This window comes from Pongo pygmaeus, chromosome 20 (genome assembly GCF_028885625.2).
Source record: "Pongo pygmaeus isolate AG05252 chromosome 20, NHGRI_mPonPyg2-v2.0_pri, whole genome shotgun sequence".
NCBI lineage: Eukaryota > Metazoa > Chordata > Mammalia > Primates > Hominidae > Pongo > Pongo pygmaeus.
In genome coordinates, this window is record NC_072393.2 from 9976577 (window position 1) to 10192799 (window position 216223).

Below are 216223 nucleotides of genomic sequence, written 5' to 3' on the forward strand. Positions count from 1 at the left end.
TTTTTGAGATGGAGTCTCACTCTGTCACCCAGGCTAGAATGCAGTGGTCTGATCTTGGCTCACTGCAAGCTCTGCCTTCTGGGTTCACACCATTCTTCTGCCTCAGCCTCCTGGATAGCTGAGACTACAGGTGCCTGCCACCATACTGGGCTGATTTTTTTTTTTTTATTTTTATTTTAGTAGAGACAGGGTTTCACCATGTTAGCCAGGATGGTTTCAATCTCCTGACCTTGTGATCCACCCACCTTGGCCTCCCAAAGTGCTGGGATTACAGGCATGAGCCATCATGCCCAGCCGAGGAGATAAAATTTAGACCACAGCAACATCTCATAAATTTTGGTATGCCATGTCTTTGTTTTCATTTGTCTCAAGATGTTTTCTAATTTACCTTGTGAATTCTTGCTTCACCCACTGATAGATCAGGAGTGTGTTGCTTACAATAAAATGTATTTTTGAATTTTCCAGTTTTCCTTGTTTTTCATTTCTTGTTTCATTCTATGTGACTTGAAATGGTACTTTGTGTTTCAGTCTTTTACATTTCATTAAGATTTGTTTTGTGGCCTAACATATGGTTTCTCCTGGAAACTATTCCACATATGCTTGAGAAAAATGTGTTCTCTTCTGTTGTGGGGTGGGTTGTGCCAACTGTTATATAGTACTTCTCCTGTTTCCTTCCTGATATTATGGTGGCTGTTCTACCTATTAAACTGAAAGTGGTATAATAAGGTCTCCAATTGTTATGCAGAATTATCTATTTTTCCCTTTAATTTTGCCAATATTTACTTCATGTATTTTAAGCTCTGATGTTTGATACATATAATTTTTTATCTTCTTGGTGAATTTTACCTTCTATCAGTATATACTGTCATTCACTGTCTCTTCTATCCGTTTTTGACTTCGTTTACTTTTCTGATATTAGTATATCCAGCCAAATTCTCTTTATGTTACTATTTACATGGAATTATCTTTTTCCATTACTTAACTTTCAACCTTTTTTGTCTTTAGATCTAAAGCGAAGGATGGCCAGGCGTGATGGCTCATGCCTGTAATCCCAGCACTTTGGAAGGCCGAGGTGAGCAGATCACGTGAAGTCAGGAATTTGAGACAGCCTGGTCAACATGGCAAAACCCTGTCTCTACTAATACTACAAAAATTAGCTGGGCATGGTGGTGGGTGCCTGTAATCCCATCTACTCAGGAGGCTGAGGCAGAGAGAATTTCTGGAAGCCAGGAGGTGAAGGTTGCAGTGAGCCGGGATCTTGCTATTGCACTCCAGCCTGGGCGACAGAGCGAGACCCTGTCTTAAAAAAAAAAAAAAAAAGCAAAGGGCAACATACAGTTGGATTGTGTATTTTAATCCATTTTGCCAAATTATGCCATTAGATTGGAGAAGTTATCCCATTTACCCTTCATATAATTACCAATAAAAAAGACTCATTTTGCCACTTTGTTACTCTTTTTCTGTATGTCTTACAGTTTTTTGGTCCCTCATTTCCTACATTACTGCCTTTTTTATTGATTTGTTTTTTTAGTGACATCTTTTCTTCTTCCCATTTTGTGTATATTCCATTGATATTTTATACGTAGTTACCATGGGGATTTTTTTTTCTTTTTTTAAGATGGAGTATGACTCTTATTGTCCAGGCTGGAGTCCAATGGTGCGATCTCGAGTCACTGCAACCTCCACCTCCTATGTTCAAGCAATCCTCCTGCCTCAGCCTCTCAAGTAGCTGGGACTACAGGCATGCACCACCACACCAAGCTAATTTTTGTATTTTTAGTAGAGACGGGGTTTCACCATGTTAGCCAGGCTGGTCTCAATCTCTTGACCTTGTGACCCACCCACCTCGGCCTCCCGAAGTGCTGGAATTATAGGCATGGCCTGGTGACCATGGGGATTAAATATAACATCCTAACATCCACTGTACAGTCCACTATCCAGTCCTCACTCCTCTCACATGCTGTTCTTACTAAAATATAGAAAAAATTCTACTTAGGGGGAATTTTAAAAGCAATTAAACTTTTCAACCACAGAAAATTTACTGTCCATGACAAGTCGTCATGGACAGTAAGACACATAGAAAGGCAATCTCATTTTCATGTCATTTATTTCAATTTCTCCTCCAGTATGATCTTGCATACCATAACAATATACCTGAAAGCTTCCCATAACTCCTCAGATTCATAGTTTATTCTTCCAGTGAGTATTTTCAGAGGCACTTAAGGAATATGTACTGCTAAAAGTATTACCAGTTTTTTGTTTTTTTGTTTTTTTTGAGATGGAGTTTTGCTCTGTCATCCAGGCTGGAGTGCAGTGGTGCAATCTTGGCTCACTGCAACTTCTGTCTCCTGGGTTCACACAATTCTCCTGCCTCAGCCTCCCAAGTAGTTGGGATTAAAGTCAGCCACCACCATACTTGGCTAATTTTTGTATTTTTAGTAGAGATGGGGTTTAACCATGTTGGCGGGCTGGTCTCAAACTCCTGACCTCAAATGATCTGCCCACCTCGGCCTCCTAAAGTGCTGGGATTACAAGCATGAGTCACCACGTCCAGCATATTCTCATATTTTCACATTCATATAGCTTCTTTGCAGTGTGGGTTTTCACAAGTATAGTAAGACTTGTAAAATGGATGCAACATTTCCCTCATTCTATATTATCAAGATTTCTCTCCAGTATGAATTATCATTTATATTAAAGGATGAAATAATACACATGTGTGTATGTGTGTGTGTGTGCATATATGTGTGTGTGTATATATATATATAAAGACATTCCCATATTTCTAACATTCATAATGTTTCTGGCCTCTTTGAGATTACCAAATATTAACACATGAGGCAGAAGTAAAGACTTCCCACATCTTACCTTCATAGGGTTTCTCTCCAATGCACGTTGACTGACTTAGTAACACTGGAAGAATTCTTAACATATCCTAAATTGATGAGGTTTCTTATACCTGAAACTGTCAGAAATTTCTGAAGGCTGTCCCAGATTTCTTACATATATAGGCTATCTGCCCACTGTGAGTTCTTTGATGTTGAGCTATTAAAAGGTATAAGTGAAGATCTTGCAGCCTTTACATTTGTAGGGTTTTATACCACTGTGAATTCTCATGTGGATACTAAGTCCTGAACACTAAGTAAATGTTTTATCACATTCCTTACATACAGAGGGTTTTTCTCCAGTGTTGATTATGAAGTGCTATGAAGGTTTGTGAAGTATTTTAAGGCTATCTCTCATTCTTACCTTCAATTGGCTTTTACAGTAATTTTTGGTATGAAAAATAAATAATATGCTGGGTGTGGTGGCTCAAGCCTGTAATCCCAGCACTTTGGGAGGCCAAGGCAGGCAGATCATGAGATCAGGAGATGGAGACCATCCTGGCTAACATGGTGAAACCCTGTCTCTACTAAAAATACAAAAAATTAGCTGGGCATGGTGGCACGTGCCTGTAGTCCCAGCTACCCAGGAGGCTGAGGTGGGAGAATTCCTTGAACCCAGGAGGCTGAGGTTGCAGTGGGCCAAGGTCATGCCACTGCACTCCAGCCTGGGTGACAGAGAGAGACTCTGTCCCAAAAAAAAAAAAAAGAAAAATAAACAATAGCCGGGCGTGGTGGCTCACGCCTGTAATCCCAGCACTTTGGGAGGCCGAGGTGGGTGGATCACGAGGTCAGAAGATCGAGACCATCCTGGCTAACGTGGTGAAACCCCATCTCTACTAAAAATACAAAAAATTAGCCGGGGGTGGTGGCAGGCGCCTGTTAGTCCCAGCTACTCTGGAGGCTGAGGCAAGAGAATCACTTGAACCCGGGAGGTGGAGCTTGCAGTGAGCCAAGATCATGCCATTGCACTCCAGCCTGGGTGACAGAGTGAGACTCCATCTCAAAAAAAATAAAATAAAATAAAATAAACAATAGTGGAAGAAACAAAGGCTTTACCACATGTCTTAGCACCAGATTTTTCTCCCAAAGGTGAGTTCTTACACTTCATAAGATGTGAAGAATTACTACTCTTGCCTATTCCTTATATCACTGGGACTTGTGTCCATGTTAAATTCATTCCTATAAGATATGGAAATTCAGTGAAGGTTGTTCATATTCTTTACCTTCATATGATTTTTTTCCAGATGAGTTTAGATGTAAATACTAAGATCTGAGGAACACATGCTTTAGTTCTTAGATGTTTAGCAAGTGCTGAAGATTGAGTGAAGTTTTTCCCACATTTCTTACATTCATATGGTTTTGCTCCAGTGTGAGTTCGTGTGTGAACATTAAGGCACGTGGAATACCTGAAGGCTTTCCCACATTCTTTACATGCATAAGACTTTTCTCCTGTGTGCGTTCACATGTGCATATTAAGATTTGCAGAACGAGCAAGTGCTTTACTGCATTCCTTACATTCATAGGCCTTTTCTCCAGTGTGAGTTCTTAAATAGGTACTAAGGCCCAAGGATTGAGTGAAAGCTTTCCCACATTCTTTGCATTCATATGGCTTCTCTCCAGTGTGAAACCTTACATGTTGACTAAGCATTGAGGAATTATTAAAGGCTTTCCCACATTCTTTACATTCATAGGGCTTTTCTCCAGTATGTGTTCTCATGTGTAAAACAAGTCCTGAGGAATGAGTAAAAGCTTTCCCACATTCCTTACATAAATATAGCTTCTCTCCACTGTGAATGCTTACATGTTTTGTAAGGTATGAGGAATGAATAAAAGCTTTTCCACACTCCTTACATTCATATGGCTTTTCTCCAGCGTGAATTCACATGTGTAAAATAAGTCCTGTGGATCTACTGAAGGCTTTTCCACATTCCATACATATATAGGGCTTCTTTCCACTATGAATTCTTGTATGATCAGTAAGATATGAAGAATGGGTGAAGGCTTTCCCACACTCTTTACATTTATATGGTTTTTCTCCAGTGTGAGTTCTGATGTGTAATTTAAGTCCTGTGGATTGAGTCAAAGCTTTACCACATTCTTTACAGACGTAGGGCTTCTCTCCACTGTGAATTTGTCCATGTCCTATAAGGTGTGAGGAATTACTGAAGGCTTTCCCACATTCCTTACATACATAGTGTTTGTCTCCATTGTGAGATCTTATATGAACCTTAAGGGATGACTGATTAAGAAAAGTTCTCCAACAATCTTTGCATTCACACAATTTCTCTTGTGTGTGAGTTTTATTCTGCCTAGTAATATTTGGAAACTGGTTGAAGGCTTTTTCATGTTTAACACACTTAGGCGTTTTCCCCTCTGCATGACTTTTCTTGTAAAAACTATGAGGAAAGTTCTTTCTTAAGGATTTTCTGCTCTGATTATCCTCAGAAGTTTTCTCTCCAATGTGAGTTATCATGTGAGTCATAAGAAATGGTTGTTCACTGAAGACTTTTCCAGAATGGTTAGAGTCATACAGTTTCTCTGCAGTATTGCTTCTCTCCTGTTGAGATATAAAAGATGAATAAAGAACTTCTCACATTCAATATGGTAACAGAATTTCTCCCCAATCACAACATTTATGCATTGGAAATATATTTAAACATTTTAACATATCCATTATATGTACAGAGTTCCAGCCCCATTTTTGAGTTAAGTTGAGTAATAGGACAATGAGGCCACCAGCCTGCCTATATTCTCTGCATTCACAGAGCTTCTTAGACAATCTGTCTGATATTTATTTATTTATTTATTTATTTATTTATTTATGAAAGATTCTCACTCTGTTGCCCAGGCTGAAGAGCAGTGGCACGATCTTGACTCACAGCAATCTCTGCCTCCCAGTTCAAGGGATTCTCAGGCCTCAGCCTCCCAAGTAGCTGGGATTACAGGCATGTGCCACTATGCCCAGCTAATTTTTGTATTTTTAGTAAACACAGATTTTTGCCATGTTGACCAGCCTGGTCTCCAACTCCTGGCCTCAAGTGATCTGCCCGCTTTGGCCTCCCAAAGTGCTGGGATTACAGGCATTACCCAAAATACATCTGAGAATTATTTAGACTAAATTATGGGCTGGGCACAGTGGCTCATGCCTGTAATCCCAGCACTTTGGGAGGCCAAGGCAGGTGGATTGCTTTGAGCTCAGGAATTTGAGACCAGCCTGGACAAAATGGTGAAACTTCATCTCTACAAAAAAAAAAAAAAAAATCAGCCAGGCATAGTGGCTCATGCCTGTAGTCTCAGCCATTCAGGAGGCTGAGGCTGGAGGATCATTTGAGCCCAGGAAACAGAGGTTGCAGTGAGCCAAGACTGCACCACTGCACACCAGCCTGAGCAACAGAGTAAGACCTTGTCTCAAAAATAATAATACAGTAAAATAAATTATGCACCAAAAACTGAATAGCTGAGTTGTATGTTTGTGGATGTTTATTTGTGAGATCTCTGAGAAGAAATATGTTTGTAGTAAGTTTAGAGTGCTTCCCATATTCATGATATTCAGAGAATCCCTTCAGACTTTGTTTTCTTTGGGCAAATGCCATTTTCCTCATATAATTTTCATGAATATTGTGCTTCTTGTCCTAGTGTGGAAGATTTCATCCCTTGGAAATCTTACCAATTGTATTCCATTTGGTGATCTTTCTGCAGAAATATCTTGCAGCAGTGGGGAGCCTTTGGTTTTGAGTTGCAAATCCAATTCTGAAATAAAGTGAAAAATGCAGCTTGGGAGAAAAATTGGGGAATAAAGTCTTTTAAAAGCCTATGGGGCTGGGCATAGTGGCTCACACCTGTAATCCTAGCACTTTGGGAGGTCTAGATAGGTGGGTTACCTGAGGTTAGGAGTTCAAGACCAGCCTTGCCAACATGGTGAAACACTGTCTCTACTAAAAATACAAAAAATTAGCCAGGTGCAGTGGTGCATGCCTGTAATCCCAGCTACTCAGGAGGCTGAGGCAGGAGAATCACTTGAACCCAGAAGGTGGAGGTTACAGTGAGCTGAGATCCACCACTGCACTCCAGCCTGGGTTACAGAGCAAGACTTCATCTCAAAAAAAAAAATGCCTAAGGAACAGAAATAGCATAATCAAATGTGGCAGAGTGAAGAACTACAGGGCTCTTTCCTACCGCAATATGACTAATGAGTTCAGAAAAGCTATCAGAATCAACTGTGCTGGGCTGGGTGTGGTGGTTCATGCCTATAATCCCAGCACTTTGGGAGGTGAAGGTAGGTGGATCACTTCAGTTTAGGAGTTCAAGACCAGCCTGGCCAACATGGTGAAGTGCTGTCTCTACTAAAAATACAAAAATTGGCCAGACATGGTGGTGTGCACCTGTAATCGCAGCTACTCAGGTGGCTGAGTCACGAGAATCACTTGAACCCAGGAGGCAGAGGTTGTGGTGAGCCAAGATCATGCCATTGCACTCCAGCCTGGCTGACAGAGTGAGACTCTGTGTCGAAAAAGAAAAATATATATATATATACATATATGTGTATATATATGTGTATATATATATATATACATATATGTGTATATATATGTGTATATATATATATATACATATATGTGTATATATATGTGTATATATATATATATATATACACATATATATATAGCTAAGTGAAAGAAGCTAGACAGAAAAGGTTACATTGTATGATTCCATTTATATAAGATATACAGAAAGGGTAAATCCATAGAGAGAGAAAGCAAATTAGTCTCTGCAGGGTGAGTGGGGAGTGACTGCTTGATGGGTACATGGTTTCCTTTTGGTGTGATGGTAATGCTTTGAAACTAGGCCAAGCACACTGGCTCATGCCTGTAATCCCAACACTTTGGGAGACGGAAGCAGGTGGATCACTTGAGGTCAGGAGTTCGAGACCAGCCTGGCCAACATGGTGAAACTCCATCTCTATCAAAAAACACAAAAATTCACCAGGCATGGTGGTGCATGCCTATAGTGGTGGCACATGCCTATAGAAGGCTGAAGCAAGAGAATCACTTGAAGCCAGGAAGATGACGGAGGTTGCAGTGAGCCAAGATGGCACCACTGGACGCTACCCTGGGCAACAGAGAGAGACTCTGTCTCAAACAAACAAACAAAAAAAAGAAATGCTTTGAAACTAAAAAGAGCTGATAGCTACACAACACTAAAATGGTAAATTTTTGTATATTTTACCTAAAAAAAAGTATATGGTGCATTTGTATATCTTTCCAAACATGCATAAAACATGATTAAAAAAAAAGAGTGAAGCAAATGGAAAGATGGACTATAAAGAGTTTGGCTATGTCAGAAGTTTTGCAATGGTAAAGATATGGTGTCAAAACTATCACTACACCTGTAATGCCAGCACTTTGGGAGGCTGAGGCAGGTGGATCACAAGGTCAGGAGTTCGAGAGCAGCCTGGGCAACATAGTGAAATCCCATCTCTACAAAAATACAAAAAATTAGTTGGGAGTGGTGTCAGGCACCTGTAATCCTAGCTACTTGGGAGGCTGAGGCAGGAGAATTGCTTGACCCCAGGAGGTGGAGGTTGCAGCGAGCCAAGATCATGTCACTGCACACCAGCCAGGGTGACAGTGTGAGACTCCGTCTCAAAAAAAAAAAAAAAAAACACCTGTATTACTTATTATCCAAGTAATAATATGCAGAAAACTGAGGCTGGCAGTAAGCAAAAAGATGGGAGAATCAAGAAAGCAATACAAGAAGGTGTTGGCAAAGGACCTACATGCATAAGATGGAATTTTCAAATAAGGCAGACAAACCTTTCTGAGAACAGAAAAGAGGTTGAGAAGATCAATGGAAATTTAAAGATGAGGGGAGTTGAAGGTATCTAAAGAAACCAAATGGCCTCAGCCTTCTCAGGAAGAAGAGTATACCCTGAGAAGTTTGCAAACATTTCCAATGTACTGCATGTCTCCCAGGCTGGCACTGCTCTTCATAATACCATATCTGCTTATGAACTCACCCTGCAGAACTCTTGTCACTCCTGTCCTCAGCTCTTCCATTTGTTCCAATCCAGACATGAGACTGGGTTTGCATAATTCAGACCCTGCTGGAGGGAAAAATGCACAAAAGAAGAGGCCCATGCAAGACATAACACCAAGTCCTTGAATGGGGAACCAATACTTTTGTCTTCGGGGATTCTGAAGACGGTCAAGGGTAACTTTACAAACAGCAAACTAATCATATAACATTTCCAATACGTGCACTAAAACTATTTTTAAAATAACAAAAATGTTGCCTGGGTATAATGGCTCATGCCTCATACCTCAGCACTTTGGGAAGCCAAGGCAGGCAGATCACTTGAGGTTAGGAGTTCAAGACAAGCCTGGCCAATGTGGTGAAATTTCCTTTCTACTAAAAATACAAAAATTAGCAGGGCATGCTGGCACGGGTCTGTGGTCCCAGCTACTCAGAAGGTTGAGGCAGAAGAATTGCTTGAGCCTGGAAAACCTAGTCCAACTTCATACACATTTAAAGTCTTAAAGTTTTTAATCCATACATGAAATAAACTCATTTACTTAAATATTTATTTTCATGGGGAATCCTCTACACCAGGGGTGTCCAATTTTTTGGCTTCCCTGGGCCACACTGGAAGAAGAATGGCCTTGGACCACATATAAAATACACTAACACTAACAGCAATCATTAATCGCTGATGAGCTACAAAAAATAAACAAAAAAACAGGTCTGTGTATAAATCTCATAATGCTTTAAGAAAGTTTACAAGCTTCTTCTATAAAGTAATGCCCAGGCCATGCACGGTGGCTCACACCTGTAATCCTAGCACTTTGGGAGGGCAAAGCAGGTGGATCACCTGAGGTCAGAGTTTGAGACCAGCCTGGCCAACATGGTGAAACTCCATCTCCACTAAAAATACAAAAATTAGCTGGCCATGGTGGTGCACACCTGTAATCCCAGCTACTTGGGAGGCTGAGGCAGGAGAATCACGAATCCAGGAGGGGGTCTTTGCAGTAAGCAGAGATCATGCCACTGCACTTCAGCCTGGGCAATAGAGCCAGACTCTGTCTCTAAAAAAAAAAAAAAAAAAGGAATGTCCACTGGCCAAGGTCCATGCCTGTCTTGCTTATTACAGTACCTCCATTTGACAGCAAACATTTAAGAAACATTGATTTCCTAAAGGGGTCAGTGAAGAAATGATGCCAGTTTTACCTAGTATAATGAGATTCTTGTAGTTCTCCAACATCACATCTCTGTAGAGATCTCTCTGGGTTTGATCCAACAAAGTCCACTCCTCCTGGGTAAAGTCCACAGCCACATCCTCAAAGGTCACTAAGTGCTAAACCATTAAATACATGCCAGCTTCAGCTAAGTACCATCTCCTTTGATGTTCTGAGAAAAATGCATGAAGGATTAAGGAAGACTAGAATCCTGCAGTACTCCCAGGCCTCAGGCCTCTTCTCCTCTATATAGATATTGTCTTGCAATGGCATCCAGTCACATGGACTTATCAGCATCACTGAAACATGACTAACCTGATCTTCTACAGCTTTACAATGGGCTCTTCTGGCCTTAGTCCTCCTCTATTTATAGTTGCAGTCTGCACTGAATATGTTGCAGCACTATGTAAAATATAATAACAAATGAATTATCTCCACAGTGACACACAAATTCCTTCAGATTATACACCTCCATCCCCTTCTTACAATCTGTCATAACACTCAGCAAAACAATGAGCCAACAAGCATGACTGAGGATCAGAAAGAATTAGTAAACATTGAGATAAAACAATCATTTCCATAGGGAGACCCACTGAAACTATTGCTATGGAATAAAAGATGAAATGCTGCTGATTATCATAAATACAAAATTGCATACAGGATTGTGTAAAGACAATGCCAGGTTGGATTGCCAGAATGAGCCAACAGCACGTGATGTGCTTCCCCCTGCAGAGAGCCTATGAATGGACGTGCAGTCAGGGAGGTTTCATGTCACCAAGATTCCCATCCCAGAAAAGCAGATGTTCATAGCTCTGGGAATAGAATGTGACCCTTGTGGAGAGCCTATAAATGGACGCATGGGGGGTGCCTGTCCATATGGATAAGATAGGGCTATAAACACCCTCATCTTGCCATGGCTCTTGTAGGCCTCTTTAGGGTTAAGGCATACTCCCTTCTGAGAATTTCTGGTCTAACAGGTTGTCTAGCTTCACATCCTGTTTCCTTGGATTGTTTGTAACCAGCTTTTGTGGCAATTGTTACTGCTGATTAATATCTTGCTAATCATAGGTTATGGAAAGATTGTGTTTCTGTTTTAAGGCTCTGTTAGAAATTACTGATGCACACACTATATTGCAAATTCTTGTCTCTGTATACTGTACTTCTACAAACAAATGTTATATTAAAGAATTACTTCATCCCATGTGACCATCTCACCTCATAATCAAATGACCCTAAATCCCTCACTAACCTGCCCCCGCCCTCACTAAACTTAATAATAAATGCTGGTATATCCAGTGCATTGTTAGCACCATGGGACCAGAAGGCAGTGACCCCCCTGGACCCAGCTTTCACTCTCTTGTGTGTGTCTATTATTTCTCAACCTGCCGATCTGCCTGGGAACAAAGAGAGAGCCCCGTTGCATTGCAGGCTGCTGGCCAGATCCCGCAATATCTGGCACCCAACGTGGCCTTCTTTATTCCTTGGCTCAGTGCACTCCAAGTGCGGTTCACGATGACTAGTCTTCAGTCTTGATGGTAAGGTCTCCAGGTACACTTTTCCAACTCTCCCCTCTTTTCAGGTTTGTTGACCAGTAATATTCCAGAGTTATTATGGGACAATCACAGTTTAAACACCAGGCTTATCTGTCTTTTATTAAACTTCTTCTTAAACAGGGTGGAATCAAGGCTGATTCCAATAACCTGATTCTCTTATGTCAGACTATTGAAAAACATTGACCTTGGTTCACTGACAAAGGTTCTATGGACCTGTTAGACTGGGATAGAGTTGGTGCCACACTCCACCAACTCATGAGAGATGGTGTTTTACTTCCTATTTCTGTTTGGACTCACTGGGCTCTTATTCATGTTGCTTTACTTCCTTTTCATTCTGGTGATCCTCTTCAACTGCCAGAAGTTAACGTGGATGGTGAACCACCCCCATTACCTCAGGTAGCTGACCCCCCTACTAGTCCTCCTTCTGATGATGAAGAAGAATTTGATCTCTCCTTGTTTTCTCCCCAAGAGGAGGAACCTGGTGATGATCCCCTCCCTCTGCCTCCTATCTTGGAACCTGTATATGTTAACTCTTCTTTTACTAAGCCATTGTCCCCTCTGCCAGGGGAGGATGTGTGGCATTCATCTGAATGGCCTGTTTCTCATTCCTCTTGTCCTTTTGGACCTCTCCCCTCTTCTAAGCCTACTGTTTCTTTCAACACTCCAGGACCCCTTCTTTCAGAGGTTTGGAATCCTGCTTCCCCCCAGTCTGTGTCCTAGTGCCCTCAGTCTCTTTCTCTCTTTTCCTCTGCCCTTCACAATAGATGTGTGAGTCACCTGTTTGTGTAGAGTAGTGGCCGCTTTCCAAATACAAGTTGGAGGCTTTAATTGAAATTGTTAATGATTTACTACAAGCAAACACTATTGAGCCCTCCTTGTCTCCATGGAACTCCCTGTGTTTGTTGTACAAAAAAAGTCAGGAAAATGGAGGACGGTAACAGACTTAAGAGCTGTTAATGCAGTCATTAAACCTATGGGGGTGTTACAACCCAGTACACCCTCCCTCTCCATGATTCCTAAGGAATGGCCTTTAATTATCATTGACCTTAAAGACTGCTTTTTTCATATGCCTTTAGACAAGTCAGACTGTGAAAAATTTGTTTTCACTATACCTTCCATTAACAATTCAGCTCCTGCAGCTAGATATCAATAGAAAGTTTTACCTCAAGGAATGATTAACAGTCCTACTATTTGTTAGTTGTTTGTCGGTACTGTGTCACAACCTATCCAACAGACTTTTAAAAATAATTACATTCTTCATTATATGGATGATATACTGATTGCTGCCCCCCACTAAAGATGAATTAATTCAATGTTTTACCTCTTTAAAATTACCTGTTGCCAATGCAGGCCTCTACATTGCTCCTGACAAAATTCAACAAGCCACTCCTTTTCTATACTTAGGAATGCAGCTAAAAGCTCACTCCATTAAGCCCCAAAAAGTCTAACTTCATACTGATGATTTAAACACCTTAAATGATTTTCAAAAATTACTAGGTGACATCAATTATCTCAGACCAACCCTAGGCATCCCTAATTATGCATTATCTTATCTATTTGCCACTTTATCAGGAGATACAGATTTAAACAGTCCTCGCTGTCTATCTGAGCCAGCAAAACAAGAGTTGTCTTTTGTAAAACAAAGAGTGAGATAGGCACAAGTGTCTCGTATTGACCCAAATTTGCCTTTACAATTTTTAGTTTTTCCTTCCATCCACTCTCCTGTGGGACTTATAGTACAAAATGATTCTCTAGTTGAATGGGTATTTCTTCCTAATTCAGCCTCTAAAACTCCTTCAATATATCTTGATCAAATGGCCACTTTGATTGAGTTAGGACGTCAACGTATCACTAAAATTTCTGGCTTTGATCCAAATATTATTGTGGACCCTTTGTCAAAAAATGAAGTTAAAAATGCCTTTTCTACATCTTTGTGCTGGCAGACTAATCTGGCTGACTTCATTGGCACTATTGATAATCATTTGCCTAAGTCAAAATTCTTTCAATTTCTATGAAATACTTCCTGGATTCTACCAAAACTTACTCATTCATCACCATTAGAGACAGCCATTACCATTTTTACTGATGGATCCAGTAATGGAAATGCAGGGTGTGTAGGACCAAAATATAAAGTCATTTCCACTCCATACACTTCTGCTCAAAAAGCCAAGTTGTTTGCTGTTATCTCTGCATTACAGGATTTTATTCAGCTTCTTAATATTGTTTCTGACTCAGCATATGTAGTCCATGCCACTAAGGCAATAGAAACAGCTACCATCAAAAATATTGCTGACACTAATCTGTTTTCCTTGTTCTCTTTGTTACAGAAAACTGTCAGGAACTGAAACCACCCTTTATTCATCACTCACATTTGTTCTCATACTAACTTGCCTGGACCTTTATCCAGTGGTAATCATAAAGTTGATACTCTAGTTTCTCTAGCCATTACAGATGCAGAACAATTTCATCAAATCACTCATACTAATGCCTCAGGTCTTAAACATAAATATTTTCTCAGTTGGAAACAAGCTAAACAAATTGTACAACACTGTTCTCAATGTCAGGCTCTTGTCTTACCCACACAATCTCCCAGAGTTAGTCCCCGAAGCCTTTATCCTAATGTTACCTGGCAAATGGATGTTAGTCATGTTCCTTCTTTTGGAAAATTAGCTTATGTACATGTCACAGTTGACACATTTTCCAATTTCATCTGGGCTACCTGTCAAACCGGAGAAGCCACTTCTCATGTTAAAAAACCTGTTTTCATGTTTTGTGGTTATGGGAATTCCTAGTGAGCTCAAAACAGAAAATGATCCAGCCTATTGCAGTAAATCTTTTAAAAATTTTCTTGATCAGTAGCATATTAAACATATTACTGGTATTCCTTATAACCCACAAGGCCAAGCTATTGTATAAAGAAGTAACAGAACTTTACAATTACTTAAACAAAAAGAGGGGGATAAGGAGTTGTCTACCCCTCACATACAACTAAACTGGGCATTGCTCACGTTAAATTTTCTTAATATTCCTAAATCTAGTTCTGTTACTGCTGCCGAAAAACATTTCTCTGGTAACCATCCTATGGTAAACCAAGGAAGAAAAGTATGGTGGAAAGATGTTCAATCTAATATATGGTCAAAAGTTTCTATTTTAACATGGGGAAGAGGCTATGCTTTGTTTCCCCATGTGAACATCAATCTCCTGTTTGGATTCCTGCTAGACACCTGAAATTGTGTCCTGAAAATGCATGCAACAACGAGACAGAGAAATTTGCAGAAAAAGCACCACAGCAGAAAACAACGAAAACATTCAATCATCAAAAAGAAGAAAATGACCACGCTAACTCCTTTACAACAGACAATCCAGTCAGACATCCTGAACAACTTGTCTCCAGTGATCCAGGTCTGGCTCAACCTCTGCCTCCTCCTGATAACACTGATCCTTCTACCCTCTGTCACTCCACAGATTGTTAAAAACTATACATATTGGGCCTATATTCCTTTTCCTCCTCTTATTCAAGCCATGACATGGATGGACACTCCTATCGAGGTCTATGATAATGATAGTATTTGGATGCCTGGTTCTGTAGGTGATCGTTGTCCTGCCTAACCTTCAAAAGAAGGAACCCCATTTCAATATCACTTTAGGTTTTAGGTATCCACCTTTGTGTCTGGGACCCACTAATGGATGTCTCTCATTAGATATTCAAACTTGAGCTGTCACACTACCATCTGGTCACTCTGTCCCTCCTTTAGAACACTTGGTATCAGGGCTCTCATTAAAACCTCTAAGGCAGATCAAAACAGGAATCACTGATTATATTCACACATCCCAATATAAGCATTTAGGACCTGTGTGTCCTCTCAACTTGTCTTCAAATGCTGACAAATTAATATGGAAGGATTGTGTTAGTTCAGAAGGAACTGTGTTTTTTAATTCTTCTCACTACACCATTGTTGATTGGGCTCCCAATGGTCATATTACTAATGATTGCTCTCAAGGTCACAGAAATTGTCAACATTTTCTCTATGATATTACTTACCAAAAAAGTAGTGACAACCCTCCCCTATTATATTGTAGATTTAATTCCTTTTTTCCTTTTAAGTGGAAAGGGGCAGGGGTTGCCCCTCCAAATCCAAGGCTCATTGTTCCCCACTTAGGACCTGAACATTCAGAATTATGGAGATTAACAATAGCTATGACTGGTATGAGAGTTTGGGCTGGAGAAAGTGTTATAAGTAAATCCACCTTGTCACCTCAAAATATATATACTATCTATATGGAGTCCAACAAAACTATACCACTTAAAAGTTGTGTTAAATCACCATATATGTTATTAGTAAGAAAGATGCATATTAGTTCAGAAACCAACATAATTACCTGTGTTAACTGTTACTTGTATACTTGTATTGACTTACCCTTTATTCAATATCATAGTATTTTAATAGTCAGAGCCAGAGAAGGTATTTGGCTCCCCGTAGCCTTACATAGGCCTTGGGAATCTTCCCCCTCTATCCATGTTATTAACAATATTCTACAGAAAATCCTTAAAAGGAGTAAATGATTTATTTTTACATTAATTGCAATAATAATGGGCTTGATTGCTGTTACTGCAACTGCCACTACTGCTGGAGTTGCATTACATCAATCTATTCAAACTGTTCATTTTGTGGATAAATGGCAAAAAAATTCTACTTGGATGTGGAATTCTGAGTCAGGTATTGATCAAAAATTGGCTAATCAAATTAATGATCTAAGACAAACTGTTATACAGATGGGAGATAGAATTATGAGTTTAGAACATAGATTACAAATGCAATGTGATTGGAATACTCCTGATTTTTGTATAACTCTGTTTCAATATAATGAGTCAGTTCACAATTGAGAATCAGTAAAATGCTATTTACAAGGAAGTGAAGATAATTTAAGTTTAGACATAAGCAAGCTAAAAGAACAGATTTTTGAGGCCTCTCAAGCACTTAACTGCTTTACCCGGTGCTGAAGTTTTAGACAGTATCTCAGAGGGATTATCTAATCTCAACCCCATTCAATGGGTAAAATCTTTGGGAGGATCCACTATCATTAATTTTGTTCTGTATATAATTTGTGCTATTGGTTTATTGTTCATGTGTAAAATTGGAAAAAATATTCTGCAGTCCAATCGTGATCAGTGCCAAGCTATGATTGCTATGGTTCATTTAAATCAGAGAAAAGGGGGAGATGTAGGGAGACCCACTGAAACTATTGCTATGGAATAAAAGATGAAATGCTCCTGATTATTGTAAATCCAAAATTGCATGCAGGATTGTGTAAAGACAATGCCAGGTTGGATTGCCAGAATGAGCCAACAGCACGTGATGTGCTTCCCCCTGCACAGAGCCTATGAATGGATGTGCAGTCAGGGAGGTTTCACATCACCAAGATTCCCATCCCAGAAAAGCAGATGTTCATAGCTCTGGGAATGGAATGCGACCCTTGTGGAGAGCCTATAAACGGACGCATGGGGGGGGTGCCTGTCCATATGGATAAGATAGGGCTATAAACACCCTCATCTTGCCATGGCTCTTGTAGGCCTCTTTAGGGTTAAGGCATACTCCCTTCTGAGAATTTCTGGTCTAACAGGTTGTCTAGCTTCACATCCTGTTTCCTTGGATTGTTTGTAACCAGCTTTTGTGGCAATTATTACTGCTGATTAATATCTTGCTAATCATAGGTTATGGAAAGATTGTGTTTCTGTTTTAAGGCTCTGTTAGAAATTACTGATGCACACACTATATTGTAAATTCTTATCTCTGTATACTGTACTTCTACATACAAATGTACTGTACTTCTACATACAAATGTTATGTTAAAGAATTACTTCATCCCCATGTGACCATCTCACATCATAATCAAATGACCCTAAATTCCTCACTAACCTACACCTGCCCTCACTAAGCTTAATAATAAATGCTGGTATATCCAGTGCATTGTTGGCACCATGGGACCAGAAGGCGGTGACCCCCCTGGACCCAGCTTTCACTCTTTTGTGTGTGTCTATTATTTCTCAACCTGCCAATCTGCCTGGGAACAAACAGAGAGCCCCATTGCATTGTGGGCTGCTGGCCAGATCCCGCAATACACTTCCATTGCAATCTCTGTACAACCTGAGATGGCTTGGTTCCTAGAGAAATTCACCTGGGGAGTTATTTCCTGAGCAGGACCATCATTTCTTTAAGATGCTTGAATACATGATAAGGAGGTAAGGCTACCTGATGATGGCTACAAGCATAACATTTTGAAGTTATGTCTGCTTTCCACTTGCCTGAGAAGAATCCATCAGTAATCCATCAGTAGCCCAGCCACCAGCCTTGCCTCCTTGATCTTCCTCTCATGAAGACAGAAAGTGTCCTGGAAAAAATGACCTTTGGAAAAGAATAACGACATGTCAGTTGGATACATCAAACAAAAGGTATTTCAGGCTGGGCACGGTGGCTCATGCCTGTAATCCCAGCACTTTGGGAGGCCAAGGTGGGTGAATCACTTGAGGTCAGGAGTTTGAGACCAGCCTGGCCAACAGGGTGAAACCTGTCTCTACTAAAAATCCAAAAAAAATTAGCTGGGTGTGGTGGTGCATGCCTGTAATCCTAGCTACTTGGGAGGCTGAGGTGGGGGAATCACTTCAACCTGGGAGGTGGAGATTGCAGTGAGCCGACACCATGCCACTGCACTCCAGCCTGGGTGACAGAGTGCGACTCCATCTTAAAAAACAAAAAAGTAGGCTGGGCGTGGCGGCTGACACCTCTAATCCCAGCACTTTGGGAGGCCGAGGCAGGTGGATCACGATGTTAGGAGATCGAGACCATCCTGGCTAACACAGTGAAACCCCGTCTCTACTAAAGATACAAAAAATTTAGCTGGGCATGGCAGCGTGCATCTGTAGTTCCAGCTGCTGGGGAGGCTGAGGCAGCAGAATAGCATGAACCCAGGTGGTGGAGCTTGCAGTGAGCTGAGATTGCACCACTGCACTCCAGCCTGGGTGACAGAGCAAGACTTCATCTCAAAAAAAGCAAAACAAACAAACAAAAAAAACAAAAAAATAGAGCATTTCCATACCCTGCATCGCAGACATAGTCTTTTCCATGACATGCCTCCCAATTATAATACTATTCTGACACTTAATACTCTAGTTGTCCAGGGGGTGGCTCATGCTTGTAATCCCAACACTTTGGGAAGTCGAAGTAGGAGGATGGCTTGAGGCCAGGAGTTAGAGACCATCCTGGGCAATACAGTGAGACCAAGTCTCTTTATTAAATAAATAAATAAATACATACATACATACATACATATATATGAAAACAAAGAATAAAAGAAAAAATACTCTAGTTGACTTTGCCTAGCAACTATCAGACAGTAAGAATACTTTTGTGTCTGGCTTCTTTCAGTCAGCATTATGCTTGTGAGGTGCACCCAAGTTGTTGTATTCATCCACCTGTGATTTGGTTCATATCTTTGCTGAAGAATATGCCACAGAGGCTGGGCATGGTGGCTCATGCCTGTAATCCCAGCACTTTGGGAAGCCGAGGTGGGCAGATGGCTTGAGGTCAGCAGTTCAAGATCAGCCTGGTCAACATGGTAAAACCCCATCTCTACTAAAAATACAAAGAAAAATGGGTGGCTTGCACCTGCAATCCCAGCTACTCAGGAGGCTAAGGCAAGAGAATCACTCGAACCAGGAAGACAGAAGTTACAGTGAGCCAAGATTGTGCCACTGCACTCCAGCCTGGTGACAGAGCAAGACTCTGTCAAAAAAAAAAAAAAGCCACAGAAATATGCCACAATTCATCCATTCTGTGGATCCATATTTGGGTTGTTTCTAATTTAGGCTATTTCAAATAATGTGATAAATAACTTTTACATTTAGCCTGGCACAGGTATGCATGTTGCATCACCAAGTCCATATTTTGTTGATACTGTTTAAAAATGTAGCCGGGCATGGTGGCTCACGTCTGTAATCCCAGAACTTTTGGAGGCTGAAGTGAGTGGATCACAAGGACAAGAGATGGAGACCATCCTGGCCAACATGGTGAAACCCCATCTCAACTAAAAATACAAAAATTAGCTGGGCGTGGTGGCATGCAACCATAGTTCCATCTACTTGGGAGGCCGAGGCAGGAGAAGTGCTTGAACCCAGGAGGTGGAGGTTGCAGTGAGCCGAGATCATGCCACTGCACTCCGGCCTGGCAACAGAGCAAGACTCTGTCTCAAAAAAAAAAAAAAAAAAAAGTGTTCTCATCAGCAATGCATGCACATCTTAAAGAAGACTTGATATTGTCACTGACTTTAGTTATGCTTTTATTTATTTATTTATTTATTTATTTATTTATTTAGTAGAGATGGGGTCTCACTATGTTGCCCCCAGCTGGTCTCAAACTCATAGCTTCAGGGGCTCCTCCTGCTTCTGCTTCCCAAAGTGCTTGGATTACAGGGATGAGCCACTGGGCCCGGCTTAGTTTTATTTTTTATTTATTTAGACGGTGTTTTGCTCTTGTTGCCCAGGCTGGAGTGCATTGGCACGATCTTGGCTCACCACAACCTCTGCCTCCTGGGTTCAAGCGATTCTCCTACCTCAGCCTCCCGAGTAGCTAAGATTACAGGCATGCCCCACCACACCTGGCTAATTTTGTATTTTTAGTAGAGACAGGGTTTCTCCATGTTGGTCAGGCTGGTCTGGAACTCCCAACCTCAGGTGAACCGCCCACCTCGGCCTCCCAAAGTGCCGGGATTACAGGCATTTAAGTCACCGCACCCGGCCAATACACATTGATCTACACAAGAGATGCAAAGAAACAGAAAACATGCAAAACATTAACAAATGACCAGTCTACAACAAGGATATATAATAGGTGTTCAATATTCTGGCCTTTCACATTTTCTTTGGTTAGAATATTCAATCTACAGATAGCCTGGGCAACAAACCAAGACCCTGTCTTTAAAACGTAAATAAATAAATAAAAATATATGAGGGGGAAGGCCAGGCGCGGTGGCTTATACCTGTAATTCCAGCACTTTGGGAGTCCGAGGCGGGTGGATCACGAGGTCAGGAGTTCGAGACCAGCCCAACCAACATGGTGAAACCCTGTCTCTACTAAAAATACAAAATTAGCCGGGCGTGGTGGCACATGCCTGTAATCCCAGTTACTCAGCATGCTGAGGCAGGAGAATAGCTTGAACCGGGAGACAGAGTTTACAGTGAGCCTAGATCACGCCATTGCACTCCAGCCTGGGCAATAAGAGCGAAACTCCGTCTCAAAATATGTACATATATGAGGGGGAAATCGCTGAATCAAAACATGTCTCTTTCACAGTTAATACAACTGTAATTTCTGATACTGGCATAATGAAGGCTGCATCCTACTTGCTGGAAGCCCCTCCGTTTTGAAGCTCTTTGGGAGGTACTGACCTAGGAAGTTCAGCTGCTTTTGATCTCAAAAACACAGCGAAGTATTGCTACTTTGCTTTATAACTGTGGCAATATTTGCTTTTATTTCTATAAACCTGCAACTCCTGCACACTTGAAAAAGCATTTAACTGCTGAGCAATTTCGCAAACTTCAATAAGCGATGCCCCCCGACACCCAGAGCGTCTCCTCCGTCCAGGGCTCACCGGAACGCACTGCAATCGCCCGGTCGGTGACAAGAGGACGCTGGGGCCCTTTTCCACAACAGCTGAGATGCTTTTCCTTCTGGAGAAAAGACACAAAGGTAGACTGGCTGCTTTTAAACAGAGGGGCACGGTGGTTGGAGAAAAAAACTCGTCTCCACCGGGGACCCTGGGCCAAGCCCACCCTGATGCGGGCGCAGCGGGAAGAGGCGCTCAGAGGAGAAGGGGGAACCCCCCGCCTCGGGGTACTGGCGGGGAGGAGGCGCCGCTTCTCCGGAGCAGCCGCGGGAGGCCGAAGTGTCTCAGACCTAGCGGAAGTCCGGGGCGTCGCCCTCCGACCCTCACCCCGCCTCCCGCTAGGCCCTCCTGCCCCGCCCTGCCTAGGTTGAGCATGAGCACTTGGCTGAGGTGAAAACCCAGCTAGAAAGCTGCTGGAGAGCGGGGAATACGTATAGCGGCGCACCGGCTCGCACTTCCGCTTCCGGTTGCGCACCGCATTAAGTATAGGGGGCCGAGCCCCAAGAGCTTTGGAATGAGGATGATGTGAAGCTGAGAGAAGAGCTGGGGCCGCCTCTTCGACACGCGTACAGAAAAGTCCGTTTTCTTGCATCCAAGGTGGACCAGGATCTAGATCAACCTGTCGATATTGAGAACGACGCCGGAAACCCAGCGCCAAGGGCCGGGTCTGAGGCGGGGACTGGGGCAGGGGGCGGGGCATGAGTGGAGGCGTCACCCAGGGCTTCGACTGCAGACAGCGGGATGCTCATTGAGTGCTTTTCTTTTCTTTTTTTCTTTCTGTTTTTAGTTTTTTGAGATAAGGCTCCAGTCTGTCGCCTAGGCTGGAGTACAGTGGATCAGTCATAGATCATTGCAGCCTGGAATTCCTGCGCTGAAGCGATCCTCCCGCCTCAGCCTCCAGAGTAGCTTGGACCACAGTTGCGCCCATCACGCCCAGCTAAGTTATCTTTTTCTAGACACTTGGGTCTCACTGTGTTCCCTAGGCTGGTCTTGAACTCCTGAGCCTAAAGGATCCTCCCCCCTCAGCCTCCCAAGTAGCTTGGACCACAAGTGTGTGCCACCACGCATGGCTAATTTATTTTTATTTTTATTTTTTTGTAGAGACAGGGTCTCTCTTTGTTACCCAGGCTGGTCGGGAAATCCTGGGATCCAGTGATCCTTCTACCTTGGCCTCCCAAAGTGCTGGGATTATATGCATGAGCCACCATCCTAGGGAAATTCTTTTCTGCAGGATTTTCTCCTTGTTTCTTCAACCCTCTGCAGGGATATAAACATATTTACAAAGATAAGCCCGCTGTAGTCCTAGCTACTGCGGGAGAATCGCTTGACCCCAGGAGTTCGAGACCAGCGACACCCTGTTTAAAAGATTAACCTGATGGGGCTGGGGGCGGTGGCTCACGCCTGTAATCCCAGCACTTTGGGAAGCCGAGGCGGGCGGAACACCTGAGGTCAGGAGTTCGAGACCAGCCTGGCCAACATGCTGAAACCCCATCTCTACTACAAATATAAAAAGAATAGCCGGGTGTGGTGGTGGGCGCCTGTAATCTCAGCTACTCGAGGGACTGAGGCAGGAGAATTGCTTGAACCTAGGAGACGGAGGTTGCAGTGAGCCGATACGATGCCACAGTACTCCAGCCTGGGCGACAGAGTGAGACTCCGTCTCAAAAAAAAAAAAAAAAGATTAACCTGTTAATCCATAAAATGGTCTATGCCTCTGATACATTCAGTTCCTTCTTTAGGCCTTTAGTTTTGTTGCGATACAATTATCATAGCATACAATTAACCCGTTTAAAGTGTACAGTTTCATGGCTTTTTGTATATTCATATATTTGTGCATCGATCATCACAATCAATTTTAGAACATTTTCATGACCACAAAAATAAACACAGTACTCTAGCCATGATCACCCAATCCACTCATCCAGCCCCATCACCACCACCCACAGAGTCCAAAGCAACAGCTAATCTTTCAGTCTGTATAGATTGCCTACTGTAGATATTGCCTGTAGAATTAGAATATAAAACACGTGGTGTTTGGCTTGTTTCATTCAATGTTTTCAAGGTTCATCCAATTAGCATGTATCAGTACTTAATTTTTTTTTTACTAAATAAGATTCCATTGTATGGCTGTATCACAACATCAGTTGTTGGATATTGGGTTTTCTCTCTCTCTTTTTTTTTGGGGGGGGGGCTTTTTTGGATAATACAAGACGCATTTTAAGCAGTGGTCAAAAGAAAATTCATATTCCTGAATACTTTTGTCAATAAAAATGAGAATAGCTGGGTGCAGTGGCTCACACCTGTAATCCCAGCACTTTGGGAGGCCAAGGCAGGCGGATCACCTGAGGACAGGAGTTTAAGACCAGCCTGGCCAACATGGTGAAACCCGGTCTCTACTAAAAAACACAAAAATCAACTGGGCGTGGTGGCGCGCACCTGTAATCCCAGCTTCTCAGGAGGCTGAGGCAGGAGAATCACTTGAACCTGGGAGGCGGAGGTTGCAGTGAGCTGAGATGGCGCCACAGCACTTCAGCCTGGGCAACTGAGCGCAAAAAAAAAAGAATAAAAAATAAATCCCCAGCTCAAAAATAAAACCTAGAAAAAGAATATCAATGTAAACCAAAATGGAAAAAGGTTTATTTATTTATTTATTTTTAATTTCAATAGCCTTTGGGAACCGGTGGTTTTGGGTTACATGGATAAGTTCTTTAGTGGTGATTTCTGAGATTTTGGTGCACCCATCTTCCGAGCAGTGTACAATGTACCCAATGTGTAGTTTTTTATCCACTTGTATCCCTCACCCTCCTCCCACCCTTCCCCCGGAGTCCCCAAAGTCCAATCTTTCTATCCTTTTTTGTTTTGTTTTGTTTTGTTTTGTTCTTTTTTGTTTTTTCTTTTTGAGACGGAGTCTCACTCTGTTGCCCAGGCTGGAGTGTAGTGACATGATCTTGACAACCTCCGCCTCCCAGATTCAAGTGGTTCTCTTGCCTCAGCCTCCTGAGTAACTGAGATTACAGACATGTGCCACCATGATCGGCTAATTTTTGTATTTTTAGTAGAGAAGCAGTTTTCCCACATTGGCCAGGCTGGCCTTGAACTGCTGGCCTCAAGTGATCTGCCCACCTCAGCCTCCCAAAGTGCTGGGATAACGGGCATGAGCCACTGTGCCCACCCAAAGTTCATTATATCATTCTTATGCCTTTGGATCCTCATAGCTTAGTTCCCACTTATAAGTGAGAACATATATATGGTTTTCCATTCCTGAGTTACTTCACTTAGAATAATAGTCTCCATCCAGGTTGCTCAGAATGCTATGACTTTCTTGCTTTTTATGGCTGAGTGGTATTCTGTGGTGTATACATACCACATTTTTGTTATCCTCTTATTAGTTGATGGGCATTGAGACAGATTCCATATTTTTACAGTTGCAAATTGTGGGCTATAAACATGTGTGTGCAAGTGTCTTTTTTTTTTTTTTTTTGAGATGGAGTCTCACTCTGCTTCCAGGCTGGAGTGCAGTGGCCTATCTTGGCTCACTGCAACCTCCACCTCCTGGGTTCAAATGATTCTCCTTCCTCAGCCTCCCGAGTAGCTAAGACTACAGGTGCACGCCACCACGCCCAGCTAATTTTTGTATTTTTAGTAGCGACTAGGTTTCACCGTGTTGGTCAGGATGGTCTCAGTCTCTTGACCTCGTGATCCACTCACCTCAGCCTCCCAAAGTGCTGGGAATACAGGTGTGAGCCACCAAGCCTTGCCTGTTTCAGACATTTTTAAGACTATGTCCCACTCATTTAAAATACTATTTTTCCACATTGAATTGTTTTGACACCTTTGTCAACCATTATTAGACTGTAAATGTGAGCTTAGATGTTTTAAATGGAGAATTATACCAACCTTCCAAGTTCGGATATTCCCAGTGCTCCATAATTTAAGAACAATGAAAATGAAGAAACACTTCCTAATTCCTTTTATGAAGAAAGTATAACATTGATATAAAATGTGGTAGAGGCTGGGCGTGGTGGCTCACACCTGTAATCCCAGCACTTTAGGAGGCCAAGGGGAGTGGCTTACCTGAGGTCAGGAGTTCGATACCAGCCTGGCCAACATGATGAAACCCTGTCTCTACTAAAAATACAAAAATCAGCTGGGTGTGGTGGCATGCACCTTTAATCACAGCTACTTAGGAGGCTGAGGCAGGAGAATCGCTTGAACACAGAGGTTGCAGTGAGCTGAGATCATACCGTTGCACTCCAATGGTGACAGAGCGAGACTCCATCTCAAAAAAAAAAAAGTGGTAGAGTACAAACATGAAAAATTGCAGAACCATATCAATTATGAATATGGATTCAAATATGCTATGCTAGCTATTAGCAAATAAAATACAAGACCATATTAAGAAAATAACTATCCCCATGTGAAATTTAGCATAAAACAGCAATATTAATGCAGTTATTAGAAAATCCATTAAATAGTCCAGGTGTGGTGCCTCATGCCTGTAATATCAGCACTTTGGGAGGCTGAGGTGGAGGTTGCATTCCCCAAGCTCATGAGTTCCAGACCAGCCTGGGCAACATGGTGAAACCCCATCTCTACAAAAAAGACAAAAATTAGTCATGTGTGATCTCAGCTACTCAGGAGGATGAAGTAGGAGGATCGCTTGAACACAGGAGGCAGAGGCTGCATTGAACTAAGACCAACCATGACCCTGCACTCTAGCCTGGGTGATAGAGCCAGACCTTGTCTAAAGAAAAGAAAAGAAAAAAAGTCCATTAAATAATGTACCATAAAAATACATCTACGAGAACAAGTCATGTGACTTTCTCCATAGATACTGATGAAGCCTTTGGAAAAAATTCAACACTCATTTATTATTATTGTTATTGTTGTTAGAGATAGGGTCTTCCTACATTGTACAGGCTGGATCAAACTCCAGGGCTCAAGGGATCCTCCTCCCTCAGCCTCCTGAGTAGCTGGGGCTATAGGTGTGCAACACCACACCCAGTACAATGTCCATTATTGATATCAGCACTCCAGAAAAATAGAAATCAGTGAATACTGTCTTAAGATGATTGCCTGTACCTATAGCTGAGTGTGTGTGTGTGTCTATGTGTATGTGTACTGGAAACATTAGCTAATACAATTCAGTAAGAAAAATTAATTTGAAACAGAATTGCAGCCAGGCATGCTGGCTCACACCTGTAATCCCAGCACTTTGGGAGGCCAAGGTGGGAGGATCACCTGAGGTCAGGAGCTTGAGACCAGCCTGGCCAACATTGTGAAACCCCATCTCTATTAAAAATACAAAAATTAGCCAGACATGGTGGCATTCTCCTGTAATCCCAATGACTCGGGAGGCTGAGGCAGGAGAATCGCTTGAACCCGGTAGGTGGAGGTTGCAGTGAGCCAAGATTGCACCACTGCACTTCAGCCTGGGCGACAGAGTGAAACTCCATTTCAAAAAAAAAAAGAAAAAGAAAAAGTAAAGAAGCGTAGAATTGCAAAAGAAGGAAACTATCTCTTTTTGCAGATGATGTGATATTATATATGGAAAGCCCTAGAGAATAAAATAATAAGTTAACAGAATGTGAAATTGCTATCTAAAAACCAATGGCATTCATCTGCCAGTCAAAAACCAGTAAGGTGATGTAATAAAACTTATGTAGGATAGCATAAAGATACTTAGGTTTAGACTTATCAAAAAATGTGTAAAACCTACATGCATAAGCTTTAAAACAAACATTCTTGAAAGACACAAAATAGACTTGAACAAATGGAAAGTTCCTTGTTCTTCTATAAGATGACTTAACATCATATAGATAGCAATTCTTAACAGGTTAACTCAAAAATATAACAATCCCAGGCCGGGCGTAGTGGCTTATGCCTGTAATCCCAGCACTTTGGGAGGCCGAGGCAGGAAGATCACGAGGTCAGGAGATAGAGACCATCCTGGCTAACACGGTGAAACCCTGTCTCTACTAAAAATACAAAAAATTAGCCAGGCATGGTGGCAGCTGCCTGTAGTCCCAGCTATTCAGGAGGCTGAGGCAGGAGAATGGCATGAACCCTGGAGGGGGAGCTTGCAGTGAACTGAGATTGCGCCACTGTACTCCAGCCTGGGCAACAGAGCAAGACTCCGTCTCAAAAAAAAAAAAAAAAAAAAAAAAAAAGACCAAATCCAAGATGGCGGCCAGCAGGAGGCTGATGAAGGAGCTTGAGGAAATCCGCAAATGTGGGATGAAAAACTTCTCGTAACATCCAGGTTGGTGAAGCTAATTTATTGACTTAGCAAGGGCTTATTGTTCCTGACAACCCTCCATATGATTAGGGGGCCTTCAGAATCGAAATCAACTTTCCAGCAGAGTACCCATTCAAACTACCGAAGATCACATTTAAAACAAAGATCTATCACCCGAACATGGACGAAAAGGGGCAGGTCTGTCTGCCAGTAATTAGTGCTGAAAACTGAAAGCCAGCAACCAAGACCGACCAAGTAATCCAGTCCCTATAGCACTGGTGAATGACCCCCAGCCCGAGCACCCGCTTCAGGCTGACTTAGCTGAAGAATACTCTAAGGACCGTAAAAAATTCTGTAAGAATGCTGAAGAGTTTACAAAGAAATATGGGGAAAAGCGACCTGTCGATTAAAATCTGCCACGATTGGTTCCAGCAAGTGTGAGCAGAGGACCCATGCAGTGCATTCAGATACCCGGCAAAGCAGGACTCTGTGGAAATTGACACTTGCCACCGCCTGACATTCGCTCATGGCAGTTCCTAACTTTCTACAGTTTTCTTAATCAAAAGTGGTCTAGGTAATCTGTAAAGAAAGGATTAAAATCTAAGATGTTTTAAAAAATATATATATATATATATATATAACAATCCCAATAAAAAACCAAACTTTTTAATGGAGTTATGTAAATTAATTTTAAAGTTCACCTGGGAGCACAAAAGTCATAATACCCAAGAAAACTCTGAAAAACAAAAGTGACAATGCCCTACAGATATTAAGACAAACTATAAAGCCTCTACAATTAAAACTGTGGATCGGAACAGGAGCAGGAAACAGACAAATGGGATAAAATGGAATATCTAGAAGTAGATCCAGGAACATATGGGAATTCAGTTCAGAAAGGTGGTGTTTCAGATCAATTGGGGCAAAAATGCAGTTTGCAATGAAAGGTGCTAAGATTAACTGGTTAGACATCTGGAAAAAGAAAAAATTACATGGATAACTCACACCGTTCACAAAACAAACTCCAAATGGATCAGGGAACTAAATGTGAAAAACAAAAATATATGCATATGTAGGGTATTTGAATGATTTTTGGGTGATTAATGAAAAAGATGTGACCACAAGGCAGCAGAAGCACACTTGGGCAGTGCTTTGATGGGTTTGTGTGTGGGGTCCCTTGTTGGTGGCAAGCCACCCACGTGCCAAAGCAAGAGACTGAGGACATGAGCTGTTCCAGTATAATAAAATATAAAACAAGAATAGTTATACCAGATATAGATCTTAGATATGATTATATATGAATATCATTAATCATTAGTTTGTGGCAATTACTCTTTATTCCAATATCATAATAATCCTCACTCTATAATCATAACCTAGGAAAAACCAGGCCATACAGACATAGGAGCTGAGGGGACATAGTGAGGAGTGACCAGAAGACAAGAGTGTGAGCCTTCTGTTATGCCCAGATGGCCACAGAAGGGCTCCTTGGTCTAGCTGTAATGCCAGCATCTGGGAAGATGCCCGTTGCCAGGAAGACCATGGTCTAGCGGTAGCGAAAAGTGTCAAGGAAAAACACCCGCTACTTAGCAGACCGGGAAAGGGAGTCTCCTTTTCCCCGGGGGAGTTTAGAGAAGACTCTGCTCCTCCACCTCTTGTGGAGGGCCTGACATCAGTCAGGCTTGCCCACAGTTATCTGGAGGCCTAACCATCTCCCTGTGAAGCTGTGCTCCAGGGGTCACACTCCTAGTCTGCCTTCATGTTCCATCCTGTACACCTGGCTCTGCCTTCTAGATAGTAGTAAATTAGTGAAAGTACTAAAAGTCTCTAATATGCAGAAATAATGGCATAAGCTGTCTTTCTGTCTGTCTCCTCTCCCTCTCTGCCTCAGCTGCCAGGCAGGGAAGGGACCCCTGTCCAGTGGACACATGACCCATGTGACCTTACCTATCATTGGAGATGACTCATACTCTTTACCCTGCCCCTTTTGCTTTGTATCCAATAAATAACAGTGCAGCCAGACATTCAGGGCCATTACCGGTCTCCACGCATTGGTGGTAGTGCTCCCCCAGGCCCAGCTGTCTTTTCTTCTATCTCTTAGTCTTGTGTCTTTATTTCTACATTCTCTCATCACCACACACAGGGAGAAGCCCACCGACCCTGTGGGGCTGGTCCCTGCAGTCCCTCATAGCATGAGGATATCCAAAGGCTACAGAGTTGGAGGTCACTACTCAGAATGGGAGGAGAGCAAGAGAACTCCAGGGAGAGAACGGGAGTTGAGAGGGAGCTTATGTGCTAGGTGAAGTTGCTTAGCAGCCTAGTGGGAAGTTTCTAAATCAGAAAGCTCTAAAAAGCAGCAAGGGATTGGGGTCCTTTTTATAGCTGGAGGGTTTATCTTCTCTGTGGTCATCAAATTGTTGGCACAATTTCACAGGGGTATGCAGAGCAGGCAGGCCCTAAAGGACTAAAAAATCTGTTTGTTTGGACTATGTTTAAAACAATTGATTCAGGATCATTAAAAGAAAGAAAGAAAACACACACACACAATTGGATGGCCAAGCATGGTAGCTTGCACCTGTAATCCCAGCTACTTGGGAGGTCAAGGCAGGAGGATTGCTTGAACCCAGGAGTTTGAGGCTGCAATAAGCTGTGATCCTGCCACTGCACTCCAGCCTGGGCAACAAATCAAGACCCTATCTTTAAACAAACAAACCAAAAGAAAATTAAAAACAATTGGATGTGGAAAAACTTGAGTTTGGAGCTGGGTGCCGTGGCTCACGCCTGTAATCCCAGCACTTTGGGAGGTCGAGGTGGGCAGATCACGAGGTCAGGAGATCGAGACCATCCTGGCCAACCTGGTGAAATCCCGTCTCTACTAAAAATACAAAAACTAGCTGGGCATGGTAGCATGTGCCTGTAATCCCAGCTACTTGGGAGGCTGAAGCAGAAGAATCCCTTGAACTAGGGAGTTGGAGGTTGCAGTGAGCCCAGATCATGCCACTGCATTCCAGCCTGGCAACAAAGTGAGACTCTGTCCAAAAAAAAAAAAAAAATTTAAACAATTGGACGTGGAAAAACTTGAGTTTGGGGCCAGGTGCGATGGCTCATACCTGTCATTTCAGCACTTTGGGAGGCCAAGGTCGGTGGATCACCTGAGGTCAGGAGTCTGAGACCAAGCTGGCTAACATGGTAAAACCCCATCTCTACTAAAAAATACAAAAACAAACAAACAAACAAACAAAAAAGCCAGACTAAAACTTGAGTTTGACACTGGCAGCTATTGTGAGTAACAGTGCTATGAACACTGGTGTACAAACCAAAACAATAAACAAAAACACCCAGCAAACACTGGACAAAGGAGAGAATCAGCTTTCCAGAGTTACAGTATTATCAGATTCAAATGTCCAGTTTTTAACAAAAATCTCAAGGCACACAAACAGGAAAGTATGGCCCATTCAAAGAAAAAAAAAATAAAAAAATAAATAAATAAATAAATAAATATAAATTTTCCCTGAAAGAGACCTAATGGTAGATCTACTAGACAAGGACTTTAAAACAACTGCCTTAAAGATGTTCAAAGAACTAAAGGAAGACATGGAAAAACTCAAAAAAATGATGTATGAACAAAATATAAATAACAATCAAGAGACAGAAAACCTAAAAAGAAACCAAGAAATTCTGGGGCTAAAAAATACAATAATTAAAATGAAAAATTCACTACAGGGATTCAAAGGAGATTTCAGCTTTTGCATCCCAGACCTCTCCACGGATGATGTCAAAGGCATCCCCAGTAGTGACAACCAAAATTGTCTCCAGACATTGCTAACTGTCCCCCAAGAGTAAAATCATCCCCATTGGAAACCACTGCTCTAGATCTACCTCCCAATTTACAGAAAATGCAGGTGACAGAAAAACAAGCTAAAAGAAACCATGAGGGGGCCAGGCACCATGGCTCAGGCCTATAATCCCAGCACTTTGGGAGGCCAAGGCGGGTGGATCACCTGAGGTCAGGAGTTTGAGACCAGCCTGGCTAACATGGTGAAACCCTGTTTCTACTAAAAATACAAAACAGCCAGGTGAGGTGGCACGTGCCTGTAATCCCAGCTACTGAGGAGGCTGAGATGGGAGAATTGTTTGAACCCAGGAGGCAGAGGTTGCAGTGAGCTGAGATCATGCCATTGCACTGCAGCTTGGGCAACAAGAGCGAAAACTCGTTTCAAAAAAAAAAAAAGAAAAAGACACAAGGTCTCGCTATGATGCCCAGGCTGGATTCCAACTCCTGGGCTCAATCCATCCTCCCAACTCAGCCTCCCCAGTAGCTGGGACTACAGGTGTAAGCCACCATGCCCTATCTCCAAAGTTTAATACTACCCTAGTATATAAGAAAACTGATACTTTATAACACAATGTTGAAACAATATTCCTCTGGAATCAGACTGCCTGAGATTGAATCTAGGCTTAAACTCTCTGTGCATAATATTTTTCATTTGTAAAATGAGGGTTAGATTAATATCCACTTTCTAGCTCTGAGGGTAAATAGTTGAATAGAGTGCTCATTTGAGATGATTTAACTCTATGACATTTCAGCCAACTGTAGCTTCGGGGTGTCACCTTGAAAAGAGGTTGGTTCCTTTGGAAGAAATGTTACTTCCAGAAGTTAGAATAAGAGGAATTTATTTATTTATTTATTTATTTTTGAGACTGAGTTTCACTCTTGTTGCCCAGGCTGGAGTGTAACAACACGATCATGGCTTACCACAACCTCTGCCTCCCGGGTTCAAGCGATTCTCCTGCCTCAGCCTCCCAAGTAGCTGAGATTACAGGCATGCGCCACCACGCCTGGCTAATTTTATATTTTTAGTAGAGATGGGGTTTCTCCATGTTGGTCAGGCTGGTCTCAGACTCCCGACCTCAGGTGATCTGTCCGCCTCGGCTTGCCAAAGTGCTGGGATTACAGGCATGAGCCACCACGCCCGGCCATCACGATTTTTTTTTTTTTTAGATAAGCTGTCACTCCTGTCACTCAGGCTGGAGTGTAGTAGAGCAATCTTCACTCATGGCAGCCTTGACCTCCTGCTCTCAAGAGATCCTCCCACCTCAGACTCTCAAGTAGCTACGACTACAAGTGCACGCCACCACGCCCAGCTAATTTTGTTGTTTTTTTTTTTTTTTGTAGAGATGAGGTCTCACTATATTGCCCAGGATGGTCTCAAACTCCTGGGCTCAAGCGATCCCCCCATCTCAGCCTCTTAAGTGCTGGAATTATAAGCATGAGCCACTGCACCTGGCCACTCTTTTTTTCTTTCTGTTTAAAGACAGGGTCTTGCTATATAGCCCAGGCTGGAGTGGAGTGGTCATTCACCGGCATGATCATGTACACTACAGCTTAGAACTCCCAGGCTCAAGTGATCCTCCTGCCCCAGCCTCCCCAATAACTAGGACTACATGAATGTGCCACCACACCCAGCAAGTTTCCCTTAGTTCTCTGAAATATTTTAAGACTCCACTCAAATCTTCTTAAACAGTCTTAAATTTTCATCACGATATTACCTAGTAATTTTTTTTTTAAGATGGAGCCTTGCTCTATCACACAGGATGGAGTGCAGTGGTGTGATCTCAGCTCACTGCAACCTCTGCCTCCCAGGTTCAAGCGATTCTCCTGCCTCAGTCTCCCAAGTAGCTGGGACTACAGGTGTGCACTGTCATGTCCGGCTAATTTTTGTATTTTAGTAGAGGTAGGTTTTCACCATGTTGGCTAGGCTGGTCTTGAACTCCTGACCTCAAGTGATCCACCTGCCTCAGCCTCCCAAAATGCTGGGATTACAGGTGTGAGCCACTGCGCTCAGCCTGACCTAGTGATGCTTTACTCCCAGTTCTAATGTTCCACAGTTAGAGACTCCAGACATACCAAAATCAGTTAACTTTCACGAATTCACCATGGCCCTTATGCAGTGGTTTTCAACAGTGGCTGCACATTAGATTAACTGGAGGACTTTTAAAAACACTGATACCCATGACACATCCCCATAAATGCTGTTTTAATTGGTCTGAGGTAGGACTCAGCCCTTAGTAAATTTCTCAAGTTTCCAGGACATTCTATAAAGATTAGGTTGAGAATTACTGACTTGGCTTCTGCGTTCATATGCTCTTCTTGTCCACTTGATATAGTCCTACACATCTTTTAGAACTGAAGTCAACCTTGCCTTCTGTGGAGAAAATATCCTGTTAGGTGTTTTTTTTGTTTTTTTGTTTGTTTGTTTATTTGTTTGAGATGGAATCTCCCTCTGTAGCTGAGTGGCGGATCTTGGCTCACTGCAACCTCTGCCTCACAGGTCCAAGTGAATTCTCCTGCCTCAGCCTCCTGAGCAGCTGGAATTACAGGCATGCACCACCATGCCCCATACTTTTTGTATTTTTAGTAGAGATGGGGTTTCGCCTGTTGGCCAGGCTGCTCTTGAACACCTGACCTCAAGTGATCTGCCCACATTGGCCTCCTAAAGTGCTGGATTTACAGGTATGGGCCACCATGTCCCACCCCCTGTTCGGTGTACTCTTGTCCCTCCCCTCCCAGCACCCCATAGCCCCTTTGAAATTCCTTTATTATAAGTCTTGTCATAATGCTTTATCACTTGCGCTGTTTATCTTTCATACTGTCTGATGAACTCCAGGAAAGTAGAAACTAATTTTAGTCTAGACACCTGCTTGTGGAAGTTAGGCAAACAGTCTTCCAAAAGACTGTCCTGATATAAAATCCCAGATCCCACAAAAAAAAAAAACTTTTTTCTTTACAGCCAAGCAAGTGGAAAAAACAAAAACAAAACCCTTTATTTTTTAATTGCTCTATCAACAAAAAGAAAATAAGAGAAATTTCCCAAGGGCAAACAATTTTTTTTTTTCGAGATGGAGTTTTGCTCTTGTTGCCCAGGCTGGAGTGCAATGGTTCAATCTTGGCTCACTACAAACTCCACCTCTGGGTTCAAATTATTCTCCTGTCTCAGCCTCCCGAGTAGCTGGAATTACAGGTGTACATCACCATGCCCTGCTAATTTTGTATTTTTAGTAGAGATGGGGTTTCACCATGTTGGCCAGGCTGGTCTCGAACTCCTGACCCCATATGATCCACCCGCCTCGGCCACCCAAAGTGCTGGGATTACATGTGTGAGCCACCACACCTGGCCTAATAATTTTTTTAAGTTAGCAGAATCCAGAGATAGAAGAACTTTCCCTCAATATTTTTCTTCCCTTCCAGAATACAGAGTGATTGCTGAAAAATAGCTGCCCCGCCAGGAATGGCACTAGCCCTTGTGACTAGTTTTTACCACAAAATGTTAAAGGAAAAAAATGTGTCGTGTTAGCCAAAGCGCAATGTGCTTTCTCTTTTTTGTGAGACAGGGTCTCAATCTGTCACCCAGGCTAGAGTGCAGTGGTGCTGCACAGCTCACTGCAGCCTCAAACTTCTGGGCTCAAGCAATCCTCCAGCCTCAGCCTCCCAAGTAGCTGGAACTTCAGGTGTGCACCACCACACCTAATTTTTAATTTTTTGTTCCAGAGATGGGGTCTTGCTAGGTTGCCCAGGCTTGTCTCCAGCTCCTGGTCTCAGGCAATCCTCCCCACTCAGCCTCCCAAAGCACTGGGATTGCAGGCATGAGTCACCATGCTCAGCCAGCTTTATTTTTACTTTCCCTTTCCACCTAGGTGTACATGGTGTCTCAACATTCAAAGATCCTGGGTTTCTGCACCACCAGGGGGAAGAAAGCCAACTAAATTTAGATTGTTACATGAGTAGGAAATTAACTGAAACTTTGATATATGTCTATTACATTAGGTTACCCACAAATACACAGCTAGATGGAAAAGAAATGTTACTGGGATATAATTTTGGTTAAATAGGACACCATATGCATTTGAAAGGAAGAAATGGCTTTCCTCAACTTCCTTTAACTCTCTCAAAATGCACACCTGTGGCTCTTTCTAGAACTTCTATCTCATTCAAGCACTCCATACATAACACTATCTCCCTGTAACTTTTTTTTTTAAGAGACAGGGTCTTGCTCTGTCACCCAGGATGGAGTGCAGTAGCATGATCATGGCTCACTGCAGCCTCGACCTCCCAGGCTCAAGCAATCCTCCCACCTCAACCTCCCCAGTAGCAGGGACCATAGATGCATGCCACCATGCCTGGCTAATTTTTTAATTTTTTGGTAAAGATGGGTTTTTACTATCTTGCCCAGGCTGGTCTTGATCACTTGAGCCACCCCTTGGCCTCCCAAAGTGCTGAAATACAGACCTGAGTACCTGGACTTCTCCCTATAATTCTTTTTTTTTTGAGATGGAGTCTAGCTTTCTGTCACCTGGGCTGGAGTGCAGTAGCATGATCTCAGCTCACTGCAACCTCCACCTCCCAAGTTCAAGCGATTCTCCCACCTCAGCCTCCCTAGTAGCTGGGATTACTGGCCCACATCACCATGCCTGGCTAATTTTGTATTTTTAGTAGAGACAGGGTTTCGCCACGTTGACCAGGAGTTCAAGGCTGCAGTGTGCTATGATTGCCACTATGAATAGCCACTGCCCTCCAGCCTGGGCAACATAGTGAGACTCTCATCACTAAAAAAAAAAAATATATATATATATATATATATATATTCTTTAAAAGTTTATTTTATATAAATAATAATGAGACAATTTCACCAGGCTGGTCTCCAACTCCTGAGCTCAAGTGCTGGGATTACAGGCATGAATCACTGTGTCCGGCCAGTTTTTTGTTGTTGTTTTTTTTTTTAATTTCAGACAGGGTCTTACTCTGTTGCCTGGATGGAGTACAGTGGCATGATCACTGCTCACCACCACCTCAACCTCCCAGGCTCAGGTGATCCTCCCGCCTCAGCCCCCCAAGTAGTTGGAACTACAGGCATGGTGCCACTATGCTTGGCTAATTTTTATTTTTATTTATTTTTATTTTTGTAGATACCAGGTTTTGCCATATTGTCCAGGCTGGTCTTGAACTTCTGAGCTCAAGCGATCTGCCCGCTTTGGCCTCTCAAAGTGTTGGGACTGCAGGCACTAGCCATCACACCTGGCCAGAAAATGGTGATTTTTTTTTCTAAAGAAAAAAGTCCAGGTCCATGTAGATTTTTTTCGTATTGAAGGGGCCTGCCCCCCACACCTGTTGGTATTTCTCGCAAGGTGGAGACAAGAGACTGAGAAAAGGAAATAAGACACAGAGACAAAGAATAGAGGAAGAAAAGTGGGCCCAGGGGACCGGCACTCAGCAAGTGAGGACCTGCACCAGCACTGGTCTCTGAGTTCCCTCAGTATTTATTGATCACCATCTCTACTATCCCGGCAAGGGGGATGTGGCAGGACTATAGGGTAATGGTAGGGAGAGGGTCAGCAGGAAAACATGTGAGCAACGGACGCTATGTCACAAGTAAGTTTAAGGAATGGTGCTGTGCCTGGATGTGCATGTAGGCCAGATTTATGTTTCACTTTACACACACATCTCAGCGCAGTATTGTTGCCAGCATGTCTCACCTCCAGCCATAAGGCAGTTTTCTCCTGTCTCAGTAAATAGAATGTATGATCAGGTTTTACACCAAGACATTCCATTCCCAGGGATGAGCAGGAGACAGATGCTTTCCTCTTATCTCAACTGCAAAGAGGACTTCGTCTTTCACTAATCCTCCTCAGCACAGATCCTTTATGCGTGTCAGGCTGGGGGACAGTAAGGTCTTTCCCTTCCCACAAGGCCATATCTCAGGCTGTCTCAGTAGGGGGAAACCTTGGACAATACCCAGGCTTTCTTGGGCAGAGGTCCCTGTGGCCTTCCACAGTGCACTGTGTCCCTGGGTAACCAAGAATAGAGAATGGCGATGACTTTTACCAGGCATACTGCCTGAAAACACATTTTTAACAAAGCACATCCTGCACAGCCCTAAATCCATTAAACCTTGAGTCAACACAGCACATGTTTTTGCAAGCACGGGGTTGGGGCTAAGGTTACAGATTAACAGCATCTCAAAGCAGAAGAATTTTTCTTAGTACAGATCAAAATGGAGTTTCTTGTGTCTTCCTTTTTCTACATAGACACAGTAACAGTCTGATCTCTCTTTTGCCCACAAGTAACAGTCCGATCTCTCTCAATTTCCCCCACACATATACTGACCTAACCATAAGAAGTCAGTGAGACTGGGAAATATGCATCATTGATGCAGCCTCACAATACCCTGCCCCATCTGTTCTCTCACTACTGAGACCCCACCCTGTCTCCCCCTTCACCGAGATTTATATATATATATATATATATTTTTTTTTTTTTTTTTTTTTGAGACGGAGTCTCCCTCTATCACCAGGCTGGGGTGGCCTGATCTCGGCTCACTGCAACTTCCGCTTCCCAGGTTCAAGCGATTCTCCTGCCTTAGCCTCCCCAGTAGCTGGGACTACAGGCGCCTGCCACCATGCCCAGCTAATTTTTGTATTTTTAGTAGAGATGGGTTTTCACCATGTTGGCCAGTATGGTCTTAATCGATTGCCCTTGTGATCTGCCTGCATCAGCCTCCCGAAGTGCTGGGATTACAGGCGTGAGCCACCGCGCTCTGCGAGATCTTGCTCCTGTCTGTCCCCTCACCACTACTCTCTTTCACGGAGACCCCATCCCCATCTCTCCCTTCACCGACTCCCCGCCCCCCTCTCTCGCTCAGGGAGTCCCAGCCCCTGTCTCAACCAAGACCGAGTCCCCGCCCCCATCTCTCCCTCGCTGAGTCCCCACCCCCGTCTCTCCCTCACCCAGACCCCGCCCCATCTCTCCCTCATTGAGACCCCGCCCCCATCTCCCCTCACCGAGACTCCGCCCCCGTATCTCCCTCACCGAGAACCCGCCCCCATCTCCCTCTCACCGAGTCCCCGCCCCCATCTCTCCCTCACCAAGGCCTTGCCCCCATCTCCCCCTCACCGAGGCTCCGCCCCCGTCTCACCCTCACCGAGTCCCCGACCCCGTCTCACCCTCACCGCGGCCCCGCCCCCGTCTCGCCCTTCACCCAGTCCCCGCCCCCATCTCGCCCTCACCGAGACCCCGCCCCCGTCTGCCGCCCTCCAGGTGGCTAAGCCGCACCTGAAGCCCCACCTGGTGGCAGAGGCTACTGCTGGGGAAACCGTTGGGCCAGCGGCGGTTAAAGGGCAGGAGGCGCCACTCTGGCCACGCGCACTTCTGATGTCGCTCTCGGGTTTCAGAAGGAGCTGAGGGCTCTGGACCCGGCCTCGGAGGCCTGAGGAGTTCAGAGGGGCGGCGGCCGCGTCCTCCACGACTCTGAGGAGAAGTCCTAGTTTCCGCGCAGCCAAACGCGATTGGACCCCGCCCTCCAGCTTCACTGGGGACCGTGGGGGCGGAACCTGGCGGGAGGACGGATCGGGGGCTGGACCATGATGGAGGGAGTCGGTTGGGTGGGACCTCGAAATGCCTCTGCTCGCTTTCCTCTGCGTTTATGCCGCCATGTATGAGTATGCGCTGTTTCCGGGTGGTTTGTTACACAGCAGTAGATAACTGATACTTTCCTTTTCACTAATATTTTTATTTCCTAATAAAATTTTTAAATAATTTTTTATTTTATACCAAAAATAATAGTGAAGAGGGTTTTTTTAAGGTCAGGATCTCCCTCTGTTGCCCAGGCTGCAGTGAGTGGCCCAATCACGGCTCCCGCCTCCGTCTTTCCCTCACTGGGTGCCTGCCCCCATCTCCCCCTCACCGAGACCCTCACCACTGCAGCCTCCAACCCCTGGGCTAAAGCGACCCTCCAGCCTCAATTCCTCCAGGAGGTGGAGGTTCGTGACACCACTGCAGGCTAATTTTTTGTGGAGATAGCGTTTGCACTATATTACCCAGGTTGGTCTTGAACTCCTGGGCTCAAGGGATTCTCCCACCTCGACCTCCCAGTTTGTAATCAGTCTTCAAAGTGTTGGGATTACAGACGTGAGCCACCGCTCCAGGCCTGGTTTTTCCACATGGATTATGTACATGTGGCTTCTCACCACGTTGAGTTGGTGCCTGTCAATTAAGGGATAACTAATCAACTGAAGACTTTGTCACTCTTACTGCACTCATAGGGATTCTCCCCCATGGAAAGTCTGTCTTGACAAGAAAGCAAGTGCATTGCTACATTAGAAGCTGCTGGCAATTAGGTTGGGTGCAGTGGCTCATGCCTATAATCCCAGCACATTTGGAGGCCGAAGTGGGCGGATCAGTTGTGGTCAGGAGTTTGAGACCAGCATGGCCAACATGGTGAAACCTCTTCTCTACTAAAAATGCAAAAATTCGCCGGGCGTGGTGGTATATGCCTGTAATCCCAGCTACTTGGGAGGCTGATGTGGGAGAATCGCTTGAACCTGGGAGGAGAAGATTGCAGGAGCCGAGATCATGCCACTGCAACCCAGCCTGGGTGACAGAGCAAGACGCGAGACTCTGTCGCAAAAAGAAAAAAAAAAAAGAAAAAAAAATTACTGCCATTTTCAGAGCACCTAGACTGCTTCTGCCTTGTCTGAATTCCTTCAAATTGAGTATGATGAATGCTCTGCCATAGGTTCCATTATAGTCATGACATTCATAAGGCTTCTCATATACAGATATTTTATTCTGATAGTCATCTAAACAAAAACTGAATTCTGTGTCAATATTCAACATGCGAGTCTCATTTATGGACGACGTGCCTACTTGTGAGACCTCTCTGTGAGTAAGCAAATTTTGAATAGGTTTAGAATGTTCCCCAAGTTCAGGAAACTCAGAAACTCTCTCCTGAAGGATGGCTTCTCTCGGGCGTAGACAAGGAGAACCTTGTCTCCAGGTTCTTCCCATTGTGGGGTGGCTCTTCCATCTCATGGCCTCCCTGACTCCTGCTGTGGAGAACCAGCAATCATCCTCCTGCATCTTACTCTCTTCCGGCCAGCAGATTGTTTTCCCCAAGTTTATCCCACTTTGCAGCTATCTTTTTGGTGCTACATGGTCTTCTGGTCTGAAATGAATTGGGAAAAGAAGTAAATGAGGTTTTTTTTGTTTTTTGTTTTTTGTTTTTTGTTTTTTGTTTTTGAGAGAGTCTCGCTCTGTCGCCAGGCTGGAGGGCAGTGGCGCGATCTCGGCTCACTGCAACCTCCGATTCCCAGGTTCAAGCAATTCTCCTGCCTCAGCCTCCCAAATAGCTGGGACTACAGGCACGCGCCACCACGACCAGATAATTTTTTGTATTTTTAGTGGAGACCGGGTTTCACCATGTTGGCCAGCATGGTCTCGATCTCCTGACCTCATGATCTATCGACCTCAGCCTCTCAGAGCGCTGGGATTACAGGTGTGAGCCACCTCGCCTGACCATCAATTTGTTTTTTTGTTTGTTTTTCTGAGACAGTGTCTCACTCTATCACCCAGGCTGGAGTGCAGTGGTGCGATCACAACTCACTACAGCCTCAAACTCCTGGGCTCAAGTTATCATCCTGCTGCGGCCTCCCAGTGCTGGGAGTACAGGTATGAGTCACTGTGCCAGGCCTTCAAAATTTACGTTTTTGGATAAAAAATGATGACATAATTGTGCTTTGTTTTGTTTTTGACACAAGGTCTAGCTTTGTCACCCAAGCTGGAGTGCAGTGACGTGATCATGGCTCACTGCAGCTTCGACCTCCTGGGCTCAGAGGATCCTCCCATCTCAGCCCCCCAAGTAGCTGGGACTACAGTTGCACACCACCACACCCGGCTAATTTTTGTATTTTTGGTAGAGATGAGGTTTCACCATGTTGCCCAGGCTAGTCTGCAACTTCTGAGCTCAAGCAATCCACCCTCCTTGGCCTCACAAAGTGCTGGGATTACAGGAGTGAGCCACTACATCCAGCTCGATAATGGTGATTTTTTTTTTAAGATTTTTTTTTTTTTTTGAGACACAATTTCGCTCTTCTTGCCCAGGCTGGAGGGCAATGGTGTGATCTTGGCTCACTGCAACCTCCGCCTCCCACTTTTAAGCGATTTTCCTTCCTCAGCCTCCTGAGAAGCTGGGATTACAGGCATGCGCCACCACACCTGGCTAATTTTGTATTTTTAGTTGAGACGGGGTTTCTCCAGGTTGGCCAGGCTAGTCTTGAACTCCCGACCTCAGGTGATCTGCCTGCCTCGGCCTCCCAAAGTGCTGGTGTTACAGGCATGAGCCACCGCACCCAGCTAAGAATTTTTGTTTTTTTAAGAATAAAAAAAAAGACTCCGTCTCAAAAAAAAAAAAAAAAAAAAGGAAAGAAAAAAAACAGTCCAGGCCCATGTAGATTTTTTCATATACTGACCTAAACATAAGAAGTCAGTGAGACTGGGAAATATACATCATTGCAATATGCAGCCTCACAATACCTGGCCCTCATCTCTCCTTCATTGAGACCCCACCCCCATCTCTCACCTCATCGAGAACCCGCGCTCATCCTTCTCTAAGACCCCGCCCCCGTCTCTCCGTCACCAAGACCCTGCCTCCGTCTGTCCCCTCGATGACTCTGTTCTGCCTACCCCTCACCGAGATCTCGCCTCTGTCTGTCCCCTCACTGAGTGAAGGGGGCCTGCCCCTCCACACCTCTGGGTATTTCTCATCAGGTGGGACAAGAGGCTGAGAAAAGAAATAAGACACAGAGACAAAGTATGGAGAAAGAACAGTGGGCCCAGGGAACCGGCACATTCAGCATGTGAGGACCTGCACCGCTGGCTGTCTCTGAGTTCCCTCAGTATTTATTGATCATTATTTTTACTATCTTAGTGAAGGGAGTGTAGCATGGCAACAGGTGGGGAGAAGGTCAGCAGGGAAACATGTGAGCAAAGGAATCTGTATCATGAATAAGTTCAAGGAAAGGTACTGTGCCTGGATGTGCACGTAGGCCAGATTTAAGTTTTGCTTTACACAAACATCTCAGTGTAGCAAAGAGTAACAGAGCCGTATTGCTGCCAGCATATCCCACCTCTAGCCACAGGGCAGTTTTCTCCTATCTCAGAATAGAATGAATGGGAATGGTCGGCTTTACACGGAGACATTTCATTCCCAGGGAGGAGCAGGAGAGAGAAGCCTTCCTCTTATCTCAACTGCAAAGAGGCCTCCCTCTTTCACTACTCCTCCTCAGCACAGACTCTTTAGGGGTGTCAGGCTGGGGGATGGTAAGGTCTTTCCTTTCCCATGAGGCCATATCTCAGGCCATCTCAGAGCTTTCTTGGCAGAGGTCCCTGCCACTTTCCGCAGTGCATTGTGTCCCTGGTTAATTGAGAATGGAGAATGGTGATGACTTTTACCAAGCATACTGCCTGCAAACATACTGTTAACAAGGCATCCTGCACAGCCCTAAATCCATTAAACTTTGATTTAATACAGCACATGTTTCTGTGACCACAGGGTTGGGGCTAAAGTTAAGACTAACAGCATCTCAAAGCAAAACAATTTTTCTTAATACAGATCAAAATGGAATTTATATCTTCCTTTTCTACATAGACATAGTAACAATCTGATCTCGCTTTCTTTTCCCCACAACCGAGTCCCGGGCTCCATCTCCTGGTAGGGTCCAGCCCTACGGGGCTTTGCGGGTGTTCTCCCCATGTGTGGAGATGAGAGATCTTAAGAAATAAAGACACAAGACAAAGAGATAAAGAGAAAACAGCTGGGCCCCGGGGACCACTGCCACCAAGACGCAGACACCAGTAGTGGCCCCGAATGGCGGGTGCACTGATATTTATTGTATACAAGACAAGGGGGCAGGGTAAGGAGTGTGAGTCATCCAAGTGATTGATAAGGTCAAGCAAGTCACGTGATCATAGGACAGGTGGCCATTCCCTTATAGGTAGCCGAAGAACACAGGGAAGACAGCATACATCAGCATTTTCTTTTTCTTTTTTTTTTTTTTCCCGAGACAGAGTCTCACTCTGTCGCCAGGCTGTAGCGCAATGGCCCGATCTCAGCTCACTGCAACCTCCACCCTCTGAATTCAAGCGATTCTCCTGTCTCAGCCCCCCAAGTAGCTGGGATTACAGGTGCCTGCCACTGCACCCCGCTAATTTTTTGTATTTTTAGTAGAGATGGGGTTTCACCTTCTTGGCCAGGCTGGTCTTGAAGTCCTGACTTCGTGATCCACCCGCCTCGGCCTCCCAAAGTGCTGGGATTAGAGGCATGAGCCACCGCGCCCCGCCCAGTGTTTTCTTTTATGCACTTATCAGAAAGATCAAAGACTTTAAGACTTTCACTATTTCTTCTACTGCTATCTTCTAAGAAATTCAAAGAGGAACCAGGAGTACCGGAGGAATATGAAAGTGGACAAGAAAGGTGACCACTGAAGCACAGCACCACAGGGAAGGGTTTATGCCTCCGGATGGCTGCGGGCAGGCCTGGATAATATCCAACCTCCCACAAGAAGCTGGTGGAGCAGAGGGTTCCCTGACTCCTCCAAGGAAAGGGAGACTCCCTTTCACAGTTTGCTAGGTAACGGGTGCCTTCCCAGGCACCGGCATTACCGCTTGACCAAGGAGCCCTCAGGCGGCCCTTATGTGGGCCTGACAGAGGGCTCACCTCTTGCTTTCTTGGTCACTTCTTACAATGTGCCTTCAGCACCTGATCCTATACCCGCCGGTTATTCCTTGGTTATGTTAGTAATACAACAAAGAGTAATATTAAAAGGTAATGATTAATAATGTTCATACTAATGATTGATAATGTCCACGATCATCTCTATATCTAATTTATATTATAACTATTCTTATTCTAACTATTTTCTTTATTATACTGAAACAGTTTGTGCCTTCAGTCTCTTGCCTGGGTACCTGGGTAATCCTCCGCCCACAGTCTCCCGCATCACTGAGTCCCGGTCCTCCTATCCTACACGGAGTCCCTATCTTCATCTCCACCCTCAGGGAGACTCCACCTGGGTCTCCGCCTTCACTGAATCCCCTTCCCCATTGCCCCTTCACTGAGGCACCAGCCCCATCCACGCTCACAGAGACCTTACCCCGTCTCCCCGTCATCAAGACCGCTCCCCGATCTCTCCCTCAACGAGTCCCCGCCCCCGCCTCGCCCTCACCGAGTCCCCATCCCTGTCTCTCCCTCACTGAGACCCTGCCCCCGTCTGGCCCCTCACCAAGACCCCGTCCCCGTTTCCCCCTCATCAAGTCCCCGCCCCGCCTATCCTTCATAGGGTCTCCGCCCCCGCCTCTCCCTCACGAGTCCCCGCCCCCGCCTCCCCCTCACCGAGTTCCCATCCCTGTCTCTCCCCTCACCGAGACCCCGCCCTCGTCTCTCCCTCATCGAGTCCCTGCCACCGTCTCTCCTTCATCGAGTCCCCTACCCTTCCCGTCATCGAGTCCCCGCCCCCGTCTCCCCGTCATCGAGTCCCCGCCCTCTTCTCTCCCCTCACTGAGATCCCGCCTCTGACATCCCCTCACCGAGTCCCCGCCCCCGTTTCTCCCTCACCGAGTCCTCCTCCCAGTCTCCCCATCACCGAGTCCCCGCCCCTGTCTCTCCCTTACGAAGTCCCCGGCCCCCGGTTCCCCTCACCGAGACCCTGCCTGTCTGTCATCGAGTCCTCCTCCCCTTCACCGAGTCCCGCCCTCTTCTCGCCCCTCACCGAGTCCCCGCCCCCGTCGTCCGCTCACCGAGTCCCCGCCCCCGTCTCCCCCTCACCAAGTCCCGCCCTCTTCTCTCCCCTCACCGAGATCCCGCCCCCGTCGTCCCCTCACCGATTCCCGCCCCTGTCTCTCCCTCACCAAGTCCCCGCCCCCATCTGTCCCCTCACCGAGTCCCCGCCCCCGTCGTCCGCTCACCGAGTCCCCGCCCCCGTCTCCCCCTCACCAAGTCCCGCCCTCTTCTCTCCCCTCACCGAGATCCCGCCCCCGTCGTCCCCTCACCGATTCCCGCCCCCGTCTCCCCCTCACCAAGTCCCCGCCCCCATCTGTCCCCTCACCGAGTCCCCGCCTCCGTCTCCCCTCACCGATTCCCGCCCCTGTCTCTCCCTCACGGAGTCCCCGCCCCCGTCTGTCCTCTCACCGAGTCCCCGCCTCCGTCTCCCCTCACCAAGTCTCCGCCCCCGTCTCTCGGTCACCAAGACCCCACCCCTGTCTCCCCCTCACGGAGTCCCCGCTCGGGTCTTCCTGCCTCCACGTGGCGAAGCCTGGTCGCAAAGGCTGGTGCAGGGGAAACCGTTGGTTCAGCTGCGGTTCCTGGGAAGGGGGTGCAGCTCTGACCACGCGCACTTCTGATTCCCCTCTCGGGGCTCGGAAGCGGCTGAGGGCTCTGGACCCGGTCTCTGAGGCGTGAGGCGGTGGGAGGGTCCGAGGCCGCGTCCTCCACGACCCTGGGGAGAAGTCCCAGTTTCTGCGCAGCCGACGGCGATTGGACCCCATCCCTCCGGCTTCACTGGGGACCGTGGGGGCGGAACCCGGCGGCGGCATGGGGTGGGGGCGGGACCACGATGGAGGGAGTCGGTTGGGCGGGACCTCGAAATGCCTCTGCTCGCTTTCCTCTGCATTTATGCGGCCAGTACGAGGATGCGCTGTTTCCGGGTGGTTTGTTATACGGCAGTAGATAACTGGTACATCTCGCTTCACTACTTTGTTTGCGTTTTTATAGGTCAGGGTCTTCCTCTGTCGCACAGGCTGGAGTGCAGTGGCTCGATCACGGCCCACGGAAACCTCCAATCCCTGGGCTCAAGCGATCTTCCCTCAAATTCAACAGTAGCTGGGACTACAGGCTCGTGATACCACAGCAGGCTAATTTTTAAATTTTTCGTGGAGATGGGAGGTCACACTATATTGCCCAGGCTGGTCGCGAACTCCTGAGCTCAAGTGATCTTCCCTCCTTGGCGTCCCAAAGTGCTGGGATTGCAGGTATGAACCACTGCACCCGGCCCATTCTCAACATCTCTCAACAAACTGATAAAGAGCATGTAAAAAAATCTACAGCTAACATTGTAGTGAAATACTGAAAACTGTTCTAAGCTCAGGAGTACAGCAAAGATGCCCACTCTCACAAATTCTATCAAGCATTGTAGTTACGGCCACGCGCGGCTCACGCCTGAGATCCTAACACTTTGGAAGGAAGATCGCTTTGAGTTCAGGAGTTTGAGACCAGCCTGGGCAAGATGGCAAAACCCTGTCTCAATTTAAAAAAATACAAAAATTAGCCAGGCATGGTGATGCATGTCTATAGTCCCAGCTACTTCGGAGACTGACACAGGAGGATCACTTGAGCCCGGAGGCAGAGGTTGTAGTGAGCTGAGATGGCGCCATTGCACTCCAGCTGGGGCGACAGAGGAAGGCCCTGTCTCAAAAAGAAATTGGAAGAAACATTATCTACATTTCTTTTCTGCCATTATTTACAGACAACATAATTGTCTAAGTGGGAGATCCAAAATAATCTAAATTGTTACACATAATGTGCGGGTTAGCAAGAATAGTGGCTAAAAACTCAATATGCAAAGATAATTGCCTTGTCTCTCTTTTTTTTTTTTTTTTTTTTTTTGACGGAGTCTTGCTCTGTCGCCCAGGCTGGGATGCAGTGGCTTGATCTTGGCTTGCTGCAACCTCCACCTCCCTGGTTCAAGCGATTCTCCTGCCTCAGGCCCCCGAGTAGCTGGGATTACAGGCGCATGCCACCACGCCCAGCTAATTTTTGTATGTTTTTGGTAGAGACGGGGCTTCGCCACGTTGGCCAGGCCTGTCTCGCACTCCTGACCTCAGGTAATCCGCTGGCCTCGGCATCCCAAAGTGCTGGGATTACAGACATGAGCCACTGCACCCGGCTGACTTGTCTCTTTTAACAGCAATATTACAACAGCAGTAAAATAACTGGAAAGAAATACAACAAAAAAGTATGCAATATCTCTTCCCAGAAATTTGTAAACTACTATTGAAAGAAATCAAAGATGACCTAGATCAATGGATAGACCTTCCTTGTTGATGGATTAGAAGTTTCAATATAAAGACTTGAATTCTCCTTACTTAATATAGAAAGTTAACAAGTTTTCAGTCAAAATAACATGTTTTGATGAAGAACCTGATCTACTTATAATAAAATGTATGTGGAAGTACAAAAGGCTAGTAAAACCCAAAACACTCTTGAAGAACTGTTGGCACTTACCCTACAGACACTAAGAAATAGAAAGACAGGGTCGGTCACGGTGGCTTACGCCTGTAATCCCAATACTTCGGGAGGCCGAGGCAAGCGGATCACCAGGTCAGGAGATCGAGACCATGCTGGCTGACACAGTGAAACCATGTCTCTACTAAAAATACAAAAAATAGCCAGGCATGGTGGCAGGCACCTGTAGTCCCAGCTACTCAGGAGGCTGAGGCAAGAGAATGGCATGAACCTGGGAGGTGGAGCTTGCAGTGAGCAGAGATCATGCCACTGCACTCCAGCCTGGGCGACAGAGCAAGACTCCGTCGCAAAAATAAAAATAAAAATAAAAAGACAGTAATATTGGTGTAGTGGTAAATAAATTAAACCAATAAATAGAATAGAAAAGCCCAAAATACACCCTTATGAATGAGGTGTATTCTTGGCTATTAGGAATAATGCTGCTGTAAACGTGAGTGGTCAAATATCTTTTTGAGAGGCTGTTTTCCATTCTTTTAGATATATACCCAGAAGTGGGATGGCTAGATCATGTGATAATACCAATTTTAATTTTTTGAACCACTGCCATACTGATTTTCATAGCTGCTGCACCATTTTAGTCTCTAACAGTGCACAGGAGGGCCGGGTATGCTGGTTTTCATGCCTGTAATCCCAGCACTTTGAGAGGCTGAGGTGGGTGGATCACCTGAATTCAGGACGTCAGGACCAGCCTGGCTACATGGTAAAATCCTATCTCTACTAAAAATACAAAAAAATTAGCTGGGCGTGTTGAGTCCCAGCTAGTTGGGAGACTAAGGCAGGAGAATTGCTTGAACCCAGGAGGTGGAGATTGCAGTGAGCTGAGATCTCGCCAGTGCACTCCAGCCTGGGCAACAGAGCAAGACTCTGTCTCAAAAAAAAAAAAGAATTCACAACACAATGACTGTGTTAACAAAGTTGTTGCCCTCTCCCTCCTCTCCCTCTCCCTCCTCTCCCTCTCCCTCCTCTCCCTCTCCCTCTCCCTCTCCCCTTTCTTCGGTCTCCCTCTCCTTCTTTTTTCGGTCTCCCTCTGTTGCCGAAGCTGGACTGTGCTGCCGTGATCTCGGCTCGCTGCAACCTCCCTGCCTCGGGCTCCTGTGACTCTCCTGCCTTGGCCTGCCGGGTGCCTGGGATTGCAGGCGCGCGCCGCCACGCCTGAATGGTTTCTGTGTTTTTGGTGGAGACAGGGTTTCGCCGTGTTGACCGCGCTGGTCTCCAGCTCCTGGCCTCGAGTGATCTGCCTGCCTCGGCCTCCCGAGGTGCTGGGATTGCAGACGGAGTCTCGCTCACTCAATGCTCAATGGTGCTCAGGCTGGAGGGCAGTGGCGTGATCTCGGCTCGCTACAACCTCCACCTACCAGCCTCCTGCCTTGGCCTCTTAAACTGCTAAGATTACAGCCTCTGCCCCACCGCCAACCCATCTAGGAAGTGAGGAGCGTCTCTGCATGGCCGCCCATCATCTGGGATGTGAGGAGCCCCTCTGCCCAGCCGCCCCATCTGGGAAGTGAGGAGCGCCTCTGCCCGGCTGCCATCCCGTATAGGAAGTGAGGAACGTCTCTGCCTGGCCGCCCATCATCTGGGATGTGAGGAGCGCCTCTGCCCGGCCACCCCGTCTGGGAGGTGAGGAGTGCCTCTGCCCGGCCGCCACCCCGTCTGGGAGGAAGTGAGGAGCACCTCTGCCCGACTGCCCCGTCTGGGAGATGAGGAGCACCTCTGCCCGGCCACCCCGTCTGGGAAGTGAGGAGGGCCTCTGCCCGGCCGCCCCGTCTGGGAGGTGAGAAGTGCCTCTGCCTGGCTGCCACCCCGTCTTGGAGGAAGTGAGGAGCACCTCTGCCCGGCCGCCCCGTCTGGAAGGTGAGGAGTGCCTCTGCCTGGCTGCCACCCCATCTGGGAGGAAGTGAGGAGCGCCTCTGCCCGGCTGCCCCGTCTGGGAAGTGAGGAGCGCCTCTGCCCGGCCGCCCCATCTGGGAGGTGAGGAGTGCCTCTGCCTGGCTGCCACCCCGTCTGGGAGGAAGTGAGGAGCGCCTCTGCCAGGCCGCCCATCGTCTGGGATGTGAGGAACGCCTCTGCCCGGCCGCCCCATCTGGGAGGTGAGGAGTGCCTCTGCCTGGCTGCCACCCCATCTGGGAGGAAGTGAGGAGCGCCTCTGCCCAGCCACCCCATCTGGGAAGTGAGGAGCGCCTCTGCCCGGACGCCCCGTCTGGGAGGTGAGGAGTGCCTCTGCCCGGCTGCCACCCCGTCTGGGAGGAAGTGAGGAGCACCTCTGCCCGGCCGCCCCATCTGGGAGGTGAGGAGCACCTCTGCCTGGCCGCCACCCCGTCTGGGAGGAAGTGAGGAGCGCCTCTGCCCGGCTGCCCCGTCTGGGAAGGGAGGAGCGCCTCTGCCCGGCCGCCACCCCATATGGGAAGTGAGGAGCGCCTCTGCCTGGCCACCCTGTCTGGGAGGTGAGGAGCGCCTCTGACCAGCCGCCCCGTCTGGGAGGTGAGGAGTGCCTCTGCCCAGTCGCCACCTCCTCTGGGAGGAAGTGAGGAGCACCTCTGCCTGGCTGCCCCGTCTGGGAGATGAGGAGCACCTCTGCCCGGCCGCCCCGTCTGGGAGGTGAGGAGCGCCTCTGCCTGGCCGCACCCCATCTGGGAGGAAGTGAGGAGCGCCTCTGCCTGGCCGCCCCATCTGGGAAGTGAGGAGCGCCTCTGCCCGGCCGCCCCGTCTGGGAAGTGAGGAGCACCTCTACCCGGCCACCCCGTCTGGGAAGCGAGGAGCGCCTCTACCCGGCCACCCCGTCTGGGAGGTGAGGAGTGCCTCTGCCTGGCCGCCACCCCATCTGGGAGGAAGTGAGGAGCGCCTCTGCCCGGCTGCCCCATCTGGGAAGTGAGGAGTTCCTCTGCCTGGCCGCCACCCCTTCTGGGAGGAAGTGAGGAGCGCCTCTGCCTGGCCACCCTGTCTGGGAAGTGAGGAGTGCCTCTGCCCAACCGCCACACCGTCTGGGAAGTGAGGAGCGCCTCTGCCTGGCCAGCCCGTCTGGGAGGTGAGGAGCGACACTGCCCGGCCGCCCAGTGTGGGAAGTGAGGAGAACCTCTGCTCGGCCGCCCTGTCTGAGAGGTGAGGAGCGCCTCTGCCTGGCCGCCACCCCGTCTGGGAGGAAGTGAGGAGCGTCTCTGCCCGGCCACCCCATCTGGGAAGTGAGGAGCGCCTCTGCCTGGCCGCCCGGTCTGGGAAGTGAGGAGCGCCTCTGCCCGGCCGCCCCCTCTGGGAAGTGAGGAGCGCCTCTGCCCGGCCGCCCCGTCTGGGAGGTGAGGAGCGCCTCTGCCTGGCTGCCACCCTGCTGGGAGGAAGTGAGGAGCGCCTCTGCCCGGCCGCCCCGTCTGGGAGGTGAGGAGCATCTCTGCCCGGCCGCCCCGTCTGGGAAGTGAGGAGCGCCTCTGCCCAGCCACCCTGTCTGGGAGGTGTACCCAACAGCGACCATCGGGACAGCGACCATCGGGAGTGGGCCATGAGGACGATGACGGTTTTGTTGAAAAGAAGGGGGGGAAGTGTGGGGAAAGGAAGGAGAGATCAGATTGTTGCTGTGTCTGTGTAGAAAGAGGTGGGCATAGGAGACTCCATTTTGTTCTGACTAGGAGAAGTTCTTCTGCCTTGGGATGCTGTTGATCTATGGCCTTGCCCCCAGCCCCGTGCTCTCTGAAACATGTGCTGTGTCAACTCAGGGTTAAATGGATTAAGGGCGGTGCAAGATGTGCTTTGTTAAACAGATGCTTGAAGGCAGCATGCTCTTTAAGAGTCATCACCACTCCCTAATCTCAAGTACCCAGGGGCACAAACACTGCAGAAGGCCGCAGGGTCCTCTGCCTAGGAAAACCAGAGACCTTTGTTCATGTGTTTATCTCCTGACCTTCTCTCCACTATTATCCTATGACCCTGCCATATCTCCCTCTCCGAGAAACACCCAAGAATGATCAATAAATACTAAAAAAAAAAAAAAAAAAAGGAATTGAATTAATTTAAATCTAACTAGCCACAGGCAGCTAGTGGCCACCATATTGATGGAGTAGTTCTAAATTTTCTCCTATCTCCAATGTTTGATTGTGTCACATCTTGTTTATTAAACTATAGTTTAATAAATAAATATTCTTTTCCAAAAGAGTACTCTGTCTTCTAAAAAACAAAAAAACAAAAAAACAAACAAACAAAAAAAAAAAAAACAATGTTGTTGAAGTTCATCCTAAGTTTGGTAATTGGGGTGGCCATTTGTGTTAGCTAATTGCCTTTATCCAAATGAACAATAAAAATTCTTTTATCTTTTTGGCAAGCAGGCAGTTTTAGCTTAGAAGCAGGTGCCTAAGGAAATAGAAGTGTGCTACTGATGCAGGTAAGTGCCGTCACTGGGGATTCACCCAGGAAAGAATTCAACTGGTGGTGCTACACAAGGATCTTTCATTGACTCAGAGTTGCTTTTTCCAGAGTACAGCTAAAACCTATGCAGTGTGCCCAGAATCAGTATTTTGTGCTGTTGGCTAGCTATATTTATACTCACTTTTAATTACATGCAAATTAAGGGGTGTGCCATGCAGAACTTTCTGGAAAGGAGGCTGTAACTTCCAGGTTGTTGTTATGGAAGTGAATGGTAACTTTCATGTTGTTGCCATGGTACTTATAAACTGTCATGGCTCTGGTAGGAGTGTCTTACCCTAACAAGCAAGGAGAGCAACTAGAGATGGCTTTTGGTGCCATCTGCTGGTTCCCGGTGGCTTCTTCACTTTATCCTGTTGAGACCAGGAAACAAAATAAGTCCTACCCAGTCTTCTACCTCACTATGGTCTGAAGATTGTATGTTGTGTGTGTCCTCCCTCCACACCACCACTCCGCAAAGCCAAACGCTTAAATCCTAACCCCAGAGGTGATGAAATTAGGATGTGAGGCCTTAGGGAGGTGATTAGATCATGAGGGCGGGGCCTTCATTAATGGATTTACTAGCAAGCTTGTCCAAGTCGCCTTATTTTGTTGTTGTTGTCCTGTTTTGTTTTGTTTTAGCCTTGTAGCAGCCTGAAGCCATGGGTTTTAGTTTCTGTCTCTAGTGATAAGTGGAAAAGAGGGATGAGGAAGAGGTTTTGCAGGCCCAACCAGAAACAAAAACTAACAACCCATAACTGTATTCTTGAACACCCCTGTATGGGATTGGCCTTGGAGACATTCTCACCCCTTCTATCATGTGATTATGAGGTTTGAGGTAGGAAATGTCTTTGTGTTTAAGGAGGGACTGTTCTGAACATCCATGTTGATTCCCACTGAAGATGTTAAAGTCTAGAGTCTGTGAGAAAAGGAAGAAGCTTAATTGAATGTCTTTCTTTTTTCTTAATTTTTTTTTCTTTTTTTTCTGTGAAGCTGAGTCTCACTCTGTTGCCCAGGCTGGAGTGCAGTGGTGCAATCTCGGCTCACTGCAACCTCCACCTCCAGGTTCAAGTGATTCTCCTTCCTCAGCCTCCTGAGTAGCTGGGATTACAGGTGTGTGCCACCACACCCGGCTAATTTTTTATTTTTAGTAGAGATGGAGTTTCACCATGTTGGCCAGGCTGGTCTCAAACTCTTGACCTCATGTGATCTGCCCGTCTCAGCCTCCCAAAGTGCTGGGATTACAGGCGTGAGCCACCACGCACGACCTGACTGTCTTTTTTTTTGAGACGGAGTCTCACTGTATCACCCAGGCTGGAGCGCAGTGGTGTGATATCGGCTCACTGCAACCTCCGCCTCCCAGGTTCAAGTGATTCTCCTGCCTGAGCCTCCCGAGTAGCTGGGACTACATGCGCCTGCCACCACACCCAGCTAATCTTTTGTATTTTGTTTTTAGTAGAGACAGGGTTTCACTGTGTTAGCCAGGATGGTCTCGATCTGCTCACCTCGTGATCCACCCGCCTCAGTCTCCCAAAGTGCTGGGATTACAGGTGTGGGCCACAGCGCCCAGCTGAATGTCTTTCTTATGAGCCCTGGGTACTGGGCTTGAAACCACCTTTGCAAAAATTATAATTGAGTAAATGATTACAGGGAAAGAGATCTGACCAACTCCATCTTGCTTCTAACCTCCACACTGTCCTTGTTCATTCCTGGACGTAGAACAAACTAAGTTTGGGATGAACTTAGTTTATAGTTTAACTTTGAAACAAAAACAATAACAATGCTTTCCCAAAACAAACCTCCTTTTCCCTGGAGACTAGACTGCTTTTGCAGGACTAACACATTAGCCACAGATAAGAAATTATGGTTTAGGAGTCATGCAGCTGGTGGGTGCAATATTCTGGACCTCCCCAAATTGCTCCTGGGGATAAAATCACTATTGTAAAACCTAGGATCAGTGCTTGAGATATTTTGCAGACCCTGTGTTTCAATGCACAAGTTGAGGCCCCCTAGATGGATAAACCGGCTCATCTGGTCTTTTGGTTCCCACCCAGGAACTGACTCAGAGCAACAGGACAGGTTCCACTCCCTATGATTTCATCTCAGACTCAACCAATCAGCCCTTCCCACTTTCAGACCCCCTATTATCCTTAAAATTATCTCAAATTATCCTTAAAAACCACGATCCCAGGCCAGGTGCAGTGGATCATGCCTGTAATCCCAGCACATTGGGAGGCCAAGGCAGGTGGATCACCTGAAGTCAGGAGTTCAAGACCAGCCTGGCCAACATGGTGAAACCCCAGCTCTACTAAAAAAATAGAAAAATTAGCCAGGCATGGTGGCAGCCACCTGTAATCCCAGCTACTCAGGAGGCTGAGGCAGGAGAATCCCTTGAACCCAGGAGGCAGAGGTTACAGTGAGCTGAGGTGGCACCATTACACTCCAGCTTAGGTGACAAGAGTGAAACTCTGTCTCAAAACAAACAAACAAACCCGCTGATCCCAGAGTTTTCAGGCAGACTGATCTGAATAATAGTAAAATTTTGGTCTCCTGTATGGCTAGCTGGCTCTGCATGGATGAAACTCTTTCTCTATTGCAATTTTCTGTATTGGTAAATCAGCTCTAGGCAGTTAGGTGGTTACAAGCTTGGTAACTCATGCCTACAATCCCACACTTTGGGAGCCCATGGCAGGAGGATTTATTGAGGCCAGGAGTTAGAGCCAAGCTTGGGCAACATAGTGACATCCCATCTCTACAAAAAGAAAAAAAAACAGCTGACTGTGGTGGTGGGCGCCTGTAGTCCCAGCTACTCAGGAGGCTGAGGTGGAAGAATCACTTGAGTCCAGGAGTTCCATGCTGCAGTGAGTTATGATTGTGCCATTGCACACCAGTCTGGGTGACAGAGTGAGACTGTCTCTAAAAAAAAGAAAAAGAAAGAAAGAAAATCCATCAGCAGATAGCTCTTGGATCTACCTTCACTTTAGCCTCAGACCATGCCACAACCCCTCTGTTCTCCCCCGCTACCAACATTCCAAACCACTTTCTTCTCATTGGGATTATTGCCTTAACTTTCCAGTTAAACTCCCTGATTCTACCTTTGATTCCCAAGAGTTGTACAAATGACAGACAGATATTCTTAAAATATATATCAGATAATATTGCTCCAGTAGCTCAGACCCTTCCATAACTTTGCATTGCACTCATAGTAAAACCCAAAATGTTTAGTTGTTCTCATGGCCCCATATGATCTGACTGATAATTGACTTCCATCCTGCTAGTCTCCATACTACCCAACTCACTTAAACCATTTCAGACATAGGGCTTCTGCTGTTACAGAAGCATTGTCCTGCCTTCCTGCCTCAGGGCCCTTGCACTTGCTGTTCTGTCTTTCCTCAGAAATTAACAGACATTCCCTAAATTCCTTCAGTCATTTACTGGAGATGAAGTGGAAATACTGTGTGTAGATGACTCTGAGTCTCAGTTTTCTCATTTGTCAAACTGTTGCTCCATCCCCCGCCCAGCTTGGAAAAGGCTTTTTTTTTTTTTTTTTTTTTTTTTGCTGGCCCCTTGCTCTGTTGCCCAGACTGGAGTGCAGTGGCACGATCTCAGATCACTGCAACTTGAACCCTTGCAGGTTCAAGCGATTCTTATGCCTCAGCCACAGGAATAGCTGGGATTACAGGCGGGCACCACCACACCAACTAATTTTTGTACTTTTTTTTTTTTTTTTGAGATTGAGTTTCACTCTTGTTGCCCAGGCTGGAGTGCAATGGCACTGTTTCGGCTCACTGCAACCTCTGCCTCCTGGGTTCAGGTGATTCTCCTGCCTCAGCCTCCCAAGTAGCTGGGATTACAGGTGCCCACAACCACACCCGGCAAATTTTTTGTATTTTTAGTAGAGATGGGGTTTCTTTTTTTTTTTTTTGAGATGGAGTCTCACTTTGTCGCCCAAGCTGGAGTGCAGTGGCGCAATCTCGGCTCACTGCAAGCTCTGCCTCCCAGGTTCACACCATTCTCCTGCCTCAGCCTCCCGAGTAGCTGGGACTACAGGCGTCCGCCACCATGCCCAGCTAATTTTTTTGTATTTTTAGTAGAGACAGGGTTTCACTGTGTTAGCCAGGATGGTCTCGATCCCCTGACCTCGTGATCCACCCGCCTTGGCCTCCCAAAGTGCTGGGATTACAGGCGTGAGTCACCGCACCCAGCCAAGATGGGGTTTCATTATGTTGGCCACGCTGGTCTTGAACTCCTGACCTCAGGTGATCCACCTGCCTCGGCCTCCCAAAGTGCTGGGATTATAGGTGTGAGCCACCGTTCCCGGCCAATTTTTGTACTTTTAGTAGAGACGAGGTTTGACCATGTTTGCCAGGCTGGTCTCGAACTCCTGACTTCAGGTTATCCGTCCACCTCAGCCTCCCAAAGTGCTGGGATTATAGGTATGAGGAAAATGCTTTTTCAAGTGATAACTTTCCAATAGGGAAGGAAGGTTTAAAGGTAAGTTTCAAAAAGCACCTGCTTGAGATGAAATGTAATACCATAGGTCTCCAGAAGACAGCAGCGCGTCACTTCATTTGCCTTATAAATCCTTAATTCTCAAAACACAGGAATTAAGAGAAACAGCGAACATTTGTAGACCTCTTTACCCTTCGTTAGGGGGAAAGTGAAAATAACTATTTGCTGGGCATCCCTTGTTCTTTTCTATTTTTATTTTTTTAATTGATGTCCCATTCCAGAATGTTGGGCATCTATTGTTTCATCTGGACACTATTTTATATCTGTGATTTACTTTATTTATTTTCCTTTTTTTTTTTACCAATGAAATATAATTTTAATTTAATAAACTCATATGTCTATGGTCAATTGATTTTCTTTTTTTGTTGTTGTTCACTTTGTCACCCTGCTTTATTAAACATTTCTTTTTTTTTAATTTATGAAGTATTTATTGATCATTCTTGGGTGTTTCTCGGAGAGGGGGATATGGCAGGGTCATAGGATAATAGTGGAGAGAAGGTCAGGAGATAAACACATGAACAAAGGTCTCTGGTTTTCCTAGGCAGAGGTCCCTGCGGCCTTCTGCAGTGTTTGTGTCCCTGGGTACTTGAGATTAGGGAGTGGTGATGACTCTTAAAGAGCATGCTGCCTTCAAGCATCTGTTTAACAAAGCACATCTTGCACCGCCCTTAATCCATTTAACCCTGAGTTGACACAGCACATGTTTCAGAGAGCACGGGGCTGGGGGCAAGGCCATAGATCAACAGCAGCCCAAGGCAGAAGAATTTCTCCTAGTCAGAACAAAATGGAGTCTCCTATGCCCACCTCTTTCTACACAGACACAGCAACAATCTGATCTCTCCTTCCTTTCCCCACACTTCCCCCCTTCTTTTCAACAAAACCGCCATCGTCCTCATGGCCCGCTCCCCATGGTCACTGTCTCTTCGGAGCTGTTGGGTACACCTCCCAGACAGGGCGGCTGGGCAGAGGCGCTCCTCACCTCCCAGACAGGGCGGCCGGGCAGAGGTGCTCCTCACCTCCCAGACAGGGCGGCCGGGCAGAGGCACTCCTCACTTCCCAGACGGGGCAGCCGGGCAGAGATGCTCCTCACCTCCCAGACGGGGCGGCCGGGCAGAGGCGCTCCTCACTTCCTCCCAGACGGGGTGGCAGCCGGGCAGAGGCGCTCCTCACCTCCCAGACGGGGCGGCTGGGCAGAGGCGCTCCTCACTTCTCAGAGGGGGCGGCCGGGCAGAGGTGCTCCTCACTTCCCAGATGGGGCGGCCAGGCAGAGACGCTCCTCACTTCCTCCCAGACGGGGTGGCGGCCAGGCAGAGGCATTCCTCACTTCCCAGACGGGGCGGCCGAGCAGAGGCGCTCCTCACCTCCCAGACGGGGTGGCCAGGCAGAGGCGCTCCTCACTTCCCATACGGGGTGGTGGCCGGGCAGAGGTGCTCCTCACTTCCTCCCAGACGGGGTGGTGGCCAGGCAGAGGCGCTCCTCACCTCCCAGACGGGGCGGCCGGGCAGAGGTGCTCCTCATCTCCCAGATGGGGCAGCTGGGCAGAGGTGCTCCTCACTTCCTCCCAGACGGGGTGGCGGCCGGGCAGAGGCACTCCTCACCTCCCAGACGGGGCGGCCGGGCAGAGGCGCTCCTCACTTCCCATACGGGGTGGTGGCCGGGCAGAGGCGCTCCTCACTTCCTCCCAGACGGGGTGGTGGCCAGGCAGAGGCGCTCCTCACCTCCCAGATGGGGCGGCCGGGCAGAGGTGCTCCTCATCTCCCAGACGGGGCAGCCGGGCAGAGGTGCTCCTCACTTCCTCCCAGACGGGGTGGCAGCCGGGCAGAGGCACTCCTCACCTCCCAGACGGGGCGGCCGGGCAGAGGCGCTCCTCACTTCCCATACGGGGTGGCGGCCGGGCAGAGGCACTCCTCAATTCCCAGATGGGGCAGCCGGGCAGAGGCGCTCCTCACTTCCTCCCAGACGGGGTGGCGGCCAGGCAGAGGCGCTCCTCACCTCCCAGATGGGGCGGCCGGGCAGAGGTGCTCCTCATCTCCCAGACGGGGCAGTCGGGCAGAGGTGCTCCTCACTTCCTCCCAGACGGGGTGGCGGCCGGGCAGAGGCACTCCTCACCTCCCAGACGGGGTGGCCGGGCAGAGGCGCTCCTCACATCCCAGATGATGGGCGGCCAGGCAGAGACGTTCCTCACTTCCTATACGGGATGGCAGCCGGGCAGAGGCGCTCCTCACTTCCCAGATGGGGCGGCTGGGCAGAGGGGCTCCTCACATCCCAGATGATGGGCGGCCATGCAGAGACGCTCCTCACTTCCTAGATGGGTTGGCGGTGGGGCAGAGGCTGTAATCTTAGCAGTTTAAGAGGCCAAGGCAGGAGGCTTGTAGGTGGAGGTTGTAGCGAGCCGAGATCACGCCACTGCCCTCCAGCCTGAGCACCATTGAGCATTGAGTGAGCGAGACTCCGTCTGCAATCCCAGCACCTCGGGAGGCCGAGGCAGGCAGATCACTCGAGGCCAGGAGCTGGAGACCAGCGCGGTCAACACGGCGAAACCCTGTCTCCACCAAAAACACAAAAACCATTCAGGCGTGGCGGCGCGCGCCTGCAATCCCAGGCACCCAGCAGGCCAAGGCAGGAGAGTCACAGGAGCCCGAGGCAGGGTGGTTGCAGCGAGCAGAGATCACGGCAGCACACTCCAGCTTCGGCAACAGAGGGAGACCGAAGAAAGGGGAGAGGGAGAGGGAGACGGGAGAGGGAGACGGGAGAGGGAGATGGGAGAGGGAGAGGGAGAGGGAGAGGGAGAGGGAGACGGGAGAGGGAGACGGGAGAGGGAGATGGGAGAGGGAGAGGGAGAGGGAGAGGGAGAGGGAGAACTCCTTTTTTTTTTTTTTTAAGAGACGGAGTCTCCCTATGTTACCCAGGCTGGAGTGCAGTGGTGTGATCTTGACTCACTGCAAACTCCGCCTTCCGAGTTCAAGCAATTCTCCTGCCACAGCCTCCCGACTAGCTGGGATTACAAGCACGCACCACTATGCCCGGATAACTTTTTGTATTTTTAGCAGAAACGAGATTTCACCGTGTTAGCCAGGCTGGTCTTGAACCCTTGACCTCAAGTGATCCGCCTGCCTCGGCCTCCCAAAGTGCTGGGATTACAGGCGTGAGCCACCGTGCCCGACCTATTCATTTTTCTTTTTTCTATTTCTTTTTTTCTTTTATAGAGAAGGAGTCTCAGTCTGTCACCCAGGCTGGAGTGCAGTGGCGCCATCTCAGCTCACTGCAACCTCCGCCTCCCAGGTTGAAGCGATTCTCCTGCCTCAGCCTCCCGAGTAGCTGGGATTACAGGTGTGCACCACCACGCGCAGCTAATTTTTGTATTTTATTGGGTTTTTGGTTTCTTTTGTTTCGTTTGAGACGGAGTTTTGCTCTTGTCGTCCAGGCTGGAGTGCAATGGCGCGATCTCAGCTCACTGCAACCTTTGCCTCCCGGGTTCAAGCTATTCTCCTGCCTCAGCCTCCCGAGTAGTTGGGATTACAGGCGCCCGCCGCCACGCCCAACTAATTTTTTGTATTTTTAGTAGAAGCGGGTTTCACCATATTGTTCAGGCTGGTCTCGAACTCCTGACCTCGGGTGATCCACCCGCCTCGGCCTCCCAAAGTGCTGGGATTACAGGCTTGAGCCATCGCACCCGGGCTATTTTTCTTTTTTTAATTTTAATTTTAATGTTTCATAGAGACAGGGTCTCCCTATGTTGCCCAGGCTGGTCTAGAACTCCTGGGCTCAAAGGATCCTGCCTCAACCTCCCAAAGTGCCAGGATTACAGGTGTGAGTGACTGCGTCTGGCCTACTTTGTGATTTAAATCAGAGCACGTTTCTCATCTCTCAGAACTCCTCAGTAACCATCGGTTGGAAAAAAAGAGCAAAAAAACTAAATGTATTTATATGTAATCTCTAGGAGTTAACCTTACCGAAAGATACAACCAATTTAAGAAGAAAATGTTAAAATTCTCTTCAAGGGCCTATAGAAGAAACGGGATGAATGGAAGCGTGATTCACTCTGTGGACTGGCAGATACCTCTGGAAATCTGGTGTTCTATTGTAATAAGTTCTCGGAAAGGTAGAGACTTTTATTTGGGACATAGAGGCTTGGCCAGCCAGAATGGAGGACCCACCCAAGTCCCGCCCCCAAGCCTGAGCCCTCTCCTTTGCTCCACCCACTCTGCCTGAAGCCCCGTCAGCCCCACCAACTGGGTGTTCGCAGTCTCCCAGCCCCGCCTTCTAGGGCTGGTCTTCATTTGAGGCCACGCCCCCAGGTCTGTCAGATAAACATTTTACAACCTATTCTCTCTGAAGTCTGGTACCTGAAGGCTTCCTCTGGAAATAAGAACTTGGGTCTCCCGCTTGGCCAACATGACGAAACCCTGTCTCTACCAGAAATACAAAAATTAGCCGGGTGTAGTGGCACACGCCTGTAATTCTAGCTACTCAGGAGGCTGCGGCGGGAGAATTGCTGGAACCCGGGAAGAGCAGGTTACAGTGAGCTGAGGTCGTGCCACTGCACTCCAGTCTGGGCAACAAGAGCGAGACTCCATCTCAAAAAAAGAAAAAAAAAAAAGAACTTGGGTCTCCACAACTTCAAGCCTCCTCTCAAAAAAAAGAAAAAGTTTTAATCTCCCTATAAGCTGGAAGCCCCACTCCCACCCCACCCCAGTCCCCGGTTTGAGCTGTGCTGCCATTCTGGACCAAATGAATGTATTTCTTTTTCTTTTTTTTTTTTTTTTTTTTTTTGAGACGGAGTCTCGCTCTGTCACCCAGGCTGGAGTGCAGTGGTGCCATCTCCGCTCACTGCAACCTCCGCCTCCCTGTTTCAAGCGCTTCTCCTGCCTCAGCCTCCTGAGTAGCTGGGATAACTGGCGCGTGCCACCACACCCGGCTAATTTTGTATTTTTAGTAGAGACGGGGTTTCACCATCTTGGTCAGGTTGGTCTTGAACTCCTGACCTCATGTGATCCGCCCACCTGGGCCTCCCAAAGTGCTGGGATTACAGGCATGAGCCACCGCGCCCAGCCAATATATTTCTTAAATGTATTTGATTGAAGTCTCATGTCTCCCTAAAATGTACAAAACCAATTGCACCCCAATCACCTTGAGCACATGTTCTCCTGGCCTCCTGAGGGCTGTATCACAGGCCATGGTCACTCATATTTGGCTCAGAATGAATCTCTTAAAATATTTTACAGAGTTTGACACTTTTCGTCGACATTGCTTAGGGTGGCATCGAATTCCTGGGCTGAAGCAGTAATTGCCAGAGGGTTCTTCCTGCCCACTGCATAAAGAAAGACTGGCATTGTAGTAATGGAAGAGTTTAGTGGACATGAGGCCGGCCATGCCACGTGGGAGTCGGAGTGCCTACTCAAATCATCTCAAAGCTCCTAGGTTAGGGGTTTTCCAAAGACAGTTTGGGGGAACAGGTGGGGATGGCAGAGTAACAGGTGCTTGCTGCTGATTGGTTGGGGCAGATGAAATCATAGGGGTGTCGAAGCCTTCCTCCTACAGGCTGAATCGATTTTGGGTGGGGCCATAGGAGCAGGGTTGATGGGTCCATGTGGAGTGTTAGGTGTCAGACATGCAACAAAACCTGAAAGGATATCTCCAAAGGCCAATCTGGGGTTCTGCAATAGTGATGTTATTTGCAGGAGTAATTGGGGAAGTTGCGTATCTCATAACCTCTGGGATAGTGGCTGACATACATGTCTGCACCTTAGCAGGAATCAGGCTCCTCTCCTGCTGATGGCCCCCCATTAGTTTTACCAAAGCGATTGAGTTTTGGGCAAAGCTTATTATCACTTAAACTATAGCCTAAATGTTTCTTAAAGTTACCTCAGCCCAATAGCCCAGGAAATATTAAGGGAAAGGGAAGATGGGGGGTGGGTTGGCTCAGATCTCTTTCACTGTCATAATTTTCTGATATATATATTTTTGAGACAGGTTCTCACTCTGTTACCCAGGCTAGAGTGCAGAGGTGCAATCACAGCTCACTGCAGCCTCAACCTCCCCAGGCTCAAATTACCTGCCCATTCTGGAGTTCATTCAGCCTCACAAAATGTTGGAATTACAGGCATGAGCCACCTCAACTGTCCTGATTATTATTTTTGCAAAGGCGATGGTCAACGAAGAGTCAAACTCTGTAAAATATTTGAAGAGATTTATTCTGAGCCAAATATGAGTGACCATGGCCCACGACACAGCCCTCAGGATGTCCTGAGAACATGTGCCAAAAGTGGTTGGGGTGCAGCTTGGTTTTATATATTTTAGGGAGACATGAGACATCAATCAAATACATTTAATAAATACATTGGTCCAGAAAAGCAGGACAACTCAAAGCAGGAAGCTTCCACGCTGTAGGTAAATTTAAACTTTTCTTTTCTTTTCTTTTCTTTTTCAGATGGGAATTTCGCTCTTGTTGCCCAGGCTGGAGTGCAATGGCGTGAACTCGGCTCACCGCAACCTCCACCTCCCGGGTGCAGGCGATTCTCCTGTCTCAGCCTCCCGAGTAGCTGGGATTACAGGCATGTGCCACCACGTCTGGCTAATTTTGTATTTTTTAGTAGAGCTGGGGTTTCTCCATGTTGGTCAGGCTGGTCTCGAACTCCTGACCTCAGGTGATCCGCCCGCCTCTGCCTCCCAGTGTTGGGATTACAGGTGTGAGCCACTGCGCTCGGCCATATATGCAATTTATTACATGTTAATTATACCTCAGCGAAGCTGTAGGGACTGGGCATGGTGAGTAGCTCACGCCTGTAATCCCAGCACTTTGGGAGGCTGAGGCAGGCAGATCGCTTGAGCCCAAAACTTTGAGACCAGCCTGGGCAACATGGTGAGACCCCCATCTCTACAAAAAAAGAAAAATTAGCTGGGCATGGTGGCATGTGCCTATAGTCCCAGGTACTTGTGAGGCTGAGGGGTAAGGAACACTTGAACCCTGGAGGTCAAGGCTGAAATGAGCCATCATGCGCTCTGGCCTGGGCAACAAAGCAAGACCCTGTCTCAAAAAAATTTTTTTTCTTTTTTTCCTAAAGAATGTGTAGGCCAAGTTACCCTCCAGACAGGTAAGAATGTGATATGTGTCATAGCCTGTAATTTATACAATAACATCAAGGTCGCTTTGGTCCAAGGGCAGGATCTATGGTGAGTACATGTTCTTACACAAGGAACAGTAAATAAAGTAGAAATCCTGGCTGGGTGCAGTGGCTCATGCCTGTAATCCCAGCACTTTGGGAGGCCAAGGTGGGTGGATGGCTTGAGCCCAAGAGTTCAAGACCAGCCTGGGCAACATGACGAAACCCTATGTCTTAAAAACAAACAAACAAACAAAAAAAAAACACAAAAAAACAGCCAGGCATGGTAGTATGCACCTGTAGCCTCAGTTACTTGGGAGGCTGAGGTGGGAGGATTGCTTGAACCCAGGTGAGGGAGGTTGCAGTGAGTCGAGATTGGGCCAGTGCACTCCAGCCTGAGGGACAGAATAAGACTCTGTCTCAAAAAAAAAAAAAAGTAGGTGGGGCACAGTGGCTCATGCCTGTAATCCCAGCACTTTGGGAGGCCAAGGTGGGTGGATCACCTGAGGTCAGGAGTTTAAGACCAGCCTGACCAACATGGTGATACCCCATTTCTATTAAATACAAAAAATTAGCTGGGTATGGTGGCGGGCACCTGTAATCCCAGCTACTCGGAAGGCTGTGGCAGGAATCTCTTGAACCTCGGGGGCAGAGGTTGCAGTGAGCTAAGATTGCACCATTGCACTCCAACCTGGGCTACAAAAACAAAAACTCCGTCTCAAAAAAAAAAAAAAAAGAAAGAAACTAGAAATGTTGGAGTTGTTCTCAGGACTTGGGTTAAGCAGAAGTCAAGATGGCAGTTGGCATCCAAGATGGAGTCATGATTGCCTTCACAGCCCCTAATAGGGCCCAGTTACTGGGCCTCCCTTTCAGATACTATTGCATGGCAGCATGGCAGCTTTATATCCTGGGCAAGATTGTGGAGTAAAATTATTCAGGTTCTACTTTACCAGCTATGTTGCTCTGGACAACTTAACTTCTCTGTGCCTCAGTGTCTTCATCTCTACCTCCCTTAGTGGGCTGCTTATAGGAGTCCATGCATGAAGGACTGAGCACAGTGCCTGCCACATAAGAAGCACTCAATAGGCTGGGTGTGGTGGCTCATGCCTGTAATCTCACCACTTTGGGAGGCTGAGGCAGGAGGATCACTTGAGCCAAGGAGTTTGAGACCAACCTGGGCAACACGGTGAGACCACGTCTTTACAAAATAATAATAATAATAATAATTCTTTTTAAAAATTAGCCAGGTGTGGTGGTGCATGCTGTATTCCCAGCTGCTGGGGAGGATGAGGTGGGAAGATTGCTTGAACCCAGGAGTTCAAGGCTGCAGTGAGCTACAGTCACATCACTGCACTCCAGGTTGGGTGATGGAGTAAGACCGTGTCTCAAAATAAATAAATAAAAATAAAATAATAATAAATGTCAGCTATTGTGATTATGCTTTGCCTTCATTGGAGGGCAGTCCTGAAGCCCCCAGCCCCTTATCTGGGAGAAGGCAATGATTAGGGGTGGGGAGGTTCCAAAAGGGGAGAAGCTCTGTCTGATGTCCCATCACCCCATCACCCCTCGGGGCAAGGCCCATGTTAGAGGTCACTAAGGCAGAATGAATTCTCCATAGGGTAAGCCCAGGAAGAAGACACCTGTAACCAGTGGTATGCCACAGCTCAGGAGGGCCAAATGCTGAATCTTCAATTATTTTGTGAGTCAGTTGTTTCACTGTTGGTAGCTTGAAACCAGCTGTGGTGAGACAGTGTTTACACCATAGTAATCTGCAAATGCTACAGATCAGGGCCTTCTTCCCCCACCTGCTAGCACTGCCTGTAAACACTTACCTGCTTCAAAATTAATGCCTGCTGGCCAGTTGCAGGGGCTCACACCTGTAATCCCAGCACTTTGGGAGGCTAAGGCAGGCGGATCACTTAAGGCCAGGAGTTTGAGACCAGCCTGGCCAACATGGTGAAACCGCATCTCCTAAAAATATAAAAATTAGCTGGGTGTGGTGGCATGTGCCTGTAATCCCAGCTACTCAGGAGGCTAAGGCAGGCTACAGCTTAAATCTTGGAGGCAGAGGTTGCAGTGAGCTGATATCGCACCATTGCACTCTAGCTTAGGCGACAGAGTGAGACTAGCATCTCCAAAAAACAAACAAAAAAACTAAAATTAATGCCTGATGCTTCCTCCCTTCCAACTGGAAAGGCAGGGAGGAAAAAGAAAGGAAGCTTTTTTCCCCTAGAGTTGTTCCAGGTTGGGGCATCGGCAATTCACTTCCAGAACCACCTACAGAGTCCAGCACAGGGCTGGTGTTGAGTCACCCTCATATTCTCCCAAACTGACCCCAGCTCTCCAGACACTCTCTGTAAGCAAAACAAACCTCATTTCCCTCCTTGCTCCCACAGGCTCTGAGACTTCACCAATCTCTATGTTTCTACCTGGTTCAACCCAGCCCCCTGATGTCCTGGGCTGGAGCTGCTGGGGTTGGTCACAGCATTGGACAATCAGACCTTGACTAGGGCCACATCAGGGGCACACTCATAGCCTAGTCCTCGTGCGGCCAGATGGAGAAGGAATTTCAGGTGAGGTGGCTCATGCCTGTAATCCCAGTATTTTGGGATACCAAGGCAGGAGGATCATTTGCACTCAGGAGTTAGAGACCAGCCTGGGAAACATAGTGAGACCCCCATCTCTACAAAAAATAAAAAGTAGCTAGGCGTGGTGGCACATTCCTGTGGTCCCAGCTACTTGGGAAGCTGAAGTAGGATGGCTTGAGCCCAGGAGTTCGAGATCAGTCTCGGCAACATAGGGAGACTCCTGTCTCTATCTATCTGTCTGTCTATATATCTATCTATATTTATTTTTGAAACAGAGTCTCTCTCTGTTGCCCAGGCTGGAGTGCAGTGGCACAATCTCAGCTCTCTGCAACCTCCTATCTATCTATATTTATTTTTGAAACCGAGTCTCTCTCTGTTGCCCAGGCTGGAGTGCAGTGGTACAATCTCGGCTCTCTGCAACCTCCCACTCCAGGGTTCAAGCGATTCTCCTGCCTCAGCCTCCTGAGTAGCTGGGATTATAGGCATGTGCCACCAAGTCCAGCTAATCTTTGTATTTTTAGAAGAGATGGGGTTTCACCATGTTGGCCAGGCTGGTCTTGAACTCCTGACCTCAGATGATCCTCCCGTCTTGGTGTCCCAAAGTGCTGGGATTACAGGCATGGGACACACCGTGCCTGGCCCCATCTCTATTAAAAAAAAAAAAAGGTTGGGCGCAGTGGCTCACACCTGTAATCCCAGCACTTTGGGAGGCCAAGGCGGGCAGATCACAAGGTCAGGAGTTTGAGACCAGCCTGACCAATATGGTGAAACTCCAACTCTACTAAAAATACAAAAATACAAAATTTAGGCATGGTGGCACACGCCTGTATTCCCAGCTACTTAGGAGGCTGAGGCAGGAGAATCGCTTGATCCCAGGAGGCAGAGGTTGCAGCGAGCTAAGATTGCACCACTGCACCACTCCAGCCCGCGCAACAGATCAAGTCTCCGTTTCAAAAAAAAAAAAAAAAAAAGACAGAGACAGAAAGAGAAGGAATTTCTACTGCAACTCTGAGTGGGAAGAGCACGGGAGGAACATCTCTGGCTCTTCTCTGATGGGTAAGCTTGGAGTAAGAAACCACGTGTACCCAGCTCAGCCCTCTTCTCCAACCTGGCTCTAAGCACCAGAGGAGGCACCTGGGCCTGCTGAGCAGGCGGTGAACCCACAGAGCCGGGGCTTAGCCACACACAGCAATGCTCATCTCACAGGTGGGCACTCACAATTACAATCTGACACCTGCATCTTTCAAGTGGTTCAGACTCGAAAGGCAGGAAAAGGTGGTGTTACTTACTGAACCCCTAAAGCCTGAGCCACCTGCAAGGCCCTGCCCACTCCTGTCCCCATTATCTCCTTTTGTTTTATTTTTTCTTTGAGACAGGGTCTCACTCTGTCACCCAGGCTGGAGTGCAGTGGTGATCACAGTTCACTGCAACCTCCGAGTCCCAGGCTTAAGCAATCCTCCCACCTCAGCCTCCTGAATAGCTGGGATACCAGCTGGGTAGATGCACACCACCACGCCTGGCTAATTTTTTCTGTACACCACGCCTGGCTAATTTTTTCTGTACACCACGCCTGGCTAATTTTTTCTGTAGAGACAGTGTTTCACCATGTTGTCCAAGCTGGTCTCAAACTCCTGAACTCAAAGTGATTCACCTGCCTCAGATGTCCCAGGTTGGCCTTAAACTCCTGGGCTAAAGTGATCCACCCACCTCAGCCTCCCAAAGTGCTGGGATTACACGTGAGCCACCATGCCCAGCCCTGACCTCACGTTCAACAGCTCTTCCCCCGCTCACTCTGCCACACAACCTTCTGTTTCTGGAAAATGCCAAGTTCATTCTCATCTTAGCAGTGCTGGCCTTTCCTCTTCTGCCCTAGCTCTTCTGATCTTTGCTTTCTCTTCACCTCTCAGATCTCAGCACAGAGGCCTGCCCTGCTCACTCAACCATGCAAGTGTGCCTCCATCACGTGACCCTGGTGTACTGGCTCAGAGTCTCCAAAATTACAACATGGTGGCCGAGCACAGTGGCTCACACCTGTAATTCCAGCACTTTGGGAGGCCGAGGCAGGCAGATCACGAGGTCAGGAGTTTGAGAGCAGCCTGACCAACATGGTGAAACCCCATCTCTACTAAAAATACAAAAATTAGCTGGGCATAGTGGCGGATGCCTGTAATCCCAGCTACTCGGGAGGCTGAGGCAGGAGAATCACTTGAACCCGGGAGACGGAGGTTGCAGTGAGCCAAGATCGCACCATTGCACTCCAGCCTGGGTGACGGAGTGAGACTCTGTCCCCACCCAAAAAAATTAAAGCATGGATTGGTTTACCTGTTTGTTGTCCTGTCTTCTATGAGATCTACGAGGGCAGGGTCTTGTCAGTTTTGTCCATTATTGTGGCCCAGTTTCCCAGAACCTAGAGCAGTGCCTGCAAAATAGCAAAAGCTCAAGAAACATTGGTTGAATGAATAAACTGAATACTTCTCGGGAAAAAAAAAATGATTTTTTTCTTTAATAGCAAAATAATATACGTCTTGGAAAATACAGCATACAAAATACAGAAAATATAATTGAGAACTTTTATGAGCATATCGATCATTGAATCGCGAGTCTGCATTGCCTATCTCTCCGCGTCTCTTGCGTGCGTGTAGGTACATAAATGGTGTATAGGCTTGTGGGTGTGCATGCATAGACAGTCCTTCTTGGGTACTCATAAGGGGGCTCAGACCCTCGGGTGCCCCTAAGTCTTAACCCCACCCCTTCTTCATCCGTCCTGTTCCTGAGGACGACCATGAAAGTGACTCTTCATTGAGAGCCTCTGGAGGCTGGGAGCTTTTAGAGTAAGGCTTTGCAATGTAACCATGAGGTAGCTATGATCATCCTTATTTCCAGATGTGGGAACTAGGCTTCCCAGAGGCTGATGATGTGACCAAGGCCACACAGCTGGCAAACAGTGATTCCAATGGTCTGGAGGTCCCTAGGCCTCCGTTCTCTCAACCTGGGGCTTTCAGTTTCCTCAAGTCTGATTATCTGCCCTCTTCAAGGTGCTGCTCAGAGGGTCTGGGGCTCAACGATGAAAACTGGGATGGGTCCCAGGGGCAGGTGGAGTAGTTACATCCACCAGTCCATAGACTCTTTGGGGCAAGCCCTGACGATGACCATACAGTGGGGCAGCCCCTTACACAGGATCTTCTCCGCCTCCTGACCCTCCCACCCCAGCCCCTGCAGCTCAAGGACTCTGAGCTTGGGCATAGTGAGGCAGGAGGAGAGTATTTCAGTGGGGGAGGGCATTTCCGGGGTGACAAGGGGACCCTGCAGACACAGACTCTCCAGGGCCGGCATTCCCTCCAGGACAGCCAGGCCAGGGGCAGAGAGGCCCCTCACGGTCAGCCGGATCTTGCGCACATGTCGGAGGTGGCGGCTGATGGCCAGCAGGGTGCTGTCGGCAGACAGGGTGCAGCCCAGCACCTCGAGCCTCTGCAGATAGCTGAGCTCCTGCAGGCCAGCATCCAGCCCTGTCTCGGTCACACGGTAGGTGCCACCCAGCACCAGCGAGCGCAAGGCCCGGAAACGCGTCAGGCCCTGCAGGTGCTCATCACGGAAGGCGGGGACACGGTCCAGCACGATGCATTCAAGCAGGGGCAGCACGGTGGGGTCCTGCTGCTTGTGGAGCCAGGCCATGGAGATCTCACAGCTGTGCAGCTCCAGGGTCCTCAGGGTGCTGGGCAGGCTGGTGATGGGCACCATGCTCAGGTCAGCCACGTGCAGGCAGAGGCGCTTCAGGTTGGGGCACTTCTGGCCCAGGGCTCTCAACAGAGCAGGAGACAACTGGGGGGCCTGGGAGCCAGAGAACAGGTAGCCACCCATCCGCAGGGAATGGAGCCGGGATGCCATGTACCTTCGAAGGAGGTGCCACATGACTTTAGGTCGCATCTGTAAGAGCCAGAGATTGGGGTGACAGAGTGAGAGGTATGCAGCTTCCAAGGCCCCTGCTGGGCTGGAGACACACATCGCCGGGGTGGGGGATTCTGGTGCGCCACTGGGCTTCTGCCCTTCCCTAGCCAGTCTCCTCCCCAGGTTCAACCTCCCCAGGTTCAACAAGATGGTTTGAGTGCACCATCTTGCCTGCCAGGGCTTTGAACAAATCTTTTTTTTTTTTTTTTTTTCTGAGACAGGGTCTTGCTCTGTCACCCAGTCTACAGTGCAGTGGTGAGATAATGGCTCACTGCAGCCTGGGCCTCCTAGGCTCAAGTGATTCTCCCACTTCAGCTTCCCAAGTGGCTGGGACTTCTGACACATGCCCAGCTAATTTTTGTGATTTTTAGTAGAGACGAGGTCTTGCTATGTTGCCCAGGCTGGTCTCCAACTCCTGGATTCAAGCGATCCTCCCATCTCAGCCCCTCAAATTGCTGGGTCTACAGTCATGAGCCACTGCACTCGGCCACTTAGAATAAATCTGGCAGGTGCCGGGCACAGAGGCTCATGCCTGTAATCCCAGCACTTTGGGAGGCTGAGGTGGATGGATCATTTGAGGTCAGGAGTTTAATACCAGCCTGGCCAACATGGTGAAACCATGTTTGTACTAAAAATACAAAAATTAGCTGGGCATGGTGGCGAGCACCTGTAATCCCAGCTACTCAAGAGGCTGAGGCAAGAGAATCACTTGAACCCAGGAGACAAAGGTTGCAGTGAGCCGAGATCACACCACTGCACTCCAGCCTGGGCAATAGACTGAGACGCCGTCTCAAAAAAAAAAAAAAAAAAAAAAAAAAAAGGATAAATCTGGTAGAGGAAAAAAAGATACTAACAGAACCTATCTTTAGCAATAAATTTTTACCATTTTTTCTGGACTAAGAAAGACAGCAGAGCAACCCATTGATATTTTATCCTTTTCTTAATGATCACCTCCAGTAGAAATAAGCAACACAGAATAAAATTTTAAAAGCCGAAAACTACCCAGAGTAAATTAGGTCTATGTTAAAAAAAAAAAAAACAACAAATGAAAAGGCTGGGCACGGTGGCTCACACCTGTAATCCCAGCACTTTGGGAGGCCAAGGTGGGCAGATCACCTGAGGTCAGGAGTTCAAGACCAGCCTGACCAACATGGAGAAACCCCGTCTCTACTAAAAATACAAAATTAGCCAGGTGTGGTGGCGCATGCCTGTAATCCCAGCTACTTGGGAGGCTGAGGCAGGAGAATCGCTTGAACCTGGGAAGCAGAGGCTGTGATGAGACAAGATCATGCCGTTATACCAGCCTGGGCAACAAGAGCAAAACTCCGTCTCAGAAAAAATATATATCAAAGCCTGGTACAGTGGAAGCTGCAAAAATCAACCCTGGGAAGTTAGGCTTAGTAGAAAATAAAAAATATATATAATTGATAGCACTGGGCATTTCATTCTAAGTACATTTTATCTTAAAAAGAAAAAGTTAGCATGCTTACATCTGCCTTTTATTGCTGGATTTCTCTACTTGGCATCATAGGGCCTAATGGAAAAAGGAAAATTGTCTAATAACATATTCTTTATGTGTGCTTACAAAGGTGTTTCTTTTCTTTTCTTTTTTTTTTTTTTGAGACGGAGTTTTGCTCCTGTTGCCCAGGCTGGAGTGCAATGGCATGATCTCAGTCACCGCAACCTCCGCCTCCTGGGTTCAAGTGATTCTCATGCCTCAGCCTCCTGAGTAGCTGGGATTACAGGCATGTGCCACAATGCCCGGCAAATTTTTTTTTTTTTTTTTTTTTTTTTTTGAGACAGAGTCTCGCTCTGTCGCCCAGGCTGGAGTGCAGTGGCGCAATCTCAGCTCACTGCAATCTCCACCTCCCAGGTTCAACCAATTCTCCTGCCTCAGCCTCCCGAGTAGCTGGTACTACAGGCGTGTGCCACCATGCCTGGCTACGTTTTTTTTTGTATTTTTAGTAGAGACGCGGTTTCACCATGTTAGCCAGGATGGTCTCAATCTCCTGACCTTGTGATCCGACCACCTTGGCCTCCCAAAGTGCTGGGATTACAGGCATGAGCCACACGCCTGGCCTTAATTTTGTATTTTTAGTAGAGACAGGGTTTCTCCATGTAGGTCAGGCTGGTCTCAAACACCCGACCTCAGGTGATCTGTCCACCTCGGCCTCCCAAAGTGCTGGGATTACAGGCATGAGCCACCGCACCCAACCAAAAAGGTGTTTCTACATCAAACTCTTCCATTCACTGAAAGAAAATAGCTTATCATCAATCCTTCAGAAAGCATGCTTACATTTGCCTTTTATACATGCATATATATACCCATGTAATACAAACCGTATTAATCTATTTTGATGCTGCTGATAAAAACATACCTGAGACTGGGAAGAAAAAGAGGTTTAATTGGACTTACAGTTCCACATGGCTGGGGAGGCCTCAGAATCATAGCAGGAGGTGAAAGGTACTTCTTACATGGCGGCGGCAAGAGAAAATGAGAAAGAAGGCCAGGCGCAGTGGCTCATGCCCATAATCCCAGCACTTTGGAAGGCCGATGTGGGTGGATCACAAGGTCAGGAGATTGAGACCATCCTGGCCAACATGATGAAACCCCGTCTCTACTAAAATACAAAAAAATTTAGCCGAATGTGGTGGTGTGCGCCTGTAGTCCCAGCTACTAAGGAGGCTGAGGCAGGAGAATCGCTTGAACACGGGAGGCAGAGGTTCCAGTGAGCTGATATCGCACCACTGCACTCCAGCCTGGCGACAGAACAAGACTCTGTCTCAAAGAAAAACAAATAAATTAATTTAAAAAATACAAAAAATTAGCTCAGTGTGGTGGCACGTGCCTGTAGTCCCAGCTTCTCAGGAGGCTGAGGCAGGGGAATCACTTGAACCCAGGAGGCAGAGGTTGCAGTGAGCTGAGATCGTACCACTGCACTCCAGCCTGGCAACAGAGCAAGACTCCATCTCAAAAAAAAAAAAATTAAGAAAATGAGAACAAAGCAAAAATGGAAACCCCTGATAAACCCATCAGATCTCGTGAGACTTATTCACTATCACGAGAATAGCATGGGAAAGACCGGCCCCCAGGATTCAATTATTTCCCCTGGGTCCCTCTCACAACACATGGGAATTCTGGGAAATACAATTCAAGTTGAGATTTGGGTGGGGACACAGCCAAACCATATCATTCCACCCCTGGCCCCTCCAAGTCTCATGTCTTCACATTTCACAACCAACCATGCCTTCCCAACAGTCTTTCAAAGTCTTAACTCATTTCAGCATTAACCCAAAAGTTCACAGTCCAAAGTCTCATCTGAGACAAGGCAAGTCCCTTCCACCTATGAGCCTATAAAATCAAAAGCTAGCTAGTTACTTCCTAGATACAATGTGAGTACAGGTATTAGGTAAATGCAACCATTCCAAATGGGAGAAATTGGCCAAAACAAAGGGGTTACAGGGCCCATGCAAGTCTGAAATCCAGTGGGGCAGTCAGATTTTAAAGCTCCAAAATTATCTCCTTTGATTCCAGGTCTCAAATCCAGGTCACACTGATGCAAGAAGTGGGTTCCCATGGTCTTGTCCAGCTCCGCCCCTTGTGGCTTTACAGGGTACAGCCTCCCTCCCAGCTACTTTCACAGGCTGGCATTGAGTGTCTGAAGCTTTTCCAGGTGCATGTTGCAAGCTGTGGGTGGATCTACCATTCTGGAGTCTGGAGAACAGTGGCCCTCTTCTCACAGCTCCACTAGGCAGTGACCCAGTAGGGACTCTATGTGGGGGCTCTGACCCCACATTTCCCTTCCACACTGCCCTAGCAGAGGTTCTCCATGAGGGCCCCACCCCTGTAGCAAACTTTTGCCTGGACATCCAAGTATTTCCACACATCTTCTGAAATCTAGGCAGAGGTTCCTAAACTTCAATTCTTTTTTTTTTTGCGATGGAGTTTCACTCTTGTCACCCAGGCTGGAATGCAATGCCACGATCTTGAGTCACTGCAACCTTTGCCTCCCGGGTTCAAGCGATTCTCCTGCCTCAGCCTCCCGAGTAGCTGGGATTACAAACATGTGCCACCACGCATTTGTTGTATTTTTAGTAGAGATGGGGTTTCACCATGTTGGCCAGGCTGGTCTTGAACTCATGACCTCAAGTGATCCGCCTGCCTTGGCCTCCCAAAGATCTGGGATTATAGGCTTGAGCCACTGTGCCTGGCCCTGAACCTCAGTTCTTGGCTTCTGTGCACCAGCGGGCTCAAGACCATGTGGAAGCTGCCAAGACTTGGGGCTTCCACCCTCTTAAGCCACAGCCCGAGTTATACGTTGGCCCCTTTCAGCTACAGCTGGAGCGGCTAGGACACAGGGCACCAAGTCCCAGGGTGCACGCAGCACAGGGACCCTGGACCCAGCCCAGGAAACCACTTTTTCCTCCTGGGCTTCCAGGCCTGAGATGGGAGGGGCTGCCGTGAAGGTCTCTGACATCGCCTGGAGACATTTTCCCCATGGTCCTAATTAGGTTCCTTGCTACTTATGCAAATTTCTGCAGCTGGCTTGAATTTCTCCCTAGAAAATGGGTTTTTCTTTTCTATCACATAGTCAGGCTACAAATTTTCCAAACTTTTCTGCTCTGCTTCCCCTACAAAACTGAATACCTTTAACAGTACCTAAGTCACCTTTTGAACGCTTTGCCACTTAGAAATTTCTTCCACTAGATACCCTAAAACATCTTTCTCAAGTTCAAAGTTCCACAAATCTCTAGGGCAGGGGCAAAATGCCATCAGTCTTTGTGCTAAAACATAACAAGAGTCATCTTTACTCCAGTTCCCAACAAGTTTCTCATCTCCATCTGAGACCACCTCAGCCTGGACCTTATTGATCATACTGCTATCAGCATTTTGGGCAAAGTCACTCAACAAGTCTCTAGGAAGTTCCAAACTTTCCCACATTTTCCTGTCTTCTTTTGAGCCCCCCAAACTGTTCCAACCTCTGACTGTTACCCAGTTCCAAAGCTGCTTCCACATTTTTGGGTATCTTTTCAGCAATGCCCCACTCTACTGCTACCAATTTACAGTATTAGTCTGTTTTCACGCTGCTGCTAAAGACATACCTGAGACTGGGAAGAAAAAGAGGTTTAATTGAACTTAAGTTCCACATGGCTAGGGAGGCCTCAAAATCATGGCGGGAGGTGAAAGGCACTTCTTAACATGTTGACGGCAAAAGAAAATGAGAAAGAAGCAAAAGTGGAAACCCCTGATAAACCCATCAGATCTTGTGAGACTTATTCACTATCACAAGAATAGCATGGGAAAGACTGGCCCCATGATTCAATTACTTTCCCCAGGTCCCTCCCACAACACGTGGGAATTCTGGAAGATACAATTCAAGTTGAGATTTGGGTGGGGACACAGCCAAACCATATCATGAACCAAGAGAGAAAGAAACATGTTTTAATGAATCTTCTCAGGTGGCTGAGGCAGCAAGATGGCTTGAGCCCAGGAGATGGAGGTTGCAGTGTGTTATGATTTCGCCACTGCCTGGGTGACAGAGTGAGATCCATCTCAAAAAAATAAATTAGAAAAAGATAAACTGCAGAGCATAAATGTTATGGGCTACTTTTGACAGAGGACTCAAATCTTCCTTGTCAAATTTAGACCCGTGTGGGTCAGCAGAAATTGACTAGAAATAGTGGCCACCGAATGGTAACTCACAAGGGTAGCAGTTAAAGTTGGTAAAATTTTAAATGCGCACAAAACCAATGGACAAATCAACTTTTCCTCGCAAAACCAACAACTGAGAATAAGTTTCAACAACTGAGAAAAAGTTTCATAATATCAGGCCAGACACTGTGGCTCACACCTGTAATCCCAGCACTTTTGGAGACTGAGGTGGGGGGAAAGCTTGAGTCCAGGAGTTCGAGACCATCCTGGGCAACATAGCAAGACTCCGTCCTTAAAAAAAGAACTTCAAAAGCAACACTGTATTAAAGGGAGTTACAGATGGATATATACAGTAAAATTGTTTAAAAGCAGAACACTATCTAAATAGTAGAACAGCATTACCTGAAGTTTAGAAATACATTACTAATACTATAATTGTTTATGGACACACATATGAAGTAACGTAAAAGGAAAGGTGCAAATCCACTTTATAATAGCAATTATCTATGAAGACAGTTTCAAAAAGGGCAACAAATATATCTATAAATGTTTTGAGCCAGTTGCTGTGGCTCATGCCTGTAATCTGAGCACTTTGAGAGGCTAAGTCGGGAGGATCACTTGAGCCCAGGAGTTCGAGACCAGCCTGGGCAACATAGTGAGACTCTGTCTCTACAAAAAATAAAAAATTAGCAGGTGTAGTGGCGAGCGCCCGTGGTCCCAGCTACTCAGGAGGCTGACGCGAGAGGATCGCTTGAGCTTGGGAGGTCGAGGCTGCAATCGCACCACTGCACTCCAGCCTGAGCAGCAGAGCGAGACTCTGTCTCAAAAACAAAACAAAAGCTTGATAACATAGTCATAAATTAGCATTTATCGAATGATAAATATGTGCCAGACTGTTCTAAGCCCTTTCCCTGCGTGATCTCAGTGAAGTCCCACAATAGCCCCGTGAGGCAGGTACTGTCCTTTATCTCCATTGCAGGGATGGAGAAATTGAGGCCCTGAGGTCGAAGAGGAGCTGGTAAGCGATGATGCCGAGATAGGCCCCGGACCGCCTGGCTCTAAATCCCCAGCCCGGGCCCCGACACACTGTCCCAGGGTGGGAGAGGTTGTCTTCGGGGTCCGGGCACCGCGACCGCGGCCCAAGCCCGCCCGGCCAGCTGCGCGTACCGTGTAGAGCGTGAGGTCAACATGTCGCCACAGCCACCGGTCGTCCACCAGCCTCTTCCAGCGGTGACAGACCCTGGGGGAGGGGACGCGCGGTTAGAACGACCCCAGCCCTGGGCCACATCGCATCTCCAGGTGCCAGCTGCGCCCTCCGCCCTGCCCTTCCCCCTGGAGGCGGGGCCGCACCTGGAGATGCGGATCCGGTCCCGTACCGGGAGGTAAGAGAAGATCTCGAGCAGGACCGAGTCCGGCAGTTCGACCAAAGTCGCCATGATCCCGCCGACACGCACTTCCGCTTCCGGTTAAAGAGACCCGAGGGGTCCTCCTGGGGGCGCCGAGGCGGCTGACAGGTCGGCGGCCGCGACCTTCCCGTAGCCGGTCGAGAAATTTGACTTTCCTCTCGCTGGGAAGTGATTCGGTCCCAGGACCCGACCAGCCGCGGATGGGGACCAGAAACCAGCCAGGAAAGCGTGGCTGAGGCAGTGAGAGGCTTGCGGGACGTGGCTGAGGCGTGATTTGGCCGCGACTGGGAACTAAGACCAAGTCCGGAAGGCGGGGCTGGAGTGAGGCGAAGCTCGGGGGCGGAGCTAGAGACGAGGACCAAGTCCGGAAAGCGTGGCTTAGGTGGGGTGAGATCGGAGGCGGGGCTAGAGACCAGGACCTAGCCCAGAAGGCGAGGCTGGAGCGGGGCGAGGCCCTGGGGCGGGGCTAGAGACGAGAACCAAGCCCGGAAGGCGTGGCTGGAGCGGGGCACCGCCCGAGGGCGGGGCTAGAGACGAGGACCAAGTCCGGAAGGCGTGGCTGGGGTGGGGTGAGGATCGGAGGCGGGTCTAGAGACCAGGACCTAGCCCAGAAGGCGAGGCTGGAGCGGGGCGAGGCTCTGCGGCGGGGCTAGAGACGAAAACCAAGCCCGGAAGGCGTGGCTGGAGCGGGGCACCGCCCGAGGGCGGGGCTAGAGATGAGGACCAAGTCCGGAAGGCGTGGCTGGGGAGGGGCGAGACCCGGGGACGGGGCTAGAGGCGAGGACCAAGCCCGGAAGGCGTGGCTGGAGTTGGGCAAGGCTCAGGGGCGGAGCCAGAGACCGGAACCAAGTCCGGAAGGCGGGGCTGGGGCGCGGCTAGGGGGCGGGGCTAGAGACGAGGACCAAGTCCAGAAGGCGTGGCTGGGGTGGGGCGAGGATCAAGCCCGTAAGGCGCGGCAGGAGCGGGGCGAGGCCTAGGTGGGGCTGCAGACGAGAACCTCGCCTTGGAGGCGTGGCTAGGGCGGGACGAGGCTCGCAGGGCGAGTAGAGGCCCGGACAACCGCTGGAAGGCGGGGCTAGGGCGGGGCGAGACCTTGGGGGCGGGGTTGACGACGAGGACCTAGCCGTGGAGACGTGGTCGGGACGGAAACCAGGCTGCAGCAGGACCAGGCGCCAAGGGCATGGCTGGGGAAGGATGGAGACGCTCGGAAGGTGGGGACGGGGGGACGGAGACAGGGAGAAGACCACGCCATGAAGGCGTGGTTGAGGCGGGGCGAGGCCTGTGGGTCTGGCCCCGAGCGAATGGCTTGGTAGAGAGTCAGAGAACTCTACTTTTTTACTTAGTAATGCTTCTTGATGTCTATGCGCAAGGATAAATTTGTATTAGTGGAATATCGTGTCCAAAGGACCTGTTGAATTTTTCACTTTCATTGATACTACAGATATTTTCTGAATTGACAAGTCCACCAAGAAACTATAAATATGTGTGTGTGCAATGGCTGCACACAGCAGCTTCCTTGGTAGTGTATGCAGCCTGTTGGTTGTATGGGTTGCTCTAAGGGACCTTGGAGACAGGCCTTTCCGATGGATGTTCATGTTTCTGACCTTGCACTACCACAATGTAGGCTCCAAACAGGCATGCGAGGTGCCTTTGGAAAGCCCCAGGGCACTGTGGCCGGGGTTCACATTGGCCAAGTTATCATGTCCATCCGCACCAAGCTGCAGAACAAAGAGCATGTGATTGAGGCCCTGCGCAGGGCCAACTTCAAGTTTCCTGGCCACCAGAAGATCCACATCTCAAAGAAGTGGGGCTTCACCAAGTTCAATGCTGATTAATTTGAAGACATGGTGGCTGAGAAGAGGCTCACCCCAGATGGCTGTGGGGTCAAGTACATCCCCAATCGTGGCCCTCTGGACAAGTGGCTGGCCCTGCACTCATGAGGGCTTCCAATGTGCTGCCCCCCTCTTAATACTCACCAATAAATTCTACTTCCTGTCCAAAAAAAAAAAAGTGTGTGTGTATGTGTGTATATATATATACACACATACACACACACACACACACACGCCTCCTGAAGCCAGGAGGCGGAGATTGCAGTGACCTGAGATTGCGCCACCGCACTCCAGCCTGAGTGACAGAGTGAAACTCTGTCTCAAAAAAAAAAGAATATGAGATTGTGGAGGTTGCAGTGAGCCCAGATCGTGCCACTGTACTCCAGGAGCCTGTGCGACGGGTGCGAGACTCCATCTCAAAAAAAAAAAAAAAAATCATGTTACTGCAAAGGACATGATTTCATTCCTTTTTTTTTTTTTTTTTTTTAATTTTGAGACAGGGTCTCGCTCTGTCACCCAGTCTGGAGTGCAGTGGCGAAATTACAGCTCGCTGCAGCCTTAACCTCTGGGGCTCAAGTGATCCTTCCACCTCAGTCTCCCAAGTAGCTGGGACCGTAGGCGCATGCCAACATGCCCGGCTAATTTTTGTTTTGTTTTTTGAAATGAAGTCTTGCTGTGTCACCCAGGCTGGAGTGCAGTGGCACAATCTCAGCTCACCGCAACCTCCGCCTCCCAGGTTCAAGTGATTCTCCTGCCTCAGCCTCCCAAGTAGCTGGGACTACAGGCACCCACCATGTCCGGCTAATTTTTATATTTTTAGTAGAGATGAGGTTTCACTATATTGGCCAGGCTGGTCTCGAACTTCTGACCTCAGGTGATCCACCTGCCTCAGCTTCCCAGAGTGCTGGGATTACAGGTGTGAGCCATTGCGCCCGGCTAATTTTTGTATTTTTTTGTAGAGCCGGGGTTTTCCCATGTTGCTCAGGCTGGTCTTGAACTCCTAGGCTCAAGTTCTTCCTGCCTCAGCCTCCCAAAGTACTAGGATTACAGGCGTGAGCCACCACGCCCAGCTGATTGCATTCTTTTTTTATGGCTGCATTACGTGTGTCTTCTTGGCTTGTTGCCCTCCTATATCAGACTGAATTCTGGGGTGGCAGGTGGGACTTGTGCACCCCGGCCCTGCTGAGGTGCTCAGATAATGGGGGAAGGAAACTCCTATGCCCCTCCCTCCACCCCTAAGATTATTTCCCTTCTTGTGAACTCTGGCAGGGGAAGGGGAGTACCTTTAAGTTTGGCAGAACCCAGGTGTCCCTTCCCCGCCATCCCCACTCAGTTACAGGGGATTCCTACACCACCAGCATACAGGGCTGGAGGGAGGGAAGTAGTCAGGTGAGAGCAAAAGAAACCCACATACAAGCTCCTTCCTCTGGGCCAGGAACCCAAGAAACAAGGGGGGAGAAGAAGCCTGCCCAGCTTGCTCCTTGGGTCTTGACCCGAAACTCTACCTCCTGGGAAGTATCCACCTCCCAGGAAAAGCGGCTGTGAGAACAGCAGATCTTCCTACAGCACTCCAGGTCTCCATGTGCAACCACAGCAGTGAGCCTTCACCAACACCTTGAGGTAGCTCTGATGAACACGTAAGTTAAATATTAAAGACCTGGAAAAACTGGGGCCTTCGAGCAAAGGCTAGAAGGTAAAACAAAGTCCTTAAGACCCTGCCTGGGTTTTCTCAGAACTTAAGAGTTCAGTTAAAATAATGGAGGCATTCTTACACACTTGTAAACCTTGTACCACTTTATTTTTTAAAATTTATTTTCTTTTCTTTATTATTTTGAGACAGAGTTTCGCTCTCGTTGCCCAGGCTGGAGTGCAGTGGCACGATCTCAGCTCACTGCAACCTCCACCTCCCGGGTTCAAGCCATTCTCCTGCCTCAGCCTCCCAAGTTGCTGGGATTTAAGGCATGCGCCACCACGCCCAGCTAATTTTGTGTTTTTAGTAGAGATGGGGTTTCACCATGTTGGTCAGGCTGGTTTCGAACTCCTGACCTGAGGTGATAGGTGATCCGCCCGCCTCGGCCTCCCAAAGTGGTGGGATTACAGGTGTGAGCCACTGCGCCCAGCCTTTTTTTTTTTTTTTTGAGGGAGTCCGACTCTGTCCCCCAGGCTGGAGTGTAGTGGTGTGATCTCGGCTCACTGCAACCTCTGCCTCCTGACTTCAAGTGATTCTCGTGCCTCAGCCTCCCAGGTAGCTGAAACTACAGGCATGTGCCACCACACCTGGCTAATTTTTGTATTTTTAGTAGAGACAGGGTTTTGCCATGTTGCCCAGTCTGGTCTCGAACTCCTGACTTCAGGTGATCTACCACCTTGGTCTCCCAGTGTTGGGATTACAGGTGTGATGTAATGGCACCTGGCCCCATTTTCCTCTTCTCTCAGCAGCACTTCCCATCCCTTTAACTCCTCGCCCCACAGCTCAGCACCAAGACCCTGTGCTTGGCAGATCTTTGAATCAAGCACTGAGAAATTAGAACATTTTGAAAAAGCAAACATTTCCTTTTCCACCCCCGGTGATTACAAAAGTAACATATGTTCTGTGTCAGAAATCTGGAAAAACACCACGAAGAGGGAAAATGAGGCCGGGTGTGGTCGCTCATGCCTGTAATTCCAGTACTTTGGGAGGATCACTTGAGGCCAGGAGTTTGAGACCAGCCAGGGCAACATAGTGAGACTGTCTCTCCAAAAAGTAAAAAAAATCAGCCAGGCGTGGTGGTGCACGCCTGAAGTCCCAGGAGGTGAGTCCCCTTGAGTCCAGGAATTGGAGGTTGCAGTGAGCTATAATTGTGCCACTGCACTCCAGCCTGGGTGACAGAGCAAGACACTGTCTCAAAAAAGAAAAAAAAAAATTAAAAAAATCTAAAAAAAAAAAAAAAAAGAAGGGAGAATGAGACTCTCAGTAATCCTACCATGAAGTGGTAACTACAGTCAATGCTTGTGTGACCCTGCATTTCTTTGTTTTCAAACGGAGTCTCACTCTGTTGCCCAGGCTGGAGTGCAGTGGCATGATCTCAGCTCACTGCGACCTCTGCCTCCTGGGTTCAAGCAATTCTCCTGCCTCAGCCCCCTGCGTAGCTAGGATTACAGACGCCTGCCACATTTTTATATTTTTAGTAGAGATGAGGTTTCGCCAATTGGCCAGGCTGGTCTCAAACTCCTGACCTCAAGTGATCCGCCCACCCTGGCCTCCCAAAGTGTTGGGATTATAGGTGTGAGCCACCGTGCCTGGCCGTGACCCAGGATTTCTAAGAGAATGCAAAGATGTGCTGCTTCTAAACTTCCTCAGGCACCTCAGCCCCCTCAGCTCACTTTTGACCTTCCAATCTGTTTTATCCCAGCTAGAGTCTCCCCAAAAGCAGAGGCAGGGGAATTCCCACAAAGGAATGCCCTAAATCATCCCAAGATGGGGCCAGTGGGGATTTCAAGAAAACACCAATTACCAGAGCAATCAGTCCAAAGCATTTATTAGGGAAACTTACAGAGTGCTCCAACAATCATCGAGACAGGAAAGAAAAGGGGTGTTCTACCGAGGCACAGCTGCAGCTAGGGGTCAGGACATGGAGTTCAGATGCACAAGTCAGCATGTCTGGTTTCCATTACTATTTTGAGTAATGGGCCACCTGCTGGTCTGGCAGGTGTCAGCTTGACCAAAACAGGATTGTGGATTCTTTCCCTGGGATGGGACGTTCCACAACCTTGGTTTTATATTTAGATTTTCTTTTTTTTGTTTGGTTTCTTTTGGAGACGGAGTCTCACTGTGTCTCCCAGCATGGAGTGTAGTGGTGTGACCTCGGCTCACTGCAGCCTCTGCCCCCTGGGTTCAAGAGAAGAATTCTCCTGCCTCAGCCTCCCAAGTAGCTGAGACTACAGGCGCAGGCCACCACACCCAGCTAATTTTTTATATTTTAGTAGAGACGGGGTTTCACCGTGTTGCCCAGGCTGGTCTCCAATTCCTGAACTCATGCAATCCGCCTGCCTTGGCCTCCCAAAGTGCCAGGATTACAGGTATGAGCCACCACACCCGGCCTATATTTAGATTTTTCAAGGCCAGTTTCTGGAATTTTTAAGCAAAGTACACGGGTTAAACATTATGAGACCTTAGCATAGAAAAACAGAAGAGAAGCTGGGCATGGTGGCTTACACCTGTAATCCCAGCACTTTGGGAGGCCGAGGCAGGTGGATCACCTGAGGTTGGGAGATCGAGACCAGCCTGACCAACATGAAGAAACCCCGTCTCAATTAAAAATAAAAAAAGCAGAGAGCAGAAGCAAGGTGAAGGGGCATCCGCCCCTTCTTGCTCACCCAGCAAGAAGCAAGATAAATGGCAGAAGCTGAGGAGACAAAACAAAAGGAAGACTAAAAACTGAGTAAAGGCCAGGCGCGGTGGCTCACACCCAACACTTAGGGAGGCTGAGGCAGGCGGATCACGAGGTCAGGAGATCGAGACCATCCTGGCTAACACAGTGAAACCCCGTCTCTACTAAAAATACAAAAAAATTAGCCGGGCGTGGTAGGGGGCGCCTGTAGTCCCTGTTACTGTTACTCGGGAGGCGGCTGAGGCAGGACAATGGCGTGAACCCGGGAGGCGGAGCTTGCAGTGAGCCGGGATCGCGCCACTGCACTCCAGCCTGGGCGACAGAGCGAGACTCCGTCTCTAAATAAATAAATAAATAAATAAATAAATAAATAAAATTTTAAAAAAAAAAACAGTAAAAATCCCATGGCCGGGGAAATCAGGACCAAACCAGTAAGGAGCAGTTCTTTAGGCATAAGCACGCGCATTAAAGACAAAAAGTATCCTTAACATGATAAGGATAACCAGCTCATTAGCGCTCATGCATATGGACGGCATATCATGCATGTACTTAAAATTATGGAATGGAGGCGGCTCTGAAGCACACAGGGGCCAAAGGTAAGCAACACACTTATCATTCAAAAAGGTAGACACTGGCTAGATATTAGGCAGCCTTGGGAAGAGAAAAAAAGCCTGGCCAACATGGTGAAACCCCATCTCTACTAAAAGTACAAAAATTAGCCGGGCGTGGTGGCGGGCGCCTGTAATCCCAGCTACTTACTCGGGAGGCTGAGGCAGGAGAATGGCTTGAACCCGGAAGGCGGAGGTTGCGGTGAGCCGGGACGGCGCCATTGCACTCCGGCCTGGGCAACAGAGCGAGACTACGTCTCAGAAAAAAAAAAAAAAAAAAAGACCCAAACTATACCAAGCTGGGGCTGATCTTATCTCGCAGAGGTCAGTCCGCTCTCCCCACTCCGAGAGTGGAATACTGTGCTTAATAAACTTGCAGCTTTGCCATCTCTGTGTGTCTGGTCCAAATCTTTGTTCGGGACACCAAGAGCCTGGAACTGTGCGGCACCATGCGGTAACAGCAGCTGTTGGGCAGCGTAGAGTCTAGTCCAGGATCAAGCTTCGCCTACTGACTGGAGTCCGCATCCCGGGGGAACGAGATGGCCAGAGGGAAGAGGTGAGCCAAATGCTCACAAGGCCCAGCCCTGAATGAACCCAGAGGGTCAGAAGGGATGACTGCAGAACTCGTCCCCCGCCCCCACCCTCCGCCCTCGCTTCTAGTAGCCGCAGCAAGAGGAGCTTACCCCTACTCCCGGGACCCTCTGGCGTCCCCACCATGTGACCGAGTCTCCCTATAACAAACAATGACTTCAAACGAGCTGGGCGCCGGCGCCTGACCTCTGACTCTCGCTCCACGCCCCTTCCCTGGCCACAAACCCGCCGAGGCCCCCCTCTCTACCCGGCGGGCCTACCACAGGCGTCCCCCTGCTAAGGCTTGGGACATCGAAACCGTACCTGGGAACCGCAAACACACAACAGACGGCAGACCCGGAAGAACTTATCCCAGTGTTGACCACACCCCCTGGCTAGGGGCAGGGCTTCCGGCCTCGAACTTTTACTTCCGCTTCCGGTTCCTAGTGTTAACTGCGACCGAGGTTCAGCGCTCGGGTGAGAAGCTGGTGGCGTCGGCAGGTTCCAGACGGTTCGAGGCGATTCGAGGTGAGGGGGTCAAGCGGAGAGGCTCGGAGTCGGAGAAAGCTGTCGCGACCCAGCCACCCAGGGTCTGGGGTCGGTGGGAGGTGAGGCCAGGGAGTTTTGCTTTCGGGCGGCGAGAAGGGGCGGAGGCGCGGCTGCCTGGGGTTCGCGGCCCTGGGACAGGGGACTTGGGGCCTGGGAGTATTCGAGTCCGGGGGCTTGGGGGCAGAACGGAAGGCTCAGTAACCGGGAATTTTAGGGCCTGGGACTGGGAGACTTGTAGGCTGGGGCTTTTGGGCCTGGGAGACGCCTGAAGCTCTGATTCTGCTGCCTCCCACCCACCCCCCGCTTTGTGTAGCTCCAGCTAGGATGATCGAGGTTGTTTGCAACGACCGTCTGGGGAAGAAGGTCCGCGTTAAATGCAAGTATCCACTGGCAGCCGAGAGACAGTGGTACCCGCAGGGGTGCTTGGCGTGAGGCAGGCAACTCAATCTGTGTTGTCGGATGGTTTTAGTTAAACCCGGGAGAGGGGGTGGATGGGGTCCTGGCAGATGGTATTCTGCCCTAGAATGTCCTCTTCCTCGTTCTACCGCTTCCATTTGCCTTAACTGCTCTGCGCCCAGCACGGATGATACCATCGGGGACCTTAAGAAGCTGATTGCAGCCCAAACTGGCACCCGTTGGAACAAGATTGTCCTGAAGAAGTGGTGAGTGCAGCGGTAGAGCCACTGGGTGGACTGGACTAGGCCGGAAGGTTTTGGTTGGGGTAGCGCTGCAGGCAGCCCTTTGCTTAGGCTTGGCTACCTCATTCGGCCTTCAGACTGAAGAGCCTCCTTAGCTTTATCTCTGAAATGTCTCTTTTTCTTAGGTACACGATTTTTAAGGACCACGTGTCTCTGGGGGACTGTATCCTTTGTGTGACTTTTTGAGGAAGCATCTACATACCCAGCCTCGGTTATCTTTGTTCAAAACTAAAGTCTGCATGAGCTTATGCATATTAAGTGTTTAACTTAATACGTGGCACATGGTGAGCACTTAGAAAATGGGAGCTAGGTAATTATTTGGTTGGGGAGGAGGGTGGTTGGTGAAATAGTTTGACTTCAAGTTCAAAATATTTATTACTGACCTCCACCTGGGTGCTGGATAGTAGGTCAGGGTGGAGTGTGAGACTCAGGCAGATCTATTGTGCAGAAGGAACAGAAACTTTTTAAAATTTTTATTTTTTTTATTTATTTTTTTGAGACAGTCTGGCTCTGTCGCCCAGGCTGGTATGCGGTGGCACGATCCTGACCCACTGCAACCTCCACCTCCCGGGTTCAAGCAATTCTGCCTCAGCTTCCCAAGTAGCTGGGATTACAGGTGTGTGCCACCACTCCCTGCTAGTTTTTGTATTTTTAGTAGAGATGGGGTTCCACCATGTATGCCAGGCTAGTCTCAAACTCCTGGCCTCAAGTGATCCTCCCACCTCGGCCTCCCAAAGTGCTGGGATTATAGCCGTGAGCCACTGCGCCTGGCCTAGAAGGAACAGAAACTTTTTTTTTTTTTTTTTTTTTGAGATGGAGTTTTGCTCTTGTTGCCGAGGCTGGAGTGCAGTGGTACAATCTTGGCTCACTGCAGCCTCTACCTGCCAGGTTTAAGTGATTTTCCTGTCTCAGCCTTCCAAGTAGCTGGGATTACGGGTGCCCACCACCACACCCAGCTAACTTTTTGTATTTTTAATAGAGACGGGGTTTCACCGTGTTGCCCAGGCTGGTCTCAAACTCCTGAAGTCAAGTGATCCACCTGCTTCGGCCTCTCAAAGTGCTGGGATTACAGGTGTGAGCCACTGCGCCCAGCCAGAAATTCTTTTGTAAAGTTTCGGTTCTCTCCAAATAAAAATGGCCTGGTCCAAAATGGGCTTCCTTAGCCCTGGGCTGAGACCTCAGGCCACCCCAACCCAGCTGTGAATGGATGAGAGGGGTGGGGACGGAAGTCAGAGTCAGGATTCCTTAACACCTTTCCTTCAGATGAAATCCACGATGGGATGAACCTGGAGCTTTATTATCAATAGATGATAATCTTCCTGCCCCTCTTTCCTCTCCCATCCTCATCCCCCACACTGGGATAGGTGCTTGTTTGTAAAAACTCACCTTAATAAAGACTTAGATGTTGCTTTGTTGTTGTCTCTTTGTATGAGAGCTGTCTAGTGATGGGTGGATCAGTTGCTGTTTGGTCATCACTGCACCGTCAGTATGCAGCTGCTAAAAGAAGAGTTCCGATCAACTGGATCCATGCGGGCAGAGTAGACCAGCAGGCTGGGAGTCTGTGTGGGAGCCCAGAGAGAGCTCTGGGTTTGCTGTGGGTGTCTGAAGGTCAAGAGACCCTGGGATTATTGTCACCCTAATAGACCAAAGAACCTCCGGGTAATGACAGTAGATATAATTGTTAGGAACTCAGATTCTGGTGTGCTCCAGTGGCGCAATCGGTTAGCGCGCGGTACTTATATGGCAGGAATTCAGATTCTGAAATCACACAGACCATGTGTGGAATGTCAGCTCTGCAGCTGAGTGACACTAGGCAAAATTTTTTAACCTCCGTAAGCCTTTACTTCCTTATCCACTGGAAATAATTGTGTTTACTTCATGTCTGCTTTCAATTGGCATATTGTGAGGAGGTATAGATGAGTTTAAAGCATGTTTAAACATCCACAGTTCCTGGCACTTTTTTTTTTTTTTGAGACAGGATCTTGCTGTCAGGCTGGAATGCAGTGGTACGTTCATAGCCCACTGCAGCCCTGAACTGGACTCACACAGTCCTCCTGCATCAGCCTCCCAAGTAGCTGGGCAGTGTGTACCACCACACCTGCTAATTTTTAAATTATTATTATTATTTATTTGAGACAGAGTCTCGCTCTGTCACCCAGGCTGGAGTGCAGTGGCACGATCTCAGCTCACTGCAACCTCTGCCTTCTGGGTTCAAGCAATTCTCCTGCCTCATCTGAGGCAGGAGACTGGGACTACAGGCATGCCCCATGATGCTGGTTAAATTTTGTATTTTTAGTAGAGATGGGGTTTTACCACGTTGGCCAGGCTGGTCTCAAACTGCTGACCTCAAGTGATCCACCCTCCTCGGCCTCCCAAAGTGCTGGGATTACAGGCGTGAGCCACCGCGTCTGACATTTTAAAATTTTTTGTAGAGACAGGGTCTCCCCTATGTTGCCCAAAATAGTCTTGAACTCCTGACCTCAGACGATCCTCCAGCCTTGGCCTCCCAAAGTACTGAGATTATAGGCACAAGCCATCATGCCTGGTCCTGGCACTTCTTTTCAAGACAAAAATAACGTGATAGTAGACACTGAGGCAGTGTGGCACTATAAGTGTGGCTACACGAGCCCAGCCTCAAGAGTCAGACCGACTACATTTGAATTTTGATTGATCCTTAGCAGTGGGATTTCAGCCTCTGCGACCCTCAGTTTCATCCTCTAAAAATGAGCACTACAGTCTCAATGAGATCATGCAATTAGAATAGCAGGATGCCTGGCACATAATGTTATTTGCTGTATTCTTCTAGGTTTGAGTAGACAGGAGACCAACTGTCCCTCTTTTCCCCTGGCCACAGTTCTTTGTGTCAACCTTGCTCCTGTCCTGTTTGTTTTTTAAATTTAATTTTTTTTTTTTTTGAGATGGAGTTTCACACTTGTTGCCCAGGCTGGAGTGCAATGACGCGACCTCAGCTCACTGTAAACCCCACCTCCCAGGTTCATGTGATTTTTTTGCCTCAGCCTCCTGAGTAGCTGGAATTACAGGTGCACGCCACCGCACCCAGCTAATTTTTTTTAGTAGAGACAGGGTTTCGCCATGTTACCCATGATGGTCTTGATCTCCTGACCTCGTGATCTGTTCGCCTCAGCCTCCCAAAGTGCTGGGATTACAGGTGTCAGCCACTGCACCCGGCCCTGAATTTCTTCTTATACCACTCCTCCCCCTAGTGGTGGGCATTAATACATTCGAGTGACTCTAGAAACTTTCTGGAATAACCTAGAGTTTTTATCATATGGGGATAATTATATGTTCTGTAATATTTATATGCCATTCCATAGTTTGCTTTTCTATGCTTTTTTTTTAATTATTATTTTTTATTATTATTTTTTGAGATGGAGTTTTGCTCTTTTTGCCCAGGCTAGAGTGCAATGGTGCAATCTCGGCTCACTGCAACCTCTGCCTCCCAGGTTCAAGCGATTCTCCTGCCTCAGCCTCCCAAGTAGCTGGGACTACAGGCACGAGCCACCACACCTGGCTAATTTTTCGTATTTCCAGCAGAGACGAGGTTTCACCATGTTGGCCAGGCTGGTCTCAAACACCTGAGCTCAAGTGATCCGCCCGCCTCAGCCTCCCAAGGTGCTGGGATTACAGGTGTGAGCCGTTGGGCCAGCCATGATTTAGCAATTTTGAAGCTACTTTTGTGTGTGTGGGTGTGGGCACATGGGCCCATGTAATACACACAAACAGGGTTGAACAAATAAGTAAACTTGTAGATAATGAGAGCTGGGTGTCTCACTGTGGAGAAGGAAGTTACAAATAAAACAGGAGATGGGAGTGCTTAAAATGAACCTTGTAGGACTGGATTTGGAGGCATCAGTCTGAATTCATGGTTTTTGTTTAACAGATATACTGATACATATAGATGTGTGTATACATATGTATATTTCCTTGCTCTATCCACTTAGAGGGACCAGAAACAGTGACACTCCAGGAGCAGTGAGCACCCATCCTGGAACATAAAAAGAACATTAGTGGGAAAACAGGATTGGGGGGAATTTGTGGTTTAGTTAATAGTATTATATTGATATTGGTTTCTTAGTGTTGATAATTATATTATGGCAGGGTTTCTAAGCTTTGGCATTGTTGACCTTTTTGGGTTGGATTTTTTTTTTCTTTTTTTTTTTAGACAGTGTCTTTCTGTGTCACCCAGGCTGGACTGCAGTGGCACGATCTTGGCTCACTGAAAGCTCCACTCCCGGGGTTCAAGCAATTCTCCACCTCAGCCTCCCGAGTAGCTGGGATTACCTGCGCCCGCCACCACACCTAACTAATTTTCGTCTTTTTAGTAGAGATGGGTTTTCACCATCTTGGCCAGGCTGGTCTTGAACTCCTGACCTCTTGATCCACCCACCTTGGCCTCCCAAAGTGGTGGGATTACAGGCGTGAGCCACCGTGCCCAGCCTTTTATTTTTATTTTATTTTTATTTTTTGAGACAGAGTCTCACTCTGTCACCCAGGCTGGAGTGCTGTGGCAAGATTATGGCTAATTGCAGCCTCTTAACTCCTAGACTCAAGAGATCCTCCCACCTCAGCCTCCCAAGTAGCTGGGATTACAGGCACGTGCCACCACACCCAGTGAATTATTTTTGTAGAGATGGGGTCTTGCCATGTTGCCCAGGCTGGTCCCCAACTCTGGGCTCAAGCGATCCTCCTGCCTTGGCCTCCCAAAGCCCTGGATTACAGGTGTGAGCCACCATGCTCAGCTCTTGGGTTGGATAATTCTTTTGGTGGGGGCTGTGCCTTGAAGGATGATAGCAGCATCCTTGGCATCTAATACTAAATGCCAGTAGCCAGTAGTATCTCCTGTTCCAAAATGTCTGAAGATGTTGTAACAACCAAAAATGTATCAAGATGTTGCCAAATGTCCCTTGGGAAACAAAATCGCTACTGGTTGAGAATTCTGTTCTATTATTTATTTAAGACGCTAATATTAGGGAAGGTTGGGTGAAGGGTACATGAAAACCCCACTGTTTTTGTAACTGCCCATGTCTAAAATTATCTTTATAAAAAGTATCTTTTTAATATTATGCTAATACTTGTAAAAAACAAAATGTCCTAATAAAACTTAAACTTTGTTTTTTGAGATGGAGTCTCACTCTGTCACCTAGGCTGGAGTGCAGTGGCGCAATCTCGGCTCACTGCAACCTCCGCCTCCCAGGTTCAAGTAATTCTCCTGTCTCAACCTCCCGAGTAGCTGGGATTAAAGGTGCTCACTACCAGGCCTGGCTAATTTTTGTATTTTTAGTAAAGACAGAGTTTCACCATGTTGGCCAGGCTGGTCTCGAACTCCTGACTTCAGGTTATCCGCCCACCTCGGCCTCCCAAAGTGCTGGGATTACAGGTGTGAGCCACCAAGCCTGGCTTGAGTGCTTTATGTGGATTAATTTATTTAATCTTCACATCAAACAGAAGGATGTATTATTGCTTATCCCCACTTTGCAGATTGGGAAACCAAAGTACAGAGTAACGTTAAGTAATCAGTTCAAGGTCACATAGCAAGTGTCAGTGCCAAGCTTTCAATCCAAGTCTGGCTCCAGACTTCTCTTAGCCTTCTACTGCATCCTGCGTCTAATTTGTTGTGGGCAAGTTTCCCTATGAGTTCACTTCACTGAGCCTCATTCTTTTTAACGGTCACATAGGGTTCTATGCTAGGTGAACTGTAGTTGCACCCTTTGCTGTCAGTATCTTCAGCTCCCATATCTACCCACAGTTCCCCAACTCTGGGTCCCCAAATACCTCCCCTGTGTCCCACGGGCTCTGCAGACTCTATTTTAAGTTGGCTAAAACTGAGCTCATCTCCTCCCACCTGCACCTCCTCCGTGTTCTTATATGAATGTCAATGTCGGCACCCACTGGTCACCCAGGATGGAGGAAGGAGCCAGACTGCGAGGGAATAAAGGTAGTAAGCAGGTTCCAAAGGACGTGGAAGGCGTTTGGGTCCAGAGCCTAGGGAAAAGTTGAGCCCTGCATAAAATAAAAGAGGCTGGATTAGCTTTGGACATCTGGGGGAAACAGGTGGGAAGAGGGAGGATGGAGGAGCCAAATTTAAGCATTGGGCACTTAGGTGCTCATCTCCAAGGCAACTGCATTGCTATGGCAACAGCAGAGGCAGCACCACCCCGCCCAAGTACCTCCTCGACCGCCGTTACCTCCGCACCAGTCAGACTCTTCCGCATGGGAGGGGTGGGGGCTTGCGGACCTCCGGGAACGGCTCAGGCAGGCGGGAGTTGCTGCAGCATTAGCCAATCCATAAGCTCTATCCCGCCTGGGTGGGCTCTGCGGCGACGCGCGCCAAGAAGGGGTCGGGAGTTTTTTGGCGCTCGCTAAAGGGCGTTGAGAAGGGCGGGCCCGTGTCGCTTCGGACCACTCAGGAGCCGAGGAGAGCGAGTGGGCGGGGCCAGGCTGAGGCTGACCGGGGGCGGGGCGTAGGGATAACGTGGGAGGGTCCGCCCAGCCTCTCTTCTACCCAATAGAAGGCCAGAAAGCCAATCCGGACCGTTGGGGAGTCCAATGGGCGTCGCCTCCAGGCCCCGTTGCAGAGCGCGTCTAGCCAATAGGCAGCGGCGGCGGGCGGGCGCGGGTGACAGGCGGCGCGGCTGAGGCGGAGCAGGCGCTGCGGCAGGAGGGAAGATGGCGGACGAGGAGAAGCTGCCGCCCGGCTGGGAGAAGCGCATGAGCCGCAGCTCAGGTGCCGCGGGGGTCGGGGCTGGGGCGGGACCGCGCGGGCCCGCGTAAGCAGGTCTCGAGCTCGCCCCTTGGGCGCGGCGGCAGCGCTGCCTCCCTCCCATGGGGTCCTGGCTCCTCCGCGTCGTCCCCGGGGTAACGGCCCCGGCCCGCCCTGTTGTGGGGACTGCGAGCCTCAGGAGCCACCGGGAAGCCTGAGGAAGCTGAGGCAGGGGGCTGGGCGGGTGAGGGTCCGGGGAGTCCGGGGCGATGGCCCTGGCCCTGCCGGCCCGGCCGATACCTCTCGGCCTAATGCACCTGACGCCCCGGGGGGACGTCTCTGCATCTTGCTGGGCCCGGGGGCACCCCTGGGAAGGAGACACCCCAGTACCCTGCAAAGGGCGTAGGGTGTTGCCCGGCCTTGGGTCCACAACCTACCCCTGCTAACACCCCTACTGTGTACACCTAATGCTGAGTCTGCGACATCGCCGGTGACATTCTGCCAGATGATGGCCCCTGTGCTTAGGTCCGATTTAAGGGTTAGCCACAATGATAATATTGCCGGTAACAGGGCATGTTTGTCTCTGTGTCAAGCGCTTTAAGTTCTCTCTGAATTGCCGCAACTCTGGGAGCCGGGTAGTTATTACTTCCATCTTACCAGCAAGGAAACTGAGGTCAGAAAACTGAAGGAACTCGTCCAAGATCATTCATTTCAGGGGCCGGGGGTTGGATTAGGACCTAGGCAGTTTGCCTCCAAATCCCCCTGCCCGTGTCACTGCAAACTCCTGAGGAGCAGGCCCAGCATCTGTGGGCAGGTCCCGAGTCGCTCTGCTGCCTCTAGAGCCCATAGCAATCGCATTTGCAGTAATAATTCTCCTTGGTTGAGTGCCAGGTTCTGGTGAACGGTTTGGATACATGGACTCTCCTCATTAACCCCATGAGGTTTGATCTCCTTATTCTCTATTCACCATTTTTCAGATGAGAAAACTGAGGTGCAGGGAGATTAGAGCCCATTGCCAAGGTTTTAGAGTGAGTCAGTAGCTCAGCTGCATTTGCACCTGGAACCCGCGCTCTCGCCCACCCTGCTCTAGCCCTGGCCTGTGGCTGGGACCTCCAGCATAAACCGGATGCTCTGCCCAGCTCTGGGCCCATTTCTGCTGTTTCTGCTCAGTTCAACCCTGATGGCTTCCTTTATGGGTGACACTCCATGTCACCCAGGCGAACTGTCAGCCTTTGGAGTGGCACCCAGTAGGGTCTTTACTTCCAGCTTCTTGTTCACAGTCTTCACGCCTTCGTACCCGTCACTCCCTGGGTAACATCGGGCCACCAGTAATGCTGGTTGCTAGCTCTGCAACACCGTGTACGGTGTAGTAGCTAAGAGCAGAGCTTTCGGGTGTGAAGTACCTGAGTACAGTTCCTGCCTTCCCCTGTGTGTGCCTGGAACAGAGTAAACACTCAGGAAGCGTTACCCATTGCTGCCATTCCCAGAGATGCAAAAGGTGAGGCTTCCATTTTGCCATCTATACAATGGAGATAATAAAGGCTATCCCACTCTTAATGTGTGCCAGTTTCTGTCCTAGGCATTTTGCAGGTGTGTGAGCTTATTTAGTGCTTTCTTCTTCTTATTTCTGGAGATGGTCTCACTGTGTGGCTCAGGCTGCATTGCAGCCTCTGCCTCCCAGGCTTAAGCAATCCTCCCACCTCAGCCTTTCAAGTAGCTGAGACCACAGGCGTGTGCCACCACCCATGGCTAGTTTTTTATTTTTTATTTTTTGTTTGTTTATTTATTTATTTATTTATTTTGAGACAGAGTCTCACTCTGTCGCCCAGACTGGAGTGCAGTGGCATGATCTTGGCTCACTGCAACCTCTGCCTCCCGGGTTCAAGTGATTCTCCTACCTCAGCCTCCCGAGTAGCTGGGATTACAGGTGCCTGCCACCACATCTGGCTAATTTTTGTATTTTTGGTAGAGACGAGGTTTCGCCATGTTGGCCAGGCTGGTCTCGAGCTCCTAACCTCAGGTGATCCACCTGCCTCAGCCTCCCAAAGTGCTGGGATTACAGGCCTGAGCTACTGCGCCCAGCCAGCCTGTTGTTTTTGTTTTTGTTTTGAGACAAGAGTCTCACTCTATCGCCCAGGCTGGAGTGCAGTGGCATGATCTTGGCTCACTGTAGCCTCCACCTTCCAGATTCAAGCAATTCTCCTGCCTCAGCCTCCTGAGTAGCTGGGATTACAGACATACACCACAACGCCCGGCTAATGTTGGTTGGTTGGTTGGTTTGTGACGGAGTTTTGCTCTTGTTGCCCAGGCTGGAGTGCAGTGGCACAATCTCAGCTCACTGCAACCTCCGTCTCCCGGGTTCAAGCGATTCTCCTGCTTCAGCCTTCCCAGTAGCTGGGATTACAGGTGCCTGCCACCATGCCGGGCTAATTTTTTATATTTTTAGTAGAGGTGAGGTTTCACTGTGTTGGCCAGGCTGGTCTTGAACTCCTGACCTCAGGTGATCCGCCCACCTCAGCCTCCCAAAGTGCTGGTGCAGGCGTGAGCCACTGTGCCTGGCCAATGTTTGTTTTTTTTTTTTTTTTTTAATGAGACAGAGTCTTGCTCTGTCGCCCAGGCTGGAGTGCAGGGGCACGATGTCAGCTCACTGCACCCTCTGCCTCCTGGGTTCAAGTGATTCTCCTGCCTCAGCCTTCTGAGTAGCTGGGACTACAGGCGTGTACCTCCATGCCCGGCTACTTTTTTGTATTTTTAGTAGAGATGGGGTTTCACCGTGTTAGCCAGGATGGTCTCAATCTCATAACCTCATGATCCACCCTCCTCAGCCTCCGAAAGTGCTGGGATTACAGGTGTGAGCCACCGCACCCGGCCCAATGTTTGTATTTTTAGTAGAGATGGGGTTACACCATGTTGGCCAGGCTGGTCTCTACCTCCTGACCTCAGGTGATCCACCCCACCTTGGCCTCCCAAAGTGCCAGGATTACAGGTGAGAGCCACCGTGCTTAGCCCTTTTTTAAATTTTTAAAAATTATTATTTAGTCCTTTCAATGACCCTAAGGTAGGAACTGTTATCTCCATTTTACAGGTGAGAACACCGAGGCCCAGGGAAGGTAGATCACATTTGAACCCAGATTCAGATTTGAATCCAGGTGGCCTGGCTGCAGAGTGCATGGTTTGAATCACTCCCTGTCCCCCAGCTTCCTCTGTTCCATCACCCTGGGTTATTTTCCTCCTTGAAGTTATCAGGGATTGATACTATCCTGTGTTTCGTTTGCTTGTTTAGCACCTGTCTGCTCACCTAGAATGTTAGCTCTCTAAGGGCAAGGACTGTATCCTGCCACATTGGCTCATGTCTGGAGAGCTTGTGGCACATGGTGGATACACTATGGATTTGTTGAATGAAGGCACCCCCTGCAAGCCAGGCCCTTACCCTGGCTTCTGGCTGTGGGCCCAGGTGGTGTCCTGGGAGCACAACCCTAGCTGAATTCCTGCCTGCCCTCCCCTCCAGGCCGAGTGTACTACTTCAACCACATCACTAACGCCAGCCAGTGGGAGCGGCCCAGCGGCAACAGCAGCAGTGGTGGCAAAAACGGGCAGGGGGAGCCCGCCAGGGTCCGCTGTTCGCACCTGCTGGTGAAGCACAGCCAGTCAAGGCGGCCCTCGTCCTGGCGGCAGGAGAAGATCACCCGGACCAAGGAGGAGGCCCTGGAACTGATCAACGGTGAGCAGGGCGAGGGCAGGGGCTTGGGAGGGGGTCTTCTCCCAGGTGAGCCTTTGTAGAAGTCACATCAGACCCTTCACCCCAGCTTGCTCAGCTGCCAGGCGTGTTGTTGGCCAACACAAAAACGCCAGTGCATGACCTGACCCTGACCTTCACAGCAGCCATTCTCTTTCTTTTCCATCTGGCATTTGAGGGTGAGCCAGGTAGGGGCAGAGGACCCAGCCTGGGGGCTGGCAGACATGGGTTCAGGTAGTAGCTGTGCCTCTGTGAACTCTGTGACCTTTGGGAGGGGACTCATGTCACCTCCCCTAGACTCAGCTTTCTCTGTAAAATGGGCATCCTCTGAGGACCACTGTGAAGGTTCAAGGGAATAAGGCAATGGATTTTGTACAGTAGGCCCTCAGTCTGTGGGAAGTGTTGTCAATAGTAATATCATCCACTAGGGGCCTGAGTCACAAACATAGGTGGATCCAGAGAGAGCAATCAGAAAGGTAGTGAGTGCATGCAGGGCGCGGTGGCTCACGCCTGTAATCCCAACACTTTGGGAGGCCTTGGAGGGCAGATCACCTGAGGTCAGGAGTTCGAGATTAGCCTGGGTAGTATGGTGAAACTCCATCTCTACTAAAAATACAAAAATTAGCCAGATGTGGTGATGTGTGCCTGTAATCCCAGCTACTTGGGAGGCTGAGGCAGGGAGGCAGAGGTTGCGGTGAGCCGAGATTGCACCACTCCACTCCAGCCTGGCTAGCAAAGCGAGGCTCTGTCTCAAAAAAAAAAGAGGCAGTGAGTGCCAGCAGAGCTAGTGAGTTAATTCTGACCTAAGGGAGGAAGCTATTCCCTGCTCTGTTCTGTGTTTCCTCTGCAGTCTGGCACCAGGGTGGCAAACTTTAAGGGCCAGATGGTAAATATTTTAGGTTTTGTGAGCTATGCAGTCTCTATCAGCTCTGCTTTGTAACTGGATAGCAGTCATAACCAATATGTAAGCAAGCACATGGTCATGGCTGTGTGCCAAGAAAACTTTACTATTTACAAAATCAGGGAGGATTTGGCCTGCAGGCCATCATTTGCAGAGCCCTGTCTAAAGCTGTCCAGTTTGGCTGCCACTCCCACCCTATGCAGGAGGATCACTTGAGCCCAGGAGTTTGAGACCAGCTTGAGCAACATAGCAAAACCCCGTCTCTCAAAAAATAAAAAAATTAGCTGGACGTGGTGGTGCACGCCTATAGTGTCAGCTACTTGGAGGACTGAGGTGGGAGGATCCCTTGAGCCCAGGAGGCAGAGGTTGTAATGAGCCGAGATCACGCTACCGCATTCCAGCCTGGGTGACAGAGCAAGACCGTGTCTCAAAAATAAATAAGATAATATCAAAAATTGGTTTCTCAGTTGCACTGGTCATACTTTAGCTGGTGGCTGCCATCTTCGACAGCGGGAATATAAAACATTTACATTCTTGGCCGGGCGCGGTGGCTCATGCCTGTAATCCCAGCACTTTGGGAGGCCAAGGCAGGCGGATCACGAGGTCAGGAGACCGAGACCATCCTGGCTAACACAGTGAAACCCTGTCTTTACTGAAAATCCAAAAAAATTAGCCTGGCATGGTGGCGGGCACCCGTAGTCCCAGCTACTTGGGAGACAGGCAGGAGAATGGCATGAACCCGGGAGGCAGAGCTTGCAGTGAGCCGAGATCGTGCCACTGCACTCTAGCCTGGGCAACAGAGTGAGACTCCGTCTCAAAAAAAAAAAAACACACATTTCCATCTCTGCAGTAAGTTGTGTCTGACAGCCTTTCTCAGAGTCCCCAAACCTCCTCGGCTGTCCCTACTCCAAACAACCCATCTCTCAACCATGCCCAGACAGCCTGGGTTGCTGTGCAGCTCTGCCAGGTCCTGGCTGTGTGATCTTGAGCAAGTTATTTAACATCTCTGGGCTTCAATCTTTTTCTCCTTCTTCTTTTGAGACAAGGTCTTGCTCTGTCACCCAGGCTGGAGTGCAGTGTTCATAGCTCACTGCAGCCTCAACCTCCTTGGGATCAGGTGATCCTCCCACCTCAGCCTCCCAAGTAGCTGGGACTGCAGGCTCATAACACCACACCTGGCTGATTTTTGTATTTTTAGTAGAGACAGGACTTCACCATGTTGCCCAGGATGGTCTCAAACTCCTGGGCTCAAGTGATCCTTCCACCTCATCCTCCCAAAGTGTTGGGATGACAAGCATGAACCACCGCCCCCAGCTGTCAGTCTTTTTCATTTATAAAATTAGTATTAGAGTAATAAGACCCACATCACAGGGTAGTTGTGAGGACTCCTGGCTAATACAGTAAAGCGGGAGTAACAGCTCTTGGCATTGGTAAATGTTGTGTCATTGTTAGTGGTCACTGTCATTGCTGTTGTTGGTTGTGGTAGCACAGGGCCCAGCACAGAGTGCACACTCGGTCAGTATTGGCTGTTGTTTTACTCTCTCATCATTTGGTCCAGTTGGCCTGTAGGATGTTATTACACATGCACACCCCCAACATGGCATCTAGCACAGGAAGTGCCACCGGTTAGTCTTATATGTAAGCATGGTAGAGAGAAGCCGAGTTCTTGCACAGAATCTTGAAGGCTGATTGAAGAGCCAGCCTCCTGACCTCTGAGGGCAGGGACTGGATCTCTGTCTTTCCCCTGTATTCCCATCCTGCCACACAAAGCCTGGCCCAGAGTCAGCCCTCACAGCCTTGTTTCGTGAGCCAGTAGGAAGCAAGAAGGATTCCTGGCACAGGACGGGGCAGAAGTAAAGGCCTAGGACTAGGATGTACCCAGGACTCTGGGGAAGGCTTTGCAGGGAGCGGGGGGGTGGTGAGACCCTTCACGGGCAGGTTCCAGCCAGGTTGAGGAGGGTCCTTGTCAGGTGAGGAGGTTGGGTTCTTTCCTGGAGGCAGCAGGACATATGTGGCTATGTGCGACCAGGAGAGGAACCCACAGTGCTCTGCTTTCAGCAGAGATCTGTGAAGCTAGAATGTCAAGGGCCAGGGAAGCTGGAAGGCCCAGAACCTTCAGAGGTTCTGCTTGTCCCAGAGCAAGAGGAAGTGGAGGGAGAAGCCAGGAGAGAATTGCAAAATGACCCTTCGGGTCCTCCCAGCTCTAGTGGTCTCTGTTCTGAGGCTTCCGGACCCCATAAGAGTGAGCAGGAGGAGCAGGCATTTGGGGATGGAGCAGCATGAGGTGGGCTCCTGGGGGTCAGCAGAGCAGCCAGGCGCAGGACAGAGCTGCTCCAAGCAATCCTGGTGAGAGCTGGCAGAAGGCTGAGGCCGGTGGGGATAGTGAGGAGGGCATGGGTCTGGGTGTGTTGGGCGAGGGTGTCTCCCCCATCTCTGGGTTGGACAGGCGAACCTGGTAAGTAGCCAGGCCCTGAGGCCTCGCCGTAGGTACCTGCAGATTCTGGAATGTCAGCAGGAGCCTCGCCTGCCCACCTGGTGGAAGCTGTGGGAGGAATTGCAGCGAGAGGCGGTGTGACTTGAATTTGGGGGCTGGAAGTGGAAGAAGAAGTGAGAGGGAGCAGACCCAAGAGAGATTCAGGAGGCAGGATAGAGAGGACTGGGTGATGGATTAGGTGGGCAGGGGTGGGATGTCTGGGGGAGGGTCAGGGCAGAACAGCATGGCCCATCCTGGGCTCATACAGGGCTGGGTTTCAGTGCCAGCTGTGTGGTCTTCATTTCCTGAGCCTCAGTTGCCTCATCTGTAGAATGGGGAAAGGGTGGCTATGAGGATCCAGGAGCGATGGGCTCAGTGGCTGGTGCGCTCTGCACGGCAGAGCCTCAGCCCCAGTCATTCGGGTGTGGACGGTGGGGGAGCTGAGGTCAAGTCAAGGCCTCTGCTCACGGGCAGCCCCTGCTGCCACCCCACAGCCCATAGAAAGAGTTCTGGATAGGACCACAGGAGGCCTGGTGGGCTCAGCACACAGACGATGACCTTGGCCCACGACCTCCCTCTCCTGGTATCCTCCTGTCTGAGACGGTGCTGGGGCAGATCTCCTCAGAGGTCGATAGGAGGGTGCAGTGAGGTGGCCCCGGCCGAGGTACACTTGGTAACAGATCCTCTTGTGCAATGTCGGTGCAGGCATCGGGCACCTGGGCCTCATTTTCTCTTCCATGAAGTGGATGTTTTCCCCTCGAGGGTTCATGCCGGGTGATCAGGAGATCATGATTTGGGCAGCTCACTCCCCAGCTGGCAGCCAGGCTAAATCTCATCAGTGCCCATTTAGATCTGGTGCTCCGTCCTTGCCCCGAAGGGAAAGGCTGCCTGCAGAGAGAGCCGGGACCTCCACATTTTCTGCTGAGGCTCCTTTTCCCAGCATTGGCTCCTCTGCAGCTGCTGGACCACAGCCAGAGGCTGTCAGAGATCCAAGGGAGTCATTGTCAGTGTCCTTGTCTAAGGAGGATGGGCCGTGGAGAAACTCTCCCTGCCCGCTCTCCGCCCAAAACTATTGACAGCCATCCCTCACATGCCCAGGGCCTGGAGGGTCCCAGCGAGGCTGAGACTAATAGCAGCCGTCCTACTCACATACCCATCCCAGTATCCAGGTCAGTCCCTTTGCCCTGGGGTCCTCAAGGTCACTGGCACCCTTCCAGCCTGCTGGCTTTGGGCCGGCCTCTAGTCCCTCCTTCTGGATCTTGGTCTTCTCAGATCTGACCCTGTCACCTCTTTCCCCGACCAGGCCCCTTCCCCTCTGGTGCCTGGGTAGCCTGGGGGAAGTATGCTGGAAGCAGTGTAATGATCTGGCAAGGCAGAGGAGACAGCACGTCTCGAAACATTGTTGGGGTCAAGGACTACCCCATTTGTTCCCTCACTCCCACCTAGGTCACTGAGGTACATTAGCTTGGACTGTTGTAACAAAATATCACAGACTGTGTGGCTTAAACAACAGTCATCACTTTCCACAGTTCTGGAGGCCAGAAGTCCACTATCCAGGTTTCCTCAGATTCTGTTCCTGGCGAGAACCCACTTCCTGGCTTGTAGACAGCTGCCCTCTCACTGTGCACTCACAAGGCATTCCCCAAGTGCATGTGCACGGAGTGAAGGAGCACGAGCTCTTTGGTGTCTCTTCTTATAAGGACACTAATCCTGGCCAGGCGCAGTGGCTCATGCCTGTAATCCCAGCACTTTGGGAGACTGAGGTGGGCGGATCACCTGAGGTCAGGAATTCAAGACTAGCCTGGCCAACATGGTGAAACTCCATCTCTACTAAAAATACTTTAAAAAAAGTAGCCAGATGTAGTGGCGCACGCCTGTGATCCCAGCTACTCAGGAGGCTGAGGCAGGAGGATCACTTGAACTCGGGAGGCAGAGGTCACAGTGAGCTGAGATTGTACCACTGCACTCCATCCTGGGTGACAGAGCCAGATTCTGCCTCAAAAAAAAAAAAAGGGACGCTAATCCTGTTGGATCAGGGCCCCACCCTTATGACCTCATTTAACCCTAGTTACTTCCCCAAAGTCCCCATCTCCAGATGCAGCCACACTGGAGGTTAGGGCTTTAACACACGAATTTGGGTTGACACAAACATTGAGTCCATAATGGATGGGCAGTTTGGATCTGTCAGGGGCCTGCTCTGCAACAGCCACTGCTTAAGCAGTCACTGATTCACTCCTTGGAACAGGCTCCAACGTGGGAGCAGCGGTTACCCCATTTTACAGGCCAGTTGAGTGAGGCTCCAAGAGGTAAGGTCACCTGCCAGACTCGCATTGTTCAGGAGCAGCAGAGGTAGGATTTGAACCTGATGGAGTCTGGAGTCAGCACCCATAACATGTCCTCCTGGACCTTGGGAATACACTGTGAGCAGGCTGGCTGCGGTCTGCCAGCACAGACAGGTGCCGTTCTGTTTTGCATACAATTTCAGGGGGTCCTGAACACCTTGAAGCAGGTGGAGGCCCCTGCTGCAGACTGGGAGCTCCTGGAGAGGCCACCCTGTGTCTGTTCTAAGCTGGAGCCACATCGAAACAGGATGGGGCTCCAGCACCCGACAGTCCCCATCAAATTTCATGGGTTTTGGTACAGTCAGGCAAGGCTGACACATTGTCTTGGAGGAGGCCCAGGAAGTCTGGCCTTAGGGTCGCAGCCTGAGTTTCAGGCAGACAGAGCATGAGATTCCAGCATTTCTGCTTCAAGCCCCATGGTAGATCCCTGTCTCCCTCCTTCCCCATGGCCTATTTCTGTCTCATTTATTCATGAACTTCTTGAACATTCATGAACACCTGTTTTGTGCACGGTGCTGGGTTCTGAGGGTGCAGCAATGAACAAGGCCAACCCAGCAGCCTCCATTCCTGCACTGTGAGGCGGGCAAGCAACCCACCAATAGGATGGTAGTAAATGCAGCACCCAGGGGGAGGCACTTCACACAGTGGGGGATTAGGGGAGGCTTCTGGGGGAGACCAGAGGATAGCTGGTGAGTTTCAGGCAGGACAAGAGGCTTAAACCAAGGTCTGTGAGGCGGGAGTCGGAGGATGTCATTGTCGGGGGGTCAGGTACAGGCTGAGCTAACAAGACACACAGGACCAAACCCCTCAAGGTCAGCCTCACAGAGCAGGAACTCAGGAAGAAAGTGGGTTTTTTTTGTTTTTGAGATGGAGTTTTGCTCTTGTTGCCCACGCCGGAGTGCAGTGGCAACGATCTCAGCTCACTGTACCTTGTACCTCCCGGGTACAAGAGAAAGCGCTTTAAAAAGAAATCATTCCAGCTACTTGCGAGGCTGAGGCAAGACGATTGCTGCAGCCCAGGGGTTTGAGGCCAGCCTGAGCAATATAGTGAGACCCCATCTCTGCAAAAGGAAAACAAAAACAGTCATTGCAGGCTCCCATCATAGCAGAAGATTTTCCGAGAGAGCTGGCAGGTCAGAGGCAGATCTGGGTGATATGAGCTATTGGGGTGCCAAAGTGTGGCTTTTATTTGTTTGTAAGCGATATGGCTTGCACACTATGTGTGTGAGAGAGGACAACTTGGGCGGGCTGTCCAATTTCAGGGATCCCTGTGGCTGTGTCCCCAGCCCTGGCCTCTGGGGCTGTGGCAAGGTGATGCTTGTTCAGGGCCTGGGCCTGGCTCCTCAGATGCTCAGTGCCTGCAGGCTGTCCTGCTTCCCCGAAGCAGGTGGGTACCCCTGGGGGCACTGTGCGATCCCCTGGCTGGCTTAGTAGTCCAGACAGAAGGGGGGACAGGGGACTCCAGTGCTCTGTGCCTAAGGCCAAGGAGATACCTAGAAGTTCGGGGAGAGGAGGGGTGGGAGGGGGTCCTAGCAACATCTTGTTTAAGTCAGAGTCACTGGTGGATGTGTCTGGCACAGAGGAGGACCCCGTGGCAGCCCTGGAAGCGGGGCACTCTGATCAAACCAGGGCATCATGGGCAGAAGCCTCTGTAATATGCCATCCCAACAGAAGCTGGGGCCCTGTATGGCATCAATGTGCCTGTCAGACCAGGACACGTGGGCCGGCAGGGCCAAGGATAGGGAGAGCAGAGCAGTAGAGGCTGTGTCATCCCTGGGATGCAGTCCCCATGGAGGGGAAGAATGATGACATCAAGGGACGTTGGTCAGGGTCCTGCTCGGTGCCGGGCACTATGCTGCATGTCACAGCCACTGGCACAAGACTGTTAGGCGGAGAGGCAAAGGGATGTCAGGGCAGCAGGTCGTGGTGACATCCAGCTCAGATACCAGGATACTGGTGGCTGCCATGACGTGCAGCCAAACAGGGAGCTATGGCTGTGCTCTCACGGTGGTACCATTTCCACTGCGGTCCCAAGCAGGTCAGAGTGTGAGACCAAGGGGCCCCGGGGACACTTGGATCAGTCCAGTGTGTTCAGCAGATGCCACGGTTGGGTGTCCAGGCCTCCCAGCACTGGCTAGGTCACCCAGCAGTGTTCCCGTGGCTCTCCGACAGGCCAGTGTGTCAGCTATGTATGTCCTGGGCAAGTTGGCCGGCAGGTGTGTCTTGGCCTCATTTAGGTCAGAAGGAGCAATGGGTAGAAGTGTCAGGGTGACGTTAAGAAACCCCCTACTGAGTGTGTCAAGGTGACCCTCACGTTGGAGAGAAGAACTGGTGTCCCTGGAGAGTGGCTGCCAGGCCATAGGGTACACGGGGCAGGTGCAGTTCACCCAGAGGGCTGCCCTGGCTTGCTGGGGCTGTCGCACCACTGGCCTAGGGAGGACACTGGAAGGGATGCCCGTTTGTGTCAGAGCAAGAGGAGGATTGGGGTAGGGCAGGCTTTGGCCCATGGGCACCTTCCTGGGGGTGGCCTGGAGTCCGGAAGGCGGTAGGCCATTCCTCCCGACCTGGCGCATGCACAAGAGTGCACACACACACTTGCTCACACACAGTCACACACACACACCACGTGCACACACACGCAGCCCTCCCCACTTGGCTTCCGAAACATGAGTCACTCAGATGCTATTCTGCTGCTGTCTTGCCCCCTCTGCCGGCAGCCCTGTTCCTCCTAACTCCACCAGCCCTGGCCTCCCCCGCCTCCTGGAGAGTCAGAGCTGATGGGCTGGTTTGGGCCACACAGGGTGGGGCCACCCTGAGTTCTGCCAGCATGCAGAGTATAGGTGGGGAGCCGGGAGAAGAGCTATGTCACCTGCCTCTGGGACCCTGGGGCTACAGCCCACGAGTGTCCCTTGCAGAGCCCACCAGGGTGCCTTGGAGGCCCATCCCAGTGCCAGGCTATTCTTCCCAGATGGGACAGCTGAGGCCACGGGCTGCCGTGGCAGTGCTGGGCTTTCTCTGGACAGCTCTCCCACCTCTGCCCAGGCCCTGGGGGCCGAGCCCCCTGCCTGGGTCAGCCTCTCCCTGCCTGCTGCTCTCCTCTGACCTGTCCAGCTTGGATGTAGATTTTCCCTCACATGTGTGTGTGTGTGTGCATGTGTGTGTGCTGGCGAGAGTGACAGCGGGAGCAGGGATGTGAGACCTGCAGGGTGGCAGGGCTCATGGATGTCTGGCGGGGTGCGTGAAAGGCACCTCTTCTTGGGTGTGGGTGAGGACAGGTGTGACTACACATGCAGGTATGCGTGAGGAGAGGGGTTGTGGGGAGCATGTGCGCCTGTGGGGGGAGGCTTTCCGAGTGAAGTGCTGCGTCCCCCGCTGGCCAGCTCTGGAGTCCTCCATCCTGTCTGGTCAGGCCCCCCAGCCCCTGACCTGGCACTCCCATTCCGTTCCATGTCCACAGGCTACATCCAGAAGATCAAGTCGGGAGAGGAGGACTTTGAGTCTCTGGCCTCACAGTTCAGCGACTGCAGCTCAGCCAAGGCCAGGGGAGACCTGGGTGCCTTCAGCAGAGGTGCGCAAGGAATGGGCCCCACCAGGTCGGGGGACCCTTACCACCCTGAGGGGTAGAGGCCAGGAGGGTCTGGGCACTGGGCTCCCGGGTGCCACACAGGTCTTCGGGGTCCAGCAGGTGGCAGCACAGCCCCTTCCTCAGGCTTCAGAGGCTGCTCTGCTGGGCAGGGCCAGGGCCACACAGGGAGGGGGCTGCAGCACTTTCTTCCTGGCATCATCTCTACCCCGGGGGGCATGGTCTTTTGTGTGTCTGTGCACAGATGTCCTCATCCCAGGCCCACCAAGGTAGGTACGTCCTGTCCTCTGCCTCTTCCTTTTTGTGGTTTAAGGTTGGGGGCCCTGAGAGTCCCAGGGCATGTCCCCCAGAATCCCTCTCAAAGGTGGGGAAACCAGGGGTGAGAGGAGGTAGCCCTGAGTTTAGGCCTGTCTGGCCAGGACAGTGGAAATCAGGGACAGAGGGGACTAGGCCTCCTCCTCTTCCTCCTCTTCAGTCCTCGGGATCTGCAGAACATCAGGGAGAGGCCAGGATGGGTTGCAGGGTGTGGTGTGCAGGTGTCTTAGCGGGGCGGGGCGGCAGCATTGGGCCAGCAACTGCCCACCAGCTCCGAGGAGGCTGGTGGGACAGATGACGTGGCAGGGCTGGGAACCGGGCCCAGGGAGACAAGTTCACCACCGAAGTGGCCCCTAAATGCATGGCGGCAGCCACAGCCCTGCCTGCCATCCTTCATGCTGTCCTCGGGCTTCCCAGGGCCTCCTTAATGGCCCTGCCACCCCCAGCTGGGCCGCCGCTCAGCACCGGCAATAAATGCAGTGACGGATGAGTGTGGACGAGTGTGAGGCTCAGCGCAAGCGGGAGCCCCATCTGTCGCGCGCCTGCCCTGCCTCATCCTGGCCTCTGCCAGCCCAGCCCTGACACCCCCACCGTCCCTCCTGGCTCCCAGGTCAGATGCAGAAGCCATTTGAAGATGCCTCGTTTGCGCTGCGGACGGGGGAGATGAGCGGGCCCGTGTTCACGGATTCCGGCATCCACATCATCCTCCGCACTGAGTGAGGGTGGGGAGCCCAGGCCTGGCCTCGGGGCAGGGCAGGGCGGCTAGGCCGGCCAGCTCCCCCTTGCCCGCCAGCCAGTGGCCGAACCCCCCACTCCCTGCCACCATCACACAGTATTTATTGTTCCCAAAATGGCTGGGAGGGGGCCCTTCCAGATTGGGGGCCCTGGGGTCCCCACTCCCTGTCCATCCCCAGTTGGGGCTGCGACCGCCAGATTCTCCCTTAAGGAATTGACTTCAGCAGGGGTGGGAGGCTCCCAGACCCAGGGCAGTGTGGTGGGAGGGGTGTTCCAAAAAGAAGGCCTGGTCAGCAGAGCCGCCCCGTGTCCCCCCAGGTGCTGGAGGCAGACTCGAGGGCCGAATTGTTTCTAGTTAGGCCACGCTCCTCTGTTCAGTCGCAAAGGTGAACACTCGTGCAGCCCAGCCATGGGCCCTCTGAGCAGCTGTGCAGCACCCTTTCACCCCCAATTAAACCCGAAACCACTGCTCTGCTCTCCTGTGTCTCATTTCTCCTCAGGGAAGCATAGTGGGGAAGATGTTGCGGGGAGGGGATCATGGCCCTCCCATCCTAAGGGTCCCAGCTGCAAGTTCTCCCCCGAGGCTTCCCTTTGCCCTGGGCCAGGGGGTGTCCCAGCAGCTGGCTCTTGGGGACATGGGCACTGTCCAGCTGCCCAGCACCCTGAGATCTGCTTCCCTGCCATCTCAGGGGCTTCCGGAAGGTTCGTGGGTCCAATCCGGCACCTGACCCAGCACCCACTGCAGCTGCAGTTACCATGACAACAGGGCCCTCCTGGACTGGAGGGGGCTCCTGCGGGGAGGGGGATGGGAGCAGACACGGCTTCTAGTGCCTGAAGGTGGAGCAGAGGGAATCCTGGGGTGGGTGGTGGGGAGATGGGGTCCCCTGCCAGTGTGGGGGCTGTGGATGTGGCCTGCCTGACCCCCATCCCCTGTTCAGTCGGGGGGCTGTGGGTCTGATTGAGAAGTGGTTATGCCTGCATGCCCTGTTCCCCCTCCACTTGATGGGGACCAGCCCAGATTGCGAGGGTGCCTGGCTGGCAGAGCTTAGGGACCTGAGCAACTAAAGCCCAGCCCCAGGGGACCTCCCCTCCCCCAAGCGCTGAGTTTCTAATAAAGGCCAAGCCTCATAAACAATCACCTGCGCCCGCTCCCATCTGGCTGGCTTCGGGAGCAATCGCTCATTCGCCTGCTGCCTGCCTGCCGAAGCGTTTGTCATTAGGAAGGTTTAATGGGTTTCCTCTCAGCTCCAGAGGGCTGGGGAGAGCCGGCTGCATGGATACACCGCCAGGCAGAATGTTCTCCCATCGCCTGGTGGAGGGGGATTGGGAGTGAGGCAGCCGTGCCACCATTCACACCAACAGTTGGATGTGGGGTTGGGGAAGTGACTGCACCCCTCCTGGAACAGTGGAGGCCCTGGGTCTGGAAGGATCGGAAATTAGTAGCTGGGGCCCAGAGGGTTTGCTGAGTTCCACTCCAAGGTGAAGAATGGGCTTTGTGTCCTGACTGTCAGCAGCAGGGCCCAGGGAAGGCTGTGCATCATTCTGTGTGGGAGCCGCTGCCCCCCACCCTTGTGTGTGTGTGTGTGTGTGTGTCTGCGTTTGCCCAAGAATGTGTGGGGCCATGTGACTGGTTGTCTCTCTGTGTCCTGTGCGTTTTGGGAGTCCTCCGGTTCTGAGTGTGACCACCTGCCCCTCCAGGTACCCCCTTCCCTTGTCTGTCTGTGCAGTGGCCAAAACCCAAATGAGAATGTCGCTGTTAAGTAAACATGCCTCCAGATCCCCCTTCGGGGCCGGTGATTCATTATTCAGCAGCTGCGCATTCCCTCACCTCCCACCCACCCCCACCTGCCTAGAACCAGGGCATAAATCCAAGGCCTTTAGGATGGTGACAGTGTAGTCTTCCCTAGTGCCACTTACAGGCACCTCCCAGGCCAGACCCACCCCAGGGGGTCAATCTCTACGTGCCCCTGGCTTCTGTGGCCGCTGGGCAGGGCTGGAGCAGGTCACCTTGGGGTAAACGGGATTACTGCCCCAGGGCAGGAGTTGGCTTCGCTGTGCCCACGTCCATGATGAGAGGGGAAGTCAGTGAGTTAGCAGTGGATAGCCGAAGATGCACACACACACACACACACACACACACACACAGATTGATCCTGGCCTGGGAAGTGTTAGTCTGCCTGCCCATCCTTGTTTGTAACAAAAGCCACAAACTCAAAAGGAGCTCTGAGCCTGTGCATGTGTGTGTGTGTGTGTGTGTGATCTCTCTGAGGACCTGGTACAGATGTGATGGACACACCCACACCCAGCCCTAATCACGGTGTGAGAATGTGGCTCCCCAGCACTCAGCGTATTGTGGACAGATTGTGGACCTCAGCATCCTCAATTCTCCACCTTACTTTGGGAGAATCCAGTATCTAAGACCGATAAACTACCTGGTCCCCTCACCGTGGAGACTCTCTGCCTCCAGATAAATGTAAATTGGGGTGGGAGTTGGGGGGATACAGATTTTCTAGGTGTCCCGGCTTTGTGCTGCTTTTCATTTCATTTTTTCAGCAGGTACAGAGTAAAGTGCCTCTCCACGTGCTAATCTGGGAATGAATCCTTTTTCCGATGTCAAACATATTCACTTAAATGGAAATTAATTGCTTTTCTTGAGGATTTCTCTAAAAATTGGTTTTAAATGAGTACATTAGGCAGTCCCATTTATTATTCATTGGTTTCGTTCCCAATATGGCCCCAGTATCCGAGTTCCCGGAGATGCCAGCACGGAGCGGAGATGATTTAATCAGGGAAACCATTAATTAGAGATGCGGAGAGCCTCCCCCGGGAGGAGTGGGAGCGCCCCCTTTGCAGCCTCAGTGGGGTGGGGGTCTGGGCCAATGGGGCTCTTTAAATGATGTTTCTGCTCTGGGTTCAATAGGGACCAACCATTGGGGTCAACATGGGGCAGGATCACCTGGGCAGCACCCCCTACCTTCATTCTTGGCCCCTCAGCCCCAAGGGTGACGCTCCTCACCTTTCTTGTACCCCTTCCAACTAGCCTGGCTGCACCCCTTAGGTCTGCCTCACGCAGGCCTTCAGACAGGCCTGGCTCGTATAAAGTCCTCATCTGGTTCTTCCGCTTCTGTGATTTCCCCTCCCCTGCCTTTAGCCAGATCTCTAAGGCTGCTGAGGACTTAGCTTCTCCTTTTTATTTTTTAAATTGAGACAAGGTCTCACTCTGTGGCCCAGGCTGCAATGCAGTGGTGCTCATGGTTCATGGCAGCCTCGAACTCTTGGGTTCAAGAGATCCTCCCACCTCAGCCTCCCAAGTAGCTGGGACTATAGGCGCACACCACCATGCCTGGCTAATTTTGTAAAATTTTTTTAGAGACGAGGTCTTGCTATGTTGCCCAGGCTGGTCTTGAACTCCTGGGCTCAAGCAATCCTTCCACCTCAGTCTCCCAAAGTGCTGAGATTACAGGCATGAGCTGCTGCATCCAGCCTACTCCTAGTTCAGTCCCTTCCTGTCTCCCTCATACTCTTCTTTCTTGCCTCCAAAATTTCTTGTCTTTTCCTCTCCTTCCCCTCCAAGAGTTCTGGTCCCCCATCAAGGGCTGTCCCTGCCCAATCCCTCTTCCAGGCAAACAGGCTCCAGGTGTGGGGTATGAGTGAGTGTGTTCAATTGAAGGCACCTGAGTGCCCCTTTAGGCTGTTTCTAGCTTTTTTGGGATTAGTTAACTTGGCACAAATGTGACTCATTTAAAAATGATTTTTGAAATTACAAAGCAACAAGAGAAAAAAGAAAATGGAAAAATTCATCGGGGCCCTACTCTTTCATACTCAGCTTCTTAAAAGCCAGCTCAATTGTTAAAAACCCATTAAAAAATTGCCAGACTGGCCGGGCTCAGTGGCTCACGCCTGTAATCCCAGCACTTTGGAAGGCCGAGGGGGGCGAATCACTTGAGCCCAGGAGTTCAAGACCACCCTGGACAACATGGCGAAACCCCCATCTCTACTAAAAATACAAAAATTAGCCTGGCGTGGTGGTGCGTGCCTGTAATCCCAGCTGCTCGGGAGGCTGAGGCACGCGAATCGCTTCAACCCGGGAGGTGGAGGTTGCAGTGAGCTGAGATCATGCCACTGCACTCCAGCGTGGGTGACAGAGCAAAACTGTCTCAAAAAAAAAAAAAATCCAGACCTCTTAGTAATGCATCAACAGTGATTGGAGAGTGGCAATCCAGTGACAGGAGAATACTCATTTGAGGCCAGTTTTCATTGTTGTGCTAGAATTCTCGGTTGTTTTGATCAAACTGCTTTTAAATGAATTGCTTTCGATCAAAACAACTTTGGATTGGGTCTCCTCACCCATCTCCCCAAAGGGCTGGCCCTGGGGAACCCCTTCCCCCCAGTTCACTTAAGCTCGAGTCATGGAATAAGGGGATCCTCACTGGAGATGGGTCTCTGGGCTTGGACTTCTGGGCCATCTCCACCTCTGTCGACATTGGACACACACAGTCACCGAAGCATCAAATGTCAAAGGTCCTGTTTATTCCGGCAAACCGGAAAGAAAAAGTGTAAATAAAAAAAGAAACAGATCCATGCACTCAACTCCTGGGGGTGGGGGTGGGGGTGGGAGTAAGGGATAAGGAATGGGTGGGAAGCAAGGAGGGAGGGGTGGAAGGACAGAGAGAGTGAGAGACAGAGAGAGGCAGAGACAGGGAAAGAACTGGAGAACTAGAGCCATAAAAAGAAAAAGACATCCATAAAAAGGCAGAAAGAAAGAAGTGGTGTATTAAAAGCAGAGATCAATAAAGGAGAAGAGGGGAAATTGAAAAAATAGACAGAAATACACAGGCAGAGAACAAAAGCCCAGCAAAAAGGCGGGGAGAAAGGGCGTGACAGAGACAGAGAGATCACCCTTGAGGGACACAGGCAGAATGAAAAGGGCCCCCAGCCCCCGGAGGCCCCCCAGGCAGCAGCCCGAGCCACAGCATTGGCTCAGGGGTCCCCAGAGGTGCTGATGACGTGAAACAGGGTGACATTGTAGAGCACCTGGTGGCCGTTGTTCCAGGTATAGAGGGCGCGCTCCCGGGGGTTGTAATCCAGCATCGAGATGTGGGAATACTGGTTGTGGAAGGGCACGTCCGTGTACTCGTAACTGGACGTGTTGGTAAAATAGGCGAAGTAGACCTTGGCCCCAGCCAGGTGGGAGTTGGTCACATAGAGCACACCGCAGATCATGAAGGCCTCGCCGGCGCTGCGCTTGGGGTAGCCGGTGTCCCAGGACCGCATGACCTCGAGCGTGTGCGGGTCCAGCCGGCTGACCACGATGTTGCCCGCGTTCTGGTTGGTGGTGTACACAGCCCAGAGCCCGCTCTCGTCCACCATGAAGTCCATGTCGGAGAAGCCGCCCCAGGAGTAGGGGAAGGTGTTGTTGTAACCGGCGCCCGGGAGGCTCCTCTGCACCAGCACAGAGCGTGAACGGAAGTGGTATTTGACCACCACGTTGCTCTGGTACTTGTTATAGAACAGGGAGCCATTGTACACCACGTGGCCCGTGCCCGCCCATGGCTGGGGCAGCAGGTGCTGGATAAAGTTCTGGCCTTTGATGAAGTCTCCCAGGGTACGGAACTCCAGGACCCGGCGGCCTTTGTAATAGCCATCCATGTACCAGACCTATGGGAGCAGCCGCTGGTCACTGGAGGGAACCACCACCAATGACCCAAGGGTTCCAGCACCAGCTACAGCCATTAGAGATCAACAGTCACTAAGTGGTCATTAGTCATGGGAACTCTGTTGACCATTCATTACCAGTTATGGCCCTAGTGTGACCATGATCATCTCCTGGTGACAGCATTAACCATGGGCAGTGAATTCAAGTGACATCTTATCACTCAATGGCTGTCCAGTGACCACTAACCACCCAATATCCAATGACCAGGGATTCCTGGGCCCAGTGAGTCCCCAGGGGCTGCAGTTTCTTGGGGAACTGCATGGCCCCAGTAGGACCACAATCCCAGTGAGTGCTATTGGTCTCTTTTTTTTTTTTTAAGTAATTTTTTTCTTTTTTGAAATGGAGTCTCTCTCTGTCGCCCAGGCTGGAGTACAATGGCATGATCTCAGCTCACTGCAACCTCCGCCTCCCGAGTTCAAGCGATTCTCCTGCCTCAGCCTCCTGAGTAGCTGGGATTACAGGCGCGTCCCACCATGCCCGGCTAATTTTTGTATTTTTAGTAGAGACGGGGTTTCACCATGTTGGTCAGGCTGGTCTCGAACTCCCGACCTTGTGGTCTGCTGTCTTGGCCTCCCAAAGTGCTGGGATTACAGGCATGAGCCACCACGCCTGGCCTTTTTTTTTCTTTTGAAACAAGGTCTCACTGTTTTTCCCAGGTTGGCGGGCAGTGGCACAATCACAGCTCACTGCAGCCTCGACCTCCCAGGCTCAAGCAATCCTCTCACCTCAGCCCCCCGAATAGCAGGGACTACAGGCACAAGTCACCACACCCAGCTTATTTATTGTATCTTTAGTAGAGACAAGGTCTCTCAATGTTGCCCAGGCTAGTCTCAAACTCCTGAGCTCAAGTGATCTGCCTGCCTCGGCCTCCTAAAGTGCTGGGATTACAGGCATGAGCCACCGCACCAGGCCACTATTGATCTTAAAACAGACCCTAAGTGGACAATGCTCCATCCCAAAGGACCCAGGGAACTGCAGCCCCTGGGGACTCACTGGGCCCAGGAATTCCCTGGTCATTGGATATTGGGTGGTTAGTGGTCACTGGACAGCCATTGAATGATAAGACATCACTTGAATTCACTGCCATGGTTAACTAACCCCTGTCACCACGAGGTGACTAGGCGTGTCATCAACATCATCGTTGTCATCATGTTAACTAGCATTTGTTGTTGTTTTTGTTTTGTTTTGTTTTTGAGTCAGAGTTTCACTCGTGTTGCCCAGGCTGGAGTGCAATGGTGCGATCTTGGCTCACTGCAACCTCCGCCTCAAGGGTTGAAGTGATTCTCCTGCCTCAGCCTCCCGAGTAGCTGGGATTACAGGCATGCACCACCATGCCCAGCTAATTTTGTATTTTTAGTAGAGACAGGGTTTCTCCATGTTGGTCAGGCTGGTCTCAAACTCCTGACCTCAGGTGATCCGCCCACCTTAGCCTCCCAAAGTGCTGGGATTACAGGCATGAGCCACCATGCCCAGCCTCATGGATGGTTCTTGTGTGTCTAAGTGATGGGCAGTCATGACCGTGGAAGCTACTAGAAGTCCGAAGGTCACTGAGCAGTGCTTGGTGGAAGAGGTCTCTTGTCCTTGGGAAGGCATTGGTCATTGGGTAGTTACTTGGACGTCAGTAGTCCCTGAGAACTGGTCAGTAGAACTCAGTAACCATTCGCCACTATACAGACACTGGAGGTCAACAGAGTGGGATTCACAGGGCTGCAAAGCCCTTGGTCACTTGGGGGTTACTGGACAGGGAGGTCCAATGGCCCTGGGGGATCCAGGACACTTTGGGCTACAAGAGAGTCATCAGTGTGGACTCCCTGAGCACCTATGGGCAGTCAAAGGCTCTGTCCCTCCCAGGCCCTGACCCCAGGGGTGGGCGCAGTCACTCACCCGGCTATCCGCACTGGGGGCCATCGTGTCAGTCATCCAGGAGCCGAAGCGGGACCCCATGGCCCGAACGGTGATGGGGTTACTGACTCCGGTCAGCTTCCCACAGCCTGGGAGGCAGGAACAGGGGGAATGAGGATGGGGAAGGGAACAGCCCAAGAGAGGCCGGGCAAAGATGAAGTGCTGTGATCAAGTTGGGAAAGCTGGGACCAGGGATGAGGGAAGACTCAAAAATCTGGTCCCAATATATTGTTCAGTTGTGAGTGAGGGGTTAGAGGCCAAGGGTCAGGGCCATTTCCAGCTTCTGGACTCAAGTGTAGCTTTAGGTAGGAAGGTCAAGGGTTGAGGTTTAAAAGTTAGAGGTCAAAACTGTGTCCAGCTTCTAGGCACAAACAGGTGATATTGGAGTTGGGTGTGGCAGTCAGAGATCAGGGGTCAGGGTCAAGGGCCAAGGCATACCCAGCTTCTGGGCGCAGGCGTGGAGCCGGGCCTCCAGGGCCATCACCCGTTGCTGCAGGTCCTCGTACCCGTAGGCACCCATCTCCTCCTGAATGGCCGCCAGACTGCTGGAGAGATTCCTCACCTCCTCCCGCAAGCGTACAATGGTCCGCGTGTCTGCCTTGTACTGCTCCAGGACCGAGCTCAGGGGCAACAGTTCTGTCATCCTGTCCTTCAGCTCCTGTGCATCAAGATGGAACCATGGCCAAGCCTGACCCCTGGCCTTTGACCCAGACATGACTCCAACCTCTGACTCATAACTTCACCCTTTGTCTTTGATGCACACCTGGCCCTTGACATTTGGCTCAGATTGGACCCTAGATTCTTCCCAGACATGACTCCATTGTAGGAACTAATGGATACCAAATCCCAGTCATTCGTTTGACCTCTGGTCTGGACCCAGGAGGACCCACCTGGAAGCTCTTGGCCGAGAGGGACCCATCAGCCGCCCGGAGCCGCGCATCCAGGCTCCGCATGAGGGTCTCCATGCCGCGTACATACTGGAGGTCGCGATACGTCCGCAACTCAAGGACCTCCATGGACTGGGAGACGTTCTGGACCTAGGAATGGGGACAACTGAAGGGACCAGACCTCCTTCCCCAAATCCCAACCCAGAGATGCCACAGACAAGAGCTGGCAGGGCCAGAGGCTGTACAAACACCACACCGACGAGGCCACCTTCTCCTCCCCTGAGTTTACCAGCAGCCTCCCAATCGCGTGCCCAATCCATCCATCCATCCCTCCCTCCCTACTACCCACTGGCTCCCATCTGGTCCACCCACCACCACCTCTCACCTCCTCCCTAGTCTCCCAGTTCCACCTTCATCCCCTGTAGTCAATTCTCTACACAGCAGACAGAAGGAACTTTCAAAACAGAGATTAGATCACCTTCCTCCTCCACAGATCCTGTGCTGGCTGGTCCTGCCCCGCCCCCCCACCCCACCCACTTCCTCTCTCTTTGTTCTCACAGACTCTAAGCTCCTTCCCTCTGCAGGGTCTTTGCACTTGCTGGTCTCTCTACCTGGAGTGCTGTTCCCCCAAGTTCCCATGGCTGGCTCCTTCTCATCCTTCAGGGTTCAGCTCCAGCGTCCCCCACTCAAAGCATCCTTCCCTGACACCTTGTCCGGTAGCCGCTCACTCACTCTCCTCTTGCCTGGTCATTTCCTTCCCAGCTGTGACTATGTAGAACATTCTTATCCATCTGCCTCCTTCAGGTGGGACCCTCAGAGACAGAGGCTGTGTCTAGCTTGTCCACAGCTTAACCTCCAGTGCCCAGCACTGGCCTGGAGTAGAGGCCCAATAAGTATTTTTTGGCTGAATGAGTAAAATAAACTTCCCTTGCCCTGGCCTCACCTGACCCAACCTGAGAGCACCCAGCTCACACCTCCACCTGGCTATGGTGAACTCCACCTAGATAACTTGAACTCCCTGGCTAAGGTAGACTCCCACCTGACTAAGGTGAACATCTGGCTAAGGTAGCCACCTTGTTAAGGTGAACTCCATCTCTGGCTTAAGTAGACTCTCACCTGGCTAAGGTAGACTCCAGCTGGCTAAGGTAGACCCTCACCTGGCTAAGGTAGACCCTCACCTGGCTAAGGTAGACCCTCACCTGGCTAAGGTAGACTCCAGCTGGCTAAGGTGAACACCTGGCTAAGGTAGACTCCCACCTTGTTAAGGCAGACTCTCACTTGGCTAAGATGAACACCTGGCTAAGGTAGACCCTCACCTGGCTAAGGTAGACCCTCACCTGGCTAAGGTAGACCCTCACCTGGCTAAGGTAGACTCTCACCTGGCTAAGGTAGATTCCCACCAGCTTCACCTGACTAAAATGGACTCTGCCCGGCTAAGGTAAACTCAGTCAGAGATACCACTGGATGCTTGTTGAAATACAGACTTTCCTGTACAATTATTCACATGACACTTGGAAACTCTCAGAAACCCAGCAGCGTAATACCCACCCTGAACGCCACAAAACATTTTTACATACTCTTCCCTTCTCCACAGTTTCATGTTTCAGCTACCTGGGGCCAACCGCAGTCCAAAAATATTAAGTGGGAAATTCCAGAAATCAACAATTTGTAAGTTTTATTTATTTATTTATTTATTTATTTAAGATGGAGTCCTGCTCTGTTGCCCAGGCTGGAGTGCAGTGGTGCCATCTCAGCTCACTGCAACCTCCACCTCCCAGGTTCAAGCGGTTCTCCTGCCTCAGCCTCCCGAGTAGCTGGGACTACAGGCACATGCCACCATGCCCCCCTAATTTTTGTATTTTTGGTAGAGGCTGATCTCAAACTCCTGACCTCAAGTGATCCACGTGCCTCGGCCTCCGAAAGTGCTGGGATTGCAGGCATGAGCTATCACGCCTGGCCCAGGGGACGATTTTCTATTGATCATGATCAGAGGTAGAAGGAAACTTTTATAAGAGCCTCTTGGGGTGGAGGGTGAGACCCTCCCCAAGGGGCACAGAACGCCTTCTTAGCAGGTGAGTCTGGTGAACTGCAAAGCTGAGTGGGACATGCCTGGTGGACCAGAGCTCACACACAGGAGACTCAGATGCTGCCCCTCCAGTCTTCCTTCCTTCTCCCCACTCCAACCCCAATAAGTGCTTGGCTTCTCTCCCAAAAAAGCATTGAACAGGCTGGACACAGTGGCTCACGCCTATAATCCCCACACTTTTGCAAGGCCAAGACAGGCAAATCACCTGAAGTCAGGAGTTCAAGACCAGCATGACCAATATGGTGAAACCCCATCTCTGCTAAAAATACAAAAATTAGCTGGGCGTGGTGGCACACGCCTGTAATCCCAGCTACTCGGGAGGCTGAGGCAAGAGAATCGCTTGAACCTGGGAGGTGGAGGTTGCAGTGAGCCAAGATCGTGCCGCTGCACCTGCACTCCAGCCTGGGTGACAGAGTGAGACTCTGTCTCAAAAAAAAAAAAAAAAAAAAAAGCATTGAACAGATATTGGATAAAGTATCCATCTGGGCATGGTGGCTCACACCTGTAATCCCAACATTTTGGGAGGCCGAGGCAGGAGGATCACTTGAGCCCAGGAGATTGAGACCAGCCTGGGCAACATAGGGAGACCCCGTCTCTACAAAAAATACAAAAATTAGCAGGGCATGGTGGTGCATGCCTATAGTCCCAGCTACTCAGAGGCTGAGGAGTGGGGATTGCTTGAACCCAGGAGTTTAAGGCTGCAGTGAGCTGATCATGTCACTGCATTCCAGCCTGGGTAACAGAGTAAGACCCTGTGTCAAAACGAAAAGAAAAAAAAAGGACCTGCCTGGAGAGGAGCTGGATTATCAGCCAGCTCTGAATAATTCGCATAGCTGGATGTGGCCACTGGCTGACCTGGATGGGGCTAGAGGGCGGGGTGAGAACTGGGAGATTTTCCCAGCTGCCCCCAGGGCACCTGGAAGGTTCTCACCTTCTCCATCAGTTGCCGCAGCTCCCGACTCCTGCCATCTCGAGAGCAGGTACTCTGCGCTGGGATCACGGCTGTGCAGATGCATTTCCCGTCAGGGGCCTGGGCTGAGGTGTACAGCTGCCAGCCCTCTTCTGGGCTCTGGAAGAGAGTCTGCAAAGAGGTGGGGGTCAGAGACTGGGATCCCGGTGAGGGTCTCGCCTCGCCCTCGCTGGGACAGCAAGGGGGCCTGAAGAAACCACAGATGCCCTTTGCTGGGCTCCAGGCATATGCCAGTGCCTGTTGTGTGTGATCTCAGGCCCTCCTTAAGGAGCCTCATTTCACAGATGGCATGACTGAGGTGCAGAGGGGTTAAGGAATACGGCAAGGAATTGGAGGACTCAAATCTTCTCCAAGACCAGAATTCATTCTCTCACACAGATTCACACACACACAACACTGTCTCCATGACTGCCATTAGAACAGAGATCCACTCAACCCCCAAACCTGGACCTCCTCTCTGCTTCCCCAGCCCACAGTGACATATCGGCTCTGGAGCTATCTCAGGGCCACTTAATGTTTTTTTTTGTTTGTTTTTTGTTTGTTTGTTTGTTGTTGTTGTTTGTTTTTGAGACACAGTCTTGCCCTGTCGCCCAGGCTGGAGTGCAGTGGCACGATCTGGGCTCACTGCCACCTCCGCCTCCCGAGTTCAAGTGATTCTCCTGCCTTAGCCTCCCGAGTAACTGGAATTACGGGTGTGTGTCTCCATGCTCGGCTAATTTTTGTATTTTTAGTAGAGTTGGGGTTTCACCGTGTTGGCCAGGCTTGTCTCCAACACCTGGCCTCCACTCCAGCCTGGGTAACAGAGTGAGACCCCGTCTCAAAAGGAAAAAAAAAAAAAAGGATCTCACCTCAGGTGATCCACCCGCCTTAGCCTCCCAAAGTGCTGGCATTACAGGCGTGAGCCACCGCACCCAGTCATCAGGGCCACTAAATGTTAAGTGCAACCCTGCTGTGCCCCCTCCCTACCTGGAGCCACCCAGGCAAGGTAATGGCAGACAAAATGCTCAGATAATCCAGTGATCAATTATGGCTTTGTTTCCCAAGCCATGCTCCTTGCAACACTGGTAATCTTAACCAGGTGTGCTGGGAAAAGGATGCTCTGTGGTCAAATAAATGTGTGTCTTACTGGGTGAAACAAGTTTTGTTACTGCAGGACTTATCAGAGCCTTAGAAATGCTAATAAGTACCAGGGAACCCTAGACACAAATCATAAACTTCCAAACTGATTAGAAGACACCCATGAGGCAGGTGGATCACCTGAGATTAGGAGTTCAAGACCAGCCTGGCCAACATGGTGAAACTCTGCCTCTACTAAAAATACAAAAATTAGCCGGCCGTGGTGGCGGGCGCCTGTAATCCCAGCTACATGGGAGGCTGAGGCAGGAGAATCGCTTCAACTTGGGGGGCGGAGGTTGCAGTGAGCTGAGATCGCGCCACTGCACTCCAGCCTGGGTGACAGAGCAAGACTCCGTCTCAAAAAAAAAAAAAAAAAAAGGAAGATATCCATGAGAGTCTCTTCTGTCCCAGGCATAGGGTCTGGGACAGGATCAAGGAAGAGAAGGAATGAAGAAAACATCTGGTGGTTGTCCATGGAGATACTAGGAGAGACGGACATCAATCACTTAATGCCATTGATACTTCTAGAACAATGTGCTGCAGTGAGTGCTTTGAAGAAATAGTGCAGGGAGTAACGGGGTCTTCCCTCAGGCTGAGGGTCTCTGAGGAGGTGTCCAAGAGAATGGGCTCTTGAGATGAACTTGAGGGACAAGTGAGACAGGAGAAAAGGAGAAGGCAGGGGACATTTCTGTCATTACAAATCCTGATCGATGTCTGGAGGTACCCGGGAATGGTGGCTCATGCCTGTAATCCCAGAATTTCGGGAGGCTGAAGTGGGCGGATCACTGAAGGCCAGGAGTTTAAGGCCACCCTGGGCAACATAACAAGACCTCATCTATACTAAAAAGTAAAAAAAAAAAAATTAACTGGATGTAGTGGCATGCACCTGTGGTCCCAGCTACTCAGGAGGCTGAGGCAGGAGGATTGCTTGAGCCCAGGAGATCGAGGCTGCAGTGAGCTACGGTTGTGCCACTGCACTTCAGCCTGGGCAACATGGCAAAGCCCTGTTTCTACAAAAAATACAAAAATTAACCAGGCATGGTGGCACACACCTGTGGTCCCAGCTACTCACAAAGCTGAGGCAGGAGGATTGCTTGGGTGCAGGAAGTTGAGGCTGCAATGAGCTATGGCTGTGCCACTGCACTCCAGCCTGGGTGACAGAGTGAGACCCCATCTCTTAAAAAAAATAGAAAGGCCGGGCGCGGTGGCTCACACCTGTAATCCTAGCACTTTGGGAAGTGGAGGCAGGTGGATCACCTGAGGTCAGGAGTTCGAGACCAGCTTAGCCAACATGGTAAAACCCCGTCTCTACTAAAAATACAAAAATTAGCCGGGCATGGTGGTGTGCACCTATAATCCCAGCTATTTGGGAGGCTGAGGCAGGAGAATCGCTTGAACCGGGCAGAGTGGGGGCGGCGAGCTGAGGTTGCAGTGAACCGAGATCACACCACTTTACTCCAGCCTGGGCAAAAGAGCGAAACTCTGTCTCAAAAAAAAAAAAAAAAAGGATGTGGGGGGACGTGAGGGTTGTGGGGTGACTGGCTTGGGCTTGCACACGTAGGTGTCATTTGTTCAAAACCTGAAGTCTTTGTTCAAGACCTGAAGGAAGTGAGGGAAGAGCCATTTGGATGTCTGTGGAAGGGGTTCCAGGCAGAGAGAACAGCAAGTAGAAAGGCTGAGGCAGGACCATGCCTGGTGTGTTTGTGAAACAAGGAGGAGGCCCACGTGGCTGCAGCAGATTGAGTAAGGGGAAAGTGGAGGCAGATGAAGGAAGGGAGGTGATGGGGCAAGGCCTTGTGGGAAGCAGTGAGGGCTTCGGGTTCTGCTCTGAGGAAGGTGGGAGCCATGGAGGGTTCTGTGCAGAGGCGGGACGTGACCTTACTTGGGTGTTCACAGTACCACAGTACCTTGGGAGCCAGGTGCTCTGGCTGCTCTAGGGGACGAGGGAGGGAGGCCAGGGCAGGGGTGACTGCACAGATCCAGACAGGTAATGATGGGTGGTGGCCACAGAGGCGGTAAATGGAAGATTCCGGTCCTATTCCAGGATGCATTCTGACAGGCATGGAAGAAATTCTGATTTAAAAAAACCCAGTGTTTTACAGAGAAACAAAGCACCACAATCATTGATCATTTGCACAGCCGTTACTAGATCTCCCAGCAGAATCGGTGCCGTGAGCTGCAGCACAGATAAACCAAGCTGTGAATTATGAGCAATCCCGGGGACTCCAACTATTAGCCCACCTTTTTCTCTCCCACTCAATCAAGTCTTTTTTTTTTAAGCCTTATTGGAATATGAGCAAATGATATAATTGTACAAATTGTACAGATGAGCTTGACTCCCCCACTAATCTATAAGGAAAACAAACCATTCATAAACGCCAGCTGAAACTATTACAGTCATTCTTTGAGCCTTTGTACACCCTTCCTAAATGGGGGGAACCCCCTCTTTGTAAGTTGCACATCCTCAGCCCTGGCAGAGGAGCACAGTAACTCACTTTCTCTGCCTTCCTTGTACTCAGGTAGGAGCTGGGTGGAGCTAACATTCACTGCAGGTGCGCCCAGGATTGGCCACAGCCAAGAGCTTTCTCTGGTGGTCAGATCCCACCCTGCCCTTGCATGGGGCCAGAAGAAAATACACCCAGCGATCCTCAAAGATGACCCACAGGCATTAGTGATTAATACCACCCCTCTTGCCTCTCCAGTTGGAAAGAACTCGAAGGTGTATGTTCCATGAAATCTTCCAGGGGAACCCATTAGATTTGCACCTCAGTTGTCCACAGCAGCAACCTGCTCATTACGTCTCTTTTATTTATTCATTTATTTTATTATTTTTTATTTTTGAGACAGACTCTCGCTGTGTCGCCCAGGCTGGAGGGCAGTGGTGCGATCTCGGTTCACTGCAACCTCCGCCTCCCGGGTTCATGGCATTCTCCTGCCTCAGCCTCCCGAGTGGCTGGGATTACAGTCACCCACCTCCATGCCTGGCTAATTTTTGTATTTTTAGTAGAGATAGGGTTTCACCATGTTGGCCAGACTGGTCTCGAACTCCTGGCCTCAAGCGATCCGCCCACCTTGGCCTCTCAAAGTGCTGGGAGTGCAGGCGAGAGCCATTGCGCCTGGCACATTTATTTATTTTTTTAAGATGGGGTCTTGCTGTCGCTCAGGTCTGGGTCTTGCTGTTGACCACCAATGGAGTGCAGTGGTGCAATCCTAGCTTACTGCAGCCTCAAACTCCTGGGTTTAAGCCATCCCCTCCCACATCTGCCTCCTGAGTAGCTGGGCCTACAGGCAGGCACCAACACACCCAGCTTTTTTTTTTTTCCCTTTGTAGAGACAGTCTGTCTTTGCTGCCCAGGCTGGTCTTGAACTCCAGCCTTGCACTCCAGCCTGGGAGACAGAGTGAGACCCTATCTCAAAAGCAAAATAAAAAAAGGTTCAGTCATCTCTGATGGTGTCATCAAGGTGTTCAATGACATGAAGGTGTGTAAGTCTTTGATGCCAGAGAAGGTGAAGAGGCACAGAAGGCGGTGCTCTTCTGCCTGAGTGAGGACAAGAAGAACATCATCCTGGGGGAAGGCAATGAGATCCTGGTGGGTGATGTGGGCCAGACTGTCCATGACCCCTACACCACCTTTGTCAAAGATGCTGCCAGATAAGAACTGCCGCTATGCCCTCTATGACACAATCTACGAGACCAAGGAGAGCAAGAAGGAGGACCTGGCGTTTATCTTCTGGGCCCCTGAATGGACACCCCTTACGAGCAAAATGATCTATGCCAGCTGCATAGATCCACCTGCCTCGGCCTCCCAAAGTGCTGGGATTACAGGTATGAGCCACTGTGCCTGGTGTACTCATTAACTCTCCCTGCATGGGTTTCCTTCACCTCCTCTCGCACTTCACAGCTCCCCCACTGGTTCTTCCTGGGGTATCTTAGGTGAATACTTGCACTTAAATCCTCCCTGAAGGAGCCTGACCTAAGACAACAAGGATGGCCCAGTATAAGAGGAATACTCCAAGAAAGCCTGCCCCTTTGGTTCTGGGAGGATCCAGAACTACTCTCCCACCTCCCTTCTTCTTCTCCTCTTTTTTTTTTTTCAGAGATGGAGTCTCACTTGGTCACCCAGGCTGGTGTGCAGTGGTACTATCAGGGCTTTTGGCAGCCTCAACCTCCTAGGCTTAAATAGTGATTCCTCCCACTTCAGCCTCCTGAGTAGCTGAGACTAAAGGCCTTTAGTCTCACCACCACACCTACTAATTTTTTTTTGAGACAGAGTCTCACTCTGTCGCCCAGGCTGGAGTGGAGTGGCACGATCTCCGCTCACTGCAAACTCCGCCTCCCGGGTTCATGGCATTCTCCTGCCTCAGCCTCCCGAGTAGCTGGGACTGCAGGCGCCCGCCACCACGCCTGGCTAATTCTTTTTTTGTGTATTTTTAGTGGAGACGGGGTTTCACCGCGTTAGCCAGGATGGTCTTGATCTCCTGACCTCGTGATCCGCCCGCCTTGGCCTCCCAAAGTGCTGGGATTACAGGCGTGAGCCACCGCGCACGGCCTCCCACCTACTAATTTTTAAATTTTTTTTTGTAGAGATGGGAGTCTTGCTATATTGTCCAGTGCGGTCTCTTAACTCCTGGGCTCAAGTGATCCTCCTTCCTCAGCCTCCCAAAGCACTGGGATTACAAGGCATGAATCACTGTTACCTCTCTGTTTTTTTGGTTTTTTTTTGTTTTTTTGAGAGGGAGTCTCGCTCACTCTGTCGCCCAGGCTGGAGTGCAATGGCGGGATCTCGGCTCACTGCAGCCTCTGCCTCCCAGGTTCAAGCAATTCTCCTGCCCCAGCCTCCCAAGTAGCTGGGATTATAGGCATGCACCACCACGCCCGGCTAATTTTTGTATTTTTAGTAGAGACAGGGTTTCATCATGTTGGCCAGGCTGGTCTTGAACTCCTGACCTCAAATGATCCACCCGCCTTGGCCTCCCAAAATGCTGGGATTACAGGCATGAGCCACCGCGCCCAGCCCTCCCTTCTTGATAAATCTAATTCTTAAAAAACAAACAAACAAACAAACAAAAACATCAAACAGGACCCCAAGCATCCCTGGCCCTCCTCCCCTGGCTCTGGTCCCCAAACAATTTGGATAGAAACCCCAAAGGAATATCTTTTGTGCAGAGACAAAGCCGCCAGTTCAACGCAATTAACATCTTCCTACATTGCCTAGCGTGTCCTTTGAAGCAAATAAGCCATTTTCTCTCGACAGAGGAAATATTGAATTGTAAAAGAGAAGCAAGATTTAAGTGGTGCAGAGAGAAGGCCTCCATGGTTTTCCTAAAATAATTGTCTGCGTTGGACGCATCTCACTGGAGTGTTCTCTGCAGCAGTGTAATTAAATGCCTGGGTTTTGGCTTCCAGATAGCAGCAGGCAGAGGTCCTGAGTTTTGCCCATTGGGTTTAAGTTCAGATATGCAGTCAATGCATGTCCCTAGGAACTGCTGGAATGTTCTGGAAGGTACCATGTGCTAGCTCTCCCAGACTGGGTCTAGCTTGGAAACAAAGTCAAGAGTTCTTGGCAGTCAGAAGACTAGAGAGGAACAGAGAGTGTCCTACTCTAGGGGAAATGCTTGTAACAGCAGGTGCAAGAACACAGGCGTTCTCCAGCATAGAAGTCTGTGGTCGAGCAGCCTGTCTCACCTCGGATGTGGCAGATGTACTAAAGAAGCCAACTCACTTTTTTTTTTGAGACAGGGTCTTGCTCTGTTGCCTAGGCTGGAGTGCAGTGGCATGATCTAGGCTCACTGCAGCCTCAACTTCTCTGACTCAAGCAATCCTCCCACCTCAGCCTCCGGAGCAGCTGGGACTACAGGCATGCACCACCACGACTGGCTATTGTTTTGGGTAGAGACGGGGATCTCACTACGTTTCCTAGGCTGATCTTGAACTCCTGGGCTAAAGCGATCCACCCGCCTTGGCCTCCCAAAGTGCTGGGATTATAGGCGTGAGCTACCGCGACGGCCCTGCCAACCCACTCTCTCTTTGCTGAGCTCTTGGTTCAGGGTTTAATATTCCTGCTAATGGGCTTTAAGAGAGTGAAGCTATGTACTCAAGTATCTGTTCCTCAAATGTCTTTTCTGGCTGAAATCTTTCAAACACTTTTGCTGAGGCTGCCCTAATTAAACACCAGCCTCTAAAACAGGTCCAGGATTCACTGAGTAGGACACAGGCAGGGAAAGTTTTTCTTGCTGTTGGGCCAGGGATCATCATCTCCTACTACTCCACCACTTATATCTTGGTTCAAAAACAATTCCTGGTGGCCGAGCGCAGTGGCTCATGCCTGTAATCCCAGCACTTTGGGAGGTGAAGGTGGGCAGATCACCTGAGGTCAGGAGTTCGAGACCAGTCTGGCCAACATGGTGAAACCCCATCTCTACTAAAAATACAAAAATTAGCCAGGCATGGTGGCAGGCGCCTGTAATCCCAGCTACTCAGGAGGCTGAGGCAGGAGAATCGCTTGAACCTGGGAGGCAGAGGTTGCAGTGAGCCGAGATCGTGCCATTGCACTCCAGCCTGGGCAACAGAGCGAGACCCCGTCTCAAAAAACAACAGCAACAACAACAAAAAACCACTTCCTGGTGTTTCCCTGGGGACAGAGGCATTGCTACAGGGTCCTGGGGACAGGAGAAGCAGTGGCTATCAGGAAGTAGCCAAGAGGAAGAGAGCAAGCGCCTGCCTCTTAATAAAATGAGGCTATTATTGTGTTTGAGGCTGGATAATTTAATCAGGAAGCCAAGGCAGCTTGGGGCTTACATATTTATTTGTGCCCTGCCTTGTTCCAGAGAGGACTCTAAGTGGTTTACAAGGATATGTAAAATACCATAAGATAGCGCCAGTTAAATATGAGAGCGGGGATTAGATATTTTTGGAGGACAGCCTGCCAGTCCACAGCCAAGCCATTACGGTTTCTGCAATTTGCATTTTATTCGGCCAATCCAAAGCTAAGAATTCAGCCCGTGGAAACTTTGTGGACAAACATCTGATTGCTACAAAGGAGGTTCACTAAGCATTGTTTAAAATTGAACAATTAGAAATTAATTTGATCAAAAGCTATTACACATGCTAGAAATTTTTTTTTTTTTTTTTTTGGAGACAGGGTCTTGCTCTGTCACCCAGGCTGGAGCACAGTGGCGTGATCATAGCTCACCACAGCCTTGATGTCCCAAGGCTCAAGCGATCCTCCCACCTCTCTCTCCTGTCTCCTGCGTAGCTGGGACTACAGGTGTGACCCACTACATCAGGCTAATTTTTTTTTTTTTTTTTTTTTTGAGATGGATTCTGGTTCTGTTGCCCGGGCTGGAGTGCAATGGCACGATCTTAGCTCACTGCAATCTCCGCCTCCAGGGTTCAAGTGATTCTCCTGCCTTAGTCTCTGGAGTAGCTGGGATTACAGGCACCTGCCATTATGCCCGGCTAATTTTTGTATTTTTGTAGAGACGAGGTTTCACCATGTTGGCCAGGCTAGTCTTGAACTCCTGACCTCAGGTGATCTGCCCGCCTTGCCCTCCCAAAGTGTTGGGATAACAGGTGTGAGCCACCATGCCTGGCCCAGGCTAATTTTTAAAAAGATTTTTTGTAGAGACAGGGTTTAGCGATGTTGCCCAGCCTGGTCTCAAATTCCTGGGCTCAAGCAATTATCCCACCTCAGCCTCCCAAAGTATTGGGATTACAGGCATGAGGCACTGTGTCCAGCCAATTTACAAATTTAAGATGCATCTACAGAATGAGATACTATGCAGTCATTAAAAATTAGGGATTAATGGAGATTTTAATCACCATCTTTAAATTTATCTTATTTTCCAAGTTTTCTACAATGAACAAGTATTGTTCTTATAAAGATTTTTAGGGCCAGGTGCAGTGGCTCACGCTTGTAATCCCAACACTTTGGGAAGCCAAGGCAGGAGAATCACTTGAACCCAGGAGTTTGAGACCAGCCTGGGCAATATAGTAAAACCCCATCTCTACAAAAAATTTAAAAATTAGCTGAGCATGGTGGCACATGCCTGTAGTCCCAGCTACTCGGGAAGCTGAAGTAGGAGGATCACTTGAGCCCAGGAGTTCACGGCTGCAGTGAGCTATGAAGGCGCCACTACAGTCTAGCCTGGGTGACAAAGTGAGACCCTGTCTCAAAAGAAAAAAAAAGATTTTTAAAAGTCCCTTAAATGTTTTTTTTTTGTTTTGTTTTGTTTTTTGTTTTTTTTTTTGGCAAGGGAGAAAAAGAAGAAAAACAAAAGCAGGGACATAAAACAGAGCCAGAAACGAGGCTAAGAAAAACTCATCCCTTAAAAACCTGAACAATCAGCATATGGCCGGGCCATAAGTTTGGCTCCAAGCTCCTTAGCAGCCAACTCAAAAAGGGAAAGCTGGTCATTTATGCGGTTCTCAGTGTCCTGAAACAAAAGTACACCAGATGCTCAGGAGAAAGCTCAATTATTTTTGGCAGGGATTTCTCCCACAGTCCTCCCAAAAAGGATTCCACGTGATGTCACCAGCATCTCTCCGGGCAATATCCTTACGATAGAAGTGACTAGCTTCCTCTAGATGTTTCTTATTCCTCCTGGGATGGTAGAGTAGGGCCAACTGGTAAGAGCAGGGTCCTGGAGTCAGGCTGCCTGGGTTTAAGTTCTGGCTTCACCATTTGCTTGCTGTGTGACCTCGGCAAGTTGTTTAACCTCTCTGTGTCTTTCTTAGTTTTTTCATTTGTACAATGGACATGATGACTACCTACTTCTCAGGGTTGCTAGGAGGATCAAATGAGTTCATAATATATATAAGAGCAATTAGAACAGTCAGTAGCATGTAGTAAGAGCTACACAAGTGTCTGCTAATACTATTATTTTTATTTTTTAAGAGACAGGGTGTCCCTCTATCATCCAGGCTGGAGTGCAGTGGCACAATCATGGCTCACTTCAGCCTCGAACTCCTGACCTCAAGCGATCCTCTGGCCATCAGCTTCCTGAGCATCTGGGACTACAGGCATGTACCACTATGCCCAGCTAATTTTTTATTTTTTGTAGAGGTGGGAGTCTTGCTATAATTGCCCAAGCTGTGTTTGAACTCGTCGCCTCAGACAGTTCCTCCAGCCTCAGACTCCCAAAATGCTGGGATTACAGGCATGCACCACTGCACCTGGTTAATTTTTTGAAATGTTTTTGTAGAGACAGGATCTTACTGTGTTGCCCAGACTGCTCTTGAACTCCTGGCCTCAAGAAATCCTCCAGCCTCAGCCTCCCAAAGTGCTAGGATTACAGGCGTGCACCACTGCACCTGGTTAATTTTTTTTAAAAAAAATTTTTTTTGTAGAGGTGGGGTCTCACTATTTTGCCCAGGCTGGTGCAGCAGCACGCTCATGGCTCACTGCAGCCTCGGATTCCTGGCCTCAAGGGATCCTCCCATCTCAGCCTCCCAAAGTACTGGGATTACTGGCCTGAGTCATCGCACCCTGCCCTGCTATTATTATTATCTTCATAACACTCAAAAGGCCAATTTGGTAACTTCCTGAGGTCAAACGGTGTGAGTCTTGACACAATAAAAAGGATCTGGCAAAGTCTCATGGAGTTGGGGTTGAGGCTGTGGGATCATGAGGCAAAGAAAGTCCAATGAGGGAGAGAGGAGAGTGAGGGATGAGAGGGGACACTTGGTCCATCCTAGTCCCCACGAGGCCCAGCTGGCTTCCTGTTCCAGAATATCTCCTTGCTATAACCTGGCAGCAGGGGAGCCATGGTCCTTCTCCATCCTTACAGGCAATGAACCAGGATGTAGGCGCACACTGCTGTGTTCTCTCCGGCCCATCCTCTCTAATTGTCTTTCCCTTCCCAGGTCACAGGATGCTTATTCTCAACTCTAGACCTTTGCACGGGCCAGGCCTTCTGCCAATCCCCGCACTCTCCCCTCCTCAGGGCCAGGCTAACTCTTCCCAATCCCCGGGCTCAAGCATCCAGGTCTCTTCCAAAAGCAGTCTTGGCTGTCCCTGCCATGCGTTACCCTCCTCTCAAGTCACCCAGGAGGTGGAGGTTGCTGTAAGCCAAGATCGCAGTGAGCTGAGATTGTGCCATTGCACTCCAGCCTGGGCAACAAGAGCAAAACTTTGTCTCAAAATAAATAAATAAAATAAATAAATAAATAAATAAATAAATAAAAAATTAGCCGGGTGTGGTGATGCATGTCTGTGGTTTACAGTGGCTCGCATCTGTAATCCTGGCACTTTGGGAGGCCGAGGTGGGAGGATCACTTGAGCTCAAGAGTTTAAGACCGGACCGGGCCCAGTGGCTTATGCCTGTAATCCCAGCACTTTGGGAGGTCATGTCAGGCAGATCACTCTAGGTCAGGAGTTCGAGACCAGCCTGGCCAACATGGCGAAACCCCATCTCTACTAAAAATACAAAAAATTAGCTGGGCATGGTGGCGAGCACCTGTAATCCCCGCTACTCAGGAGGCTGAGGCAAGAGAATCAGTTGAACCTGGGAGGCAGAGGTTGCAGTGAGCTGAGATGGTGCCACTGTACTCCAGCCTGGGCAACAGAGTGAGATCCTGTCTAAAAAAAAATAAAATAATAATAATATAAAATGCCGGGTGCTGTGGCTCACGCATGTAACCCCAGCACTTCGGGAGGCCAAGGCAGGCGGACCACAAGGTCAGGAGTTCGAATCCAGCCCGACCAACATGGTGAAACTCCGTCTCTACTAAAAATACAAAAAAATTAGCCAGGTGTGGTGGTGTGCTACTATAATCCCAGCTACTCAGGAGGCTGAGGTTGCAGTGAGCCGAGATCCCGCCACTGCACTCCAGCCTGGGCGACAGAGCATGACTCTGCTCTCAAAACAAATAAAAATAAAAAAAGCTCTTTGCCAAAGCATCACTGCCTGTAAGTGGTATAGCTGGAATTCGAACACAGGCCATCTGGTTCCACAGTCTACACTGGCTTGTGGCACCTCTCCTGTCCTCCTCCAAGCCCTGATCACAGTCGCCATTAGGAGGGCCTCACTGGTGGAAATGCTGGCTCCAGGCCTGCCTCTACCCTGGGAAAGGAAACGACAGGGGAATGGGGAGTTTTGTTTGCTTTGCAAACAATTCATCCCTGATCCTCAGAACCTGGCACAAGGTATGTTTGTTGAATGAGGATGCTGATGAACCAGTGGGACAGAGAGCAAACACTTTCACAGGTCTACCGTGAGTTTTCCCTTTCTGCCACGGAGCTTGCTTCTGTTGTTCATCCTGGGGAAGGATCACCTGAGATTAGGCTGCAGACAGGTGCCCAGTAGGCTAGGCAGAGGCTGTGGCTTCTCTCTGACTGCGAGAATGGCAGGAGGGCAGCAATGAATGATGGAGAACGTGCCTGTCTGCTACGTCTGAGCCGTGACAAGGGGCCACGTCCCTTTGGAAAGCTTGAGATAACAGCAGCCTGCTCTTGTCAAACCTTGAGGTATTGGGCAAATATCCCCTGAGTGATAAGCTTGACAGGCCTTAAAGAAGATATCAGCCAGGTGCTGTGGCTCATGCCTGCATTCCCAGCACTTCGGGAGGCCAAGGCAGGCGGAAGGCTTGAGCTTAGGAGTTCGGGACCAGCCTGGGCAATATGGTGAGACCCTGTCTCTACCAAAAATACAAAATAATTTAGCCAGGCATGGTGGCACGAGCCTGTGGTCCCAGCTACTCGCAAGGCTGAGGTGGGAGGATCGCCTGAGCCTGGGAGGCGGAAGTTGCAGTGAGCTGAGATCACACCACTGCACTCCAACCTGGATGACAGCAAGACCCTGTCTCAAAAAAAAAAAAAAAAAAAAAATCAGCTCATCCGTGCCATGTTGGAAGCCTGGGAACTGCCAGGGGCCTCCCTCAGCCTGAGAAGCTGGGGTTTTGCCTGGAAGAGCCTTGTGGCTCGGGGAGGGTTCAGGATAGAAAGTGATTGTGAGTCCGCACATTCATTCATCCATCCATTCATTCACCTTTCCACCCATTCATCCATCTATCCATCCATTCATTCATACAACCAACCATCTATCCATCCATTCACTCATCTGCTCATCCATTTATCTATTTACCCATTCATTCATTCATTCATCCAACCATCCACTCACACATATTCATTCATCCAACCATCCATTTATACATCCATCCATCTATCCATCCATCCATTCATTCATCTGTCCATTCATCCATCCCCAAGCTCTACTCCCATTCTGAATTTCATATTTTACTTAACACTTATAGAGCTCGCTCTTCTCAGTTGCTTTACAAGTATTACCAAAATTCAATCCTTAGAGCCCCATCTCATGGTAGGTACTAACACTAGCTTCATTCTACAGATGGGAAAACTGAGATACAGAGAAAGGTCAAGTTACCCAAACTCACAGAGCTGGGATTTGGATGCCAGCATATTAGACTCTCAGCCACTATGCTGGGAGGACAAGAGTCACTTCCTTCAGGGTCTCACTCTGTCGTGCAGGCTGGAGTGCAGTGGTGCAATCACGGCGCGATCACTGCTCACTGCAACCTCCACCTCCCAGGCTCAAGCCATCCTCTCATTTCAGCTCCCTGAGTAGCTGGGACTACAGGTGCACACCACCACACCAGGCTAATTTTTGTATTTTTTGTAGAGACGGGGTTTCACCATGTTGCCCAGGCTGGTCTTGAACTCCTGGGTTGAAGGGATCCATCTGCCTCAGCCTCCCAGAGTATTGTGTTTACAGGCGTGAGCCATCACACCTGGCTGACATTTTTGGTTTTTTAAGAGACAGGGTCTCAAGCAGTTGCCCAGGCTGGAGTGCGGGGGCATGATCATAGCTCACTGCATCTTCAGTCTCCTAGGCTCAAGCAATTCTCTTGCTTCAGCCTCCTGAGTAGCTGGGACCACAGGTGTGTGCCACCACATCCTGATACTTTTATTTTTTATTTTTATTTTTGTTTTGAGACAGGGTCTTGCTCTGTCCCCCAGGCCATGTCCCACATTGGTGTGATCATGGCTTACTGCAGCCTCAACCTCCCAGACTCAAGCAATCATCCCACCTTAGCCTCCCAAGTAGCTGGGACTACCGATGTACACTATCATGCCCAGCTAATTTTTTTTTTTTTTTTTTTTTTTTTAGAGACAGGATCTCACTATGTTTCCCAAGCTAGTCTCGAACTCCTGACCTCAAGCAATCTTCCCATCTCGGTCTCCCAAGGCGCTGAAATTACAGGTGTGGGCCACCATGCCTACCTAATCAACTTTTACTTTTGGAATTATTTTAGGTTTACAGGAAAGTTAATACAGAGAGCTCCTGTATACCCCTCATTCTGCCTTCCCTGTTATTACATCTTACATAACCAGAGTACACTTGTCACAACTAAGAAATTAACATCCGTGCATCCATTACTATTAACTAAACTCTAGACTTTATTCAAATTCCCCAGTTTTCCCACTTGAGTGCTTTTTCTGGTCCAGAATCTAATACAGGATCCCATGTTGCACTGAGTTATCACATGTCTTTAGACGCCTCTGGTCTATGACAGTTTCTCTGTCTTGTTTTTTCTGACCTTGACAGTTTTGAGGATTACTGGCCAGGGAGTTTTGGAGAATGCCCCACTGGCCCTTTTTTTTTTTTTTTTTTTTTTGGGGGGGGGGCGGGGGGATGGGGTCTCACTATGTTGCCCAGGCTGGACTCAAACTCCTGACCTTAAGTGACCCTCTCACCTAAGCCTCCCAAAGTGGTGGCATTACAGACATGAGCCATCATGCCCAGCCACCACCGGCTTTTATTTTATTTTTGAGATAGAGTCTCCCTGTGTCGCCCAGGCTGGGGTGCAGTGGCGCCATCTCGGCTCACTGCAACCTCTACCTCCTGGGTTCAAGCGATTCTCCTGCCTCAGCCTCCCAAGTAGCTGGGACTACAGGTATGCACCACCATGCCTGGCTAATTTTTCTATTTTTAGTAGAGATGGGGTTTCACCATGTTGGCCAGACTGGTCTCGAACTGCTGACTTCTAAGTGATCCACCCACCTTGGCCTCCCAAAGTGCTGGGATTACAGGCATAAGCCACCGCACCCAGCCTTTTATTTTATTTTTTAGAGACAGGGTCTTGCTGTGTTGCCCAGACTGGTCTTGAACTCCTGAGCTCAAGTGATCCTCCTGCCTCGGCCTCCCAAAGTGCTGGGATTACAGGCATGAGCCACCGCACCCATCTCCTACTGGCTTTTGAGGGCAGGAACTGTGGCCTCACTTTGCTGGCCATTTCCCCAGCCTGTAACCCAATGCAGTAGCTGCTTCAGACGCTTCCTAAATGAACAAATATTGAATGGCCATCACTGAGAGCTTTATCTTCCTGTGCTCCCTGTTCTGCAGGCATCCCTGCCAGAGGCTAGATCTAGAAGAGTGCACGGCGAAATAAAAGCTTTTCTCCTTTCAGAAAGATTCGTTTTTGATCCTTTCTTTGTAGACATCAAGGATTCATTTCTTTAATATTTAAGGGCTTTTGTACCAAAGAGAAGCAGCCACATTTGCATCAGTCTCATTTTTTCAAGGCAGGCGAGAGAGATCTTTCTAGCAAGATGGGGTTTCTTCCTTCACGGAGCTGTCACTTGATTTATCTGCTTCTCCTTCCCCAGCCTTCATGCTTCTGGCAGGGGGCAGGGAGGAGCGAGGGTTCTGGAATGATCCACAGACTCTGATGTCCTCTCTGCCACAGCCCAAGGAAGCTTAATTAGAACCTCGCCAATTTGCCGGGACTGAGGTGGCCTTAGGAGCTGGTGCAGTGGCCTGGCCGGGGATGAAGATGAATTAGCAGCTTTTTTTTTTTTGAGACAGGCTGGAGTGCAGTGGCACAATCACGACTCACTGCAGCTTCGACTTCCCTGGCTCAGGTGATCCTCCCACCTCAGCCTCCCGGGTAGCTGGGACCACAGGCACTTACCAGCACATCTGATTGTTTTTTGTTGTTGTTGTTTTTCTTTTGTTGTTTGTTTTTTCCCACAGAGACAGGGTATCACCCTGTCTCGAACTCCTGAGCTCAAGCAATCCTCCCACCTCGGCCTCCCCAAGGTGCTGGGATTACAGGTATGAGCCACTGCACCTGGCCCGAATTCGCAGTTTTATTTCCTGTCCCTCTGAATAGCTCAATAGCTACCACAGGGACCAAAAGCCTGCCTTGGGTACACAGAGCATGTGCCTTTTCTAACATTAGCTGGTCAGAAGTGGGAATCCCTTTAGCCATGCAGGCCTGCAGGTCTCACTGCTTTTTATTTCTCAGCCCCGGGAGGCCAAGCTGAAGGCAAAGAATCTAAAGAAGCTGTCCTCAGCGAGGTCATCTCCCCGCCACCGAGGTCCCTACTGCTGGGAGACACTGGCCCCGATTTAATCTCTTGCCTGAAGTTCTTCAGACGTAAAAATGAGCCAGGGTGAGCTTTTCAGATAGTTCCTTCAACTTACAGGAATTCAATTTCTGGCCTGGATATAAATTTGCAGCCATCAGCGCCCGCGGTAGGGGCTGGGGCCGGGCGCGTTGGCCGGGGATGGATTTCTGAAATCAATCTGTCAGCGCGTGGAAAAAGGTCGTCATGGGGGACATTTATCTTCCATGGCTGGCTGAGGCATTTCACACCGATAGCCAGGGACACCCCTGTACAAAATGGAAGTGTTTGCTGCGAGTCCCCCAGGCGGCGGCTGGAGGGAGGCCTTGAAGGCTGGACAGCACAGCCAGGAGGTGACATTGATCAACCTGCCAATAACAGACAGCCAGGTACCAGGACTCCTGAAAACCCACCTCCACGGGCTCCTTCCTGCTAGGTTCCCCATGTGTCCCTGGGGGTGGCAAGTCCACTCTGGGTCCAAACACTTTATCCCTTGGCTACACCTCCAACACACATTCCAGGGTTTCAAAGAAATGAGTCTCAAATGCATTCAATTCCCCCAGTGGAGGTGGGAGGACGTGGTCATTAAGGGTCTCCTAGGTTCAAGCCTCAGGTCTGCTGTGTGACCTTGGGCTAGTGACTTAACCATCTTGTGCCTCCGTTCCCCCCGTTAGAATATATAGCTAAGAATAGTACTGATGTCATGAGGTGGTTAATATATCAGAATGGCTTAACATAATGTTATGGGTTGAATGTGTCCCCGCAAAATTCATGTGTTGGAAACGTAATCCATTTTACTTATTTATCTAAAGTGAAAGCAAGTTTATTAGAGAAGTAAAGAAACAGAAGAATAGCTACTTCAGAGGCTGGGTGCGGTGGCTCACGCCTGTAATCCCAACACTTTGGGAGGTCAAGGCGGGGGCAGATCACTTAAGGCCAGGAGTTCGAGACCAGCCTGGCCAACATGGCAAAATCCTGTAAAAATACAAAAATTAGCTGGGCGTGATGGCAGGCGCCTGTAATCCCAGCTACTCAGGTGGCTGAGGGATGAGAATCGCTTGAACCAGGTAGGTGAAGGTTGCGATGAGCCGAGATCGTGCCACGGCACGCCAGCCTTGGCGACAGAGTGAGACTCCGTCTCAAAAAAAAGATAAAAAAAATACGGCCAGGCGCGGTGGCTCACACCTGTAATCCCAGCACTTTGGGAGGCTGAGGCGGGCAGATCACCTGAGGTCCAGAGTTCAAGACCAGCCTGACCAACATGGAGAAACCTCATCTCTACTAAAAATACAAAATTAGCCAGGCGTGGTGGCACATGCCTGTAATCCCAGCTACTCTGGAGGCTGAGGCAGGAGAATGGCTTGAACTTGGGAGGCGGAGGTTGCGGTGAGCCAAGATTGCACCATTGCACTCCAGCCTGGGCAACAAGAGAGAAACTCTGTCTCAAAAATAAATAAATAAATAAATAAATAAATAAATAAATACAATAAAATAAAATAAAAATCAAAAATAAAAAAAGTAACAGTGTTGAGAGGCAGCACCTTTAAAGATGAGGTTAGGATGAATTAATGCCATTATCAGGGAAGTGGGTTAGTTATCATGGGAGTGGGCTATTGACAACAAGAATGATTTTGGTCCAATTTCCTCTCTCTGTGTCACTTTTGCCTTCAGCCCTTTGGCCACGGGATAACCTTTGCCAGAGGCTGGTGCTATGCCCTTGGACTTCCCAGTCTCCAGAAATGGAAAAATAAATTTCTTTTCTTTCTTTTTTTTTTTTAAGAACGACTAATCAATTGATTATTTTACAGATGAGGTCTGGCTCTGTTGCCCAGGCTGGAGTGCAATGATGCGATCCTGACTCATCGCATTCTCAACATTCCAGGCTCAATCGATCCCCCTGCCTTAGCCTCCTGAGTAGCTGGGACTACACACATGCCACCACATCTGGCTAATTTAAAAAATCTGTGTAGTCACGGGGTCTGGCCGCATTGCCCAGGCGGGTCTTGAACTCCTGGGCTCAAGCAACCCTCCCACCTTGGCTGCCTAGGTGCTCAGATTACAGGCGTGAGCCACCACACCCAGCCCTTTGTAAATTACCCAATCTGTGGTAGTCTGTTATAGTAACAGCAAACAGGCCGGGACACATACGCAATGTGATATTCAAGGGAGTGTGACAGAATTGCCTATGGAATAAAAATAAGCAAATCGGTGCTGACTGGGAACACAGAAAGGTGGGCCGGACCATCTGAGCTTCAATCTTGGCTCTGTGTTACCCTGGACAAGTGACTCTCTCTGAGCCTCAGTTTCATTTCTTTTTTTTTTTTTTTTTGAGATGGAGTTTCACTCACGTCACCCGGGCTGGAGTGCAATGGCACGATCTCAGCTCACTGCAGCCTCCACATCCCAGGTTCAAGCAGTTCTCCTGTCTCAGCCTCCCTAGTAGCTGGGATTACAGACATGAGCCACTGCACCTGGCATCAGTTTCATTTCTCAAACAGGGAAACTGGCAGTAGGTGATGAGATGACCCTGTCGGCATTTTGAGGCTCCAGCGAGCTAATACACCAAAAGTGCTTTAAGCACTGGTTCAGAGAGAGTGCTCAGGAAATACCAGCGGCTGTTTTCCTTGCAAAGGCAGATAGGACAGCACCTGCCACAGCTTCCCCACATTCACAGATAAGCAAGGAAGAAAGAAAAAGGAAGAGGCAATTATAATAGGGTGTGATAAGTGCCGCGATGCGGGGAAGCACAGAACACTGGAAGAGCTGGGCTCTAGCTCTGGGCTCCAGAGCCTGAGTTTTTTGTTTGCTTGTTTATTTGAGACTCGGTAGCCCAGGCTGGAGCACAGTGGCGCAGTCATGGCTCACTGCAGCTTCAACCTCCTGGACTCAAGCGATCCTCCCACCTCAGCCTCCTGAGTGGCTGAGTGATAGGGTTTGGATTTGTGTCCCGTTCAAATCTCATGTCAAATTGTAATCCCCAATGCTGGAACAGGGGCCCAGTGGGAGATGACTGGATCATGGGGCTAGGTTTCCCCTTGGTGTTCTCCTGATAAGGAGTGAGTTCTTATGAGATCTCGCTGTTTGTTTGTTTGTTTGTTTTGAGACAGTTTCACTCTTGTTGCCCAGGCTGGAGTGCAATGGTGCAATCTCGGCTCATTGCAACCTCTGCCTCCCGGGTTCAAGCGATTCTCCTGCCTCAGCCTCTCAAGTAGCTGGGATTACATGCATGCGCCACCACGCCTGGCTAATTTTATATTTTTAGTAGAGACGGGGTTTCTCCATGTTGGTCAGGGTGGTCACGAACTCCCAACCTCAGGTGATCTGCCCGCCTCGGCCTCCCAACGTGCTGGGATTACAGGCGTGAGCCACTGCACCCAGCCAAGCTCTCATTGTTTAAACGTGTGTAGCACCTCCCCCAGTCTCTCTCTTGCTCCTGCTCCAGCCGTGTAAAACCCGCCTGCTTCCCTTTCACCCCCCGTCATGAATGTTAGTTTCCCGAGGCCTCCCCAGCTATGGTTCCTGTACAGCCTGTGGAACTGTGAGCCAATTAAACCTCTTTTATTTATAAATTACCCAGTGTCAGGTATTTCTTTATAGCAATATGAGAATGAACTAATACACTGGGACTCCAGGTGTGCGCCACCATGCCTGGCTAAGTTTTTTAATTTTTAAAAATTAAATTTAAATTTTTAAGAGCCTGGGCTATGTTGCCCAGGCTGGTCTTGAACTCTCTTTTTTTTGTTTGTTGAGGTGGAGTCTTGCTCTGTCGCCCAGGCTAGAGTGCAGAGGCAAGATCTCGGCTCACTGCAACCTCCACCTCCTGGGTTCAAGTGAGTTTCCTGGGTCAGCCTCCTGAGTAGCTGGGACTACAGGTGCACGCCACCATGCCTGGCTAATTTTTGTATTTTTAGTAGAGACAAGGTTTCATCATGTTGGCCAGGCTGGTCTCGAACTCCTGACCTCAGGTGATCCGCCCACCTCGGCCTCCTAAAGTGCTGGGGTTACAGGCATAAGCCACTGGGCCCGGTCTGGTCTTAAACTGTTGAGCTCAAGTGATCCTCCCACCTCGGCCTCCCAAAGTGCCAGGATTACAGATGCGAGCCACTGTGCCTGGCCCAGAGCCTGGTTTTGAGGGAGTAGCAACGGCCTTCTGGAAGACACAATAGCTAAGCTTACAGATGTAGGAGCGAGAGTCGGCATGGGCAAAGGCAGGGAGGGCAGAGCATCCGTTCATCCCAGAAATATTTACTGAGCACCCACTATGTGCCAGGCACTGTTCTAGGTACTGGGGTCACTACTGTCCAGGAGACGGGCCAACATCCCCACCCTCATAAAGCTTCTGCTCTAGTAGGAAGAGGCATGGCAAACAGAGGAATCTGAAAGTTGTTTAATGAGGAGTTGGGGCCAGGTGTGATGGGGCGCACCTGTAATCCCAGCACTTTAGGAGGCTGAGGTGGGAGGATCACTTGTGACCAGGGGTTTGAGGCTGCAGTGAGCTGTGATCACACCACTGCACTCCAACCTGAGCAAGAGAGCAAGACCCCATCTATAAAAATAAATAAATAATACAAATAAACAAAAGAGGAGATGAAGACACACACACAGGAAAAGACCATGTGAAGATACAGTAAGAAGGTGGCCACCTGCAAGCCAATGAGAGAGGCCTCCAAAGAAACCAATGCTGCCCACGCTTTGATTTCAGACTTCAAGCCTCTAGGATTGTGAGAAATTAAATTTCTGTTGCTTAAGCCACCCAGCCCAAAGCACTTCATGACAGCCGACCTAGCAAACAAACACACGTTTCTGCAGCTTTGGCGCTGTCTCTGTGGCCTGGGGGTAGCAATAGCTCCTCTCAGCTGCAGACCCCAGGGATTTTCTGAGACAGAGTCTTGCTCTGTCACCCAGGCTGGAGTGCAGTGACGCGATGTAGGCTCACTGCAGCCTCTGCCTCCCAGGTTCAAGCAATTCTCCTGCCTCAGCCTCCCAAGCAGCTGAATTTACAGGCACCTGCTACCACACCCGGCTAATTTTTGTATTTTTAGTAGAGATAGGGTTTCGCCATGTTGGCCAGCTGGCCTCAAACTCCTGACCTCAAGTGATCCACCTGCCTCAGTCTCCCAAAGTGCTGGGATTACAGGCATGAGCCACTGTGCCCCGCAACCCCAGGGATTTTCAACATCCCTTTGTTCCTTCTGTTAACCCTGCCCACATCTCTGAAAATAGTCATTTCATTCCAGAGAATTCTCCTCTGGAATCCCTTTTGAAGGAACTATGCTTTTTCCTGGGACCCTGCCCTATACAGTGATGTTATGCAGGAGCCTGGCCGGGCAGGGCTACTGAGAGATGGACTCTAAGATGGACTCAAGGGTAGGAAACTTCCAAGGGCATGCATGTGAGTTTGCTCGGGCTGCCTTGGCTGAGTTTCCCAGGCTGGGCAGCAAAAGCAACAAAAATGCATTGTCTCACAGTTCTGGAAGGCTGGAAGTCAGAAGTCGAGGTGTCAGCAGGGTTGGTTCCTTCAAGCCTCACTACAGCCTCAACCTCTTGGACTCAAGGGATCCTCTCAGCTCAGCCTCCCAAGTAGCTGGGACTACATGTGCACGCCACCATGTCCCACTAATTTAAAAAAATTTTTTTTTTTTTTTTTTTTTTTTTTTTTTTTTACAGTTGGGGGTGGTCTCGCTGTGTGGCCCAGGCTTGTCTTGAACTCCTGGTGTCAAGTGATCCTCCCACCTCAGCCTCCCAAAGTGCTGGGATGACAGGTGTGAGCTACTGTACCCAGACCTAATCTCCTTTTCTTATACAGACATGAGTCATGTTGGATTAGGGCCCATTCCAAAGGCCTCATTTTAATTTAATCACCTCTTAAAAAAACCCCACCTCCAAATACAGTCACATTCATTGTGAGGTACTGGGTGTCAAGAATTAAACATATGGGCTGGGCGTGGTGGCTCACGCCTGTAATCCCAACACCGTGGGAGGAGGCCGAGGCGGGTGGATGGCTTGAGCCCAGGCAATTGCTTGAGACTAGCCTGGACAACATGGCAAAACCTCAACTCTACAAAAAATACAAAAATTAGCCAGGTGTGGTGGCTCGCACCAGTAGTCTCAGCTACTAGGGAGGCTGAGGAGGGAGGATCACCTCAGCCCAGGGAGGTCAAGGCTGCAGTGAGCCGTGATAACGCCACTACACTCCAGCCTGGGCAACAGAGTGAGACCCTGTCTCAAAAAAGAAAAAAAAAAGGCCAGGCGCAGTGGCTCACACCTGTAATCCCAGCTCTTAGGGAGGCTGAGGTGGGTGGATCACGAGGTCAGGAAATCGAGACCATCCTGACTAACACAGTGAAACCCCATCTCTACTAAAAATACAAAAAATTAGCCGGGCAAGGTGGCGGGCGCCTGTAGTCCCAGCTACTTGGGAGGCTGAGGCAGGAGAATGGCGTGAACCTGGGAGCTGCAGCTTGCAGTGAGCCAAGACCATGCCACTGCACTCCAGCCTGGGCAACAGAGTGAGACTCCGTCTCAAAAAATTAAAAAAAAAAAATTAAACACATGAATTTTTGGGGGGTGGAAACACACAATTCAGCCCATAGCTGTGTGTGAGTGGGCTAAGAATGTGGTCAGGGACTGGGCGGTGGCTCACACTCATAATCCCAGCACTTTGGGAGGCCGAGGTGGGTGGATCACTTGACCTCAGGAGTTTGAGACCAGCCTGGGCAGTGTAGTGAGACGCTGTGTCTACAAAAAATTAAAAAATTAGCTGGGCATGGTGGTGCATGCCTATAGCCTCAGCAACTCAGGAGGCTGAGATGCGAGGATTGTTTGAGCTCAGGAGTGAGCTATGATTGTGCCACTGCATTCCAGCCTGGTGAACAGAGCAAGACCCTATCTATTAAAAAAAAAAAAAAAGCCAGGCGCGGTGGCTCACACCTGTAATCCCCCCACTTTGGGAGGCCAAAGTGGGTGGATTACATGAGGTTAGGAGGTCAAGACCAGCCTGGCCAGCATGATGAAACCCTGTCTCTACTAAAAAAAAAAATACAAAAAAAAATTAGCCGGGAGTGGTGGCAAGTGCCTGTAGTCCCAGCTACTTGGGAGGCTGAGGCAGGAGAATCACTTGAATCCGGGGGTGGAGGTTACGGTGAGCCGAGATCGCACCACTGAACTCCAGCCTGGGTGACAAGAGCGAGACTCCATCTCAAAAAAAAAAAAAAAAAAAAAAAAAAAAAAGGATGTGGCCAAGAAGGAAATCATGAAAGGTGAACTGGCCAGGGCAAAACACAGGCAAAAATCCAACAAATTCCAGGTAAGCATATCCAGGCTGACTCAGCCCATCCCTCTGGGTAATTCCAAGACTTTCACGTGAATCAATATCAGAGGCAGAAAACAGCTCCAGCCTAGAGGCAGGCACGTCCTCTGCTTGGAGGGGAGGGGGCAGTAGCGGCCACCTGGGTCACCGGAGACCTTTGTTAGCGAGAATGGGCTGCTTAAAGGGAAATCAATCCTGGCTAAGCACTGAGCAGCTGCTCCCAGTCAAAGCTGCCGGAGAGAGGCCCTTGGCCCCCCAGCTTCTCCAGGGCTGGGAGTGGAGCCAGAGGAGGCTGAAGACTGCTCTGCCAGGTGGCAGGACTCAGAGGGCCTTCAATCAGCCTGCATTGTACCCGCCAGCGCCTGTATCCATCCCCGGCTGAGCACGCACTTCAGTATCACCTCTAGCCACGGCATGCACCAAAGAGCAGCATCCAGCAAGTAATAACATCTTCACCAGTCTAGTCAAGCACTGCCTGTGTGCCAGGGGGACCTCACGATGTGTGCATGGGGGACCTCATCGCACCACCTCCTAGCCATGACCTCAGACAAGTGACTTGAGCCTCATGGTGCGCCAGTTTCCCCATCTGTAAAACAAGGTGAACAGCAGCATCCCCCTCTTAGGGCAGTTGCGGAGGTTGAAGGAATGCCTGCGCACACAGAGCTTAAAATCACAGTAGTCTTAGCTGGGCATGGTGGCTCACACCTATAATCCCAGCACTTTGGGAGGCCGGGGTGAAAGGATGGCTTGAGCCCAGGAGTTCGAGACCAGCCTGGGTAACATAGTGAGACCTCCGTCTCTACCAAAAATACATAGATTAGCCAGGCGTGGTGGTGCGCACCTGTAGTCCCAGCTACTTGGGAGGCTGATGGAGGAGGAGCACCTGAGCCCAGAGAGGTTGAGGCTGCAATGAGCTATCTATGATCATGCCACTGCACTCCAGCCTGGGCAACAGAGCAAGACTCTGTCTCAAAAAAAAAAAAAAAAAAAAAAAAAGCCCAGACACAGTGGCTCAGGACTGTAATCCCAGCAGTTTGGGAGGCTGAGGCAGGCAGATCACAAGTTCAGGAGTTTGCAACCAGCCTGGCCAACATGGTGAAATCCCATCTCTACCAAAAATATATAAAATTAGCCAGGTGCAGTGGCAGGCGCCTGTAGTCCCAGCTACTTGGGAGGCTGATGCAGGAGAATCACTTGAACCCGGGAGGTGGAGGTTGCACTGAGCCAAAATTGTGCCCCTGCACTCCAGCCCCAGGTCTATGGGACTGTAGAGATGCTGGTGTTTCTACAGCTAGGATTCCCCAGTTCTAGGCATTCTTCAGGGCTCATGGCAAACATCACCACCTCCAGGAAGCCTTCTCCATCATCTAAGATAGGTCTGTGTTCCTTCCTGTGCACATCTCCACAGCTCCCTGCCCCTTCCCTCCACAAGGTTCTTATATTTTATTCTTTTCCTTGCATGGTGGGTGTCTGCATGCCCCATTAGGATGTGAGCTCCAAAAGGGCAGGGCTGAGTCTTTCTTCTTCCCTTCTATGGTCCCAACACCAGCAGATGCTGGAGACAATGGACAGGCATCAAGACATGAATGAATGAATCAATGCTTCCTGTACACTCCAAGTTTTCCATGTGGCCCCTTCCTCCCCGACTCCCCAACACCCTCTGTCTGCTCTCTTCCTCCTTCCTCTCCCATCACAGGGTGGATACAGGGGCTCTGGGTTTTGAAGGGGTCATGGAGTCAAAGGTAGTTGAGTGTAGCTGTGAAGCACATGGACCCTGGAGGCTGACAACTTGAAATTCAAAACCCAGCTTCTCTTTCTAGCTGTGTGACCATGGGAAGGTGACTTAACCTCTCTGTGCCTCACTTTCCCCACCTGTGAAATGGGAGTGATAGTAGTACCTTACTGTTGAGTGAGTGATTCTGACCCATTTAGAGGCAGCGTCTCTTCCTTTTGGTCCCTTCTGCAATTCCCAGACCGGGAGGCAGAGGGCTGAGTCTCCGGCAGTTAATGAATCCGGAAAAAATCTCAGCTGTGTCAGAGGAGCCCCGGTGCCAAGTTGGCCTGGTTTTCATCCCGAGAGAGCTGAGAACAGGGTCTGGTGTCAGACATCCACGCTGTGATTGGCATAAATGCCTGGTGCTCCTATGACCCGCCTCGTTAGGGCTGGAGGAGTGTGGGAGATGCTCCTGGGGCTCTGCCCAGAGCTCCTGACTGCCTAGATGTACCCACCCTGCAGCTGCTGAGCATGGAGGCTCATTGCTAGCAGCTGTGATCTTCTCTGGAGACCTGCCCATGGCTTTTGGGAGCCACCACACCTTGGAGATGCTTGGGAGGTGTCACCTACCCCCAGGGGCAGCTAATGACTGATGCAGGGGTAAAAAGCCCACCCCTTTTCTCATGGTGAGATAACTCCAAGTGTCCCCCCACCCTTGTGGATCAAGCCAAACCGGGACTTCACCTAGGATCTCATCTTTGCTCAATCTATTCTCTTCCAGGTCCTGCTCCCCTCACCCCTGCCCTGACTTTCAACTTTGTGCTTCACGGTCGGGCATGGTGGCTCATGCCTGTAAGCCCAGTACTTTGGGAGGCCAAGGCAGGAGGATCATTGAGCCCAGGAGTTTAAGACCAGGCTGGGCAACACAGCAAGACCCTGTCTCTACAAAAGATTAAAAAATTAACCAGGCGTGGTGGCATACACCTGTAGTCCCAGCTACATGGGAGGCTGAGGTGGGAGGATCACTTGAGCCCAGAAGGTTGAGGCTGCAGTGAGCCATGATTGCACCCCTGCACTCCAGCCTGGGCAACAGAGCAAGACCCTGCTCAAAAAAAAAAAAAAAAAAAAAAAAAATCATGTGCTAGAAACCTGCATCTCTAGTTCTGCTTCTCAGGAACCCAATTTAAGATGGGGGAAATGATGAACGTTCAACCTAAGAGGGTTTTTTTTTTTTTTTTTTTTTTTTGAGACAGGGTTTTGCTCTTGTTGCCCAGGCTGGAGTACAATGGAGTGATCTTGGCTCACTGCAACCTCTGCCTTCCAGGTTCAAGTGATTCTCCTGCCTCAGCCTCACGAGTAGCTGGGATTACAGGCGCGCGCCACCATGCCCAGCTAATTTTTTGTATTTTTAGTAGAGATGGGGTTTCACCATGTTGGCCAGGCTGGTCTCGAACTCCTGACCTCAGGTGATCTGCCCACCTTGGCCTCCCAGCATGTTGGTATTACCGCGCCCAGCCCTAAGAGGGTATTTATGTCAGTGTCCCTTCAGGTTCACATTCACACCCCGGCACCAAGTTCTGTCATTTCCACCTAAATAGGCAATCCATCCTGCACAACCCTGAGAGCAGCCCTCGCTTCGAAATGCATCCCCGATTCTGCCCAATCTGCCTCGTCTACATGTGCAGCCCCCATCATGCTCCAGGGTCATCCCTGATGCATTTTTCTGCACCTTACATTCATCTCGTTTTCTTTTTCTTTCTTTCTTTTTTTTAAATCTCAACTCACTGCAACCTCTGCCTCCTGGGTCCAAGCGATTCTCCTGCCTCAGCCTCCCAAGTAGCTGGGATTACAGGCATGTGCCACCACACCTGGCTAATTTTGTATTTTTAGTAGAGACGAGGTTTCACCATGTTGGCCAGGCTGGTCTCAAACTCCGGACCTCAGGTGATCCGCCTGCCTCGGCCTCCCAGTATTGGGATTACAGGCGTGAGCCACCGTGCCTGGCCTCATATTATTTCTTGTCTGTCGCGCTCATATGTACACTCCCCAAAGGGCAGGAATTTTTATCACTTTGTTCGTTGCTGTGGCCTCAAAACAGAACAGTGCCTGGCACGCAGTAGGTGTTCAATAAACATCTCTGGCATTCAAGAATAAATCGTTTAAGTACATTCACTTGCAAACAGCATTCACCCAATTTTTCTTTTTCTTTCATTTTTTTTTTAGATGGAGTCTCGCTCTTGTCGCCCAGGCTGGAGTGGAGTGGTGTGATCTTGGCTTACAGCAACCTCCACCTTCCGGGTTAAAGCGATTCTCCTGCCTCAGCCTCCCGAGTATCTGGGATTACAAGCACACACCACCACCCCCAGCTAATTTTTGTATTTTTAGTAGAGACGAAGTTTCTCCATGTTGGCCAGGCTGGTCTCAAACTCCTGACCTCAAGTGATCCACTTGCCTCGGCCTCTCAAAGTGTTGGGATTACAGGCGTGAGCCACCGCGGCCGGCCCACCCTCTCTTTCTCTTATACCAGTGCGTCAGCCTTACCTTTAGAATCTACCCATTGCTCTGTCCTCTTGATGGCCATCTCCATGGTCAAGCCCCTGGCATTGCTCACCTGCACCAGCAGAGTTCATCCCTTCCGTGGTCTCCCAGTTCCCCCTACTTGCCCCCACAGTCTGCTTCCCCCACAGCAGCCAGAGAGCACCTGTGAACACCTGAATCACATTGAGTCTCTCCCGTGCTGAGAACCCTCCATGGCTCCCATCTCCCCTGGGGTTAAAAGCCCAAATCCTCAGCCAAGTGTGATTACACCTGTAATCCCAGTATTTTGAGAGACAGAGGCGAGAGGATCACTTGAACCCAGGAGTTTGAGACCAGCCTAGGCAACATAGTGAGACCCCATCTCTACAAAAAATTAAAACATAAGCCGGACGTGGTGGCATGTGTCTATAGTCCCTTCTACACAGGAGGCTGAAGTGGGAGGATCACTTGAGCCTGGGAGGTCGAGGCTGCGGTGAGCCATGATCTCTCCTTGTCTCAAAGTAGAGTTCTCCCCAAGGCACGTAACTCCTTCACAATCTGTCCCATCACCTCCCTGCCCTCACTCTGCGTCTCACTCACTCTGTTCCAGCCATACTGTTCCTGCAAAACCCCAAACATATTTCTTCTATATCACCTCTTTGCACTGGCTATCCCCTCTGCCTGGAATGTCCTTCCACCTCCTTCAGATCCTTACTGAAATGTCATTGTCTCAAAAGACCCTCCCTGCTGGCCGGGGACGGTGGCTCGTGTCTGTAATCCCAGCACTTTGGGAGGCTGAGGCGGGTGGATCATTTGAGGGTGGGAGTTCGAGACCAGCCTGGCTAACATGGTGAAACCCCATCTCTACTAAAAATACAAAAATTAGCCAGGCGTGGTGGTGCGTGCCTGTAATCCCAGCTACTCGGGAGGCTGAGGCAGGAGAATCGCTTGAGCCTGGGGGGCGGAGGTTGCGGTGAGCTGAGATCACGCGACTACACTCCAGTCTGGGCAACAGTGAGACCTTATCTCAAAAAAAAAACAAAAAAAAAAAAAACAACCTTCCCTGATCACCTCTGGCCAGAACTACAAGTGCCCCAGCACCCCCCATCCACTTCCCTACTCCATCTGCTTCAGCCACATCATTTATGCATTAATTTTGCAAATTATCTTTCTTCCCCTCCAGAATGTCAGGCAGGAGTTTTTACCTGTTTTTGTTCACTGCTGTGTTGCTAGCACTTAAAATAGATCATCTTGCACACAACAGGCACCTGGTATCCATTTGTTATTTTTAAAACTCTGCCGGGCATGGTGGCTCACGCCTGTAATCCCAGCACTTTGGGAGGCCAAGGCGGGCGGATCACAAGGTCAGGAGATCGAGACCATCCTGGCTAACACAGTGAAACCCCGTCTCTACTAAAAATATAAGAAATTAGCTGGGCATGGTGGCGGGTGCCTGTAGTCCCAGCTACTCGGGAGGCTGAAGCAGGAGAATGGCTTGAAGCCGGGAGGCAGAGGTTGCAGTGAGCCGAGATTGCGCCACTGCACTCTAGCCTGGGCGACAGAACGAGACTCCGTCTCAAAAAAAAAAACAAAACAAAACAAAAAAAAACTCTGCACAACAACCATATGAGGTAGGAACTCTCAGTGTGCCCCTTATGTGGGTGAGGAAACTGAGGCCCAGAGAGGGGAGGGGCTGTGCTTGGGTCATGGGTTAGGGAGTGAGCTGTGGCCACATGTCTCTCCATGGTGTGTATGTGTGCAACTGTGTGTTTTTTGTATTTTGTTTTTTGTTTTTGAGATAGGTTGTTGCTCTGTTGCCCAGGCTGGAGTGCAGTGGTGCGATCACAGCACACACAGCATTGATCTCCCAGGCTCAAGCGATCCTCCCACCTCAGCCTCCCAAGTAGCTGGGACTACAGGTGCATGCCACCATGCCTAGCAAATGTTTGTCTTCTTTTGTAGAGATGGGGTCTCACTATGTTGCCCAGGCTTGTCTCAAACTCCTGGGCTCAAGCGAGCCTCCTGCCTCGGCCTCTCAAAGTATTGGGATTATAGGCATAAGCCACCATACCCAGCCCAACAGTGTGTTTTGTGCAGATGCAGCGTGAGTGGCTGCCTCAGCCCGAATGTGGACAGAGGAGGATGCATTCAGGCTCACTTTGCATCGGGGTGTCTGTGAGTGGAAGGGAGGCAGTGGGCCAGACCCAGGCAGGTGTGAACACGTGTCTGTGTGTTCGGCTGGGTATGAATGCGTGTGTGTGTGCCAATGCACTGGCGGATGGGAAATTGTGCATCCACAGTGAAGCTGTGTGTATGTGTGTGAAGGGGAGGCTCTGTGAGCCTCAGATGGGGCTGGAGCTGCAGTTGAAGCAATGTTGTGGGTGAGGGAAGAACCCCACCAGCCACAGGCCTGTTATTTATAGATGAATCCTGGTTCATAAATTCCAAATTTTTTTTATATCTCCCTCACTGCCAGGCCCCTATAAATATTCATGAGTTTCCTGCCTTGGAATATTTGAGTAGTCAGAAGGAGGACTGGGGAGGAGAGAGGACAACGAAGGGTCCCCGGTGGCGCTGGGAGATCATGCGGGTCTGGAGGACAGGGGTCTCTCTGGTTTTGCCTTCTCTTCCCTCTGGGCTCCCCTCTTCCAAGCTGCAGCTGGCAAGATGGGGAAGGCGCTCGGCTGATAGAGAGATCTACCAGCACCTATTATTATTCTTCCCCAGTATCTGTGGAAAAATACCACCCACTCCGGGGGCAGAGAAGGTGTCTGCACTGTTTTCTCAGCTCCAGCTCTAGCTGCGGCTCAGAAACTCATTACCCCTGGGACCCCCAGCTCAGCAGAGACGGGGAGATCCCTCTGATGTATCTGAAGCTAAGGGAAGACTCTGGGGGGAGGGGTGGGCACTGTGGCCTCCTGCCCTGCCTCAAGGAAGGAAACAGGTCATGAGAATGGGTGCCCGTGAGAAGGAATAAAGTGTATGCATGTGGACATATCTACAGGAGTGAGTAACTGTTGGAACATGTAAGAGACTGCAGTAGTCAACAGAACTGTTGACAAATTTTCTAGTTCTTTTCTCTTAGGCACATGATGGGGCTGTAGGACTTCCCCAATGTGGCCACGTGATTTCCTTTAGCCAATGCCTTTTAAGTGGCAGTGACTTCTGGGTGAATACTTTAAGAGGCAGTGTGGACCAGGTGTGGTGGCTCACACCTGTAATCCCAGCACTTTGGGAGGCCAAGGCAGGAGAATTGCTTGAGGCCAGGAGTTTGAGAACAGCCTGGGCAACATAGCAAGAACCCTATTCTACAAAATATTTTAAAAATTTATCAGGCATGGAGGTGCACACTTATATTCCCAGCTACTCAGGAGGCTGAGGCAGGAGGATTGTTTAAGCCGAGGAGTTGGAGGCTGCAGTGAGCTGTGATCACACCACTGCACTCCAGCCTGGGCACAGAGCAAAACCCTGTCTCTGAAACAACGAAGAAAAAAAGAGCCAAGCCAGTGTGCAATGCCACAGTCTTCCCTCAGCAACTGCAGAAGGGCATGTTGGGCTGGGTGCAGTGGCTCACGCTTGTAATCCCAGCACTTTGGTAGGCTGAGGCACGCAGATCACCTGAGGTCAGGAGTTCAAGACCAGCCTGGCCAACATAGTGAAACCCAGTCTCTACTAAAAATATAAAAATTAGCCAGGCCTGGTGGTGGGCGCCTGTAATCCCAGCTACTTGGGAGGCTGAGGCAGGAGAATCACTTGAACCTGGAGGCAGAGGTTGCAGTGAGCTGAGATCGTGCCATTGCACTACAGCCTGGGCAACAAAGCCAGACTCCATCTCAAAAAAAAAAAAGTGCATGTTGGGGCCAGGCACGGTGGCTCATGCCTGTAACACCAGCACTTTGGGAGGCCAAGGTAGGTGAATCACTTGAAGTCAGGAGTTCGAGACCAGCCTGGCCAACATGGTGAAACCCTGTCTCTACTAAAAATATAAAAATTAGCCAGGTGTGGTGGCACATGCCTGTAGTCCCAGCTACTTGGGAGGCTGAGGCAGGAGAACTGCTTGAACCGGGAAGCAGAGGTGAGCTGAGACGGCACCACTGCACTCCAGCCTGGTGACAGAGCAAGACTCCATCTCAAAAAAAAAAAAAAAAAAAGTGCATGTTGGTATGAAGCCTCCATCACTGGGGTCCCTGAGTGGCCAGACTAGGCAGAGACCCTGCCAACCCTCATGTATCATGAGCAAAAGCTCATTTGGTTGTACTAACCCTCTGAGACTTGGGGGCTGTTTTGTTATATAGCAAAACCTAGCCTATGCTGACTGGCACAGAGCCAGTGAGTGTGTGAGACTGAGGTGTGGCACGTCTGTGTCTACGTGACCAAGAACACACATGAGCAGGTAGCTATATATAGGTTTATGTGTGTGAGCATCAGCAAGTGTATAAAACTATGCATATGAATGTATAAAATAGGATGGTGTCAGATGATACATAAGTGAGAAAACTCCAGGGACACTGTTCTCCGAGAACACCATGACCCTGGAGTCGGGCACTATTGCAGATGTGAAACTGGCGTGGTGAGGAGGGCTATGTCTGAGTGTGCCAGTTGGCTGTGTTTGTAAGACTGTGATGTGGTCTGTACATGTGTGTGCCAGGGTTTGGGGTGTCAATGTGCATGTGTGTGCCACATGTGTTGCTGTGTATCTGAGGCACGTGCATGGGTTGGTGTGACTGTGTGTGTGCATGTGCATATCTGCTGCTGTGTGGATATGTGATATCCTAGGTGAGACAGCCTATGTGGAGTGGGGGCATCACTCAAGTCTATATCAGAGTACACACAGCCAACACCAGAGGGAGGGACAGCCACCCTGGGCATCCCTGGTGCTGTTGGCTCATGGGCCTGACCTGGCTCAACCTTGGATCCTAGGATGACCTGGCATTGGGAAATAAAATTCTGGCTGTGTGCGGTGGCTCACGCCTGTAATCCCAGCACTTTGGGAGGCCAAGGTGGGTGGATCACTTGAGGCCAGGAGTTCGAGACCAGCCTGGCCAACATGGTGAAACCCTGTCTCTACTAAAAATACAAAAATTAACCAGGCTTGGTGGCGGGTGCCTGTAGTTCCAGCTACTCAGGAGGCTAAGGTGGGAGAATCACTTGAGCCCAGGAGGCAGATGGCGCCACTGCACTCCAGCCTGGGTGACAGAGCAAGACTCTGTGTCAAATCAAATCAAATAAAAATAAAATTATCATCCCCTCATGAGTCCTGGGACATTCCAAGTCATCTGCAATGGCCATTCATCCCAGAGGCACTCGACAGTTTGGGTGACACGGCTCAACAAGTAGGGAGAGCAAACCTGTTCTCCCACAACTTCTCTAAGATAAGCCCATTTTCTGGTTCTATCCTCACAAGATTCTGGTCTGACCTGTCTCAGGATGTGGGTTCAGCCCTGGTCCATCTCAGGATTCAAGTTAAACTCCGGTCTATCTTAGTACTTGGGTTTGGCCTTGTCTATCTCAAGTCCACATCATAGCCCTGATCTACCCAGGACTTGGATTTGGTCCTGGCCTCCTTCATCTCCTAGGACCAGGTTTCTCTTTGGTCTCTCCCAGTTAAGCCTTTGTCTGTCCAAGGCTTGGGCTTGACTCTAGTCTCTCATAGAGTCAAACCATGAGGCATCTTTTATTTATTTTTTTTTTATTTTTTATTTTTTCTGAGACAGAGTCTCGCTCTGTTGCCCAGGCTGGAGTGCAATGGCACAATTTCAGCTCACTGCAGCCTCCACCTCCTGGGTTCAAGCTGTTCTCCCGCCTCAGCCTCCCAAGTAGCTGGGATTACAGGCGCCTACCACCACGCCCAGCTAATTTTTGTGTTTTTAGTAGAGACGGGGCTTCACCATGTTAGCCAGGGTGGTCTCAAACTCCCCACCTCAGGTGATCCACCCGCCTCCACCTCCCAAAGTGCTGGGATTACGGCTGTGAGCCACCGCACCCGGCCAACCATGGAGCATCTTAACACCTTGGGGATGTATCTGTGTTCTGTTCCAGGACTTGAATGAACCCCCCGTCTTGGAACCTGAGCTGAGCCTGGTCTATCTCAGTACCTGGGTGCACCTTGCCCTAGTAGAACATTCACAATCAGGTGAGGATTTCATGGCAGAAATTTTCCCTTCCTGGGCACCTTCTCACATGTGGAGCACTTCTCTTAAAGTGTTTGCAGCCTCTTGGGTGAACATCTACTGCAAATGATTGCTGTGTCTCAGGATTAATGAGGGTAAGGGGATTTCATTTCTCCAACGCCATCATGTAAAATTCATTAAAGCAGAGTTCGCAGGTCTATTTCAAGGATTATTACCAGGGTTTCTTGATGAGCTATTACACACAGAATAAATCTTCAAGAGGTTTCAAGACTTTACAAGAACCATCCTGAGTCTCACCTCATAGATACTAGAGTTGAACCTCCCTCTATCTGAGCTCTTCCCAGCCTCAGACACCAAACCTCAGGTCAGGAGTTCAGGAGAGAGCATTCAAGAGGGTTTTCTTGGTCGGGCACGTTGGCTCACTCCTGTAATCCCAGCAACTTTGGGAGGCCAAGGCGGGCGGATCACTTGAGGCCAGGAGTTCCAGACCAGCCTGGCCAACATGGTGAAACCCCATATCTACTAAAAATACAAAAATTAGCTGGGCATGGTGGTGCACGCCTGTAATCCCAGCTACTCAGGAGGCTGAGGCAGGAGAACTGCTTGAACCCGGGAGGGGGAGGTTGCAATGAGCCGAGATCATCGCAACATGCACTAAACAGGAAGGCTCCAAACCTACTGTGACCTGAGCCCAGGTAAATTGAGGCTGCAGTGAAACCGGGATGGTGTCACTGCGCTCCAGCCTGGGCAACAGAGTGAGACTCTCTCTCAATAAGAAGAAGAAGAAGAAGAAGAAGAAGAAGAAGAAGAAGAAGAAATAAAATAAAGCCTGGTACAGTGGCTCACGCCTGTAATCCCAGCATTTTGGGAAGCCGAGGCAGGTAGATCACCTGAGGTCAGGAGTTCGAGACCAGCCTGACCAACATGGAGAAACCCCGTCTCTACTAAAAATACAAAATTAGCCGGGTGTGGTGGTGCATGCCTGTAATCCCAGCTACTCGGAGGCTGAGCCACGAGAATGGCTTGAACCCGGGAGGCGGAGGTTGCAGTGAGCCGAGATTGCGCCATTGCACTCCAGCCTGGGCAACAAGAACAAAACTCCGTCTCAAAAAAATAAATAAATAAATAAATAAACAAATAAATAAATAAAATAACTTCCCGCTCCTCGGTTGAGAACCACAGCTCTAGACTTAGCCTTGCATTTTCTCTTTATCTTTCTCTAAGGAGTCTTACCCTTACCAAAGGGTCCATCAACACCTGCCTGTATATATGTCCTCAGAGCTCCAATGCATATATTCATCATCTGACTCCTTGACCGCTCCCCCTGCCCCAGATATCTCTAAGGCATCTCAAGCCCAACATGCTCAACTAAAGTGCACAGCCTTCCCTCCCTAACCTAGTTCTTATCCAACATTCCTTATGTCACCATCTCCATCCTCCCCACCCCCAGGCCAGTGGGTCAGACACCCAGGCATTATCCTCACCCTCATTTTATTCCCTCACCAAATCCTACTGATGTTAACTCCTAGATAGCTTTAGAATTCATGCATCATTCTGCATCTCTATCACCATGCGATGGTCCAACCCATTTTCACAATTCAGCAAGTCTAGGCTGTGTGCGGTGGCCCATGCCTGTAATCCCAGCACTTTGGGAGGCCGAGGTGGGAGGATTGCTTGATCCTAGGAGTTTGAGACCAGCCTGGGCAACATACTAGGACCCTAACTGTACCAAAAAAAAAAAATTTTTTTTAATTAACGGGGTGTGGTGGCACACGCCTGTAGTCCCAGCTACTCGGGAGGCTGAGGTGGGGGATTACTTGAGCCTGAGAAGTCAAGGCTTCAATGAGCCGTGATCACACCACTACACTCCAGCCTGGGTGACAGAGTGAGACCCTGTCTCAAAAATAAATAAATAAATAATTATAAAATATGACAAAACATTTAAATAAAAATAAAAATAAAGAAAGTCTATTTGGTCTACCTCAATCTACCTTTTTTCTTGCTAGTAACTCTCTACACATGGGAGCTTCTGGGAAACTTTATTTATTTTTATTATTATTTTTTTTTTAGACCGAGTCCCGTTCTGTCATCCAGGCTGGAGTGCAGTGGCACCATCTCAGCTCACTGCAACCTCCACCTCCAGGGTTCAAGTGCTTCTCCTGCCCCAGCCTCCCGAGTAGCTGGGATTATAGGCCTGCGCCACCACACCTAGCTAATTTTTATATTTTTAGTAGAGACAGGGTTTCGCCATGTTGGCCAGGCTGGTCTCAAACTCCTGACCTCAAGTGATTCACCCGCCTTGGCCTCTGAAAGCTGGGAAACTTTACAACGCACGTGTGATCATATTATCCTCCCAGCCAAAACCACATTGGTGGATTCCTTTTACTCTTAGGATAGAGATAAAACTCCTTAACATCGCCACAAGAGCCTGTGGGTCTGCACTTTACTTACTTCTCTGCTTTCATGTGGTCTCCTCACTCCCAGGCCTTCTTTACTTAATTTTATTTATTTATTTATTTTTTGAGACGGAGTCTCACTCTGTCGCCCAGGCTGGATGGAGTGCAGTGGTGCAATCTTGGCTCACTGCAAGCTCCACATCCCGGGTTCATGCCATTCTCCTGCCTCAGCCTCCCGAGTAGCTGGGACTACAGGTGCTCGCCACCACGCCCAGCTAATTTTTGTATTTTTAGTAGAGACGGGGTTTCACTGTGTTAGCCAGGATGGTCTTGATCTCCTGACCTTGTGATCCGCCCGCCTCGGCTTCCCAAAGTGCTGGGATTACAGGCGTGAGCCACCACGCCCGGCCTATTTTAATTTTTTTTAGAGACAGAGTCTTGCTCTGTTACCCAGGCTGGAGTGCAGTGGCACAATTGTAGCTTACTACAGCCTGGAACTCCTGGCTCAAGCCATCTTCCCACCCCAGCCTCCAATAGTGCTGGGATTATAGGTGTGAGCCACCTCACCTGGCCTTGCAAGGCCTTCTTTAGTCCATCATATTTTCCATCCTTCCTCTCACCCCAGGGCCTTTGCATAAGCAATTCCCTCTGCCCAGAGCATCCTTTCCTCTCTGCATCAGATCTCAGCTCTTGCTTCCTCCGACTTCCAAATTACATCAAATCTCCTTATTAGAAGCTCCTAGAGCACCAAGAATCTTTCCCTCAAAGCTGTTATCACAGCTGCCAATTATATTTATTTGCAAGTACATAATCATCACCTACCTCCCTGTTTTGTAGGAAGCGCCACACATCCATGTCTGTTTGGTTGAATATAATTTCTCCCTTAAAAGCACATAAGAAGTCCTCAAAAATACTTGTTGAGGGTGCAGTGGCTCACACCTATAATCCCAGCAGTTTGAAAGGCTGAGACGGGTGGATCGCTTGAGCCCAGGAGTTCAAGACCAGCCTGGGCAAATAGCAAGACCCTGTCTCTACAAAAAATTAGAGGATGTGGGCCAGGTGTGGTGGCTCACACCTGTAATCCCAGCACTTTGGGAGGCCAAGGTGGGCAGATCACCTGAGGTCAGGAGTTCAAGACCAGCCTGGCCAACATGGTGAAACCCCATCTCTACTAAAAATATAAAAATTAGCCAGGCATGGTGGTGCATGCCTGTAATCCCAGCTACTTGGGAGGCTGAGGCAGGAGAATCACTTGAACCCAGAGGTGGAGGTTGCAGTGAGCCAAGATCCCACCACTATACTCCAGCCTGGGCGACAGAGTGAGACTTCATCTCAAAAAAAAAAAAAAAAAAAAAAAAAAAATAGAAGGCATGGTGGTGTGAGCCTGTAGTCCCAGCTACTCGGAGGCTGAGGTGGGAGGATCGCCTGAGCCTAGGGAGGTCGAGGCTGCCGTGAGCTGGGATCGCACCACTGCACTCCAGCCTGGACGACAGAATGAGACCCTGTCTCAAAAATAAAATAAAAACAAAATACTTGTTGAATAAATAAATACATGAATGGATAAATGGCTCCGCTGTTTTCAGGATCTAGTCTGAGTGACTTGGCCTGGCATTTGAGGATCTCCATGACCTCAGGGGCTGAGCTCCCTCCCGGTCTCAGTAAAGGTCAGAGCAAAAACGCCAGGTGGGGGATAATAATTCAGCAGAAGCAGGAAGTCAGAAGCACAGTGACCAAGACAATTCAGACTCCTCCACAGAGTCACAAAAATCTTGGGGAAGACACTGGCTTTCTTTCCATGGAGCATGGAGGGGGGTTCAGATCATTGTTACTTCCTTGCTATTAACATGCAGAGTGACCTGTCTGATGTCTGTTCTGCCTTGATTCTCCTTGTCTTTTATTTTATTTTTACTTTTAGACAGGGTCTCGCTCTGTCACCCAGGCTGAAGCGCAGTGGCGTGATCATAGCTTACTGCAACCTCGACCTCCTGGGCTCAAGCAATCCTCCCACACCTCAGCCTTCCAAGTAGCTGGGACTATAGATGCATGCTACTGTGCCCAGCTAATTTTTTTTTGTTTTTTGAGACAGACACGGGGTTTCACCATGTTGGTCAGGGTGGTCTCGAACTCCTGACCTCAGGTGATACACCTGCCTCGGCCTCCCAAAGTGCTGGGATTACAGGCGTGAGCCATGGCGCCTGGCCCCAGCTAATTTTTTTTTTTTTTAATTTTTTGTGCTAGGAGTGGTGGCTCATGCCTGTAATCTCAGTACTTTGGGAGGCCAAGGCAGACAGATCTTCTCTACTTCTCTACTAAAAATACAAATAATAGCTGGGTGTGGTGGTGGGCACCTGTAATCCCAGCTACTTAGGAGGCTGAGGCAGGAGAATTGCTTGAACCTGGGAGGTGGAGGTTGCAGTGAACTGAGATCATGCCATTGCACTCCAGCCTGAGTGACAATGAGACTCCGTCTCAAAAAAAAAAAAAATTGTTTGTGTGGAGACTGGGTCTTGCTATGTTGCCCAGGGTGGTCTCAAACTCCTGGGTTCACGCAATCCTCCCGCCTCAACCTCCCAAAGTTCTGGGATTACAGGCATGAACCACTGTGCCTGGCCCCCTCCTTATCTTTAAGAAATTCTCCCTGGGCCTTATAAGTCTCTCCAGCCACCACGCTGTTTCTGTGTTCCTCTCTTTCCCCATTTCATCACATCTGATCCATCAGCAAGTGCTGATGACTCTGCTTCTGAGATGTACCAGTCTGCCCACTGCTCACCATTCCAGCTGCCACTGTTCTGGTTCAGACAACACTGGGCTTGCTCGGTCCATCTGCTTCTACTCTCACTCCCGGGAATCCATTACCCAACCCAGCAGCTAGAGAGATCTTTAAATAATGTGAATCAGATAAGTCCCTCCGCCCCACTGCAAATCATCCAGCAGCTTCTCACTGCATTTAGAATAAAAGCCAACAACTTTGGGAGGCCAAGGTGGGTGGATCTCTTGAGGTCAGGAGTTCAAGACCAGCCCAGCCAACATGGCAAAACCCTGTCTCTACTAAAAATACAAAAATTAGCCAGGCATGATGGCAGCCACCTGTAATCCCAGCTACTCGGGAAGCTGAGGCAGGAGAATCACTTGAACCTGGGAGATGGAGGTTGCAGTGAGCCGAGATTGCACCACTGCACTCCAGCCTGGGCAACAGAATGAGATTCCATCTCAATAAAAAAAAAAAAAGAATAAAAGCCAACAGTTCACTGTGGCCAGAAGCTTCGAATGCAGTGTTCCCTGCCAACCTCTACAACTCCATTCTCTCTTCCTCTCCCGCCTTCTCTTTCCAGAGTGCACCACGCTTGTTTCAACCTCAGGGCCTCTGTACATGCAGCTCCCTCTCCATAATGCCCTTCTCCCTGGCTCCTTCTCAATCAGCTCCCCAAAGAGCTTACCCCAGTGACCCGACATAATGGGGCTCGCCCACTCATACTTTCTCCCATCTACCTGTTGTGTTCTTCTCTATTCTTTTTTGAGACAGAGTCTTGCTGTCACCCAGACTGGAGTACAGTGGTGTAACCATGGCTCACTGCAGCCTCAACCTCTGGGCTCTAGCAAGCCTCCCATTTCAGCCTCCCAAGTAGCTAGGACTACAGGTGCACGCCACCATGCCTGGCTAATTTCTGTATTTTTTGGCAGAGATAGGGTCTCACTATGTTGCCCAGTCTGGTCTTGAACTCCTGGGATCAAGCAATCCTCCCACCTCAGCCTCCCAAAGTGCTGAGATTACATATATATGTGAGCCACCACATCCGCCCCACCCCCGCTGGATACTGTTTAATCCTCTGTACTGCGCTTATGGCCAGATGATAATTTCTTGTTTATTTGTTTGTTATTGATCTCCTCTCACCACAATGTCAGTTCCACAAGGGCAAGTGCCTTGTTTCACATGTCCCCCTGGCACATAGTAGGTGCATAATAAATATCTGTTGACCGAATTGACAAATGAGCGAATAATGACTTTCTGGGTCCCTGGAGCCCCAGGTATTGGGTTTTGTGAGATCCCCTGCATTCCTTACATAAAGCTCCTACTTCCCTGGCCGGTTAGGAGGCTCTCAATTCCAAACAGACTCTCTGACTCCCACCCACCCCCTGGCCAACAGGAGGCAAATGAAAATGAAGAGAGGTGTCAGGGAAGAGCTAACTGCTGAGAGAGGAAACCTGGGAAGGGGAGGAGGGGGATGACTTGAAAGGATGGACCTTCTCCAGCTGCAGCAGGGAAGGAGAGAAACTGACGGAGCTGCATCAGTGGATGATGGAGCAACATCAGGGTGGACGCAAGCACACGCAGGAGGTGTGAGAAAAGTCTGGAAAATCAGACAGAAAAGGGCCGGGATCTCTCTGCACCGCACTGGTGGAGAATATTCATGATAGTAATCATGATTCAACTCAATAAAAACCACGGTCTCTACCACGCACCGCGCCCTTCCTTGTGCCAGGCACCTTTCTGTGCATTGCCCCCCATACTTAGCTCTGATGGGGGAAAGGTGTGAAACGTGATGGGGGTGGGGGGAGAAATCCCAGCTAAGAAAGGCTAGTGAAGCACTTTGGGTGGCTGAGGCAGGAGGATTGCTTGAACCTAGGAGTTTGAGACCAGCTTGGACAACATTGTAAAACCCTGTCTCTACAAAAAAATTAAAAATTAGCTGAGCATGGTGATGCATGCCTGTAGTCCCAACTACTCAGGAGGCTGAGTTGGGAGGATGACTTGAGCCCAGGAGGTTGAGGCTGCAGTGAGCTATGATTGCAGCACTGCACTCCAGCCTGAGTGACAGAGCAAGACCTTGTTTCAAGAGAGGAGAGGGGAGGGAAGGGGAGGGAAGGGGAGGGAAAGGGGAGGGAAGGAAGGAAGGAAGGAAAGGAAGGAAGGAAGGAAGGAAGGGAGAGAGGGAGGCGGGGAGGGAGGGAAGAGACGGAGGGAGGGAAGGGAGGGAAAGAAAGAAAGAGAGAGAGAGAAAGAAAGAGAGAGAGGAAGGAAGGAAGGAAGGAAAAAGGAAGGAAGGAAAGAAAGAAAGAAAAAGGAAGGAAGAAAGAAAGAAAGAGAAAGAAAGGAGAGAAGGAAAGAGGAGGGAAAGAAAGAAAGGAGAAAAACAAAAAAAGGAAGGAAAGAAGAAAGAAAGGAAGGGAGGGAGGGAGGGAAGGAAGGAAGCTGGATACAGTGGCCTGTGCCTGTAATTCCAACTACTTGGGAGGCTGAGGAATTAGACTTGCTTGAGCCTGGAAGGCAGAGGTTGCAGTGAGCTGAGATCGTGTCACTGCACTCCAGCCTGGACGACAGAGTGAGACTCTGTCTCAAAAACAAACAAACAAACAAAAAATGTAATGAAAGAAAGGTTGGTGTGGTGAGCAGGGCTGTGCTCAGGGCTCCATATTCCTGGCTCACTATCCAGGATGGCCGAGAACTCAGACACCCACCTGACTCTAAACTTCCCTCTGGGCTCCTTTGAAAAGAGGCTGAGGGCACTTTTGAGGCCACCTTTGTTGGCTTTGAGATCTCGCTTTGCCAGGAGTTCAGAGAATTTCTGGAGATTTGGTTATTTGTGTTTCAAAAGAGCAGCATGTAGCCATTGGAGCGCACAGGGATTCTGCAACCAGATGTGGACGCCTATGTTGTTTATCCACAGGCACCTGTGAATTCCCACGTTTAGGGCACATGTGGGGTATCTGGACGTGCCTGTAACTAGCTATGCACATATGTGCACATCAGTGGAAATCCAGGGAAATGCCATTGTGCATTAGAGGATATGTATGTCTGTGTGCTGTTGCCGATGGCAATAAACATTCCTTTTGTTCACACGTGTTCACAAACATTCTATTTCCATAGATTCTGTGTACAATTCGTGAGTCCACAAGTCAACCTGCGTAATGACTTTATATACTGACTCTATATTGATATATATATATATATTTTTTTCGAGACGGAGTCTCGCTTTGCCGCCCAGGCTGGAGTGCAACGGCGTGATCTCGGCTCACTGCAAGCTCTGCCTCCTGGGTTCACACCATTCTCCTGCCTCAGCCTCCCGAGTAGCTGGGACTACAAGCACCTGCCACCAAGCCTGGCTAATTTTTTGTATCTTTAGTAGAGACGGGGTTTCACCGTGTTAACCAGGAGGGTCTCGATCTCCTGACCTCGTGATTCGCCCACCTCAGCCTCCCAAAATGCTGGGATTACAGGCGTGAGCCACTGCGCCCAGCCGACTCTATACTGATATTGAGGACACTGGATATATCTGTGTTTACTTGCCTTTATCTTTTTTTTTTTTTTTTTTTTGAGATGGAGTCTCACTCTGTTGCCCAGGCTGGCGTGCAATGGTGTGATCTCGGCTCACTGCAACCTCTGCCTTCTGGGTTCAAGCGATTCTCCTGCCTCAGCCTCCTGAGTAGCTGGGATTACAGGAACCCACCACTGTGCCTGGCTAATTTTTATATTTTGTATTTAGTAGAGATGGGTTTTCACCATGTTGGCCAGGCTGGTCTTGAACTCCACTCAAGTGATCCGCCTGCTTTGGCCTCCCAAAGTGCTGGGATTACAGGTGAGAGCCCAGGAGTTCAAGACCAGGTGGGAGGACCACCCAGCCTTTTCTGGTTTCTTTTTAGAGACAAGGTCTCACTGTATCACCTAGGCTGGAGTGCTGGTGCGATCATAGCTCACTGGAGCCTCGACTTCCTGAGTAGCTGGGATTACAGGCATGTACCACCATGCCTGGCTAATTTTTTATACTTTTTGCTGTAGAGACAGGATCTCCCTATGTTGCCCAGACTGGTCTTGAACTCCTGAGCTCAAGTGATCCTCCTGCCTTGGCCTCCCAAGTAGCTGGGACCACAGGCGGGTACCACCATGCCCAGCTAATTTTTGTACTTTTTGTACAGACAGCCTTGATTTCCTGAGTAGCTGGGATTACAGGCGTGCACCACCATGCCTGGCTAATTTTTACATATTTTATTTTAGAGACAGGATCTCACGATGTTGCCCAGGCTGGTCTTGAACTCCTGGGCTCAAGTGATCCTCCCACTTTGGCCTCTCAAAGCGCTGAGATAATAGGTATAAGCCACTGCACCTGGCCATTGCTTTTATCCTGGATAATTCTGCAGCCATGGACAGAAGTGCACATACCCATACTCACAAATAACTCTGCCACATGTGCCAGCGTGAGAGCCCATCACACAGGTGAACACCTCCCTGTGAACACCCATGGCCCTCTGTGTGCTCTCCTGAACAGCCAGGTACACACATGTATGCTCACCAGGAGCCAAAAACATGTTATTCACTAACATGTTAACCACACAGAAGCCACACACTTGCATCCATTCAAGTAACAACTGTGCCCTTCCGTGATTAACTCTCCACACCCATTTGTTCAGCCGCCTGTATCCACGAACATTTGTACGCTCCTTTCAGGAGGAACTGGCATCTGTATATATCTGTCAGCTGCCATCTTAGGTCTCCCCAACGAACTCATTAGCATTGCGGTGAAACCTGAAATATTCCTGCAGAACTTCTGCTCTACTAATAAGCCTGATGTCCTGCTGAGGTCACATGGCACTTACGAGGGCTAATGGAGCCAGCCTTGGCCAGCAAGGTTAGGAAACCCTGGACTCCTGGAATAGCCAGAGAATGTCTGGCTATTTACTCCCAAGAATAAACAAATTTCCTTTCCTTCTCACTGCATCAAGTGCCCCAGCCAGCATCTATCTGCAGAACCAAAGTCATATTTAAGATACATTTTTAGCCCCAATACTATCCTGGCATCACACTAAAGGCTACATCTACTTGTTATTCTACTGAAGGTTGCATTACTCTGATGGGCACTACACTGGGAGCTGCATCACCAGACTTGTCATTATACTGAAGGCCACATCACTATCATGGGCACTACACTGAGGGCTGCATCACCAGACTTGTCATTATACTGAAGGCTGCATTACCTGGTTGGGCATTACACTGACGGTTGCATCATCAGACCTGTCTGAACCACTCTGTTAGTCTTGCCCTTAAGGCCTCCAATCCCAGGCTGAGTATTGTTTGTGTGTGTGTGTGTGTGTGTGTGTGTGTGTGTGTGTGTGTGTGTGTGTGTGTGTGTGTGTGTTTTGAAACGGAGTCTCACTCTGTCGCCCAGGCTGGAGTGCAGTGGCAGGATCTCGGCTCTACGCAACCTCCGCCTCCCAGGTTCAAGCGATTCTCCTGCCTCAGCCTCCCATGTAGCTGGGATTATAGGCATGTACCACCACACCCAGCTAATTTTTGTGTTTTTAGTAGAGACGGGGTTTCACCATGTTGGCCAGGCTAGTCTCGAACCCCTGACCTCAGATGATCCACCCACATCTGCCTCCCAAAGTGTTGGGATTACAGGCGTAAGCCACCATGCCCAGCCCAGTCTGAGTATTATTCTGAGGGCTTCATAACTAGAAAGCCAAACTTAACAGGCAACACTTTCCCTCAGCACTGGTAGCTCCTCTGTGTGCGGTGTGAAGGGGCAAGCAGAAGTGGGGTTGAGAAGTGACTCTGAGGGGCCTGGTAGGACTAGAGAGATGAGGAAAACTGGGGACTCTGAAGCCACACACTGTGGGTGGGAAGCCAGAGGACAGAAAAGCAACTATTACATCAAGAGTTGGAATTGTGGCCGGGCGCGGTGGCTCACGCCTGTAATCCCAGCACTTTGGGAGGCCAAGGTGGGAGGATCAAACAGGAGTTTGAGACCAGCCTGGGCCACATAGTGAGCTCTGTCTCTATACAAAATTTAAAAATTAGCCAGGTGTGGTGGTGCACACCTGTAGTCCCAGCTGTTTGGGAGGCTCAGGCAGGAGGATCGCCTGAACACAGGACGTTGAGGCTGCAGTGAGCTATGATCATGCCATTGCACTACAGTCTGAGTGACAGAGTGAGACCCTGTCTTGGGAGGAAAAAAAAAAAGTTGGGGCCAGGCACGGTAGCTCATGCCTATAATCCCAGCACTTTGGGAGGCCAAGGCGGGTGGACTGCCTGAGCTCAGGAGTTCAAGACCAGCTTGGCCAATATGTTGAAACCCTGTCTCTACTAAAAATACAAAAAAAAGGCCGGGCGTGGTGGCTCACGCCTGTAATCCCAGCACTTTGGGAGGCCGAGGCGGGCAGATCACGAGGTCAGGAGATTGAGACCATCCTGACTAACATGGTGAAACCCCGTCTCTATGAAAAATACAAAAAATTAGCCAGGTGTAGTGGTGGGCACCTGTGGTCCCACCTACTCGGGAGGCTGAGGCAGGAGAATGGCTTGAACTCGGAAGGCAGAACTTGCAGTGAGCTGAGATCGCAACACTGCACTCCAGCCTGGGCAACAGAGCAAGACTCCGTCTCAAAATAAAATAAAATAAAATAAAATACAAAAAAAATTATCCAGGCGTGGTGGCAGGTGCTGTAGTCCCAGTTACTCAGGAGGCTGAGGCAGGAGAATCACTGGAACCCGGGAGGTGGAGGTTGCGCCACTGCACTCCAGCATGGGCGACAGAATGAGACTCCATCTCAAAAAAAAAAAAAGTTGGAACTCAACCTTCTTGAGCCACTAGTGCTGAAGGGGCTGGAAAGATTCAGATTGGCTCCTCTTGGAAGCTGTGGATCCTTGTCCTGTCTCTGCTGTTCCTACCAGGAGCCCCTGCCAAAAACCTACCTTGCCACGCCCTCGAGAAGAGAAGCTTTACCTGCAAGTACAGGCCTTGGCAGCCTGGCACGGGAGCTATACCCTGAGCAGCCCCAACATGTGCCACATCCTCAGATGTGCTCCACACGCCCCATCGCACCTCAACAGTCAGGCATGGCTTTGCCACGCTCAGACATTCCGCACACAAGACACACTCTCATTCACTCCAACATGTCCCTTGGGTTCAGACACAACTGATGGCCATCAGATTCCCCTTACACGAAGGGGCGTGCTTGCCATGAAGACACGCTCAAACATGCTATGACACGCTCTGACACGCAGGGGCACACATACACCCAAGCATGCTTTCACGGGGGCCAGGCAGGTCTCCAACCTCTGCCAGAGTCTACACGCCCGTGGCCACCTTACCCTTCCAGATGGATTGATGGGGCGGCGGGGAGAAGGCTGTTATAAATTAAACATTGAGACACTGTCTGAGCACCAGGCTCTGCCATCCACTCATTGGCTGGTTCCCTCCCAGGAGGCTTCGGGCACACAGGGTGGGGGAGGGGCAGGGGAAATGGCTCGCTTAATTAACTAGTCCTAATTGAGATATCTTTGCAAATATCCCTTTATTGAAGGACACCCTTCCATCCATTTCCTGGGAATTTGTTGCCTCTATGTGTCTCTGGACCCCGAGTATCGCAGAAATGACAGGATAAGAAAGAGAGCTACCAAGAGCTGCTCAAACCTTAGCTGTGTTTCTGATCATGACAGCAGCACTGAGGGACAGGCGGGAAGGCTCAGAGATTCAGAGATCCAGGCAGAGGGGCAGAGAGATTAGGCAAGCGGAGATGCAGAAACTCAAATACAAACCGAACTGCAGAGTCAGAGATACGGACTCTGAAATACAGGAAGAGAGAGACGCAGGCAGAGAAACTTTGCAACTGGGAGGACCAGAGTGGGGACAGATGGACGCGCGGCTGGCAGACAAACCTCCCCTCTGCCTTTTCCCGCCTGGCTTGGCCTCCCCCATCTCCTGGGCAATCCACTCTCTGCAGCGGCAGGCAGCAGTAACAATCAGGCCTGATTCCTTTTGGCCCTAGCTACCCTCCCCTTCCCTCTCCCTCCCTCAATCACTCCTGCAATCATCTCCCTTGTTCAAAATGAGCTTCTGCAGCTGCAGCCCAGACAGCTGTTCCATCTTGGAGCCAGTACTGGGCCTGGTGGCTGGGTCCTAGAGGGACGCCCTCCAGAGTGGCAGCAGGGGAGGGGGAATGGTGCTGTGGGGCAGAGGGGGCAAGGGGTCACCTGGAGCTTGGGAGCCCACCTCCATCTCCAGTCAACACTTGGCCCCATCACCAGCATACCCAGGGGGTCCAGACACTCCCAGAGCCTCTCTTTGGGGCCCTCAAGAGAGGTGGTCTGGGGCCAGGTGTGGTGGTTCACGCCTGTAATCCCAGCACTTTGGGTAGCTGAGGTGGGTGGATCACTTGAGGTCAGGAGTTTGAGACCAGCCTGGCCAACATGCTGAAACCCCATCTCTACTAAAAATACAAAAATTAGCTGGGCAGGGTGGCGCACACCTGTGGTCCCAGCTACTTGGGAGGCCGAGGCAAGAGAATTGCTTGAACCCGGGAGGTGACTGAGGGAGATTGCAGTGGGCCAAGACAGTGCCACTGCACTCCAGCCTGGGTGAGAGCGAGATTCCATCTCGAAATAAATGAATAAACAAGCAAACAAACAAATAAATAAATAAGAGAGGTGGTCTGGGTCATCCTGCCCTCTGTCACCAAATCCTTCCTAACATCCAACACAGGTCCTGGCCCTAGAAGCCTCTCTCGTCCAAGAATTCTAGTCTGTTTCCCAGGGTCCTCGTCAGGGTCCTATGGTAAGATGGAGATAGAATCCCAGAGATAGAGACAGACAGACACAGAGACACATGGAGAGACAGACATGAATGAGATAAAGAGACAGATATAGGCCGGGCATGGTGGCTTATGCCTGTAATCCCAACACTTTGGGAGGCCGAGGTGAGTGGATCACTTGAGGTCGGGAGTTGGAGACCAGCCTGGCCAACATAGCAAAACCCCATCTCTACTAAAAATACAAAAAATTAGCCAGGCTTGGTGGTGCACACCTGTAATCTCAGCTACTTGGGAGGCTGAGGCAGGAGAATCGCTTGAATCCGGGAGGCAGAGGTTGCAGTGAGCAAAGATCGTGCCACTGCACTCCAGCTTGGGCAACAGGGTGAGACTCAATCTCAAAAAAATAAAATAAAATTTAAAAATTTTAAAAATCTAAAGTCCCTGAAAGATCCCCCTCCCCACGACATGATATGGCCCCCATCACCTTCCTTCCCTCACCTCCTCTCCCTCTTCCACTCGCTCACTATGCTCCAGACATGGGCCTCCTCCCTGTTCCTCCAACACGCCAGGCAAGGTCTTGCCTCAGGCTCTTTGCAGGGGCTGTTCCCTCTACCTATAACTCTCTGCCTCCCAAAATCCTCCTCTTCCTCCCTTCACATCCTTCCGATCTCTGCATATGTGTTACCTCCTCAGGCCACTCGATCTAAAATAATTCCTCCCTTATTCTTCTCTTATTCTTTGTTGTTGTTAAGACAGGGTTTCACTCTGTCACCCAGGCTGGAGTGCAGTGGTGCGATCATAGCTCACTGTAGCCTCCAACTCCTGGGCTCAAGCAATCCTCATGCTTTAGCTTCCTGAGTAGCTGGGACTACAGGTGTGCACCACCATGCCCAGCTCATTCTTTTTATTTTTCTTCTTTTTCTTCTTTTTTTTTTTTTGAGATGGAATTTTGCTCTTGTCACCCAGGCTGGAGTGCAATGGCGCGATCTTGGCTCACTGCAACCTCTGCCTCCTGGGTTCTCCTGCCTCAGCCTCCTAAGTAGCTGGGATTACAGGTGCCTGCCATCACACCTGGCTAATTTTTTTTTTTTTTTTTTTTTTTTTGAGACAGAGTCTTGCTCTGTCACCCAGGCTGGAAGTGCAGTGATGCAATCTCAGCTCACTGAGAGCTCCACCTCCTGGGTTCACGCCATTCTCCTGCCTCAGCTTCCCAAGTAGCTGGGACTGCAGGCACCCACCACCATGCCCAGCTAATTATTGTATTTTTAGTAGAGACGGGGTTTCACCATGTTAGCCAGGATGGTCTCGATCTCCTGACCTCGTGATCTGCCCGCGTCAGCCTCCCAAAGCGCTGGGATTACAGGTGTGAGCCCTGGGTTTCACCATGTTGGTCAGGCTGGTCTTGAACTCCTGACCTCAGGTGATCCACCCACCTTGGCCTCCCAAAGTGCTGGGATTACAGGTGTGAGCCACCGTGCCTGGCTAAAAATGTATTTTCTTTCGGGGTTTTGCTATGTTGTCCAGGCTGGTCTCGAACTCCTGGCCTCAAGCAATCTTCCCACCTTGACGCCCCAAAGTGCTGAGATTACACATGTGAGCCCCTGTGGACAGCCTATTTTAATTTTTTGTAGAGACAGGATCTTGCTGTGTTGCCCAGGCTGGTCTTGAACTCTCGGCCTCAAGCAATCTTCCCACCCCTGCCTTCCAAAGCTTGAGAATTATAGGCATGAGCCACAGTGCCACTCTGAGAGCCTTTTGCTGAGAACTGCTCAGCTCCTCCTTATTCGTCCCATAAAGCAAAAGGTCCCCCTCAAATAGCACACCCCTCCTCCATCTCCCCTTCCTTCTCTCCAGCCCCCCAGGTGGAGGCGATGGTTAAGGGTATAACATACAAGATTCAGGTATTTCACTTCAGGCCCCGAAATGATGGCCGTGGCTGGCAATACAGCTGACAGCTCTTAGTCTGGTCCTGGATTTATGATCCCCAGGTGAGAAGCCATTCCGCTGAAGGCTCCCGTCCCACAGGGATGGTTTATGGCTGGGAGTTGGCCAAAGCTAGTAGCGGCAGCTTCCTCCCCACATCTTCCCAGAGATGGTCTATAACCACAGGAATGCTAAGCTGCTTCTGCAATTCAGGAGGAGGAAGCCAGAGAGAAGCAGGACCCCCAAGGCTCTACGCTCACTGCCACCACACCACTGAGTTCCTTTTTAAAGCCAAACACCAGCATCCAACCTTCTGCCTCCTGACTTTGGGAATCCATACTGCTTCGTTTCCTGAACCCCTCAGCCTCCCCCACGTTGGGGTGCTAAACCTTCCGACATCTCCTCCTAACTGAACACCTACTATGTGCCTGGTCACTTTCCATTTGTTCTCCCCAGTCCTGAGGAAGGTGAAATGGATTTAGACACTTGAGAAATGTTTATTCCAGGCTTGGCTAGAGGGGTAAACAAAACAACCCCTCCTTACTAAACACCTACTATGTGCCCGTTATTTATTTGTTTTTGTTTGAAGGAGGAATCCACAAATCCTTATGAAGGTGTGATTGTGGATTCAGTCACTGGACAAATATTTATTGTAGGCCTACTGTGCGTCACACCTTAGGGTTCAGTAGTGAGCAAAACACAGACGTCTTCAAGGATCTTACCATCTCATAAAGACTCTAAATTCCCCCTGACTAATATGGAAATTGAATCCCAGCTTCTCAGGAGGCTAAGACGGGAGAATGACTTGGCCTGGGAGTTCCAGATGTCAGTGAGCTATGATGGCACCACAACACTCCAGCCTGGGTGACAGAGTGAGACTTTCTCTAAAAATAATAATATTAATAATAATAACAATAAGGAAGTTGGGGCTTAGAGAAATTAAATAATTTCCCCCAAAGTCACACAGCTAGTAAATTACAGGGCCAGAATTCAAACCCACATATGTTTGACTCAAAAATCTTATCACTAACTGAGCATTTGCTATCTTAGGCACTGAGCTGGGGGTTTTCAAACATAAAAATTCTTGACATAGAAAAGGCACTTGATAGTCTTGTGGAATAGGCCGGGCACTGGTGACTCATGCCTGTAATCCCAGCATTTTGGGAGGCCGAGGCAGGAGGATCCCTTGAGCCCAGGAGTTCAAGACCAGCTTGGGCAACATGGTGAGACTCTACCTCTTAAAAAAATAGTTTTGTGGAATAAATACAATGGATGTAAGGATAGATGAATGGACGGAGAGGCAGATGGATGGTGGAAGGATGGATGCACAGAGGACAGAAAAAGAGATAGTTGGATAATGGATAATGGATGGATGGAGGGATTGGTGAATGCATGGATAGAGATGGATGGATAGAAGAATGGATCCATGAAAGGACAGAGAGACAAATGATGCATCATGGATAGATGAAAAGAGATGGGTGGAAGGATAAAGAGATGGATGTGTGAAAGGATGGATGTACAGATGGATGGACAGATGGAATAGTGGGTGGGTGTATGAGTGAATGGATGGAGAGAAAATGGATGGGTAGATGAAATAATTGATGGATAGATGGATAGACTGATGGAATAACAGGTGGTTGGATGAATGAATGAATGGAGATATGGATAGCAAGACAGATGGAAGGATGGGCGTAAAAATAGATGGATAGATGAAATAATAGATGCACGGAAGGATGGATGGATGGATGAAGTGATATATGGAAGCGTGGAAGGATGGGAATTTGAACGCAGATCTCTGTTACCCACAACAATTCTGTGAGGTAAGACATCATTCCCATTTTATAGATGAGAAGACAATAGCTCAGAGTGACAAAGGCACTGGCCAGAGTCATACAGCAAGTTGGGGACAAAATCTAGATTCCAACATAGGTCTTTCAGACTCCCAAAATGGACACCCTCATGTCACAGTCCCCTCCCAGCCCTCACCCTGAGTACCTTAACATCTCACTTCTCAGATCCCTTTTGACAAAGTATAATGAGACTGAGGGATGGGGTGTCAGGGATGGGAGGGCCATTGGCTTTCAGCAGGTGAATTCATGGAAGCATTGGATGAAGATGCTGTTAGCTACGAATGGGCCAGAGTGGAGATCAGGTCTGCACACACACATACACACTTACAGAAAACACACAGCACACAGGGCACCCTACACACATGCATACAAGGCAGGCACACACACACACTTTCATAAATCCACACTTGCACTTATATGCACACACTTACAAAGACATACCTGTCCACACATATGCAAAGATACTTGCACACACGTTTGCACAGATACATATGCACACACAAAATCATAACTCATAGACATGCTCTTACATACTTATGTATACATTCTGCAGACACACCATATGCACACATTTACACACACCTGCATAGAACACATATACACAGACTCACTTGCTTTCAATGGTGGTGGAGGGAAATTTGGCTTCTGATTTCAATGAGATACCATCTCTCTCCCTTCTCAGATAGCAATGGCAAGAAGCCTGTATCATACTTGTGTATAACAAACTCATATGCACACATGCAATCTTTTAACACAGGCAAACCCATAGTCAAGGACAGGCAATTGCAGATACACATGCAGATACGTCCACACCCAAGCACAGTCACTCAGGGACACACCCACACTCATTCTGGAATGCACCCTCACACACAGGAACACACACCGGACCCCATGCCGGCAGTGCACATAAACTTTCTCCACTCCCATTCCCCCATATACACACCAAAATACACACATATAGACACACCAGGACATACCCAAATAATAAACACTTGATGTGACAGACACACAGAAACACACCGTCTCACACATTGGCTGCCAAGTCTAAGAATCTAGCCTGAAAGCTCTCACCTGTGTCAAGCCCAATACCACCCCCACCAGGTGCTGGACAAAGCCTTCTCAGGTGTCCCCACCACCACCACATACCCTTGCCTTCGACCCTAGGGAGCAAATTCTTCTTTGCTCCCAGCAAGGAGAAAGAAGCTGCGGGATGACCATTTGGGGCTAAGCAAGGGAGGGTTGGTGAAGTTGGGGCTAAAGAAAGGGAGCCCCAGGCATCACAGCCTGGGTTTGGGGGATGATTTGGGAGGAGCCCCCCAAACAGATGGAACAGGGGTGGGGCTACCAGGGGTTGAGGAGTGGGAGGGGAGGGGCATATCTGGAGGAGGCCCAGGGAAGTTTGCAATGAAGGAAACCCCTCCCCTCTCTCCCCAGGACACCACGGGGAGAACCCCACTGAGTTCTCTCCTTCTTCCCCGATCCAGGGAAGCTCTGTAGTGGGGAAGCTGGAGGATAAAGCCTCAACGGGGGATGGGATGGGAAGGCGCAATCCCGGAGCTCCTGGAGGCAGTGTCAGCTCCGGCCCCAGTCTGCGCCCCGTCTACCTTTCAGGGAGGGTGAGTTATGGGGATAAATATTCAGCACATGGCGAGGCAAGAATGGCGGAAGGGGTGCAGGGGAGAGAAAAAGAGAGAAAAAAAGAGATACAAATTCTCAGCGCCACGGAGACGGAGACAGAGAAAGACAGAAATATTAATAGAAAGAGACCCAGAGACGCAAAGCAGGGGAAATGAATAGAGACTCAGACAGAACTACTCAGAGACGCCCAGACGCAACCAGGCAGAGACCCTGAAGGTGGAGACACTCGGAAACCCCTCGATCCTCCCCTTTCAGAGACAGGTTCCTTCTAAATCCCCGAGTCTCACCCTCCTCCCGCTGCACCCTACTCAGCCCGGACTCAGCTCAATTCTGCAGCCCTTGTCGCCTCCGCCCTGGGGCCGGAGCGAGCCTGGTACGCTATTGGCGCTCAGACATTGCTCACTAATAATCATAATAATCAATAATAACAGCAAGAACCATCCTAAATGGCGCGGAGGTGGCTAGGGGTCCCGGGGCTCCTTCTGCCTCCAAGTCCGACCCTGGAACCCCGAGAGGGCGTCCCCTACCCAGGAGCGCCGGGCAGGGTCGTGGGAAGCACAGGGGTAGAGGGGGACAGGTGGGGGCCCCCGGGGGCTGCGGCGGCGACAGCGGCTGTGGCGCGGGCACCACGCCCCCCGGGAGCGACCCCGCGCGGCAGCCACTCACGATTTTCTCGGAGGCGCCCGCACGGGACACGGTGCCGTTGAGCCCCACGAGCGAGGGCAACGTCTGCGACATCCAGTTGGTGACCATGGCCATGGTGCTCAGCACGGCCCCGATCTTGAGCAGCGGCACCGACATCGCGCCTCCGCCTCATGCCCCGCGGCCGCCCGCCGCGCGTCCCTTCTCTGGCCCGCCGCGGGGCGCTCGGTCCCTCGACACCCAGGCGCCCCGGGGAGCGTGGGGGAGGGGGCACGAGCGCGGGCTGCGGGGCAGGGGGTCCGGGACGGGGCTCGGGGGGGTCTCGGGGACGCGGGCTGCGGCTCCGCGCGCCTGGCGGGCTCCTCTTATAAAGCGCCGGCTCGGCCCCCCGCCCCCTCCCGCGCCTCCGCGCCGGGCACTTCCAGCCGCCGTGACGTCACGCCTCCGGCCCGGAGCCCAGCGGGGGACGGGGGGGCGCCCAGACTGCCCCCACCCCCCCACCCCAAGCCCTCGCTCGCCCCCCGCCGGGGACCTCTCCATGGGGTGGGGGACCTCCCCCTGGTGGCATTCCCCAAGCGCCCCACCCCCGCCGCGGTGGCATTCCCCAGCCCCGCCCCCCAGCGGTATTCCCGGGCCCCCTCCCGCTAGGCGGTGTTCCCGGACTGCCTCCCGCGCGCAGCCCCTCTCCGAGCCCGAGCCGCGGGACCCCGCGCGTAAAGGCGCCCTCGGCCCACCCCGGCCACCCAAAGAGGGCAGGGGACCGGAGTCGCAAGTCCCCACCCACCTACTGTTGGGACACCCACCCTGGCTACCTAAAACCTCGGACAGCGGGCATTGGGGGGCGTGGGGGGCGACACGCTCGTGCGCTCCCATGAATTGGGTCACCAAGGGTCTCCTTTAGCTGGGGGAAGGGGCTTCCTTCCCGGGCACTGAGAGCACTCTAGGGATCCCTCGGTCATTTCGTGTCCCCAGGGTGGCGTGATCCAGGGCCAGCAGATGAAATTGCTTGGGTGCAGGTGCCGTCCTGGGGTCACTTCGGCCACGGGAGGAGTTCCCACGACTACCAAGGGCAGCTTCCTACCCAGGGACCGCGGAGACCCGGCACGCAGCTTTTAGGAGGCGAGTCCCGGGCGGGTGTCGACTTGCAACTTTAACTTGGGGTGGGGGCGGGGCACTCACGCTTCGGACCTTCCTCGCGGCCCCGGGGACACCGCTCCCGGCCCGCTCCCTCGGGGGAGCGGGAAGCGCAGTGCCCTCACCGCCCACCCGTCCGCCCACGCACCAGCCGGCGGCGGCGGCGGCCGCTGGGCCGCGGAGAGGAGCGCCGGGCGGGTTTTAATTTCCTCTGTTTTGCCTGCACTCACGCCCCCTCCTGGCGTCCCCGCATCACCTCGCTCCGCCGCCGCCGTCGCCTTCAGCCCGCGGCCGCCGCCGTCTGGAGGCGGCGATGACTCAGGCCTTTCCAGGTGGCGGCCTGGGGCTGAGGGCTCTGGCTGGGGAGGAGCGCCAAGCATGAGCGGGGAGGGGGGTGGGGGTCTCGAACCGTCTTTTTTCTTAGCTGGACAACACCAAGATGCAAGTGTGACCTGTAGGGATGACTGTTCCTCTCTGCCTCAGTTTCCCCATCTGCAAAGTGGGTGGTGGAGACCTAACACTTGTAAAGGGCTTGGTCATCCTGAGAATCAGGTAATTTACTGAGCATCTACTATGTCCCAGGCACTGTGAACAACAGACAAAAATGCCTGCCTGTGTGAAATTGAATATTCTTTTTCTTTTCTCTCTCTTTTTTTTTTTTTTGGTAGAGATGGGCATCTCGCTATGTTGCCCAGGCTGGTCTCGAACCCCTGGCCTCAATCGATCCTCCCACCTTGGCCTCCCAAAGTGTTGGGATTCCAGGAGTGAGCCTCCGGGTTGGATGTGAAGATGAATATTCTATGGGGTGAGACAGTCAAGAAATAGGGGGAAAAAGTAAAGTACATAAGATATTAGGAGGAAGGGGAAGTAAACTTTAAACAGGGTGATTGGAGAAAGGGATTTATTTATTTATTTATTTATTTATTTATTTAAGACGGAGTTTTGCTCTGTTGCCCAGGCTGGAGTGCAGTGGCGCGATCTCGGCTCACTGCAAGCTCTGCCTCCCAGGTTCAGGCCATTCTCCTGCCTTAGCCTCCCGAGTAGCTGGGACTACAGGCGCCCGCCACCACGCCCGGCTAATTTTTTGTATTTTTTAGTAGAGACGGGGTTTCACCATGTTAGCCAGGATGGTCTCAATCTCCTGACCTCGTGATCTGCCCGCCTCGGCCTCCCAAAGTGCTGGGATTACAGGCGTGAGCCACGGCACCTGGTGAGAAAGGGACGTTTAAGCAGAGACCTGAAGAAAGTGAGGAAGGGAACCATCTGGATATCTGGGGGAAGAGAGTTCCACGCAACAGGAACAGCAAGTGCAAAGGCCCTGGGGCAGGAGTCTTTGAGGACCAGGAAGGAGGCCAGTGTAGTTGGAGTAAGCCAGGGGGAGAATAAGGAATGATGATGTTTGTAAAATACTTTACGAGTGTCTGGGACATGGTAAGTTTTTCAAATAGTAGCTACCATTGCTGTTATTATTTGAGGCTGGCCACAGTGGCTCATGCCTGTAATCCCAGCACTTTGGGAGGCTGAGGAGGGTGGATCACTTGAGGCCAGGAGTTCGAGACCAGCCTGGCCAACATGGTAAAACCCTGTCTCTACTAAAAATACAAAAGTTAGCCGGGTATGGTGGTGCACGCCTGTAATCCCAGCTACTTGGGAGGTTGAGGTGGGAGAATCGCTTGAACCCGGGAGGCAGAGGTTGCAGTGAGCCAAGATCGAGCCACTGCACTCCAGCCTGGGCGACAAACAGAGTGAGACCCTGTCTAAAAAAAAAAAAAGATGAGTTCTTGCCAGCTTGTTCTAAAGCTTTCATTGATGAGTGCTGAACACTTTGCAGATGCAATGTTAACAATTGCTGCAACATCCATGAACAGTACAGTGACACCCCTATTTCCAGGTGAGGAAACAGCTCAGAGAGGAGAGGGACCCAGATCAGGGGAACCCAGCAGGGAATTGGGGGCCCAGGTTTTGAAACCAGGTCTGTCTGATTTCATACCCTAAGACCAACCGGGCTCCAGGCCTCCTGGCTTAGACAATTTGGAACCCAACAAACTTTCTCACTCTCTGGCCATGGGTACTGTGGGAAACTGCCTTATTTCAGCGCATCCAGGCTTCTCCAAGGAGTGGTCTGTGCTCGAGTTTGCACTTGCTTGCATTTAATTCCTCGCCTCCCACCTCCCCAACGTTTCCAAAACTCCTCTCACCACAGGTGCCAATTTGCCAGGTCCATACCCTCATGCCAGTCCTCATTAGGTCATTCTCACAGTCAGTCCCCACTCACCATCACCTTCTTGAAACTCCTTTTTCCCTTGACTTCAGAGACACGTTATCACTTCCTAGTTCTGCACCCACCTCTCTGGCTGTGCCGTTGCTGTCTCCTGCTACTCCCTAAAACTCTATCTTTCAGGGCTTTGTCCTGGGTTCCCTGCCGCTCTCATTCTGCCTGGACCATCACCCACTCTCAAGGTTTTGGCTCCATCTGGGACACTGCTACCTCAGGACCTTTGAACTTCCTGTTCCCTCTGCACAAAATACTATTATCAAGGATGCCCCATGGCTTGTTCCTTTACTTAATTAATGTATTTTTTAGAGACAGAGTCTTGCTCTGTCACCCAGGCTGGAGTGCAGTGGTTCAATCATAGCTCACTGCAGCCTCTAACTCCTAGGCTCAAGCTATCCTCCTGCCTCAGCCTCCCAAGTAGCTGGGACTACGGATGCGAGCCACCATTCCCGGTCCTTTATTTAATTTATATCTCTGCTCTGTCATTGTGTGGGTCAGAGCCATGCCCTGCCCTTCCCCCAGAAAACTACATTTCCCAGATTCCATTCCATACTGGCTTCCTGTTCGGTTTATCCAATGGGAGCCACTGGAGGGAGATCGGAGATTGGAGAGGAAGGCAGAAGCCAGGATGTTTCTCTCCTGTGTCCGCTTGGGGTGGAGGGTGTTTTCTGACAGTGGCTACGCCTCCTCCATAGTGCCAGTTCCTCCCCAAGAGTCCCTTCCTCATCACATCCCCTCTTTGCCATGTCCCTCCAGTAGCTTTCTGCTGTAGCCTATTCCGGATTTCCTCATCATCGCATGTGGCTTCTCAACTCTTTCTTCTCCCACTTAACCAATTTCCTGTATTACATTTCCCCTCTCTGAAACACGTAGAGTGGTTTGTTTCCCTAACAAGACCCTCAGTGATACGGTGATCTTATCCAAAGGACCTTCCCTGGCCACCTCATCTACAATCTGAGCCCCCCACCACTCTGTGCCACTTACCCTACTTTAGTTGTTTTTTGTTTTGTTTTGAGATGGAGTCTCGCTCTGTTGCCCAGGTTGGAGTGCAGTGGCAAAATCTCTGCTCACTGCAACCTCCATCTCCTGGGTTTGAGTAATTCTCGTGCCTCAGCCTCCCGAGTAGCTGGGTTTACAGGTGCATGCCATCATGCCCGGGTAATTTTTGTATTTTTAGTAGAGATGGGGTTTCACCATGTTGACCAGGCTGGTTTTGAACTCCTGACCTCTAGAGATCCACCCGCCTCGGCCTCCCAAAGTGCTGGGATTACAGGCATGAGCCACCGTGCCTGGCCACTTTAGTTCTTTTATCTTTTTTTTTAAGGCAAGGGGCTGGGCACTCTGTTGCCCAGGCTGGAGTGCAGTGGTGCAATCATAGCTCACTGTAACCTCAAACTCCTGGGCTCATGTGATCCTCCACCTCAGCCTTCTGAATAGGTGAGACTACAGAGGCACACCACCGTACCCAGCTAATTTTTTAAGTTTTCTGTAGAGATGGGGTCTCACTATGTTGCCCGGGCTGGTCTCAAACTCTTGGGCTCAGGCAATCCACCTGCCTCAGCCTCCCAAAATGCTGGGATTGTAGGCGTGAGCCACCACGCCAGACCCTAAAAGTCTTTTTAAAGACCCAACAATTCCATCTACCCAAGAGAAACCAAAGCATATGTCCATGAAAAGACCTACACATGAATATTCATAGCAGCGCTGGTCATAATGAATGAAACAATCCAAATACCCATCAACTGGTGAGTGAATAAACAAATTGCAGTACATCCATACAATGGAATGCCATTCCGCCATAAAAAGGAACATGCTCCTGATATATGCTACAATGTGGATGATCCTCAAAAACATTTTGCTAAGTAAAAGGAGCCAGACGCAAAAGACCACATAGTTTATGATTCTATTTATACATAATGTCCAGGGAGAGCAAATCAATACAGACAGAAAGTAGACGAGAGATTGCCTAGAAGTGGGGGTGGGAGTGGAGATGGAATGCAAATGGGCACGGGGGCTGTTTTGGGGGTGATGAAAATGTCCTAAAATTGGATCGGGGTGATGGCCGCACAACTCTGTAAATTTACGAAAAGTCATTGAATTGCACGCTTACACAGGTGAATTTTATGCTCTGTAAATTATATCTCCATAAAACTGCTGAAAAGGGAAGATCCACCAGGCATGGTGGCTCACGCCTGTAATCCCAGCACCTTGGGAAGCTGAAGCGGGAGAATTGCTTGAAGCCAGGAGTTGGAGACCAGCCTGGGCAACGTAGTGAGACCTCATTTCTCTCTCTCTCTTTTTTTTTTTTTTGAGATGGAGTCTCGCTCTGTCACCCAGGCTGGAGTGCAATGGGGTGATCTCGGCTCACTGCAAGTTCCGCCTCCCAGGCTCACGCCATTCTCCTGCCTCAGCCTCCGGAGTAGCTGGGACTACAGGCGCCCACCACCACGCCCGGAGAATTTTTTATATTTTTAGTGGAGATGGGGTTTCACTGTGTTAGCCAGGATGGTCTCGATCTCCTGACCTCGTAATCCGCCCGCCTCGGTCTCCCAAAGTGCTGGGATTTAGAGGCGTGAGCCACCACGCCCGGCCGAGACCTCATTTCTTCCTATTTATTTATTTATTTGAGACAGAGTCTCGCTCTGTCGCTCAGGCTGGAGTGCAGTGGCCTGATCTTGGCTCACTGCAACCTTCCCCTCCAGGTTCAAGCGATTCCCTTACCTCAGCCTCCCGAGTAGCTGGGATTACAGGTGCGCGCCACCACGCCTGGATAATTTTTGTATTTTTAGTAGAGATGGCATTTTGCCACATTGGCCAGGCTGGTCTCAAACTCCTGACCTCAAGTGATCCTCCTGCCTCAGCCTCCCAAAGTGCTGGGATTACAGGCATAAGCCACCACACCTGGACCACTGCCTTTTTTTTTTTTTTTTTTTGAGACACAGTCTTGCTCTGTCGCCCAGGTTGGAGTGCAGTGGTGAGAGCTCAGCTCACTGCAATCTGTGCCTCCAGGGTTCAAGTGATTCTCGTGCCTCAGCCTCCTGAGTAGCTGGGATTACAGGGGCACGCCACCATGCCCAGCTAATTTTTATATATTTTTTTTTAGTAGAGGTGGGGTTTCACCATGTTGGCTGGCTGGTCTCGAACTCCTGACCTCAGGTGGTCTGCCCACCTTGGCTTCCCAAAGTGCTAGGATGACAGCTGTAAGCCACCATACCTGGCCCCTCCCCACCAAAAAAATTTTTTTAAATAGCTGGGTATGGTAGCATGTCCCTGTAGTACCAGCTACTTGGGAGACTGAGGTGGGAGGCTCGCTTAAGCCCAAGTGTTTGAGGCTGCAGTGAGCTATGATAGCACCTCTGCACTCCAGCCTGGGCAACAGAGCAAGACCCTGCCTGTACAAAAAGGGGGAGGCATTTTTAAACTTTACTTGCAAGCTCCCTCTTTGAGGTGCCCTGCACTGTACTAACACGAGAATAAGTGTCTCCTTAAATTTTGAGCCCAAGATTCCTTGCTTGCATCACCCTGGTCCTGGCAATGATGTACCCACGGTCAGAAATGAGAGATTATTTACTTTTTACCCCTCCTTCTCCATCCCTCCTCCTCTATTCAAACCAGCACCACAGCCAGCTAATCCTGATGCAGAAATATCTCAAGAAAGTGTCCCCTCTTCCCCATCATCATCACTGTGAACATCATGCTGGTGAGCCACTGAAAAAAATGTTTCTTCCGGGGCCAGGCGCAGTGGCTCATGCCTGTAATCCCAGCACTTTGGAAGGCTGAGGTGGGCAGATCACTTGAGGCCAGGAGTTCGAGACCAGCCTGGCCAACATGGCAAAACTCTGTGTCTACTAAAAATACAAAAAAAAAAAAAATTAGCTGGGCATGGTGGCACAGACCTGCAATCCCAGCTACTTGGGAGGCTGAGGCAGGAAAGTTATTTGAACCTGGGAGGCAGAGGTTGCTGTGAGCAGAGATCACACCACTGTACTCCAGCCTAGGCAACAGAGTGAGACTCCATCTCAAAAAAAAAAAAAAAGTTTATTTCCCTTGAAATTTCTGGGTGGTAAAAAATTCATAACTGTTGGAAAAATATCAATAATTGCTGAGGTTTATTTAGTACTACCATGTTCCAGACACCATTTGCAGCAAAGTACATGTAGTAATTCATTTAACCTTCAGAATATCCATATGCAACAGACAGAATTATAATTTTCTTTTGTTTGTTTTGGGATTTTGTTGTTGTTGTTTTGAGACGGGGTTTTGCCTACCGTCACCCAGGCTGGAGTGCAGTCACATGATCATACTTCACTGTAGCCTGGACCTCCCTGGCTCAAGCGATCCTCCTGCCTCAACCTTCCGAGTAGCTGGGACTACAGTCATATGCCACCATGCTTGGCTAATTTTTTTTTGTTTTTGGTAGAAATGGGGTCTTGCCATGTTGCCCAGGCTGGTCTCAAACTCCTGGGCTCAAGCGATCCCCTTGCCTCAGCTTTTCAAAACGCTGGGAAGACAGGCATGAGCCACTGCACCCAGCTAAGCAAAGGTTTTTAAAATAGAACACTAACAAGCACTAGCCATGAAAGAAAAAATTATTTGAACTACATTAAATTTTTTTTTTTTTTGAGACGGAGTCTCTGTCGCCCAGGCTGGAGTGCAGTGGCGTGATCTCGGATCACTGCAAGCTCCACCTCCCGGGCTCATGCCATTCTCCTGCCTCAGCCTCCCAAGTAGCTGGGACTACAGGCGCCCGCCACCATGCCCAGCTATTTTGTATTTTTAGTAGAGACAGGGTTTCACCATGTTAGCCAGGATGGTCTTGATCTCCTGACCTCGTGATCCGCCTACCTCAGCCTCCCAAAGTGCTGGGATGACAGGCATGAGCCACCACGCCCAGCCTGAACTACATTAAAATTAAGAAATCCTGGCTGAGTGCAGTGGCTCACGCCTGTCATCCCAGCACTTTGGGAGGCCAGGGCGGGAGGATGGTTTGAGCCCAGGAATTTGAGACCAGCCTGGGCAACATGGTGAAACCCCGTCTCTAAAAAAACTACAAAAATTAGCTGGGTGTGGTGGTGTGCACCTATAGCTCCAGCAACTCGGCAGGCTGAGGTGGGAAGATCGCTTGAGCCCGGGAGATCGAGGCTGCAGTGAGCCGTAATTGCACCACTGCACTCCAGCCTGGGCAACAGAGTAAGACCCTGTCTCAAAAAAAAAAAAAAAAAAAGAAAAGAAATGAAATGAAATTAAGGAATTCTATTGATTAAAAGACACCACTAAGAGAAAGAAAAGAAAAGCTACAGAGAAGATATTTGCAATCATTATGTCCAATAAAAATCTTATATCCTGATTTTATAGTTATGTAAAATATGTATATGTATCTATGTAAAATCTGGATACACACACACACACACACACACACTCCTACAAATCAGTAAGAAAAAACCAGACATCTGAACAGAGAAGTGGGCAAAAGACCTAGACATTTCACAAAAGTGGATATCCAAGTTGTCAATAAACATATGGAAAGGCACTTAATTCATCATCAGGCACATCACTCATCATCAGGAAATGTAAATGAAACCCACAATGTTCCCAGCACTTTGGGAAGCTGAGGTGGGAGGATCACTTGAGCCCAGGAGTTGGAGACCAGCCTAGGCAGCATAACCAGACCCTGACTCAAAAAAACAAAAATAAATTTATAAATAAACCCACAATGCAATACTATTTGGCACCCATCAGAATGTCTAAAACTAAAAAAAGGCCAGGCACGGTGGCTCATACCTGTAATCCCACTACTTTGGGAGGCCAAGGTGGGTGGATTGCTTGAGCTCAGGAGTTCCAGATTAGCTTGGGCAACAGGGCAAAACCCCGTCTCCACAAAAAAATTAGCCAGGCATGGTGGTGCATGCCTGTGGTTCTAGCTACCTGGGAGGCTGAGGTGGGAGGATCACTTGAGCCTGGGAGGTTGAGGTTACAGTGAGCAGAGATTGTGCCACTGCACTCAAGCCTGGGTGACAGAGTGAGACCTTGTCTCAAAAAAAAAAAAAAAGAAAGAAAGAAAGAAAAAAAAGAAAAGAAAAAGAAAGACAACACTAAGTGTTGGGGAGGATATGGAGCAACTGGAACACTTCATACACTACTGGTGGAAGAGTACATTGTTGACTTTTTGGAAGAGTCTCTGAAACTTTGGAAGACTATACAGCAGTTTCTCCCCATGACTCAGCAATTCCACTCCTACGTATATACAGTTGAGCTTCATGATTCAAAAATTCCAGATTGGCAAATTCGCCTACTTATTGCAATTTGTTTATACTCTAAGATCAATACTCGCTGGGGCATTTGTGGTCATTTATGGACATGCACAGTGATTTTTTTTTTTCTTGTTTAAAAACAGGGTGGAGTAGTCAGGCATGGTGGCTTATGCCTGTAATCCCAGCACTTTGGGAGGCCAAGGTGGGCAGATCACTTGAGGTCAGGAGTTCAATACCAGCCTGGCCAACATGGTGAGATCCTGTCTCTACTAAAAATATAAAAATTAGCCAGGTATGGTGGGTGCACACCTGTAATCCCAGATGCTTGGGAAGCTGATGCACAAGAATTGCTTGAACCCGGGAGGCGGAGGTTGTAGTGAGCCAAGATCATCGCTACTGCACTCCAGCCTGGGTGACAAAATGAGACTGTCTCAGGAAAAAAAAAAGAAAGAAAAGAAAGAAAGAAGGAAAGAAAGGAAAGAAGGAGAGAGAGAGAAAGAAAGAGAGAAAGAAAGAAAGAAAGAAAGAAAGAAAGAAAGAAAGAAAGAAAGAAAGAAAGAAAGAAAGAAAGGAAAAGAAAAGAAAAGAAAAGAAAGAAGAAAAGAAAAGAAAATTAAGAGTGCAGTGGTGGGATTGCCTTTACCTCCTGGGCTCAAGCAATCCTCCGAAGTAGCTGGGACTTCAGGCATGCAGCACCACACTTAGCTAATAAAAAAAAAATTTTTTGTAGAGCTGGGCGTGGTGCCTCACGCCTGTAAGCCCAGCACTTTGGGAGGCTGAGGCAGGTGGATTACCTGAGGTCAGGAGTTCGAGACCAACCTGGCCAACATGTCGAAACCCCGTCTCTACTAAAAATACAAAAATTAGCTGGGCTTGGTGGCATGTGCCTGTAATCCCAGCTACTCGGGAGGCTGAGGCACAAGAATCACTTGAACCCATGAGGTGGAGGTTGCAGTGAGCCAAGATCGTACCACTGCATTTCAGCCTGGGCAACAGAGCAATAACCCTGTCTCTACAAAAAAAAAAAAAAAAAAAAAAAAAAAAAAGGCCAGGCGCGGTGGCTCACGCCTGTAATCCTAGCACTTTGGGAGGCCGAGGCAGGCAGATCACAAGGTCAGGAGATTGAGACCATCCTGGCTAACACAGTGAAACCCTGTCTCTATAAAAATACAAAAAAAGTACCCGGGCGTGGTGGTGGGCACCTGTAGTCCCAGCTATTCGGGAGGCTGAGGCAGGAGAATGGCATGAACCCTGGGGGCGGAGCTTGCAGTGAGCCAAGATCACGCCACTGCACTCCAGCCTGGGCAACAGAGCAAGACTCTGTCTCAAAACAAAAAAAAGTGGGGGGAGGGGGGAGGGATAGCATTAGGAGATATACCTAATGTTAAATTAGGAGTTAATGGGTGCAGCACACCAACATAGCACATGTATACATATGTAACAAACCTGCACGTTGTACACATGTACCCTAAAACTTAAAGTATAATAAAAACAAATTGTTTTTGAAATGGAGGTCTCGCTCTGTTGCCCAGGCTGGTCTCGAACTCCTGGGCTGAAGACATCCTTCCGCCTTGGCCACCCAAAGCACTGGGATTATAGGTGTGAACCATTGCTCCCAGCCTGACAACATACTCAGTCACCCAACCCTGTTGAGGTCTAATAAGGAGACACTCTGCTTTCTTCCTCCAGCTCTGATACTACATGCAAGTGTCTTTTTTATGGTCCATTTAGTGCCAAGCTTTTCATATTTTTGTGCTGTTTATTGGTGACTTCGCTATCTTCAGTGGCCCCCATGCACCATGCTGAAGTGTAGTCTAGTGTTTCTAAGTGCAAGAAGGCTGTGATGTGTGTCACGGAGAAAAGACATGTGTTACAGAAGCTTCATTCAGGCATCAGATCTAGTGCTATTGGCCGGGAGTTCAATGTTAATGAATCAAAAAATAAATATATATGTGATATATATATATGTGTGTGTGTGTGTATATATATAGATATGATTGATATATATATATGATATTCTAAAACAGAAACACACATAAAACAAAGTTATGGCTGGGCACCGTGGCTCATGCCTGTAATCCCAGCACTTTGGGAGGCTGAGGCAGGCAGATCGTTTGAGCCCAGGAGTTGGAGACCAGCCTGGGCAACATGGTGAAATCCTAGCTCTACAAAAAATTAGCCAGGCCTGGCGGTGCATAGTCCCAGCTACTGAGCGTGTTGGGAGGCTGAGGCGGGAGAATGGCTTGAGTCCGGAAGGCAGAGGCTGCAGTGAGCCTAGATCACACCACTGCACTCTAGCCTGGGGAACAGAGTGAGACCCTGTCTAAACAAAACAAAACAAAACAAATGTATATATTATTCAGTTGACAAAAACGTTGTGGTCAGACGCTTTCGACAAAAATAACAAGTGTTGGTGAGGAAGTGGAAAAATAGGAACCCTTTGTGGGAATGTAAAATAGTGCAGTCGCCGTAGAAAACATTATCATAGTTCTTCAAAAGCTTAAAACATAGTTACCATATGACCCAGCAATACTTTTTTTTTTTTGAGACAGGATCTTACCCTGTCACCCAGGCAGTGGTACAATCATGGCTCACTGCAGCCTTGACCTCCCGGGCTCAAGTAATCCTCCCACCTCAGCCTCCTGAGTAGCTGGGACCACAGGCACAGCTAATTTTTGTATTTGTTGTAGAGACAGGGTTTCACCATGTTGCTGAGGTTGGTCTCAAACTCCTGGGCTCAAGCAATCCACCCACCTCAGCCTCCCAATTGCTGGATTACAGGGGTGAGCCACCGCACCTGGCCCAGCAACGCCACTTCTGAATACGTACACAAAAGAATTGAACTCAGTGTCTCAAAGAGATATTGGCACACCCATGATCATAGCAGTATTATTCAAAAAAGCCCAAAGGTGAAAACAACCAGGCCGGGTGCAGTGGCTCACACCTGTAATCCCAGCACTTTGGGAGGCTGAGGTGAGAGGATTGCTTCAGGCCAGGAGTTGAAGACCAGCTTGAGCAAGATGACAAGACCGCATCTCTACAAAAAAAATTTAAGAATTAGCCAGCCGTGGTGGCATGCACCTGTAGTCCCAGCTACTTGGGAGGCTGAGGTGGAAGGATCCCTGGAGCCCAGGAAATAGAGGTTGCAGTGAGCTATGATGGTGCCACTGCACTCCAGCCTGAGTGATAGAGAGACACTTCCTCTCTCAAATTAAGACTTTTTTAAAAAAAGCTGAAAACAACCCAGTGTCTATTTACTGATGAATGAATGGATAAACAAAATGTGGTATATCCATACATGGAATATGATTCAGCCTTTAAAAGGATGGAAATTCTAGGCCAGGCATGGTGGCTCACGCCTGTAATTCCAGCACTTTGGGAGGCCGAGGCGGGCGGATCACGAGGTCGGGAGATCAAGACCATCCTGGCTAACATGGTGAAACCCCGTCTCTACTGATAATACAAAAAATTAGCCGGGCGTGGTGGCGACCGCCTGTAGTCCCAGCTATTCCGGAAGCTGAGACAGGAGAATCGCTTGAACCTGGGAGGCGGAGCTTGCAGTGAGCTGAGATCACACCACTGCACTCCAGCCTGGGACAGAGAGCGAGACTCCATCTCAAAAATAAATAAATAAATAAATAAATGACTAAGGTGATAAATTTTATATTATGTGTATTTTACCGCAATTAAAAATGTTTAAAGTCTTCCATTTAAACACGCATAACCTCTTCTATGAGTCACTATTACCAGCTCACTAAATTCTAGGCCAAGTGCAGTGGCTCATGCCTATAATCCCAGCAGTTTGGGAGGCTGAGGCAGGAAGATCCTATGAGCCCAGGAGTTCAAGACCAGCCTGGACAATATAGTGAGACCCTGTCGCTACAAAAAATAAACAAAAAAAATTATGTGGGCATGGTGGCACACGCCTGTGGCCCCAGTGACTCAGGTGGCTGAGGTGGGAGGATTGCCTGAGCACAGGAGTTTGAGGCTGCAGTGAGCTGTGATCGCGTCACTGCACTCCAGCCTGGGCGACAGAGCAACACTCTCTCTCTAAAAATAAATAAATAAGGTCCAGCGCGGTGGCTGACGCCTGTAATCCCAGCACTTTGGGAGGCCGAGGCGGGCGGATCACGAGGTCAGGAGTTTGAGACCAGCCTGGCCAACATGGTGAAATCCTGTCTCTACTAAAAATACAAAAATTAGCCAGGCGTGGTAGCATGAACCTGTTAACCCACTTACTTGGGAGGCTGAGGTAGGCGAATTGCTTGAACCTGGGAGGGGAAGGTTGCAGTGAGTTGAGATCATACCACTGCACTCCAGCCTGGGCAACAGGGCAAGGCTCTGTCTCAAAAAATATATATAAATAAATAAATGAATAAATAAATTCTAAAATCCTTAACCCAGCTTTCGAAGCCTTTACAGTCAGATCACAACCTACCTTTTCAAGCTCACTTCCCTTCTCCTATCTGCACCCACCATAGGCATCAACCACACACTTACCCTAGTTTCCATTTCCAGAACCTTCCCCTCTTTTAAACATGGTTGGAATCATGTGTAAAATAAGGGTAAACCCACCAGGTCTTGTCAGCATGACCAATGACTTTCTTCTGTGTCCACCCTCTAGTCTTCACTCACTCATCCTTCAAGGCCCATCTCAAATGCCACCTCCCCCAGGAAACCCACTTGACTCTTGACATCTGGCACTTTGTACCATGTGTCTGCTGCATCTGTCTCCCAAATTTGGCAACTGACAGCCATTCAGAGCGGACTGTGTCACGTCCCTCCTGAGTGAGTGAGTGCCTCTATCAGTGTCTTTCTCATAGAAATTACTAGAGAAATTAGGAACAGAAACAATCTGGGCCAGGTGCAGTGACTCATGCCTGTAATCCCAGCACCTTGGGAGGCCGAGGAGGATCACTTGAGGTCAGGAGTTCGAGACCAGCCCGAACAATATTGTGAAACCCTGTCTCTGCTAAAAATACAAAAATTAGCTGGGCCCGGTGGCTCACGCCTGTAATCCCAGCACCTTGGGAGGCTGAGGCAAGAGGATCACTTGAGGCCAAGAGTTCAAGACCAGCCTGGGCAACATAGTGAGAACCCCATCTCTACCAAAAAAAAAAAAAAAAAAAAAGGAAAAAGAAAAATTAGCTGGATGTAGTGGTACATACCTATAGTCCTAACTATTTGAGAGGCTAAGGGGCTAAGGTAGGAAGATCACCTGGGCCAAGGAGGTTGAGGCTACAGTGGGCTGTGGTCACACCACTCCACTCTAGCCTGGTTAACAGAGCAAGACCCTGCCTCTTAAAAAAAATGAAACAAAATAAAATTTAAAAAGAACCCAGCTCACCATGTGCTCATCATGTATTTTTCTTGGGATTCACCAGGACTCTCTTAGAGCCTAAAAAGTGAGAAGCTATTTGCCATTTCATTTGATGGCTGAACTGGCTTTGCCTTTTGGTTTCTTTCTTCTTGTGCAATGACACCTGTGTTCTCATCTATTAAGCAAGGCTAGTTACTAGCTGCCCAGGATTGTTGGGACTATGTGTAAAGTAAGAGTAAACAGGGACCGAGAGTCTACTGGGTACCCAGGAGCAACAAGAACAACCTTTTCTAGACTGGACGCGGTGGCTCACGCCTGTAATCCCAGCACTTAGGGGGGCCGAGGTGGGTGGATCACTTGAGGCCAGGAGTTCAAGACCAGCCTGGGCAACATGGCAAAACCCTGTCTCTATTAAAAATACAAAAACTAGCCAGGCATGGTGGTGCACGCCTGTAATCCCAGCTACTTGGGTGGCTGAGGCATGAGAATTGCTTGAACCCAGGAGGCGGAGGTTGCATGAGATGAGATCGTGCACTCCAGACTGGGAGACAGAGTGAGACTTTGTCTAAAAAAAAAAAAAGAGAGAGAGAGAAAGAGAATAAGCTTTTGTATACAGTCTTCATGGAATCTACTCTCCCTACTCTCTGCTCTTTCCTGGTTACTTCTTGGTTTGTGGCTGCACTCTGGATGGATGAGGCTGCAAGACACACTGAGGTGGTGTGCACCTGTAATCCCAACTACTTGGGAGGCTGAGGCAGGAGAATTGCTTAAGCCCAGGAGTTCGAGGCCTTCCTGGGCACCATGGCAAGACCCCATCTCAAAAAAAAAAAAAAAAGAGATAGAATGGGCTTCCACCTTGGCAGTGAAGACATGTCAATGTTCTCAGACAACAGTTCCCTAGATATGGGAATAAAGTGCTCCTGTCATGACAACTTTTTTCCCAACACAGCCAGGCTCAACTCCTCCAGAAGTTAAATCTTCTACTCCACCCCTTGAAAGCACAAACTACCACCCAGTGCTTGTTGCATAGCATAACACTTGAGATACAGAAGGCTCTCAATGAATGCTCTCTAAATGAATACATGGGCCGGGCACGGTGGCTCACACCTGTAATCCCAGCACTTTGGGAGGCTGAGGCGGGTGGATCACCTGAGGTCAGGCATTTGAGATCAGCCTGAACATTGTGGTGAAACCCTGTCTCTACTAAAAATACAAAAATTAGCTGGGCGTGGTGGCGTGCACCTGTAGTCCCAGCTACTTGGGAGGCTGAGGCGGGAGAACAGCTTGAACCCAGGAGGTGGAGGTTGCAGTGAGCCAAGATTGCACCACTTCACTCCAGCCTGGGTGACAGAGCAAGACTTTGTCTCAAATAAAATAAAATGAAAATAAAATAAAATAAAATAAAATAAATGAATACATGAGTGCGGGAACAAATGAAAACAGCACATTACTGCCTCCCAGGCACTGACACTGAATCCTGGGGCTATAAAGTCATTGCCCACACCAGCCACTGGGCTCATCAGAAACCCACAGATACCAGGCCAGGTGTGGTGCCTCACACCTGTAATCCCAGCACTTTGGGAGGCCAAGGCAGGCGGATCATCTGAGGTCTGGAGTTCGAGACCAGCGTGGGCAACATGGTGAAACCCTGTCTCTACTAAAAATACAAAAATAAAAAAAATTTTAAAAAAGGCCGGCTGTGGTGACGCGTGCCTGTAATCCCAGCTACTCGAGAGGCTGAGCAGGAGAATCGCTTGAACCCGGGAGGCGGAGATTGCAGTGAGCCGAAATTGCGCCACTGCACTCCAGTGTGGACGACGCAGCAAGACTCCGTCTCAAATATCATCATCATCATCAACTTTTTAAAATGTTTGCACCCGCGGCAAGTATCTCACCTGTTTTACCCTGACCTGGGCACCCCCATCCCACATACGCACATGCACACGCACAGGTGCAAAACCACACACATTGACCCACCAGTCACACAGACGCACACAGTCTCTGCACAAACCTTACTCGACCACTAGATGTCGCCCAAGCTCCATAATCTTAAATCCAGCCCCAAGGGGCTCTTTCCTACACTAACTCGGAGTCTTTAAATTTCCTTTTACTTCCCTCCACTGGGACATTTACATGCTCTAAAGGAGCCCCAGAAGAACATCATCTTACCCCTAAATAGCAGTGCCCTATCGGTGGAATGTCAGGCACAGGTAAAGAAGATGGGTTTTCCTTCTTTCTTTTTTGTGGAGACAGGGTCTCAGTCTGTCTCCCAAGCTGGAGTGCAATGGTGCAATGATAGCTCACTGCAGCCTCAAACTCCCAGGCTCAAGTGATTCTCACACCTCAGCCTCCTGAGTAGAACTACAAGCCTGGCCAATTTTTTTTAAAGTTACTGTAGAGGCCGGGCATGGTGGCTCACGCCTGTAATCCCAGCAGTTTGGGAGGCAGAGGCAGACAAATCAAGAGGTCAGGAGTTCGAGACCAGCCTGGCCAACATGGTGAAACCCCATCTCTACTAAAAATAAAAAAATTAGCTGGGCGTGGTGGCACGCCCCTGTAGTACCAGCTACTCGGGAGGCTGAGGCACAAGAATCTCTTGAGCCCTGGAGGCAGAGGTTGCAGTGAACTGAGATTATCACAACACTGTACTCCAGCCCGGGTGACAGAACAAGACTCCATATCAAAAATAAAAAAAAAGAAATAAAAAGAAAAAGTTATTGTAGAGATGGGATCTTGCTGTATTGCCCAGGCTGGTCTCAAATTCCTGGCCTCAAGAGACCCTCTGGCTTTGGTCTCCCAAAATGCTGGGATCATAGGTGTCAGCCATCACACCCGGCCTGAAGAATGGGTTTTCTTGGTGCCTTCCATCCAGGAGCGAGTGTTCCCCTGACACTCTCTTGATACAAGAATCCTGTGGTTTGAGAAAGAAAGACACTCTGTGTGTGTGAGGGGGTCCATCCATCCATCCATCCATTCAGCAGATATTTCTTGAGCACCTACTGTGTGTCAGGCTCTGCTCTAGACACTGGAGAAACAACAAAGCTGGCTGAACCCTGATAAACTGCCACTCTAGTGGGGAAATAGAGAATGAATGAATAGAAGAATCATAGAAATGTAGAAAAGAGGGCTATAAAGAAAAATATGGCCAGGCGTGGTGGCTCACGACTATAATCCCAGCACTTTGGGCGGCAGATCACCTGAGGTCAGGAGTCCAAGACCAGCCTGGTCAACATGGTGAAACCCTGTCTCTACTAAAAATACAACGAAAACTAGCTGGGCGTCAGGTGGCACGTGCCTGTAGTCCCAGCTACTCGGGAGGCTGAGGCACGAGAATCACTTGAACCCGTGAGGCAAAGGTTGCAGTGAGCCGAGATCGTGCCACTGCACTCCAGCCCAGGCAACAGAGCGAGACTCAGTCTCAAAAAAAAAAGAAAGAAAGAAAGACAGACAAAGAAAAAGAACACGGAGTAAGCAGTCAGAGAGTGGCAGCAGGGGGCTATTCCACTTAGCTGTTCAGGGTAGGCCTCTTGGAGGAGGTGACATTTAAGCAGAAATCAGAGATAAATAGCCACCAGGGGGAACAGTGTCACAGGAAGAGGGAACAGCAAGTGTGAAGTCCCTGAGGCATGTGATCTAAACTGAATTATTCCTTCTCCCCATCCTCTGGAAGCCCCAGGAAAGAGTTGGTCCCAAACCCAGATAGTGCCAACAATGTAGCTAGATCTTAGGGAGGCCTTCGCAGGGATCAGGAAGGTATCTTTTCCACAAGGAAAACAGTGGGGCTCAGAACTATCAAGCTTTCTGGTAGTCACTCCCAGGCCAGAACCCAGAACATCTTGGATAGATCCTGGATGAATGGACAATGCCTCTGACAGGCCCTGCTTTCCTGTTCTCCTGCTCTCTGGGTCAAATCCAAACTTCTGCCCACAGTTTACAAGTTCTTAAATGGTCTGGCTTCCCTGGCCTCATCTCCCCTCAACCTCCCCATTACTCACTCCTCTCCAGCCACACCAGCGTCCACACTGCTTCTGAAACTCACCAAGCTTGTTCCTACCCCAGGGCCTTTGCACCTTCTGTTCCTCCCCACCTTGAATGCTCCCCCCGCCAGACAGCCACAAGGCTCCCTCTCTCACCTCCTTCAGATGTCACCTGAAATGCTACCTCCTTAGAGACACCTTCCCTGACCACACTGGCTCAAATAGCCCCCACCTTGTAATCTTTTTTTGTTTTTTGCTTTGAGACAGTCTTGTTCTGTTGCCTAGGCTGGAATGCAGTGGCATGACCCCGGCTCACTGCAACCTCCGCCTCCCAGGTTCAAGCAATTCTCCTGCCTCAGCCTCCTGAATAGCTGGGACTACAGGTGTGCACCACCACACCTGGCTAATTTTTTGTATTTTTAGTAGAGACGGGGTTTCACCATGTTGGCCGGGCTGGTCTCAAACTCCTGACGTCAAGTGATCCACTCACCCTGGCCTCCCAAAGTGCTGGGATTACAGGCGCCAGCCTCCGTGCCCGACTGCTATCACTCTAATCTTTTTTTTTTTTTTTTTTTTTTTGACACAGGGTTTCACTCTTGTCCAGGCTGGAGTGCAATGGCGATCTCAGCTCACCGCAACCTCTGCCTCCCGGGTTCAAGCAATTCTTCTGCCTCAGCCTCCCTAGTAGCTGGGATTACAGGCACCCACCACCACGCCCAGCTAATTTTTTGTATTTTTAGTAGAGACAGGGTTTCACTATGTTGGCCAGGCTGGCCTCGAACTCCTGACCTCAGGCGATCCACTTGCCTCAGCTTCCCAAAGTGCTGGGATTACAGGCGTGAGCCACCGCGCCCAGGTCCACTCTAATCTTTTATACTTTATCTGTTATTCTTCATGCTACTTGCATTGTATTATATGTATATTTAGTTGCCGACACTGTATTACATGGTTATTCGGTTCTTTTCTGTCTCCTCTGCTAGGTCAACTCCAGGAGAGCGGGGATTTGATGACTCAGTTGTGGCTGTATCCCCAGTGCATAATCATATCTGTTCATTGAATGGATTAACCAATGACTTCTAGGAAGGACCTCTGGGCCCATCAGGGACAGGGAAGAAGTCTTTGGAAAGTGATGGAGGGAGCGAAAAGCGAGTAGAGCATCCTCTCTGCAGACCCCGCCCTTCCCTGGGGTGCCAGGCTGGGTGGGCCAACGCCAAGGGGTGTATGGGGCGCCGAGACTGTTTCACAACCATGTAGTTCCCGCGGTGGCCGACTGGAGGCACTGCAGCCCGCGGTAGGATTCCACCAGCCCCGCCCTAATGGTTACCTCATTTGGCCACGCCCCCGTTGTCCTTTAGCCCCGCCTCCACTGACCTTGTTAGTCCCGCCCCCAAAGCAACTCCCTCCCAGCCCTGGGGGCTGTAGGAGTCACCCTCCAATTGCAACTCCGGCAGCAAACTCTGGCATCCTAGCCAATCTTGGTGAGAAGCCAGAAAATCTAGGGTCCCCCTAGCAGGGGGTGGAGGAGAAGCCACAGGGGGTGGCTCTCTGTCTCCTCTGCTAGGTCAAGGATAATTCAACTTGATTCCTGGCTCATTTTTTTCCCACCGGTTTCTCAAGTGTGTGCCTCTTTTGGTCTCTTGTTTCTCCCAGGTGTGTCTCTTTGCTTCTCTCCGGCTCACACATCCATTAAGTACCTATTGTGTGTGGCCTGATGCCTGACGCTGGGCACACTCCCTATCCCACCCAGCTCGTGGGTGCTGAGATGCGTGGGGAAATGGAGGAGCGAGGGAGGGGACCCCACAACCTCTCCTCGTGGCCTGGAAATCCTTCTATCTGGAGTCTAACCTCCATTCCTCCCAACACCCCCCTCGGGGTGAGTACAAGGGTCTGATTCCTTTCTTGATGAGGAAGGGGAAGGTGCCCAAATTGTTTCTCTCCTGCGTATCTACCTAAAAGCCCACCTAGCAATGTCTTCACGGACGCTATCCACACCCATGGAGCGGATTATTTAACAAGAGGGTAATCGTGTGGGCTCAGGAGCCAGACTGCCTCGGTTCAGTCCCACCTCTGTCACTCTCGAGCTTGAGCAAGTGATTTAACTTTTCTGTGCCTCAGTTTCCCCGTCCATAAAATGAGGTAACAATACCATGCCCTAGTAGGGAGGAGGCAGAGGGGGTTAAATGCCTTAGTCTGTGCTGTATGATTGAAACAGCACCTCTCAAATTAGCACGTAATGAATGATCACTGTTATCATAATGACTATTTTATTATTTTTGATCCCAGCTTCCCTGTGAACTCCTACAGATCTGAGAACTTGGGGGTGCTCTCACCCCCAAGATGGAGGAGGAGAGGGGCTTTCCAATAGCAAAAGAGAGCGTGGACGCCCCACATTTTGCAAGGCTCCCTGAGCCTGCCCAAGAGAAGGGTGCCATGGGGAGGGAGACCTGCTTCTGTAAGGGCATGAATGGCGTGTGCGGTTGTGAGCAAGGCAACAAGACACACACACACACGTGCATGGATGGACACGTTTGCACACACAGCGCTTGCACACACACACACACCCTTTTAGAGTGATTTACCCAAAGGTACAGAACAGCACACGCTCACTCCAAGGCTCTCACACGGCCACACACCTGGCCACACACGTATTGTACAACACCCAGTCATCTGGAGCCAGTAATGAGGACACGGTCACACACAGACTCTGTCTCACGTACTGATCACACCCCAACTCAGGCACTAGTTGGACAAGCCCCCCAACCGCCACACACACAAACTGCCCCCGGTCACACCCAACCACGACACAAAGACACACACGTTTACCCTGCACCCCCACAGCATTTCACACGCGTCCCCGTCAGTCACTCTCACGTGAGTCCCGCCCCCTGCCCCACACTGGGGGCTGCAAGCGAGGAGTGGGGGGCTTCAGAAACTGGGCATCTCGGCCCCGAAGAGGAAGTCAAGGGTAAGCAACCCCCCACTCCAATGCCCCCTGAAGTTTCCCTCCCAACCCCACTCAGCTCCAGCGAGATGGCGGGGTGGGGGCTCGGGGCCATGGAGGGTTTGAGAACCCCAAAGACGCCACCCCCCAAAACAGCCCAGCTTGAGGCTGGATTTGAAGCCCCCCTTGTCCTCTCCCAAGCCAGAGAGTGCACGTCCCGGCCCCTCCCCCGCTGCGACCCCCGCCCCTCGCCGCCCTGCAGCTGGGGGGGCTTGTGGAGCCTCCCAACCCCGTTTCCCCGGGAACCCTCCGCGCCCCCCTCCTCTCCCGGAGCCACCCGCGCCCGCACCTGCCCGCCGGGCCCCTACCTGTCCGGCCAGGCCTGAGCACAGCAGCAGCAGCAGCAGCGGCGGCGGGACCGTGAGCGGCCACATGACGCGCCCCCAGCCCGGCGTCCCGACCCCCGCCCGCCCTAGCGGAGCCTCGGCGCGGGGACCGCCACCAGGCGCGACCCCGCCCGCCCGGCCGGGGCGACCCTGCGCCGCCGCCTCCTCCGCCTAGCCGGCGGCCGGGATTCCGCCCCACCCCCGCCCCCTCGCTCGCTCCGAGTCTTTGTTGCGGGCTCCGCCCCCCGCCCCGCCCCCAGCTCCTCTTCTGGAGCAGCTCGAGCAGGGTCGGGTTGGGGGGGTGGGGGGCGGGGAAGTGGGGGAGTCAGCACCGGCGAGGGGACCTGAGGACAGGACTCGGCAGCGCCCCCCAACCCCCAGGCCATTCCGGGAGCGGGTCGCGGAGGTGGGGGAGGGGTGCCCGTCACGTGTTTGTAAATTTCACCCTCCAGGGGGCATTTCCCACGTTGCAGGTGGGAGGGGGATGAATGGTTGGGGGAGAGGAGTAGGAGGAAGGCCTGGTAGCAGAGAAGAGAAATGATGAACTACCCCTCCCTAAAAACTCGAGTCAACAGGGAAACTGAGGCAGAGTCTGAAATTGGAAGTTGGAGGAGGGGTCAATGCCAGGACAAGAGGGGTGAGGCATAGATGGAGACGGGGAATAAGAGGAAAAAATTGGGGTTGGGGGGACAGGAGACCGAGAATCAGGCAAGAGGCCAATGGAAATGGCCACGTGGGTGGGCTTGGCCTCAAAAAGGGGCGTCTCGTTTTCACTCTCCCCGGGCGCCCCATTTCCCCACCAGTCCTCCCGCTGGAAGCCTCCCCGCCTCCGCCACACCTGGAAGAGTTTCTTTTCTCTCCTGTTTCAATAGCCCAAGATGAAAGACCACATCCCCCGAGAGAATCAAAATATTAACACCGCCTCCACGCGAATCCATTTGCATATGAAGGGCGTCCTTGTCTAGCCTCTCTTTCGGGAGGCTTTCCAGCCTTTCTCTGCCTCTCACTCCTCCAAAAGTGTCCCTAGGCCGGGCGCAGTGGCTCAGGCCTGTAATCCCAGCAATTTGGGAGGCTGAGGAGGGTGGATCATCTGAGGTCAGGAGTTCAAGACCAGCCTGGCCAACATGGCAAAACCCCACCTCTACTAAAACATACAAAAATTAGCCGGGCGTGGTGGTGCATGCCTGGAATCCCAGCTACTCGGGAGGCTGAGACAGGAGAATCGCTTGAACCCAGGAGGCAGAGGTTGCGATGAGCGAGATCGTGCCATTGCACTCCAGCCTGAGCAACAGGAGCGAAACTTGTCTCAAAAAGAGAAAAAAAAAAAAAAGTGTCCCTAGTCGTCTTTCCTCCCCACAGCCCCTCCAGGGATTCGGATATCTGTAGGGAGAGGTGGAGGAGGGGGGTGGGCAAATAAGTCAGATTAGAAAGAAATCGGGCATAGAATATGCGAGGCCAGGAAGCCTGGCATTTTTGTGACCCTGATACTGATGGGCTAGGAGGGGTCTCCCCAGACGCTGGTGGGGCCTCGACCCCAGCTGGTGTCCAGGCTCTTAACACCGTAGCAAGAATGAATTCAAGGAGGAATTAGAAAATAATGAAAAGTTCGGAGATTTTTTTGTTAAGGGAAAAGTCCACACGAGAAAAGGGAGTGGGTGTACTTAAGAGAGAGAGATGGGCAAGGTGGTTTGGGACTGCTACCTTTATGTGTCTCTTTCTTTTTTTTTTTTTTTTTTTTTGAGATGAAGTCTCGCTCTGTTACCCAGGCTGGAGTGCAGTGGTGTGATCTCGGCTCACTGCAACCTCTGCCTCCCGGGTTCAAGCGATTCTCCTGCCTCAGCCTCCTGAGTAGCTGGGATTACAGGTGTGCACCATCACAGCTGGCTAATTTTTTGTTTTTAGTAGAGATGGGGTTTCACCATATTGGCCAGGCTGGTCTCGAACTCCTGACCTCGTGATCCACCCGCCTTGGCCTCCCAAAGTGCTGAGATTACAGGCATGAGCCACCACAACAGGCCAATATGTGTCTCTTTAACCAAGGGATGGAATATTCATGAAAACTGGAAAAAGGTGGACTGTGGTGCCACCCATTTTTACACCAAATTTGGGTGTCCCTGGAACTGTCACGGGTGCTGGTGGGTGGGTAATTTTAGTATTTTAATGAGTGCATAATGAGATCCTAGGTGAAACCTAGGTAGAACGTCACACTATGTTGGGTCCAGTAGGTCTTAGCCAGCTTGGTCCACACCCTGGTTTTCAGGATCTTATCAGCCCACAGCCTCTAGTCATGTGAAACGGCTGCCTGTGACCACCCTGGATCATTCCTGTCTCAACCCTACTGGGGATAAAACATGTTGATGATGGTTTTGTCAAGTCAATGAGAAAGAGTTTGGTGACCCACAGATCTGGGTTCAACCCTGGTGCTGCCACTTCTTGGCCATGTGACCTTAGGGGAAAAGTTTTCCCTCTCTTAGAAGACCTGTTTTTTGCAGTTATTGGGAGACATCTGTGACTCTAAGCAAAGAGAGCACCTAGCTAGCGCTCACTCCCCAGCACGCCTTGCAACAACCAACCATGCGCTGGGTTGAGGACACTCATCGTGGGATGTGGACACAAAATAGAGTCTGAGCCTGGGAAGGCATCCCATTTATTCTTCTATCTCTCTCTCTTTTTTTTTTTTTTTTTTTTTTGAGATGGAGTCTCACTCTGTCACACCCAGGCTGGAGTGCAGTGGCTTGATCTCGGCTTACAACCTCTGCCTTCCGGGTTCAAGGGATTCTCCCGCCTCGGCCTTCCAAGTAGCTGGGATTACAGGCACCTGCCACCACGCCTGTCTAATTTTTCATATTTTTAGTAGAGATGGGGTTTCAGCATATTGGCCAGGCTGGTCACGAACTCTTGACCTCAGGTGATCCACCTGCCTCAGCCTCCCAAAGTGCTGGAATTACAGGCATGAGCCACCGCACCCAGCCTATTCTTCTATCTCCTTTTTCCAAATGGGAGACGGTCCTTTGTGGGCCCTTCAGGCCAAGCCTGCAGTTGGCATTGCATAAAAGGAGGACATTGGTTGGTAGGACCCACAAGCTCTTGACCAAGAGTGGGTCTCACGGTCAGGAGTCAGCATTCTTGACTCATGAATGCTGCATTTCAGGACCATGAACAGTGTCCTCCTTGGGCTCTGGTCACTGAGATGATCACAGTTACAACTAAGCTACAGCCTGTGTTATATGGTTGGAATTTGGTCAATATGCACTTAGATCTATTCCCCACTTTTCCTCTGCTCCCCTCTGTATGAGGGCAATGGCTCCTGCAAATTATCTTTCTCAGGTTCTCTACACACTACATTTCCCAGGCTTCTTTGCATCTGGTTAGGCTCAGCCAATGGGAGGTCTACAGGGAGATTGGAGGGTGCCAAGAAAGGAGAAGCCAGAGAATGTCCCCCCCTCCTCCACTTTGAGTGTCTCTAGCCATGGCTGCTGTGCCTCCTCTGTGTTCTCAGTCCCGTTAGGTATTCCCCACCACGGTGGGGGGTGGGGGCAGGTGACTGGCCAGGTGACTGCAGCTCCTGGATTCAGGTAACTACCACCTCCCTTTGTTATTTCAGTCCTTGCACAGATGATAGCTAGCAACTAGAGTTGATTCACCTTCTCCAGTTTGCTCTTAAAACCTACCTAATAGGGCCAGGTGCAGTGACTCATGCCTGTAATCCCAGCACTTTGGGAGGCCGAAGCGGGTGGATCACCTGAGGTCAGGTGCTTGAGACCAGCCTGCCCAACACGGCAAAACCCTGTCTCTACTAAAAATACAAAAAAAATTAGCCAGGCATGGTAGCGGGTGTCTGTAATGCCAGCTACTGAGGAGGCTGAGGCAGGAGAATTGCTTGAACCCAGGAGGTAGAGATTGCAGTGAGCCAAGATCACACCACTGCACTCCAGCCTGGGCAACAATAGTGAAACTCTGTCTCAAAAAAGAAAAAAAAACAAAAACAAAAACAAAACCTACCTATCGACTGGGTGCCATGGCTAACACTTCTAATCCCAACACTTTGGGAGGCTGAGGCAGGTGGATTGTTTGAGCCAAGGAGTTCAAGACCAGCCTGGCCTGCATCTCTACCAAAAATACAAAAATGAGCCAGGCATGGTGGTGCACACCTGTAGTCTCAGCTACTCAGGAGGCTGAGGTGGGAGGATCACCTGAGCCTGAGAAGGTCGAGACTGCAGTGAGCTATGATTACTCCAGTGCACTCCAGCCTGGGCAACAGAGTGAGACCCTGCCTCAAAAAAACCCACAAAAACAAACAAACAAACCTACCTACCTACCTAATACCTCTGTGTGTGGCTAATTAAAGTCCCTATATTAAATTCTTTCTATTGAATTTCCTGGGATGGGCTGTTTTTCTGACTGGACCTTAGCCAATGCATTCAATGCCATTGGTCGTTGACTGGTATGGTTAGTGGCCCTCTGGGTGTCCTGATGGCATTGTGGTTTGTGTCCTGTTGAACCGGGATCTGTGCTGCCATCAACATCCTTGTTCTGCCAGGGTCAGCATTGTGGTCAGAATTGTGGTCACTCTTGGTCATTCTTGGTTGTGTTGTGATCAGTATGGTGATTAGTAACTACAGTCAGTTTCCTGGTTATGCTGTGCTCTGTCCTAGTGCTGTGATCCTTGTCCTGAGCTTGCTGTGGATAATGACCTGGCCAAGCTACGGTCAAAATTATGATTCAGTCATACTGAGGTCAAAGTCACACTCAGCATCCTAGTTGTACTGATATCAGCTTCAAGGTCAGCACTGGGGTTAATGTTAAGAAGAGTGCACTGTCTATGGTGTAGTGGTCAGAATTGTGGACCATCATTGAAGAGACATCAGGATCCACTTCTCAAGGATCTATTGTGGCAAAATGGATGAACTGGGGACTCAGAGTCTGTCACTGGGCACAGGTCATTCTCCATGACATGTAGGAAGCAGAGAGGCAGGGCGTTGGATCTTGCCATCTGGCCATTGGGTTTTTCTAATTGGCACTTGGACAGCCATGGGTTCCTGTCACCGTCTCACAGCCCACATCTGTTTCTTCACATCCTGCACCACCCCCTTCATAGAGAAAATGATCATGAAGTGAATGCCTGCCAACACATGCCTTTGCTCTTGCTAATCCCTGAATATATTATTTAGAGGTCCTTTGGTAGAATTTAGCAGAAACTCACCTTGAACTGGATTAAGAAAAAAAATCTGTTGGCTCATATAACTTAAACAAAAATGAGGGTGGTGGAATTCAGGCATGGCTGGATCCAGGGTTTCTGTTATATCATCAGGATTCTGTCTCTCTCTATTCCTCATCTCTCATTTCTCATCTCTCGTTTCTCATTCCTTGCTGTCTTCTGGGAAGGATTCACTTTTAGCCAAGAGATGACAAAGATGGTTTCCAGAAGCTTCTCTCTTCCAAGCTCAGCAGCATCAGCAAAAAGAGAGCTTGCAAAATAATGTCTCTTATTATGCATCCCAAGTTGTGTGCCCATCCTGAACCAATTATGTGTTCAGAGGAATTCATTCTTTGGCTTAGCTAGGTCTGGCTCATAGATCACCCCCACGGAGCCAGAGAGTGCAGTTAGCCTTATTCAACCTACATTGGATAGGAAGTGGGAGGTAGAGGGGGATATAGAATGTTGACCACTAAAAGAGAGAAAGGACACCGTACAAGCAAAACCAAAATATATGGTGTTTGGGGGGGCGGTTCTTGGCATCATTTCAACCCCCTAGTATGTATTCCTTACTATAGAGCCTGCAAAGCGAAAATACTTTCAGACTCCCTTGCAGCTAAACTTCTGTATGCCAATTAGGTTTCATCCATTAGAAGCATGAGAAGCGGGTGGTGGAAGAAGGTGGAATTAATCTTCCTGTTATGCTGGTAGAGGCAGCTTCTAAGCACAAATGGGAGACACTGGATTTTCCTGCAGGACTGTTCCTGTTTCCAATTGTCAGAACAACCCGTTTTTGTTGAGAGTCCATTGCAGTAACAATGATGACTGCCTCCGTATCTCTGAATTGCAACTTTGCTGGTGTTTTCATTGTTTTGTTGTTCCTGTTGCTGTTGTTGTTGTTGTTGTTTTTGAGATAGAGTCTCACTGTGTCACCCAGGCTGGAGTGAAGTGATGGGATCTTGGCTCACTGCAACCTCCACCTCCCAGACTCAAGCAATCCTTCAGCCTCAGTCCATCCCAGTAAGTGGGACTACAGTTGCATGCCACCACACCTTGCTAATTTTCTGTATTTTCTGTAGAGATGGAGTCTCTCCATTTGCCTAGGCTTGTCTCAAACTCCTGGGCTCAAGGGATCCACCCGCATTGGCCTCCCAAAGTGCTAGGATTACAGGAGTGAGTCACCACGCCCGGCCATGCTGTTCCTTTTTATGGTTCAATAATACTCCATTGTGTGGATATCCCATATTTTGTTCATTAATTCTGGTGATGTAGTCTTAAAGTCAAAAATCCCCACCCTAGGGGATAATTCCCTACCTCCCTGCTAATAATAGAGGCAGAAGCTCCCGCATGGGTGAGTTGGGAGATGATGGTTTTTGTTTTGTTTTTGTTTTTGTTTGAGATGGAGCCTTGCTCTGTTGCCCAGGCTGGAGTGCAGTGGTACAATCTCAGCTCACTGCAACCTCCACCTCCTGGATTCAAGCAATTCTCCTGCTTCAGCCTCCAAAGTAACTGGGATTACAGGCGCGTGCCATCACGCCCAGCTAGTTTTTTGTATTTTTAGTAGAGACGGGGTTTCACTATGTTGGCCAGGCTGGTCTTGAACTCCTGACCTCAAATGATTTGCCTGCCTTGGCCTCCCAAAGGGATAGGATTACAGGGGTGAGCCATTGTGCCTGGCCGGGAGGTGGTGTTTTGTAGCAAGTCATTCTATCAGCTTTCCCTAGATCCCTATTCTCCAGCCTTGGTTCTGTAAGCACCAAGTTCCCTGGTTTTGGTTCTCATTTCCTGCAACTAAACCGTGATTGATATGTGCTTGGACGATTCATTCCCTTTATCTGTCTGAAGAGAACCTCATAATTCACGAAGCCCTAATACTCCAAGCTATTCATGACCTACCTACTCAGTACTCCCTCCTGGACCATGCTGGAAACATCTCTTTAACAGGAACCTTCCTGACTCACTGAGCTCCAGTGAAGCACTCAACACTGGGATACATCTCCATACATTAATTCCTTGAGTTCTTAAAACAACCCTATAGGGTAGGCACTGTTATCCCCCATTTAAAAATGCAGGCCAGGTACAGCAGCTCATACCTATAATCCCAGCACTTTGGGAGGCAGAGGAGTGCAGATCACTTGAGCCCAGGAGTTTGAGACCAGCCTGGCAACATGGCAAAACGCCATCTCTACAACAAATACAAAAAGTAGCCAGGCATGGTGGCTTGCGCCTGTAGTACTAGCTACTTGGGAGGCTGAGGAGGGAAGATCGTTTGAGCCCAGGAGGTCAAGGCTGCCATGAGCTGCGATTGCACCACTGCACTCCAGCCTGGGTGACAGAGCAAGACCCTGTCTCTAATAAATAAATAAATGAAAAGTTTGAGGCTCGGAGAAGTTAAGTAATTTGCCCGAGGTCACCCAGCTATAAAGGGCAGACACAAGATTCAGACTCAGTTCCATCTGACTCAAAGCCAACCTGTTGACCGGGTGCAGTGGCTGGCACCTGTATTCCCAGCACTTTAGGAGACCAAGGTGGGAGGATCACTTGAGCCCAGGAGTTCTAGGCTGCAGTGACCTGTGATGGTGCCACTGTACCCCAGCATGGGTGACAGAGTAAGACCTTGTCTCTTTTCTTTTTTTCAAAAGAAGAAAAAAAAAGGAAGTAGTTGAGGTCTCACCCAGGTAATTCTTTTTCTTTTTTTTTTTTTTTTTTTTTTTTGTGAGATGGAGTCTTGCTCAGTTGCCCAGGCTGGAGTGCAGTGGCACGATCTCGGCTCACTGCAAGCTCTGCCTCCTGGGTTCACACCATTCTCCTGCCTCAGCCTGCCGAGTAGCTGGGACTACTGGCGCCTGCCACCACGCCCAGCTAATTTTTTTTGTATTTTTAGTAGAGACAGGGTTTCACCGTGTTAGCCAGGATGGTCTCTGTCTCCTGACCTCGTGATCCACCCACCTAGGCCTCCCAAAGTGCTGAGATTACAGGCATGAGCCACCATGCCCGGCCTCGCTCAGGTAATTCTTTTAATTAACGAGAGCCCATCTCTACTAAAAATAAAAATTATCTGAGCATGGTGCCTTGTGCCTGTAGTGTCACCTACTTTGGAGGCTGAAGCAGGAGAATTGCTTGAGCCTGAGAGATTGAAGCTTCAGTGAGCTGACTGCACCACTGCACTCCAGCCTGGGCAACAGAGTGAGACGTTGTCTCAAAAAGGAAAGAAAGAAAGGGGCCAGGCACTGTGGTTCACAAATGTAATCCCAGCACTTGGAGAGGCCGAGGTGGGTGGATTACTTGAGGTCAGAAGTTTGAGACTAGCCGGGCCAACATGATGAGATCCCATCTCTACTAAAAATACAAAAATTAGCCTGGCATGGTGGCGCACGCCTGTAATCCCAGCTACTCAGGAGGCTGAGGCAGGAGAATTGCTTGAAACCGAGAGGTGGAGGTTGCAGTAAGCTGAGATCACTGCACTCCAGCCTGGGTGACAGAATAAGACAAAAGAGAGGAAGAGAGAGAGAAAGAAAGAGAGAGAGAGAGGAAAGAAAGAAAGAAAGAAAAAAGAAAGAAAGGAAAGAAAGAAAGAGAAAGAAGAAAGCAAGAAGGAAGGAAAGAAAGAAGGAGAAAAAGAAAGAGGAAGGAAGGGAGGAAGGAAAGAAGGAAGGAAGGGAGGGAGGGAGGGAGGGATGGAGGGAGGGAAGGAAGCATGGAAGAAAAGAGAGAGAGAGAGAAAGAAAATAGACACACACACAACTCCACAAAACCCACAATTCAGACACACAGCTCACACACAGGTCTCCAGCATAGACATATTTATACATCCGTTTACTCAAACACTCACAATACACTCACACAAAACAGGCAGACAGTTCACATGCCAACACACTCTTGCACAGACACGCAAACAGAAGCATGGAATTTGTACAAAGCACGCTCACAGTGTCTGATCCATAACTCAGACACGGAGTCACGCCCACAAAGGCACAGTAGAGGCAGAGTTCACACACAAGCAGACCCGCGGGGACCCACGACACAGCCCTCTGACACGCGGACGCCAGGCCAGGGCAGCGTGGGAATGAGGCTGCAAGGAAGGAGTGAGGTGGAGGGGATGACTCAGGAGGCCTCTCGGCAGGGAGGAGAAAGAGGGAAGGAGGAGGAGGGCAGGCATCCAGCGCATGTGGTTCCTATTAGGGGCCTGGGAATTGAGGCATGAGCTGGCGGGACAAGGAGACCCAGAAACGCTTCCCAGCCTTACCAAAGCAGGAAGGAGCAAGGCCCTGATCTAAGGCTATGCGGCCGGAACTTGGCTCAGAACCACAGCCGTTCTAAGGCAGAGTGGTCTGCCCCAAGCCAGGCCCAGCAGGGGGCTCATTTCAACCCCTGCGACAGTCCTGGAGAAGATTTCTTTTTCTTTTTTTTTTTTTTTTCTTTTTTTTTTTTTCTGAGACAGAGTTTCGCTCTTGTTGCCCAGGCTGGAGTACAGTGGTGCGATCTCAGCTCACTGGAACCTCCACCTCCCAGGTTCAAGCGATTCTCCTGCCTCAGCTACCCGAGTAGCTGGGATTACAGGCTCCTGCCACCATGCCCGGCTAATTTTTGTATTTTTAGTAGAGATGGGGTTTCACCATGTTGATCAGGCTGGTCTCCAACTCCTGACCTCAGGTGATACACCTCCCTCGGCCTCCCAAAGTGCTGGGATTACAGGCATGAGCCACTGCACCCGGCCTCCTGGAGATGGTTTCTTTCTTTTTCTTTCTTTATTCCTTGCTTTCCTTCCCTTCCTTTCCCTTCCCCTCCCTTCCCTTCTCTCTTTCCTTCCTTCCTTCCTCCCTTCCCCCCTCCCTCCTTCCTTCCTTCCTTCTTTCCCTTTTTCTTCCTTCCTTCCTTTTCTTCCTATCTTCCTCTTTTTTTTTTTTTTGAGATGGAGACTTGCTCTGTCGCCCAGGCTGGAGTGCAGTGGCACAATCTCAGCACACTGCAACCTCTGCCTCCTGGGTTCAAGCGATTCTCCTGCCTCAGCCTCCTGAGTAGCTGGGATTACAGGCACCTACCACCACGCTTGGCTAATTTTTGTATTTTTAGTAGAGATGGCATTTCTCCATGTTGGCCAAGCTGGTCTCAAACTCCTGACCTCAAGTGATCTGCCCACCTCGGTCTCCCAAAGTGCTGGGATTACAGGCATGAGCCACCAAGCCGGGACCCTTTCTTTCTTTTTTTGAGACAGGGCCTCACTCTGTCACCCAGGCTGGAGTGCAGTAGCACAATCACAGCTCATTGTAGCCTTGACATTCCCAGGCTCAGGTGATCCTCCTACCTCAGCCTCCCAGGTAGCTGGTACTACAGGTGCACACCACCACCATGCCCAGCTAATTTTTGTATTTTTTATAGAGATGGGGTTTCACCATGTTGCCCAGGCTGGTCTGGTCTTGAACTCCTGGGCTCAAGTGATCAACTCACCTTGGTCTCCCAAAGGGTTGGGATTACAGGTATGAGCCACCCGGCCTGGCCTTTTTTTTTTTTTTTTTTTTTGAGACAGGGTCTTGCTCTGTCGCCCAGGCTGGAGTACAGTGGTGCAATCATGGCTCCCTGCAGCCTCAACCTCCTGACCTCAAGCGATCCTCCTTGGAGGGTTTCATAGGGGAGGAAAGTGACATTCAGAAAGGTGAAGCAACTTGCCTGAGGTCACACAACAAGGAGGTAGAGGAGCTAGGAATCAAGCCCTTGTCTCTGTGCAGCCTCCTCTCCCATCTTGTAGTAGAGGCCAGGACCCCGCCATTTAAACTACAAGTAGAGATCAAGCACAGACACCTGGACCAGGCTGCACTGGATTTGTGGCTCTGAAACAGCCAGCTCTGGCCAGGCACGGTGGCTCCTGCAGGTAATCCCAGTACTTTGGGAGGCTGAGGCAGATGGATCACTTGAGGCCAGGAGTTTGAGACCAGCCTGACCAATATGATGAAACCCTGTCTTTACCAAAAATACAAAAAATTAGTCAAGTGTGGTGGTGTCTGCCTGTAGTCCCAGCTACTGGGGAGACTGAGGCAGGAGAATCACTTGAATGCGGGAGGCGGAGGTTGAGTGAGCCGAGATCACGCTACTGCACTGCAGCCTGGGGAGCAGAGTAAGACTCCGTCTCAAAAAAAAAAAAAAAAAGAAAAAGCCAGCCCCATCCTCAAATAACAGCGTGCTGTATGCACATGTAGGCAAGGTTCTCTGGGCGTGTATGGGAGGCCCTGACGTAGCCTGGGTTGTTTGCCATGAGGGGCGGACGCTGGAGATGAAACCTGAAGGATGCAGAGGAGCTAGCAGGGCTCGGTGGGCAGTGAGAAGACCCTGGGGCTGCAAGGTTCAGAGAGTTAGGTCACCTGGTGAGGGACGGTGACAGGGGAAGCCCAAGCTTCTAGGTCAGAGGACTTGGGCTTTATCTTAGGGTCAACAGGGAAGCCTCAGAAGAGTGGTGAAAGGAAAGGGACAGGGTGAGGACTGAGTGACCAGCACGAAGTCCACACCCAGGACACCTGAACGTGTGCCTCCCCCATAACCCAGAATTTCTATTCTTAGCAATCTATACACCCTAGAGACACTTATCTATGTGCACAAAAGACACATGCTGTGGTTGGGTGCAGTGGTTCATGCCTGCAATCCCAGCACTTTGGGAGGCCAAGGCGGGAGGATGGGTTGAACCCATGAGTTCCAGACCAGCCTGGGCAACAGGGCAAGACCTCCTCTCTATAAAATAATAATAATAATAAAAATAAAAAAACTAGCTGCGCATGGTGATTTGCACCTTCTACTTGGGAGGATGACGTGGGAGAATCACTTGATCCCAGGAGTTGAAGGCTGCAGTGAGCTATGATGGTACCGCTGCACCCCAGCCTGGGCAACAGAGCAAGACCCTGTCTCTTAAAAAAAAAAAAAAGACACATGGCTGGGCCGGGCACAGTGGCTCACGCCTGTAATCCCAGCACTTTGGGAGGCCGAGGTGGGTGGATCACAAGGTCAGGAGTTCAAGACCAGTCTGGCCAACATGGTGAAACCCCCATCTCTACTAAAAATACAAAAGTTAGCCAGGCATGGTGGTGCGCACCTGTAGTCCTAGCTACTCGGGAGGCTGAGGCAGGAGAATGGCTTGAACCCAGGAGGCAGAGGTTGCAGTGAGCTGAGATCACGCCACTGCATTCCAGCCTGGGCGACAGACTGACACTCTGTCCCCCTCCGCCAAAAAAAAAAAAAAGACACATGGCCGGGCGCAGTGGTTTACGCCTGTAATCCCAGCACTTTGAGAGGGCAAGGTGGGCGGATCACGAGGTCAGGAGATCGAGACCATCGGCTAACACGGTGAAACCCCATCTCTACTAAAAATACAAAAAATTAGCCGGGCGTGGTGGCGGGCACCTGTAGTCCCAGCTACTCGGGAGGCTGAGGCAGGAGAATGGCGTGAACCCGGGAGGCGGAGCTTGCAGTCGGCCGAGATAGCACCACTGCACTTCAGCCTGGGTGAAAGAGCAAGACTCTGTCTCAAAAAAAAAAAAAAAGAAAAAGACACATGCCAGAATGTTTAAACAGAAACAAAATGGGAAAAACCTAAGAGTTCATGAATAGAATGAGTAACTATGCAGAGGTAAGGTCACACGTTACCACTGCACTTTAGCATGGGCAACAGAGCAATACCCTGTCTCAGAGAGAGAGAGAGAGAGAGAGAGAGAGAGAGAGAAATACTTGTATCTACAAGGAGAGGCAAAACCTCCAGTTGAGCTAACAAAGCAAGTTGCAAAAGAGCATGTTCAACACTGAACCAGTTAGAGATCATTTAAAAATCTGCCAAATCATGTGTGTCTTCCATGGATACAGCAGTCCATATGCAGTACATTTGGAAAAGCATTCTGGGAACAGCCATTCCCACACTCAGAGGGGTGGGATAATGGGGAATGAGTGTTTCATGGGGACAGTAGTTCAGTCTGGGAAGATGAGAACGTTCTGGAGATGAGTGGTGGTGATGGTTGCACAATAATGTGAATGTATTCAAGCCACTGGACTATACACTTGAAAATAGTTACAATGGAAAATGTTATGTTATGTATATGTGTGTGTGTGTATATATATATATATATATTTTTTTTTTTTTTTTTTTTTTGAGACGTAGTCTCCCTTTCTCACCAGGCTGGAGTGCAGTGGCACCATCTCAGCTCACTACAACCTCCGCCTCCCAGGTTCAAGCAATTCTTCTGCCTCAGCCTCCAGAGTAGCTGGGACTACAGATGCACACAACCATGCCCACCTAATTTTTGTTTTTTTAGTAGAGACAGAGTTTCACCATGTTGGCCAGGATGATCTCAATCTCTTAACCTCGTGATCTGTCCACCTCGGCCTCCCAACGTGCTGGGCGTGAGCCACCGCGCCCAGCCCTATGTTATGCATATTTTACATACACATTTGGATACAGTTGGTGAGGGAAAGAAAGAGATGCAGTCGGATAAATGTATACAAGGGGCATCAATTATGTGCAAAGCGTTATTTCTCAGGTGGGTGTGTGAGTAGGTGAGAGTTCATGATAAGAGTTCTCTCTATTATTTTCTATTTATGTATTAATTAATTAATTTTTTTTTTGAGACGGAGTCTCACTCTGTCACCCAGGGTGGAGTGCATTGGCACAATCTCAGCTCACTGCAGCCTCTGCCTCCTGGGTTCAAGCGATTCTGCTGCCTCAGCCTCCTGAGTAGCTGGCATTGCAGGTGCACACCACCATGCCCAACTAATTTTTGTATTTTTAGTAGAGACGGGGTTTCACCATGTTGGCCAAGCTGGTCTCGAACTCCTGACCTCAGATGATCTGGGCTCCTCGACTTCCCAAAGTGCTGGGATTACAGGCGTGAGCCACCATGCCTGGCCAGTTATTGTAAATAGTGCTGCTATGCACATGGGTGTACAAATATGTCTTTGAGCTTTCGCTCTCAATTCTTTTGCTATATACCCAGAACTGGGATGGCTGTATCTGGTACATTTCTTGTTAAATTTTATTTTCATTGAGGCATATATTATACACAATAAAATTCACTAATCTCGTTTTTTTGTTTTGTTTTGTTTTAGACAGGGTCTCATTCTATCATCCAGGCTGGAGTGCAGTGGCCTAGTCATGGCTCACTGCAGGCTTGACCTCCTGGGCTCAAGTGATACTGTTGCCTAAGCCTCCCTAGTAGCTGGGACTACAGGCACATGGCATTACACCTGGCTAAAGTTTTAAGTTTTTGTAGACACAGGGTCTCACTGTGTTGCGAGGGCTAATCTTGAACTCCTGGCCTAGAGCGATCCTCCCACCTTGGCCTCCCAAAGCGCTAGGATTACAGACTTGAGCCACCACCCCTGGACTCCCCTAGCTTTTCTTCATAGCACCACCTGATATATATATATACACAGTGTTGTCGTTTTTGAGACAGAGTCTCGCTCTGTTGCCCAGGCTGGAGTGCAGTGGTGCGACCTCAGCTCACTGCAACCTCCACCTCCTGGGTTCAAGCAATTCTCCTGCCTCAGCCTCCCGAGTAGCTGGGATTACAGGTGTGCCCACCACCATGCCTCACTAATTTTTGTATTTTTAGTAGAGATGGAGTTTCAGCATGTCTGCCAGGCTGGTTTCGAACTCCTGACCTCTGGTGATCTGCTGGCCTCAGCCTCCCAAAGTGCTGGGATTACAGGTGTGAACCACCGCGCCTGGCCTACAAGCCAGTTTAACCAGGCTCTTGTATGTAGCTTCATGTGTCAATGGCATGTCTTCACGTGAGGCTGCAGTTTTCCAGGTCTAACATGTGCCAGCCAGGCCTCATGATGCGGTAGTTTTGTGTATGACAACGACAATCTCTCGCTCCAGGTGTGACTCTGTCTCTGCAAATGAATTTCTGAACACCAATGTGTGTGTGTGAAGGGAGCTCTGGGTGTGTGTTGTAAACCAATAAGTAGGCCGGGTACGGTGGCTCACGCCTGTAATCCCAGCACTTTGCAAGGCCGAGGAGGGCGGACCCGAGGTCAGGAGATAGAGACCATCCTGGCTAACACAGTGAAACTCTGTCTCTACTAAAAATACAAAAAATTGGCCGGGCATGGTGGCGAGTGCCTGTAGTTCCAGCTATTCAGGAGGCTGAGGCAGGAAAATGGCGTGAACACGGGAGGCGGAGCTTGCAGTGAGTCGAGATCATGCCACTGCACTCCAGCCTGGGCGACAGAGCGAGATTCTGTCTCAATAAATAAATAAATAAATAAATAAATAAATAAATAAATAAGCCAATAAGTAACAGAGGCAGGTCTCAATCAATTTAGAGGTTGATTTTGCCAAGGTTAAGGACACGCCTGGGAAAAAGAAACAAGTTACAGTAGGATCTGCCACCTGTGCTTTGTCCAAAGAGAGTTTTGAGGACTTCACTATTTAAAGGGGACTGGGTGTAGTGGTTCATGCCTGCAATCCCAGTGCTTTAGGAGGCCGAAGTGGGAGGATCACTTGAGCCCGGGAGTTCAAGGCTGCAGTGAGCTGTGATGGCACCATTGCACTTCAGCCTGGGCAACACAGCGAGACCCTATCTCCAAAAAGAAATTTTTTTTAAGAAAAGAAATTAGAGTGGGCACAATGGCTCATACCCGTAATCCCACACTTTGGGAGGTCAAGGCAGGCAGATCACTTGAGGCCAGGAGTTCAAGACCAGCCTGGCCAACATGGCGAAACCCCATCTCTACTAAAAATACAAAAAATTACCCAGATGTGGCAGCATGTGCCTGTAATCCCAGCTACTTGGGAGGCTCAGGTACGAGAATCGCTTGAACTCGGGAGGCAGAGGTTGCAATGAACCGAGATCACATCATTGCACTCCAGCCTGGGTGACAAAGCAAGACTCCATCTCAAAGAAAAGAAAAAAATTAAAACAACTTTAAGGGGAAAAAGCAAAAAGGAGGGGAAGGAGGAAGGGAAAAATAGCAGGAGAGAGTGTAGGCAATGAGGCAAGTGGTTTCATTCATGTGAGGCTTTGATTACCGCTTAGTGAATCTGCATTTTACATGTGAAAAGAGAGGGGTAGAGGAAAAGTCGATTATGCAATCGGCTCCAGCTCAGTAAATCTACATTTTACGTAAGACAGAGTAAGCAAGTGAAATTACAGCTATCTGCTTGGGAACAAAAGGAAAGCAGTTTTCGCCTGACTCAGTTCCCAAGCTTCACTTTTCCCTTTTGCCACAGTTGAGTTTGGAGCCCCAAGTTGCAATTTTCCTTTCACAGCTGGGAGTGTGTGACTGTGTGTGTGCCCTGCTATTGGTGCCAGTGTGTCTGAACCTGGCTGAGGATGTGGGTGTGTGTGTGGGGGTTTGGGACATGACCTGCAGCCGTGGCAGGGGTGACCCTCAAAGGGCTGACTTTGAGGGTCCTTGGTTCTGATATATAATTGTGTGTGAGTGTCCCCATCAAAGTTGTGGCCGGGCACGGAGGCTCATGCCTGTAATCCCAGCACTTTGAGAGGTCAAGGCAGGGGGGATCGTCTGAGGTCAGGAGTTTGAGACTAGCCTCGCCAACGTTGCAAAACCCCGTCTCTAATAAAAATTAAAAAAAAAAAAAAGCCAGGAATGGTGACACACACCTGTAGTCCCAGCTACTCAGGAGGCTGTCAGGGGAATTGCTTGAACCTGGGAGGCGGAGGTTGCAGTGAGCCAAGATTGTGCCACTGTCACTGCCATGCATTCCATCCTGGGCAACAGGGCAAGACTTCATCTCAAACAAAACAAAACGAAGTTATGAGTATGCATGTGTAAAATTCCCTGCTAGGCCCGGCACTGTGGCTAACACCTGTCATCCCAGCACTTTGAGAGGCTGAGGCAGGAGAATTGCTTGAGCTCAGGAGTTCCAGACCAGCCTGGGCAACATAGTGAGCCCTTGTCTCTACAAAAGATTTAAAAATTAGGTGAGTGTGGTGGCACGAGCCTGTGGTCCTAGCTACTCAGGAGGCTGAGATATGAGGATCTCTTGAGACTGGGATGCTGAGGCTCTACTCCAGCCTGGGCAACAGAACGAGACCGTCTGAAAAATAACAACAACAACAACAACAAAAGAAATAGCCAGGCACGGTGGTGCGCACCTGTAGTCCCAGCTATTAGGGAGGCTGAGGCAGGAGGATTGCTTAAAGCCAGGAATCTGAGGCTGCAGTGAGCTATGATCAAGCCACTGAACTTCAGCTTGGGTGACAGCACAGGACCCTGTCTCTAAAAAAATAAATTAAAAACAATTAGTGGGGAGTGGTGGAATGCACCTGTGGTCCCAGCTACTCTGGAGGCTGAGGCAGGAGGATCGCTTGAGCAGGGGAGGTTGAAGCTGCAGTGAGTCATGATCGCACCACTGCACTCCAGCCTGGTGACAGAGCAAGACCCCAACTCCTAAATAAATAAACTCCCCTACCATATCCGCCCCCCGCCGACCACAGCCATCTCTGTATAAAGCCACAGGCGGCCCCCACTCTGGCCACCCCACTCCCCCCCTGGCTGGAACACTGGGTGTCAGTAATTGCTCAGGGAGCACTAGCAGTGTGATTAATTATGGCTGCTAAATATGCAAATCAGCTGGGGGTTTTCCGGGCAGCCGTCTGGGTGCTGGCACTGATGCTGAATAAACACAAGGAGCTTAGCAAGGCCCAGAATTCCCTTCTCACACCTTTGTCAATTAACCTTTCATTTACAGGGTCGGGTTTCTCACTCATTAACGAGCTTTGGGCTCATTAAAGAGTCCTCATTAAACTCTATAAATTGTCCCTCCTTTCCAAAACGCGTGCACCAGGATGGGAATGGAGTTGCAAAACCGAGACAGGCCGACCTGCATTCAAATGCCTGGCTGTGTACTGTGGGCAGACACCTCTCCTCTCTGAACCTGTTTCCTTCCTGTAAAATGCAAACAAACAGACATGGGGGCATGGGGGCAAGTGCCCCGTGGATCATGCCTATAATCTCAACACTTTGGGAGGCCAAGGCGGGAGGATCGCCTGAGGACAGGAGTTTGAGACCAGCCTGGGCAACATAGCAAGACCCTTTCTCTACAAAAAAATTTGAAAATTAGCTGAGCATGGTGAAACGCACCTATAGTCCCAGCTACTCAGGAGGTGGAGGCAAGAGGGTTGGTTGAGCCCAGGTGTTGGAGGCTGCAGTGAGCTATGATCATGCCACTGCACTCCAGCCTGGGCAACAGAGCAAGACCCTGTTTCAAGAAAATAAAAGGCTGGGGTCAGGAGTTCAAGACCAGCCTGGCCAACATAGCGAAAGCCCTGTCTCTACTAAAGATGCAAAAATTAGCTTGGTGTGATGGCACGTGCCTGTAGTCCCAGTTGCTCAGGAGGCTGAGACAGGAGACTTGCTTGAACCCAGGAGGCAAAGGCTGCAGTGAGCTGAGATCATGCCACTGCACTCCAGCCTGGGCAACGGAGCAAGACTCTGTCTCAAAAAATAAATAAAATAAAATAAAATAAAATAAATAGGCTCACACCTGTAATCCCAGCACATTGGGAGGCTGAGGTGAGTGGATCACCTGAGGTCAGGAGTTCGAGACCAGCCTGACCAACATGATGAAACCCCGTCTCTACTAAAAATACAAAAATTAGCTGGGCATAGTGGCACACGCCCATAATCCCAGCTACCCGGGAGGCTGAGGCAGGAGAATCGCTTGATCTCAAGAGGCAGAGGTTGCAGCGAGCTGAGATCATGCCATTGCACTCCAGCCTGGGTGACACAGCGAAATTCCATCTCAAAAAATAAATAAATAAATAATAATAATGATAATTAAAATAAAATAATAATAAAAATAAAATAAATAAAAATAAAAGGAATGGGAGATATTAAAGTGGACTGTGATAATTAAGAAAGAAAATACATGTAAAGTGCTGAGCCCAGAGATGTAATTTTGAAAAACAGCAATGGCCAAAATTCCCTTAAGAGAGAGAATGGCTTTTTGTTTAGCAAAATGTTTTTGTGGGGTTTTTTTTGTTTCGTTTTTTTTAAGAGATGGGATCTTGGTATGTTGCCCATGTTGACTTGAACTCCTGGGTCTAAACTCACTCCAGATCTCCCGCTTTAGGCTCCTAAATAGCTGGGGCTACAGGTGCATGTCACCATGCCCAGCTCTGTTTAGCAAAATCTGTTGATGGTCTTCATCACTTTCTAGTTCTAGCCTTCGGATAAATTATTCCACCTCTGTCTGTTCCTCAGTTTCCTTATCTGCACCATGGAGATAATAATAGAACATCCCTCAAAGCTTGTTATGTGGGATAATTAAATTAATTGAGGTAAAACATTTGATGAACAGTGTCTGGCATATGGGTAATAAATGGCAACTATGATTAAGATTAATAGTGTTAGTTGAGGCTGGGCATGATGTCTCACGCCTGTAATCCTAGCACTTTGGGAAGCTGAGGCCGAATGATCCCTTGGGCCCAGGAGCTTGAGACCAGCCTGGGCAACACAGTGAGACTTTGTCTTTTTTTTTTTTTTTTTTTTTTGAGACAGAGTCTCGCTCTGTCACCCAGGCTGGAGTGCAGTGGCGCAATCTCAGCTCACTGCAACCTCCGCCTCCCCGGTTCAAGCAATTCTCATGGCTCAGCCTCCCAAGTAGCTGGGATTACAGGCACACGCTGCCACGCCCAGCTAATTTTTGTATTTTTGGTAGAGATGAGGTTTCACCATATTGTCCAGGCTGGTCTCAAACTCCTGACCTCATGATCCACCTGCCTCGGCCTCCCAAAGTGCTGGGATTACAGGTGTGAGCCACTGTGCCCATCCGAGACCCTGTCTCTCTCTCTCTTTTTTTTTTTTTAATTATACTTTAAGTTCTAGGGTACATGTGCACAACATGCAGGTTTGTTACATATGTATACATGTGCCATGTTGGTGTGCTGCACCCATTAGCTCATCATTTACATTAGGTATATCTCCTAATGCTATCCCTCTCCCCTCCCCCCGAGACCCTGTCTCTTAAAAAAAGTTTAAAAATTGGCTGGGCGAGGTGGCTCATGCCTGTAATCCCAGCACTTTGGGAGGCTGAGTTGGGTGGATCACAGGGTCAGGAGATTAAGACCATCCTGGACAACGTGGTGAAACCCCATCTCTAGTAAAATACAAAAAATTAGCCAGCATGATGGCGCACGCCTATAGTCCCAGCTACTAGGGAGGCTGAGGCAGGGGAGTTGCTTGAACCCAGGAGGCAGAGGTTGCAACGAGCCGAGATCGCGCCACTGCACTCCAGCCTGGTGACAGAGCAAGACTCAGTCTCAAAAAAAAAAAAAAAAAAGTTTAAAAATTAGCTGGGTGTGGTGGCATATGAATATAGTCCTAGCTACTTGAGAGGCTGAGGTGGGAGGATCACTTGAGTCCAGGAGTTGGAGACTGCAGTGAGCTATGATTGCACCACTGCACTCCAGCCTGGGCAACAGAGCAAGAAAAAAAAATGCTTCTAAAAAAACATGAATGAACAAATCATCAACCTCTGGGTACCAACAGTCTTCATGGCGTCAGGACTCTTAACAACGTTGATTCCATGAATGAGGACAAGTATTCAGGTGGCCTTAAGGGGCTGGTGGCAGGAGTAGCAGAGTGAGGGCCTTGGGTTTGAGGGAGAAAACTCACCCCAATCCGAAGTTTCTACCCACCCAATCCCATCTTACCCAACTCAACTCACACCATTTCTCCATCACTCCTAACTAAACTCAATCCAACAGTGCCCATCAACTGATGAATGAATTAGCCAAAGGTGGGAGATGACTGAACATTACTTGGCAATAAAAAGGAATGAAGTACTATGCATGCTACAAATAAACCTGGAAACTAGCCGGGCACTGTGGTTAATGTCTGTAATCCCAGCACTTCGGGAGATCAAGGTGGGTGAATCACTTGAGGCCAGGGGTTCAAGACCAGCCTGGCCGACATGGTGAAACCCCGTTTCTACTAAAAATACAAAAATTAGCCAGGGATGGTGGTGCGTGCCTGTAGTCCCAGCTACTCAGGAGGCTGAGAAAGGAGAATTGCTTGAACCCTGGAGGGGGAGGTTGCAGTGAGCCGAGATTGTGCTACTGCACTCCAGCCTAGGTGACAGAGCGAGACTGCCCCCAAAACAAAAACTCCTGGAAACCATTTTGCTGAAAATGCCAGATACAAAGGGCCATATATTGTGTGATTCCATTTATTTTTATTTATTCCTTTTTTTTTTTTTTTAAGAGACAAGGTCTCACTCCGTTGCCCAGGCTGAAGTGCAGTGGTGTGATCACAGCTTACTGCAGCCTCCAACTCCTGGCCTCCAGTGATTCTCCCGCCTCAGCCTCCTGGGTAGCTGGGACTACAGATGTGCG

The 216223-nt window shown here is 49.5% G+C and overlaps 5 protein-coding genes, 1 long non-coding RNA gene, 1 other non-coding gene and 3 pseudogenes across 23 annotated transcripts; 6 read left to right on the forward strand and 4 right to left on the reverse strand.

The window, feature by feature from the left end:
- Positions 1-213: 213 nt before the first annotated feature.
- Positions 214-38966, reverse strand: ZNF846 (zinc finger protein 846). 9 transcript variants are annotated; one of them, XM_063658690.1, is made up of 6 exons: positions 21316-22825; positions 17975-18074; positions 10110-10236; positions 8902-8985; positions 6553-6635; positions 217-5442 (listed from the first exon to the last, which is right to left on the reverse strand). In XM_063658690.1, the coding sequence occupies exons 2-6, from the start codon at positions 17987-17989 to the stop codon at positions 4765-4767; spliced, it is 987 nt and encodes a 328-aa protein (XP_063514760.1). In that variant the 5' UTR covers positions 17990-18074; positions 21316-22825; the 3' UTR covers positions 217-4764. The 9 variants fall into 9 exon arrangements, with proteins under 9 accessions (XP_063514764.1, XP_054317610.1, XP_054317609.1 ...); XM_063658689.1 differs by having other exon boundaries at positions 218-5442; positions 8902-8988; XM_054461635.2 differs by lacking the exons at positions 17975-18074; positions 21316-22825 and adding exons at positions 7268-7385; positions 8272-8362 and having other exon boundaries at positions 215-5442; positions 8902-17516.
- On the forward strand, positions 25553-28127 carry LOC129019318 (ubiquitin-conjugating enzyme E2 L3-like; annotated as a pseudogene).
- Positions 38967-68755: 29789 nt separating the features above from the next.
- On the reverse strand, positions 68756-77639 carry FBXL12 (F-box and leucine rich repeat protein 12). Of its 5 annotated transcripts, none has more exons than XM_054461642.2 (3): positions 77229-77639; positions 77046-77118; positions 68756-70204 (listed from the first exon to the last, which is right to left on the reverse strand). In XM_054461642.2, the coding sequence occupies exons 1-3, from the start codon at positions 77312-77314 to the stop codon at positions 69383-69385; spliced, it is 981 nt and encodes a 326-aa protein (XP_054317617.1). In that variant the 5' UTR covers positions 77315-77639; the 3' UTR covers positions 68756-69382. The 5 variants fall into 5 exon arrangements, with proteins under 5 accessions (XP_054317617.1, XP_054317618.1, XP_054317620.1 ...); XM_054461643.2 differs by having other exon boundaries at positions 77255-77629; XM_054461645.2 differs by lacking the exon at positions 77229-77639 and adding an exon at positions 71716-71759.
- A 783-nt stretch (positions 77640-78422) lies between these two features.
- Positions 78423-79313, forward strand: LOC129019321 (large ribosomal subunit protein uL16-like; annotated as a pseudogene).
- Positions 78720-78860, forward strand: LOC129021287 (small nucleolar RNA SNORA70). Its single transcript, XR_008496013.1, has one exon. It is a non-coding gene; the product is annotated as a small nucleolar RNA SNORA70 (small nucleolar RNA).
- A 3304-nt stretch (positions 79314-82617) lies between the features above and the next one.
- On the reverse strand, positions 82618-85049 carry LOC134738839 (uncharacterized). The gene is made up of 2 exons (XR_010124981.1): positions 84989-85049; positions 82618-84678 (listed from the first exon to the last, which is right to left on the reverse strand). It is a non-coding gene; the product is annotated as an uncharacterized LOC134738839 (long non-coding RNA).
- Positions 84846-87319, forward strand: UBL5 (ubiquitin like 5). 2 transcript variants are annotated; one of them, XM_054461647.1, is made up of 5 exons: positions 84846-85192; positions 85527-85593; positions 85792-85875; positions 86037-86074; positions 87175-87319. In XM_054461647.1, exons 2-5 carry the CDS (start codon positions 85538-85540, stop codon positions 87216-87218), a joined length of 222 nt encoding a protein of 73 aa, XP_054317622.1. In that variant the 5' UTR covers positions 84846-85192; positions 85527-85537; the 3' UTR covers positions 87219-87319. The 2 variants fall into 2 exon arrangements, with proteins under 2 accessions (XP_054317622.1, XP_054317623.1); XM_054461648.2 differs by having other exon boundaries at positions 85102-85272.
- Positions 87320-92188: 4869 nt separating this feature from the next.
- On the forward strand, positions 92189-107185 carry PIN1 (peptidylprolyl cis/trans isomerase, NIMA-interacting 1). Of its 2 annotated transcripts, XR_010124982.1 has the most exons (5): positions 92189-92656; positions 96141-96353; positions 105542-105652; positions 106593-106814; positions 107036-107185. XR_010124982.1 is itself a non-coding variant. In XM_054461649.2 (4 exons), exons 1-4 carry the CDS (start codon positions 92599-92601, stop codon positions 106700-106702), a joined length of 492 nt encoding a protein of 163 aa, XP_054317624.1. In that variant the 5' UTR covers positions 92388-92598; the 3' UTR covers positions 106703-107185. The 2 variants fall into 2 exon arrangements, 1 of the variants encoding a protein (XP_054317624.1); XM_054461649.2 differs by having other exon boundaries at positions 92388-92656; positions 106593-107185.
- Positions 107186-111225: 4040 nt separating this feature from the next.
- OLFM2 (olfactomedin 2) lies at positions 111226-194886 on the reverse strand. 3 transcript variants are annotated; one of them, XM_054461652.2, is made up of 6 exons: positions 194672-194886; positions 118240-118389; positions 115226-115372; positions 114774-114993; positions 114318-114424; positions 111226-112375 (listed from the first exon to the last, which is right to left on the reverse strand). In XM_054461652.2, exons 1-6 carry the CDS (start codon positions 194735-194737, stop codon positions 111698-111700), a joined length of 1368 nt encoding a protein of 455 aa, XP_054317627.1. In that variant the 5' UTR covers positions 194738-194886; the 3' UTR covers positions 111226-111697. The 3 variants fall into 3 exon arrangements, with proteins under 3 accessions (XP_054317627.1, XP_054317625.1, XP_054317626.1); XM_054461650.2 differs by lacking the exon at positions 194672-194886 and adding an exon at positions 172430-172749; XM_054461651.2 differs by lacking the exon at positions 194672-194886 and adding an exon at positions 172430-172748 and having other exon boundaries at positions 115226-115366.
- On the forward strand, positions 120105-123328 carry LOC129020272 (cofilin-1-like; annotated as a pseudogene).
- Positions 194887-216223: the final 21337 nt, after the last annotated feature.

Bases quoted from the DNA above. Each gene is read 5' to 3' on its own strand.
- ZNF846 (XM_063658689.1), bottom strand. The intron at 8,989-10,109 runs GTAAAACTGGCA...TTTTCCCTCCAG, and splicing joins CAAGAATCTCATTATACTAG to CAGGGTCTGAATTATGCAAA. The intron at 6,636-8,901 runs GTGAGTTCATAA...ACTTTATTTCAG, and splicing joins AGTGACAAGAGTTCTGCAGG to AATTGGATTTGCAACTCAAA.
- FBXL12 (XM_054461642.2), bottom strand. From the start codon at position 77,314: ATGGCGACTTTGGTCGAACTGCCGGACTCGGTCCTGCTCGAGATCTTC. The intron at 77,119-77,228 runs GTGCGGCCCCGC...CCCCTCCCCCAG, and splicing joins GACCGGATCCGCATCTCCAG to GGTCTGTCACCGCTGGAAGA. The intron at 70,205-77,045 runs GTACGCGCAGCT...TGGCTCTTACAG, and splicing joins TTGACCTCACGCTCTACACG to ATGCGACCTAAAGTCATGTG.
- UBL5 (XM_054461647.1), top strand. From the start codon at position 85,538: ATGATCGAGGTTGTTTGCAACGACCGTCTGGGGAAGAAGGTCCGCGTT. The intron at 85,594-85,791 runs GTATCCACTGGC...CTCTGCGCCCAG, and splicing joins AAGGTCCGCGTTAAATGCAA to CACGGATGATACCATCGGGG. The intron at 86,075-87,174 runs GTATCCTTTGTG...CCTTTCCTTCAG, and splicing joins CCACGTGTCTCTGGGGGACT to ATGAAATCCACGATGGGATG.
- PIN1 (XM_054461649.2), top strand. From the start codon at position 92,599: ATGGCGGACGAGGAGAAGCTGCCGCCCGGCTGGGAGAAGCGCATGAGC. The intron at 92,657-96,140 runs GTGCCGCGGGGG...CCTCCCCTCCAG, and splicing joins GCGCATGAGCCGCAGCTCAG to GCCGAGTGTACTACTTCAAC. The intron at 96,354-105,541 runs GTGAGCAGGGCG...CCATGTCCACAG, and splicing joins GGCCCTGGAACTGATCAACG to GCTACATCCAGAAGATCAAG.
- OLFM2 (XM_054461650.2), bottom strand. From the start codon at position 172,564: ATGTCGGTGCCGCTGCTCAAGATCGGGGCCGTGCTGAGCACCATGGCC. The intron at 114,994-115,225 runs GTGGGTCCTCCT...CTTGATGCACAG, and splicing joins TCTCGGCCAAGAGCTTCCAG to GAGCTGAAGGACAGGATGAC. The intron at 114,425-114,773 runs GTATGCCTTGGC...CCTGCCTCCCAG, and splicing joins CGCCTGCGCCCAGAAGCTGG to GCTGTGGGAAGCTGACCGGA.